At 34.8% G+C, this 269,204-nt stretch overlaps 10 protein-coding genes and 2 long non-coding RNA genes across 35 annotated transcripts; 7 read left to right on the forward strand and 5 right to left on the reverse strand.

Annotated features, from left to right (window-relative positions):
- Nucleotides 1–5,813: 5,813 nt before the first annotated feature.
- LOC127842361 (mitochondrial inner membrane protease subunit 1-like) lies at nt 5,814–23,449 on the reverse strand. Its single transcript, XM_052371825.1, has 6 exons — nt 23,360–23,449; nt 19,988–20,119; nt 16,811–16,899; nt 14,109–14,223; nt 10,889–10,999; nt 5,814–7,782 (listed from the first exon to the last, which is right to left on the reverse strand). Exons 1-6 carry the CDS (start codon nt 23,390–23,392, stop codon nt 7,756–7,758), a joined length of 507 nt encoding a protein of 168 aa, XP_052227785.1. The 5' UTR covers nt 23,393–23,449; the 3' UTR covers nt 5,814–7,755.
- Nucleotides 23,450–23,562: 113 nt separating this feature from the next.
- On the reverse strand, nt 23,563–29,091 carry LOC127840689 (uncharacterized). The gene is made up of 5 exons (XM_052369136.1): nt 29,074–29,091; nt 27,271–27,307; nt 24,811–25,226; nt 24,441–24,618; nt 23,563–23,660 (listed from the first exon to the last, which is right to left on the reverse strand). The coding sequence occupies exons 1-5, from the start codon at nt 29,089–29,091 to the stop codon at nt 23,563–23,565; spliced, it is 747 nt and encodes a 248-aa protein (XP_052225096.1).
- On the forward strand, nt 26,977–85,306 carry LOC127842369 (kinesin-II 95 kDa subunit-like). The gene is made up of 23 exons (XM_052371837.1): nt 26,977–27,124; nt 36,456–36,475; nt 42,955–43,055; nt 43,495–43,602; nt 44,721–44,845; nt 45,033–45,157; nt 52,514–52,597; nt 53,373–53,452; nt 61,465–61,534; nt 62,125–62,217; nt 63,331–63,463; nt 64,649–64,736; nt 66,284–66,379; nt 67,551–67,624; nt 71,294–71,452; nt 72,018–72,106; nt 73,618–73,716; nt 75,093–75,212; nt 76,537–76,655; nt 80,009–80,122; nt 80,509–80,614; nt 81,688–81,842; nt 82,781–85,306. Exons 2-23 carry the CDS (start codon nt 36,473–36,475, stop codon nt 82,908–82,910), a joined length of 2,271 nt encoding a protein of 756 aa, XP_052227797.1. The 5' UTR covers nt 26,977–27,124; nt 36,456–36,472; the 3' UTR covers nt 82,911–85,306.
- LOC127842372 (uncharacterized) lies at nt 54,830–61,423 on the forward strand. Its single transcript, XR_008031566.1, has 4 exons — nt 54,830–55,599; nt 56,136–56,276; nt 56,725–56,898; nt 57,896–61,423. It is a non-coding gene; the product is annotated as an uncharacterized LOC127842372 (long non-coding RNA).
- Nucleotides 85,307–86,299: 993 nt separating the features above from the next.
- On the reverse strand, nt 86,300–144,967 carry LOC127842340 (sorting nexin lst-4-like). Of its 3 annotated transcripts, XM_052371801.1 has the most exons (17): nt 144,908–144,967; nt 132,701–132,787; nt 121,063–121,137; nt 117,812–118,021; nt 117,398–117,522; nt 111,689–111,782; nt 110,752–110,877; nt 110,328–110,442; nt 107,481–107,522; nt 105,424–105,554; nt 103,868–103,971; nt 102,862–102,965; nt 101,393–101,470; nt 100,193–100,269; nt 99,011–99,100; nt 97,292–97,498; nt 86,300–95,250 (listed from the first exon to the last, which is right to left on the reverse strand). In XM_052371801.1, the coding sequence occupies exons 1-17, from the start codon at nt 144,920–144,922 to the stop codon at nt 95,203–95,205; spliced, it is 1,728 nt and encodes a 575-aa protein (XP_052227761.1). In that variant the 5' UTR covers nt 144,923–144,967; the 3' UTR covers nt 86,300–95,202. The 3 variants fall into 3 exon arrangements, with proteins under 3 accessions (XP_052227761.1, XP_052227769.1, XP_052227775.1); XM_052371809.1 differs by lacking the exon at nt 107,481–107,522 and having other exon boundaries at nt 121,063–121,139; nt 132,700–132,787; XM_052371815.1 differs by lacking the exons at nt 132,701–132,787; nt 144,908–144,967 and adding an exon at nt 122,415–122,488.
- A 5,605-nt stretch (nt 144,968–150,572) lies between these two features.
- Nucleotides 150,573–157,869, forward strand: LOC127842477 (uncharacterized). The gene is made up of 5 exons (XR_008031660.1): nt 150,573–150,737; nt 151,575–151,713; nt 155,086–155,984; nt 156,838–156,988; nt 157,661–157,869. It is a non-coding gene; the product is annotated as an uncharacterized LOC127842477 (long non-coding RNA).
- LOC127842374 (uncharacterized) lies at nt 151,720–153,140 on the forward strand. Of its 22 annotated transcripts, none has more exons than XM_052371991.1 (3): nt 151,936–152,145; nt 152,335–152,388; nt 152,659–153,140. In XM_052371991.1, exons 1-3 carry the CDS (start codon nt 151,939–151,941, stop codon nt 152,884–152,886), a joined length of 489 nt encoding a protein of 162 aa, XP_052227951.1. In that variant the 5' UTR covers nt 151,936–151,938; the 3' UTR covers nt 152,887–153,140. The 22 variants fall into 22 exon arrangements, with proteins under 22 accessions (XP_052227834.1, XP_052227858.1, XP_052227896.1 ...); XM_052371937.1 differs by having other exon boundaries at nt 152,362–152,415; nt 152,470–153,140; XM_052371984.1 differs by having other exon boundaries at nt 152,362–152,415.
- A 4,443-nt stretch (nt 157,870–162,312) lies between the features above and the next one.
- LOC127842484 (uncharacterized) lies at nt 162,313–171,480 on the reverse strand. The gene is made up of 5 exons (XM_052372014.1): nt 170,925–171,480; nt 166,761–169,622; nt 166,360–166,421; nt 165,973–166,096; nt 162,313–164,357 (listed from the first exon to the last, which is right to left on the reverse strand). Exons 1-5 carry the CDS (start codon nt 170,936–170,938, stop codon nt 162,371–162,373), a joined length of 5,049 nt encoding a protein of 1,682 aa, XP_052227974.1. The 5' UTR covers nt 170,939–171,480; the 3' UTR covers nt 162,313–162,370.
- Nucleotides 171,481–171,647: 167 nt separating this feature from the next.
- On the forward strand, nt 171,648–173,603 carry LOC127840790 (uncharacterized). The gene is made up of 3 exons (XM_052369231.1): nt 171,648–171,660; nt 172,679–172,864; nt 173,361–173,603. Exons 1-3 carry the CDS (start codon nt 171,648–171,650, stop codon nt 173,576–173,578), a joined length of 417 nt encoding a protein of 138 aa, XP_052225191.1. The 3' UTR covers nt 173,579–173,603.
- Nucleotides 173,604–182,260: 8,657 nt separating this feature from the next.
- On the reverse strand, nt 182,261–189,929 carry LOC127842491 (isochorismatase domain-containing protein 1-like). The gene is made up of 5 exons (XM_052372027.1): nt 189,762–189,929; nt 186,811–186,858; nt 186,308–186,469; nt 185,225–185,341; nt 182,261–183,322 (listed from the first exon to the last, which is right to left on the reverse strand). Exons 1-5 carry the CDS (start codon nt 189,888–189,890, stop codon nt 183,179–183,181), a joined length of 600 nt encoding a protein of 199 aa, XP_052227987.1. The 5' UTR covers nt 189,891–189,929; the 3' UTR covers nt 182,261–183,178.
- A 93-nt stretch (nt 189,930–190,022) lies between these two features.
- Nucleotides 190,023–197,205, forward strand: LOC127842501 (protein N-terminal glutamine amidohydrolase-like). The gene is made up of 6 exons (XM_052372035.1): nt 190,023–190,181; nt 191,809–191,908; nt 192,588–192,641; nt 192,934–193,079; nt 193,722–193,846; nt 195,353–197,205. The coding sequence occupies exons 1-6, from the start codon at nt 190,114–190,116 to the stop codon at nt 195,448–195,450; spliced, it is 591 nt and encodes a 196-aa protein (XP_052227995.1). The 5' UTR covers nt 190,023–190,113; the 3' UTR covers nt 195,451–197,205.
- A 40,757-nt stretch (nt 197,206–237,962) lies between these two features.
- On the forward strand, nt 237,963–249,689 carry LOC127866703 (alpha-1,6-mannosyl-glycoprotein 2-beta-N-acetylglucosaminyltransferase-like). The gene is made up of 7 exons (XM_052407448.1): nt 237,963–238,145; nt 245,445–245,544; nt 245,970–246,100; nt 246,828–246,912; nt 247,315–247,404; nt 247,821–247,942; nt 249,273–249,689. The coding sequence occupies exons 1-7, from the start codon at nt 238,051–238,053 to the stop codon at nt 249,430–249,432; spliced, it is 783 nt and encodes a 260-aa protein (XP_052263408.1). The 5' UTR covers nt 237,963–238,050; the 3' UTR covers nt 249,433–249,689.
- Nucleotides 249,690–269,204: the final 19,515 nt, after the last annotated feature.

Genomic DNA, 269,204 nt, shown 5'->3' on the forward strand with positions numbered 1-269,204 from the left:
GTCCGTTATTCTACTGTAGCGGAGATGATTATAGAGATCGGTCTGTCCGTTATTCTTGTTGCGGAGATGATTATAGTGATCGGTCTGTCCGTGATTCTACTATTGCGGATATGATTATAGTGATCAGTCTGTCCGTGATTCTACTGTTTCGGAGATGATTATTGTGATCGGTCTGTCCGTTATTCTACTGTAGCGGAGATGATTATAGAGATTGGTCTGTACGTTATTCTTGTTGCGGAGATGAGTATATATAGTGATCGGTCTGTCCGTGATTCTACTGTTGCGCAGATGATTATAGTGATCGGTCTGTCCATTATTCTTGTGTTCCGGAGATGATTATAGTGATCGGTCCGTCTATTAATCTACTGTTGCGGAGATTATTATAGAAATTATTATTTAATGATGCTATTGAATAAGGAAAATTATAAACATAGTGGCAAACCAGACGAAAATAAAAGCTAATCCTTGGCAAAAATCATGAAAACGACGCCATTTTGTAAGTCAAATCCATCTAACCTCACTTACACACAGTCAGCTCCTGTCTACTTCAGTAACAAGAGAAGGCCAATAATTACGCTTAATATTGAGAACTTTCTGTCAACGAATTCTTGCTAAACGCTGATACTATTTATGTTCGAACATAAAAACGCGTTCAAAGTTAAAACCGGGTCGCACTTACGTCAGATAAATACAAAGTCACTGTTAAGTAAAGCTGCCTTAAGGTCACTTAAAGCAAACAGGTAAAAATCAACAAAGTGATAAAACAATCTTTTTATTGTTATAAATGTATTGTCTTGTTTGTACTATCGCAGCTTTTCTTAATATCTAATTAATGTTATTCGATTGAAAAAAATATTACATTATTTTAAATCCCTTAAAATACACGAGCAAAACAAACGATAGATTTATCTTCACCAAGTTTGTATCACCGCCTAAGTAAGGTGAAGAAATATTATATTTACACAGTACATAAATAAAACATTTTGATTTAATTCATTGTTGCTATAATTGTTGTTTTATTGTAATGTTAATATATAGTATAATATTTCAAAGAATGAAAAGTAAGATAAAAAGTACAAGCTTTACAAACATTGTAGCATGTATGATGTAATTTTCTTTTAAGTCGGACCAAATGTCTAACTAAGAACATAATAGTTTCGTAAAGACAGGAACTGACAACACAAACCGGTTGAACTTGAGTGAATTGTTTAAATGGCAAGATGTAAGTCAATCGTCTCTAGCAAATCTTGAGATATAGCATATAAGTATATCGAATGGCATTTAACGAATCGAAAGACGTTTTCACGAAAGACATTTTTTTAATTTAAAAAGTTAAATAATGCGTGCATGCGAGACATCATATGCACAAAGGATATGAATGCTTGCTGCTGGCTCAAAGGTTACAGGTTTTGTTACATTTCAGAATAAGAACCGTTTTGTATCGGTGACCTAATGTGGATGATGATGACAGGAAGTCATTCCGTTATATAATGCATGATGAAATTATCGAGTATTGCAATAACCAACGTCAACTAAGGATTCGCCATTACCAAAATGTTGTACCACGGTAGTGACTGTGACTCCATTGACAAACAATCACAAATAAACAGAATTTCACAAAAAGTGGATTTTAATGTTTAATTTATTTTAAAGTTTTATTTTTTGGTAGATTCAGGCTTCATATGACGTTTTCCATCAAAACTTAAAATTAATTAACAAAGTTTTTTTCAAATTGGCAGCGAGAAAAGTTCTTCTAAATATATGGTAAGTAGGGCAAGTTTCTTAAATAACGAAAGAAAAAAAGAGGGCTAAAATTAGCCGATCCACAAGAACAAGTCTTTTTCACGAACATGTCTTATAAACCCACATCCCATCTTGTCATTGGTATAGTGCAAAGGTTGTCATCAAAATGGGCTCTCAGTGCCGTAGCCAGACCCAAATTTAAGCCGAGGCAGTATCTAAGGTCCTTCTAGGGGGGTCCGGGGCATGCCCCCCCCCCCCCCTCCTGGATTTTTTTTGCCTAGAACGTCTCTGGTGCGTTTTAAAGGCCATTAAAAAAGCTACATTTTATACCTATATTATCGGAATCGTGGACGCTACATATTACCGTTTGGTATCAATAAAGTTCACACAAAAATCTGCTACACGTTTATTGTCAATTTTTTTTATTCTGGTACCATAAGCCGTGTTTGAAGTGACAATGATGAAACAAACTTAACTATAGAAAAATAGTCATATACTTCATTTGAAGTCAGATAGAAAGGATTTGTTGACTGGGGGGGCCCAACCGGGGAGGGTTCCCCCCTCCCTATATATATACTTTTTTTAATTTGGCACTTTGCAAGGTGAATTTTAATGCTTATAAAAATGGTGTTTTGTGATATGAATTAATGGAATATAACAAGAAATCAGCACATTTTGTAAGTCTTAAGCTTTAAACATTGGTGTGAATTCACAACAATATTAAAAGCTTTAGATTTCCGAAACTAACAGGTTTAAACTGACGATTATCCACATCAACTCACGTATTGCTTCCACCATTCTTTTTTCACAAATCAATAACGTCATAGGTTTTTTTCACTGATTTTTTGGGAAAGACCTTGCCTTTTTAAGGAAAAAATTGCGCGAAACGCCTAATTTTGGGGGGAAATAATGAAAGTCAATGAGCCATTAATAGGTTGACATTACTCAATTCTCGGTACTCAATTATCAATGCGGGGAACACGTGGTCAGATTTGATAAAAAATGGCCGCCGATGCCTCGATTCGATGGAGAAATTGAGTCTTCAAACAGGTACATCTACCTTATTACTTACTTGTTTTTAATCGGATAACGCCTATCATAGGGCCAGCCGGAACCGTTTTCTGCTGGTTGGTCTGAGTGTGGAGATAACTCATGGAATATTTCGCGATTTCCTGACGGAAAACGTTTGAAGACTCAATTTCTCCATCGAATCGAGGCATCGGCGGTCATTTTTTATCAAATCTGACCACGTGATTCCCCGCATTGAATTATTTTAAATACTGAATTCTGCCAAATTCGTAATCTGTTGCTCGGCAAATTTATGAATCTGTTTTTCTTTTCAACAGATATGTTAACTATCTCATCGTAGTCTTTTTCCGTGATTTCCTTGCAAAAATGATAAATACTCAGTTTTAATACCTTTGTCGGTGTTTTTGTTCCGGTTCAAATTCAGGGCCCTATCTCAATGTAAAAAGTATATATTGGGACCTAAAAATTCCCAAATGAAAGGTTTCCAAAAAAAACAAGTTAACTTTTATATGGGAAAAATACGTCTAGGGAAAAGGGCCTTTTCAAAAAAGGAAAAAAACCTGCGTCAGCAATTATCAGACTATATTCTACAACCTCCTGTAGCAGTTGCCTCCATTTGCTGCACTAATCAAAATACATGATACATTGTACATCAACCATCGATAGATGAAGCATTCATGATCACAATGGGGGACTGATCGGGAATGTGTGTACAAGGCGATAAGAAAACATTGCCTATGGGTTTATCTCGATTGGCGAGCGCTAATCCCCTTGTTTATCAGGGACAATAAAACATAGCTGCTCTTTTGTTTTGAGGGAAAGTTTATTGAGAAAAAATTGCAGTGGGCCGATCATTTAAAAAAATCATAGTTCGACAGCCAGCTGGGGGGGGGGGCCGGGCCCCTGGGCCCATGGCCTGGGTACGGGCCTGCAAGCCATAGTATGTATATGGATAATATAATGTGCTTTACATATTATTGAAATACTAAAATAAAGTAGATCTACCTTATAATATGAAGAAACAGATCTATCTAGCGAATAATGTTTCATGAACATGTTTTATTATTCTTCAACTTTTAAATATCAATCTCATTGAACGCTAATTCAACTCTCCTGTCTCCAGTCGAATCCCACATTTGAAGAATTTGTTTTCGATCAACTGGAATGTGTGTATGCACAAACATTAAAGCGATGCCATTAAGCCGTTCCTCTTTCATAGTAGAACGTGTCCAGGTTTTAAGCCTTCGCAATGCGCTAAAACTCCGCTCACATGTACAAGAACCAATAAAAAAATATTATTTCTTAAGTTAACATCAAATCAGCTTCCGCAAACTTGCTGTTGTAGTTCAGACAAGTTCACCGTGAAAAAATTCGTGGACGATTTGTTTTTCCATTTAGAGCTTGAAAGCACAATAGGGCTCTTAAAAGAGATATTTAAATGCATTAAATCAAAAGCGTTTTCATTCATAAACACATATAAAAAGGATCATTGATGGAATTTACTTAAATACGGACCTACTGGGATTCGAACCAACGCAGTGACAATATAATAGTGAGCAATGGATCCAGAGTCAGACGCCGTACCGATTGCGTCACAGGAGCATATTGATTATCATGAGGAGTACAGATATTTAACTTAAATCAGTAAAGTTTGTCATTTTTTCAATTTTCTTGTGTAACAATTTGCTTAGCACTGCGCCATCATTTTCTGTCAGTTGACAGTTCTATCATCAACGTTCTATCATCAACTTCATTGACTATTAAAAAGAAAATACTTGAACTTCTTTATATCAAAAAAAGTTTAATACCGGGGATATCATAATTTGAAAATTCTAATGTAAAGAAAGATTCTTACTACCTGAAACGGTCCCGGATTAAACTCGACGCCGGCCATAAAGAGGAGAATTCCAATAAAGGCGAAAACGCCAACCACCCGAAGTGTGTCTAGGTCCAAAATAGACCCAGACCTGGCCGTAAAACACCCGATTCTCGCTCGGTACGTTCCGATGTCCACAATGATTGTAACATCGAAGTGTACAGTGCGACGCTTTGTTTAATAAACGGATTTTCATAATCTTTTTTCTGAGCCATTTGGCATCAATTGAAGTTATTAAAAAGAAATAATTATCTGCCTCAACATGAACCAATTGTACTTAATGATAATATTTGTTTGTGAATATCATAGTGCCTTAAATTCATTAAATTGCCTCAATTTCTTATATAGATTGTATTCTTTGCTATAAATTTTCCTTTTTTTCCTTGTAATCTCAACATTGCTCTGCAAATTTTAGCCGAGGCAACTGCCTCGGTGTGCCTCAGCGTGGCTACGGCGCTGTCACTTTATGGTAAACCGAGGAAGCGTGATAATTTAAAGTAACACAATTACTCATAATTATAGAATATTTCGCAAAATATTTCGTAAAATAAAGTTAAGCGATAAAAAATCATTGTTCTTAGTAGCAATAGATCAAATTTCAACGCAAGATGTGGTATGGTAACATAGATTTAAAGAGATACAAAATGCTTGTTTTTAATTTTTTTTATTTTTTTTTTTGGGGGGGGGGGGGTAATATATTCCATTTACATTTCCCGCAACGATATCTATGCATACGACACACGAACACAAACTTGGTACATGAACATGTGTTGAATATACATGTATTGCCTCGCAAAAAAGAGCATTTTGTATTTTGTATCTTGTTAAATATATGTAACCAGACCACACCGCACAGGCTAATCAGGGACACTTTTCGCCTTAACTGGATTTTTTCTAAGAAGAGTCTTTCTATAAACAGAAAATATCATAAAAGCGGAGAGTGACGTCCCCGTTTCACAGAAAACGGCTCACTTTATTAGGAATGCCTTTGAAGTTCTATCTGGCTGTGTTGTCCAACGAGATTTTGGCTGTACAACATCTATTCATTCCCTTTCAAAGTGCAATTTGTTTATAAATATGTGGTTGCTTTAAAGCAGACTGCACTTAAAGATGCGTTTTATACATGCCTGTATAATGGTTTAAAGTAATCGTTTGACACACTGACGATATTGATCAAAATGTTATATTCGTTTAATATCTTTTTTGTCATACCAGTACAAAAATAAATAAGGCATGCGAAAGTATTATCTTCCCATAATATGGTATATACAGCTTAGCCAGTAGTTCCAACATGGAATGAGTGAGCTGTTCATTTAGAAGAAATAAATTAATTAAAGAAGGCAGAGGAAACAATCAGACTCATTCATTCTTCATCCACTAACAATTCGTTCACATGGGATTTCGGCGATTCTCTAATATATATCTTTATTTGGCACTGGTCTGTCATTTACACCACAAAAACCATTTGTCTTCTAGAAAAAATACTTAATGCACTTCTAATAAAAAAACTGCTAAGTGTATAAAGGTCGGTAAATCTGACATGATAATTGTGCCACAGTTCAAATGTTTTATGCAAATTACAACGACCGCATACTGAATAGATAAATCAACAAGATATGTGGTTGACAAAAACACTATGTCCCCTTTTGCGTTGCTTTGAAGATATATATTTGACCTTTGACCTTGAAGGATGGATACACATGGATACACATGCATGCCAAATATCAAGTTGCTATCTTCAATATTGCAAAAGTTATTGCAAATTTTAAAGTTGGTGCAAACAAACAAACAAGCACACAAACAAGCCAACAGACAGGGCAAAAACAATATGTCCCCCACTATAGTGGTGGGGGACATAAATATTGCTTCTATTTAGTTTCAAATTTGGCATGAATTGTTTAATCCTTAATCAAGCACATTTATCTTACTTTAAGGGATCATACCAACATACATAAACACTCGTGATATAGATACATTGAGTAACCTAAAATAAACTTTACAATCAACATGTTAACTGAATATTTAATTTAATTACAAAATACTACATTTAGCTATTTAATTAAGTAATACTCTTACACATTAATATCTGCAACCAGATTTATCGCTTAATTATTACATGTAAACAACAAAATCAACTTGTGCTGAAAATTTCACATCATATAATAAATCGCTATACATCGGAATTTCATTCACAATATACAATCACACGTGTCTTAAGGAACATTTAGAACAGTCACTGAAGATAAATATTGGTAAAATTCATCCAAAACATGTGTGGTTCTCTACTTCATATCTATCGCACACTGAGAGGAAAAACTTAAACCTTGACTTATTGAAATTGACCCTAAGTTCAAGGGCACATAAGTCTGCAAACAAAATACACGGTAGCGTGAATTGGTGATTTGAACCTCTTCATTAAATAAACAATATATTTTTAAAGTCTCATTTTGATACGGGCACATACTTACAAAAAGAATATGGCAACATACGCAAAATAACATCTTACATAAGTACATGTATAAACATAATATCTATCAAGTTTGATGTGGATACACAGAACACTTAGAGACACGTTCAGGAGTACAAATGTACATGTACAGTTATGTAAGCTTATCATTTCTCGTTAGTTCCAGGGCACATTACTCTGCAGATTTTCACAAACTACACAACAATTCTTATTGCACTTCTAAGTAATATAAACAACATATCTATTAAGGTGCATGGTGATACAAAGAAAACTTAGAGACAAGTGTCAAACAACAAAAGCACATGAAAAATGTTGTAACATATCCAAAATATGCCTTAGTTCCAGGGCTGGGAGACTAGTTCTCCACACAAAGTATGTATACGCAGAGTGATACACCAACCCACCAAACTACCAACAAATCTAACCAACAGGTTTATTCCAGTATACCCCTACATATTTAATTTATGGGGTATACATCAGTATGTCCAATACATTATTCATAATAAGTGAACAACATATTATTAACATATTGCGCCACAACTATATGTTCTAAGAATGATTCCTAGGTGTCTTTTCAATCCTGAGAAATAGTGGAGCGATATGCTTTGATGAAATAAAAGATCTGCTTTAGCATGTTCCATCATCCATTGCCTCTTGCTGAAAGAATCTGAAAAAAAAGCAGGAAATAAGAGGACATTTGTAAAGTTTAGAGAAATTGCTTTCTATTATTTTGATTTCAGTATTTGGTTTTAATCTAAATAACCATTTTCAGACATAAAGTATTGCTCGATTGGTCATTGTCGGCTCGGGTACTACTTACACGTACCCTGGGTACTCTTACCTATACTTACATGTACCCCGGGTACAGTAAATATACTTACACGTACCTGGTCATTATTAGACTGTACCCAAGTTGTATTCCCGCCAAAATTCCAATGTTGTAAAACGCGCAACCTATTACCTTAAAACGATATTGTTTATCTTAAACAAACTTGTCTTTAAAAACAAGAGATGTGTTTGTCAGAAACACAATGCCCCCTATTGCGCAGCTTTGAAGCCATAAAATTGACCTTTGACCTTGAAGGATGACCTTGACCTTTCACCACTCAAAATGTGCAGCTCCATGCGATACACATAAATGCCAAATATAAAGTTGCTATCTTCAAAATTGCAAAAGTTATGACCAAGGTTAAAGTTTTGACGCCGCTTTGAAGCCATATATTTAACCTTTGACCTTGAAGGATGAACTTGACCTTGACCTTTCACCACTCAAACTGTGCAGCTCCATGAGAAACACAAACATGACAAATATCAAGTTGCTATCTTCAATATTTCAAAGTTATGACCAATGTTAAAGTTTTGACGCCGCTTTGAAGCCATATATTTGACCTTTGACCTTGAAGGATGACCTTGATCTTTCACCACTCAAAATTTTCAGGACCATGAGATACACATGCATGCCAAATATCAAGTTGCTATATTCTATATTGCTAAAGTTATTTCAATATTGAAAAACTTTAACCAAGGTTAAAGTTTTCCACAGACAGACAGACAGACAGACAGACAGACAGACAGACAGACAGACAGACAGACAGACAGACAGACAGACAGACAGACAGACAGACAGACAGACAGACAGACAGACAGACAGACAGACAGACAGACAGACAGACAGACAGACAGACAGACAGACAGACAGACAGACAGACAGACAGACAGACAGACAGACAGACAGACAGACAGACAGACAGGACAGACAGACAGACAGGACAGACAGACAGACAGACAGACAGACAGACAGACAGACAGACAGACAGACAGACAGACAGACAGACAGACAGACAGACAGACAGACAGACAGACAGACAGACAGACAGACAGACAGACAGACAGACGACAGACAGGACAGACAGACAGACAGACAGACAGACAGACAGACAGACAGACAGACAGACAGACAGACAGACAGACAGACAGACAGACCGACAGACAGACAGACAGACAGACAGACAGACAGACAGACAAAAATATATCTGACAACGACTGATTTAGCGTGAAAAATTCCCGGGTATATTTTCGTATATTTACCATACCCGGGGTACATTTAAGTATACTTAAGAGTACCCGGGGTACATGTAAGTAGTACCCAAGCCGACAATGACCAATCAAGCTAAAGTATTAAAATGAAGTGGTTCTTTTGTTACAAATAAGCCTCAGTTCATAAAAACAATTACATTTATCTAAAGGGAATTGTGGGGGTTTGTAAGTGTTTTTTTTATAATTGTCATTTTTAAGTACATGCTTGCTTATTTTGCAAATGCAAACTGCATCTGGGACAACACTTTAGGCATAAGCATAAAGGCCTCTTTTCCCAGTGAGGCGCTCCTTTTTTCAATATCATCAAATTTTAATACTCTCAAAGGCATCATTATTGTTTTTTTAATATCCATAAGCTTCAGTCATTATATTCAGTTAATATGAAAACAAAGCACAATAAAACAGCTCCAAATTAAAAACAAGAGCACCGCATAATGGGTGCCACGGTCGGCTACGGGTGCAATTTTGAATAAATGAAAGCTTGTCAGATTTTTTTTTTTAAGGGCACAGTGACCTTGACCTTTGACCTAGTGACCCAAAAATGTGTGTGGCATGTAGAACTCATCAAGGTGCATCTACATATGAAGTTTCAAAATTGTAGATGAAAGCAATTTGATTTTCTCCGAAAACGCCGAGCTAAAAATATATATATGAATAAATCCATTAATATGAGTTGTATGTTCTCCAAAATACATTGCTCATTGGAAACCATTTAATGTCTGGTTCCATTAGGCCAGTCCCACATCCAACACAGCCATAAAACTAGATTTGACCCTTACAAGTTCCTCCCCTGGGAGACAAGATCTGCAAACATCTAACCATCTCAACTGTTTTTTTCTCACTGTCATTCAACTGGATTGATAACATTTTCTTTTCTTTATCCAATATAAAGAATTATATATTTCCAACATATTGTATTCAATTTGCTAACAACTGTGCTCACAAAGTTCACAAAATATACCTTGAATTAATTATAATATCTTAAAAATTAATGGTTCTTTGTAAAAAAAAAAGGAGGAAAATTAACAGATAAGGCAAACATGTACTAGTATATAATTAAATGAAAATATTTGTGATAACAATTTACTGAGTTCTAGTAAATAAAAAGATAAAACAATGGAAAAGCATTAATATCTTAGTAAGAACTGACGTTCATATATATTACAAGAACAGTATTATTTTATTTTTTTTATTTTTAAACAAAATTAATGGTTAACAATGGTAAAACTAATTATAAACAAAAGCTTACTATATATCAATTCATATTTCTTAATTGGTCCATAACTTCCAATTTTTTTAATGTTTGCAATAAAATTGTGTGACATATTTTGTTTCATTTTTCTGGCAGAAAAATTACAGGATATTTAAAGTAAAGAACACACCCTCTAAATCTCTTATCGGTTCCTTAGTTGCTAGCAGAGTCTCAAAAGCAATGACGGAACAAGAACATGACATTACTACCTCAGTTGAGGAAGTTTAGTCTGGAATATAACGTCCCTAGAATTGCATTTCAATAGGAAAACATTGAACATTTGTCTAATATTCCATCTAAATAACAACATTTTATTGTAAAATTTTGTAATGTCAGTAATGAATGTTTTTCTCATGATACAATACATTATCATGTATGAAGGTCTGTGTCAAGCTTTGTTTGGAAAATTTTTATTAACAATTACCTTATACAAAAGCCTGCTCTGTATTAATGCATAGGGGAGAGCACCATGATCCCTTGAGTCAATAGAGTTGTCCTTGTTATCTCCCTCTAACCAAACATGTCCTCTGGGTACCTGTAAATTAGACTCCTTAAAATATAGCAAATATTCATTTGAATGTAGGGCACTGACAGTTCCAGACATATGCCCAAGAGATATTGGAGCATGCCAGTAGGTGGACAAAGTCTCTTGGAAAATTGTGATAGGGGACATTGGCAACCAACAGTTGTCAACAATTAACCCTTTGCATGCTGGGAAATTTGTCGTCTGCTAAAATGTCGTCTGCAGAATTTCTAAAATTAGCATTTTCTTCCATTTTTTTCAAAGAATACTATCAGAATAGCAAACAGTTTGGATCCTGATGAGACGCCACATTCTGTGGCGTCTCATCTGGATCCAAACTGTTTGCAAAGGCCTTTAAAATTCAGCTCGCGCTTTAAGGGTTAAAGTCATTGTTTAGAATATGATCAGAAGTGACTATTGGAATAAGGAGTGATCAGTTTGTGAAAAGAAAATTGTTTGTCACACTATAAATACTTATCAACTAGACTCAGTGAAGGCGTGAAATACCCGGTCAAACTGAATTTAATGGTGAGCGTCTCTTAATGGGGAATTATTTAAGTCCATGAAAAATAAAATGGGATCCACGGCCAATTTGCGTGGAATTGGACATCACTATGTAGCCAGTCTGCAGCAGACTATGTCATAAGATTAAATTAACCAATGTTGTGAGCGGCAGGTAATGTGAGGAATAGGTAATAGTGGTTCGAATTTAATGCGCAAGGGTCTTGAAAAAACATGGGCAGTGCGCGTCAATAAGGACATTTACGGTAGGCAGCAAACACAATAATGCATATGGTTTAAAATTGAGTCACTTGCTAGGTCTTATTAGTGTAGTGGGTAGGTTTTCTACCTAACAATCAAAAGTCTCAAGTTTGTACCCCTTTCTTGAAAAGTTTTCTTAAGACCTTTTCTTACGATGCCAAGTACAGGTTACAACCAGTTACAGAAGAGTGCTAGCCTTCTGTCAATACTTTCTAGCTTAAATAAATAAAAACTGATTCTACAAACTGTTCGATTAATGAGAGATAAGGCAGTATTTTCAGAAAAATATCTTACTATTACATTAATAAATTGTTGCATTCCCAATCTCAAAAAGTATATATTTTTCCAAATTACTGCCTAAAATTCTGTATTGGGAGTTTTTTATATAAATTGTTTGTTCAGCAATGTCAGTTTTCTTATCTTAATCTAGTTCTAGGAGTTGATCCTTAACAAATACAATACAAACAAGGGACAAAATTGTCACAAAACCAGGTTTTCAGTGGAAAAAAAGTCTGATAAAGGGAGACAATTCAAAATGTGTATTATTAACCCACTTGTGTAAAATTGACCTTTATTTCAATTAGAAAAAAGTCTGATAAAGTGAGACAACTCAAAATCAAAATGTGCATTGTTACTGATTGTTCATAGTTACATAGTTGTTTCAAAATCAATCTATTTTTAGCTGTGGCAACCTTGACCTTGGAGATATTGACGTAATTCTCTCCCGCGACAAACCGTCCAATAATGGTGAACAAATGTGCCAAATGATTCTAAAATGTCACAATGAATGACATAGAAATTGCCCAGACAAGCTCATTTATGGCCATTTTTGACCTTCAAACTCAAATTGTGACCTTGCCCTTGGAGATATCGACGTGATTCTTTCGCGCCACACACTGTCTAATGATGGTGAACAAATGTGCCAAATGATTTTAAAATCTGACAATGAACGACAAAGTTATGGCCCGGACAAGCTCATTTATGGCCATTTTTGAACTTCAAGCTCAAATTGTGACCTTGACCTTGGAGATATCGACTTAATTCTTTCGCGCGACAGACCGTCTAATGATGGTGAACAAATGTGCCAAATGATTTAACAAGGGACAAAATTGTCACAAAACCAGGTTTTCATTGTGAAAAAAAAATGTGATAAAGGGAGAAAACTCAAACTGAACTTTTGAAATGAACAAACAAAATTAACCCCCTTTGTAAGTTTGTTTAAAAAAAAAATCTATTTTTAGTCGTGGCGACCTTGACATTGGAGATATTGACGTGATTCTTTCGTGCGACACACCGTCCCATGATGGTGAACAAATGTGCCAAATGATTTTAAAATCTCACAATGAATGACATAGTTATGGCCAGGACAAGGTCATTTATGGCCATTTTTGACCTTAAAACTCAAAGTGTGACCTTGACCTTGGAGATATCGACGTAATTATTTCGCGCGACACACCGTCCAATGATGGTGAACAAATGTGCCAAATGATTTTCGGAAAACCTGGTTAAAAATCTGACAATGAACGACAAAGTTATGACCCAGACAAGCTCATTTATGGCCATTCTTGACCTTCAAACTCAAATTGTGACCTTGACCTTGGAGATATTGACGTAATTCTTTCGCGCGACACACCGTCTAAAGATGGTTAACAAATGTGCCAAATGATTTTTAAATCTGACAATGAACAACAAAGTTATGCCCTGGACAAGCTTGTTCCGCCCGCCAGCCCGCCAATCTAATTACCAGTTTTTTCCTTCGGAAAACCTGGTTAATAAAATGTATAAAACATTTGTATTCTCCATTTTATTGTATTTGAAAGATAAACAAGAGATGTGTTTGTCAGAAACACAATGCCCCCTATTGCGGCGCTTTGAAGCCATATATTTGACCTTTGACCTTGAAGGATGACCTTGACCTTTCACCACTCAAAATGTGAAGGTCCATGAGATACACATGCATGCCAAATATCAAGTTGCTTTCTTCAATATTGCAAAAGTTATGACCAAGGTTAAAGTTTTGGGACACACACAATGAATGACTGATTGACACAGTGACAGACAGACAGGCCAAACACAATATACCCCCGATCTTTCGATCCGGGGGCATAAAAAGAACAATGTCAATTTCCAAAAATGATGTGATTTTTACCACTCCAAAAGTCCCTGGCCCAATTACCTTAAAGGTGGGTAAAAAAACAAGAAACATTTTAACTTAGATAAATTGTGTAGGTTATCAACTCTTTCATACTTACATGAACCAAGAGTTCAGTCTTGTTATCTTACAGTTCAGTCTTCTTTTAGTAAAACTACATTTTTACATGTTTGCCATGTCTAACAAGACATTAAACTTACAAATTACCTGAATATGTTCTTTAGTGATGTTGTTGAAGACTGTATCCCCCTCCATGGCAATGATTCTTTTGCATATATACATATGTGGGTCCTTATGACTTCTTGCGCCCACCACGTCCCCACTAGGAAAAATTAACAAGAGCTGTCAGAAGACAGCCCGCTCGACTATTCGAGTGCTTGACAGTATAATGTAAGCCATCATGGGGAAATAGTTCATATTCAATAAGGTCAGGGTAATATAGTCATATTCTAAGTGAAAGAGGACCATAATTGAAACATATTGATTGCTTACGTTTTAAAGAAGTTGTACTTTATAGACGATTCTGAGTTCAGGTATATTTTTCACAATCTATTGAACATTTGTAAAGACAAAAAAAAAGTAATAAGATTATATTTCAAGTTTGATAGCAAAAGCTTGGGTGGGATAGTCCTTCAAAAATGAAATCAATAAATATTTGTGTTTTTTTTACAATGTTTCAAAAAAGATTTTTTGGGTGGGAGGGTGGGGTGGGGTGGAGAGGGGGTATAATGTGGAGGGGGTGGTCATTTATTACATTATCTTTCAAAAATAAGGGAAAAAAATATAAAAAAATGTTGTTGTTTTTTTTTTTTTGGGGGGGGGGATACTGGGGTGGGGATGGGGGATGGTTTGGGTGGAGTCCATCGTGGTATGTCAGGTAAGTGTTGTTTTGTCAAAGTATGGAGCAAATCTGATCATAAATAAAGAAGTTATGACAATTCAAGCAAAATTTATTAATTTGATTTTGAGAGTCAATGTCATTCCAAGGTCAAGGTCAAATTGAACTTGCCAGGTACAGTACCCTCATGATAATAAGACAGTATTTGAAGTTTGAAAGCAATAGCCTTGATACTGTAGGAGTAAAGTGGATCTAAACACAAAATTTCATAAAATATTCAAATTGACTAAGTCAAAAAAGGGTCATTATTCCGTTAAAATTCCAACAAAAGTTATGCAACTTTTCTTGTACAGTCCCCTTATGATAGTTAGCGCGTGTTCCAAGTCTGAAAACAATTATAGCTATGATACTTTAGGAGTAAAATGGACCAACAAACAAAACTTAACCAAATGTTCAATTATCTAAGTATAAAAGGGGCCATAATTCTGTCAAAATGCCAGTCAGAGAAACATAACTTTGCCTGCACAGTCCTCTTATTAGAGTTAGTAAGTGTTGCAATTATGAAAGCAATGGCTTTGATACTTTAGGAATAAAGTGGAGCTAAACACAAAACTTAACCAAATTTTCAATTTTCTTAGTGAAAAAAGGGCAATAATCCTTAAAAAATACTTAATACAGTTGTCTGCTCTTGTTTATAGATTGGGGTCATGTTGGTAAAGAAGTACGCAAAATATGAAAGCAATATGCCAAAATATTTGAGGTGGTACGCAAACTTTAACATAGATTTTTCAATAATATGCATATTGTAAGTGAAAAAGGGGCCATAATTCTTACAAAATGCTTGATACAGTTGCCTGCTCTTGTTTATATGTTGGGGTCATGTTGGTAAAGAAGTATGCAAAATATAAAAGCAATATGTCAAGGGACATTGAAAATATTTGAGGTGGTATGCAAACTTTAAAATTGTCCAACGCTCACGCCGACGCCAGGGTGAGTAGGATAGCTCCACTATATATATATATATATATATATATATATATATAGTCGATCTAAAAATGTCCGCAAAACAAAGAAAAAAGGTTGCAATTGTCAAATAAATAGAAATGTATAGCCAAGCCTTCAGGTCGCCTGCCCAAGGGTTTGGATGACGCAGTCATATACTTTTGTTGACCATGTCAATTACATATACATGATTGGTCCTCTTTATTGATTAACTTTTTTCCAACAATCAATTGTGTAATGGATCACGGTGTCATGTAATGGATAAACGTGTCTGCACTGCAACACCTCAGGCCCGGATTTAACGCCTACATGCAAATCATTACCAAGATCTTTTCAAAACAACTAAGTACTGATAATTCCTTTGTAAAGACTAACCAGAATTCTAGTTTATATGCTCCAGACAATTTGATAGATATTGTGTGGAAGCAACGTTCTTGTTCAGCCCATGTAACCTTCATCTTTGACCATCTAATCTAAAAAAAACAGGTATCTTTTTTCCTCCCAAGTAACAAGCATAGTGTTTGAGATATCACACAGAAACAACTTACTTAATAAATGTGAATGTGACATTGACCTGATGACCTCAACTTAAATGGGTTCTCCATGTAAGCCCATGTAACTGCTTCACCATTTTGCATGATTGTATGCAAATCATTTTCAAAATATTATAGTGCAAAAACAAATCACCCATGACAAGCCCATCTGATCTTGAAATCTTATTTCGAGATCTCAAAATAAACAGTACTATTTCTCTTACTCCCAAGTAATGACTTTACCAATCTGCATCATCATAATGCAAAGCAATCACATAATATTATGTTGAAATTAATTCACTGTGACAAGACCCCGTGACCTATGACTGGTTAACCTTTATATTGATAGGCATCTGCCAACCCCATCCCCTCCCAAATAGCAACTGTATCTATTTGCATGGTTCAAGATTAAAGCTTTCTTTCAATATAGCATGGAAACTAATACTAACTGACTAACTAGAAGATACTAATTAAAACATAGCCACGATTCTTCAAAGCAGCATAATTACTTAAGGATATATTCTTGCAGCACTTACACTTTCAATCTGTATGTGTAGACACTATATCTTTCTGCCAGAAAAATATCGCCATTCGTTATATAGGGCTCCATGGAATGTCCTTCACACTAAATAAAAAACAAACAAATGAAGAAACTAGAAATATCTCACACTCACTGATGCCTCCACAACACATGTTTGCACGCATACAAATCCATTGTGCAGTGGACAAAATGACAGAGGGCCATACTGGTAATCAAGCCAATTCTGGCAGCAATCAAAGTTGAGATCATTAAATTGTGAAAGTTTGAGCAAGATTACTCCAGCAGTTAAAGTGTAATTAAGTAAAAAATTGGGACTGTAATGCTATTGTGGCAAACAAAATAAAATAAAGGGCCATAATTCTGCCAAAACAAGTTGCAGCCGAAATTCCTTTCTTAAAAATCATCTACTCATAGAAGTTCATCAACTGTAAAAGTTTTAGCCAGATTCACCTGGTAATTAACCCTTTGCATGCTGGGAAATTTGTCGTCTGCTAAAATGTTGTCTGCTGAATTTCTAAAATTAGCATTTTCTTCGATTTTTTTCAAAGAATACTATCATAAAAGCAAACAGTTTGGATCCTGATGAGACACCACGTTTTGTGGCGTCTCATCTGGATCCAAACTGATTGCAAAGGCCTTGAAAATTCGGTTCCAGCACTGAAAGAGTTAAAAGATGTTTATATTACAAGTTTCAGAGGACTATTTATTCTTCAGTGTTTAAACAGAAAATGGCCATAATTCTGTCTTTAACTGGTTCCAGCCTTAATTCCTTCCTTAGCAATCGATTAACTACACATTTTGGTTATTTAAATGTGAAATATTCAGGATTTGTTTTGTAATTAATATGGTATTGCCCGGCCTAGCAACCAGAAAGTCACAGGAGGTTCAATCCCAACTGTCGGAGCATTCTTAAGATCTCCCCCAAAGAAACCAAGCACTGGTTCTAGGCCCAGGAAACAGACTTGAGATCATTTAAATAAGCCTGAGGCTTTCAATGCAATTAAGCTAAAATAAATAGATTTTAACTAACTAGTTATTGCTTCAATTCCTATATTAACGCACAGTAACTAAACCAGGGGTGGCGAATCAAATGTCCGAGCTGCCCGAGTCGTACATTTGCTTGTCTGGGCAACTGATTTTTTTCAATTAAGTTGTCCGTGGACAACACGTTTTTTAAAAGTCGGGTCCAGGTATACAAAAAAATACATTGTATTAAAGCCGTAATTAAGTTTTACAAAACCGATTGTTGACATGCGATTACATTGTCAGTGCTATTTGCGGAGAAATCAAGCTAAAATACGGGCACTCTCCTGCGCAGTGATCTTCCTTATTCTATAAGAGACCAGGAGCATGCAGCATTTTAAACATTCGGCCCGACTGTTAAACAGTGTACAGACTGGTTTCTTTATTTTTACAATCAGACGGAAATAAAAAGTATCAAAGTAAGACAATCAAAACACGGTCTACCTTGTTATTTAAGACAACTTTAATGGTAAAAATGGAACATTTAGTTTTTTTAAATCTTCAACAACAGAGCAGAAACCCGAAGCTTTGAGCAGTCCACCACCCAAAAAAACTAAGAAAGATTATGATAAAAAAAATGATCTAAGTAAACGCACCAGACCTTTTCAAGAAACTTGGCTCACAGATTTTCAATGGTTACCAGTTGATGATAATCAAATTGCTACAAGTAGCGGCGCAGAGCCTCAGTCTGATGAGGTTCACATATTTGACTAGTTTAATTAGTTAAGATTACGATGTACTTATGTTCAACACATGTTTTAATAACACTAGCTTTGCAAGATTAAAAGTTTTAGAAAGTCTTTATATTGTTTATAATATACTGCTATAATGAATGTACTATTGAAATACAACTATAAACAAAACTAGCAAATCATACTCATTTTGGTATATTCCACATTGTTTTACATTAATCAATAAATGCGTTTATAATTTATATAAAAATTAACGGACAAGTGTAGTTCAGCAACGGACAAGTTAAATTTCCTAAATGGTTGTCCGTGGTAGTGCTGCAACAATACGCCAAAAACCGTATTGCAATATATTGTCAGTTCAAAAACCCATATTGGAATATATCGCAATATATTGCTAACTTGTACCAAAATTATAACTTGCCAATTACCGGATAATCCCGTATATTCCAATTTTAAAGCAAATTCTGGTATATATTTACTATAAATGTGCTCAAGAATAACAAGAAACACAAAAATTCGCAAATTTTCTTAAGTATCAAATACATTTTGGCATTCGTTACTATTTAAAGATGTGATGAAATAACGTCCAACCGGGGCGTTTTTTTTCCACTGAACACGCGTAATTCACCTGACGTGATGTTCCTGTTTTTATACAACACAAAATACACCCATACTTTCCATGCCATGTTCTACATGTCTGTATAATTTTCACGCGCTTTTTATTGAGACAAACGATAAAGATATTTTTATTTGACGCTAAAAAATGTTATTGTCGCATTAGCATTAAAATTTGGAAGCGTAATTCCGAAATTCGGAATACAAATTTAATAATGCTCAATTCAGAATCGAACAAAACATTTACAGCTGTGCGCAATTAATTCAACGATAATCTGTTCAAAAGCATCGAACAAATGCTCCGATGTAACAACGCTACATTGTATAATACACTTTCAGAATGCTTTTTTTACGGATTTTTTTTTTACACTCCTTTGTTTTGTTTACCTTGTTATCATTATTTCGAATGGCTTTTCTGGACGAAATGTGAATGATTTTTTTTAAATGTTCGTACCAGTATGATGAAAATCGTATCGCAATACAATATGCGGATTGCGTATTGCGATATATACCGATAAACCGGTATATTGTTGCAGCACTAGTCCGTGGACAAGTATAGTTTTTTTAGATTTCGCCACCCCTGTAAACATTCTGGTAATTCAAATGTGAAATTTTTAGCAAGGTACACCCAGTAGATGAAAACAAAAGCTTTGGGAGAGGAATAAAGACAGATGTACAAATGGAGTGCTAATTGCCTCATATAGGAGCATAAAATGCTTATTTTAATCAATTTGTATTGTTTATATAGATGATTACCTTATATAGATAATTACTTGTTTCTATTATTAAACATGACATTCACTTTTACAGCAGTAAAATACAAAATTGATCACACGACTTACCAATGTCAGTTGAACACCGTACTGTGAAATGCAGCAGGCAATACATCCATACTTCGCAAGCCAAACTGTTACAGCTCCACACTTGTGTACAACAGTCTTCACTGTTCCTAATACTTTGATTCGACTCAGTGACTGCAAATGTGAGCAAAACATGAAGAAGCATGAAACCCCCATTCAAACTAGAGTTATACAGCTGAACTTGACCTTGACATGACCTTGACATAACAAACTCCAAATACAATCCCAAGCTAGGTAAAAAAACTGTCAAGTAATTACTCAGTATTTAAAGGTTATTAATTGTGATGGTATTGTTTGCAGATTAGTAAGGAGTTCTGTTCACATATTTCATATTCTCATGTCAACTTTGGTGCTCAATTTTTAACTTCAAAGATTTAAAGAATGGAATTTGATGTCAAATAAAAGTCCATGTTATAAAAAATGAAACATTGATGAATGTTATTTGAATTCACATCCCCTTCTTATCATTTAAAGGTCCGTTCTAGCCTGCACTTACATGGCGGAAAGTTTTACACAATCTCAGCTTGTATTAAAAAAAAATAACAGAAACAATCCAAATATTCAATCAATTAATGATACAAATGTGTGATCATTTTCAATTATTACCCATAAACAAAACTGTTTTAAACAGATGCAGTTCTATGTTAAATTTTCATTCATTACAGATTTTTTAATTATGTTTGATTATTTTATTTGATAACAAGTTTAACAAGTTAAACAAGTTTATTAAACAATACACCTAGAAGGCCAAAAGCTGAAGTGGACATAGTAAGCCTCCAGTGTCTACACAGTAAATAGTTTATGATTAAACAAAGTAATAATCTCATTGGAACTAAAGAACATACATATATTATCAAATACTAGGTTCTTATATTAACAGTTACTGATAGTATATATCTAACAAGATGTGTGTAATAACCTAAAATTCTAATTGAGCTTATTAATTGCAACCATATATTATTATGTACATATATTTCATAAATAGGGCATTTTTGCTAATATAGGGCATTTTTAGCTAAATTTACTTAAAGACAAGGAACAAAATTGTCACACACAAAAACAAACTCACAAAACCAGGTTTTCAATTTAAAAAAAGTGTGATAAAGGGAGACAATTCAAAATGTGCATTGTTACCCCCTTGTGTAAGATTCCATCTAATTTTACTCATGGCAACCTTGATTTGAATTTGAAAAAAAAAGTCTGATAAAGGGAGACCAACTCAAAATGTGCATTGTCACTGATTATTCAAAGTTACCCCCATTATTTGAAAGTCAATATATTTTTAGTCCTGGCGACCTTGACCTTGGAGATATTGACGTAATTCTTTTGATCGACACACCTTCCAATGATGGTGAACAAATGTGCCAAATGATTTTAAAATCTCACAATGAATGACATAGTTATGGCCCGGACAAGCTCATTTATGGCCATTATTGACCTTTGAACTCAAAAAGTGACCTTGACCTTGGAGATATTGACGAAATTTGTTCGCGCGACACACCGTCTAATGATGGTGAACAAATGTGCCAAATGATTTTAATATCTCACAATGAATGACAAAGTTATTGCCCGGACAAGCTTGTTCCGCCAGCCCGCCGACATTCGCCAATCTAATAACCAGTTTTTTTCCTTCTGAATGCCTGGTTAAAAATGTTTTATTGAATTATCAATATTAATCTCAGATAACTTAATATTAATCTGTAGCCTGCAAGCCTGTAGTAAAATAATCCTTTTCATTATGAAAGTAAAGGGGGATTAAAGAAATAATAAATAAATGGTTTAACTGACAAACTTTACATCAAGTAACATTGATACATACAAAGGCTACTGATGTATATTCTGCATTCATAATAGATAATTATGCATATAAGTTCAGGTGATAAGAAAAGTAAAAAAAAATGGGCCATTGCAGGGGTTTTGCTGCCAATCCCCAGTGTCTCAACTTGCAACAAATTTTTGAAAGTGGAGAATTTCATAATTCACACTATAATTGTAGTCTGTGCTTATCTTTAAAACAAGAAATCTGGTCTGGTTCGTTACTGGAGCACATTAGGTCATCAGATTGTGTAAAAATAAGCCCCAGGTTCATTGATTGTTATTAGATCGCTTTGTTCTAAGAGAGAGTGACATCCTGTGAAAGATTATCTTAAACAAAACATCATCAGTTTCACACTTGGTTGGACACAATCACACTCAGTTAAAATCAAAATCAGCATTCTTATTTATCTTCTGAATTATTTGGGAATTAATATGTTGCCACATTGTGATATTTCATTCAAAATAACTATGACAATTTAAAAATCAATCATCTTTTTTAATGCAGAAATGCAGTTTCCTTTTATTAAAAAGGTGGTAAATCTGCCGCATGAAAAAATTAAACAAAATATTTGATTTTTGAACTTTTAAACACTGTCTGTCCTCAATTATCATGATGTAATTCAACATGAATAAGGGCAGACAGTTGTTATTTGAACAAATACAAATCTTGTTTGGAAGGAGGATTTAGCACTCTGCAAGTTAGAGTGTTGATTTTCATAATGTGATATATTGTCAACGGAAGTGTCAAAAATGCTGACATTGGTTAATAAGTTTAAATAAATTGTAATAAAAAGATATAACCTATAACAAACAATCATAATGCAACGATTAACCGATGGTTTTTACGTTGCGAACAAGAGATGTGTTTGTCAGAAACACAATGCCCCCTACTGCCCCTCTTTGAAGCCATAAATTTGACCTTTGACCTTGAATGATGACCTTGACCTTTAGCCACTCAAAATGTGCAGCTCCATGAGATACACATGCATGCCAATTATCAAGTTGCTATCTTCAATATTCAAAAAGTTATGACCAAACTTTAACGAAGGTTAAAGTTTTAGGAACGAAAAATACAATGATATTTGACCTTTGACCTTGAAGGATGACATTGACCTTGACTTTTCACCACTCAAAATGTGCAGCTCTATGAGATATACATGCATGTCAAATATGAAGTTGCTATCTTCAGTATTGCAAAAGTTATAAAAGTTTAACCAAGGTTAAAGTTTTGTGACACACACATACAATGACTGACACATTGACAGACAGACAGGCAAAAAAAATTTACCACCGATCTTTCGATCCGGAGGCATAAAAAGTGGCGACAACTTTGTTTGGTCCTGTGAAACCTCGGCCATCGTTTTTTTTTTAAAGACTGAACGTGAGTTTTCATGGTCGTGTGTAGCCCTTATGTCCGAAAACCATGTAAGTTATGACATTGCCGTTATAGACCATATAACGGTATTGACACATTGGTACACATAAATATAAAATAAATTAGAATAATAGCTTTTTGATAATGAAACTTTAACTCACCTTCTTTAAAGCGGTAAAAACTGTGCCTGTCATGACTGCTTAGAAACTGAAATGTTGTTGATCTGTCTTCTGAATATGGCTACATCGTACTGGATAAGGCGTGATATCACTACAAACTAATTTTCACCGTCCATTAATCATCGTGTAATGTTTACATTTTGTTCTTTGCACATCACCAAACACTTTGACGTATGAAAGTGATTTCACACTCTGGAAGCATTCTGTACAAACACCGCCCTTCTTTTTCTTTTTCGGAACGCAGTCTTCGCAAACGAAGTGCCCAAATGGTTCAAATTTGAACCTGGAAATAGAAGAGAACGACTCACGTACGTGCGTTAACATAGATCTATATGGCACACATACTAGTTTAAACCTGCGGGTCGTACAAAATACAAAAATATGCTAACGATGGATGAAAATAATTAAACAAATAAAGTTACCAACTTAATAGGGTCCTCCTCGAAGTCTTAACACAGCGCTGGCGTCATTTTCGGCCCAGACGACATAGAGCTACGTCCGCCGCCGCCGCAATGGATTTATCAGCGGAAGTATGAGGGACTTTGTATTTCCTCGTTAATTTTCGTTACAAAGAACAATTTAAGATTACTATAGACGCTAAGAGGTGTACCATATGTGCGATGGTCGCTTTACAAAGATGACATATGGGCATGCCCAATCTACGACAGTCCCTCGATAGCGATGAAAGAGGAATGCTGTTTCTAGCATTTGCGCTCTATATGGATGGAAGTGGCACGCCCAGTATATGATATATGCTCGATAGTTACACTTTTACAATAGAAAGTAATGACTTATCCGGGACTTGTTTTCTCCATTTCCATGGAAGAGGTATTGCTTATCTCACGGACTCTAGACAATATGCAAGTACTAAACAGCAATGGAGAAAAATGGAGGTCAAAGGGTTAGATTTTTGTAATACTTCAATGTCCGATGTTTTGGTAACTAATAAACATCCATTCATTTTTCTTGGAATCCGGGTCCGTTCGCCCTAATTTCTGTTCGCCCTAAAACCTGTTCGCCCTGGGTCCGTTCGCCCTAAATTTTATTATCAAAGCAGGGAAGCAATAAATATAACGGTTCGGTAGGCGGTGGCTAGGCCTAATTCCTGTGCTTTCCGCTGGGTGCACGTGCGCATTGGAGCATAGACGAAAGTCACTGCCTTTCTGTAAGACTGTCGCGTGACATCGCATCTTTTTGCTTCGCACGCTACAACGCCAGAATATGGAACTCTTGTTCGCATTCTGGAATTATGTGTATTATCTTACATGGCAATCGAGTATAATATAGTTAAGCACATTTTATGAAATTCATAATCATTAATGAAGCGTTCTCGTAAATTAAGTACTTTCAGGCCGTATGAATATTATAAAATAATACACAATTTTGTTTATTGTTAATTAAAATTCATAGTCATCAATAGAGCGTTATCGTACCTTCACGCCGTAAGAATATCCGTTGCTAGACACCAGCAATCGGCCGCCTCGTTTACTGCCGTTCTCAAGCATGGTGAAAGTTATAGGAACATCTTCTGTCACTGTGTCCGGCAATTCAGGCTCTGCAAGTGCTGTCTCTGTCGGTTCCATTGTCACGTCGATATTGTCACGTCGCGTTATGTTTAATGTCCCATCCAACGGTTCTGGTTCTAGATCAGCGGCGGCAGATGATTCATTTATAGATGTCGAGTTGTCCAACGGCTCGAGATCAGCGGCGACGGTGTTGGCGAGAGCTGTTTCATCTTCATCCGCATCGGTGTCTGTGATTTCCGGCCAGTGTCTTTCCTCACACTGTCTGCATATGAAATGCAACCCATCATTCCGTTGGGCCTGGCGATAGGCCTCATTCGAAATTCCTTAAAAACATACAACAATATTGAATTAGTTATTTAAAAACGTAAATTATTTATATATCATTCACGTTCCATAAATACATCAGTTCTCTTTGTATATACATATGTTGCCTGCTTTCTGCTGACGATATATACAAATGTCATGAACTTACAATGACATCGGCAAATTTCACTGACAACACGACTTTAATTGCTTAAAATATAGTCCGTAATACAATTTTTGCGTTATAACTCGATACAGATAACTCTATTGATAGTTCTGTTATAATTAATTAATAATAATCTTATTCCTTAATGTATTTATTATAATTGAACATTTTCTTTGAGACCAATTTCTACACAATTTAAAATATACCGCTCTGTTTCATTTACATAATTTATGTTTATTTTCTTAATCATACGCTAATAATCATATTAAAGATAATTTCTAAAAATAATAATTATAACAGTTCTGTTTTATAAACATGATTTATGCATGCATCAATATTAAGTATACTCTTTAGGATAATCGTTTCAACTTAATAATCATATTCTACATAACTAATTTCTATATGATTTAGTAATTGTTCTCAATGTTAACTATTTTAGGTTAATACGACACTCAATCGATCAATTAACACAGACCGTTATCTCTATAATCTCTTAATTAATCGACACCGATCAATAAAGGCCGGTTGCTACTTCACACCGCGCAATACACGCGAGAATTATTGGAAGTTGATCAGTTTAGTAAATTGAATATTGATGATGTTTTTATTGAGATTTAATGATGTTTATATGAACTTTAAATTTATTTGCCCATGCAGGGATCGACAAGAATACAAGAAATTAGATGATCCGACAGACGGTGGTTATATATTGCTGAATGAAAGAACCATAAACAACGCAAGAAGTTACAGTCAAAATCCCATAATCTTCATGACTATATTACACATATTAATGTACAAATAATTTATAAATTTAATATATACATTTTTTATATAGAATAATAAATAATGCACTTTATATTGTGTACATATTTGTAATATTTAAATTTCCATTTTAAGTTATTTAATAATTTTAATTATTCATAATTAATAAAGTTTTACTTTATTTCAATTAACAAAATTTTATAATTACTATTGCATATTTTTTAAATAACTATTGCATATTGTTTAAAATGACTAGTGCATATTGTTTAAAATAACTATTGCATATTGTTTAGAATAACTATTGTATATTGTTAGAAATACTTAAGGAATTGCGCAGTCCGTATCACGCATTAAGCCCAGTTTTCACAAAACCACATCGGTATACTGTTTGTGCTAGGTGAGCTCCATTTTATATACTGTGATAATTCACAGTTAGGTTATTCCGAACATATAAAACAAAAAAGTGTTACCAAAATATAAAAGACGGCGCTCTTTAACTTGTAAGCGTATTTGTAACAAAGGCCAGTAATATTCCCTAATTGCTTATTATATAAGTGTGAACAATCAATGTTCATACCCCGATATGCACATGATAATATATGGCGAACGAACCCAGGGCGAACGGACCCAGGGCGAACGTGTAACAAGGGCGAACGGACCCGATACCAAGAAAAATCACCGCCACTCAAATCTGACATTCATTTTTATTGAGACACTCAAAATGGTGCTTATTTGAGCAATGTTCTCTTTATTTTGAAATTTTACCGGGGCCAATTCGCATTGGTGGCTAGAAAGTGTGGTGTGCAGACTATGCTATTCGGAAGTGTCTTTTAGTACGAATAGTGTCCCTTGATAGGTGGCGTTGATAAATATTTTCGCGAAAAACATTTTCTGTCTGCATAATTATGCTGACTTTGATTTAAAGCTCTATTGGTAAATGCCGTTTGCCTAAAATTTATGTTAACGATTGCTTTTAGGAGCTGCTAAAAGGTACATGGTTTAAATAAATGTTTTTTGGACTTTTCATTCAAGACTTCGAGCTGTCTCATCTGATTCTGATAGCGATAGACAAAGTGGGTGGGGTAGTAACTATGGGTTGTTTTTAATGCATATATAATTGCAGGGGCGTAGATAACCTCCAAACATTCGGGAGGCGGACGCAAGTTCCCGGCTCTGAAAAGAAAAACATTGTTAATGTAATAAATTTAGTGTTAAATATTAATGATAATAGTAAAAAAACATTATTAAGCAACAATATGAGTATTATATGTATGCTATAGTCTGGTTGAGTCGTGGGTAATTTTCATAAAGTTGTTGCATCACAAATATTTTATAAATATATGACCATGAATCATAATGAAAATAATTATTAACCTTTCTTCTTTAAGATGTGTTGCTTTTTTCCAAATTTTATCTTCTTTAAACATCAAAATAATCGACTGTGTTGATAGTGTCAAACTACCATCATGAAAATAAGCTTTAGGTTGATTCGTGGGTTCTGATTGGCTGCCAGAATTTCAAGATTTGCATACTATAAATAGCCTTCAGGGGTGGCGAAATCTCAAAAATCTATACTTGTCCTCGGACAACCACTTAGGAAATTTAACTTGTCCGTTGCTGAACTACACTTGTCCGTTAATGTTTATATAAATTTTAAACGCATTTATTGATTAATGTTAAATAATGTGGAATATATCAAAATGAGTATGATTTGCTTGTTTTGTTTATAATTGTATTTCAATGGTACATTCATTATAGCAGTACATTATAAACAATACAAAGACTTTCTCAAAATTTAAATCTTGCGAAGCTAGTTTTATACATTGTAATCTTAACAAATTAAACTAGTCCAATATGTGGACCTCATCAGACTGAGGCTCCGCTACTGGTAGCAATTTGATTATATAAACTGGTAACCATTGAAAATCTGTTAGCCAAGTTTCTTTAAAAGTTCTGGTGCGTTTACTTAGATCATATTTTTTATCATAATCTTTCTTAGTTTTTTGGGAGGTGGGCTGCTCAAATCTTCGGGTTTCTGGTCCGTTTTTGAAGAATAAAAAAAAGTATTATCTTTACCATTAAAGTCGTCTTGAATAACAAGGTAGACCGTGTTTTGATTATCTTAGATTGCTACTTTTTATTTCCGTCTGATTGTAAAAATAAAGAAACCAGTCTGTACAGTGTCTAACAGTCGGGTCGAATGTTGTAAATGCGGCATGCTCCCAGTCTCTTTTAGAATAAGGGAGATCACTGCTCAGGAAAGTGCATGTATTTTAGCTTGATTGCTCCGCAAATAGCACTGACAATGTAATCGCGTGTCAACATCCGGTTTTGTAAAACTTAATTACGGCTTTAATACAATGTATTTTTGTATACCTGGACGCGACTTTTAAAAAACTTGTTGTCCACGGACAACTTAATTGAAAAAAATCAGTTGCCCAGACAAGCAAATGTACGACTCGGGCAACTCAGACATTTGATTTCGCCACCCCTGGCCTTTAAATTGACCTTGCAGGACAGGTTAATTTCTTGTGAAAACATGTCAACACACGATGTAGCATGGTAAATACTCATAAATTAACAATTTTGTATTACTTTGAAACACTATATGAACAATACATAAATGAGGAAATACTTCATAAGGACCTATCAAGTTATGATGAATTACACTATTTACTTATTTTGACGCATTTTTGATCGGATAAAAATGGTGACCGTGTCAAAACATTTTTCCGTAACGAACTGCATCATGTGCGAACGTTCTATCGCAAGATTTCATGCGATTTCTATACCCACGAATCAAACAGAACCCACGACTCAACCAGTAACAACCATTTGTTGTGTTTTTTTTTTCTAAATTTCGTTTGTATTTAGATCGACCTTAGGTTCATAAAAGGTAAGAACGGTCGCAAATTAAAATGTAATAATTATATACATACCTCATGCAGTGGAGCCATGTGAACGAATCAAACCAACTAGATTGGAATGAACGCCTTATGAACGCCGTTCTGGCTTTTTTTTCCCCGAATGTACACTTACGAAAAGCATAATTTCGAGGCTGATTAGGAATACTCATTTTGAACATTAAACAATTACATATATGATATTGTTTCAATGGTTTCTAATCAAATAATAACTGTTATACTTAGAGAACAAAAATATTTTCATTCAAATTAATGTTTAAGCGTATATTTACTCAAAATGGTTTTAAGTGGCAGTTACCTTACAATTGAAGCGATTAATTAAATTTAAAAGAAAAGCCTGTCCTTAATCAAAACACAGACAGTGCAATCACGGAAAAGAACAATAAAACAACACAATGACATTTACCCGGGCTCATGGTTTATGACACCTAACAAGGGATATTGACACAGCACTATTGGTAACCTCGGAGCAGACGGAGAGGGGATACATGGCTTCTGCACTGACAGCGCGTGATTACAAAAATAATGGTTTTTGGGCGGCGATTTTTGGGGATTTTACGTTTTATTTATATAACGACTAGCCGAAATATTGGGGAGGCGGCCTCCTCCCCTGTCTCCCCATTACCTACGCCCATGAATTGGGCAGTTTAATGATTGCGTTTTAAAATGTGCCATCAGATCATTGTAATAACATATAGGCACTCTCGTATCTAGAACCTGGGCCTTAAGAAAATAATTAATTGTGACAAGTAAAACCTGTCACTTAGCCTTAGGCTTGATTGCTCATTTTTAGCTCATCTATTTTTTGAAAAAAAATTATGAGCTATTGTCATCACCTTGGCGTTGGCGTCGGCGTTGGCGTCCGGTTAAGTTTTGCGTTTAGGTCCACTTTTCTCAGAAAGTATCAATACTATTGCATTCAAACTTGGTACACTTACTAACTATCATGAGGGGACTGGGCAGGCAAAGTTAGATAACTCTGGCGTGCATTTTGACAGAATTATGTGCCCTTTTTATACTTAGAAAATTGAAAATTTTGGTTAAGTTTTGCGTTTAGGTCCACTTTTCTCAGTGAGTATCAATGCTATTGCATTCAAACTTGTTACACTTACTTACTATCATGAGGGGACTGGGCAGGCAAAGTTAGATAACTCTGGCGTGCATTTTGACATAATTATGTGCCCTTTTTATACTTAGAAAATTGAAAATTTTGGTTAAGTTTTGTGTTTAGGTCCATTTTATTCCTTAAGCATCAAAGCTATTGCTTTCATACTTGCAACACTTACTAACTTTCATAAGGGGACTGTGCAGGCAAAGTAATGTAACTCTGACTGGCATTTTGACAGAATTATGTGCCCTTTTTATACTTAGAAAATTGAAAATTTGATTAAGTTTTGTATTTAGGTCCACTTTATTCCTACAGTATCAAAGCTATTGCTTTCATACTTGCAACACTTATTAACTATCATAAGGGGACCGTGCAGGCAAAGTTATGTAACTCTGACTGGCATTTGGACGGAATTATGGGCCCTTTATACTTAGAAAATTGAAAATTTGGTTAAGATTTATGTTTTGGTCCACTTTACCCCTAAAGTATCATAGATATTGCTTTCATACTTGGAACACTCAAAAACTATCATAAGGGTACAGTAAAAGGACAAGTTGCATAACTCTGGTTGTCATTGTTACGGAATTATGGCCCTTTTTTGACTTAGTAACTTTTAATATATGGTTAAATTTTGTGTTTCGATCCACTTTACTTCTTAAGTATCATGGCTATTGCTTTCAAACTTCAAATACTTTCATGCTATCATGAGTTTACTGTACCTGGCAAGTTGAATTTTACCTTGACCTTTGAATGACCTTGACTCTCAAGGTCAAATTATTAAATTTTGCTAAAATTGCCATAACTTCTTTATTTATGATTAGATTTGATTGATACTTTGACGAAACTACTCTTACCTGACATACCACAATAGACTCCACCCAAACCGTCCCCCGTGCCCTCCTCCCCCCTCCCCCCCACCTCCTCCCTCCCCCCTATTTTTTTTTTTTTTTTAAGATCATCTCACAAATGACCACCACACCCTCACACTATACCCCCCCCCCCACCCCCCCCACCCCCCCCCAATTTTTTTTTTTTTTAAGATCATCTCACAAATTACCACCACACCCTCACACTATACCCCCCCCCCCCCAATTTTTTTTTTAAACGGTTATGTTTGAAATACCGTCCAACCATCGCACCCAAAAAATCCCCCCCCCCCCCCCATCGCCCTTCCACCCACCCCCCCCACCCCCCCCCGCCCCCCCCCCGCCCCCGATTTTTTTTTTCTTTTTTTTTTCGCTTTCTTGGAAGATAATGTAATAAATGTCCACAACCCCACACTATACACCCCTCTTCACTCCACCCCTCCCTCCTTTGTGATTGAAAATGAGAGTCCCTTCACCTTTAAAAAGAAAATAGATGAGCGGTCTGCACCCGCAAGGCGGTGCTCTTGTTGGCTTGGTTACTACCATTAAAACAATTTTAAACTGTTTATACATCTAAGTAAATGACGAAGTGTCACTGTTTTCTTTTCTATAGCTTACATGGGTTTTTCAAGCTATTTTGGGAAAAGGAGTCTGGTCAAATTGGGATTTTTTTATCCGATAAAAGTGGCAAATTTGGGAATTATTTATCGACAAAAAGGACTTAATTAAAGTTTAAACAGTGCTCCAGCTAGAATTTGGAAAGGGCAGGGTGGCTTTTTTGTCAAAAGGGCACTTTCGACGCGCAGTATTTGTGAAAAGGGCACTTTCGACGCGCAGTATTTTGTGAAAAGGGCACGTTCGAGCGCGCGGGTGTTTCTGGAATGCTTTTATTTGCATGTTAATTTATATGTTATAAATAATTGTATTATTCCCATTATTATTAAACCATTCAAATATAATGTCTACAATGAGGATTAAACTAATTACAATGTAATAAGAGATTTATGAATTATCATATGTAAAAAAAAAAAAAAAAAAACATTTTTTTTTTTTTTTTTTTTGAGGGGGGGGGGGGGCAGGGCGGAGGTTCGGGGGGGCAGGGCGGAGGTTCGGGAGGGCAGGGAGCGGCGCCCTTCGATTTAGGCCTAGCTGGAGCACTGAGTTATATATTTTGTGGGATGTTTGAAAAATAAAGTTGAGTCTAATAATCATTAGTCATAAGAGACTTCTGTCTGACAATTTATTTATTTTTTTGAAATTGTGATTTTTTGTTATAATTTCGGTTTGGGATCGGTTCTGTTTGCTTTGGGATGGGGTTTGTTTGACTACCTTTTTTCATAGCCGAAAAAACACTTGTTATACGTGTTACTTTTAGAGCATGATTATTGACAATAATAATATGTATTATATGAACACAATTTTGAAACTTTTGGTTATAAATCAGAAATGGATTGGCAAATTAACATTATTGTAAATGTTAGTACAGACAATTTTTCTTGATGCACTCACCGAGTACACACACATGCTTCAGTACATACACATGTGAGCAGGATAGTAAATTTTGTATCATAAAGGCATAGTATTGTTTACAGGAAATCTGTTAAAATAATTTTATGTAAAATGTAGAAAAATAGAAACTGAAAATAATCAGTAACATAAACTGCTTGCGTTTGCTGAAACTAGCGTTGTTAATTGCTTTATTTTGCTTATAAAAAATATACATGTATTTGATACAGATATTCTTACATGACCATATTATTTTTTATTTGTCTCTGAATATTTTATTATAATCTTTTTATCATCAATAAAATAAAAAAATATTTACAATATTTTGACCACATAATAATAAGAATAAGTTGTTTCAAATATCTCTCATTGTTTTTGCCTCTTTAAAACATTTGCTAAATAATCATTGTATCTTTTTTATCACAAATTGTTCACATTTCAGTAAATTTTTTCGTTAAAATTCAGTTCCAGTTGGGGGACCCAATCCCGATTGAAAAAAGTATAAATTTTTCCCAAATGGAACCTAAAAATTCCCAATTAAAGGTTTCAAAAAATGAATATGTTTTTAATAAGTCTTAACTTTTCAATTATCTCCAAATCCAGCTCAATAAGTTGAACTTAAGAAATATAATATTGAAATCACTTTATCAATTATAAAGTATATTTAAGCATACAATAAACAACATAATTTTCCTAATTTAAGGCAAAAAAGCGTGAAATTTCCCAATCCAAAGGGACCCGGACCCATTCCCAAAATGGTAAAAAAAACCACTGCATTTGTGACAAAGTACAACATAAATAGTAAAACACAGCGTTTTTTTATGCCACCGGTAGGAGGGCATATAGTGATCGGACTGTCTGTCTGTCTGTCCGTCTTTCCGTCACACTTTGCGTTTAGGTTTCGAAAAATGCTCATAATTTTTATGTCCCTTGAGATGTAACCTTTATATTTGGTATGCATTTGTATATGGACAAGGCCTTTCCATACGCACACAAATTTTGACTCCTGTGACCTTGACATTGAACTTAGGGTCCGTGTTTAGGTTTCGAAATCTGTGTTTAGGTTTCGAAAAATGCTCATAACTTATGCTCATAACTTCTATGTCCCTTGAGATATAACCTTCATATTTGGTATGCATGTGTATATGGACAAGGCCTACCATACGCACACAAATTTTGACCCCTGTGACCTTGACGTTGAACTTAGGGTCCGCGTTTAGGTTTTGAAATCTGCGTTTAGGTTTCGAAAAATGCTCATTACTTCTATGTCCCTTGAGATATAACCTTCATATTTGGTATGCATGTGTATATGGACAAGGCCTTTCCATACGCACACAAATTTTTACCCCTGTAACCTTAACCTTGAACTTACGGTCCGTGTTTAGATTTCGAAATCTGCGTTTAGGTTTCAAAAAAAGCTCATAACTTCTATCAAGCGTTTATAGGGGGCATAAGTCATCCTATGGTGACAGCTCTTGTTTTGTTTTAATTTGGGTCTGGAGGGGGACCTATTCCCAGGGCTTTTTTTGGCTGAGCTTTTTAGGAAGATAGCCCATGGCTTTGAAATTGGGAATTTTATCAGCATTTTCAAGAAATTGGGAAAATAAATTGGAATTTAAAACAACATGAATGAGTTCAGTGTCTTTAATCACAAACACCACCATGATCAACAGTTTTCCACATAATAAGCTCACACAAAGTCTTCAGTCACATCAGGCAACATTTTATTAGAAGGCGCTTCATCTTCTTCTGAAGAACTACTACTTTCAACATGTTGAATATCAATCAGCACTTTGCTTTTGGAAATCGATGATGACGATGCAAAAGAGTCACTTGTTATTAAATCACTACCATTAACAATGGTAGTAGTTTCAATGGGAAGACTTGAACTTCTTGACGATGTTTGTTTATTTAATGACGCTTGCTTTACAAAATCAACAGTTTTCGTTTTGCTGCCAGGGTTTTGCTTAGGAATCTGTTTCACAAAATATTTTGAATTGCGCGACATATTTGTTTTCCATGCAGCCGAATCACAAAACGCTTGAATAGCAAATATAATAAGCGCCTGAACAACACGGATAATATTGTGCACACGAATAATGCCAACGTTATCCAAATAGAAGTTTAGTCTAAAACCCGTACGAGACCTGATCGGACTACGCCTTGTTAAAAAGCGAAACAGCCGATGTCATTACTAGCGTTTTTCCCAATTGGGAATTTTTTAGCAAATTTTTGGAAAAAAGTATACTTTTTGCGATTGGGAATATAGCCAAATTTCGGCTATAAAATAGGGCAAAAAAAAAGCCCTGTTTTCCCAATGAAAAAATAGTAAATTTTTCCCAAATTGGACCTACAAATTCCCAATTGAACCCAATTTGAAGGTTTCCACTAAAGAACAGGGACTACCCTAGCTAAGGCCTTAAAAACAGGGAGAAGTGACTTCTCCTTTTTTTCGAAACAGGGAGAAGTTTGGGAAATCAGGGAGATGTTTGTTTGAACAATATCAAAAACAAAACATGTTCATTTCACAACTTTTATTATTTCTATCATTATACTATGCGTATTTGTAAAAAACAATAAATTCTCATTGAAATCTATCTATTTAAGTAATTTAAGATATGTACCGGTAGCCCCTTTTTCTTCACATTTATCGTCATTATATTACCATCATCCCTATGACTGCTTTTGTAATAAAACACAATCATAATGCATAGAACATCTAGTATATCTATTACTGTTTATCCGAATACTATACACGTCCGAAATATGTACACTTAAGAATGCCTTACCTGTTTAACTTTAATAATCCAATTTTTCCTTGTTGTTATCTGGTTTAACAAACCTTATCAAATGTTTGTTAAAACCAGTTAATGCTTCATCCATTATTTAATCACCATTTCTTGTAATTTGAATCGCCAGCTATGAATTGAACGCGGGTTGAATGTTACAATACGTCCGCAATTTGCAATGTCGAAGGTCATAACGTAGCAATTTAATTCATACTCGTAAAATTTATATCTAATCGAGGAATTTTTTCTCTCAATGTTTATGTGTAGTATTATGACTTGTTAATATAAAAAATGAATGTGATTCCAGTTTATATCAGAAGGGTGTTTAATACTCGTAATTATCGGTGGATTAACAAACTGACAAAACTCGCTGGACTTAATCGTGGATCTACGTTATTAATAGACCATTGATCAATTTTGTTTTTCTTTAATTATTTTTGCCGACTTTCTTTAACCATGTTGTCTGCAAAAAAACTGCAATTATCGGATGGTCAAACAATTATCACATTATTATTAGACAACTTGCGGCACCCAATATTAAGGGACTGCTTTGTCACGGTCAATTAACGATCCGTGCGGGGGGTAAATTGTGTAACCGTTAGATAAACAACAAACAATAAACTTGCTAATCGCCTGCGGGCGGTAGCACGCATTGGCAATAATAATCGGCGGCTTGATTTTCGCTTTTCCGGTCTTGTTTACTACTTCGCTTTTCTGGGCTCGTAGGGCGATATCACGGGTGTTAGAGCGAAATTATCGCTCTAGTTGCCCGTAGGGTAGTCTCTGAAGAATCTTTTTTTTAAGAAGTCTATTTATCTTCAAAACCAGCTCTATAAGTTGAACCTTAGAAAATTCAATATTGAAATCACTTTCATTATAAATTTTAATGTATTTGTAAGCATAAAACTAACAAATTTAATTTACCAATTTTAATCAAAAGGACGCGATATTTGCCAACTCAAATGGACCCTTCCTTATTCCCAAAATGATGCATAAAAACACTGATATAAAATATAAGCATGTAACAATATTCTATACATGTACATTTAAGATGTTTTAAGTTAAGATTAAGCGAGAAACTAAGTTTTCATTGTATATTCATTCTGACAATTTAATTGTCTTTTTCAGGATATTGACAGAACAGAATGGTATGTACTGTACATTGTTGCACCTAGCATGAGCAATTATGTTCTCTTTAAGCTGATGGCATGAAGGATTTTGTGTGTATTGTCTTCATGCCATTTACACTTGCACTCTGTTTATGTTTATTACTCCAGTAAATGCAGAGCTAATACTTTGCATGCAAATAGCTAGTATACCCAGTGTTCAACATAGAGACTTCAATGTTTATCAAATCATTATCTTAGTTAATGCATGACACAAATTGTGATTATCCCTTTTAAGGGAATTGTACAGCTTGTGCATACCAACGTCATCATTAACTTGTAAATAAAAAAACCCAGTTAAAAACTTGCCACTTATGACCACTATGTGGAAGGCATATATTGAATATGAGTTTGAAGCTTACCTGAGCACAATGTGCTAATGGTGAGGTTTTGTTAATCGCTTTTTGTCGGTCATGAGTCGTTTGTTGTGCATCGTGTGGCGTCAATATTTGCTTTTTATGCCCCCCTTCGAAGAAGAGGGGGTATATTGCTTTGCTCATGTCGGTCGGTCTGTCGGTCGGTCTGCCGGTCCGTTCACCAGGTGGTTGTCAGACGATAACTCAAGAAAGCTTGGGCCTAGGATCATGAAACTTCATAGGTACATTGATCATGACTCGCAGATGACCCCTATTGATTTTGAGGTCACAAGGTCAAAGGTCAAGGTCACGGTGACCCGAAATAGTAAAATGGTTTTTGAATGATAACTCAAGAACGCATACGCCTAGGATCATGAAACTTCATGGGTAGATTGAACATGACTCGCAGATGACCCCTATTGATTTTGAGGTCACTAGGTCAAAGGTCAAGGTCACGGTGACCCGAAATAGTAAAATGGTTTCCGGATGATAACTCAAGAATGCATACGCCTAAGATCATGAAACTTCATGGGTAGATTGATCATGACTCGCAGATGACCCCTATTGATTTTGAGGTCACTAGGTCAAAGGTCAAGGTCACGGTGACCCGAAATAGTAAAATGGTTTTCGTATGATAACTCAAGAATGCATATGCCTAGTTTAACACTATACAGGCCACATTTATTGTCCAATCTTCATGAAATTTGGTCATAAAATTCGTCTCAACAATATCTTGAATGAGTTCGAAAATGGTTACAGTTGCTTGAAAAACATGGCCACCAGGGGGCGGGGCATTTTTCCTGATATGGCTATATATGGCTATTGTTAAACCTTGTTAACACTCTCGAGGCCGCATTTATTGTCCAATCATCCTGAAACTTGGTCTGAAGATTTGTCCCAATGATATCTTGGACGAGTTCGAAAATGGTTCTAGTTGGTTGAAAAACATGGCGGCAAAGGGGCGGGGCATTTTTCCTAACATGGCTTTTGTAAAACATTGTTAACACTTTTGAAGCCACATTTATCGGCCGATGTTCATGAAACTTGGTCACAAGATTCGTCCCAATGATATTTTGGAGGAGTTGAAAAATGATTCCAGGCGTTTGAAAAACCTGGCCCCCAGGTGGTGGGGCATTTTTATGCACCCCAAAATTTTGTGGGGGGGAGCATATAGTCCCTGCTTCGTCTGTCCGCGCGTGTGTCCGTCCATGCACAATTTTTGTCCAAGCTGTTTCTCAGCAATTAATGACCGGAATTCAATTAAACTTTATGGGAAGCTTCACTACCAAGAGGAGATGTGCATATTATCAGCCGGTTCTGGTCGGATGATTTTTCACAGAGTTATGGCCCTTTGAAATTTTCCATTAACTGTACATATAGTGCAATTCTTGTCCCCCCAACTACTGACTGGAATTTGATGAAGCTTTATGGGAAGCTGAACTACCTTGAGGAGATGCGCATGTTATTTGTGGGTTCTGGTTAGATGATTTATTTAGAGAGTTATGGCCCTTTGAAATTTTTAAGTTGGTAAACCATCCATCGTATTATTTTGTCCAAAGTTATGCCCCTCAAGACGTTTCCTTTTATCTGAATATATAGTGCAATATTGTGACAAAAAAAAACTTTGGGAAGCATCACCCATCTTTGACGGTTTCTTGTTCTTATATGGCTATAGTTAAACCTTGTAAACACTCTAGAGGCCACATTTATTGTACGATCATCATGAGACTTGGTTAGATTTGTCCGAATAATTTCTTCAAGGAGTTTGAAAATGGTTCCAGTTGGTTGAAAAATATGGCCACCAGAAGGCGGGGCATTTTTCATTATATGGCTATAGTAAAACCTTGTAAACACTCTTGAAGCCACATTTATTGTCCAATCTTCATGAAACTTGGCCAGAACATACATGTATGTCACAATGACATCTTGATTGAGTTCCAAAATGATTCTGGTCTGTTGCAAAACATGGCCACCAGGGGGCGGGGCATTTTGCCTTATAATATATGGCTAAATATTGCTATAGTAAAACCTTGTTAACACTCTAAAGGCCACATTTATTTTCCCATCTTCATGAAACTTAATACTATTTTTGACAAGTACGAAAATGGTTTTGGTTGTTTGTAATACATGGCTGCCCAGAGGCAGGGGCATTTTTCCTCATATGGCTGTTGTAAAAACTTTTTAACACTCGATCTAGAGGTCACATTTATTGTCCAATCTTCATGAAATTTGGTCAGAACATTATTTTGTTCTAATGATATCTTGAATGAGTTTGAAAATGGTTCCGGTTTCTTGAAAAACATGGCCTCAGGGGCACGCATTTTTGAGCTCACCTGAGCACATGGTGAGCTTTTGTGATCGCTTTTTGTCCGTCGTGCGTTGTCAACATTTTGCCTTGTGTACACTCTAGAGGCCACATTTATTGTCTGATCTTCATGAAATTTGGTCAGAACATTTGTCCCATTGATACCTCAACTGAGTTCGAAACTGGGTCATGCTGGTTCAAAACTAGGTCACTAGGTCAAAAAAATGAAAAACCTTGTGAACACTGTAGAAGTAGTAACTTTGTCAAAATGTTTGTCTAAATGATATGTTGGTTTAGTTCAAAAATGGTTCTGGTCCGTTGAAAAACATTGCCGCCAGGGGGGCGGGGAAGTTTTCCTTATATGGCTGTAGAGAAACCTTGTGAACACTCTAGAAGTCACAATTTTTGCCCAATCATCATGAAACTTGGTCAAAACATTGGTTTCATTGATATCTCGGACGAGTTCGAAAATGGTCCAGATCGGTGAAAAAACATGGCCGCCATGGGGCGGGGCAGTTTTCCTTATATGGCTATAGTAAAACCTTGTTAACAATCTAGAGGCCACATTTATTGTCCAATCTTCATTTAATTTGCTGGGAATATTGGTCTTAATTATATCTTGGATGAGTTCAAAAATGGTTTTGTTTGCTTGAAAAACATGGCTGCCAAGGGGCGGGGCATTTTTCCTTATATGGCTATATATGGCTATAATAAAACCTTGTGAACACTCTAGAGGCCACATTTATTGTCCAATCTTCATGAAATTTGGTCAGAAGATTGGTCTCAATGATATCTTGAATGAGTTCGAAAATGGTTACGTTTGCTTGAAAAACATGGCTGCCAAGGGGCGGGTTATTTTTTCTTATATGGCTTTAGTAAAATCTTGTTAACACTCTAGAGGCCATATTTATTGTCCGATCTTCATGAAACTTGGTCAGAAGATTCACCCTAATAATATCTTGGATGAGTTCAAAAATGATGCTGGTTGGTTGAAAAACATGGCTGCCAGGTGGCGGGGCATTTTTCCTTATATGGTTACAGTAAAACCTTGTTAACACTCTAGAGGCCACATTTATTTTCCGATCTTCATGAAACTTGGTCAGAAGATTTGTCCTAATGATATCTTGGATGAGTTCGAAAATGGTTGGAAAATCGTGGAAACCCTTTTAATGGGATCAAATGTAAACCAGAATTGACTTCAAGTCATACAATTTTTCAGGCCCTGTTTTATTTCACAATACATTTACAGTAAAAACCCCATAGCTCGAAGTCGCTTGGACAAACAATAAAACTATGTATAATTTAAAGTGTTATCTAATTACTGGTTACTTAAACAGTACAATTGTGAGAATTGCAAATCAATACAAAGACCTGAAACACACTGGCCCTGTCAGGTTGTGTTGAACATAATGACATGTTAACATGTAAGTTAGCTTCATATACCTTTGGTTATTAATCTGTTTGCCTCTAATAAAAGAAATAAATTGATTATGATAAAAACAAAATTTAACAACTGATCTTAAAAACATTTCTTTATTTGCTGTTCAGTTGTTTTTAGTTTCGGATCATATTTTCATCAGAAACAATGCGACAATCACAGAAGTGAATTAAAGTTGCAACTCAATAAACATTGGTATTATCTTTGTGTGCAATGTTTTAACTTTAGAAGAGAATTATGGTGTACATGGATAATATATTAATAAACATGTTAATTGACATGACGCCTTATCAGTGATCGCTCCGCCCACTTAATCACATGGCTCAGCGGGAAGAAAACCTAGACAAGCTAACACCAAAATGGCTTCTTTGCCTATAAACTGCATATAGATTTACGCGATATTCTGGATGATTTTATGGACTTGTTAAACACCATATTACACTTGTAAAGGGGTTGATGCCATTTAGTTATTCTGCAAATGCAAAAAATATACGATTAAAGAGAACATCAGCTATTTATAACGGGTAAATCGGTACATTAAACACGCTCTCAAACGCTTGCGCGCTTACCGAAATCGAACCCATTATTACGTGTAATGGTGGTATTTACAATAAATTAACACTTCACCGGTATTTACCCATGTTATTAACAAAATTATTACCGAAACATTCCCCCCCTACCTGTGTATTTGACACGAAATAGCGCTTTATAACTAGGAATTCGGTGAAGTTTTACGCGCTTTCTGACGCAGGGTGGGTACCTCAATCCCTCATGTTATTGCGTATAAAAGTGATATTAATCATATTAAACATTGCTTATGGGACATTTATCAATCACTATAATTTAAAGCGCAAAAACAACACAGTAAGTTTGGACAGTGTCTGATATAAAATTAGCGTTGTACGAAATGGAATACGGTCAGGCTATTATAAATTAATAAGGCTACCAATATCAGACGCTCGCGCAGGTACCGACTTCCCCGAAGTTACCGCATTTATTGGTTAACTTATATCAGTAATAATAGCTCTTTTACAATAGCATTTATCGATACGTCTTTATTAAAATAATAACAAAATGGTTTTCACTTGTTTCTGACACACACAGAAACGCGATTTTTAACGGGGATTTCGTAAAGTAACACGAATTGGGTACCAAAATTCTCAATTATTTTACATGCACATGTGACATAATACATACTTAATAATGCTTAGTTATTGCTTATATGACATTTCAAGTTTGTGAAATAAATTAATGTTCTATAAAGGGGATCTCGGTAATTCTTGAAGCTTCCACTCGCTCTTGTCAAGACCGCATTGCCGTGTTGGAAATGGTCTTTTTTCGGCTTTGGAAACTAAATAAATTCAATGTCACCAACTAATCTGTCAGGATATCGATTGTCCGAGTTACATAATCCCCATCGACACCGTTTAACCATTTTTAATTGTTTTTTTAAAGAGGAAAACAAAAGAAACTCGTTGGAATAAAAGTGAACCTAAACATGTAGCTTGTCTAGAAAATGGCGGACAGGTCGTTGCTAACGAGTGCGCCCGATTAATCGATCGCTGATTGGTGGATCAATTCTAGTGGGCGGAGCGATCATAGATAAGGCGTCATGTCAATTGAATTTAATGTTCACTGATAATCATATAAAGTCGTGATGAACTGTTTGTAATACCTTCAGCATTTTTGTATATGTTGAATACATTTGTCCTAGACATTGTTATTTTTCACACCAGTATTTGTGTTTCAATTGTTTGACAAAGTCATAAGAAACTTTGATCAATTGCTGCCCTTCTAAATCGAATCCTCTCAAATGGGACTTCTACTATTGTTAAAGGAATGTTGGGTTTACCGTAGTTGGTTTCCACACAAAAATATATAACATAATATTCTATTGTATTTCATACTATTTATTTTCTATGAAAATCTTGCACATTGTATTTAGAAGAAATAATTATAGCAAGCTTTTAAATTTACAATAAAAGCATTGATTATTTGAGAATACAGTTGTTGTTTTCACTCTTTGGGGTGGATGGTAGCCCTAGCCATCAATTAAGGCAAAAAAGTGCATTGTAAACCAAATGTGCTGATTATAGGTTCAAGTGATGTTACTTATAGGGGTGGTATTTGGGTTAGGGAGGGGGGGGGGGGTGGGAAACTGCATAAATGATATACAATGTGTAGCCTTTGTTGGACTAGAGCTATAGAATGAAAAAACCTAGGGAAGATCTTTTAACATTCTGAAGTCAATGTTTTTTATTCATCTGATCACTTTAATTTGAAGAGAAATATGTGTACATGTATGTACTGGCTCAAAACCAAATGTACAACTATTCTGATGCATATTATTTTTCCCCTGTAGGGTGATGCAAAGATTGAAATTCCAGGCAAGTCAGAATGTGTGAAGGTGGTTGTCCGGTGTAGGCCTATGGCCAAAAATGAGTCAGAAAAAGGCTTTGAAAGGTACATTAATAAGATTCTATCCAAACGTTGTTGAAACTTTGTCTCAGGAGTAAATTTGCAATGTCTTTGTGTGATTAAATTCATAGTACATCCTTAGATTTATATTGAAAATAAATTGTAATCATATCACACCAAAGTGATTTCCCTTTGTTTATCCTACTTATCCATCTGTATAATGCATTCACAATCAATTACAAAATGTAACTGTAAACCTAAATAAACTAATAAAGCAAATACAAAATATCTTAGCTGTAAATCATAATTTTTGTTTTCATTAATAAAGTGACACATTCAAGTAGAAATTTGTATGCATAATGTAAAAGAGTGCGTGTGTATTTATCTTTCAAAGTTGTTTCAATGAACATGAAATTGTTAGTTCAAAATGTTTAACATGTAGATATAACCTCTCACAAATAGTGTAAAATAATTGATTTTTCAGAGTGGTAGAGATGAACACAAAGCGTGGTGTAATTGAATTACGGAATCCAAAGCTCTCGCAAGCCGAACCAAAAAAAAGCTTCACATTTGATACTGTCTACGACTGGAAGTAAGCCTATCATGGTATCATATCAGGCTTTTTCCGCCCTATGCCACGGGTCCGAAATTCGGCCCCATTCCCAATGCAAATCTGGTTGTTTTTTTCCCAATTGCAAAAAAAAATTCCCAATTCCCCCCCCAAAAAAAAAAAATTTTTTTTTTTTTTTTTTTTTTTTTTAACCTTAAAATATATAAGTTTACCTCATCCGGTGTAGAAAATAGAAATATTGCATAATTAAATTATCTGCTGCCTTGATTTTTTTTTTTAAACTGTAAAATATGTTAATTATTATTTAAGACTTAACTTATTTTCCTCAAAATACGGCGCTTCGCGCGATTTTTTTCACCTCAAAAAAGGCCAGGCCTTTTCCGCAAATTCAGATTAAAAAACCTGCACTTATCACACATGTTCATAATATTTTGTAAAATTTTAATAATAAGTTATAAAAATAGTCGTTTTTTACCAGTTAACGCCTTCTTTGAAATATAAGAAACACTATTTACATGCGATAATTTTTCCCAATTGAGCCAATTTTGCGATTATTTTTTTTCCCAAAATGGGGGTTTTCACGACGCGAAATTTCCAAAATTCCAGTGTGGCATTTTCCCAAAATGGAGCGGAAAAAGCCTGCATATGTTTACATCCCATCTATGAACAAAATTTATTTGGCGGGATTTCAGTTCAACAAATTTGCTTGTTTGCTCTGCTTTTCTATTGGTCCATTTTATTCTTCAGGTGTTAAATTCATGGTGTGTTGTTAATAACATAAAATTCAGAAAGGAATTTAATTCTTCTTATCTTATCTCATGACTCTGGGAATTGATTTTTACGTTTTACTGTCTCAAACATATTACAGACTAAAAAAAACCACCACAATTTAAGCAATTTCCTTAAGGCAAGTCTATGAGTAAGTTTACATCATTCAAAATCTATGGCAAGTCTTGCTTATAAATATGTTAAAATATGAAGGTTTTTTATAATTTAATTTTAATAGATTTTTTTTAGTTTCCACTGTTATGATTTGCATGATTGTTTTTCAAAATCATTTCAGACCAAACACTCTGTTTAATAATCATGTATGTACTCAAGCTTGACTGACAATTTGTTCAATAAGTCTTTGTTTTCAGTTCCAAGCAGAAGGATCTCTACAATGAAACGTTCCGTGATTTGGTGGACAATGTGCTACAGGGCTTCAACGGAACTATATTTGCCTATGGACAAACGGGCACAGGCAAAACATTCACCATGCAAGGTACTGCAAGACTTTCTTTAAATAACTTCCCTATGATTTAACTGATTGGGTAATGCAATTCCTAGAGGTTTATTTCATTTCTGGGGAAACGTAATGAAATAAAATGAATTTATTGAGGAATTATCCAATATTTGGCTGCAGGTATAGAAAAGCATAGATGTGTGTGTATTTGTTTGTTGTTTTTCAGGTGTAAAGAATGACCCAGATCTGAGAGGAGTTATTCCCAATTCCTTTGAACATATCTTCAACCATATTTCCAACTCAGAAAACCAGCAGTATCTAGTCAGAGCCTCTTACCTCGAAATATATCAGGTAAGTCAGTGAATTTTTTTGCCCAAAATTACCGCCAATATTCGGCTGCTTCCCAATCGCAAAAATCAACTCATTTTTTCCAGAAATCTGACCAAAATTTCCCCCCAAAATGGCAAATTTTCCCAATAAACCCAATAAGAATATAATGTTATTCGTCGATAATGTTGTATAACAAGTGGTTATCAAGCGTGAACAACAACTGACTTACCTATTTGTTCGCAAATGTAGCTGAATATATACAATTTTACGTTGCTGTCCACACATCTCTTCATTGCGGAGGAGACCCGCAATAGTCGATGTATTACAATTAAGCACGCCTGTTTTTACACCATTGTCCAAGATGGCGGCAAGCAGAAGAGAAATTACGATGAACGTCGAAAATGACAAATAACATTCAAATTAACAATGGATATCATATCATTATTAGGGAATAATTTAATGCGTGTGTCAATTAACACTAAAGACTTCATTTGAAATAAAGACAACAAATATTTATTAAAAATCTGCACAGTGAATGTGTGTCCCGGAAACCAGTGTTGAAAATTGGAGTTTAGTCTACACAGAAAGTTAAAGCATTAAAGATGAGTATTGCTCGAAAATGGAAAGAGACAACATGATTTATTTATATGTTAGTGGATCTGTGTATAATCATATTCATATGCATATTCTGCTTTATTATGTTTGTCACACTGTACAGTTTACTGAAATAGCATTGAACTGAGGATGTCAAATGCAAGATATTGAAAGGTAAACAAATTAAATATGTTGTTTTTTTTTAACTCCGTTTAATACATCATTAACACAACAAGAACACTGAAGTGTGTTTGTTTATACTTGTTAATGTTTCCCTCATATGATATTTAATTTAAAAAATAACTGTATTTAACTTAATACTCTTAGAGAGGTTATAATTAAATGATGTATTTAAGAATCTAAAGATTATTGCAGGTTTAATATGCATGTGAAAGGGTATTATTTAAACATTGTCTTCATTGTAGGAAGAAATTAAAGCAGCACTTTATAATATAAAAATGCTTCCAAACATGCACTTAAAAAAAAAAAAAATCTGTTACTTATAATAATATTTATAATGCTTAATTTTTCCCAATTTCATGGTTTATCGCGCTATTTTTCCCAATTTCATGGTTTATCGCACTAATTTTCCCAATGCAAATGGCACAGGCTGTAACAAATAAAAGCAAAAAAAAATCACCGTAGGTAAAAAAATATAAATTGTTCTTATTACTCCGGTTTTAACTCAAGATTTCATACAGGCAGATTATTAAACTTATACTCGTTTCATTTCATTTTAATGTCATAAATACTTTACCTGCTATCTCTTAGCTTTTACCTTTCAAGGTGGTGTATCATCCAGAAAATAATCAAGCTGGGAACCGTCCTTCTCTATAATAAAAACCAAATCAGGTTAAACATAGTTCAATGTAACCTAACAGGAAATCAAGAACCACAACTCATCTTCCTTTTCCGGACCGCCATGAGAACAAGCCATTTTTCGGCTCTAGACTTTTTCGGTCTTTTCTTTGTGGTTTGTCGGGTTTTTGAGGGATAAATATTATTTATCTTTTCTCTTTATTCATTCGGTTATTTTTCTTACTATTTTAATGCAGTAATTGTTTTTAGCTCTACTGGCTGAAGGCCTGAAGAGCTTATGTCATGGCGTGGTTTTCGTCATCTGTCCGTCCGTGAGTGTGTGTGTTAGACTTTTTCTTGTTTACGTGATAAAGTCCACAGTTTTCATCCGATTCTTTTCAAACTTGTTCAGTGTCTTAATATTAATGAGTACTCGAACCCTATTGAAAATGGGTTACATCAGGGTAAAAAGTCCAGAATGATCTCCCCTTGAATTTGATACAATTGTGAAATAAGGCTTGTTTACACAATAAAGTCCACAGTTTTCATCCAATCATTTCCCAACTTGCACAGTGTCTTTATCTGAATGATGAGTCAAACCCTATTGAAAATGATCAATATCGGAGTTATAAGTCCAGAATTATCTCCCCTTGAATTTGAGAAAAAAATGAAAATCTTTAACATTTTGCCATGACTTTTGCAATATTGAAGAAAGCAACTTCATATTTGGCATGCATGTGTATCTCATGGAGCATCACATTTTTAGTGGTGAAAGGTCAAGGTCATCCTTTAAGGTCAAATGTAAAAAACAACAATTCAAAGCGGTGCATTTCTTGTTGTTTACATATAAAGTTCTATCCTTTTGAAACTTCAACAGATGTTTTATATCATCAAGGGCCAGAACTACATTGAGAGTGGAGAAAATTTGTCCAACTTATTGTTGAAATGGAGCCATTTGAAGTTTAAATTTTTGGTTTCTTCTTGTTTATGCGATAAATTTCCCATTTTGGGGCTGTTTATTTAAAACTTACTCGGATTGTTCATACTATCAAGGGCTTGAGCCCTATTGATTCCAGCCAGTAGAGCGATTCAGGCCCTCATGGGCCTCTTGTTTTGTTTTGTAGCGTGCTCATGTACATGAGCACGTGGATTTCGTGCTTGTTATTCAATAGGTAATTGAGAACAATTGTACAGTGACTTTGTGTACATATTTTGGTTTAACTTTTTATTTTGTGTTATTACCATTATTTTGTCTGTTTGTAGGGTCTTTACTGTTCTTTTATTACAGAATTAAGAAATGAGCTTACAAACTCGAGGTTCTTGCGGACATGTCAAGGCAAAGTGGGATAACCACAAGACTTGTCTTGCATGTACAAATTGCACTATTGACAACAAATGTGCAGTGTGCGACTTATGGTCTAATGACACTTGGCAGAGAGCAAAACGTTGGAGGACCTTCATAAGTCGCAAAAGGACGGCAGAACCTTCGGCAGAGGATGATTACCCGATGACTTTTCGGGTCATGGATGACCACTTGGATCGTCAGTCACCGGGTATCGGGCATGATGTTGACGGAAACAGGCTGATTGCCGCCAATCGGTCGACATCAGACCATATGATGCAAACCTTACGTCGGTCTATGCCAGACATTATGGCAGCCGTCATACTTCGGTCCATCATGATATGACTGGTCCGGTCTCCGGGGACCGGTCTGGACACTGGTCACCGGTCCATGGCACCGGGGTCCCGTCCGGTCACCGGTCAGAAGAAGTCATTCTTCATCATCTGACTATTCTTCCTCCTCTTTTGCTTCATCGAATGCCTCTTCGACACCAACGAGTGACTACAATAGGAGTAGACATCGTACACGCTCACCTTTATCGAGCAGTTCTCTGCGTCAATCCGCTCGTAAAAGATCACGTCAACGCTCTCGGAGACGCTATTCTAGGAGATCTCGTTCTCAGCGTAGACGATCTAGATCTCGGCATCACAGAGATCAAGGACGTCTACGATCCTCACGCAGGCATCACCGTACCTACCATTCATATCGACGTTCTCCTTCTTATTTCTTTACGGAATCTCATATCTCCATGCCACGTGTGTCAGTTCCCATGCGGACATCCACACATGTTGCAGTCACTAGGCCTAATTTGTCTATGAACACTACTTTATTTAGCTCTCAGGCTTTGAACTCAGGAATTCATCTCGCCACTACGGCTACATTGTCAGCACCACGGGTATCTTCTTCGTTGTCTAGTCGTGTACCCACTGCTGCTACCTCGGCGAATCTGGGATTTATGGATTCAAATTTCGTCTGGACAATTTGTGCCTGTCAATACTGATAATATACCGCCGACTTCTGGTTTACATTATCAGTTTGCTGATTAAGTGGATGGTCATTCTTCTTTACCAGATAATTCCAATCTGGTGCTAGATAATGTTCCTGTTATTCCCACTTCTGTCTCTTCCGACTCCATGTACACCACTGGTTTGGCAGAGAGTTCAGCTGATTCAGACGCAGAGTTGAACAGTGATGCCGATCACTATTTGGCCTCTATTAATCGGGTCTATCAACTTATGTTCCAGACTTTAGGTGAAAACTATTGTCCGCGGCCTGCTGTGTCATCTACAAAATCGACAATCTCTGTCACAGAACAATTAGCTTGAATATATGATCCTGACAGGATTACTAAGGTGAGGTCTCGTCTTGATCCACGCCTTTCTATTGGCTACACTTCTTTGTCAGGTTTTTCAGTCATTGGAATCCGCTAATAAACTTATTCCAAAACGAGGAGAACGGTGAAAAGTTCCTAAGGACCTGTCTGATCCTAAACATTATGAAGGTAGTAAAAGCTACAAGCCTCTCGTACCAGATCCAAGTTCTGGTTTTGATTTGTCCAAACTTCTGGTTTCGGATCCGGACATTAACAAGCTTTTATTTAATATGCTAAGTGCTTCCAACTCTGTTTCTATTCCTCACTCCATGTTGGAAAATTGGGAATTGAGAGAGAGCAGATCATCAGGTCTAACAAACCAGATAGACTTTATGTTGGCGACCATTTTGCAGATTCTGCCCCACGAGTTTTTACCAAACTTATGGCTGCAGTCCAAGCACACCTCCGAGTTCACAGGATTCTTCTTCTTCAGTATTTCGACGACTGGCTCTTACACCAGCTTGATTGTCAATTGCTTCTGCGCAATCTAGAATTCTCTTGGAAGGAACTCCTCTCTTTAGGGCTCCTTCTCAATGCAGACAAATCAGACCTCATTCCTTCTCAGGATTTCACTTTCGTGGGAATGAATTTCTTGACGCGCATCAATCGGGTCAGAGTGTCACGTCAACGTATATCAGACCTTCCGGTGAAGGTCAAATGGGTTTTGTCCTAATCTCGTATAACAGCTCAAGAATTCCTCTGTCTCAACGGTATCCTGAGCTCAGTAGCAGACTTTGTACAGTTGGGACGTCTCTTCCTATGTCCTCTTCAGCACTATCTCTCAGCTTGTTGGAAATGGTCTCCGGGCAATCTACTAACACAGATTCCTATCCTTCCTTCCTTAGTATCTCATGTTCAGTGGTGGCTAGACGAGGAGACTCTCTTGGCAGGAGTACCACTTCTTCCTCCGCAGCCGTCATAATATCTAATAACGGATGCGAGCAAGGAAGGGTGGGGTGTTCACCTGGAACCTCTCCGTCTGATAATTTCAGGGTTATGGTCTCATCAGGAATCTCATCTACATTTCAACAATCTAGAAGTGCGAGCAGTCTTTCTAGCTGTATCTCATTTCCAATCACATCTTCGAGGCTCTTGTGTGATGGTGTCAACAGACAACACATTAGTTGTGACTTACATCCAGGCACAGGGGGGAACACATTCTCAATCCCTGTATCTGGAAACCAGGAAATTACTTGTTCTTTGCAAGACACTCAACATTTATCTTCTGGGCAAATATATACCAGTTCGCCTCAACGACCTGGCGGATGGTTTGTCTCGCAAACACCAGTTACTTTCATCGGAGTGGACACTTCTTTAAGAAGTGACCAACCAGATCTTTCTCAAGTTCGGTTATCCCCTGGTCGACCTATTTGTGACCAGACACAACCACTGACTTCCTCTGTATGTGAGTCCAGTTTACGATCCAGCAGCGTGGACAGTAGACGTGCTTTCATTCGCTTGGGACCAACTGGACGCTTACGCCTAACCCCCACCCATTTTAATTCCCCAAATATTGGCGAAAATCAGGGTGAGCTCGTGCAAGATACTCCTGATCGCCCCTTGGTGGCCAAGGAGATCTTGGTTCAACGATCTTCTCAGTCTCCTGTATGATTATCCCAGGAAACTTCCTCACAGGTCAGATATTCTGTCTCAAAGAGGCAGACTACATTCGGATCCAGAAATGTTCCACTTACACGTCTGGCCGTTATCAGGCAATCTCTGCAGAAGAAACGTTTCTATGTCAGGGCTTCAACCCTCGTTGCTTCTGCAAGGAGAAAATCCACCAGGGCAGTCTATGATGCTCGCTGGAAACTCTTCCCTTATTGGTGTATTCGAGGGAAAATTGATCCCCTCAATCCCTCTGCTAGACGCATAGCGGATTTTCTCATCTTATCTTTTTGATGATAAGAAACTTTCTTTTAGCTGCATCAAAGGATACAGATCTATGATTTGGCATACATTGGCTTTTAGTAAGTCATCACAAGTCTGTGCTGATCCAGCGATTTCGGAACTGATTTGCGCTATGGAACTTAAACGTCCTGTATCTCGGACACTTGCTCCTAAATGGGATTTAGCTTGTGTGTTTGGTTCGGTTACTAAGGCTCCCTATGAACCTCTTGATCAGGCTTGGTTACAGTTCCTAATCTGGAAGACCTTTTTCCTTCTTACTATGGCTTCAGCCAAACGGAGAAGTGACATTCATGCTCTTTCTATCTAGGATGGCCATCTTTGTTTTGATTCCTCCGATAGATCTGTTACGTTGTTATGTCAGCCAGGATTCCTTGCTAAAAATAAACTCCCCTCTATGGCTTCCAAACCCTTCAAAGTTCCAAGTCTTGCTAGAACTTGTGGACATGAAGATGATGATAGACTCCTTTGCCCGGTCAGGGCTTTGAAAAGTTCTACCTTAAAAGAATAAAGTCTATTCGAGGTTCTCACAAGAGACTTTTCATTCCGTTAAAAGGGGGGGGGGACAATGTGTCTGCGGCTTCTATTTCTCGTTTGGTAGCCTTAACTATAAGGAAGGCATATTCTTCTTTTTCATCTACGGATTTATCCCTGTTTAAGATAAGACGGCATGAATTAAGAGCTCTTTCGGCTTCATGGGCTTATATTAATCAGACCCCACTTTCTGAAGTGCTTCAAGCTGCTTTCTGGAGGAATCTGACTACCTTCTCCTCTTTTTATCTTCGTTCTCTTGAGTGCCAACAAGACAATTTGTATATGTTGGGTCCTCTTGTGGTTGCTTAAACTGTAGTTTCTTCTATGGCGTAAGTACTCTAGAGAATTAAAGTACAATACTGTACTAACTAAGATTATCTGAGGACATGATTCTACTAACTCAGGCTGAAAACCCTGGATATGGCTTCAGCTGTGATGGGAAAATATATGCGAACCTTCCCGCCGGAGCTGCAAAATCAGCTAAGAGATAGCAGGTAACGTATTTATGACATTAAAACAAATTTTTTAAAGTAAAATTCATTTTAAATATTAAATACTTACCTGCTATCGCTAAGTCCCACCTCCCACCCCGCTCATCCACTAATTATGTTTTTGTAAAAGGAAGATGAGTTGTGGTTCTTGATTTCCTGTTAGGTTACATTGTACTATGTTTAACCTGATTTGGTTTCATTATAGAGATGGACAGTTCCCAGCTTGATTATTTTCCGGATAATTTAACCCACCTTGGAAAGGTAATAGCTAAGAGATGGCAGGTAAGTATTTAATAATTAAAATGAATTTTACTTAAAAAAATTTGTTTGACTTTCAGGAGGACATCAGAGATTTACTTTCAAAAGACCAGAAAAAAAGACTGGAGTTAAAAGAACGGCCTGACACAGGGATATATGTGAAGGTAGGTTTATGTTTTACTCCTAAAAACCCACATTTTCACTAATTATGTAGTTTGTATGTACAGCTATTCTCCCTCTAAATGGACTGGATAACTCAGTTGGTTCAGCGTTGATGGTTCGGTGCTTGACTTAATCCTTAACCACTTAGATACACATTTAGTCCTTTAAAAAGTTAAATTTAATTGAATACCTTTCTTACTAAATTCAAGTTTTAAAGGCTTTATTTTTAACCCTTAGTTACTGATGAGCAGCAAACAGCATAAAACCTGAACAGATTGCAAGTTACTCGTAGGCTTGCGAGTTACTCACAGGCTGTTCTTGTTTTATGCTGGTTGCAAAAGCCATTCTCACTTTGCTTCATATAGGGGAAAGGGTTAAAAATACAAGGGTCCCAAGTTAGTTTACCAGCCCAGTCACATTACATGTTTGGCAGTTGGTCTATGGCCATAATCCCTCTACCTCTTGTTCAAGTAAAGAATTTGTCACTTAAAGGCAAAAGAATGAGAACTTAAAACTGGTAAACCAGCCAACCCAGGTTAATTGCGAGTTCACTAATTGATTGCCCTGATATATACGAAATACTGTTGAAAACGGCAAAAAATAAACATTACAAGTAAAATGTTTGTGTATATTACTTGTTTACATTCTTGACATACAAAGATAATACTTTCATGTATTTATTGACATTTTGTGAATCCAAGTCTTTAACTATTACAAGAATAAAATCAACATTATTATGTAGACATAGTGTGTTCAAACCTAAATTAATTGTTGCAGGATCTCTCATCATTTGTTACAAAGGGTGTGCGAGAAATTGAGCATGTGATGAATGTGGGAAATCAAAACAGATCTGTTGGGTACGTAAATACATTTTGTAATTCAAACTAAACCAATAAATTGTGTTTTTCTTTTGAGCCCAGGGCCCTCAATCTATCAAATCTGCCGCCGGATTTCGGCGGCAGTCCCCCACCTGAAAAGTATACTTTTTTCCCCTTTTGGGGGGAAAAATTCCCCCTAAAAAAAAAAAAAAAATTTTTTTTTTTTTTTTTTTTTAATAGAAAGATGTGTCTCATGATAATTATATCTCAATTCTATTTCAATTTAATCTTTTCAAACATACTAAATTATGAAAAAAGGAATGAATATAGTGCAAACATGTACAAATGAAATAATGCGAGAAAGTAAAAAATTCCCCCAAAGAGGGAAACGCCGCGAAAATTCCCCCTCCTAAGGGCTGCGGACCCCTTCCCCCAAAGTAGTGTGAGGGCCCTGGAGCCTGAGATACTTCAGAACTCATGCTTAATTGTCATTTGATTTCTAAATGTAGTATTTGTTATAAGCCCGTGCAATAAAGTAGGGTGGGTAATAATTGATTCCCCATTTGTTCCACAAAAATACTCCTACATGTTCAATGTAGAACTTTTAAGTTTGAATGCATTGTTATTCCCCTTCTGGTCTAACCTAAGAGAACTATATTTGTACACCTGGTTGGTATGTCTGTTCTGTCTGTTTGCCTGTAAATCAAAGAAATCTTAATCTTGAAATGATTCAGAAAGTGTGTGCAGATAGAGGGTCATTATGAGGATATATATGCATATTGTTTCAGATTTTTGTCAGACACAAACTGTACTTGCTGTGGTTACATAAATAATTAAAAACTAATAACAGGATGTTGCGGTAACGCACAAAGCACATAAGCTAAGTTGATACAACTTGGTATCTGGATAGATGGTCAATCAAGTTCGGAATATGCACGTTATTTCAGTTTTTTGTTGCACACAAATTGTAGTTGCTAAAATTACATCATTAGTTGAAAGATAAAATATGTATCCTGTGCTTCTTCGAAAAGGACTTATGCAAGGTTTCATCTGAAACTTGATTTGTGCGCAGAGGGAAACTTTTGCAAGGTTTATGTAACATGATCTGTGGGCAAAGATCAGTATGATGAATATGCATTTTATTCCAAGTTTGTTTGTTATACCTACATTTTGGTTGTTCTGGTTACAAAAATAGTTAAGAACTAACATCTGGATCATAAAATAAATGGAAAGTACTTCAGCTATATTTATTAACTTATGGAGATCCTGTTAGTACTCTGACGGCATTAACTCTGTATGGGACTGGTGTTTTGTCATTTACAAAGCTCTTGTTCCTAATGATATGAAGCTGTGCATCAGTAATTTTTTATTTTTCTACTCTTATATTAAGGATGTTCGATCGTTTCCACTTTACGGTAATTGATTCACTATATCGTGAAAATTAAAAACCTTTATATATTTTCACGGTTTCAAAATATTAGGTTGGAATAAACGAGTGTAAATTCTAGTTTTACTGTTTTGATTATGCGCCTTTAAATTTTCGGCATTTACATATTTTCGAGATTTACTGCATTGAAACCAAGCGTTTGATTGCTTGACGTCACTTCGTGATCGACATCGATGAAACGTTTGCTTACGCTGTGGATGTTATTTTCTGTGCAAATACAAGCGTCTATTGATAACGAAACGATAATTTGTCAACAATGAGAATCAGATACTTGGCTTAATAATTTTCATTTAAAATGTCTAATTTGGATATAATTCGGAATACAAAACGAAACTTAAAAGGTATTGAAAACAACAACGTTCAAAAGAACAATGTGGATTTCAATAGAAAGACTATTTCCACAGACAATCAGGATTTCCGGTATGACCACTGTTATTTTGACGATTTTTCTATCGGTTCGTCGGTAAGCGTGACCACATGTGACAACAGCGATGCTAGTTGGATATAAAATTGGAAGACGTGTCGTTGAACTCGACACATTGAACGAATCGCTTTTAGCATGCAGTGCTTGTCAAGTGCCCATGAATTTACTTAACACTGTAGAATTATTAGAAAGCAGGGATTTCGGACAGGCATGTGTTTTGGACATACAGTTTAGCAATTGTGGTGCAGTAAATAATGTGGCTTCTGGACGGAAACATGGCAGAGTTTATGACATGATCACAAAGCTTGCATTTGGGTAAGACTTCTTTGTCTTTTTGGTACATTGGTGCATTATATCATGATTTATTGTCTAAATTACTGATACTTTTGAATACATTCAGATAGTTATCTCTAAGTAATTCGCATGTAGTCTACATGCATACATTTTTTATTTTGTACTTGCTATATTTTTCCTTCATATTTTGTCTGATTTACTGCCAGTAAACACAATTACAGTAGAATGTGAATGGTTGTCCTTAGTTAAACATGTATATTTTAAAGTGACATAAGTTTATTTTCTTCCTGCAGTCCTAGTTATTAATACCGGTAATAAATATGAAATTTTACAAGTTTACAAAACATAAATATTCTAAATTTGTCAAATACGTATTGGTTTTGAAAATAAAGGGCTTGAATTAATTCTTATTTGTGTGTATGTAGATCACTAGGTCTTATAAAATGTTGTAACTTTTGTAAATTAGTGACATTATTTCATATTATTTTATTCCGCATAAGCATATTCTAGCATTGTGCATTGTCAACTGTTCTGTCATTTACTGCAATCTGTTTCAGGTAAATCAAAAACTGGGTGTTTCACCTGGGACTTTCACATCGAAACTAGCCCTTCTCCATGACCTTCAGCACAAAAAAAGAAAGGCTATAGCTGTTACTCGTGCAGCAAAACAGTGACGCATAAGACTAAAAACTCGAACGGTATTTTTAATTATGGGCATTTTATATTTAAAACACAGTATTCTTCATTTGTATGCCCCCAATTGGCGACATAGTTTTCGCACTGTCCGTGGGTCGGTCAGTCCCTCACACTTGTCGTGCCTTCTCTCTAATTCAAGTAGTTTTCATCCGATCTTCACCAAACTGGGTTTCTTACAATTGTATGGATTATTTTTTTATATAGTTACAAAGTTGGAGTTTGGGGCATCCGTGTCGTGTGGACACATTTCTTGTTGTAGATTGTATCAATAGATCCATCAATTATATATGCAAAGTAGTAGTAACATTTAAAAGCATATGCTAATGTTTGTAAATTGATTATTGTAAAAGCATTAATGTGCTGTGTAATCATTTCTTTAAATAAAAATCGGAGATAACCCATGAATGTGCAAGCAAATGTTCCAATTTGAAATTCTGTTTTTCTGTTCAGGCATTCAAAGGAAAGTGCAAGAAGTACGAGTGGGACTAACATACAGTTCAAACATAGAGGACCAAGACGTTGAAGTTACAACTATACCCCCACCTATACCCAAGCCTGGTCAAGTAGGGCTAGACACTACTGGGAAGGAATTTGTTTTCTTTGATTTGGAAACAAGAGGGTTAGGTAAAGTTTATTTTTAACATATTCCTTATTCACAGTGTTGCACATACAGAAGTTTATCTTGGTCCAATTCAAGTATTTAGGTAAGTATCTAAATCTCCAAAGTTGAACTTCTATTAAAAAATATACATATTTACTTACATGTATAACATAATTCAACCTGCTACTGCTGAGTAACTCAATGTGTCAGAGATATCGTGTGAATTGTTGGTCAACCTAGCATATGATTGAATTGCAACAAGAGTTTTGTTCAGACTAATTTCTCATTTTGCTTTCATATAATACATCATTCTTAATCTTTATTGATAAAATGATAGTAAATACCACTTAGATGATGCAATGTTACATTACCCACAACTGGCTTTAGTATATTATTGTGCATCATTTAAGAATTTAAACACTCTTCTCTTCGCTTCTTCAGATTTATGAATACATAAGATCATTAGATGCCAACAACTTACTTTGATATATCCATGAATGGAAGAAAAGAGCGTTTCAATTTTCATTATAACAGTTATTATGCCCCCCTTGGAAGAGAGAGTTAATATTGTTTTGCTGGATGTTTGTCTGTGAGTAGATCATTAAGTTTCCAATCAAAAATTTGTCAACTTTTTCACTGATTGGCTTTTTACTCTCCATGTGCATAGGGATTGGACAGTATATAACCCCCATTTAAATTATGGTCACTTAGTCAAAGGTCACAATAAGTGTGAAAATTGTTTCCGATCAATAACCCTTCAACTGAAAATTCTCTTAAACCACAATGCATAGAGAATGAATGTGAAGGAACCTCTTCTACGATTGTTCACATTAAGCTTCAAAAAAAGTCCTGTCCTGGTGGGGGGCAATGTTTTTCCCTTTTATATTTATTGTAAACACTTCAAATGTAATTTAAGAAGTTTACATTGTACTTGGGGGAGCGACCCAGGGCTCTGTGATTAACGGGGCTAAAATGGATTTTGTGCAATTTCTATTTAAAATTTTTGTTTTGTTTTTTCAGAGCACACTTCTCACATAATTCAGATAGCTGCAGTGCATTCAACTGGTCAATTTTCAACATATGTGATGCATGAGAAGAAGATTTCCTTGCAAGCGTCAGAAATAACTGGAGTGACAGTTGTTAGCGACTCTATGCTTGTCAAGAGACAAACAGTAACAGCTGTCCCCATCAAATCTGCATTGACAAGTTTTATAACATTCTTACAGAAATGTTCACCAATTATTTTAGTTGGGCATAATATAGAGTCTTTTGATTGTAAAGTGTTGCTCCGTGCTATCCATACTTGTTGAAAAATGTTTGAGTTTCAGCAAAATATTTGTGGCTTTTTAGATACTTAAAAATGTTAAAGGAAATATTACCAAATATGAAATCATATAAGCGGGAACATTTAGTTAAAGACGTCATTGGTGAATTATACATGGCACATGGCGCTATACAGGATATTTTAGCTTTACAAAAGTTAGTGAACTCTGTTCCTCTTGACCAAAAATTGTTAACAAATATTCATTCAGCTTTTACCGAGCAGTGTTAACATACAATGTGTTACTAAATGTTGCTTCCAACATCAAATCTTTACAAACCATAATTGATACAAAATTTATAAGTCAAGGTGTTGCAAGGAAAGTTGCAGGAAGTGGATTTCAACTTAAACATTTGAGTCTTGTATCAAAAAGAAAAGGACTGAGTGGTTTGAGGAGCCCCTCTGTCAGAGGTTACAAACGGACAAATCAGAGTAACAAAATCAAAGAAAATAATATGTACAAAAGCGAGTTATTTGTTGCCTGACATCTAACCAATTGTAATTTGCATCTTGTATATAGATAAGCTATGAAATCTAATAGCTGTTACATAATTGTTTTTCCTTCTCGATGACGAACATAGTTGTGATTCTTATGTCAGTTGTATTTCTCATGTTTCACCTTAGTTGTAAGATATTTTAATAAACGCTTATAAAGCGCCTATTTTGTGAAATCTTAAAAAATCTTGTCGAAAACCATTCTGACTAAGGCTACCAAATTTGGTATGCAGGAACATCTTATAGTCATCTACCAAGTTTGTTACTTTGGGTCAAATTTGACCCTGACCCGCGGGTCACAAAATTGAACATTATATACGCTTGTATCTTGCTTATTTTGTGAAAACTTTTAAAATATTCTTGTCCTTAACTCTACATCTAAGACTTAGGGTCACCACATTTTGTATGGAGTGAGATATAGTAGTCCTCTACAAAGTTTGCTCAAATTATGCCCCTGGGGTTAAATTTGACCCAGCCCAGGTGGTCACAAAATTGTACATGTGCTTAAATAGGGCCTATATTTAAGTATCTGCACATGCGGAGAATATTTGTTTCAGTCTTTTTTTCAGCAGTGGAGCGATACAGGGCCATCATTGCCTCTTGTCTTTAAATACACATCGCACAGTTCTAAAAATAATTTTAAAATACCTAATACATATGTTCAATTTACAACCAACAACATGGGTAACAGGTGGGTGGGGTAATTTAAGATGTTTATATGAACATCAACATTGTTTTTTCAGTTGTTACATCTGAAATATTTTCATAACAATATACATTATAAATATTTCCACGTGTATCAGATTTCAGTTGATAATTTGATTGTTATGGAGCAGTTATTATATAGAAATGTTTTAATTACTATTACAATGTTAGTCATTGTATTTTTGAAATTAAGTCCATATTAAAATGTCTATAGCAAAAAAAAATCCACGGTGACCTATCAATTTCTTTACTTCATTTTAATGCTTAGCTAGTTTCCTTTAATTATTCAGAACTTCAAATGAATATGAATATTACATCAACAGAAATATGTATCTGTATTGCATGTTATCTATTTTGAACTGTGCAATAAAAAATTCAAAACAAACACAAAACTATTCATACTTATTTCTCATTATTTTTTACGATTTCCATAATTTTTGGTTTTAAAACTGTTCACTATGATAATACACATGTTACAGTTGCTAATCTAATGCAATCTCAATACTATTATGCCATTTTAAATGTATTACACAAAAACATTTTACCGTACCCCCAAATTTATGCCCCGCAAAAATGACCTTTTTTCAAACGCACATGGCATTTAAAAACCTTCGTTATCTCAAAATTATTCACGGTGACCTCTCTTTTTTATTTTATATTAATTTCAGATACAGGTTCATTAATCACCATACAAAAAATTATAGCATTCCGGATATTTTGAAAATTATCACAAAACGATCGAACATCCTTAAGTCAAGCCCCTTTTTCAATATGCAACATACCTTTTGAAGGTGTTTAACAGACCCTTTCTTACTATTTCAATATTTTATGTTTTTCAAATGCGTGAACTTAACTTTTTCAAGATGCATATTTTTTAAGAATCATTTATGAACACATGGCATCTTGACTTGTGCACATAGCCAATGTTCCATGTTTTTAGCTCACCTGTCACGAAGTGACACGGTGAGCTTATGTGATCGTATGATGTCCGTCGTGAGTGCGTCCGTGCGTGCGTGCGTCCGTCAACAATGTGTTTGTGTAGACAGTATAGGTCACAATTTTCATCCAATCTTTATGAAATTTGGTCAGAATGTTTATCTTGATGAAATCTGGGTTGGGATCGTATTTGGGTCATCTGGGGTCAAAAACTAGGTCACTAGGTCAAATAATAGAAAAACCTTGTAAAGACGATAGAGGTCACAGTTTTCATCCAATCTTTATGAAATTTGTTCAGAATGTTTATCTTGATGAAATCTGGATTGGGATTGTATTTGGGTCATCTGGGGTCAGAAACTAGGTCACTAGGTCAAATCATAGAAAAACCATGTGTAGACAATAGAGGTCACAGTTTTCATCAGATCTTAATGAAATATGGTCAGAATGTTTGTCTTGTTAAAATCTGGGTTGGGATCCAATTTGGGTCATCAAGGGTTAAAAACAAGGTCACTAGGTCAAAGTTTAAAAAAACCTTGTGTATACAGTAAAGGTCACAGTTTTCATCCAATCTTTATGAAATTTGGTCAGAATGTTTATCTTGATGAAATCTGGGTTGGGATTGTATTTGGGTCATCTGGGGTCAAAAACTAGGTCACTTGGTCAAATCATAGAAAAACCGTGTGTAGACAAAAGAGGTCACAGTTTCCATCAGATCTTTATGAATTTTTGTCAGAATGTTTATCTTGATAAAATCTAGATTGAGATTGTATTTGGGTCATCTGGGGTCAGAAACTAGGTCACTAGGTCAAATCATAGAAAAACCTTGTGTAGACAATAGAGGTCATAGTTTTCATCTGATCTTTATGAAATATGGTCAAAATGTTTATTTTGATAATATCTGATTTTGGATCATCTGGGGTCAAAAATTAGGTCACTGGGCCAATTCTAGTCAGGTGAGCGATTCAGGGCCATCATGGCCCTATTGTTAAATGTGAAACTATAGTATTTGATACAGCAATGTTTCAGCACAATTAGAGTTTAATGCTTACTACATGTTCAGCAAATGCTCTTGCACATATTCATATATGATAATTGTGAAAAGTATTCCAATTCCTTCATCAATATATTTCAGTGCCACAGACATGAATGAGCACAGTTCTAGAAGCCATGCCATCTTCATTATCACTATTGAGTGCAGTGAGGTAACAACATGGGTTGTTGAAACATTTGCGAAATCAGGATTATTAGTACAAAAAAATAACACTTTCACATGTTAGTCCATGGACATATGTTATGTTAGTGTCTTTTTGTACTGTTGACGCTATAAGTGCTTTTATGTTAAATTTCTTTTAGGTTGGCGAAGTCTGAAGGCATTCAGCAAATTTTGTTTTAAGAAATATGTATTGTATCTTAATTGCCAAATAGAACACAAAAACATTGAATGACAAAAAGACAAACAAACAATTATGTCACTACACTTAAAGTTTTCAATGATTTGAACTTTTAGCTTAAAATATATATCAGAGACATGAAGATTACATGAAATTTGTGCCTCCTGATGGGAAAACTTGGTTAAATGCATGTGTGTAAAGGGTTTTCCCAAATTAGCCTAGGAAGGCTCCATAGGCTTATCAGGGACAACACTTTTCAATTGAACTGGAATCTTGCTGAGAAGATACTTCATTGAAACAAAAAATACCATGAAAGCAGAAATTGCCATCCCTGATAAGCCTGTGCAGCCCTGTTTACCCAGAGCATGGGTTGTATGTTTCATGTAACCTATAATTGTCAGGTACAAGAGGATGGTGAGAGTCATATACGTGTGGGACGTCTCAACCTTGTTGATCTAGCGGGAAGTGAGCGCCAGTCAAAAACCAAGTCAGAGGTGAGTCACACGATTTTGATCGAATTGTTAGATTAACATAATTTTTTTAAAAACCTGTTTATTGTAGATTGTTGTAGCTACCCCCTACTTTGCCTCGCCACCAAAGAAGAGGGGTTTATATATAATCATTGATGTCTGCTGAAAAAAAAAGCCAGACTAAGAACACATGCACTAAAAAAAAAAGTTGCATGAATTGCTTGTGATGATATGAAAATATTGTGCATCTCTTTCAACTTGAATTTGTATGATATGCTATGAAAAAAGAAACGTACAGAATACTATGAAATTCAGATTGGTATTCTTGATGCCTGTGACAAGCTCCAGTTTGTTTCAAAAGTCAGCCTATGTCCTTTATCAGTATCAGTACCAATATCTGTTTTCTGTTTCCTTTGTTAATGCTGTAGATTAATTCAGTCATGTGCTGTTTTCCTATGGAATAAAAATCAGAAATTGGAAAATTTAGTATCAGCCTGCATTTCTACTGGATAATTTATTCATAGCTGTAATGACGTTGTTTTTTATTGAAAGCCAATCCTCATTTTCAACAAAAATTTATCTTCAACACTATTGTAGCACTTGTTTTTATACTCGATTGTTACCAAATGACAATATCATACTCTTTTTTTTATTCAAATAATATTATCATTTTATTAGAAAATTAATTGTAACCAGAATATTGATAACTACTGGTCTTACAAAAATTCTATCCCAAATCGTAACTTAACATTTATATGCTGGTTTTTTTTTTGTGAGTGTAATTTTACAAGGTTTTAATTACTCTTCTTAAATAATATATATGATAAATTTCTCATATTGTCATTGACAAGTTTTTGTTCCTTTACATATTTCCAGTCTAGGACATTAGAAGTTCAACCAGCCCGAATTCTTTTATTATTGCTTGAGATGCAGGATATTATAGAAGACTACCTATATCAAATAGAGGATCTGAGCAAATGGGCTTCAAAATTCACAAGTGCAGAGCTTGCATGTTTTGTGATTTTTACTTTGTTTCACTATCTAGTCTGTATGAAAGTGAGAGTCTGTACAAGCAAATTCATAAAAACTTTGTGCAGGACCTGCAAGTTTGTGCTTATTTCTATCACATTGTTTCAGGGGGAGAGACTGAAGGAGGCAACCAAGATCAACCTGTCCCTGTCTGCTCTGGGTAACGTGATCTCAGCCTTAGTGGATGGCAAAAGCACCCATATACCGTACAGGGACTCCAAGCTAACCAGGCTACTGCAAGGTACAGGCACTCGATAGTGGATGTAATTAAACTTATTCCCAGATATGCTGATCATAAGATTTAAATGGCAACACTATTTTTTCAAAGATTTGCAAAATTATCCATATTTGAACTGGTTCCATATTACATGTCTTAGGTTACACTCACTGTTATAAAAAATAGCAAAATATATTCTGCCTAATTGCTTAAGAGTACTCATCACCCGCCATAGGCAGGAGGGATATTGTTTTGGCGTTGTCCGTCGGTCTGTCTGTCCGTCCGTCTTTCCGTCCGTCTTTCTGTCCGTCCGTCCGAAGCCATATCTTGGAAGTGCTTTGGCGTATTTCATTGACTCTTGGTATGATTTTATATATGGATAAGAGGATGATGCACGATAAATGGCATTGTACACCATCTGTTAATAACAGAGTTATGGCCCTTTGTATCTTGAAAAAACGCTTTTTTGAGTGTCAAATATAACACTTTTGTTTCCAGAAGCATATTGGTGGGGGATATCAATTCAACGAATTTGCTTGTTATACCAATGTTTCATACATAAATACCTTATATCCTAATCAGAATAGGTATTACATGTGGCTTGAGTTGCGTTTAGGTCACGGAAACTCTTAAGTAATATGGGAGACTTAATTTTGTTAAACAAATTGAGAATACATAGAGAAATTGTAACAAAACTGTAAAAAAAAACAACAATGAAGATAACATTTTATGATGCTTCACACCACAGATGTTGGGCGCAGGGCCAAGTCAATAAAAAAATATATCAATATGTCATAAAACAACATTTTTCATCTCTTTGACAAAAGAACCATATCTGATATAATATATCATATATATTATTTCAGAAATGTTGTTTTTCTGTCAAAGTGATTAAAAATCGTTTTTTTATGACATTGATAGTGTTTTAGTGACTTTGCCATGCGCCCAAAAACCTGTTCTGCACACAGGATCAAGGTGTCTTTTTCTGCTTTTATTGGACTGTTTAGCTACAAATATTCCGTGTTTTTTTGTAAAGCAGAAAGTACTTAATGATAATTATGAGTGAAATCATTTTTCATGTTTGTATTAAAAAAGAACTAGTTATGACTGACTTAAAAACTTGTATCTGGACATAGACATTTCATATTTTTCATAACTGACGTAGTTTTTGTTTGAACCCTCAGGGAGGCATGTTGATAATCTCTTCAGATTCACTTGGTGGTAATGCTAAAACTGTGATGGTAGCCAACATAGGTCCGGCAGACTACAACTTTGACGAGACGATGAGCACATTGAGGTAGGCACAATTTGTTTAGTATACTCATTGGTCATTGATATGCTGTTTGGTTGTTCAGGAAAGTGATAACAAAAATCAGAAGTTTGATAACCAACCTATGCCTATTGTTGATGAAGAAAATAGAAACACTTACAAGGAATTATCATTTGTAAAAAGTCAAGTATTTCATAAACTGGGCATGTATGCAAATAACAGTTGACTTATAACAGAATGTGCAAGATTTTGGAAAACTCTACTAATGTGAACAATTGGAAAAGCGTGGGGATATTGTGGTTATCTCCGCCGTCCGTCTGTCCGTCTGTCTGTCCGTCCTGGCCACTATCTCCTCCTACACTATAAGAACTAGAACCTTGAAACTTACACACATGGTAGCTATGAGCATATATGCGACCCTGCACTATTTGGAATTTTGATCTGACTCCTGGGTCAAAAGTTATGGGGGTTAGGGCGGGGGCGGGTCAGAGATTTTCACTCATTTTTATGCCCCCAGATCGATAGAACGGGGGTATATTGTTTTTGGCCTGTCTGTCAATCATTATGTCCCAAAACATTAATATTACAGTTAAGTTTTGCAATAACTTTTGAAATATTTAACATAGCAACTTCATATTTAACATGCATGTGTATCTCATGGAGCTGCACATTTTGAGTGGTGAAAGGTCAAGGTCATCCTTCAAGGTCAAAGGTTAAAAAAACAAAACCAAAACTTTAATATTACAGTAAAGTTTTGCAATAAATTTTGAAATATTGAACATAGCGACTTCATATTTGGCATGCATGTGTATCTCATGGAGTTGCACTTTTTGAGTGGTGAAAGGTCAAGGTCATCCTTCAAGTTCAAAGGTAAAAAAAAAAGTGGCGCATTAGGTGGCATTGTGTTTCTGAAACACATCTCTTGTTTTATGTTATTTTACAGTAACTTCTTCATTTCTGCACCAATTTGCTTCAAATTGATACTGAACCTCTCTTATGACAATACGGTCAATCTCAACTATGCAGGGCCCTATTACCAACCATGGGGCGCCCCGCCCACATAGACCACACCCACCCAAAATTGTCTTACTATAATTTCTTCATTTCTACACCGATTCACTTCAAATTGATACTGAAATTCTCTTATGACAATATGGTCAATCTGAACTATGCCTGACGATACGGTCAATCTCAACTATGCATGGCACCATTACCAACCCTGGGGTGCCCCACCCACATAGGCCACACCCACCCAAAATTGCCTTTTACTATAACTTCTTCATTTCTACACCGATTTACTTCAAATTGATACTGAACCTCTCTTATGAAAATACGGTCAATCTCAACTATGCATGGCCCCATTACCTATCAGTCACATGCCAGTGATAAAAAATAAGCGCAAGCCATGCACTGATCAACTTTAAACCAACTCTGCTCAGAGTTTTATTTAGGCCAGCTTCATCTTACATTTTATTAGCCTTGAGTAATAATGTTAGAGACCTGGCTTTCTTGGGTGCACTGATTATTTTACTGACTGTCATGCAATCCTTCTCATTGCACATTGCACTGTTTAGGTATGCCAACCGAGCCAAGAACATCAAGAACAAGCCCAAGATCAATGAGGATCCGAAAGATGCCTTGCTCAGGGAGTTCCAGGATGAAATCAAGAGGTATTCACACACATGCGGTCATTAGTTAAGCCTTGTTCTGGGAAAACTGTGCAAGGTGTTGTCCCAGATTAGCATGTGCATAATCATGGTCGACAATTTCCTGATTGATTGTATTTTTGGTTAAAAGGAAGTCTCTTAGCATCAATACTTATAAGGTGGGAAGTGTCATTTCTGATTAGCTTGTTCGTTCTTTCATGCTAATCTAGGACAACACTACACAAAAGGCCAAGATTTTCCAGAAGGAGGATTAATATACTTTTCATGGATATATTAACATGGCCATCTAGCTCTGTTGACAGAATGCTAGGCTACAAATCTGAGGGTTGCAGATATGATCCCCAGTAAATAGCATTTATGGGGTTTTGTCATGTAATTTTTATGCCCCCGGATCGAATGATCGGGGTTATATTGTTTTTGGCCTGTCTGTCTGTCTGTCATTCTGTCTGTCATTCAGTCCCAAAACTTTAACCTAAAACTTATACCTTGGTTAAAGTTTTGCGATAACTTTTGCAATATTGAAGATAGCAACTTGATACTTGGCATGCATGTGTATCTCATGGGGCCAGCACATTTTGAGTGGTGAAAGGTCAAGGTCATCCTTCAAGGTCAAAGGTTAAATATATGGCTTCAAAGGGGCACAATAGGGGGCATTGTGTTTCTGACCTACACATCTCTTGTTTGTATCGCCATTCAACATCTGATTTTAGTATGGCATTTGTGTCTTACTTACATGAATATGTGCGCTTAGTGCTGGTTAACCAGCTATCTCAGGACAAGTGTGAGTATGTTATCTGATGGCTCTCATATGACTGAAGAACTGTAAAAAGCAGCAAAAAAACAACAACAACATATATCATAAAGAGATATATGTTATTATCAGCCTTTAATTATGCAATAGTTGTAATTTGATCTGTGATTCAGATAAGAATGTCCTATATCCATGGGGTTATGTAATGGCATACAAACTTGAGTTGGCTGAAACGTTTGTCAGGATTAGAATTTTGCTTTGACAATCAAGTGCATGTAACAGTAAAATGTAGAATCTTCCAGCATAGCAAACATGCTTACTGATAGATTGAATACATATATTGAATACATGTTGAATGTTTATATGAAATGTTATTCATACAATTAATTATTATACTCACACAAATAATGTTGTTGCCCGTAGGTTAAAAGAAACGCTGGCTGGTAGAGGTGGCCCTAAGAAGAAGAAAAAGAAGAAGGCAAGAAGAAATGAAAATGGTAAGGAACACATGTAACTTTTTTTGCTCTCATTCAAACTATGGAAACCTTATATCCTTTCAAAGAGACAAATTAATGTTAAGAACAAACAAATTATCTATTGTAATTTTTTGCTTATTGAACACGAAGTGCTAAAGGTGAGCTATCCTTTCAAAGGGACAATGAATGTATAGTACAATTTTTTTATTAGCTCATCTATTTTTTGAAAAAAATTACGAGCTATTGTCATCACCTTGCCGTCGGCGTCCGCTTAAGTTTTGTGTTTAGGTCCACTTTTCTCAAAGTATCAAAGCTATTGCATTCAAACTTGGTTCACTTACGTACTATCATGAGGGGACTGGGCAGGCAAAGTTAGATAACTCTGGCGTGCATTTTGACAGAATTATGTGCCCTTTTTATACTAAGAAAATTGAAAATTTGGTTAAGTTTTGTGTTTAGGTCCACTTTTCTCATAAAGCATCAAAGCTATTGCATTCAAACTTGGTACACTTACTTACTATCATGAGGGGACTGGGCAGGCAAAGTTAGATAACTCTGGCATGCGTTTTGACAGAATAATGTGCCCTTTTTATACTTAGAAAATTGAAAAAATTTGGTTAAGTTTTGTGTTTAGGTCCACTTTATTCCTAAAGTATCAAAGCTATTGCTTTCATACTTGCAGCACTTACTAACTATCATAAGGGGACTGTGCAGGCAAAGTTATGTAACTCTGACTGGCATTTTGACAGAATTAATGGCCCCTTTATACTTAGAAAATTGAAAATTTCGTAAAGTTTTGTGCCGCTTTACTCCTAAAGTATCATAGCTATTGCTTTCAGACTTGGAACACTCACAAACTACCATAAGGGGACTGTACGGAACAAGTTGCATAAATCTGGTTGTCATTTTGACGGAATTATGGCCCTTTTTTGACCTAGTAACTTTGAATATATGGTTTAATTTTGTGTTTACATCCACTTACTTCTAAAGTATCAAATCTGTTGCTTTCATACTTCAGATACACTTCAACACTCTTATTTCGAACACCGATAATCCGAAGACACCGTTTTTTCGAAGTATTTTTTGGGTCCTGATTTTGGTGCTTCTTTGTTTCATATAAAATTTCATTGTTAATCCGAACTTCGTTAAACCGAAGAAATCGTTAATTCGAAGTGATTCTGTCGGTCCCAACAATAAAATTCGCACCTAATTATCAATCTTTAATCCGAAGTCAAAACCTGCAAAACACTGAGCGTAAGTTCACACCTTTGTCTAAAGCCGATAATCACACCTTTGTCGTCTGCGCGTGGCAAATAGCAGATGAATTTGGTGTTCCGGCAAACACACTGTCAACATGGCTCTAACAAGGTTCTGATACTTTGTGCTATTGATTATATTTTATATGTTCTGTTATTAGAGGAAAATAAAAAAGAAGAAAATTAATCGTTTTATTCCTCCATTAGTAGAACTCTATTGCTATCTGACTAGTTTACGTTTTTAAGTAAAACAATTATTAATAGTAGCGTGAAACCGAACCATGCGAAGTCCATAGCGTTTTATTTTTAGAGAATCAAAGAAGTCTTCTGTCAAATGTTTATTTCGAATTATCATTAATCCGAAGTTTTTTTAACGGTCCCGACGACTTCGAAATATCGGTGTTGAAGTGTACTTTCATATTACATGAGGGTACTGTACCTGGCAAGTTGAAGTTTACCTTGACCTTTGAATGACCTTGACTTGCAAAAATTGCCACGACATCGTTATTTATGATCAGATTTGATTGATACTTTGACAAAACAACTCTTACATGACATACTACAATAGTAGTCCTGTAATTTGATAATTATTACGCTTGCACTTACCTTATTGAATTTAGTGCACCAAACCGCTCTGATAGGGAATACATGTAATAAACACGGACTCTCTAGTTTTCACAACTTTATTGACATTACACAACAGATTAACACCAATTAGCTGTCGAGTGTCGATTAACCTCTAATCGATTCAAATCAGTTAAACGAAAATACAAGTAGTTGCATAACATGGATTTGAATCAGAAATGAAAGGTTGGAGAAAAAACGGGATCCAAGCACTCCGCACGTTATATTGGACACAGCGTTATAACGGACCGCACTATATTGGAAGTTACAGTGTAATGTGATCCCCCTATGTCCAGTGTCCGATGCCGTGTGGTGTTAACCTTGAGCTTGTTACCACTCTAGAGTCCAAATGTTTCATTTAATCTTGTAAAAGTTGGTAGAATTTTTTAATTATCTAGTTGTCTGAATCTGGATCACAAGGGTCCATAAACTAGGTCATCAGCTAAAATCTTTGAACACCTTGTTACCTGTTTCAAGGCAACATAAATGACTAAATCATGATGATACTTATGCCATTGTTTATCTGAAATTTGAAAACTTGCTTGGCTGAGTGGGAATCTGGGTCATGTGCATACAAAACCCATAAAACTACTCTAGAGGCCTCAATGATGACACTTTTTCAAAATGTTCATATTGACAATATCTTGAAAGAGTTACAATCTGGGTCACATGTGTTAAAAAACTACGTTCCAGCTCAAATCCTTGAAAAACCTTGTTACCACTGTAGTCATAAATTAAGCTTTTATAACATGTTTCATACTAAATTGAAGCATTCCTCTCCTGTGAATGAAATGCTGTCCGTGATAGTTAAAAAAACATTGTTGTAGCTTTTATGTGTTAAAAACATTGTTTGTATCTTTTATGTGTTAAAAACATTGTTTGTATCTTTTATGTGTTTTCTTATTTGATGTTTGATTTCTTATTTTGTTTCGGCTCTCGAAGTTGCAATGATTGCTTTCGCCATAACTTTGCCATTTATTTTAAAATAAATTTGCAAAATTGCAATTCATTTTAAGGAGCCATGCTTTGTGTTGCACTTGTCTTCTTACCTCAAGGGGAAGATCAAACTTCAAAGACATTGTTTTGCTTGAAACAACCATAACTGTTTTTTCCAAGCCAAGGTCACAATGGACACATTAAGTCCTGTAAATTCATGTCATGTAAGTTGTATTTCTTTGTAGTTCATTGAAAAAAAAAAAATTGCCCAAACTATGGTGTTTGCTTAAAAGTCAATATCACATATTTGAAATAGGCTTCATGCGTAGCAACAGTAACAACAAACATGCACATACTTATTCAGCTATTCACTATCTGGGGTAAATGACTGTGGTGATGATCACAAGGATGAGACTGTGGGGAATATGATGTTTATAATAATAATGATAATGAGAATGGAACATATTATGATGATGTTGGTGATGATGATGCTGATTGCGATTATGGTGGTGGAGAAAACGCTCATGATTATAATAATCGTGATCATGTTGGTAATCAATAATGATTGTAATCATGCTGCTGCTGCTGATGATGATGTTGTTGTTGGTGATGATGATGAGGAGGGGGAGCAGGATGATGATGATGATGATCATGATGATGATGATCATGATGATGATGATCATGATGATGATGATCATGATGATGATGATGATCATGATGATGACAACAATAACAACGACAATGATGATGATGATGATAATAGTAATCTTTAATGAAGGTAATGAATGCTGCTGCTGCTGATGATGATGATATGATATGATGATGATTATGATGATGATAATTTTTATTATTATGAAGATGATGCTATTTGCAGGGGAGATCATCAGTGGATCAGAGGAGGATGACGATGATGAGGATGAGGGTGTGGTAGGCAGTGAGGAGGATGCGGAGGCTTACATGCAGGAGCAGCAGTTGAAGCTGGAGCAGGAGAAGGAGGCTATACTCAACAACAAGAGCATGATGCAGGCTGTAAGTATGAGAATTGCCCGGCCCAGAATGCACACTACATTTACCTTTGAAAACCACTTTTAAATTCAAACTTGTAGTACGTGTATATGATAGTGGTAAAGAGAGCCTGCATTGTTATACGAGGACTTATGATTCAAAAAGACTAAGCCAGTGGTAAAATAAGTCAGATTGGGCATGCAATTTTGGTTGTAAGTAGAAAACAGTAGATATGAACAAAGGTCTGTGACAACTGAGCTTAATGCATACCTGTAAAGAATTGTACCAGATAAGCCTTTGCAGCCCACACAGACTAATCAGGGATGAAACTTTTTGCTTTCATCGAATATGGGGTTCAAAGAAAAAATGGTTCTTGGAGGAGAGTGTCATCCCTAATATGTACAGAATATGGCTTATATGCATTATGATAAAAATAGGAGATATCAATTGAGCCTTGCTCTGTATGAGGGGGGGGTCACTGCATTTTGGTTGTCCCAGATAAGAATGTGAAGTCTGCGCATGCATTAAACCACCTTTTCACAGAGCCTGATTCAAACATAAAAAAGTGGTAATATTATCTTGTGTTTCAGGAGAAGGACAAATACTAAGTACCATTCAGGAGAAGGAGTCCAAGCTGAACAAGGAAAAGGAAGCCAGAGACCAGCTGGAGTCCAAAATCAAGGTAGGCCTAGTCCAGTCATCATTGCAGTATAATCTGTTGGGATTGGCCTGAACAACTCCAAATAAAGTGCTTTTCCACCTGAAATAACACTTCTTGGTCATCTGCAGACCTTTTCATAGCTTTGGTTGGTTTTCTCCATTCATCTTTGCATGAAAATCTGTTTTGTTTGGTGTGAACACCTTAACGGGGTGAACACCTTAATGAGAGTGATTTAAATGGTGAAGTATAAATGCACTGTGGACCTTTTTATAGCTCTGTAACCTTTTTAACAACTGATATTACAGTGTGTTTTTTTCTTTTTTGGACGGGTCCGGTAAACGGACCTGTTCCCAATGACCTACGGACCCGTTCCCAAAATGAACCAGACCCATCCCAATTGCCGAAAAAATACCAAAAATCCCAATCAAAATCGAGTTAACAATCCCTGAAAACGCCAACTTGACGTATTTCGAGACCGTTATAAGTTTCGGCGGAATTTGACTTCTTAATCAATGACTGGTGTAAACATATAACGTTACATTCGTACATTAAAAGCGTGTATGTTATCATTTGTATACTCACAAGTCCTAAAACTACACAATAGACATTGAGAAAACACATTTCCTCGATTAGATATAAATTATCCGAGTAGTATTAAAGTGCTACATCATGACGTATTGTAACATTTAACCCGCGTTCAATTCAAAGCTGGCGATTCAAATTACAAGTAATGGTGATTCAATAATGGAAAAAGAATTAACTGGATATAACAAACGTTTGATAAGGTTTGTTAAACCAGATAACAACAAGGACAATTTGCATTATTAAAGTTAAACAGGTAAGGCAACTTAAGTGTACATATTTCTGACATGTGTAGTATTCGGATAAACAGTAATAGATGTACTAGATGCCCCATGCATTAAGGTTGTGTTTTGTTACAAAAGCAGTCATAGGGATGATGATACTATAATGACGATAAATATGTGATGAAAAGGTGCTACCGGGATATATTTTAAATTACTTTAATGTTTTAAATATCGTAAAAAGTTTGGCATCTGTTTTGTGCACCCATTTCCCTCGTACACTGCAACAAAAATAAGCACTTAGTGCTCAGATAAGGCTATGCAGCCTGGGGGTGTCTGGACTCTCATCAGCCCAGAAAGACACCATTCTTTATATATTTAAAGAAGATAAAAACAGAGAACACTGTAACAATCTGTGTTCTGATAGCATGTTGTTGTTTGTGCAAGACTGTGAATGAAAGTTAATGTTGCTTTCCTGTGTCATTTAAAGCTGACAAAAGTTAAACAAAGTCATATTAATACCATTCTCCAATTGGTACAATTCACAACTTGATTTTCCCCAATTTGAAGATTTAGCGACTCGTTTTTTTACCCCAATTTGGTGAAAAATTCCCAATTGCATGGGTACCGGACCCGTTCCCAATTGGGTGAAAAAAATCACTGGATATTGGCACTCTTGGGAATCTTTCTTAAATTGTTCCCTATAATGAAATTGTGTTTCCCTTGCAGGCGATGGAGAGCAAGTTGTTGATGGGGAACATCGTTGACCATACAAACAAGCAGCAGAAGGCTCTGGAGCAGCGTAGGAAGGAGATAGCAGAGCAAAAAGTGAGTGTGGCCTAGATTCATAGTGGAGCAAAAAGTGAGTGTGACCTAGCTTGATAGTGGAGCAAAAAGTGAGTGTGGCCTAGCTTCATAGTGGAGTAAAAAGTGAGTGTGGCCTAGCTTCATAGTGGAGCAAAAAGTGAGTGTGGCCTAGATTGATAGTGGAGCAAAAAGTGAGTGTGGCCTAGCTTTATAGTGGAGCAATAAGTGAGTGTGACCAAGCTTCATAGTGGAGCAAAAAGTGAGTGTGACCTAGCTTGATAGTGGAGCAAAAAGAGAGTGTGACCTAGCTTCATAGTGGAGCAAAAAGTGAGTGTGGCTAAGCTTCATAGTGGAGCAAAAAGTGAGTGTGGCCTAGCTTGATAGTGGAGTAAAAAGTGAGTGTGGCCTAGGTTCATAGTGGAGCAAAAAGTGAGTGTGGCCTAGATTCATAGTGGAGCAAAAAGTGAGTGTGGCCTAGCTTCATAGTGGAGCAAAAAGTGAGTGTGACCAAGCTTCATAGTGGAGCAAAAAGTGAGTGTGACCTAGCTTGATAGTGGAGCAAAAAGTGAGTGTGACCAAGCTTCATAGTGGAGCAAAAAGTGAGTGTGACCTAGCTTGATAGTGGAGCAAAAAGTGAGTGTGACCTAGCTTCATAGCAGAGCAAAAGTGAGTGTGGCCTTGCTTGATAGCAGAGCAAAAAGTGAGTGTGCCCTTGCTTGATAGCAGAGTAAAAGATGAGTATGGCCTTGCTTGATAGTAGAGCAAAAAGTGAGTGTGGTCTTGCTTGATAGCAGAGCAAAAAGTGTGTGTGGCCGAGCTTGATAGAGCAAAAAGTGAGTGTGGCCTTGCATGATAGCAGAGCAAAAAGTGAGTGTTGCCTTGCTTGATAGCAAAGCAAAAAGTGAGTGTGGCCTTGCTTGATAGCAAAGCAAAAAGTGAGTGTGGCCTTGCATGATAGCAGAGCAAAAAGTGAGTGTGGCCTTGCATGATAGCAGAGCAAAAAGTGAGTGTGGCCTAACTTGACAGCAGAGCAAAAAGTGAGTGTGGCCTAGCTTGACAGCAGAGCAAAAAGTGAGTGTGGCCTAGCTTGACAGCAGAGCAAAAAGTGAGTGTGGCCTAGTTTGATAGCAGAGCAAGAAGTGAGTGTACCCTAGCTTGATTTGCTGGATACAAAACAAATGTCCAGCATCGAATGATGTCATAAAACTGTCCAAATGACCTCATTAAAGTGCACATAAGAATATTCACATCAATACTTAAACAAAGCTGAGTAAAATTGATATATTATGACTTTTCAACATTGCACATCTAATAGTAGTATAGTTAATAGAGGATTTTTTATTTGGTGTATGATTTAATTATATTCATGGGCAGTTTTTGAAAAACAATTGTTGTAGAGGGTGGAGCAGGAGATCAAGCAGAAGTTGGAGGAGAAGGAGGAGGCAGCAGTAGATCTACAGGAGACCTACGTGTCACTGCAGCAGGAGGTGGAGGTGAAGACCAAGAAACTCAAGAAGGTGAGGCTGTGTGCTGACGGGACTATAGGGCAGGGCTTTTTTCATTCCTTGGGGATGTGACCCCCTTAGCTCTTAATTGAGGAAAAAGTTGTGTTTGGTATTTTGGGGATGTTATTTTCAAGTAGGCAAATGAAAATTGGTGGTGGTAACATAAACTAAAGAGAAACACTGTGGAAAAAAGCCCTTGAGGAAAAGGAATCGAGTACCATTAGTTTTGAATTGAATTGTCCACAGTTTGCCTTGAAAGAAATGGAAAGAAAGTATTTTGTGCAAATATGAGATTTTTGGGGAAATGCTTCTGATTCTGTTTTCTAGTGTTTAACTATTAATTTATTTCATACATTGTCAAATGTTTAAAAAAAAAAGAGTTTATTTTCGATTTCTTGAAATTTGTAACAGATAATGTAATATTAATTATATTTAAAAAAATGAATTACTTTTATAGCTTATGTTTTTGTGATCTGGACAACGGACAGGCTAGCCTACTTGGTAGAATGCTGCACTTCAAATTCATGGATTGCAGACTCCCAGCCTAGGCCATCTATCTTTGTAAAGATTAATCATTATGTTATTTTACTGCCATATTCCCTACATCAGAGTCAAGAAGGGCAGTTGCCTTCACTGGCATAAGTATGTAAACGTATAACTGGTTAATAGCCTACCCATGAATTTTGTGAGTACCTTTAAAGGGGCCTTTTCACAGATTTTGGCATGTTTTAAAGTTTGTCATTTTATGCTTTATATTGATAAATGTTAACATTGGATATAAAAAGCTCTAGTAAAAAATCACTAATAAAATTTAAAAAAAAAGAAAAAAAGGTAACCGTCAGCAGGAATCGAACCACTGACCCCTGGAGTCCTGGAGTAAAAAGTCTACAACTTAGACCACTCCACCATCCTTCCGGATACAATCCCACACACATATTTTATACTTTATATAAGCAATCCTCGTAGTTTCCCAAAATATAACGACAACAACAAAACTCTCCAAATTATTTATTCGTAATGCGTTGCAACGCTTTAAAATTTTCAGGTTTTTAAATCGTCAAAAGATGCATATAATGGCTATTTTTGCGCACTGGTTAATGTTCAGTATTACTGTTGCCTCACAAATATCATAACTAAAACGAAAACTTGCGAATCTGAAACAACTTTTTCCAATTTTGTCAATTTACCCAAACGTGAAAAGGACCCTTTAATGAGCGCAATGGTATTACTGAAAAGGCTAATGTGGGATGACACTAAAGGCATATGCATTATTCCCTGTAATCGATAGTGCTGCTCAAATATTTCTGGTACTATTCTGGTATGTTTGTGATTGCAGCTGTTTGCAAAGTTGCAAGAGACGAAGCGTGAGATCGGGGACCTGCAGGAGGAGCATGTGAAGGAGCGCCAGGAGTTGGAGCAGACACAGAACGAGCTCACTAGGGAACTCAAACTCAGGTCTACACCTAGCGCTTAGCTCTGTAGTGCAGTCTTGATTTTGGGGACATGTTGCTCTGTGGGTCTAGTTAGTTTACATGCTGACTTAGCTTTGCATTGCATGGTTATTGACCCTTACCGGTGAAACCGGAGGGGACTTTAGTTTGTGCTCCGGCTGTCAGTCTGTCTGTCACAATTTTCTGGATCCTGCGATAACTTTAAAAGTTCTTCATATTTTTTCATGAAACGTGAAACATGGATAGATGGCAATATGGAGATTATACACGTAATTTCAATTTGTTCCTACGTCAACAATTCTGGTTGCTATGGCAATAAAATAATAATTCTGACAATGGTGGAGTTTCACCGGTAGGGGACAATATTGCATGGCCATTTCTTGTTTAAATAAAAGTAAATTAATTTATCAAATGTAAAAAAACTTGATTAAGTCAAATGGCGATGTTTTTTGTTTGGTTTCTCAATAAAAGATCATGCTACCTCAAAAGGTACCTGCAAATTCCTACACCTTTCACAATTTGAAAGTATGTTGTGTATGTAAAATTCTTGCATCTCAGCAAAAGGAATCCAAGAATATTACTGTTTTGTCACTTTCACCTCCTTTTTGGCTCACCATTCATGAAGTGACATGATGAGCTTTTGTGACAGTGATTTCCGGCGTGCGTGTGTGCGTGCGTGTGTCTGTCAACAATTTATTTGTGTAGACAGTAGAGGTCACAGTTTTCATCTTATCTTAATGAAATTTGGTCAGAATGTTTATCTTGATGAAATCTGGGTTGGGATTGTATTTGGGTCATCTGGGGTCAAAAACTAAGTCACTAGGTCAAATAATAGAAAAACTTTGTGTAGACAATAGAGGTTACAGTTTTTGTCCAATCTTTATGAAATATGGTCAGAATGTTTATCTTGATGAAATCTGGGTTGGGATTGTATTTGGGTCATCTGGGGTCAAAAACTAGGTCACTAGGTCAAATAATAGAAAAACCTTGTGTTAGACAATAGAGGTCACAGTTTTCATCCAATCTTTACGAAATTTGGTCAGAATGTTTATCTTGATGATATCTGGGTTGGGATTGTATTTGGGTCATCTGGGATCAAAAACTAGGTTACTAGGTAAAATAATAGAAAAACCTTGTGTAGACAATAGAGGTCACAGTTTTCATCAGATCTTAATGAAATATGGTCAGAATGTTTGTCATGTTAAAATCTGGGTAAGGATTGAATTTGGGTCATCTGGGGTCAAAAACTAGGTCACTAGGTCAAAGTAAAAAAAACAACTTTTGTAGACAGTAGAGGTCACCGTTTTCATCCAAACTTGATGAAATTTGGCCAGAATGTTAATCTTGATGAAATCTGGGTTGGGATTGTATTTGCAGGCCTGTTTACTTCTACAGATTCGCCGTAGTTACTACGGATTATTTGGCTAAACTACGCACTACGGATTTGTACTAAAAAAATACGGATCCATCGATCAAAATGGTAAAATTTCAGATTTTAATCGTACTTTCGCTTATTTTCGGTCTTAATGGGTAATTTATCAATCATAATCATTTTGGGGCTTGTGTAGTAAAAAACGTTGAAATTCAAGCCTCCCGGAGACGAGTGCTGATCGAGCTTGTCGAGTCGTCACCGAACGACAACTGACTTGCGTATTGGTTCGCAAATTTAGCTGAATATATACGATTTTACGTTGCTATCCAGTATACACATCTCTCTCTATTGCGGAGAATACCGACTATAGTCGATGTATCGGGATTGAGCACGCCTGTTTTTACACACATCTAAGATGGCGGCAAGCAGACGAGAAATTGTGATTAAAGGCGAAAATAATAAATACCATTCAAATTAACAACGGATATCATATGGTCATTATGGAATAATGTAATGCGTGTGTCAATTAACGCAACATATTACGTTTGAGATTAAAAACAAAACAAAAACAAATATTTATCGGAAATCTGCACAGTGAATGTGCGTCACGGAAACAAGTGTTGGAAAATTGGAGTTAAGTCTACTCACAAAGTTAAAGCATTTATTATAATAAGATGAGTATCGTTCGAAAATGGAAAGAGACAAACATGATTTGATTTATATGTTAGTGGATCTGTGTATAATCAGATTCATATGCATATTCTGCTTTATTATGTTTGTTACGCTGTACAGTTTAATGAAATAGCATTGAACTGAGGTTGTCAAGTGCAAGATATTGAAAGGTAAACAAATAAAATATATTATTTTAACTCCATTTAATACATCATTAACACAACAAGAACACTAAGGGATGTTTGTCAATATTTGTTTATGTTTTCCCCTTATGATATTTAATTTAAAAAAATACTGAATTAAATTAATAGCTACTCTTAAAGAGCTTATGATCAAATGGTGTATTTAAGAATCTATAGATTATTGCAAGTTTAATATGCATGTGGATGGATATTAACTAAATATTGTCTTCATTGAAAGAAGACATTGAAGCAGCACTTTACAATATAAAATGCTGTCAAACATGCACTTAAAAACAATTTTAATTCTGTTACTTATAATCATATGTATAATGCTTAATGTCTCCCAATTTCATGGTTTATCGCGCTATTTTTTCCAATCCAAATGGCACAGGCTGTAACAAATAAAAGCAAAAAAAATCACTTAACAGATTTTATTATTAGCAAGTAAATTCATCTAATGCTTTATGTACCGTTAAACTGATATGTGACCCATAATGCTCAAAATGATTGAAAAGTTTAAAACTACTGACAACAGCCCCAAACTACTGAGAGATGCCCTCCATACTACTGAGAAGCAATCGGTAGGGTAAACAGGTCTGTATTTGGGTCATCTGGGGTCAAAAACTAGGTCACTAGGTCAAATCATAGAAAAACTTGTGTAGACAATAGAGGTCATAGTTTTCATCTGATCTTAATGAAATATGGTTAGAATGTTTGTCTTGATAATATCTGATTTTGGATTTTATATGGGTCATCTGGGGTCAAAAATTAGGTCACCAGGCCAATTCTAGTAAAGCCTTGTGTAGATGGAAGAGGTCACAGTTTTCTTCCCGTCTTAATGGAATTTTGTCAGAATTTATTATTCAATGAAATCTGGCTTGGGATTGTATGGGTCTGATAGAATTTAAGTTGATGGAGCAAGGTTAGTCAGGTGAGCGATTCAGAGCCATCATGGTCCTCTTGTTTAGATTTTTTTTTTTGAAAATTATTATATTCCAAGTCATTTGGACAGTTTTTGCTTTACGTGTTACTAAGTCCAGGTAAGTTAAAAACAACGCTACTTTACTGATACCCTTCATGAAGATGTAAGGGAAAACTTTGTTCATGTATGTTTTATTTGCTCTTTTTCAGAATGCTGATCATTGAAAATTTCATACCTCAAGAAGACAAGGCTAAGCTCATGAATCGGGCATCCTTTACTGAAGACGAGGATAACTGGGTGCTTCAGCCTCTTGCAAATAAGAAGTTAGTTTTGAAATATTGATGTCTTTCTCTGGAAAAACAGGGCTTATGGTTTTGTCTTGTGATATCAAGAACAAATTGAGCCCATTTAGATACAAGCAAATAAACGTTGTATAAACACTTTATTTTTGTTTACATATAAGGCAAATTGTGTCAACGTCAACTGTCAATGTTACTGTTAGTTAATACAAAGCTGCTTTAAATCAAGGCTTTAGACGTTTCTTTTAGAAACATTTTTTATAAGAAAAATGCTTAATTTCTTGATAGCTTAAATAACTCGCCTGTTGTAACAACAGTAGTGTTAAGAAATAATGCCAGAAACTCCGACTAGAGGTGGAAATGAAGAGAGCGCATCATTTCATTTTCATTGTCTTTACTTTCATGGCTAGTGCTGAGACAATGGCCAAAAGACCAAAGTCTGCTCTGGGCAACCGGAGACCAGTTTCGGAATATGCACGAGTGCAGGCAGACATGGGTGGAAACCCAAGATTTAAGGTAAACACAAATTAATATGCATATTGCTGGGAACATTTTTGTCCATTTTTGAAGATAAATTACTCCAGTCAAAAGTAAATATTTTCCCCCATTAAAAAGAAAAAAAAGAAATGGGGTTTAAAAATGTACATTTATATCATTAAAGCAAATATTTAAATGCTATAACAATATTTCCTGTGTTTATTTTCAATATGAATTAAAATGTTAAAGGAACATGATATTTAATTAAATTGAAAAGATTATAAAATTTCTCCAGGTATTAAGGGCATACGGCAGAAATGGTCCTTTAGTAGGGCCATGAGGTTTGATAATATGCTAGGTGAACTACGTTCATAAGCATATTTCACTTGGCCTTTCTGTTTATCAAAGGTTTGGACGTAACCCAATGTTGTTATGCAACCATGCACCATTCATTTTGACTGAAATATACAAGTAAATGATCAATTTTGTGCTAGATGAACACACATGAACTGGGTTATTGTGTAGGTTGGTTTTAATGGAGTCAAATAAGTATTGATAGAAAGACGATGTTAGCAATAAAAAAGCCTTTTGTCTTCAAGTATGATATCACGCTTGAAGCTTATAAATTGTTTGCTGTAATTATTGATCGTTAGTGTATGAACAGACCATCCATGAGTTCCATCATAGACTTGTCAGATGTTGTTCTTAAATGTAATATTTGAAAGTAAAAATCACGCTGACATTGCATGACTTGAGGTACTGAAACTGACTCCTGATAATAGAGTTACTGAAACTGACTCCTGATAATTAACATACAGAATCTGACTCCAGATAATTGAGTGACTGAAACTGACTCTGGATAATAGAGATACTGAATCTGACTCCAGATAATTGACATTGACTTCTTATAATTGAGTTACTGAAACTGAATCATGATAATCAAGTTCCTGAAACTTATTCCTGATAATTGAGTTACTGAAACTAATCAATCATAAAGCCTGATGCTATTAAAGCATCTTTCTTAAAAAGAATATGGATGAGTGCTTAAATATGTCTTACAATGTTTAATTCTTACACCTGATACTAACACCTATATTGTTTGCTGCCTGCAGGGAGAGAACATCATAATGGTGGAGCTGGACATGCCCAACCGGACCACACGGGACTACGATGGTCCCCAGGTGGCGCCACGTATACAGGCAGCACTAGACGCAGCCCTACAGGACGAGGCTGATATCGAGCTGGACGGCAGGTATGTGTCAGGGTAGTGCTAGGTGTTGACTCTAAGGGTGGTATCATATCGAGATCATGGCGATGGAACTCAGCTCAATCAATCAACAGATGGTCTTATTTTGAGCGTTAGGGAAATGATGTTTTTCAGGTTGGACATTGTAAGATTTTCAATCAATTCAATTCCAAACATCTCCTTCATACCATAAGGTGTAAAATGGAAAGAAAATAGTACTTACAACTATCCATTCAAGTTCTTAATTTGATCATCTGGTTAATAAATACGGAATAAACAACAAATGATGTGTGTTATGGGCAACCCAGTCTTAATGCCCATGTAATGAAATCCTGGCTACGACCATTTTCCGCCTGATTCTGATTAAAGAAGGGCAGATGTCAGTAACTGGCATAACTAAGTGCATGAAGTACTGGGCAACCAGATTATCCCAGGAACAATCTTGGAGCAGAATGAAAAAGATGATATTTATAAATTTCAGTAGATAATTAATTGTATTCACAAGTGATCAGAAACATAAATATTGTCATGAGTGGTGCAGCCACCTGTAAAAAAAATAATTCTTTTATCACAAGTGTGTTAGAATTTATAATCAATGGGAGCCAGCAAATTTTTCGTCTATTTCATTATACCACGGACTGCTTAATATTTCAAAGGATTAAACAGCATTTTGCTTGAATAGCATAGTGAAATAATCAATTATTCTCAAAAAGATTTTTTTTACTGTTTGAAAGAGTCTATTGCCAGTTTTGCATCATGGGTATTTCCCTATATACCACAGGAAATCATTAAATATATATGTTCAGATGGATATGGAACAGCTGCCTATGGATGTGCATGTCAATCTTAAACAGTCATGCATACAATACGGAAAATGCATTGTAATTAACTGTTTTTTAAAGCCTTTGCAAATCAGTGCTTAGATAACCTATGTTAATTTTGAACTGTGTGGTTTGCAGCCCATCCATATTCAAGTCTGACAAGAAAAGGAAAGACACCAAGTCTCGGCCCAAGTCTGCCATGAAAACCACTCCCACAGACAAGTCACAGTCCTTCCCCAAGGCCCGTGGTCTTGTGAATAAAAACTAGGCACAACTTTTTGAGTTCTTTGACATTGAGCATGCCTACAGGTGCATGCAAAAAAGCTGACCAGAGCAAATGGACATGTTTAGTTTCTTTTGAAAGAAGGCCATCAAGACTTCAGAGCTAAAATGTTTTGCATAACATTTTAACATTTTTGTAAAAGATTATTTTTTTCCAACCCCCGAACCATAATATGTTTGGAGATCAGGGCTTTTTCAAATATGTGCACACATTCTTGCTCTTCACCTTAGTGGCTATATTTTACAAAGATCAAGGATAATATGTAAGGAATTTTGGTTTGTAGAAATGGAGACTTAATGCAAGATTGTGAAAAATCGTCAGTGTGTCTTTTTGCAGCAGCATCAACAGCAAATTAAGTTTATGGACATGGATGATCTCCCACATTGCTTTATTGTGACTTTTTAAATATTTTTCCCAACTTGTTCTGATAGTTATTCATTTTACAATTTCACAAATAATTGTTGTTTAGCTCTGTTTGTTGTAAGTGCGTGTTTATATTGCATCTTTGAATTTAAGTTACATCGGGATACTTGGAGTGTTTTTTGTAATGTTGATAACACATTATTAATAGAATGTGTTGTTCTTTCTCAAACTGCTCATGATTTTGATGTATATTGATTCTATGAAAATAATAACTGTTCTTATTTTTCTTACAAAATCATCAATAAATTGTAAGCAATCACTATGTATGAATATATTATATGTTGACTTACTGTTTCATGTTAATTGCATAATTATTTCTTTCTATGAATTCCACATTATGTAATCTTCATATATTTTTCCATTCATATTGGAAAGCATCACATTTTGTGCTGATAACTATTTACCACTGGATCTGTGATATTGTTGTCTGAATTGTACATAGTTTATATTTACTATTTATTGTGTATTATTGGAGGTCTATTATACTTTTGTTACTTCTAGCATGTGTCAAAATGTTGTGCAGTATGTTCTTGATTATGCTGGGTTTATTGCCATCAATGTGTTGCCCTTTACGTTCAGTAACCTGTTGTGATTATGTTTACTATGTCAGGCATTGTGATTGGTCATGTTTTTGACTCACACGAGTTTAGAAGATTGGTCTGAGAATATGTTAAAATGATTTGTGTCATGCTATGCTAGAGATAGTGGATAATTTTATTTAACAAGTAATATTTGTATGAAAAAAATATTTATGTTCTAAACTACATAATGTCTGAAGGATCTTGAAAAAACAAACATGAATACATGTATATATTTAAAATTTGTGGTTTGTAATACCAAAAGTTGAAGAGAATGTTCATGTTTTTTTGTAGTAATGTTTGATGTTACTGTGAACATTCAGTAAGAAGTTTTCATACTTTGCATTTAATGCATGACCATACTTGGAAACAGCTAGATTCATAATATATTATCCAAAGTATGGACGCCAACATGAAAGAAACCATCATGCTAGTATAATCACAAGAGTTGTGCGCATATGAGGCTAATGTTGTTAGAATCTCTGATGTGTTTTCTGATATTTGGAGATGTTTAGAGGTCCTTATCATAACCAGTATTTTCTCATTCAGTTGCATCGCTTGTGTAGAATACATATCAATACATATAGTTTGTCTGATGAAATTCCTCCATGGATTATTATTGAGATAAAAAAAATCAAAAATAATACCCCATATAAGAAACTCCTGGTTGTAGTAAACAAATTGCACTGGCTGTTAAATTCATTTCACAGATGATTTTTGTGAGCCTTTTCACTTTATTTTATTGCATATTTTATTCTTTAATTAATTATACCAATTTCTGTTTATTTATATACTGAAGAAAAATAAGTATGAGTGCTTGCTGATCGACTGGTATTCAAATATATATTGCTGCTCAACATATAACAAAATTCCATCAAACCTACAAAAAGTATACTTATTTAAGCACAACAACTCATTTCTAAAAATTGGAATTGAGAGGTTAAAGTTGTATCTACAGAAAGTTGTACCAGATATAAAAGCCAAAAATATCAATTTATGGTAATTTTAACATCATATTTACATCTTCTGAATCATGTATAACATTTGTTAACATGGAACTAGATATAGATCTACTAAATGTAAAACATTCATCTGTAATTTTAATGAAATAGAGAATACAACCAAGTATCCAGTTGTAATGATCTTTTTGGTATGTTTAGAAATGTGTGGGGCCATAAATTGACCATTATTCACATACAGTTTTCCGTCCTATGTTAATTTCATCTTTCTTACAAAAATATTTTTTCTTTGATTTTTGAATGTACACAACTATGTGTCCACTGAAATTTATATTGATTATTCATTTATTATGTAGTCTCAAGTGTTTTTCGTAATTTAATTTAGAAATGACATGTCAAAATAAATCAGTCATAAACTGCATGATTGTGTTATTTCTCTTATGCTCCAACAGGTTCATGTGCCAAATGGAGGCGTATAAGATATTGTGGAAGTCTGTCCTTCAGTCTGTCAGTCCATCAGCTTATTGTTCACAGCATCATTTAGCAAATATTAAAGGGACACAAAAGTAACTTCATATAATTATAGAATGCTGTAAGTGGAAGTCTAGAGTACAAAAACCACAACTCCGAGTTAGTTCCTTTTAGTTAATTTTCTTGTTTGACATAATTTCCTTGCTGTTAACAGTATAAAAAAACTGGAAACATAAAAAGAATATTTACAGGAAGTGCATAGTACAAGAACTACAACTCTCATATCAGCTCACTTTTCACTGGTTTACGGAATTCAATTGTTAAATATATAAACAAGAAGACAAACTATTCAACCATATGTTTGCGTGTACCGGCACATCATACACTGATTTAGGTTAACATGCAACATCTGCATATCACAGTTTCTACTATAGGTATTGCCTTAAAGCACATACAAATATATCAAGGTCATTGTGTGGGATCACGTTTCATAACTGACCTTCAATTTAGCAGCATTATGCACCTTTTGGGATGCTTGCATGCAAGAACCAAACTTTACTTTTTGGACGACATTTAAAATAAGAAAATACTGAACTGCCATTGAGTGTGTCTAAAATAGAAATACAACAAACATGTTTGAAACATTTCTCAGTGAGTTGGGATAGTTGAAAACTGCGAATGCATTTATAAAATGTTAAATGCAGAGAAAAGGAATTAAGCGCATCAACACTTTGCTGCACTTGACATATTTGTACCCATAATTTAAGACAGTATTGACATACTATAATTTCATAGGATAATAACAGACCATTGATTTCTGATTTTTCATTTACATTGATTTAAAAACATTTAATGCATAATTCTCCATTTCATGCATTAAACAAATTATCGGTCATATTATGATGGCGTATGGGCCCCTTTCAAAGATACAATATGAACACCATTTATATTTTGTTTTTTATTTGATAAGCATGCAGTACGTTTAATGATGTAAGATAAAGAAAAATATATATCTGATGAAAAACATGAAGTAATAAATCAACAATATCCATAACATAGATGTTTAAAATATACACATATAATGACATACTGTCATAATGGCTCAACATTTCATGTATGCAACTTAAGCATATATTCCTATACTAATTAGTTGGAAATAATTTCCAATGTAAAGTTTATGACAACTATAATACCTTAACATATTGTGTTTAAGTCAATATTATTCAAAAATAAATACATGGTCAGATAACATGATTAAGAATGATAGACATAAAAAAAAGCCAATTCCAGATTGTGACCTTAACCCTTTCCCACTCAGAAGCAAAGTAAAAATGGCTATGAGCAAACAGCATAAAACCAGAACAGCCTGCAAGTAACTCGCAGTCTGTTCAGGTGTTATACTGTTTGCTGCTCATCAGTATCTAACCATAGGAAATGAAGCCTTTAAAACTTGAATAAAATAAGAAGTGTTAATTAAATTTAATTTTCTTAGGGACTACAGATGCGTCAAAATACATATCTAAGTGGTAAAGTGTTAAATATTTTTTTTGACAAACATGATGGATACAACAAAAATAGTTTTTTTAATACCGAAACTACTATGACCAATACTAAAAATGATTATTAAAAAATTGTATGCTTAATAAACTCTGTATATTTATATATATATATATATATAAAAAATTAAGTCTAAGTTCAAACCTCTTTAACCCTTTGCATGCTGGGAAATTTGTCGTCTGCTGATTTTCTAAAATAAGCATTTTCTTCGATTTTTTACAAAGAATACTATCAGAATAGAAAACAGTTTGGATATTGATGAGACACCACATTCTGTGGCGTCTCATCTGGATCCAAAATGTTTGCAAAGGCCTTCGAAATTTGGTTCCAGCACTGAAAGAGTTAATAATTCAGGTACACCGGTTAGACAGCCTTATAGACTTATTCAGACACTATTTAGTATTTTTTTAGTAGAGCTAGTACCTATGGAGGAAATATTGAGATGTTTTTAAGAATGATGATCAAACAAGCAACCACCCGGTCACAAGGTGGACACCCATATCCACCTTGCCCCAGCTAAGACTTCAGGTATGATTCTATTTTCCTGCTGTCTGTTGAATTTCCGGCTAGTCAATTGTCTGGCCCATATGTTATGCTGGCAACTACAGGCATTATTTGCATGTGTTCATAAACTCTGTATTTTAAATAGCGTGTATAACTATGAACATATACAACATAGTTCCGAGTCTTGACTATGGATCACTTAAACATGAACCATACAACAAGAGGGCCATGATGGCCCTGAATCGCTCACCTGACTCATTAAGATCAGATGAAAACTATGACCTCTATTGTCTACACAATGTTTTTCTATGATTTGACCTAGTGACCTAGTTCCTGACTCTAGATGACCCAAATACAATCCCAATCCAGATTTCATCAAGATAAACATTCTGACCACAGTTCATAAATATTGGATGAAAACTGTGACCTCTATTGTCAACACAAGGTTTTTCTATTTATTTGACCTAGATTTTTACCCCAGATGACCCAAATACAATCCCACCCAGATTTCATTCTGACCAAATTTCATAAAGAATGGATGAAAACTGTGATCTCTAATGTCTACACAAGGTTTTTCTATTATTTTACCTAGTGACCTAGTTTTTGACCCCAGATGACCCAAATAAAATCCCAAACCGGATTTCATCAAAATAAACATTTTGACCAAATTTCATCAAGATTGGATGCAAACTGTGACCTCTACTGTCTACACAAACAAATTGTTGACGGACGGACGCACGGACACACGCAGGCACGCACAACGGACATCACACGATCACATAAGCTCACCGTGTCACTTCATGACAGGTGACCTAAAAATATGTGTCGGAGATAAACATGAACAGTTGTGGTTAAAATCCCATAGAAACAAGGGCTGTTTGTAAAACATGCATGCCCCCCTATATGGGCTATAAGTTGTAGTAGCAGCCATTGTGTGAATACGTTTTTTGTCACTGTGAATGGTGGTGGTGGTGGTGGTGTAGTAGTAGTAGTAGTAGTAGTAGTAGTAATAGTAGTTGTAGTAGTAGTAGTAGTAGTAGTAGTAGTAGTAGTAGAAGTTGTAGTAGTAGTAGTAGTAGAAGTAGTAGTAGTAGTAGTAGTAGTAGTAGTAGTAGTAGTACTAGTAGTAGTAGTACTAGTAGTAGTAGTACTAGTAGTAGTAGTAGAAGTAGTAGTAGTAGTAGTAGTAGTAGTAGTAGTAGTAGTAGTAGTAGTAGTAGTAGTAGAAGTAGTAGTAGTAGTAGTAGTAGAAGTAGTAGTAGTAGTAGTAGTAGTAGTAGTAGTAGTAGTAGTAGTAGTAGCAGTAGCAGTAGCAGTAGCAGAAGCAGTAGCAGCATTACAAGACCAATACTTAAGAATGATCAAATGGGAAAAGGTAACCTAGCACTGGCAGTAAATATGGGGCTCATTTACAGGTCAGATTTGGAATCTCTGCTGTAAAATGAGATTTTGAATGAATTAAAGGGAGGCAAATCTGTAATAAAAAGAACATGCATAAACCGTAGTTGTTTCCCTTGTTTGAACCATGCTAAATCCTTAAAAGTTTGGAAAGAATTGGATGAAAAATTTGGACTTTATTGCATAAACACCATTTTCTCAATTCAAGGGGAGGTAATTCTGTACTTCATGGACCAATAATGCTCATTTTTTGTAGGGTTCGTGTCCTCATTGATATAAAGACACTGTGCAAATTTGGAAAGGATCGGACAAAAAATGTGGAAGATTTTTTAAAGTTTTCACAAAATAGGCAAAAACGAATAAACATGCAAAGTTCAACGAGCTCCTGCGGCCATGTTTTTTGACGAATCAAATTTCTTTGAACAACTTTTTCAGGGGAGCCTTCAAAGGTCATCCCTGTGAAATTTTTTGAAAATCTGATGAGCGGTTTCTGACAAGAAGATTTTTTAAGGTTTTTACCATATATGGTCATGGCGGCCATCTTGGTTATGTGATCAAATTTTTTTTAACAATTCTTTTGTCCCATGACCTAGGGATGCTCCATATGAAATTTAGTTGAAATTGGCTCAATGGTTTAGTAGAAGAAGATGTTTACAAATTGTTTACAGACAGACGGATGCCGGACGCTGAGTGATCACAATGGCTCACCCCAAGCTATCGCTCAGGTGAGCTAAAAACAGATAATTGAAAGCATGTGTCCGAGACTTTTAAAACAAGAAAAACATCAGCATTGTTAAAATGGATAAGACAATTTTTAGATAGAACAGGTGTGATGAAAGCAGATACATTTCCATAAATATTTCAAATAATTGTATGTGTAATAGTAATGTTTCTCTTTGAGCTAGCATCCCCAAAAGGAAACATTCCTAAAAATCTACAAATTATAGAAAATTACAAACATGTTCACTGTAGAAACAATATAACTCCCAGATATATATTACACAGGAAGAACTGTTAATAAATGTAAACATGTGCTCAAGCAAATTAAAACCAACTAATTTATACCATATCTTCCCTCCCAGATATAGCCTGAGCCGAAACTTAAAAAAAACTTTGGAAGGGAGTAAGTAATTCAGGTTTTCCAAACATTATGAAAGCCCTGATCCTGGTGTATTTTGATCCCATAAAACAGAAATGAAGAAATGGCACAAAACAGACTAGAGAATAAGGAGACAAGCATTGAGAGTACATACACACACAATTAAAGACCAGCATGTGTTCTGCAATACATGAAACATATAGAAGGAACTTAACTAATCAATTAAAATGAATGAACTGTTGTGAAACATTGGATACAGGATACCAAGAAAGGATAACAATGCCATTTAGTCAAAGAGTGACATTGCCCCAAAAGATCAGAAGGAAGTGAAAAACATGTTGAAAACACAAGTCTGCTTAAATATTTGATGAAGACTGGCATATAATACTAACTTTTTGAAACGGCGAGTTACTAGAAAGTTTGAATGTACTAAAAAATTGCACGTTTCTTTAGTACAGTTAAAAAAACATAGTTTATATTGGACGTAAAATATCCATAGAAACTCTTAGGGCCCAGATTGTTTTTTCGCTTTTTTTGGGCCAGTTTAAAAACAAAATATTGTCTACGCCTGAGTATAATATATGAGCTGTGCTCTTTGAAAAAGGGGTTTAACCCTTTGCATGCTAGGAAATTTGTCGTCTGCCAAAATGTCGTCTGTTGAATTTCTAAATTTAGCATTTTCTTCGATTTTTTTTCAAAGAATACTATCAGAATAGCAAACAGTTTGGATCCAGATGAGACGCCACGTTCTGTGGCGTCTCATCTGGATCCAAACTGTTTGCAAAGGCCTTTAAAATTCGGTTCCCGCACTGAAAGGGTTTAATGCATGTGCTAGTGTTGTCCCATATTAGCCTGTGAGCACTGCACAGGCTAATCTGGGACAACACTTTACACACATGCATTAAACCCACTTTTCACAGATCATGGCCCATCTGTTGGTGCTGTGTGCTCTCAAGATTATTATCTGGATTTTATCTAGACCACTCACCAAGAAATCAAGGGTTTAACTATTAAATCTGCTGACCAATTCTTTATCAGTTACCTTAAAGTCACGCTCAACTCTCAAATGTGGTTGATTTTTAACAGTTCAAACATGTTGTTTTACGGATAATTATTTTTATAGACAATATAACATTTTCCTATGCTAATTAGTTAAGGCCTTTCCCTAAATTTACTTCCCTTGCATAATCATGTGTTTACTTTCGGGGACTTAATAACACAGTTCCTTTTTTTACACATTTTTTTAAAACAAATAATTGTTATTATTGCACCCACATACTAATGGTAGTTATGTTTATAGATATAAGAGTGCAACAAGACATATAATTTGATAATACTAATTGGATAATGACAACAAGAACAAAGTCTATAACAAACTTTCTTAGAGTTGAGACTTAACAGTTTAGGCATACAGATCAGAATAGTTAACATGTACATAATAACAACATAAGCTAAGTATATTTGAATGCTAAACCAAAACAGTGCTTTTAAATCCTGTCATATCACATGTACAAATACTGGCTAACCTATGGATACATACATATCACAAATAAGAAACAATTAAATATCTGTCATGATGAACATAATACAATTCTACAATACAGTAATTTAACACACAAGGGACAAAATTGTCACAAAACCAGGTTTTCATTGTGAAAAAAAAATCTGATAAAGGGAGAAAACTCAAACTGAACTTTTGAAATGAACAAACAAAATTAACCCCCTTTGTAAGTTTGTTTTTTAAAAAAATCTATTTTTAGTCGTGGCGACCTTGACATTGGAGATATTGACGTGATTCTTTCCTGCGACACACCGTCCCATGATGGTGAACAAATGTGCCAAATGATTTTAAAATCTCACAATGAATGACATAGTTATGGCCAGGACAAGCTCATTTATGGCCATTTTTGACCTTTGAACTCAAAGTGTGACCTTGACCTTGGAGATATCGACGTAATTATTTCGTGCGACACACAGTCCAATGATGGTGAACAAATGTGCCAAATGATTTGAAAATCTGACAATGAACGACATAGTTATGGCCCGGACAAGCTTGTTCCGCCCGCCCGCCAGCCAGCCAGCCCGCCCGCATTCGCCAATCTAATAACCAGTTTTTTCCTTCGGAAAACCTGGTTAACTATCTCATATATGATGAAAACTTTCAAGACTTTTTTCACTGCCAATTTGTGTACGAGTCGTGAAAAATTTGCAACATCAGAAAATGAAAGTCGAACAGGCATATCAGCCTGCTGATAGACTCTTGGTTGTCAAGGGACTAAAGACAATAAATGAGTTTGTGTTTTAGACATTATGACTGATTTTTGCTAGTCATCAACATCACCCATGTGTGTTCACAAAAGCTTGGTTCAGTGAAAACAATTTTCTGATAATAAATGAACATAATGTCTGATTCAGACATATAAATTGAGTTAAAGAATGTATTGTCATGTGTTTTTACCAAATAGTTTTTTACACAGTCATGCTATTTTGCAGGTTGTTTTTGTATTTAAGTGTCATTTGCACTTAACTTTAATATAATTTCATAAAATATGTTACAAATAAAACATCTTAATTTTTCTTTATTTAATATAAAGTAGTAGATTTAATAACAGTGTTTAATGCTTTTGGTAAATAACTTTTAACATGGTTTGTAATGTAAAAGGGCATTTGTATTTTTTCTTTTTTCAACATACACAAGCATATTGTCAAAATAGAAAATGCCAAGAAATGAAACAAACACACATTGTGACCAAATACCCTTTTTTGACACTACAATGATTAACAATTATGAAGAAAACATGTATGAATTATTTACACCATGTAACTGACAAAAGAAACAAATTATGGTGGATTCAGTATCGATGGTATAGAATTGATTATCTTATATAATATAATGATAATAAATGTGTGCTTATCTACAAATAAATATGTAACATAGACAGTCATAGAGGTTATATTTGAACTGACCTTCATATCACTATCTTGTGCAGTATGACAAAATACCAGTTCATCAGGAAAACTATTGGTAAATTTAATAGTTTTGTGTGAAAGCATTTCAACAGCCAGAAACTACATCTTATATTATGATATATAATATGTGCTTAATGTTGTTAAATGAAATTTAAAAAAAAATTAAATCAATCATTGAAATAATTATTGGACGAACAGTTTTTGCGCGCCAATGAAAGAAACCAGTTGGCTTAAAGAAATTTTGGTCCAGCGCAAGGCCTTTACACCACTATCAAGACCCTAGATATTGGTGCTACAATTACCAATACTATTTGGGTAGAAAACATGCACTTTATTAAGTCAAACTGATGTCGATGGCATGGAACCATCAGTGGTGTATGCCAGTAGTCAATTTAACAAGGGCTTTGTCACAGAAAACAGCAGTCCCTTACTGGGTTAATATTGTCAGAAAAAGAACAGCAAATCCTGTTTTGTCTAACTAGCTTAAGTACTATTTAACAATTGCATTATGCAGATTAATCTATTATTATTGCTGTAACCATAGCAATAACAATTTTAGTCTGACAAAACAATTGCATATTCACCATACAGCCGTGAGCCCTCTCTGCATATCCAATGCCATCAACCAAGGAATAGTGTGCATATTTACTGAATGTTCTGCCATCCACATTCAAAGTTTGAGTGACCTAGCTTAATTACGTTTTGAGTTATAACAGCATTTTGATGAAAACAGGATGGACAGGCAAAACAACTGAAATAACTAGGAAAATAAATGGGGTTGTTGCAGTATCCATGTTATACTTTCAATTATTTCTATAACCCAAGCAAAACACAGTTGCACTGAAAATCTGAAAAATTTAGCATATTCCCAAGGAGGCCAACCATCCTCATACCTAGTTTTATCCTCCTAGCTTATGTATTTTGTTTAGATAATGACTATATTAGACTGTACTGATTTTTAAGAAAGTAAGAAAATATATAAAAAAAATCTATCTACAAGTTTCATCAAAATATATGTTGTTGTTTTTTTAGCTCACGTGCTCATGGTGAGCTTTTGTGATCGCCTTTTGTCCGTCGTGCGTTGTGTGGCGTCAACATTTGACTTGTTAACTCTCTAGAGGCCACATTTATTGTCCAGTCTTCATGATATATGGTCAGAAGATTGGTCTCAATGATATCTTGGATGAGTTCGAAAATAATTATGTTTGCTTGAAAAAAATGGCTTCCAAGGGGCGGGGCATTTTTCCTTATATGGCTATAGTAAAATCTTGTTAACACTCTAGTTTTAATTACTGATTGCAGGGTCAAGATTCGGACTTACAGACAATTAGAAGGTCACGGAGTAAACTTTTCTAAACAGTCATAGCGCACCGAATGACGTAATTGGCCTCTCAAAATGCAAAAAAAAGTATGGAAGTCTGCATAGGCTAACCAGGGAAAACACTATTCCCAAAACTGGATTTGTGTTTAAAAGAGACTTCCTTTGAATAAAATACACCACAATAGTGGAGTGTTGTCCAGGATTTGGTTTTGCGGACTGTGCAGGCTAATCATAGAGAGCACTTTACACACATGCATTAAACCCCGTTTTCCCAGAATGAGGCACACATTTTTTTTAAGTACTTTAGTTTAAACCTATTTATTTTAGCTTGATTGCATCGAAAGCCTAAGGCTTATATAAACGCTCTCGAGTCCGTTTCCTGGGCCTAGAACCAGTACTTGGTGTCTTTGGGGGAGATCTAAAGAACGCTCCCACGGTGGGGATCGAACCCGTGACCTCCCGGTCGCTAGGCGGACACCATATCCATTACACCACGGCGACCTATAAGTATTTTCATACAACAGGTCCATATAATCCCTGAATCCACTGCATATTTTACATAGGACTTGGATATCATTACAATTATGCATCATGTTTGCATGCTGCATACCAAGCCCTTTGAGATACAGGACTCCCTTGACAGACTTACGATGCATGCATCATGATACACACACACAAACAGCGAACAACATTTAAATGTCATTGCAAGCTTATTGTGAAGATTTCAAGTGAAATGGATTTCACTGAATCATTTAAGAAATATAATAAGTTCAAACTCAATACAGTTGTCAGTCACAAATTATAATTGTCCACATCAGGATTCTTAAGATGCATAATGTACTAAACTATTTTATTATTTAAAAAAAGTGAACACAAATGCATTCATTGTTTATATTTTCTTCCATTTGCTGCATGATGTATTGTTTGCGGTAGTTACATGCCCATTATATAACATGTAAAATGTTCTAAAAACTGTGTAGAAAAGAAATGTTTTTGTTCAGGACGTTTCTACCTTGTCTAAGGCCCCTTGCAACTTCTGTGAAATCTGAAACAATAAAATGGAAACACAATCGCAATCAGCAATATGTTAAACAGATGCCAAATTTAATTTTTAAAAAAGATATGTGTTTGTCAGAAACACTATGTCCCCTTTTTCACCGCTTTGAAGCTATACATATGACCTTTGACCTTGAAGGATGACCTTGTCCTTTCACCACTCAAAATGTGCAGCTCCATGAGATACACATGCATGCCAAATATCAAGTTGCTATCTTCAACATTGCAAAAGTTATTGCAAAATGTTAAAGTTTGACCAAACAAACCAACAAACCAACCAACCAACAAACCAACAGACAGGGCAAAAACAATATGTCCCCCACTATAGTGGTGGGGGACATAAAAAGACATTATTCTAACGACCGTAATTACTCTATGTTTTTGGACACTCTAAGTTTTCGGACACCCCCTTTTTTAGCAACAATAATTATTTTTCTCGACTCTTAATTTTCGGACACACAAGTTTTCGTCCATAATTAATGTCTCTAAGTTTTTGGACAGTATATTTTGCAGCACTATTTTACCACATTTCGGTCCTGTTTTGATATCTAATGACACTTCGATTATGGGTTTTACAACCAGATTAACTTCATAAAACATAGCAGGTGCATGCCTGAGGGCAATGGACCATTACATTTGCATTATTGGGTAAATAACCTTGTAAACCAGTATAAAAAATGGTTTCGCCCGATGGAATAAGCGTTATGACAATTACCAGGGGTAATGCCAATTAACAGTTCAATTATCTACCGCAATGGTACTACCCCTTCTCAGTAAAATAACTGTGACAAATGCTAAACGCTTCAAAGTGTAATGCACTCTATTGCAAGTTTTACGAACAATGGAAGGTGTAAGAAAACAACTATCGGAAATGAACAAACAAAGAATTAATAGTTTGGTTTTTTAATGCTGTTAATTACAGGTTCATACTAGCGAGTATCGGTACATCACTTGCTCATCTTTGAACTCGTTGTTCAAAGTACAACCTTGTAGTAACTTTTAATCAAATAAATTAAGCATATAAAATTATTTAAAATGCAGTGCAAACAAATATATATGTAATTTATACTATATGGCGTGATATTTTACAAGCGCGTGTTATTACCGGTAGTCGTTGATACAATTGACGCTATTTTCGGACACTTCAATTTTCGACTCTTAAGTTTTCGGACACCTGTATTTTGTGAATATTTTTCGTATCTAAATTTTGGACACGAAAAAGAAATAAATTTTTAAGTGTCAAAAAAAATAGAGTAATTACGGTATATGATACAGAAAACGAGCACAGTCAGACATTATGAAATTGATTTACATGTAATGAGTTAATTATGAAACTTTGTTGTGCAAAGAAAATATTTTGACAATTAAAATACAAAACAAGATTTAAATAAATATCCCTTTTATTTTTCAATTTATAAAAGAATACTTTCATTATAAAGATTCAAGCTTAAGATTTTCTTAGCCTCACAGAAAAATATAACTCAGTTCAACGTTTGTTTGTCTAATTTAAACAACTACAATAACACCAGTTTTATTTGGCCGCAAAGTGAGTTGAAAATTCATGGGAATTTCAATCCAAGATACTGAGTGTGAATCATAACCCATGCACAGTACTTTTGTGACAATGAAAGCATTCCTTAAGGCCCTTCTTTAACTCTTATTCTAAATTAAGAAAGGTAATGGTAATTGACCAAAAATGCAAACTGACATGTTCACCCATGTGTCCCACACTTGTTCTTTAAGGAGTGTATCGGGGGGTATGTATGAAGGACACAAGGGTTTTCTCTAAAAAAACTGTGAGTCCAGCAAAACTTGTAGGCCCCAGAGATTGTGTGCTTTTGCTAATTCATATACCGGAGTTACCAGTACTGGCATAGGTAGGTGCAATCTATATCCATTAACTGCTTAGATGTGCAAAGCTTTCCCAGGAAAAATTGAAAGTATGATTACTGACTGTCTTAATTTAACTGAAAAATGGGGGAAAAAATGGAAGAATCCATGCATACAAACAAAAGAATCTTAATTTTTACCTCAGCGTAAAACTTTATCTGTGCTGACAGAAAGGTCTTCATAACATCCTTGAAGTCAACGCAGCGTTGTTTGTGAAAGTGATTTATCTCCGCGAGAGTCCCGCAGGATATAACATCTGCACGTTGCACAACGCTTGTTACTGCGTTTTCCTGCATCCTGTTCTCCCCCTGCAGTTTGACACATTCCTTTGCCTTGCCTATGGCACCCTGGGAATAAAAACATTTTACAGGTTAAACACTTTTTATTCTTTTATAGTACCTTAAAAACTGATGAATCTAATTTACAGAAGTGAAAGTAGTGAAACATAAAAAAAATATATATGTGACTTAAATATTTTTGCCACAACAGGGCATGAATACTTCCTTTCTTTATATGAAGACAATCAAAAACATAAAATAAGAAGAAAATGTGTTTGTCTTGTTAAGTTAACTGTTTTCTGAATGTAGTTAAATCCAAATAATTAACAATATTTCATACATAAGTAAAAAATGTTTTCCTTTTCACAGACTATTTAAAACATAGCAGAATAGTGTCACCAAAAACAGATCGTACATGTTTATGTAGTTACATCTACGAAAGCTAATGAGCCTTGTTCTCAGAAAATTGGGTTAAATGCATTGTTTTTATCAACCCTTTCAGTGCTGGAACCGAATTTTGAAGGCCTTTGCAAACAGTTTGGATCCAGATGAGACGCCACAGAACGTGGCGTCTCATCAGGATCCAAACTGTTTGCTATTCTGATATTCTTTGAAAAAAATCGAAGAAAATGCTAATTTTAGGAAATTCAGCAGACGACAATTTAGCAGACGACAAATTTCCCAGCATGCTAAGGGTTAATTAAGTTTCTTCTAAACATAAATCCAGTGTAGGTGGAAAAAGTGGTTGCTGATTTGCCTGTCTTGACTGCACACACTAGTATGGGACGACACTAAAAGCTCATTCATAAAGCCCTGTTTCACAAGAGCATGGCGTAAATAATATCAACTGGTGCAACTTATACCCTCACATGTGTCACCACCATAAAGTGTGAATGGTCAGGGGCAGATAACTCAGAAGTGTTCGGATTTAAGACGATCAATATGGTCTCTTGCACAATTACACTGTATGGTGCTGACATATGTGAGCATAAAATATTCATTTTCTGAATGAGTTAACCTTACAGTTTGGTCAAGAGCTAATAGACAAAGGGAATTTCTCTCTAACAAGCCACTAGGTGGTCATAACAACTGAGGGAATCTTGTTTTGAAAAAGTAACATGTAACCGCATACTGACCACTAAAAAGATATTCAAATCATTTATAACACTAACAAGTACTCTCTTATCCTTGTAGAGTACATGGTTGAATATTGGAATAAATTTACATCAAAATATTGGAAAAACTGACGAAGGCAATATGAGCTTCCTTCTTTGAAAAGTGGGCTTAATGCATTTGCGTAAAGTGCCATCCCAGCGTAGACAGTGCAGTTTGCACAGGCTTATAGAGGATGACGTGTTCTGCTTTTGTAGTATTTTTTGTTTGAAGGAAGTCTCTTCTTAGTCTAAAAGTCTAGATTTACCCGAAACCTACTCATATATAAAAGAGAGCCAATGTAAGTTTTTACATCATGTAGCTTCAAAAGCCTAACAATCAAATGACATAAACATCAACATAAACCAAAAGGTTGACACTTATTAAGAAGTCCCCCTTCATCATTCATTGGATAAAGCTGTCCCCTACCTCGTGAACTTTAAGGACATCAGGAAACTGTCCCAGCATTCCCTTGTACTCATTTAGAGTGTCCATCAGAGGTTCTAGGTCATTCCTTGGCTGAAATTACAAAAGTATCTTGTAACCGACGCTCACTTGTGATGGTTGATAAATGGAGCATGATTTTGGAATCCCTTTCGGAGGACCTCACATTCTCTTTTAAACAAAACTGACTTGTTTTGAAAAGACACGGTCAATTTGCATTTTTTTGTAAACCAACCAAGGCATTGTAAAGGAAAAAATGTAAACCAATCTAGGCATTGAAAAGGAAAGAAATTGTAAGTCAATGTATGCTCTGACAATGAAGAAATTGTAAGTAATCAATGAATTGAAAACGAAAAAAAATGTAAACCAATCTAGGGATTGAACAGGAAAAAATTGGCTGAAAGGAGAAAACATCACACGCAAGGAGATCTTGGATTTTTTTTACTGTATGTTTTTTTCTATCAAAATAAGTTACTTTTTAATACACTTCAACAAAAATTAGTTTTGTTTTTTTATTGCTTTTGTATATCCATTTTCATTTTAACGCATCTAAGAGAAAACCCATTAGATCTATTTTATACTGTAAATCTTCTTAACTAAAGGTCAATGTTCAAGTTATAAAGTTAATGACTTTTCCATATAAAATTTTCCAACCATAATCATACGTTGGAACAAATAACTAACATGTCAGAGACTATCAGAGAAATTTTGAGTCATGGCCATAAATACATGTTCAATGATAATAAACCTTGTTTATACAACAGTTATGCAATACCTATATTATATGTTTCAATCATTATGTTAACCAATATTTAAGAAAATAAATGAAATAAAACACAGACTATTTATATTATTTAAAATCTTATAATTGACAAGTGCTAAGAATGCATTCCTTAAATCCATCCCCAGCTATCCCACAGTGTGAATGGTTTACCCATGTCAGATAGTTTTTATACGGAGGTGTAAATAAGCTCCTTGAGGTGGGGAGGGTACATTTTAATATTGCTTAGATTGGGGAAACATAAGAAAGTTACTTCATACCCTGACACAACAGCCGGAATGGAGAAGAGTAGATATGTTTTTGTAAAACAGCAAACATAATGGTAAACATAAAGGAGTTTAACATACAAATGGAAGACCAAATTATTGTTTATCAATCAGGCTTACCTGTTTTTCAAACAGATTTCCAATTTCATTGTAAGTGTCCCCAGTAAAATCGATTGCACCAGTCAATTGCTGTGAATCTGAAAGTGAGATAAAACTCTTCTGAAACCGTTTCAGTTTAAAGCAGTACAAAAGACAAACAATCTTATCACTTAAAGAATATAGTTTATGGTCACAAATGTAGCCCATTTGATGCAAATTATGTATAAACATGTGTGCTTTCTGTCAACAGAGTCAAGTTTAAACAATTAAAATGTATTGCAGAGGTGACCAAAAATGGCCCCAAACAAATTTGTTACTGGCATGGCTAAGTTCAATGGCACATTACTCGGGAGCATGTGATCACTTGGAACATTGTATGCTTCTTCAATTACAATGGCTAAGTTTAAGACCACATAACTTGGAAGTATGCAGCATGAAACGGGGTCTTGCAAATCTACACTTCATGGTGATGAAATATTGAGATTTTCAATTCGATACCCTTAGAAATGTAGAAGTTTTTCTCTCTCCAAACTTATAAAATGTTATGCATATGCTATGTTTAAAGGCACATGAATTGGGAATGTGGTCATGAAAAAGGTGTCTGCACATCTATACTTCATGTTCATGAGGTATTACAAGTTTCAATTAAATACCTAGAAATAGAGAAGTATCGTGCTGCAAAAGCATATATATTGTATGCTACACAATTGTTATGTTTTAGGGCACATAGCTGAGAAACACAAAGATCACTGGGCATGAAAAAGGTATCTACCAATACCAATCAATACATAATGCTGGTGACATATTACAAGTTTCAATTATCCCTGCCAAAATGCAGATGTAGTTTTCTCCACAAACTTTATATGCAGCCAGACCACACAACTGACAAACCAATAAAAAACAAGCCATTTAAATAACCTTCAAGTGACTTCTATATACCTGCTGTCAAACAAAATTTGCATAAATAACCAAACAATGTCTACACAATTCACAATTTTAACCCATACACAAATCTTCAAAAGGATAAATTTAGTTTATTCGCAAAATGTGCAAACACAAAAACTTGCAAATAACATTATCTCCCTTAAAACTGTAAACCTCACAAAAAATTATTTCTTCAAACAATTTAAGTGAAATGTAGTAACTTATGAATAACTAGTTTTAATTGACAAACTTGAGAAATAGTGGAAAATACTAGTTAAACTGAACAAAAGGGTGTACATGTTCCGGAGTCCAGGCTGAAGGTAAGTGCTAACGTCTTGAACGACGCCCCAAGCTTCTGGTACTCTCGTTTGAACGCTGAAACAATCTCAAGATTGTCACTGTCAGATAAATTAAAACTCATCTAGCAAAATGATTACAGCAGTCGATTTCGGCCTATAACGATGAAAATGACCATCTCAATTTTGCACTTTCTCCCATAAGAAGCTAAGTGAAAATGGCTTTTGCAAACAGCATAAAACCAGAACAGCCTGCGAGTAACTCGCAGTCTGTTGAGGTCTTATGCTGTTTGCTACTCATTAGTATCTAAGGGTTGAAAATTAAGCCTTTAAACTTGAATCTAGTAAGAAAGGTCTTTTATTGACTGTAACTTTCTTAGTGACTTTCTTAGTGACTTCAAATACGTCAAAATACCTGATTAAGTAGGTAAAGGGTTAAAACTCATCTAGCAAAATGATAACAGCAGCCTATTTTGGCCAATTATGATAAAAATTACCATCTCAATTTAACTTTGGAAGCCTGTGATACAATTAATTGCATAATTCAGGGATGAAAATACACAGGACCCCACCAGGTATTGGCTCTTAACATATGTGCTGTCCTGAGTTTGTAAGAATACGTGTATGTCTTCACTATAAGAAGCATTAAAAGAGCAAAAGAGGGCTTCTCATCAAAATGTTTGTTAATAGAGTGCACAGTATCCCCGTTACAGAATACGGTTAGAGCCATCGTGGTTCCACATTAAAACCCAGAGGGAAACAATGCGATAGTATGATGGCGACAATTCGATAGTACGATGGCAACAATGCGACAACGCCATAGTACGATGACGAAGATGCGACAATACGATGTCGTCATCGTATCATCGCATGTTCGCCATCGTACTATCGCGTCAACGTACTGTTGTCATCGTATTATCGCCATCGTACTATTGCACTGTTGCCATCATATTGTCGCACTGTGGTCATCTTATTAAGGCATTGTTGCCACTGTACTATCGCATTATCGCCATCGTACAATTGCACTGTCGCCCTCTGCATTTTAATGTGTAACCACCATGGCCCTAACAGTATTCTGTACTGTAATAGTCCTTATCAGTTGCTCTAACACTTGATCCGCGCTCTGTGAAAAGGGGGTTTAATGCATGTGCGTAAAGTGTCATCCAAGATCAGAATCCGCGCTCTGACATTTTCCCCCTAAACTAGATTTTTGCCAAGAAAAAACTTTCTTGCAACAAAAACTATCATAAAAGCTGAAAGTGTCGTCTTTGATAAGTCCGCACAGGCTAATCTGGTACCACACTTTATGCACAAGCATTAAACCCCCTTTTCACAGACCATGACCCATCTGCTTAAGATCTGTATCTTCATAACTACAATATGTGTTTGTTAGGTTCTAAGCAGATCATCTAGAGAAAAAGAAACTGATCCACATTTTGAAGAGAAGGAGGAACAAGAATCCCAACTCACGGCCTAAATGTTTTTTCCTATTGTCATAGGCGACAGCTGATAAAGTTTTCATGTTGTCCTCCATGTTCTTTTGAAATTTGCAAAACGTCTCCATTTTTGCGTCTCTGAAACAGAATGGAAGGAACATGACATTAAAGGGGCCTTTTCACAGTTTTTGGCATGTTTTGAAATAAGTCATTAAATGCTTTATATTGATAACTGTAAACATTGGATCTTAAAAGCTCCAGTAAAAAATCAAGAATAAAATTTTAAAAAAGGAAAAAAAGAAGCCGCAGCTGGACTCGAACCAGTGACCCCGGGAGTCCTGGAGTAACCTGGAGTAAAAATGCATTAGCCAGCTCGGCTTTTTTGCCAAGCATAATTGGTTGGAGTATTTTATGCATTATATGAGCAATCTTCTTCGTTTCACAAAATTTAACAACAACAACAGAACTCTCCAAATTATTCAATCGTTTCACGTTGCAACGCTTAATAATTTTTAGGTTTTTAAATCGTCAAAAGATGCATATATTGGCTATATTAGACCATGGTTAATGTTCAGTAATACTGTTTCCTCACAAATATCATAACTAAAACGAAAATTTGGGAATCTGAAACAACTTTTTTTAATTTTGTCAATTTACCAAACAGTGAAAAGATCCCTTTAAAACAAATGCAGCACATTTTCCCCCTGACTAACTTATCAAAAGGTACTCTCTTTAAAAATGATCATAAAGCCTTCTTTTAAGTCCATGTATGAAATGAAGAAGTTACACTTGAAGTCCAAAAGCTTATTTTACAAGTATATTTTTAACTGAAACGTTTTTATTTATCTTGGTCTTCATAAAGTTTTTTGTTATGAACAAAAAAAAATCTTGAATGTTGACTCCAGTATTAATTTATGTGCTATATGTATGAAACATAGTCCTTATTATAGACTACTGTATTTTTTACACTTTAGTTATGTGACGCACAATCTTACCCATCCACACACAACCATTAAATAATAAATAATAATTTGACGTACACATCTGCCAACTGTTTTGTTGTTGGTGGCGCATCTAACGTTAAAAAGAATTTCCCTCCTGTGTATTCATCCTTCTCTGCCTTCCGCTTTCCCACCTTCCATTTCTGAAACAAACAAATTGCATGCACTTGCTGCTTTGCTTTCTTTGCTAATTTCTGAGAACAAAGAGCATGTACTTTAAGCATTGACAGGTTATTCAATTTTTGATATTCAAAAACAACAAAACAAAACGCCGTCTCCGCGGTTGGAGACATATGCCCTCCCCCCCCAACAGGGCTTTGACCTAGTGACCCCAATTTCAATAGTCTGAGGCAAATGCACATGTGAAGCATCAAGCCAATTGGTCATTTTGTTGATGAGTGATTGATCGGAAACAATTTTCACACTTATTGTGACAGTGTCATTGACCTTGGCCTAGTGACCCCAATTTAAAAGGGGTCATCTACTGTCCAATGCCAATGGGCATGGGAAGTATCAAGCCAATTGGTCAATTGGTTGACAAGTTCTTGATCAAAAACGATTTTGACACTTATTCAGACAGTGACCTAGACCTTTGCCCTAGTGACCCCAATTTCAATCTGTCCAAGGTTATTATGCACATGTGAAGTACCAAGCCAATCAGTCAATACGTTGACCCCAATTTCAATAGTCCGAGGCAAATGCACATGTGATATATCAAGCCAATTGGTCAATTTGTTGACGAGTGATTGATCGGAAACAATTTTCACACTTATTGTGACAGTAACCTTGACCTTTGATTTAGTGACCCCAATTTCAATAGGGGTCATCTACTTTCCAAGAACAATGCACATGTGATATATCAAGCCAATCGGTCAATTCATTGACGAGTTATTGATCGGAAGTGATTTTCACACTTATTATAACAGTGACCTTGACCTTTGACCTAGTGACCCCAATGTCGATAGGGGTCATCTACTGCCCTAGGCCAATGCACATGTGAACTTTCAATCCAATCGGTCAATCCATTGACTAGTTATTGATCGGAAACGAACTGGTCTACCGACAGACACGCAGACTGACATCCAGCAAAACCATATACCCCCTCTTCTTCGAAAGGGGGCATAATAATTCTGTAAAGTGTCGTTCTGTAAGCCTGCGAGTAACTCGCAGTCTGTCCAGGTTTTATGCTGTTTGCTGCTCATCAATATTTAAGGGTTGGAAAAGAAGCCTTGAACTTTTGAATCTAGAAAGAAAGGTCTCAAATAAAATTTTACTTTCTGAGGGACTACAAATGCGTCAAAATACGTATCTAAGTGGTAACGCATTAACCCATTTATGCCTAGCGTCTAGAAAAAGGCCTTGGCAAACAGCGTAGACCCAGATGAGACGCCACATGATGCGGCATCTCATCAGGGTCTGCACTGTTTGCTTAAAGGAATTTCTGTAAGAAATATTCTAAATATAGAAATAAATATAATAGACATCCCTAATTTTGAAAATAAATGGATTCCATATAGAAGGATGGGAGAGTCCACTAGGCATAAATGGGTTAAGTCCGTTGTTTACAGATTGCGTCTCCAGTATGTGTATCCTACCTTCTCGTCTGTACAGGTCAGGAAATGCTGGAAGACTTCTGAGAGTGAGAGCACTGGATGTCGACATATACGGTCCACCCACAGCTGAAGCAGCTTCATACGCTGATCTATAAACTCATCTTCGTAACGACCTAGAAACCAGTCACAATCATGGTTGCCATGGAATCTCTCAAGCATACACAATTTGTTGCACCCAAACTCGATCATTTGTTATTTCATGAGTGATAGACAGATGTTCATTAAAGGCACTATGCAAACAGAAGAGTTAATAACTAGTGTACAAGTCGAATAGGTTAAACTAAGATGATGTTCATGCAATGAAAGAATTCTTATCTAATTATACGCAATTCCAAATAAATAAAATGATCATGATTTTTGTTATGGTATTTCAAATAACAAAGCAAATGAAACAAAACAAACAATTCACAGATATCACCTACAAGCAATGAGAATGTCTTCTACATTTAACACACAACATAAGATAGAAATTCCTGATAGAATGCAACATTAAAGTGACTAGTACCGTAAGTTAAGAGACCCAACATGGCAGACATACATTTTTAAAACAGTATTAAGAGTTCATCTAAAGTGTTGAATTGTGTAACTTTCAAAACATTTATAATTATTTATTATGTGATATTAGTAGTTATTCATGAATAATAGCAAGAAAAAGATGAACAGTGCATTGATTTAAAAAAAAGTACCATCAATATAGAACAGATTGTGCTGAAGTCAAATTATAAAGAACATTCAATATTCAACAAATGTTTCGGATCAAAACAGAGTATTTCACTACTTAAAAGTTACATATATAAAATCATGTACATATTAAAAACATTACAAGTTTGGGACTGAATGAACAAAATAAAGAATGTTTTAAACTTCAAAACATGAATAAAAGCTCTCCAACATTTGCTTACCAAGTTGATTTCTTGAATTGATAAAATTGAAACACTACTTTTGAATATGACAAATAAATCATTCTCCGGCTATGAAATTCTTCTTCGACATTTCAAAGAGAACAAACTTATAATCTAATACCAAATATGATATCTTAGGCATACCCTTTTGTAGTAAAAAACAAAAACTTGTGTAGTGAACACTTTTGCTATTTATTTGTTGAAATCAATTTTAGCCAGAATACCTCATAATGATGCTGATCAATAATCATTGATTGCTTTCAGATAATAATTATGAATTACACATTCACATTTTTGTAAAATTTTTAGAATTATCTTTAAGGAAACATTCAATTAAAGAACAATGCTGGGTGGTGTGACATGTTCCAACAAGACCATTGTCAAGCAATATGGTCCCCTATCGGTGAAACTCCACTATTGTCAGTAAAAAAATATTTTTTGCCATAGCAATAAGAATTTTTGACGTAGGAACAAGATAAAATGACTTGCATAATCTCCATATTGACATCTATCCATGTTTTAAGTTTCATGAAAAAATATGAAGAACTTTTAAAGTTATCGCAGAATCCAGAAAAGTGTGACGGACTGACAGACTGACAGACAGACGGAGTGCAAACCATATGTTTCACCGGAAGGGGACAATAGGTTTATAGTCACTGTGCATTTGGGAATGTGGGAATGATTACATTGATATTAAGTCTATATCAGGTTTATGAGAAAATAGTTTTGAAAACCTTTAAGTATGGCTCTTTGCAAATGGCAATATGTGAAGTTTATAGACTTTGCAAAAAGTCTTTGAGAAACTTGCTGAAATACCTGGTTCACGTCACCAGAATTTGCAAAACTTTGAGAATCTCAGATTCCATAACTGCTTAGACTTTGCTAAACTTTGCTGAAATAATTGGTTAAAGTCACTGGAGTTTGAGAAACTTTTGGAAACTTTGCTGAAATAATTGGTTCAAGTCACTGGAGTTTGAGAAACTTTTGAAACTTTGCTGAAATAATTGGTTCAAGTTCCTGGAGTTTGAAAAAAACTTTCCTGAAATCACTGGTTTATTCGACAGGAGGTTACAAAATAAGTGACAATTTGCTGAAATGCCAGGGACAGGTCCTGATGGTTTTACTTATTCAACTAACCTGCTCTGGCTGAAGAAGATGGGTTAAGAGCACCAATAGCCGCTGAAAGAGCGAGTGCCGAGCAGAACAGTTAGTAAGGCATGCAAAAACATGCACACACAACAGATGAGCTGTTCAAGAACTGTGAGACAGGTGTGGCAGTGTATGAAAAGATAGTCAGAACATACAAACACAGAAACATACAAATCACACAAAGTTACAGCCACAGCTGACTTATTTGTTTCAAATGCTATTTCTTTCACTCTTGTGTTTTGATTGATTGATCTTTTCTTTAATGGTCTTTTTTTAACTGGTCCAAAATAACACAGATGTTAATTGTTACACCACATACCAACAATTGTGAATTATTTACAGAACAAAATGAAAAAGCTGTTTTAGATCATCCAGTTCCGATAAAACATGTTACAATACACAATAATGTTATCAACTAATTGGATAATGGAAAAAGAAAGAACGTATCAAAAGACTATGTTGACATGATCATACAATATAAATGAAGTATGACTATGAAACTTCTAAAAGAAAGCCACTACAGTAAGTAAGGCTTAAAAATATATCTGTGTTAGACATTAAGAATTCAATTCACAATCAAATATAAACTACACCCATTCTTAACTTATAAAATGTAATCAAACCACACAATATTATGTCTTCCACGCACAAGAAAACAATTCTTAAACATATTAAACAGTCCTTTAAAAAAGTCTACCACCATACTAAGAGTGAAGCTTTATTACTTCGTGTCTTTATGCTACCTCGACGAGCCATTGATGCATCTGCGGACAAAATTTAAAGTACAATAATCAAGCTCCAAAATAGACAAACATCTACTTAGGTACAGAGAATGATAAGTTCCTGTCGTTAAAATTGTATGCATCATTCATGTTCCGGTTATTTTTTTCTTGAAGTTTTCTCAATATTGGGAAACACTGTAACATTTTGGACCAATGACTTAAGTCTTATAATTCAGGGGCCATTACTTTTGAAATTCATGGGCTGTATTTGCTATTGTTTATGGCTGAGATTGTGATCTCAAGCCTTTCCATAAAATATTAACCCATTTATGCCCAGTGGACTCTCCTATCCTTCTAAATTGGATCAATTTATTTCCAAAATTAGGGGTGTCAAGTATATTTATGTCTATATATAAAATATTTCATAAAGAAATTCATTTAAGCAAACAGCGCAGACCCAGATGAGACGCCGCATTACGTCTCATCTGGGTCTACGCTGTTTGCAATGTCCTTTTTTCAGGACGCTAGGCTTAAATGGGTTAAATTTGTGAGGATAGAATGAAAACTGGTTGATGACTACCAGCCCCAAAACTGGTGTCTGTCAAACCAACATCTGATAATTATTACACCATGTCAGTATTTAATCATGAGCAAGTGCTGTCCTCCACACTAATAGGTATGCAATATTATTTTTTTGATACAAACTATCAGAGGAACATTTTCCCTTCTTGAAAATAAGAAACAAAACCTTTAGACTAAGACTAAGGCTAAAAGATCTATAAATAAATATAAATACATGCACCATCTATTAAAGTTTTCTTAAAACTACTACAACGTTCACAAATATTGTTGGGGTAGGGTAAAGAATAACCAATACATATGAACAGTATAAACAATTCATATTTCAGTAAACAAAACATGTCCGCGCAGGATTATCAGGGACGACCCTCTCGGCCTTAACTCAATTTTCACTAATAAGAGACTTCCTATAAACAAAAAGTAAAATAAATGCGGATGCCGGATAGTGTCATCCCTGATCAGACTGTGTTGTATCTTGTTTATGGAATAGCAAATGGCATTTATTTGATGCTAAGATGTATATTTATTGTGCGAGGAGCTGTCACACACTAATGTCGTGATAAAATTTTTGGGAGTCAGCCCAATCTGTTTGTGACACAACAGTTTTGTGGGCACTGAATCCTATGGATCTTTGAGTTTTAAGGAGATGCAAATACTGATTTAGCAAATATGAGCCATATATGTTGTGCTTAGTCAGCAACCTGCAACATGGGTATTATTCAGTGAAAGGTTATATGTAAAATTGTATTCGAAGATTTAATACCCGAAAATGTATTACATATGAGGTGTGCTCTGTAAAAAAGGGGTCTAAAGCATGTTCATAAAGAGTCATCCCAGATCAGCCTGTGCACTCTGCACAGGTTAATAGGGACGACATTTTCATCTTTAATGGTATTTTTCATTTAAAGATAGTCTTTTCTTAGCAAAAATCCAGTTAAAGCGGAAAGTGCATAAAGTGTCGTCCGCACAGACTTATCAGGGACGACACTTTATGCACATGCATTAAACCCCTTTTTTAACAGAGCACGGCCCATATTCAGAAACTTGGTACGTATTAACTGTTAACAAATAAACATGTAAAATGATGCTGTAAATAATGAAAACTGTATACAATGTAATCCATTCCCACAAAATCCACTTAAGTTTTCAAATATGAACATCTTTGACCTCTAAGCATCCTTCACTTTTGAGGTTATGAGACGTGTGCTACACATGATATCTTGTATTACCATGGTTGAAATTTGTGTGAAGTCATTTTAAAATCCATCAGTATATGTTCAAGTTAGGACAAGACATGAATTTTAGTAATGACATCATAACTATTTCCAGACCCACAGACAAACAGTGCAACTGCTTTATGCTGCCTTCTCCAAAGGATGACAGACACATTTCACAATTATAAACTCAAAGAAGTTAAAACCCGGTAAAAATCACTCTAACACATACAAAGTTATTACAAAATACTTTTAAATATGTTTGTACAAATTGAATTTAATCAACACAAGGGAAGAGGAATGAAGGAGATATTTCTTACCTGAAATAGTTTTGTCTGGTAAAGGTGGTATAGGAATACAAGTGAATTTGTTTTCCAGTTGAACGTGTAACCAGTCAAAATGTTTGTACCGCCGACTCACAACGATGTTACTGAACTAAAAATTTTAGAAACACATACAAAATTGTTATTTTTACAATAACATCAATACAACATTACCTTTTATTTTATCAAATTGATATCTTCTAAATTTTACAGAGCTGAGTTGATCAAAACTTAAGGCACTGGCAGTCTACTTACTTAGTACTGTGTAGAATAAATCAGATTTTCAAATGGAAATGCTCTCTTATCAGGGCCTTAGTTAGACTATTTTTTGGGTTATAATTAACGTGCCAACACTGTTAATTTATGTTTAACAAGAAACAAGACAACTTTTAACAAGAAACTTTAACACCTGTACACATACCGAAGGTGTAATCTGATAGGCTATAAAACTCTTCAGGCCTTTTAATTTGCTTTCCTTCTTGGGTGAGCGCACCGCACATGTGTAAGGCTGATTGTTCGGTTGCCACTCTAGTCCATCTGCCGTCTCCTGTAACCGGAAAGAACATTCACAGCTTCAGAAAAGGAGCACGTTCTAGTAAAAGCTTTATGCACTTGCGTAAAAAGTTGTCCTAGGTGTGCCTGTGCAATCTGCACAGTCAGGCTTATTTGGGATGACATTTTCTGCTTAAACTTGATTTTCCCTGAGACTTCCTTTTAACGAAAAATACCATAAAAGTGGAAAGTATTTTTTATCATTAGCCTAAACAAACTGCACGGGCTAATCTGGGACTACACTTCATGCAAGGGTAAAAAATACGGATTTCCCAGAACGCAAATAATAAAAAAAAAAATTGGTTAACCGTTTGCATGCTGGGAAATTTGTTGTCTGCTAAAATGTTGTCTGCTGAATTTCTAAAATAAGCATTTTCTTCGATTTAAAAAAAAAATACTATCAAAATAGCAAACAGTTTGGATCCTGATGAGACGCCACGTTCTGTGGCGTCTCATCTGGATCCAAACTGTTTGCAAAGGCCTTCAAAATTCGGTTCCAGCACTGAAAGAGTTAATTCTCTTCAATAACTGTGCTTAATGTTTACGAAGTAATATATTTAACCACTGGTCATAAACTGAGGTGAATTCATGTACACATTTATAATATTATAATATTGATGTTCCATTTTCATGCTCGACATCATTATCTATAACCTAAGCTATTACTTTCCTTCTCTGTTTACAGTTAGGTTAAATGTAACCTCTTCAATAGACATATATAACCACTGCTATGTGAACTTAGTTGACTGCTGTTGTTCTCCCAAAATGTTCCTATCAGCTGAGCTGGTATTGTATTCTAGACTTACAATCACATTTATTTTATCCGCGGAGGAGACATTGGTGGAGGTGAAGTGTCCCATCATGTAGGCCTCACCACCAGCCTTAGCAAACTGGGAAAATCTGAAGAAAACAAACATATTCATAAAGCTAATTAAAAACAAGATATGTGTTTGTCAGAAACACTATGTCCCCTTTTGTGCTGCTTTGAAGCTATATATTTGACCTTTGACCTTGAAGGATGACCTTGACCTTTCACCACTCAAAATGTGCAGTTCCATGAGTTACACATGCGTGCCAAATATCAAGTTGCTAAACTATAGTGGTGGGGGACATAAAAACGAAATTCCTTGAATTCATAAAATATCTTAAGTCTCTGGTTATCTTCTGTTAAGTTTTTTTTTTAACTAAAACTAGAGCTTTGTCACAGACGTGACAATTACCACCACATGCCGCATTGACACATAAATTTTGCATGTCGTCTTCACAAAAAACAGCGGACATCATGCTCAATTTTTTAAACGCACTAAGTGACCCCTTGACCTAGTTTTTGACCCAGAAAAGCCCATGTTCTAACTTGGCCTTAAGATCATCTCCATAAAACTTCTGACCAAGTTTGGTGAAGATCGGATGTAAACTACTTGAATTAGAGAACAGACACCATGCTGAATGTTAAAAAACGCACTAAGTGACCCCGTGACCTAGTTTTAGGCCCGGAATGGCCCATGTTCAAATTTATCCTAGACATCATCTAGATACAACTTCTGACCAAGTTTGGTGAAGATCGGATGTAAACTACTTGAATTAGAGAACGGACACCATCTTGAATGTTAAAAAACGCACTAAGTGACCCCGTGACCTAGTTTTAGACCCGGAATGGCCCATGTTCAAACTTGTCCTAGAGATCATTTAGATAAAACTTGTGACCAAGTTTGGTGAGGATTGGATGAAAACTACTTGAATTAGAGAGCAGACAACATTGTGATATTTAAAACACACTAAGTAACCCCGTGACCTTGTAATGACCCGGCATGACCCATATTCAAACTTGCCCTAGACATTATCAAGATACTTCTTACCAATTTTGGTGAAGATTGGATAAAAACTACTTGAATTAGAGAGCGGACAACATGGTGAGGTTTAAAACACACTAAGTGACCCCGTGACCTAGTTTTTGACCCGGCATGGCCCATGTTCGAACTTGACCTACACATCATCTAGTTACAACTTCTGACCAAGTGTGGTGAAGATCGGATTTAAACTACTTGAAATAGAGAGCGGACACCATGCTCAATGTGTAAAACGTACTAAGTGACCCTGTGACCTAGTTTTTGATCTGGCATGGCCCATGTTCGAACTTGGCCTTCAGATCATCTAGATAAAACTTCTGACCAAGTTTGGTGAAGATCGGATGAAAACTACTTGAATAAGAGAGAGGACAATGCTGAATGTTAAGAAACGCACTAAGTGACCCCGTGACCTAGTTTTTGACCCGGCAAGGCCCATGTTCGAACTTGGCTCATCTAGATACAACTTCTGACCAAGTTTGGTGAAGATCGGATGAAAACTACTTGAATTAGAGAGCGGAAAACATGCTGAATGTTTAAAACGCACCAAGTGACCCCGTGACCTAGTTTTTGACCCGGCAAGGCCCATGTTTGAACTTGGCCTAGACATCATGTAGATACAACTTCTGACCAAGCTTGGTGAAGATCGGATGAAAACTACTTTAATTAGAAAGCGGACAACATGCTGAATGTTTAAAACGCACTAAGTGACCCTGAGACCTAGTTTTTGACCCAGCAAGGCCCATGTTCGAACTTGGCCTAGACATCATCTAGATACAACTTCTGACCAAGTTTGGTGAAGATCAGATGAAAACTACTTGAATTAAAGAGCGGACACTTAATACAGACCGACAGAAAGACTGACAGACCGACCAACAGACAGACAGACAAGTTCACTCTTATATACCCCCACAAACTTTTGTTTGTGATGGTATAATGATAAAGAAGTAAATATTGTTAAGAGCATTAGTTTTATCACATCGTAAGAAAATCATTGTGTGTATCGTTTATTTGATCTGACATGTATGTATTAAAGTAATTTTCCAGTGTTACTTTGATCCATTATTTTATATACATGTATCAAAGTTTCATTTGATATTTAATTTTGATCTTAACTTTCACATAAGTACAAGTTAAGTAGATTTAATCTGATCTATTTCCTCAAATACAACTAAAGTAGATTAATCTGAACTATTCAGATAAATACAACTAGATTTGATCAGAATTGTTTCTCTAAATACAACTTATGCAAATTTGAACAGATCATTTCCTGTAAAAACTACTTAAATTAAGTTTTCTTTATGAGTTTTGTGAATACCTGCCAAGTTTGGAAGAAATTCATGCCTGGGAAATTACTTACTGCAGACATGGATGTACTTTCAGGTTAAGATGACCAAGTAAAAAGAAACATTTTAAAAAAAGACCTGATTTGAAAGGTATTTTATACATATCCTTAAGATATTTAAATTTTAAAACACACATGCCCCCATGCTCCAGTGAAAGAATAAGAGGATATTTGTTGAATTTGCTGGAATATTGAGTTTAATTAACAAGTGATCATAGACAATAATATTTACAAGAGTGGTGCAGCCACAGGTGAAAATATTTTTTGCTATGATCACATGTGTATTAAAATCCATACTCCATCGAATCCAACAAATTTTCTTTTTTTTTTGCTACAAATGATTTTTTTGCCATTCAAGTCAATCTAATTCCCTGTTGTGCGCCAAACAATGTTATTAAATGAATGTTCAAGGGAAGCTAATCTGTATGTTGTTATAAACATTTAGCGCACAGTAATAACCCTTGGTAAAATTGGGGGTCACAATGGGGTGACCAAACATATCCAAAAATAGTTTTGTTAAAACAATGAAAATTATTGATAATTTTCACTGTCAATTTTAACTGTTTGAAACAGTTAATTATCTGTTTTAATTCACTGATATTTCTCTACTAACCCCCAGAAAGCATAAAATGATTCCAAATATTCGTAAATAAACTTCTTTTATCATGGCCAGAAAGTAATAAAAGTGCTTACATTTCTGAACTGCCTAAATCAGAGTCAATGCATTTCTAAACTTCCTATATCAGAGTCCAGAAATTTCTAAACTTCCTATATCAGAGTCTTGAAACTTCAAATATCTGTTTGACAAGTAAATTAAACTTATGTGACGAATATCAGTAGGTTTTTTGAAACAATAGTGAGAAAACTGTAATATAACCCTCACAGAAACCATTACAAACCACAACAAGTAAAATTCATAGTAGTCCCTATGTACCGTACATTCGCGGCCATAAGTCTACCTCGGCCATAAGTCGAGGGGTATAATGTGGCTAGAAAAACTTGGTTTTTTGCCTTGACTCTGCCATAAGTCGGGGGGTAAATTTCTTCAATATCTCGGACATGTTTAAGTGACGTTTTAGTCATGGTTCTGAGGGCTTTTGTACCGGCAGTTGACATTTTTTGGGATATTCATAATAAAAATATATTTAAAATGAAACATTCAACGTTTCAATTATTTATTATCACGAAAAATATATTTTATTGTTCAAAATCATAATAACATATCATTCATTATTTCGAACTTAATATATACTTCACAAATCAAAATTATTATCCCATTTAACGTAATAACTTTCAGCGTTTATATTATGAGCATATATTTTTGTATTCAAATATTAGTGCTATTGATGTGAAAATTCGGTAAAATCTTGAAATCAGAAATTCATTATATGGTCAAAATAATTGTAACTTGCTCTCAAATAATCAACAACGCTTTCGCCATTATGCGTGAAACACGTGAATTTACCAACACTCGCATCGCTCGCTATTCGACTGTTACATATTCGTAAATCACGAGATACCCGAGGAATATTTTCTGCATACTGGAAAAACGTCTTTTCTAATAATACTTAGCAGATAATCGAAAGTAATTGTGTATTTTATATGTCCAATTACACTTTTTAATAATCCAGGGTGAGTGCGTAATATTATTATAATCAAACAATGAATGAAATCTTCACTCAGATAAGATCTATATATTTACGAAACGATTATGCATTAATTGTGGGACAGTTGTGAATAAATCAACGAAACCACACCTTCATCCAATCAAAAAATATACAATGTGAAGTTGAACAATAGCGATTGGTTAAAGGCGTATCCAACAATCGAGTAATTATTTTTGATTGGTCAGAAGTAGTTTGCAGCAGAACCGTTGTGCATATCATTAACGGATAACTATTTTAGGCGTGACGCAATTATAGACAAATGATCGACAGGTCGAACCTCAAAGACCTCGTGAAGAGGCCGGTAGGACCTGTAAATAAACTCTGATTCAAAAAAAAAAAATAGACAAATGATCGAAAGGATGCCAACACTACACTTTACACTTTGATCTTAGTCAAAAGGCCGAGAAGCGATAATTGGTGGCATAAAGACATCAGCACCTGTTGACAGTTTGTATTTACACGGATTAACTTTAAATGGGTACAAGTGTCAGCAGTCGATTTTCTATTGTTCTTAGAAGACAACGGACGATGTATCGATAGACAAATTGCTATTTTTATTTTTCGCCACTTTACCGTATTTCACAAATGTTTAATATTTTCGAAGTTATTTTTACATGTTTTTATTTGGACTTATTACGAAGATTATTGCATTAAAAACCAATGTAAACATGAGCATTTTATTATCGGCGGACATTTAAGTAAAAGACGAGTCGGCCTTACCGTAAACAGTCATTATTCTTCCGCTTTGGAGATTTATTACTTTAAAAAAGGCACAGAAATATGTTTATTTTTTATTTTTATTTAGTACCTCATCCATAAGTCGAGTTGACTTTTAAAGTCAATTTTGGGAGCGTTTTTAGGTCGACTTATGGCCGCAAATTTACGGTATGTGGCAGTTGTATGATCAGAGGGACAGGCCTAGGTTATTTCACTAACAAATATTGCATGCTAGTAAATATTGCTTACAGGCTGAGATTTCACACAGCAAAAGCAATGCTGAATTTCATATTCTAACCCTTTACCACTTAGATATGTTTTTTGACGCATTTGTAGTCCCTTAGAAAGTTATATTAAATTGAAGACCTGCATGACTAGATTCAAGTTTTAAAGGTTCCATTTTCAACCCTTAGATGCTGATGAGCAGACAACAGCATAAAACCTGAACAGACTCGCAGGCTGCTCTGGTTTTATGCTGTTTGCACATGGCTATTTCCCATTGCCTATGACTGGGAAAGGGTTAATCTATATGGTTTCTACATATGACATGATTTATCCACAGCTTTGGGAGCAACTTAAATTTTATCAACACTTGTTTGGCTCTTGCTTACATCTGAATGAATGTAGAACAAAAACAGCTTACAGATTTATATCCTGAACAACATTCTGAGAAAACTGGGCTTATTGCATCTGAATAAAGTATCATATCACATTAGCCTGTGGCTGTGCAGTCTGCACAGGCAAATAAGGGACAACACGTTCTGCCTAGACTGGATTTTTGTTTATAAGAGACTTCTTTTATATTGCACTACTATGGAAAGTGCAATCCCTGATTAGCTGGTTGGTGCAGACATCATAGGGGTATCTCGGACGACACTTTTTGCACAAACATTAAACCCAGTTTTTGCAGAACTTTGCTCCAAAATGTATCAAGCAGCCTACCTGTTGAAACTTTTCTTGACAGTCCCGTACTTGGACATGTCAGTGCCAGGGGGGGAGGTGCTGGCAGCAGATGATCGTTTGGGGTTTGCCTGCGACAAACCAAAGTTGCCACCACCTTGCAAAGCCTGGAGAATAACCCTTAATGATAGCTACAGGAGTACAACTTAGACCAATATAATGAAGAAAAACTGGGACTACCATGCAACAATAGAAAAAAATCTCAAGTTTTTAAAAAATGTGTAATTAAATTTATACACAATAACTAAGCAGTTATACAAATACAGCTTGACAATATTAACATTAAATATTTTCAGCTATTCGTTCAATGAGTACAGATGGAAATGGTTGACTTTCTTGTAACAAACCAGCTAAAGATTATTTAAGGACCACAATGCCATGTTTCAGTAACAGTACCTGTGGATTGCTGGCATTGGACTGATTGACGGAGCCCACCCCGTCCCCGGTGCTGGTGCTAGAGGCCTCGTCATCATCACTCCAGTCATCGTCCCAGGCCTCCTGGCTCTGCTGGTGACCCGAGTTGCTCCAACCGTTGTGGTCATGGGCCGGCGCTGAGGCAATCGGGGCAGGCGGTGGGGGAAATGCAGGCATGGGGGGCTCAATCAACTAAAATCCATGGTGTGAATACTAAATACTGATAAATGGTGCATGTGCATGGTTAAATGAGTCTGATAACTTAAAAAAAAGGCCCAATTCTCTTTTGTAGTCAGCTGTCATCCCTTCAGAATAATTCTTTCCAATCAAGCAGTTGACATTTCCCCAACAACTGGCTGTTATCCTGATTTTTTTCTTTCCACTACCTGGCTTTTCCCCAATATCACTTTAAGTTAAGATAATCCTGCCCAAACCCCCACTCCAAAAGTATGAGGGCTAACATAGCATCCCTTAGCTCTGAATAAAGACAAGGAAAGACATACTTAATTCATGAAGTCCCATGTTATACTTAGCAAGTTGAAACAATAAAATATTGGACACTGGAGCATGGAAAGTTTTAACCCCAGGGGCATGTGCACACAAAGTTTGTGAAGAACCACACAACAATATTAGACTACAAATATAAGACCTTTGGGCCATGTTGTTTAAGAAGAAACAAGATGCGTTTGTGAAACACAATGTCCCCCTATATGACGTTTGACTTTGAAGGATGACCTTGACCTTGTGAAGGATGACCTTGACCTTTCACCACTTAAAATGTGCAGCTCCATGAGATACACATGCATGCCAAATATCAAGTTGCTATAATCAATATTGCAAAAGTATTCATAAAATAAGCGATTTGGGCCATATTTATTTGACCTCTGACCTTGCAGGATGACCTTGACCTTGACCTTTCACCACTCAAAATGTGCAGCTCCATGAGATGCACATGCATGCCAAATATGAAGTTGCTATCTTCAATATAGCAAAAGTTATTGCAAAATGTTAAAGTTGGCGCAAACAGACAGACCAACAGACAGACCAACAGACAGGGCAAAACAATATGTCCCCCACTACTATAGTGGGGGACATAAAAAAATCTAAGTTATACTACTGATGAAGTCTATATAATCTATTTGACTGTCTTGTTGTGGCCAGTTTATACCAAAGGGTCATGATTTGATGAAACTCAGTAGAGGGCCAATTTACAAGGTTACAATACAAAGATGAATTATCTTGACATTGCAATTTCAGATATATATATATATATATATATATATATATATTCTAATTAAGTCCATAGAAACAATAATAAAGATATTCCTAAAAACTATTAACAATAAGGCATGACAGTTTTTTTAAGTCTTAGTGGGACAATTAAAAACTGCACATGTATGACTTGATACCATAAGGAACAAGTAAACATAAAGCTCTTCACATGACTCCTTAAAGAAACATTCACTGATACAATTTAATAAAGCTTTAAAATAAAAACTAGAAAAGCAGTTCTTAAATAATTAAAGGTCTGCATTAAAATATCCGAAATGAATACAATTTTGTTTTAAGTATGGAGATAACTCTGCTATAAAAAGGTGTGCAGCGTAAGTTATGTGACCTTGAGCTTTGCTATAGGACATAGGTCTTGAATGTGCCTCACTGCCTGATAACTATGAAAAGTTATATCAGGGCATTTGAAAATCCCTTGATGAATGGAAGATTTCTAACACAATAAGGCATATTTTATCAAAATGTGTTACATTAGACCTCAGTGTATGACCATGACATTGACCCTTGAGAACTGAGTATTAACTGTTATAGAAAGTTATTATGGAATCCATTGATGAATAGTGAAGAAATTGCTAAATTATAAATAATTCATCCAATGTGTGATCTTTGAACTTCACGTGTGGCCTTGACCTTGCTTCTAGGATGTGGGACCTGCATATGACTCAGCCCTTGATGATTGAGAACCACTGTGGTAAGTTTTATGGCTGTGACTCGTTTACTATGGGAGATACAGCTCAAGTTAAAAAGGGACCTTACTCAGTTTCTGAGGAATGGGGTGCATTGCTATTTAATGTGCATCATCCTCTCATCCAAATATACACTCATAACAAGTTTCAAAGAAATCCGCCCAAGCAGTTTCGCAGATGTAGCTCTGGATACAAAGGTGTGCTTATTTTCAAGTCAAAAAGGTCCTTTACCCTGTTATTTACAAATGGATTGCAACTGCATTTGACATGGATCCTCCTTTTATCCATATTTTTTATTATATATACTCACAAGTTTCAATAAATCGATCCAAGCAGTTCCAAGACATTGCTCCAGACACAAAAGTGCTCCGTACAGATGGAATGTCCAAAGGACGGACAGGCAAGCCAAGGCCAAATCTATATGCTTATGCCTACACACTACAGGCTTACTGAAAAGTCCCAAAAAGTGCCTGTCAACCGGACAGGCTGATGGAAAATTTAGCCTGTCCGGTCAAAACTTCACCTGACCGAACAACATGAGTTTATAACTGAAGAATTAAGTAAAGCAGCCTGTGTATAAGTAAACTTCATAAAGAAAAAAACAAAACACTTGCGTGTTATAGTGATTACAGTGTATGATGGACAACAGCTTTTAATTCTAGTCAGACTCAAAACAAAATACCATAACACGATTGGTGCTGCCTCCTTCATCCTCAAAGTCAAGACCATAATCGGATTCACAATCAGAGTCTTCGTCACACAGTTTTGCAATGTCATTGTCCATGGTAAAATGAGGCTGTTGCATGGTTGCATTCTCAGGCACAGACTTGACAATACTTGGTTCCGATTCACTATCTGATTCGATGACCACATAAGCTTACGATGAGGATGGGAGAACTTTAGCGACAACATGTTTTTCATGTGAATTTTTTGTTACAACCTTTGTAATTGGATAGATATATCGGACAAATGAAATTGACGTTTTCGAAAAAACAACAATGGGAGAGCACTCTTAAGAACTAGTAAATCTTTTGTGTTCTCAATGACAAAAAGGCTTGAAATTCATGAAAGAGTGATATTAATAGGATGTTTTCTTTCTTTTCGCAAGTATAAGACTTTTCGGTATTTAATCATATTCTTTTTGGCCTGTCACAAGGACCGGCGATATTAGAAACTTCGCCCGACCGTAAAGAATTTTGCCGGACAAGACCCGGTCCGGCCTTTTCAGGAAGCCTGCACTAGCTCTTGTCTCCTTACCTCCACATAAGCTTGAGGTATGAGTCCCAGCTGCCCCTTGTAGTTCCGGGCCTCCCACCAGCCCTCTCCCACATCCTGTGAACACCAAACCAGTAAAGGGTAAGTTTTAGTAGGACAATTGTTAAACTACTGGGCTCACAAGCAGTTTATTATACAAGTTTGTAAAACTCTCCAGCCGTACATAATGCCATAGCAATTAAGTGATCATACTTTCAGTGATATCAGGCCCATCCAGGATTGAGCATAAATATAATTTATGTTGTTACTTCTGGTCTTTGCCTGTCATTACATGTATATCTGATACTATGAACCCTTGAATAGTACAGCTCCAGGGTCATACATTGTCACATTTGTGATCACACTGTTTTGAACTTGCTTACATAGTACATGTTGACTATTTTATGTGGAATGCGTTTGGCTGAAAGAGTATGCTTATGACAAGCAAAAGAACTGAAAGGTCGGGATAACGTAGTGAACATGGTGTCCACCAAGCAATCAGGAGCTATTTTCAAGCTAAAGACATAAAGTACTTGTACAACCCCGGAAACTGAGTGTTCTAATAGGCCTTATGTTTTAACAATAAATGCCTTGATGAGGGAAAACAGGGCTTAATGCATGTGCAGTACGAACAGGCTAACAATGGACAATACTTTTTTCCTTTCCTTCATTTTGGCTTAGAACAGACTTTCATTAAACCAAAAATACCATCAAAAAAGAAAGTGTTGTCCCTGAAGGGCCTTAACTGATGGTGTACAATTCCACTTGGTGTGCATCATACTCTTATCAATATATATACTCATACCAAGTTTCTGAATTAAAATTCAATGAAATCCGCCAAAGCACTTCCAAGATATGGCTCCGGAAGGACGGACGGAAAGACGGAAGGAAAGAAAGACAGACGGAGGGATGAACAACGCCAAAACAATCTCCCACCCCCTATGGCGGGGGATAAATACTGATCTAAGTCCTAGTGTCTCTGAACACCAAAAATGGACTTAAGTTCTACCGCATTATACGGAAGTATTAAGTGCAAGTTTCTTCCAAAGAGCTAGTATTTCCATGCAGACTCTGAAAACCAGTTTCATTAAAGGTTACTTGGAAAAAAAATCATGACTTAGTTAAAAAAGATGAGGTTTATATCAAGATCCTCATAAAATTTAATTTAAAACAAAATGTTAATTAAGCCTTGTGTATAATAAAACATGTGCTTAAGAGAGGCAAGATTGAAAAATCAAATTTTGCCTAAAATGTCGACCATTTATATATAGCACAAGAAAGATCAGAACTTCCTATAGATGGGTTTCTTCTCAATAAATCCTTTCCATATATCTTTTCACAATTATAATCCCTACATTTGTCTCTACATTACTCTCTTGGTATAACTTATCTTGTCAAGATTGCATTCAACTTGGCTCTGTCTTTGATATCTCTACAACAATGGAACAGGTGAAATCTTGTTTATTGAAACAAGATAACAGCTGAAGTGTCTTTATAGCCTTTATGTACCTTCATAAAGCCATAGAAAATAAAATCCTAGATTCTCATCCCCACCCGCCCATCGAAAATCGTCCCGCCCGAACATTTTTTATTTTGGAAAAAAATATTTTCCCAGACATCACTGCTGGTTAACTTTCTGAATTACACAGTAGCTGACATAGTTTCAAACAGTTTACAATTTCTATACAAACATTTATAAACAATTAATAAATTATCTGCCAAAATTGATGAATATTTAAGGTTTTGCATAATTTACATTAATACAATAAGGCCATAAAACAATTATGTCCAATGAATATTTTGTATATATAATCAGGTATGTATATTAATATATACCTGAGATAATGTATGAATTAACAAAATTAAATCATTTAAGGAATATTTATTCTGGATGGGTCCAGGCAGAATATTTTGGTTCCTGAAACACAAGCCATAGTAATGATTTTAAAACAGATTAAGTGAACATCCACACACATTTATCAGGTAACGCATACAAATATCTATGTCAGCAATACAATGCATACCATCATTTTGTGCATTCACAAAATGTTAACAAAACTGAAGATAGAATAAGGAAGTGGTAAGATAGAACGCTTTTGAAGACGTGATTGCATACTTTGCAGAAAGATACTATATCATACATCTGTATGTAATTACTACAGCTATCTAGGGTGTCTGGCAATGATTGGGATATACACTGACTTGCAATTACAGCATTTGAAAACAAGAGCTGTCAGTGGACAGTACGCTCGACTATTCGAGTGCTTGACATTATAACGTAAGCCATCATAGGGAAATTGTTCATATTCAATAATTTATTAGACGATCTTTCAAAAATAAAAAAAGGAAAAAATTTTATGGGGGTTGAGAGGTGGTATAATGTGGGGTGTGGTCATTTATTAGACGCTCTTTCAAAAATAAAAAAGGAGAAAAAAAAAATTGGGCGAGGGGGGGGGTAGGGGGGGTGAGAGGGGGGTATAATGTGGGGTGTGGTAATTTATTAAATGTTAAAAAAAAATGGGGGGGTAGGGGGGGTGGGGGTGAGAGGGGGGTATAATGTTGGGTGGGGTTATTTATAAGATGATGTTTTAAAAAAAAATTGGAGGGGGGGAGGTTGGGGGGAGGGATTCTGGGTAGGGGCGTGGGGTATTGTTTGGGTGGAATCCATTGTGGTATTCAGGTAAGTGTTGTTTTGTCAAAGTACATGTAATAATAAAAAGTGATCATAAATAAAGAAGTTATGGCAATTTAAGCAAAATGTTCAATTATCTAAGTGTAATAGGGGCCATAATTATGTAAAAATGCTTGATACAGTGGTCTGCTCTTGTTTATAGGTTGGGGTCGTGTTGGTATACAAGTATGCAAAATATAAAAGCAATATGTCAAAGGATATAGGGGAATATTTGGGGTAGGACGCAAACTTTAACATAGATTTATCAATAATATGCATATTCTAAGTATAAAAGGGACAATAATTATGACAAAATGCTTGATAGAGTTGTCTGCTTTTGTTTATAGGTTGGGGTGATGTTGGTAAACAAGTATGCAAAATATGAAAGCAATATGTCAAGGGACAATGAAAATAAATGGGGTAGTACAAAAACTTTAACATTTGCTGCATATTCTAAGTGGAAAAGGGGCCATAATTATGACAAAATGCTTGATAGAGTTGTCTGCTCTTGTTTAAAGGTTTGGGTCATGTTGGTAAACAAGTATGCAAAATATGAAAGCAATATGTCAAGGGACAATGAAAATAATTGGGGTAGTACGATAACTTTAACATTCGCACGCTAACGGCACAGCACGGCACAGAACGGAACGGAAACGCCAACGCCAGGGTGAGTAGGATAATTCCACTATATATATTTCATATATAATAGTCGAGCTAATAAACTTTCATTGGTAGTGATTAGCATCTTTGTTTGTAAAGATCCGGCCACTTAAAGTTTTAAAGTGACTTTTAAAACTGAATGGTACCAATTTTACAACACCAGAGGCATTTGATCGAAATTTTAATGTGTCTACAACAAAATAAAGAGATAACAAATTAAAAACTTGATATCCTTAGTAAATGTCCAATTCTAGGAAGGCACACTAGCAACCCTGATTTGTTTATTTATGTTCTATCAATATGTTAAGGAAAACTCTTATAAATTTGAGCAATAATTTTGATATTAAACATTGTATAGATTTTATATATTCTCTTAGAATTATTTACACTTACATATTATTGAATAGTTTATATTAAAAATATATATTTGCATTTACACAACAAATGTAGAAATTGCATAAATTTTTCCAAATTTTTTACCAAACAAAATAATAAAGTCACAAAAAACATCATTTTGGGGGGGGGAGGGAGTAAATGTAAAGAAATCAATGAAACCTTAGGAAAGACTCATACGTCAAACCCTTAATTCTGATTAAACAAGGGCTGTTTGTAAAACATGCATGCCTCCCATATGGGCTGTCAGTTGTAGTGGCAGCCATTGTGTGAATAAGTTTTTTGTCACTGTGACCTTGACCTTTGACCTAGTGACCTGAAAATCAATAGGGGTCATCTGCGAGTCATGATCAATGTACCTATGAAGTTTCATGATCCTAGGCGTAACCTTTCCTGAGTTATCATCCGGAAACCATTTTTCTGTGTAGTCACCGTGACCTTGACCTTTGACCTAGTGACCTGAAAATCAATAGGGGTCATCTGCCAGTCATGATCAATGTACCTATGAAGTTTCATGACCCTAGGCGCAAGCGTTCTTGAGTTTTCATCCAGAAACCATTTAACAGGTTCTAGTCACCGTGACCTTGACCTTTGACCTAGTTACCTGAAAATCAATAGGGGTCATCTGCAAGTCATGATCAATGTACCTATGAAGTTTCATAATCCTAGGCGTAAGCGTTCTTGAGTTATCATCCGGAAACTAATCGGTGGACGAACTGACGGACGGATCGATATGTGCAAAACAATATACCCCCGTCTTCTTCGAAGGGGGGAATAATTATACCAACAGCTCTGGTGGTTATAAACAAGGAAGACTTAATATAATGCAATACTACATGGGCTTAATGTCAATTGCACTGAAAAGCCAGGTGTTTCCACATAGTCATAGACAGAAAATGTCACAAAGTATATCATTGTGAAAACCTCAAGAAATATGTGCAAACTATACATTTGAAATAAAATACTATGGCAGCACAAAATTAAATCCTATCTATGACTGAATTAAGTTAAAAAAAGTCCAAATTTCTTTTGCAATGATAATGTATATTTTTTATACACATAGATTATTATAGATAACTGAATAATTTTAAAAAGACACTCCAATACACTCTAGAAAATGCAAGAAAACACACATTAACTAGATTGTATGGGGGATAAATTAAGTTCAATTAGGCTGGTTATATGCTCAAAAATATAAAGCATTCAAATACAGTAATTCATGGCCTCTACTGTACTGCCACTGTTTTATTCATATAAGGAATACTTTATTTCATAAGGCAGCGATTTTCATTACCTACAGGCTCCACAAGAAAATAAAACAAAAGCTCTTGAAAAGCTCAGCTCTTGAAAAGCTCAACTTCTAGAAGCACAGTAAGCCACTCAAGGGAAGCTATAATTTTGGGACCAACCAATATCAGGCATAAATCACGGCTGTATAAAATGAAGTAAATAGCATATTATGTTTTCCCTAAATATGCCACCCGCTTTAATGAAATGTAAAACATGGTGCCATGATGACGGCCATGTTTTTTTAAGATTCACAATCATTTTGCAAACTTGGCTGAGCTATCATTATGTTCTGACCAAGTTTCATGAAGTTTGCACTTAAAATGACAATTCACAAAAAACGAAGAACACAAGACGATAACAAAAGCCTACCATTAGCACATTGTGCTCAGATGAGCAAAAAACAAATTCTTAACAAATCAACTTCAAATCAGTTTTGTTACGCTCGATGCTTATATACATGCCTCTTTCAGACTACCAGTATAACCCAGCCTTTTTTTTCTGGTACTGTAAATTGATTTACATGTACATGTATAAGAAACAATAATTTAAACTTTATGAGGATATTGACCTTTCACTGAGTTTCAAAGTTTCAAAGTCTGTCTGATGGGAAATGTAGCATTTAGCCTCAAAGTAGTAGTTCACAAACATGAAAACGGTTACATAACCCTTTCCCCATAAGAAGCAAAGTGAAAATGGCTTTTACAACCAACATAAAACCAGTACAGCCTGCGAGTAACTCGCAGTCTGTTCCTGTTTTATGCTGCTTGCAGATCATCTGTAACTAAGGGTTGGAAATGAAGCCTTTAAAACTTGAATTACCGGTAAGTAAGAAAGGTATTTAATCAAATGTAACTTTGTTAGGGACTACAAATGCGTCAGAATACGTATCTAAGTGGTAATACGTATCTAAGTGGTAATACGTATCTAAGTGGTAAAGGGATAAGCCTCACACTGGCAAAAATGGACTTAAAGCATGTGCATTAACCCTTTGCATGCTGGGAAATTTGTCGTCTGCTAAAATGTCGTCTGCTAAATTTCTTAAATTAGCATTTTCTTTGATTTTTTTCAAAGAATACTATCAGAATAGCAAACAGTTTGGATCATGATGAGACGCCCTGTTCTGTGGCGTCTCATCTGGATCCAAACTGTTTGCAAAGGTCTTCAAAATCCGGTTCCAGCACTGGAAAAGTTAAGTGTTGTCCCAGATTAGCTGGTGCAGTCCACACAGGCTTATCAGGGACAACACTTCACACCTAGACAGGACTTTTGTTTAGAAGAAACTTCATTTTAACAGATAATTCCATTAAAGCAGAAAGTTTTGTCCCTGATTCGACTTTGGGAACTGCACAAAATAATCTGGGACAAGACTTGACGCATCTGCATTTTGCCCAGTTTTCCCCCCAAAACAAGACTCATAATGCTGAAAAAATTTCCAGGGAAGCAAGCACAAAACTCCTAACACAGATACACCATCATTTTTTTTTTATTTACATCATTATTATGTGAAACTATCGGCATATGAAACTATCTGCTCTACGTACACGGAACAAGTTTTCAATAAAGATCAAGAATGAACTTACAGGATGCTGCTCCATGCCCATTTTTATTGTTATGGTCTTGTCAGTATTTCAGGAGGGAAATACAATAAAACAAGAATGTCATTGTTTGCAGATTTATCAAAAGCAAATTTTTATGCTCACACATGTTGACAAATGTATTGCAAGTTAATTGCTGCATTCTTTTAAATTCCTTATTTAAATAATTAACAAGGGCTGTTTGTAAAACATGCATGCCCCCCATATGGGCTGTCAGTTGTAGTGGCAGCCATTGTGTGAATAGTTTTTTTGTCACTGTGACCTTGACCTTTGACCTAGTGACCTGAGAATCAATAGGGGTCATCTGCCAGTCATGATCAATGTACCTATGAGGTTTCATGATCCTAGGCCTAATTATTCTATAGTTATCATCAGGAAACCATTTTACTGTTTCGAGTCACTGTGACCTTGATCTTTGACCTAGTGACCTGAAAATTAATAGGGGTTATCTGCCAGTCATGATCAATGGTCCTATGAAGTTTCATGATCCTAGGCGTAACCATTCTTGAGTTATCATCCGGAAACTATTTTACTATTTCCAGTCACTGTGACCTTGACCTTTGACCTAGTGACCTGAAAATTAATAGGGGTCATCTGCAAGTCATGATCAATGTACTTATGAAGTTTCATGATTCTAGGCGTAAACATTCTTGAGTTATCATCAGGAAACCATTTTACTGTTTCGAGTCACTGTGACCTTGACCTTTGACCTAGTGACCTGAAAATCTTTAGGGGTCATCTGCCAGTCATGATCAATGTTCCTATGAAGTTTAATGATCCTAGGCGTAACCATTCTTGAGTTATCATCCGGAAACCATTTAACTGTTTCGAGTCACTGTGACCTTGACCTTTGACCTAGTGACCTGAAAATCAATAGGGGTCATCTGCCAGTCATGATCAATGTACCTATGAAGTTTCATGATTCTAGGCGTAAGCATTCTTGAGTTATCATCAGGAAACCATTTTACTATTTCGAGTCACTGTGACCTTGACCTTTGACCTAGTGACCGGAAAATCAATAGGGGTCATCTGCCAGTCATGATCAATGTACCTATGAAGTTTCATGATCCTAGGCCTAAGCGTTATTGAGTTATCATCCGGAAACCATCTGGTGGATGGACCGACCGACAGACCGAATGACATGTGCAAAACAATATACCCCCTCTTCTGCTAAAGGGGGCATAAAAAGAACATCCATGGAATTTCGCTTTATACAAGAGTACCGCATAACGGATGTCACGCTCGGCTGCGGATGCATTTTTGAATAAATGAAAGCTTGTAAGATTTTATTTTTTTAGAGGTCACAGTGACCTTGACCTTTGACCTAGTGACCAAAAAATGGTTGTGGCATGTAGAACTCATCAAGGTGCAGCTACATATGAAGTTTCAAAGTTGTAGGCTGAAGCACTTTGATTTTACAGCCAATGTTCAAAACCTTGACAAAATGTTAAGGTTTTAGCACGACGCGGACGACGACAGACACGATGAGCTGGCTATGACAATTCCTCGGATTTTCTCCGAAAACAGCCGAGCTAATAAACGGTATTGCCAAAGATTAAATTAAGCTTCATGTAACCCCCTCCAATATATATCACCGGTATGAGCAGCAACCTGTACCATTTGTTCAAAGACCTACACATACAACTTACATATATATATGTTTAAGCAAAATTATTATTAAATACTATAGTTACCTCCTGCGGAGCAAGTTGAAATGAGAAACAACAGTATCTTTCAGAAACATGCATAGCTACCGTTAGAAAAACATTCACATAATCATTTAAAAAGTAACATAAGTACCAAGTACATGTGAGCATTTAAAGAAAGTATGACTAATTATGGATACGATACATGGGGTCATGTGCCTCAGACAATTTACAGGTACCCACCGATACATGGGGTCATGTGCCTCAGACAATTTACAGGTACCCACCGATACATGGGGTCATGTGCCTCAGACAATTTACAGGTACCCACCGATACATGGGGTCATGTGCCTCAGACAATTTACAGGTAACCACCGATACATGGGGTCATGTGCCTCAGACAATTTACAGGTACCCACCGATACATGGGGTCATGTGCCTCAGACAATTTACAGGTACCCACTGATACATGGGGTCATGTGCCTCAGACAATTTACAGGTACCCACACTGCAGAACAACAAACAATCTTAAGCTTAGCTTTAGTCTTAATGTTTAATATTAATGCAGTTTAAAACAAGCAATGTGTTTGTGAAACACTATGTCCCCATATATATGACCTTTGACCTTGAAGGATGACCTTGACCTTTCACCACTCAAAATGTGCAGCTCCATGAGATACACATGCATGCCAAATATCAAGTTGCTAGCTTCAATATTGCAAAAGTGAACATTTAATGAGCGATTTTGACCCATATATTTGACCTTTGACCTTGAAGGATGACGTTGACCTTTCACCACTCAAAATGTGCAGCTCCATGAGATACACATGCATGCCAAATATGAAGTTGCTATCTTCAATATTGCAAAAGTTATGGCAAATGTTAAAGTTGGGGCAAACAAACAAACCAACAAACAAACCAACAGACAGGGCAAAAACAATATGTCCCCCACTATAGTGGTGGGGGACATAAAAATCTTCACTCCACCAGGGCTTTCCTTTGACCCGAGCTCCCGGGTTTTGACGCTTGAAAATTACAGAAGACCCTTGTTTGACTCTTGAGAAAATTACGTCATGCGTCACATTTGATCCGGGGGAATATACCGGCTTGCGTCTACGAGATCAAACGTTGTTAAGACTAAGCGATAATTGGCTTGGGGCGGAGTATATCTTTTGGAAGACGCTAACCGTTATCGCCGTTTCCAATCATTGAAGCACAAGTCCGCCCAGTAGGCGGAGTTTGGCCAATTGAGAAATCTTGTAATGACCAATTAAAACACTGCTGGTTCGATGATGCGTATATCAACGTTCCATTACTTATCACAGCGTTTGTAATCAGCTGTTTGCGGAAAAGGTCTAAATGTATTAAACCCACCAAAACAGAATGGCCTCACCCGCGTCAGTTTTAATAATATCCAATAAAATGACATCTATATCCACAATACACTGTAAAGCATATTTTGAGAAATACTTCCACAATATGTCAGAATGTATTTCCAAAGCTGAATAAACCCAACCCTCTTTTATTTCATGTTTGCTCCATTCAAATACGCGCAAAAGTTATGCTGGCATATGTACTGTCTACAACGCCACATTAACGCTTTGCATCAGAGTTGCTAAAAATAACCATAGAACCGGTATAAATGACCTTGTGGCAAAGTGACAAATTTGGATGCTGCATGTGCTAATTAATTACAACATAGGCTTAATAATTGACCATTTGAGACGGCATAGAAAAATGGCGTGTTTGTTGCACGTCTTCGGTGAAGATGGCACATGAACTAATTATTCCCGGATTTGAGCCGTCCAGGGTCGATTTTGAGATTAATGAAAATCAGATAAGTTAGTAAGCCGCTGGCCCTGAGCAGTTATATGAGCAGTAACTGACGAAACATATTCGCTACTTTCCGAAACCCGTACCATTCTATGTCCACCATCTATAAATTATCTTTTAGCAAAGTTAAGTACTGCAATATCATATTTCAAAACAATATGTCAACCGAATTATATATTAATTGCGTATTTGCTAGGTTACTTATTTCTGTTTTTCATTTTCTGCAGTCAAACAAAATGCATATTTTATTTAACGTGCAAAAGACGTATCACACACAACATGTTTTCGGACAGTCGTTTTCAGATACGGTGTGATTTGTCAATTTTAATTTATTTTTAACGTTGTTTATACCATTTTTATAGAATGACGAATGACGAATACACATGCGGTGTTATGGATGGTCTGATTAAAACAATTTTGCATTGTACTCGCAAGAAATTGCACATATACATTTGTAAAGACAAAAAAAAATAACAATAAGCTAGCTAGGGCTTGATGGGCTATGCCCTCTATTTTCTTTATCTTACGGTCTCAGACTCTCTGCTTAATTTTCCGGGTTTCGAATTTGGGACAATTGACACCCCTGATATATATTATGTCAGTACCAGTGCGAGTGGTTTTTTTTGGTATTGATTTCACTGTGCCAGCCTCACAATGTTGAATGGTCACAATTGATGTTTACATTCGTTGTGTCTTTTATGGACTGGAATATAAAAAATTTATGTTTAGATACTTGTTAATTTGTTGCTTTATATATATTTCATTGTATATCTTAGTAATTTGCTTAAAGTACAAAAGATCATTGACTCTCTTGCATTATTATTATGACTCATACAAATTTGATTTTGACTCTTGAAAATATGGTCCCAATAGTCATTGACTCTTGATTATTGAGGTCTAAGGAAAGCCCTGCTCCACTATATCCTAGAGTATAACCTAAACAGCTCTTACCTCTTACCAATTGTTTTACTAATGAATAAAAAAATAAAAGCAATAGAATTTTACATAAAAAATGTAAAAATATTGATTATTTTTTTGCAATTTATGCAAATGCAAGTTAAGACCCTCAATGATGTTCATACTTGGCAAAATGAACACTCCACATGGCATCTATTTGAATGAGTATGGTACATACCTGAAGTATATTTGAGGGACAAAATACTTATGAGGCTTTGTTACTATTGGTGCAGTTCATTTTATGTTAAATCTGTTTTCATTTAAAACACAGACCAATAGTAGTTTTAGTTAAACTGATTTAGCCAGCTTTAAAACAGAACCAGGATCATTTAAAATTATCTGCAACTAAGGTTTTATCACCATGCTTGAAATTGGACTGTTAAGAAATGTAATTGAATCTTTAAAAGATTATCTTTTGATTGCACTCCACTGAATAAATTCTTATTTGTAATTACTTGTTACCTGTGATAATAAATTTCTCCAAATACATGCAAAACATATATGTGACTGTTGGTGTAATAGCCAACAGCTGTTACAATGTTCCTAATGTAATACATTTATCATAAATATAATTTCTTAACTCATAATAATCTAACCTGCTGTACTATAGTGAGGGTTTCGCCAGGTTTAAAGCTCAGTTCTCCGTTGGAAACGTCACCTTCAAATTCATACAGGGCAGTTGCCTAAAATCACAAGAAGACTTCAATTATCAGCTTGTAAAACATTAAAATGCAAAAAGTTTGTTTTTTATTTCAATCATAGCAAATTTTAAATTAGTGGAAAGATCTTTAATCAAATGATAATTGTTCAAAATGGTACATAAATTGCTTTATAGGAAAGGGTGTTGTTTATATAATTAATTTATAATAGGACTCCAGTGTGCAATATGTAAAAACTGTAAAAAATATATTAACCCTTACCTTTCTACAGCAAACTATTAACCTCTTTAAACGCTTATCGTTTGATCTTAAATCTTTCCCCTAATTTAAAATGTGTTAATGTAATTGCAATTTGTAATAATGTTGAATATCTTGAATTCATCATCATGCCAACCAGTGATGCATAAAAAGGCTAATACAGCAAATAAACAACTCACAACAAATCAGTAAATACACACATATGAGTTTCTTGTCGCTTCCTATTTAAACTGTCAAAAGGTCAATCTATAACACTGTTCTTGTAAAAATACGGAAAGCCATTAAGAGTCACTCCATAACACTCTCTTATATACCATGACTAACATCCGTTTATGGAACACTTGAGATCAATCCAGCATACTTGACTGGAACACATGAATAATCCACTTTATTTTTTGAAAGTGTATTTTCATTCATTTCTTGTTATAAGCAACTCTAGAAAACAAAGAACAGCTCTTGTAATAAGTACAACAAACAAGAGCAGGGAATAATCTACACGTGCGTCCCGCGTCTATGACGCACAGATATCGAAATAGACGCATTGTTTTGAAATATGTGCGTCCACTCGGATGCATTGCTGAACTGTATCCGTTAACGCATACGCGAATCACGATAGGTACGAACCATCTTGTGTACGAGTCAAAAGTGTAGCAATGAACGCTAAGTTTAACCGAATGAGGTTTGAAGACTCCAGCAAGTCTTTTGATTGGCTCTAGTTGAGCTGCTGATGTATAATACGAAACAATCAGAATCAACATTTAAAATAGAATGTGTTATGATATTTTCTCGAGTCCCCGGATGAAAACCTGCTTTAACTTTGTGTAACTTAGTCATAAATAATACAGAAAATATGCCTCCGAAATAAGGTGTTGAAGCTTAATAATCCAAAACAAACAAATCTAAACTTTAATAATTGTAGGTAAACGGCTCGCAATTCGGACGTAAACAATAACATTATCAAGCTCGCAATTCAGATGTTAACAATAATATTATCATCAATTTGAATCAAGTTGAAATGTATCTAGGTTACATTCATGTAACAGATAATGTTATAGCCTATGTGAAGGCAAACAAGATAGTGATAACTCTGAATTTGTTTTGTTTTTTTGTTTCAACAAGTTTTTGAGATTATTAAAAGTTTAATGCAAGTATAGATAAGAGAATAGCATGACGCGCATATAGATTATTCTAGCCAAATTACACAGTCATTTAAATGCTGACAAGTATGTATCGGGTAACTTTCCAGTCATAAAACTGTTATGTTCATCGTCCAATCCGGTTACGCGAATGCTTATGAGGGTGGGGTTAACTATCGACCATTATTTTTTATTGACGTCGGGCACGATGTAAAAGTTTATCGCAGCTTGATAAGCAAGAATTTGTACCATTTACGTAATAAAAAAGTACATTTAAGACAGTTTCGGGCATCATCATCACACCTTTTTACTGTAAACAAGTGTTACCTATGACTCTTGTAATTAATACAAGAAATTAACTGAAAGAGGTATAGAAATAATTACTTATAGCGATTAAGTTGTGCAAATAACTCCCGGTTACAATTATGCGATAACAATTTTATTCCAGTACATGTATTTTTCATCATGTTCATTTATAACGTTTTGCTGGCATTTATTCGACATGTAATGCGTTAACAAATTTTCGTTGAATTAATTACGCACACTGGTAAATTTTTCGTCCGATGATCGATACTTACAAGACTGATGATGGCAACCTGCCGTAATCCTTGTGAATTTCATGCATAATTCCGTCAAAACATTTATTGGACTTAAGTGTTTAAACAAATTATTGTTAAATTCATAAAGCAACTGTTAATATTTATTAAAATCTCAAATGGAAATAATTAAATTTGTCATCCGATACCCTTTCCCATATGTCGACGTTAACGCGTTTTTAATCCGAAACACACTTTCGAATGTAAATGTTACCGCAACGTTAAAATATTCTTTAAATTAGTAGTGCAAATTTATTTGGTGTCCAATCTTTTTCTCAATTAAAAAGAGCGCGAAAATTATGCAGCATGTACAACGTCGCTTGTATTGTTTTAACAAGCACACAACACGTCAGAGGATTGACGCATGTTCAGAGGCAATATTTCATCAAATCTATAAATAGTCACTTAAAATTTATTTGATACTATTGAAAAATGGCAAGGTTTGTTCAAAAGAAATAATTGAGAGCTTTTATCGTAAATATTTACCAGAAAGTGATTTTTAAAAACGGAATAAACGGGATTATTGGATAACAAATAAAAACTTGAATAGTAGTATGTATGCAGTAATAGAGTCGGGTTGAAACAGATGTATTGGAGAATCGTTCGAGTCAGGATTTTACTGTCAGTACGGGAAAGTTTTAAAACAATTAAAAAATATAAAAAAGTATACGCCTGACACAAATCCTGTGGAAAGCACTGGCATTAAAAGCAAATGGTTTAAATACATGTTTATGTAGTACATAAATTAGATTATGCATGATCATTTTTAGTTTTCCATGACAAACAAAATTAGTCCCATTATTTTTTTTTAATACACCATGGAATGGTAATTTGTTATTAAATGGTGCTTATATCAATATTTTGGTAGGGTATGCTCTGTATTCTTGTGCAGTTGTATAGGGGCGGCTATAGGAGCCATGTATAGGGCATTCCATCTTTGGCAGCAACAAGGTAAATACAGAAACAGAAGGTATAAACTCTAGCCTGCTAATGTTTTTTTGAGAATACAGACAGCACTTTATTGTATTGTAGATTTTAACCAAAATTAATTGCACTATTGAAAAATTACAATCTCACTTTATTAAACAGATCAGGGATCATATTTTTGTCGGTTTTGTTGGTCCTAGACCGATTGAGGTCATGAAAGATCGATTGAAATTCCCAAACAGTCGGTCTGATTCTGTTTGCTTAAATTCCCATGTCACGAAATCTATTACACAGTGCACACCCTAATTACATTCTTATCTCAATTAGGTGCGATAATTCATTCGCTGCAGTCTCTAAACCAGTCAGGACCAGATTATTGCACGTCAGCCGACTAGTATCAGAGTATGGCCCCCAAGCATCAAAGATTCGCGCGGCTGTGTATTAGTCACGCGTGAATAACCCTGTGTCAATATCAATCGATAACCTAGCACAATCGGTCCGTAAGGTGTACTCGTCCAGGATAAAATCGTTGACAGTTACTTCGAAGATACAAACCTCGATGTTCTCGTCGTGGAAATTGTGCATTTCATGCATGATACAGTAAACTGTCATATAAACAAAGAAGAAAATCGGATATTCTGCAATAATTGTGGGCGGACCTTATACACTGAAAGCACGCGCTGTAATTAAACAAAATATGCCGATACATTTTCCACCAGCGTAATAATTTGGCAATAAATAAATAAAACATGCGGATCTGATCGACAGAACAGCCGAAAGTTATTTTTATGGGCGGAAATTCACATAAAATAGTACACAAGAAAAATAATATACATTGTATAAATCTTCAGTAAAAATCGTGTTAGAATCAAAATAATTCGTGTTCTTTATTGTTTGTTGTTGAATAACCCACGACCGAAAGTTTAGATGCGTGGTTTCAAATCATTCAATCCCTACGCATCTTAACTATAGGCCGTGGGTTATTCGACTACAAACTATAATGGACATGAATTATTTCTTTACTATTTGGTTTTGTTATTGTCAGTAACAAACCTACGCACAGACATTTGTTTGGTTCAATGCATGTTTGTAAGCAATTATCGAGTTGACAACGATTTAAAACATTGGTATAGATTTACACAGACTAATAATATTGACAACGATGAAAAACAGTCAGATAAAACAGCACACGAAACAACCAATGTCAATGCAATAGCAAATGACAAGAGCACCGCCTTGCGGGTGCAGACCGCTCATCTATTTTCTTTTTAAAGGTGAAGGGACTCTCATTTTCAATCACAAATGAGGGAGGGGTGGAGTGAAGAGGGGTGCATTGTGTGGGGGCTGGGACATTTATTACATTATCTTCGAAAAAAAAGGAAAAAAAAAATCGGGGGGGGGAGGGGGGGGTGGGGGTGGGGGTGGGGGGGGGTATTCTTGGGTGCGATGGTTGGACGGTATTTCAAACATAAAATAATCAAAATAAATAGGTTTTTTTTAACCGTTTGAAAAAAAATTGGGGCGGGGGTGGGGTGGGGGGGAGGGGTATAGTGAGAGGGTGTGGTGGTCATTTGTGAGATGATCTTAAAAAAAAAAAAAAAATAAAAAAAAAAATAAATAGGGGGGGGGGGGGAATTCGGGGGGGGGGGGATTCCGGGTGGGGTGGCACGGGCGATGGTTTGGGTGGCGTCTATTGTGGTATGTCAGGTAAGAGTAGTTTTGTCAAAGTATCAATCAAATCTAATCATAAATAAAAAATCTAATCATAAATAAAGAAGTTATGGCAATTTTAGCAAAATTTAATAATTTGACCTTGATAGTCAAGGTCATTCAAAGGTCAAGGTAAAATTCAACTTGCCAGGTACAGTAACCTCATGTTAGCATGAAAGTATTTGAAGTTTGAAAGCAATAGCCTTGATACTTAAGAAGTAAAGTGGATCGAAACACAAAATTTAACCATGTATTCAAAGTTACTAAGTAAAAAAAGGGCCATAATTCCGTAAAAATGACATCCAGAGTTATGCAACTTGTCCTTTTACTGTACCCTTATGATAGTTTGCGAGTGTTCCAAGTATGAAAGCAATATCTATGATACTTTAGGGGACCAAAACACAAAACTTAACCAAACTTTCAATTTTCTTAGTATAAAGGGCCCATAATTCCGTCCAAATGCCAGTGAGAGTTACATAACTTTGCCTGCATCGTCCCCTTACGATAGTTAATAAGTGTTGCAAGTATGAAAGCAATAGTCTTGATACTGCAGGAATAAAGTGGACCTAAACACAAAACATAACCAAATTTTAAATTTTCTAAGTATAAAAAGGACACATAATTCTGTCAAAATGCCAGTCAGAGTTACATTACTTTGCCTGCACAGTCCCCTTATGATGGTTATTAAGTGTTGCAAGTATGAAAGCAATAGCTTTGATACTTAAGGAATAAAATGGACCTAAACACAAAACTTAACCAAAATTTTCAATTTTCTAAGTATAAAAAGGGCACATAATTCTGTCAAAATGCACGCCAGAGTTATCTAACTTTGCCTGCCCAGTCCCCTCATGATAGTAAGTAAGTGTACCAAGTTTGAATGCAATAGCATTGATACTTTCTGAAAAAAGTGGACCTAAACGCAAAACTTAACCAAAATTTTCAATTTTCTAAGTATAAAAAGGGCACATAATTCAGTCAAAATGCATGACAGAGTTATCTAACTTTGCCTGCCCAGTCCCCTCATGATAGTAAGTAAGTGTACCAAGTTTGAATGCAATAGCATTGATACTTTCTGAGAAAAGTGGACCTAAACGCAAAACTTAACCGGACGCCGACGCAGACGCCGACGCCAAGGTGATGACAATAGCTCATAATTTTTTTTCAAAAATTAGATGAGCTAATAAAACAAAATGAGAAAACTCGTTTGTTCCGTTTAAAAATAATGCTATGGGAATTTAACTTGTACATTTATTATACCATCTTCATGAATAGCAAAATCAATGGTATATATTTTAACGTAATTTGTCATGATTTTGGATATAAATTTTCGGACACCTTTTCCCCATTTAAATCCGGACTGATTGATGTTGCGGGAAAATATGATTTCTGAAACAGATACTAGTCAAAATTAATGAAACAACACTTGCCCCCTCAAGAATTACACTACGTCTTATCTATCTTGTTGGTATACAAGGTTCAAGATAATTGCTTTATCTGTTGAAAACATTTTGTTGTCAAAGAAATATACATGTTCACGGTTTGTCAAAAATTGTGTAAGTAAACATGACGCATGCAGTTGAATAATTTACTAGACTTCAACATTAAGTAAAACTAAAATTCTGAGCATCAAACCAAAATAATTCCCCCAAAAATCTTTTATGAAAGCCCTATCAAAACATTCCGGACTGAAATGAAATTTGCCAAACAAAAAATCATTTGTCAATATGCTATTTGGAAATCTGTCAACAAGCAATAACATTAATAAATAAATATATGGTTATTCAAATTCAATTGTTTACATCTAATTGCTAAGTAAATAGCATACCAATTTTATTTTCTTTGATTTCAAAAAATGAGTTATTACATAAGCTGACAGTTTAACACAGAAATGTGTAACAGACACTGATGCCCCCACAACACATGTTTGGATAAAGACAAATCCATTATATGTATATTTTTCAGTAGATTAACAGATTTAAGGGCCATTAATTCAGCCAGAACTGGTTGCAGTTGCTATTCCTTTCTTTGAGATCATCTAAACATTAACCTTTAACCCTTTCAGTGCGGGAACGGAATTTTGAAGGCCTTTGCAAACAGTTTGGATCCAGATGAGACGCCACAGAACGTGGCGTCTCATCAGGATCCAAACTGTTTGCTATTCTGATAGTATTTTTTGAAAAAAAATGGAAGAAAATGCTAATTTTAGAAATTCAGCAGACAACATTTTAGCAGACGACAAATATCCCAGCATGCAAAGGGTTAAGGGCGTTCAACTATGAAACTCTGAGTGAGATCAATCCAGTAAATAAAAGAGAGTTGAATGTACAAACTTTTGGGAGGTTTATACAATTCTTTAGTGAAAAAAACAGATTATATGCCATAATTTTTCTTACAATCTTCACATCCCAATTTCTTTATGAAAATATGCACAATGAGGTTATTCAAGTGTGAAAGTTAGAAGGCGATCCATCCAGTATTTAAACAGAAGATCACAACACAAGCTTCATGAAGTATGCATGTACAAGTGCAATGCTGAATGCCTCCCTATTTGTGGAAAATAAAGACATTCAATAGCATCAGAATTTGCTGATAAATAACCATTAAACTGATAATTTAAAGTCTACTACTACTGAGTAGTACCCATGGAATTCACAAAAGTTCATACCTTCTCATAAAACTTTTAACCTTTCAAAGAATGTGTTCTAGTGTTTTTCCCAGGAGGGCAAAGGGGCATGGCGCATTACTTTCAAAAAGGGCATTTTAGCGCGCAGTTTAGGCAAAAAAGGGCAAAAACGTTCCCTGAATACCTGAATTACGGGGCAACATGTAATCGCATCTGAAGCAGTTGTGGAAAAAATAACATATAAACAAGCACATTTAATGGTAATTGATGTATTTAACTTACTATGATTTATATTAATATATTTACCTTGCAATGAACATTTAAGTTCCATGCTGTTTCAATAAACTGTACAGCACGACAAACATAATAAAGCAATATATGCATATGAATCTGATTATACACAGATCCACTAACATATAAATGAAACCATGTTTGTCTTATCCCATTTTCTAACAATAATCTTGCCAGATGTTTAAAATAACGTTGCGAGTAAATTGATCGCTAACAATATGCAAACACTTGTTTCCGTGACATACATCCACCAAGTAGATTACAAATAAATAAATAATGTTGTTGCTATCTAAAACATTTTTATGCATCGTTGATTATCACAGACATTTCATTAATACCTTCTTAATGTATAATCTCCATCTTTAATTCGATCGTTTACGGTGTTATTTGCCATTTTTGCAGAGTCGCAATTTAATTCTGTATAGTCCGCCATGTTGTTCAAATGTCAAATGATGTAAGCGACAGGTGCGCATAGCAACGTTAAATTGTATGCGCGATTCGCATTTTGTTAAATTAGTATACGTCTCAGTAATTATTTCAATAATTAGATCTAATTGTCTTAAAGACGAAAGCGATAAAGAATAAATTTGTTTGTGTTTTTAAATGTAATTATGCGTAAAAATATGTTTTGATATAACTGAATAATGCATGCAATGCATAATTGCCACGAAAATAACATCGAGTTTTTCATAAAAAATCTCCGAAGTAATGATTTTATCGTGGAGGAGTACACATTGCTGACCGAAAAGTGCGCTTGGTATAACATAGCCTCTGGCATTATCGATTGATACTGACATGGGGTTATTCACGCATGACTGATTCACAGCTCCAAAAATTTGGAGCAGTCTACCTATAAATCGAGCACTGTAATAGATTAAATCTGCTCAAATAATATAGTCAATTAGACGTTGACGTCTCTCGAGTAAATCAAGCACAGTTGGAGCGTAACAGACAATCAGGAACGCTGATTTTTCGGACCAAGTTAGATCGTAAGGCAATAAAGATGTTATCGATAAGGGCGCGTGGCGAAATTTGCCTTTGAAAAAAGGGCGCGTGGCGAAATTAGCCTTTGAAAAGGGCAGCAGGGGTTCCGCTGTCGAACGCCATTGGCGCCAAATGGCGCTTAATTTTTTAATGTGGCTCCAATTTTTAAAAGTGGCGAATTTCAAAAAATCGGTTAAATCCTTTCCGAAAATGTACTGCGAGTCGAAAGCACGCGACCGAGCATTAGCGGCCAGCGTCTGTCAGTTGCAAATATTGATTTACAACGATGTAAGCGACCTACAGTGCAGAGTGCATTAGAAATCACCAAAGCGTGTAAGTGTTACAAACGGTGTTTTTACTGCTATTGTCAAGTTTTATGGGGGTTATTATCGGATTAACGACTCCTTTATGATATTGAGCAATAAGTTAAGTAACACGGGGATAAACTGTCAGGACGATCAATAATTAAAATGATTGTTAGGACCGCTATTTTTTGTTAAAATCAAAACCATGGGGCTGGCAAAAGCATTTAATTTCTCCACATCAACAAATAAAAACTTGTTTCAACAGGTATTTTTGAGCATTTCTGTTTAATAGATTCATTATTGTAATGTTTTGGGAAGGATATAAATTGATTAAGATAACAACAATTTCTGAATTAAATATAAAACATTCACTCGATGTACTATATTTCAGATATGTTAAATTCGGACATTTAAAGATAGGGACATTTATGTGTTGGTTTGATGTTGATAGTTTGTAAAAATATGTTTTATGTTATTTCAGGCATCTAGAATGGATGGTGGCAATTTTCTGGGCCTTTCTGTCAGAAAAAGGCTTGAACAACAGTCATTTAATTGAACCTGGAAATCATCCACCACATAATTAATTTCAAAACATTTATGCAGCATACTGTTTAATACATTGATGTTAACATTATTATATTATTTTGGTTATCTGTGTTGTTTATCAAGTTGAAAAAATGTTATTTATATACAAATAAAGCTTATTAAGACTTATGAAGGTATGACTTATGAAGGTACTTATTGTTTTTTTTTATGAAATATCATACTTTTTAAAGTGATTATATAGTCAATGACATTAATGTAGTAAGGTTTCTTAAAATGATTGTTCTTATTAATAAGGTGGAATAACCGACAGTATTCACGTCGCGAAAAAGTGGCGACAACTTTTTTTGGGCCAGTGGAACCCCTGGGCAGCACGTTGATCTGGGAGGGCGCTAAAATGGCCCGGGAAAAACACTATGTTCTATTTTAATGCAAGTATGCAAATGTTTATCTTTTTAACATAACATTGTGTTTCAACATGCACATTATTTGTTGAAAAAAGCACCTTTATTATATCAGTATGAACAAATATGTGCAAAAATTAAAATAATAATACAATTTATACATATGATTTGAAGAAACACTGCAGCTAGTACCGTACCTCAATGACAACTTAAAACATGTAATAAATTTCTCATCATGATCCTTACGAGTTTTAAATTTTATTTAGAAACAACTGTTTCCATTTAAGAGTCTAAAGCAAAGGCATAAAACAGAACAATAATGATACATGGCTTTTTTCTAATCTTTGTGAAGCTGCCTTTGCCCCTTAATAAAAAAAATGAGTCATGAATTTTGCAAAATTGTGACAAAATGAAACAATCCATCATTGTTCAACATTGTGTAAAAAATGAGTCGCAAACTTATTAAAATTGGAAAACTTGTGCTGCAAAATTCTTTATAAAATGTGAAAATTTAATTATAAAATTTGTGTTAAATGGCCATTCTCTGAGACAGAATAGCCCTAAAGTAGATTGCTTTAATTTATCTACGAATTGCAAATACAAATTAAAATGTATTGTTTATTTTAGTTTTATTACAGGGGTTTCAATAGACGCAGAATCCTGCGTTTTGACGCGAGCAAATTAAAAACAACTCGCTTTGACGCAACCCTTTTTTCTGCAGTGTGTCATTTTGACGCATAGAAAATTTGACCTGTGCGTCAGTCAGTTAACATCTCGAGTTCCATGGTAATAAAACCCTTTGTGCTTTTAATTGACATCAATGTTTCAGTATTTGAAACTCGGTCTATAATCGAAGGAATACCCCGGGCCTTGTTTATCTTATCTAATCTCTTCCAATACACATGTCACCGTCTAAATAGTGCGTGCGCACTAACTGGGTGATTAGCAGCAGTGATTACGCGATAATTGATTGACAATCCGATAATTGCAGTTTTTTTTCAGACTTTGCAGACGACACGGGTAAAGAAAGTCGGAAAAAACAATTAAAGAAAAAACAAAATTGATCAAAGGTCCATTAATTACGTAGATCCACTATTAAGTCCAGTGAGTTTTGTCAGTTTGTTAACCCACCGATAATTACGAGTAACACCCATCTTATATAAACTGGAATCACAGTTCATTTCATTTATTATACTCACAAGTCATAATACTACACATAAACATTGAGAAAACACATTTCCTTGATTAGATATAAATTATCCGAGTAGAATTAAATTGCTACGTCATGACCTTCGACATTGTAAATGCCGGACATATTGTAAATTAACATTCAACCCGCGTTCAATTCAAAGCTGACGATTCAACAGCAACAGATTCAAATTACAAGTAATGGTTATTAAATAATGGAGAAAGCATTAACTGGATTTAACAAACATTTGATTAGGTTTCTTAAACCAGATAACAACAAGGAAAATTTGGATTATTTAAGTTAAACTACTTCTGGTATAAGGCATTCTTAAGTGTTCATATTTCGGACATGTATAGTATTCGGATAAACAGTAATAAATATACTAGATGTTCCATGCAGTTAGATTGTGTTTTGTTACAAAAGCTATCATAGGGATGATGATAATATACATGTAATGATGATAAATATGTGATGAAAAGGTGCTTCCGGTACATATCTTAAATGTGTAAAAAGACTTTATTGTGTTATGATGAAGTAGATTTTAATGAGCATTTATTGTTTTTACAAATAAACATAGTATAGTGATATAAATAATAAAAGTTGTGAAAGGAACATTTTTTGTTTTTGAAAAACTTAGTCGATATGGTTCGCACAAATTATTTATATTTTGTCATTATCTTTGTTTACCAAATCATTGAAATATGTTGTGTTATGTATCATAGTATTGTTATTAAATATTTAAAGCAGTATAACTTTTTAAGATATTGTGTTACTCTTAGAGCATCTTTTTATCTAAAAAAAAATGAATAATACAGACAAAAACACAATTAACGCGTTTCAACATTGACCCCAGCATTTTTCAATTTGACTCCTCAAAATTTAAATTTAATTTAAATTAAAAGTCAATGACTCCTGGTTTCTAAAATCTATTGAAATCCCTGTTATTACGAAATTTCTGATGCATGATTCATTAATTACATATTTACATTCCCCACCCGTTCAAGCAACATTTGGGGGCGTTTTTATTAACCTAAAGGATGAATGCACGTAGTTAAAATGGAGTTCATGTATATTTACAACAACAATAATAAAATAAATCATTTAAATCAAAAAGTTCGAATTTCACACACTATAGGTATTTAAATTAATTAAATATAATCTACTATTCGGTATACTACCTGTACTTCCGCCATTGTTAGTCAGCTGACGTTGACCACGCCACCTATAGTGAGAAAATGTAAACAAATGAACGTGTCGCCTGTCAAGTTTGTCTGTTCATACAGTTTAAATAAAGATATGCTGGTTTGCATTATATCAAATACAGACAGCAACTACTATAACATCTAAATAACTATGAAAATAAACGCTTAGTCGTGAGCTTGATGAGTTACTTTGAAAGACTATAAGAAGGTGCAGGGACCCGGAAAACACGTCCTACATTTTTACCTCAATAAACCGCTATTACAACAACACCCCCACCCCCAAACTTGACACCTACATCGCCAAACTACTAAAGAAAGACAATGGGTCACTATCATTGATTCACGAAATCCGCTTTGTAGCATGGGACACACATCTTCCAAATAAAAAAATGAAATGATCTAGAGACGAGCAGCAAGCCTTATAACAGGGGATTGAAGGCTCTGTTAAGTCCATACTAAATAACCTGGAGCTCCAAAAAGCCTACAGGACAAGCGTGTGTGTGTTTCAGAGTTTATTTACAGGTCCTACTGGCCTCTTCACGAGGTTACGGTAGCCCGACCTGCCCCTGTGACCTCTCAGGGGAAAAAGATTAATTTTAGAGTCAAAGTAGGTCAAATTTACCCCGGTTTCCCGGGTATTCGCCAAATACTTTAATTTTTAAAAGAGTTCATTGCACGTTGGCCAATGAGACCTTAATGTGCTATCTACCTAAAGGCGGTGATGAGGAGCGGATCCCGCCGAGTGTCCCGCACATTACTAATGTACAAGACACTCAACGCGACCCACATCCCAACACCACCCGGTATGTAGGACCCGGAACACACACACGTATCGCAAGACAGGACAAGCGCAAGATGAATCGACTTATATCTTCATGTACACAGTTGTCGGCGGGTGGGGTTGGGGGCTTTCCTCCTTGTAATGACAATTAAATGAACATCAGTAACAATTAAACGCAGCGTCAAAACCTTAACCATTAAGTGACTATCAATCTTCAAACCCCAAGAAACACATATTGGAAACTTCGCGCCTTATCGGGCTATCTCGCGGCGGGGTCACGTGGTCGAGAAACCGATAAGTACACTTAGGATCATTGTGTCACACCGGTCTTACAATAACGTAGTGACGTCACCATTTATGTATAGAATGCACTTAGGATCAGCAGACGATTTAATCCATGAATCAATCGGAGTAGTCCGGAGATAGCCGGTGTATCACGATTGCGATAAGATAGCGACGCGTCAGTAGCAACGGCTACGATTATCGAGCAAAGTTATGGTTACACATGCCCAATTAATTTCCTTCTTTGCTATATATAGAATTCGCAATCTTTGATCTCAAATTTCACCATGACCGAGCGATAAGCCAATATATAACTATACATGACTGGAAAGGTGGTTTCATAAACTTACAAAAAAACTGCATTTGAAAAAATTCTATACGGTGTAACTCAAAATAATTACCTTAGAGCATATGAACCGGTTTTGACAGCTACCGGCACTGCCATTTGAAGGCAAAAACCATGCCCTACTATTGAGGCTGGCAACCACTAACATACAAAGAAATGCACAAATCAGGCCTTTTGCCCTGTGACTTACACATGTACCTTTAAACTGACACCTAAACTCTTCATTTCAGATACATTTTTAAAATCTTATGCACCAGGACCTGCATCATATGTACTAAGTAGCAAACCGACTGCATGTAACCCCCCAAATTCCACTTCCGTTTAGGATAATGTAACCTTATGCGAAAATGTTATGGCGCTATAGAAAGGCGGCTGTAACTTGGTCAATAATGATCCGATTTTTATAAAATAAAGTTTCATAGACACATGAGTAATTATGTTTTTATAAAATCTCGATTTTATTTACCTACAATAAGAATTTATAATGCCGCGATCGTTGAAGAAATAGCGCTAAGAACTTCCAAATCGCGGCGAGAATGCTGTTGAATAGTTTATTTGAAAGGCTTTTGCTGATAAAATATTCATGTATAATTTGGTATTTCAAACAATTAAAACCTCATAAAATATTATTATTTCAAAACGGATAGATATATGTGGACACATAGATCTAGGTCTCTAATTAAAACAACATTACAGTATGATAAATGCTATGATCGTTCGATCAAAAAACGGTTTCAGTTAGACTTATTTCAATATTGATTGTGTAGAGTTTTTCAATTGTTTAATTCTCTTTTTATTTAGATCTTATTCATGAGTTATAGGTTATTAAAGTTTTGTTTGTAATCCAGTTTTTTTTTCTTTTGGTAATTAAATTAAGCTTTCAGTATCGTGGGCTAGGATTTCGCGAAAAGAAAAAATCACGCGCGTGTTAATCGTCGGATCAATTAGCGAACTAAAGAAGATGCTTTGTGTGTTTTTTCTTTATTCTTGAGAAGGGATCCTAACTTCAATTATCAGTTTGCGTTGTTGATTGATTTTAATTTTGTTATCAGTGGCCGCGGCCGGCGAATTATAGTCATCTCACAGCTTTTGTTTGTTTTTTAATATTAATCTCACAGCTATCTGTTAAAATATGTTTGTATATTAACTTGAAAGTGTAACATTGACAGGAAAACTGGTAATACTAATAAAAGAAGATATTAAATGAGAATGTAAACCCATATATACATTGTACTTTCATCTAGTTTTTTTATTCATACCAAGATAAACATATTACCCAGAATAAAAATCTTATTTCTTCAATTTGAGGTGAATAATGACGAAGTTTTTTACAATGAAGCAAAGCACGTTTGACGACAGGTGTGTACAATAGGGTAAAAGAGCTTAAAATTGTACCATCTTTGTACTAAGCCAAAATCCTTAAAAATGAACATTTTCCTCCAGTTTAGTTAATTCATACCTCGATTAACATATCACCAGGCATGAAAATCTGACTTAATCTATTTGGGATGAAAAATGAAAAAGTTTATCAAAAAGAACAAAAACACGTTTGACAGCAATCTTGTACAACAAAAGAAAAGAGCTTAACATTGTACCAACATTGTATACGGGAAAATACTTTAAATTGATTATTTTCTTTTAGATTGTTTAAATCTATACTTAGATTAACATCTTGCCTAGCATAAAAATCTTACTTCAACGATATGGGATGAGAAATAGAAACGTTTTTAAAAAAGAAACAAACCACTTTGGCGACAGGTGTGAAAAATGATTGAATGGAATAACAGTATAAAATAGTTCAAATTGTACAAAGGCAAAATCCTTTGAAATACCTCATTTTCGTCTACTTTTTATAAATCATACATAGATTAACATCTCACCTAGCATAAAAATCTTACGTTATCAATATGTGATGCTTAATGAAGATGTTTTAAAAAAAATGCTTCGGGCCTTTCAATTTTTCAAAAATTATCGAAAATGAACGAATCCAGTGTTCTTTTTCAAATTCCGATAAATTAATTAGAATAATAACTACCGAAACCTAAAGAACTATCAACACAGAAAATAAATACTTATTTTTATTCACACAAAAAATATTCAATATGTCTTTTCGGCGACCGACTTTGCTCACAATTTGAAGTTCGTAACGTTGCGCTTTCAGACATTCATTGCTCTGCAAACTGACAACCGAGCGCTTAAAACACTAATTAACACATTAAGATTGTTAATAACAATATCAAAATAATATAAACTACCAGATCATGCTCAGAATACCCTACGACAACAAATATTAACGACTAATAACGAATAATAATTGATTGCTTTATAACAAAATGGCCGACAGTAGCTGGAACAGGGAAGAATCTACAGGTACACCGGCATCTCCAAATTCAATGTCACGTGACCCACGTCCGCCGTTAGATATTATCGCATATCGCTATCGCGAAGACGAGAGTTTCCAATCTGTGTTTTCTACAGGTCTTTGAAGTGACTAACAATATTGAGTGTTTAAAAACTTTCACGTGCAGACCAGGCTCAACTAAGCAATTGTAACACTTATTTTTCCCAGAACAGTATTGAACTTGAACTAACTCACTGACGGTGTTGCATCCACGGCCACCGTCAACGGATTAAGGACAGCGCTGAACAATTCACTTCTTAATTCAAGGGATCTTTTCACGGTTTGATCAATTGACAAAATTGAAAAAAAAAATTTCAGATTCGCAAATTTTCGGTTTAGTTATGATATTTGTGAGGAAAAAGTATTACTGAACATTTGCCATGGTCTAATATAGCCATTATATGCATCTTTTGACGATTTAAAAACCTAAAAATTATAAAGCGTTGCAACGCGAAACGATTGAATAATTTAGTGAGTTTTTTTGTTGTGGTTTAAATTTGTGAAAATACGAAGATTGCTTATATAAGGTATAAAATACGCATCTTATGTTAGCTTGGCAGGATAGTTCAGTTGGCTAATGCTTTTACTTCAGGATTCCGGGGGTCACTGGTTCGAGCCCTGCTGCGGGCTACTTTTTTCCTTTTTTTAAATTTTATTTTTGATTTTTAACTGGAGCTTTTAAAATTTAATGTTTACTTTTATCAATATAAAGCATTTAATGACAAGGGGCCTTTTCACAGATGTTGACATGTTTTGATATTTGTCATTAAATGCTTTCTATTGATGAATGTAAACATTTGTTCTAAAAAGCCCCAGTAAAAATCAAGAATAGAATTTAAAAAACGAAAAAAGTTGCCCTCAACAGGGCTCGAAACACTGACCCCTGGAGACCTGGAGTACAAAGTCTACCACTTAGACCCCTCGACCATCCTTCCGCATACAATGCACGAAGTATTTTATACTATATATAAGCAATCCTCGTAGTTTCACAAGATATAACGACAACAACAGAACTCTCCAAATCATTCAATCGTTTCGCGTTGCAACGCTTTATAATTTTCAGGTTTTTAAATCGTCAAAAGATACATATACTGGCTATATTAGAGCATGGTAAATGTTCAATATTACTGTTTCCTCACAAATATAACTAGATCGAAAATGTGCGATTCCGAAATAACTTTTTTTAGATTTGGTCAATTTACCAAAAAGTAAAAAGGCCCCTTTAAACTCTTTCTCCCGTTGCTATGTATATATATATATATATATATATATATATATATATATATATATATATATATATATATATATATATATATATATATATATATATATATATATATATATATATACCCATTCACATTCAGTGTCAGATTTTTTCCAGATAAAATGTGGGTAAACTGTATCGATTACCCGGTATCTACTGGTATGTTTCCTTTATATAATTAACGCTGATTTTGTAGCCATTATTAGGTCAGATTCCCAGAAAAAATAAATTGTTCGCACATCCAGTCCTAAAATTCCCAACAGATGGTACGTTTGACTTTCTTACTCTCATGCGTTTGAAAAAATTAAGTGTCAAAATACAACGTGTGTAACAATCATGTTACAGATTTGGGTTTGTTCAAAGCATTCTAAATTTTGCAATTTTATTAATAATTCTTCCGATTTTATCAAGAAATCCATTATATAAAGTGTCTGATTTGTTTTGTTTTTAAATCAACATGTATACGTCATATTCCCCACGTACCCACTAAAAAAAGCCGTAAAAGACCTCAAAAGTTAAAACCAGCACCTGAACGTTCACACCTTTACATTTGGGTTATGATAGTATCTTCATACAGATAAGAACAATATGATGAACCGTAATCAGTAACGGCCTTGTTTTCAGGACAACATTCAGCTACACGTATGCCCCACATACGACTGTCATTTGAGATTTGAACAGCTTACAAAACAGTAATGAACATCGCAATTTTGATGTTAGCGACAATTGTCGGTAAGCTTATTGCAAAATAGTCGTTGTTAATTAAACTAAACCTAATTGTGCGCATTCTGAACATATAATATAATCGGGCACTTTTTATTTTATTTGTTTTTGTGTCCGAAAATTTAAATATGGAAACTATTTAAAAAATACAGGTGTCCGAAAATTAAGAGACAAACATTAAGTGTTAGAAAATGATAATTATGTTAATATTAAAGCAATAAATCAATGCACACAAGTTGTATTGCGATTTACTCTTCTTTTTCTTCTTTGAACTAAAAACATTTTCACAGCTTTGCTTAATCATGCCTGAACTGATACAGGAAAAAACAGTACTGCTTCCTTAATAGGACGATATCATTCCAAATCCTGTTTTGTGAATCGATAGTTTTCTTCCGGTTTGAATGGTTATTTACCCAATTACGCAGATGTTATTGTCTATTGCCCTCAGGCATGCATCTGCCATGTTTTATGGCCTTAATCCGGTTGTAAAAATCCATGATCAACGTGTTAAAAGATAAGCGAAATCAGGGTCGAAATCTGGTAAAAATGCGCCGTCAAATATACTGTCCGAAAATTTAGAGTCGTTAATGATTGATGAAGACTCGCATGTCAAAAAATTAAGAGCCACGAAAAAAATTGTTAAAAAAGAGGGTGCCCGGAAATTTAGAGTGTCCGAAAACTTAAAGTAATTACGGCAACATATTATTACGCAGTGATTAGCTAAGGTCTTAATGTGAAAAACTAACTTCATTTGTTTCTATGTATTTTTATGGAATGAAATAGAAGCCTTTCCAAACCATTTTCAGTATGCTATCGTTATTTTCACTTGCGCACATTTGTTTCCAGGTGTCCATTGTGGGGTTTTCTCGGAGAAGCGACAGACCCACTGCAGCACATTCTGTCCGATGTACATCATCGAGTTTTGTGGCTCTGATGGCAAAACCTACAATAGCAACCCCTGCTTCATACAGTCCCGGATGTGCAGGTGAGTAGAGTTTACAACGATGTGCTCGTAATCAGACAATGCAACAATGTGCAGGTGATTAGAATATATCTCAGTGTGCAGGTGAGTAGAATGTATTTCTGTGTGCAGGTGAGTAGAATGTATCTCTGTGTGCAGGTAATTAGAATGTATCTCAGTGTGCAGATGCGTAGAGTATACAACGGTGCGCACGTGAGCAGACAATTCAACAATTTGCAGGTGAGTAGAATGTACCTCAGAGTGCAGGTGAGTAGAATGTACCTCAGTGTGCAGGTGAGTAGAATGTACCTCAGTGTGCAGGTGAGTAGAGTATACAACGGTGCGCACGTGAGCAGACAATTCAACAATGTGCAGGTGAGTAGAATGTACCTCAGTGTGCAGGTGAGTAGAGTATACAACGGTGCGCACGTGAGCAGACAATGCAACAATGTGCAGGTAAGTAGAATATACCTCAGTGTGCAGGTGGGTAGAGTATACAACGGTGTGCAGGTGAGCAGACAATGCAACAATGTGCATGTAAGTAGAATATACCTCAGTGTGCAGGTGAGTAGAGTATACAACGGTGCGCAAATGAGTAGAATGCACCTCAGTGTGCAGGTGAGTAGAATGTACCTCAGTGTGCAGGTGAGTAGAATGTACCTCAGTGTGCAGGTGAGTAGAATGTACCTCAGTGTGCAGGTGAGTAGAATGTACCTCAGTGTGCAGGTGAGTAGAGTATACAACGGTGCGCATATGATCAGGCGATTCAACAATGTGCAGGTGAGTAGAATGTACCTCAGTGTGCAGGTGAGTAGCATGTACCTCAGTGTGCAGGTGAATAGAATCTACAACTGTGAGTACGTGAGTAGACAATTCAAGAATGTGCAGGTAAGTAGAATGTATCCCAGTGTGCAGGTGAGTAGAGTATACAACGGTGTGCAGGTGAGTAGAATGCATCTCAGTGTGCAGGTGAGTAGAATGTATCTCAGTGTGCAGGTGAGTAGAATGTACCTCAGTGTGCAGGTAAGTAGAATGTACCTCAGTGTGCAGGTGAGTAGCATGTACCTCAGTGTGCAGGTGAGTAGAGTATACAACGGTGCGCACGTGAACAGACAATTCAACAATGTGCAGGTAAGAAGAATGTATCTCAGTGTCCAGGGGAGTAGAGTATACAACGGTGTGAAAAGGCCCATTTAAACATAAAATAGAGTAGAATATATTACAATAAAGAGGTGCGCGTACTATTCTACGATGACCGGGTGCCTATATATTCCACAATGTAATTTGTAATAGAATAGGTACATCGACCGTTAAGCATTTTAGCCACTAAGTGACGTTAGCTTTATGGATACTAGTTTTTACGTTTCCTGCCACGGTAGTTATTTAAATGTACTCATCGCGGGGCAGTCGCCTTCTTTTTATTGAAGAAAATTAATCCGTGAATAGTATACAGTACAGTATACTATTAATACATTCATATTAATATATTTATCAGCATCTTCAATGGTAACTGATGCATGTAAACATTGCTATCAATAACATTGCACAAATTTGTCATGATTACATGTATACACCAACGGGTTTTGGACATCCTATTCTACCATGACCTCGTGGTATATTAAATGTCAGATTTTTTTGTACCATAAATGTTGACATATATGGTTCTTGTTACGATGATTCAGAACGTCTAAAAAGTAAAGACATGTAACTAACTATTTGCTGTTGTACAAATGCATAAATTTACGGGTCAAGAACTGAAGGTCTTTGCCAGTTATGAATGAAATGTGTCATCTCCATAATGATAAGACTTCGTGTTTGCGGTTCTTCCATCTAAATAGATAAGAGTCGCGCCCTGGGAAAACGGGGCTTAATGCATGTGCGTAAAGTGTCGCCGCAGATAAGCACATGCTAATCAGGGACGACATTTTCCGCATGGAATATCACATGCTAATCAGGGACGGCATTTTCCGCATTGATTAGCACATGCTAATCAGGGACGGCATTTACCGCATGGACTGGACTTTCGTTTAGAAGGGATTCCCTTTAAACATGAAATTCTATTAAAACAAAAAGTGTCGTCCCCTTATTATCTTCTGCTGAGGGCACGGGCTATTATGGTGCGCCATTTTCAGCATATGCATTAAACCCCGTTTTCCCAGGGCGAGGCTTATAAGAAATTTAGGGCTATCAGCATACTAGTTGTGCAGAGGCAATTGAAGTGATAGAAGTGGCCTCCGCCCCACTAAAATTGTCCTGTAGTCGAGTTATTTAATCACAAAAATATGTAAAAACTAATGGATTTACTTGTTACGAAAATATTCTTCAAGCAATTATTTAAAGCGGGTATATACGATTTTGTCAAATATTTATGAATTTATATAAAATGTGTAAAAAACTTATATATATATATTTCAATATAAATTAAAATAAAAGTTAAGAAGAACATGTGTCGAAAAATGCGAAATAAGCAAGATATTTAATTCTGAAATTGAAAACGGCTGTACAGCCGAATTCGCCAGCATGTATACCATACATGTACGATGTGAATCTAAACTTAGTTTAACGGTTTATTTGAATTCCTGCAACGATATCTATTCATACGACACACGAACACTAACTCCGATCCTAATACAAAGACGAATGCTTCGGTTATTGTAGGAAAATATGTACGTCACAATCGGCTCGGGGCGCTAATTTGTCTTTGCTGCATTTTATGAAATTCGGCTTTAATGTATAATTTTTCTTGCCTATTTTGTGTTATTATAATATATTTTATCAATATATTACAATTAAACACATATCAAAAATCGTATACATCCGCTTTAATAAAATGTCCAAACCAATTGTTTTTATGGATGACGTCAATGAGGGATGACTCTCTTTGGACGATAGCTTGCATGATATGATTTACTTCCCCTCTTACTTAAATCTTGGTCATTGTAAGTTGTAGTAAAATATAAAAAAATCTATATATTTTAAGATGTATAGTTAGTAAATTTTTACCAAGATCAACCCTTTCTCAGCAAGAGCTCGGTATTTATTACCATTTAAGCACATTATATAAGTGTCTGGTTCTTTCTACAAAAGCAACTCAATAATATCTAAATAAGTGCAAAATCTCGGAAACAATACAGCATAACACACAATGGCAAATTATATAAGAATCGAGGGCCGCGACTACAAATGCTGTTGGTATAAAATTAGTTTAAAAGTTACCGGTAGTATAAACTTAAAATGTTGACCGATACGACTGCATTTGTATATATACACATAGCGTTTGAGCATTAATTCCCATTGGTTTTATGAATGACATGAAGAGTAAGAGTGAAATCATGAACACTCTTTACATAAAGCTTTTTTTCTAAAATAAATAAAATACACGTTGATTACTTATAGCCAAGGCGTCAACGGCTATGAGAATTTCAAAGTGGTTCATTACGGAGCGTGCAAGGATGGGGAGTTAGCGACGGAGCTTCCGGATGTCATTACCACAACGGAAGACCTCACCATCGGGTAGAGAGATGTCGATGAAAATACATGGCATGAAATGTGTGACCTTTACGTTTGATAAAGCTGCCATTTAAAAGATTTGATGTGTGCTCATATTTTGTTTCGACGAACCCAAAGAATAACCAATAGATTCATTCTTATTGTGTTCTTATTTACATGGATATCAGGCTGAAGTTTTGTTATAACATTAAAAAGTTAAGCAATTATTGTTTAATATCTATAGCGTTTGTTTGATTCCAACGGTCTTGATATGTATGTGTATTACGATACTTACAACTCGTTGAACATATTTTAAAAGTTTCTGAGTTGAACCGTTACACACGGTTACTTAAACATTAGTTTACAAACAAGGTCGATACTGGTGTGAACTATCTGGATATAAATTTAACTTTAACTTAAAGTGCTTCCATGTTTTGTAAAAACATTAAGAATTGTGTATTCAGAAAAAGGTCTCCGTAGGACCCGGTTTAAAAAATGTTTTTTGCAACTTTTGTTCTTGCTATTGTAAATAGTTAAGCCGATGAAACTGTTTAAATATGTTAAAAAAACTTAATTAATGAGATTTTTCAAAGATACAAAAATCTTCGAACAAGTCACTTTAAACTGTTACATGAGCAGAACCCTGATCACGCTCACCTTACCTTATCATTGCGTTGAAACTAGTACATGTTATTGACGAATGCCATTTAAACATAATCGGAACACGGTTCAATTTCTTATGTGGTTCACAATAAGATTGGCAAACAACATGAAGTTGGTTATTTTATTGTTGGTCGTTTTAACATGTTAGTATATAAATATGTTTATACCATAAATAATTGTCAATGTATCGCCCGCCTCTCTTCCCGTTTGTGCTTCCGCTGGTTGCACATAGTATAACTCTGAATGTTGTGTTATGAAATATGGATTGCACAGAAAAAGCAGAGAACAAAGACCATAATTTTCAGCACTGGATTTACAGTCATTTAAGATGTTAACGGTTTGATATTTTATGACATTTCAGTCAGCAGAAACTATTTTGAAACTATAATGCAGATGGAGAAAACAACAACAACAATTGCCTTGATTTTTTCTGATGGATTCCTTTATGTAAGGTGACAACCATTGTTGTTATAAAACACTTTGTTTTGGAATACATTGGCGATTTAGAAGTTTTCCACTGTACGTTGGTACTGGGCATTTTGAAGAAGGGCGCAGTTTTATATCAACAATTATCTTGTCAATATGTATATAGTTATTGCCTCTTTCCTTTTTGTCAGTCAGTACCGCTGCTTCTTGTGATGTTTATAACTCGCGAGAAAATTGGGATTCCGATAAACCTGCATGTCAGGATAAAAGACTTCTAGGGGAAGTGCAGTGTCCAGTGTACAACAACAATACATCTATCTCATCTCGCTCATCTCTCAATACCGAAGACAATGAAACGACGTACAGTGTGAAAGTTCCATAACTCATTACATAGTATTTGTTTTTGGAGAAATTGACCTTTCTTTATGTTTCGTGCCGAACATAACTATTTGCTATTACTATATATCTTCTTACGCTAAGCATAACTAGAGCATTATTGACTGGTTCCAAATGAAGCTTCATGTATTGATAAAGTGCCTTAAGAGGAATTGCATAGTTCACTGATTTTAGACGTCTACTGTGGCGTTGTACCCGAGAAGCGGCAGTTTGTAGATCCACATCACTGCGGAAACATTTGCCCGATGTACGTCGTCACTTTCTGCGGCTCGGACGGCAAAACCTACACCAGCAACACTTGTTTCGTTAGGTCAACCATGTGCCGGTAAATTAATGCAACATTATTTTGTATAAATACATACACTTGTTTAGATTAAGTATGGGCCAAGCGCACGGTATGTCATTTAAGGGACCTTTTCATATATTGTGTCATGTTTGGAAATTTGTCATTGAATGCTTGGAATTAATAAGTGTGAACTTTTGGAACTAGAAAGCTCCAGTATAATTATGTTCACTCTTACTATTTCCTCGCAAATATCATACCTACAATGACAATTTGCGAATCTGAAACATTTTATTAAACACAAAGAATTATTATCATAAAAACGCAACAACAACGTTTCTTTGCTCAAATCGTTCGTCGTAATACGTATGCTGCATATAATATTGGAAAATATGATATTTTTATTTTAATAGACTTTTAATTTTAATAAAATATATTCATGAAATGTCTTGAGACTACTGCATCGGATAACGAAATTATCAGACTCTATACTAATTCGATATGTTAATCCTTTGCATGCTGGGAAAATTTGTCGTCTGCTAAAATGTCGTTTGCTGAATTTCTAAAAATAAGCATTTTCTTCGATTTTTTTCCCCAAAGAATACTATACGAATAGCAAACAGTTTGCAAAGGCCTTCAATTCGGTTCGAGCACTGAAAGAGTTAACGGCACATTCGACATACATGTACTATAACAATAAACTCTTGTAAACAGACAAGGCATCAGCGATTACGAGAGTTTCTCCACACGCCACATGGGGCCTTGCACAGAGGGCGACAAGCCGACAACCGAGATACGCCTTCGACCACGACTGAGGAACTCACTATCGGATAGCACATGTTGTCTTCTGAGCGATTTAGAATCGACTTATATAGTCAACGTGTTCTGTAATCTTGATTTGAAATAATCCTGTTACAATGTCATTTATAAGTATAATGTTAAACTACTTACCTATCTGTAATCTAATAAAGTTAAGCAAGGAAAACATTTTCTTGAACAAAACTTTGTGATTATCCGTCGGCAAATCGTTGTCCTTTGTCTGTAAAATGAATTCTTTTTTTAGCCCAACCTGGAGAAATGCGAACCTCTAATTGTTTTAAAATCGTATTACAAAATAAACATATACACCGATTATTACTAAACTTCAAACTACTAACCGGTACATGCTTAAAATAGTTGTGAACATTGTAATAAAATAAATATGAAACATATTTCAATATTTTGTCATAGAGATTTATTATCTTATGCACTTGAAAGGTCTTTGCTAACCAAAGCACATTTTTCAAGAGCACAACTTAAACTTAGTGATATCCAGATGGTAAACTTGTTTTCTTTTTGCTCAAATATCAAATTCTTGTCTTGATTAACAAGTAACAACCGGTTTCTACCTCCGTTGCGGACAGCTTATTATGTGCGAAAGTAGTAACCTTTTCACGTGCAGCTTCAAGCATGCAATTGATGTGAGCACTAGCGCATTTATCACGTTTGACTTGATGGTCTATACAAGTGCTCATTGGTGCTTCACGATATGCCTGGCCAAATGGTTGTGCAAAAATCTAGAAAATAAATGTGTTCCGTGTCTAATTTTTAGTCATATACTAGTATCCGATAAGATTAAATGCATAAGTGATCAAAAACAAGCCGGACGAGGAAAGTCAATAGCAGAACAGAACAGTACAGAACAGATAGTTTATTTACGACTTAAGCATATACAGCTCTTCGTCAAAATTACAATACCGCAATAATATACACATAAATACTCAATAGCAATTGTCTAACATATGTTTGGTTCCTTGGCGCAATACAGACTAAATCTATGACGTAACGTAAAATATCACATTCCGTGTCTGCTGTTCAAGAGTGGTTAAATCTATGCACGCAATTGCACGCACTCTTGCAACGACGCACAATAATTATTGGATCGCTGAATAGAGTTAGGAAACGCCTGGCTGTGCTGGCACTGAGAAACAAAGCCTAATACATGGGCGCCGGTATGGGGCTATCTAGGACCAGAGGACTCTCGAAACAAATAAAATCAATTATATAAACGTATGCACGCTTCGATTTCGCATATGGTGTTTTGGTATAATTTCTGCTTTAACACAATATGAATGTACGCTGTTCAAGTTTCGCCGTATACTATATATATATATATCTTTCTTTCTTCACATAATGTGTTCGTTTTACTCAAAATACTGATAATTCATGATTGTTTCACGAATACGTCATTTGTTTGAAAGTTCTTAACATTGTCGTTAACAAAACCTAATGCAAACTCATCCTTGAATTAAAAATTCTTATCCCGAAAATTTTATAACGAAATATCATTTCGTCGCTGATCTTCGAAAACCGCATGAGTCAAATTTGGCGCAAATTGTTATTTGTTTCTATAAGAACGGCGGGTTTACGGGTCATTTTCTGCGAAAATACTGGATTTCATATCCAATTGAAAGGCATAGTTATGAGCACGTGAGAAAATTCTGAACACTCATTAGTGCACTAATTATTTCTGCAAAAACTGCGTAAGTCAATTTTTCCAACTTTTCAAAAAACATTTTTTAAATATTTTTAAATGAAAACGCGACCATTATCATTATTATAAACCGAAAATTTAATTAATGACAATGAACTAAAGACATATAGAAACAATTAATACAAAATTTTATACAAAATAATAAGTTATACATGTTCATGTTAGCGTGTCACTTTTTATTTTAGTATTAGAATTTAGGTCTTAAACTTAATTAACCAAGACGAATCGCGAATGCAAATTCGCTGTACTTTATTCTTCTTTTCACTTTTAAAAATATTAATCAATCAACCATTATCAGATAGCTTTACATGGTACGTTTAACGATTCAATGAGTAAAGATCACTCTTTTGTTTTGTGTAATTTAAGATCTTCTAGTTTACGTAACTCGGTTTGTTATTGTGGTAGTGAAAACTTATTCAATCATGTACGGACTACAAACTGACTTTAATGTTTTTATGTATATTCCTCATTGTTGATTGTTTAAGTAAACGTTACATACATATGTTTGCCCTAATTATATGCAAGGACAAACGAATATATAATTATATTAGTATTTGTCTAACAACTTCAAGAGACACCGATTTACACTTGTATATGCGATTTTTCATAGGTACATTGTATTCGAGACAACTGAGTAATATATTAATTGATTCGGCATATCACAATAAATGATAGTAATATACATATAAGAAGTGTTAAATCACGACGATTGAACTATATCCCAATCGACAAATATAGTTTATTTTAAATATAGAAATCAAAGTGATTCTTACATCTTAGACCACATTTATATGGAATTTGTGTTTTTCGGAAAGCTATAACGCAATTCTGCAATGGATCGCTGGGGCGCTCCTATACCAGTAAAGCGTCCGACGGAGGGGCTGCGATGGTACGAGTATCTCTTCTGCTGCTGCAAATGTCGGGGCACTTGTCGATCATGTGGTAAGTTTCAGGTAACATGCTGACAACTGCAGTAATACAAATCTTTTTTTTATGTAATTAACGGCTCACACATTATATTTCTATATGTGGATATTTGCCATTGCGGACATCTGCCACCGCGCTAAAATTGCACACATGATACTGATCCTTTAAGCAATTACTTAAACACGAACGTTAATCATTGGCGCCACAACATATTGGCTTCTTGCAGATCTAATAAATAGTATTGCACTTTTCTAAAAGAGATGGAGCCAATGCCAAGGAGATGGCGCAAATTACAGGACGCGGTGCCAATGCACGATATGTTAATAATCACACGATTTTTTCAACGTAAATACTATAATCAACATATATACATTCCACAAAATCAGATGTAAATATATAAATATATATGTAACCAACTAAATTATGTAGTCAATAACCTGAAAAAAAAACTTATTCTTCGATATAAACCCAAAATATGTAATATTCAATAAATCCAAAAACTAAATTCTCAAAGTATTTTTCGAACAACAAATGTGTTAATACAGTAACATAATTCACGAAATAATTAAAAAGTTGTTACTGCTTGAAACGATGAGTTTTGTCCCTATTACAATTGCTCAGTTCACTAAAAGGCAAAGGTCAATGAACCTTAAATAGGCTAAATATGTTGTTTGTTCCTACTAACATCTGCACAAAAATAGGATAGCTCCTGCTTTAACCCATTTATGCCTAGTGGACTCTCCCATCCTTCTAAATTGGGTCTATTTATTACCAAAACTAGAGATGACTAGTATATTATTTCTATATTGAAGAATATTTCTTACAGAAAGTCCTTAAAGCAAACAGCGTAGACCCTGATGAGACGCCACATCATGCGGCGTCTCATCTGGTCTACGCTGTTTACCAAGGCCTTTTTGTCTAGACACTAGGCATAAATGGGTTAATCGTTAACGTTTTATTATACTCAAGTTTATTACCAGTTTATACTATATTTAACGACAGAAATCTTCACAATCTCTTTGAAACAAATGTTTCTCCAAAATAATGTAGAATTTACTGTTTTGATTATATTTCCCTATGATCGAATTTAAGAAAAACAGATCGAAAACTCAATCTGTAATACGACACAAAATGTGTATGGTCGGCACCAAATATTAAAATAGTTGAACATGTTTTTATCGTCACCAATTGGCAATTGCTCCATCTCTTTTTGGAAAATACGAAATTATCGATTAGAAAGATAAAAGAAACCATGTTTTTGTGCATGGAACAAATAATACATGTTCAAAGAAATGGTTTGGTGTTTTTAGCGATTTCATTGGGCGGAAAATTGCTCATCACACAGGCAAAATACATCGATTTTCTGTATTTTTTTTATCCATGCCACAACTTATAAAGGTTATCACGTTTTCAAATGGGTTGATATTATATGTTTGTGTACATGTTTGGATGAATAAATCTTCGCTGAGTCGCACTACCTTGTCCGATTTTAAAAATAATTCGAAATATGTTGAAAACAAACCCCATATAAAGCTTACTCACTCTGTAGAATTATCCGTGACATTTAAAAATATCCGGTCTTTAGCGCAACCTCGGAAGTAGCATTGCCTCATTTATAAAAAAGCATCGCACAAAAGAGGTGACACCCGTGAGTTACGGTCGTGTAAATGTTTGCATTGTGTTTTAAGCTTGGTATACAAATTAATTATCAAAACAATGCGGTTGCATTACACTTGCTTGAACTGTAATTAACTGATTTATTGAAATGTTTAGACATTTTAATGGTAAGGGGTTTTCAAGAAATGCAATAGAAAGAAAAAAAAAGATTTGACTGACTTGTACTCTGGGTAGGGAAAGTGAATGTAAATTGATACACAATAGCATAAATAAAACAATACCAGAAATGCAACGTTGAAATATTTAATGTCTACCACGTAGTGCAATTATAACAAATATACACAATTTTAAATTGTTTTTTTAATTTGAACATTTTTATGAAAAGCGTAGCTTCCGTCCCCAAATGACGTATCGTGCAGAAGCTCGTTGTCTGCAGATGACATCCAAGGCGAGAATGGCGCCGAACTTGCCTCTCGGTAATCATGTGGACTTATAGTAGGCACCTGAAGTCCTTTTATTTGCGGGAGGATCGCAAATGCTGATATCGAAAAATTCTTTTCGTCTGCCTGGCTCGTCATCTCGCCTTCAATGCTGTGCTTGGAGGCGCTTGGTATCGACGGAAGAAAAGTTAAACAAGTGTTGCGGCCACTTTCTTGATCCCTATCCACTCTGGGGAGGGTTTTACTTCCGGTTATCTCCAAGGTGTGCGGCTTTTTCGGAGTAAAACCCACACATGCGCTTCCAGGAGACAGTCGCGGGACGGATTTCGAAGCAGCCGCGGTTAGAGGAGGCAGAACATTAATTTTGTTTATGTTCGTTTGGCTAGCAGAGCGCTTATTTTGAAACGGTGGATTAAGTTGACAAGAGTATCCGCTCTTTGGTCGTGCGCTATTTGTTTGAACCTCGTTTGATTCTGGTACTGTCCTAGATGATCTCATAGACGAGAACTTTTTACTTTGAATGGACTTCCTAATGTTTTTGTTATTTTTGTCTTGTTTACCATTTGCTGGTGCATTTTCTGATGTAGGAGTGCGGCAATCATAAACAGGTTCGGCCGTATTACCTGAGTTTTCGATATCGAGTTTGCAAATGCCCATCTTGACAAACTGTCTTGTGTTCGTCTTCTTACGATGAATTACTGGAGCCTTATTGTTGTATGGATTGTCCTTGTTGTCGTAAAGAGTCTTCTTTGGTATCCCAGAATTAATTTTGGATTTCACTTTCTTCTTGTACAATCCTTTTCGTTTCTTTGAGTGAACCTTTTCAATATCCGGTTCATTTGCTGTCGACACGCTTGATTTTACAGCTAATCGTACAGTTATTTTTCCAGAGTTGGTTTTTTCATCGTGTGAAGCGCTTTCGTTAGTTCTTGAACATTCACTCGCATCATCTGTTTTGCCCAGGTAAAGATTAGACTTCACATGTTGGTACTTTGGATTACGTGGAAACTTGGTAACAATGCCAGTTTTAGTTTCCACACGGTCAGGACATGATTTGACTGGCGCCTCAATAGGCTGTTTATTCTTTGGCACACCAGTGTTTACTTTTGGTTTAACATGTTGGTAACGGCCACGCTTTTTGCGACCTGTTATATTGTTTTTTACTTGTGAAGTTTTAGGCTCACTGTCTTCTAATTTTTGTGCCATTTTATTTCCATGGCTGTCATTTCCAAATTCTGCATCGTTTTCTATTTTGTTCGTGTCTTTTATGTCGCAGGTGATGTCTCTTCGCCCACTTATTTTCCCATCGATACATGCGCATGTGTTGTTTTCTCTATTGCCGTGGCGTTCGCATTTCGTCCTCTGTTTTTGTCTTGAAGATCTACTGTTTGCTGTTCTGCAACTTGAATGTCGCGAGGACGGAGGGCTAATATTATCTTTAGTGCTTCTAGCCGTTTGCACGTCATTGGCATCATCATGTAATGAAAAGCTTACATCAGGGTTAAGCTTATCTGGAGTGCCTCTAGCAGCTTTATTACGTTCCGAAACACTATCATTAAACTCTGGGGGAGGCATACTAAAGGCTTTATTATCGACCTTCAGCGAATTCGTTATCATTTTGGCCGATGCGATTCCGACATGGTCTGTTAGTTCATCTTCGGTCTCTTCTTGGATTGCAGACAGTTGCACTTTTGTCTCGCCCACTGTTCTTGTGTAACTGAACGACTCATGCAGATTTCCAATGTCTTCAGTCGACAACGCTTTTGGGGATTGACGCGTATCGTTCATGCCTTCATCATTGGCAGCATCAGTCAAAGACTCGGCCAACAGCGCACTGTATTCGGAGTCCAGTTCTTCTAACGCCACCTGGATTATCTGTGCAGCTAACATCCGCCTATAAAATGAACGCACGTAACTCAGTACGATATAAATGTGATTAGTTTTGAAATAAACACGTAAACTGTACATTAAACGGACATAAAGGAAATTAAAAACAAGAGCACCGCCTTGCGGGTGCAGACCGCTCATTTATTTTCTTTTTAAAGGTGAAGGGACTCTCAATTTCAATCACAAAGGAGGGAGGGGTGGAGTGAAGAGGGGTGTATAGTGTGGGGGTGTGGACATTTATTACATTAACTTCCAAAAATGCGAAAAAAAAATGCAAAAAAAATAATTTGAGGGGGGGGGGGGTGTCGGGGGGGGGGGATTCTTGGGTGCGATGGTTGGACGGTATTTCAAAAATAAAATAATAAAAATAAATATTTGTGTTTTTAACCGTTTCAAAAAAAAAATTGGGGGGGGGGGGGTGGTGGGTGAGGGGGGGGGGGGGGGTATCGTGTGAGGGTGTGGTGGTCATTTGTGAGATGATCTTTAAAAAAATAGGGGAGGGGATTGCGGGGGGGGGGGGGGGGTGCACGGGGGATGGTTTGGTTGAAGTCTATTATGGTATGTCAGGTAGGAGTAGTTTTGTCAAAGTATCAATCAAATCTAATCATAAATAAAGAAGTTATGGCAATTTTAGCAAAGTTTAATAATTTGACCTTGAGAGTCAAGGTCATTCAAAGGTCAAGGTAAAATTCAACTTGCCAGGTACAGTAACCTCATGATAGCATGAAAGAATTTGAAGTTTGAAAGCAATAGCCTTGATACTTTAGAAGTAAAGTGGATCGAAACACAAAATTTAACCATATATTCAAAGTTACTAAGTCAAAAAAGGGCCATAATTCCGTAACAATGACAACCAGAGATATGCAACTTGTCCTTTTACTATACCCTTATGATAGTTTGTGAGTGTTCCAAGTATGAAAGCAATATCTATGATACTTTAGGGGTAAAGTGGACCAAAACACAAAACTTAACCAAATTTTCAATTTTCTAAGTATAAAGGGCCCATAATTCCGTCCAAATGCCAGTCAGAGTTACATAACTTTGCCTGCACAGTCCCCTTATGATAGTTAATAAGTGTTGCAAGTATGAAAGCAATAGCATTGATATTGTAGGAATAAAGTGGACCTAAACACAAAACTTTACCAAATTTTCAATTTTCTAAGTATAAAAAGGGCACATAATTCTGTCAAAATGCCAGTCAGAGTTACATAACTTTGCCTGCACAGTCCCCTTATGATAGTTAGTAAGTGTTGCAAGTATGAAAGCAATAGCTTTGATACTTAAGGAATAAAATGGACCTAAACACAAAACTTAACCAAAATTTTCAATTTTCTAAGTATAAAAAGGGCACATAATTCTGTCAAAATGCGCGCCAGAGTTATCTAAATTTGCCTGCCCAGTCCCCTCATGATAGTAAGTAAGTGTACCAAGTTTGAATGCAATAGCATTGATACTTTCTGAGAAAAGTGGACCTAAACGCAACACTTAACCGGACGCCGACGCCGACGCCAAGGTGATGACAATAGCTCATAATTTAAAAAAAAAAAAGATGAGCTAAAAATGTGATCAGAAAACTTAACAAACTAAACGCAAAAAAAAAGAATTTTGCATCCAAAGCTTACCCAGCAATATTGAAGGCAGTCATTGTGAAATAGCGACGCTCACTTGCTGTAGTATGAGAGAGTTTCTTGGAGTGATCGACCATTCGAAAGAGGTTCTTCGACGTGTTGAGGGACGACACTGGGCCTTTAAAGATTAGATACATGTTCAACTTGATACGTCGAAATTTCATTTAATAAAATTTTCAGATGCAGAACTTATAACTAAGCAACACATAAAAAATATCACAGAAATCAATAAATTCTTGCCATAAAAGGGGTATACACATGTTAGTATCATGTTTAAAATGTATTTTCATTAAGGATCATAATAATAAAAAAGGCGATGGTAATAACGCCACTTCTTGTTTGAAGAAATGATATCAGAAAAACACAACAAATAAATCTTACCGACAGATTTCTCATGGCCTTTTGCAACGTCTCCGTTTGCATTTAAAATCTCGTTGTACTGACTAAAATAAAAAACCCAATAACTTTTCATTTCTTACTAATAATAACAAAGCTTTAAAAGTTGAGACAAAAACATTTCCTGTGATACCAGACGTTTACAATAAGACTAACTAAATACATATGTACTATGTTACTGTAATTACAAGTAGATACATCGAAAATGGTATCATATACACAGTTTAAATATGATAAGACTTATGAGATATGTAATTTAAATTAAAATATAATAATTGTGAATTAATTATATTTTATTTTACTTATTAAAATATTTCAAAAACGGTCACCAAAAACGCAAAGTGGTCCTACTATACAGGTTCTTATATATTATGATTAACTCCTACCTCCAGAATGTCTTAATTCCCTGTTTATCCTGCTGAACGCTGCTATCCCGATGCATTCCCAAAGTGATGTCATCAGTTTCTGTTTTTCCTTTTTCCGGAGAAATCATCCTGGCATCTTTAAGCCTTCTTATCGATGCAAGGTTATTTCTCACTTGCACGGGATTCACCGTTGCACTGCATTGCTTCACAGGAGGACTTTTTGCCATGTTCTCATCTGTGCTTGTTTGTTGTTTTTCTTTAGAAAAGGCTCTTCCCTTTTCTATGTTTGATCGGTTTGCGTTAACGTATTTATCTTTAAACCTCCTGTTCATCTGTGTGTTTTGGGCAGAAGCTCTCCTTTTATCCGTCCCTCTTTCGCTCCATGTCTCTATCTCTTCAGGATTTTCTGGTTTGTCATGAATATTTTTTAAGAAATCCAATCTCAATGAAGGAACAAAGTGCGGTTTAATTTTTGCTTGTTTTGTAATCCTTTCTCTGTAACTATCCATTTCGATATCCATCCATTTTGCCTTACTCATGCTTGCACAATTGTACTTCGTATCAGATTTCAAACTTGTTGCAGACGACACGTCGATAGGCGGTATGGTGGTATCTTCTTCATTGATGTTTACAAAACCATCATCCGGATGTCTAGGCGAAGCAGAATATTCCTGAAATTTACCCGTTTCAGCTGCGACCTGTTTCTTGAGAAATGCATCACATGCATAGTCGCGATTTTCGTTAGGCGGTTCATTGTCTACATTACAATTCGTTCTTGTTTTATAAACCAGGTTTCTGCACACTCTTGAATCATCGTTCTGTACAAATTTACACTCAGAGCCACACGGTGCCATTTGTTTCGGTTTAACTTTTGCACCACAATTGACTCTAAGTTCGGTAATATGGAAAACACATTCACGTCTTCTTTCGCTGACAGGATCCATTTTACAGGTCACTGATGAGTGCTTGACTGGCGTTAGGTCGTTGTTGCACTGGGCCTCGCCATGTAATACGCTGTTTTGCGCACAGTACTGATCAGTGTCGGATGTGGTTGGGGTGAGGCTCTTTACATTTTCGACATTGCAGAATTGATCGCGAGAAACGGAGGTCATGCTTACGTCATTATTATATCTGCGGTCTGTTTCCTCTCCTGGCTCTATTTTGGCAAACACGTGTTGTAAAATCAGAGCAGCAATATCCTTGCGGATTATGTAACTTATCGAGCTATCACATCCAAAATCCACCTTTCTCATTTCCAGCGATGCAATAGGCTGGATCACTTTGGTTAAGCCAATGCTGGTACAACAATCACCATTTTGAAAGCAATAGCTATTAATTACCTTTTCGAAGCTCGTCGCATGTGCACTTGTTACATGGCCAACAGTGTCGCTGAATTGATTGGACTTGTTATTGCATCTGCTATCACTGATGGTGTTTTCGTCAAGAGGTGCTGTGGCGTAATCCGTTTTTACATAGATCGCCTCTGATATATTTATGCATTTGGTCATGACAGTTTCATCAGACACAATATTTGATGTCGCAGTGGGTTCGCATTCTTTACTGCAAACTTCGACTGTGTCATCACATCCGATGTGTGTTAAATGTCCGTGCACTTGAACATAGTTCGTTCTTCCTTCAGTAACAAAACTGTCCTCAAGACTGTTATTATCGACGTACCATTTTTCACCAGAGTGTAAACTTATTTTTGAAGCAACCGTATCGCTGTTGACAGCGAGCGGAATTTGATCGGATGTCTTGACAATTTCCTCCAATTGGTTACTAATGCAAGGGATAGATGCAAGAACTTCTAACATTATCTCTTTGCAAACAGTGAATACATCTATGGACACGATAGAACCGTACATGTGACATGATTTTTTGTCAGCGTCATCAGTAAAGACTTTCTGAGTCTTGTCCACAACTTCTTCCTCGAGTTCCTCAGTTTCGTTTGTACCATAACGCATACACGTTTTGTCAACGTTAATATCGTCACCAGTGTGCACACTTTTATCTGAAGCAACATGTTCACTGATTACATCGATGTGTATGTCATCGTCTGACTCGACAATGTCCTCTCTGTTCAAAATGAAATCAGTGATAGATGCAAGGACTTCAAATAGAATTGTTTTGCAAACATCGAATACCTCAACTGACGGCGTGGAGAGGAGAATGTGGCTTGATTCATTGACAGCGTCCTCATTGAAGACTAACCGTGTTTCATCCAAAGAAACTAAATCGAGTCCCTTAGTTTCATGTTGTTGGCTAGAATAGTCGCTGGGGTTGATAGCATCTTTTGTGACTTCCGGCAGAATATCCGGAGTCTTGCACGCAAATTTGATTCTTTCTTCGTGGAATCTTGACGGTCTTGAGGCATCCTTGCGGATAATGGTACTGATTTGGCCGTTAGAATCAATATCCGACTGAGTCTGCATCATAGACAGACTTGATTCGAATGCACTGCACAGATCATCGATGTCGTCCGGGACTACGCTCGTTCTGTATTCGGACACGTCCTCGATGTTATCATTTGACGACAAGTTGACACTTGATTTAACGAATTTCGTAACACGTGTCTGCAATTCCTCGATGCCCATTTCGTCTGTCGAAAAGGCGGATTTGTATCTAAACTTACCGCTGACCATTGGTCGCAGTGTCCGGTGACTGCTTCTCCAAGTGAGCTCTGGTCTCGAGGTGCTGGGTGGTGCCGGTGTGAACGCACCACTTAGTGCAGACGAATTTCTCGATGATCGGATGATTATAGTATCACTCAAACAATAGCCATCTTTAGGTGACGGCGTCGCACTGACACGAACGTCCGGCTCGACCGGATTGGGAGTCGTCCGTTCCGGTCTGTCAGTGCCTCCGTCCTGCTGTGACATCACGCTGAAAGGATCATAGGTCGTGCAGAATAGGTTACCAGAACCTTTCAAGGGACGAATGTACCTTGAAAACCCCTAACGAACTCGTGCACATCTGACGCAACTAGTTAATTAAAGCAATTACTATAGTATACATATTTGAATAGTATTTAATCAGTACTAAACATAAGAAAATAGATGACAGAAATAGCATTACAATCAGTAAGTATACTAGTCAACGCATCAGTGGATTCTGTAACGACCTTTATCTTACATATTTATTTATTAATCTGTTTCATGCAGAATAATAATATTTTGGTGAGATGAAAGTCGATTCATTCTGAGCAAGACGCCAATGTTAAATATAACTTATATTCCCTGTTCTAGCTAGATACATTTTTAGACCTAATTGAAAAACTCTATTTTTGCATTAAGTCCAGGGGTCGTATTACAAAAGCATCTTAAGTTAAATTTTATTCTTATCATTAAATTGGGAAATTTTCTTAAATGTTTCATTTCATATTGCAATATATTGGCATCAAGATATACATTTAAATAACATCATTATGCCAATGTTATTTTAGAAATACCAAAAAAACACGTGTTTCCTTATTTAGTAAAGAAATACAAAACATTGTAATTTTGAACTAAAGTGAAATTATTTAAGAAATGACTTAAGATGTTTCTGGAATACCACCCGAGACTAGCAACAATCTGACGTTTCACATATAATTGTGACATGTGTGTGTCCAATATTTATGTAAAATTTTCTCTACCTTAAGGCATGTAAAAGAAAACAAACATAATTTAATCAATAGCCATGTTGCAGATTTTTAATTGAACTTGGTTTTGTAAATACTTTTATACCACGGAATGGAAAATATGAATGCATGCCATACATACCGAATAAATAAATAAATAATGTCGTTTTCATTAATTGTATTATCAAAAAGACAATCGGCGTTCAAATTAATGTTCTGTTAGTCTTTCCTACTGTTCTATAGGAGGACCGCAATGATGAGTTTTGTGGTGACTGGCAGGACAAATACCAACATCATTTGCGCAGATGAACTATTTATTGATTAACTTTTAAATACTAGATACAAATAGGTGTTGTCCATTTTTTTTCTAAATCGAGAAACATATACTTGACATTTGTACAACATGTATGATGTTTATGCATAATAAATGAAATAACATTAAATTTATTACATTTTCAAAAATCAATAGAACTTTGCTGTCCTGGACTTATACGTTTGTATTATTTTGCACCATTGTAAGTTACTACATACACCGATATACATATTTAAATGAAAGATCCACTTACCTATATTGTTGCATGTATCAGCATTTCTTTAGTTTGAGAAAAGCTGTGGTTTCTCATATATTTATTTCGCCTTTTTAGAGCTGATAAAAATGCTGTTGACAGTTATATCACAATCTTTGTAGTCATTGGCAACGACGTGGCATTTATGACGTCACATGGCGTCGATTTTTGACGTCACACGTGACTTGTTATCTTAATTGATTTACGTTTAAAAAATCAAAACGCAATTCAAGTGTTAAATAATTTAACAAACGCTCGAAATAGTTCATTCACTTGTCTACATGTTATGTTAGAGAAATAAAAATTATAGCTGCTGCCCTTCTGTGCTATCCCATTGATCAGCATAATTACCGTATTAGATAAATTGCAAAGTGGCATTGTCATATTTGGACAACCGTTGTATTAAAATAAGTAATTGTACTTATTTGGTTAAAGAACGTTGGTGTTTGAATTAAACTTGTGCATCAGATTTATTGAAGTTGCAAATTCATATTAAAATACAATAGTGAGACGAAAAATGGAAGACAAAAACTCTATTATGGCAAGAATTTATTGATTTCTGTGAAATTTTCTACTTTCAGTCCTAATTACGGTTATATACTACGTGCCAATAATTCTGCTTATTGCCTTGGCCGTATGTAACGTCTTCTTCGGTAAGTGTCAGGACTTCTTTGAAATTTCGTAGTTTTTACATTTCAACAGCGCTCTGGAAAACCGGATTTAATGCATGAGCAAGGTGTGTCACCGAAGAATACCCTTTGCAGTCCGAAAAATCTATGAAGGGATGGCATTTTACGTTTTAATGATATTTTTCGTTTATACAAAAATTCTCCTCTAAAAGAAAATTGTGTTAAAGCTTTAATACCCCATGCACATCTGGGACGACACTTAACGCACATGCATTAAAACCTGTTTTCCCTTAGCGATGCTATTGTATTATCTTTGCAAGCATATTTCTTGGCTCTTATAAAATCATATGCATATATTCAACAGTAACTGTTTGATTGTCCCCAATATTTGCATTCGGTATGTTGGTTTACCTTTTTTTAGTGAAATGTTAATATATAAGTGGAATTTGTGAGGTGCGCGACAATCGAACTCGCATTCCGAACGGCGACTTATTTATTCTTTATAAAGCACTTTAACCCATTTATGCCTAGAGCCTTGGCAAACAGCGTAGATCCAGATCAGACGCCGCATGATGCCGCGTCTGATCAGGGTCTGCGCTGTTTGCATAAAGGAATTTCTGTATGAAATATTCTAAAAATAGAAATAAATATACTAGTCGTCCCTAATTTTGGAAATAAATTGATCCAATTTAGGATGGGAGAGTCCACTAGGCATAAATGGGTTAATATACAATTGCATAAAGGCGAGTGACAGGTTAATATTGGAAATATATATATATATATCGTATCAATAGCGCACATATATTTGTTTCCTTAAATATTCTACCAGCTTTATCAATACCTGCAAAACGTTTCCTCACTCGCAGAGGTCTATACGATAACATCAACAATCGGGTTCTGGGGAAGCGGCGATCACATCCGCACATTTGTTAAGAAATGGTGTAACTCAATGTATTATATATCCGCTCACCGTAAGTTACCAAGTATGTATGTGCATGTTCAGTAGTCTATAGACAATTTAAAAACACTAACTTGCATAAGCTTAACAGCATAACTATAGCAAAACTTACAATTTACGACCTTGATTTTCAACAATATGGCTGCTCATATGAATTTGACCCGCAGGTGTCTACTGGCGCAACGAATGCGGCTTCCAGCCGCTACTGCCCTACTGGATGATAATTAGCGCCCTCAGCCCATTTCTGCTGCTGCCCTTCATAAAGGCGGTCAAGGACCCCTACTTTGGGGTCACGTGCTGGCGGGCCCTGTCCGTAGCTTTGTATCTCGTCTTCTTCGCATGGCTCATAACGGGTAGGTATACACATTGACTTATAAGCCGCGCTCTGAGCTTAACGCATATGCGTAAAGTATAGTCCCAGATTAGCCTGTGCAGTCCGGACAGGCTAATCAGGGACGTCACTTTTCGCCCAGACTGGCTCTTCGCAAAAAAGAGACCTCATATAAGCAAAAGATTGCATCAAAGTTAAGAACTATGTGGACAAGTAAAAAAATTAGATAAGGCGTAAAAAGAGTGTTGTTTCCACTAACCGATTGACATTCATTTTTGTTTAAATTATATTTACTTTTTTGGGAGGGGGAGGGATTTTTTTTTAATTTGATACAGAAAGTACTTATACAAAATATGTTTAAATAAAAAAATTGGACAAGTCTTATATTGAATATCCTTATGAAAGTTAACAGATCAAAAGTTTAGCCGACCTACCTAACTGATTTTATATTTGGAGAGGTTAGAGCTGGTTAAAATAAGCATTGTTTGCCTAATGATGTACTTTTCTTCTTCACAAAGGCAGCATTTGGAACTTCGAGACGTTCAAGAGTGCCACAGACGCTCAGTGCAAAAAGGTACTGAAGATTTACGCGCTCGCGCTCACGTGCGTACACTGGTTGCTGTTCGCGCTAGCCACAATCCCACAGGTTTACATACTCACCAAGGTGTGCTGCTGCTGTACAGAGAACGCCATCAGGCCGCTAAAACCCCACATGAACGTGGAGGAGAATATTTAAAGATACAAGAAATATAAACGATATATATATATATATATATATATATATATATATATATATATATATATATATATATATATACTTTCTTAAGGACAACTACCGATTAAAATACAACTATGAAAAATCGGTTTAATGAGGACGCTCGATTGGTCTTTGTCGGCCCAGGTACTTCTTTAAAGTACCGCGCCTCTCTTAAGTAAACTATACAGTGTTCGGGGTACGTAATATATACTTAAAAGTACCCCGTAGTATGGCCGGGTGCCTTTCAGCGTATTTCCCTTATCCGGTTTAGGATTTTCACCTGATAATATTTTTCACATGATACTACTGTAGACTATTAATTCTTTAATTGTATCCCTTGCATAACAAGTACTAGTATCACGAGAAAAAGTGAAAGCGTTTTACTGTATAGCTTTATTTTTAAAATGGGTCCTATCGCGTTCCGGCCAGCGTAGCTCAAGCCCAGCCTGCTCAGAGGTGATGCTGTCCGCTATAAAATTTTTAAAGGTTTTCTGGTCTCATTATGTATCTCCTGACCAGACAGCAAGATGCGCAGGCTGGGTGGGCTATAGCTATGATAGGCGCATATGGCATAAGACCCATTTTAGCATGACGCGGGTCTTTAAAAATCTCATTGGGTATTGCTTTTAGCACAATTCTTTTCGATATAAAATTGATTAAAAATAGAAAAAATATAGCAAACTGGCAAATAAGGGTAGCCTTTTCAGGCGTTTAGGAACGATTTCCAGACTTGTTGACCGAGAACGGCAAACATTTGTGTTAAGATAATGAAACGATTTATACTATTCCGGTAGTGTTTGTTTTCAGATCTAAAGCAAAACTGTGTTTATCGATAGTAAATTATGTCTTCCCCTAACGATTTAGTGATCGATTACAGACCCTGAATTTCTGCGAGATGGATTTCAACGCGTTATTATAACTAGGCCACAATGTGTGTCTATGTGTCGTTTGAACATGCAGAGAGTAGTCCGGAATTCCTAACACTGTTACATCCTTTAGTGCACAGTGCAAAGACACAGTGATGTAGCCAAAGTTTAGAGGATTTCTCACGAATCAGCCAATGAAATATTCGAATGTATTCATTCGTGTCTGCTGGCGTTATGTTAACCCTTCCTGTGCGGCGACCGGATTTATCCGGTCAGGCAATTCTTAACCCGGCTCATGCGGCAACCGGATAAATCCGTCAAATCATACAATTTTACATACTACATTTAATAATACTCCTTCTAGATAATCCAATGTTGTCATAAACTTTCTTAAACATAATCCATTTCCTAAGTCTTTTCTCCAATCTCTTTTAATATCCTTGTAATTTTTATATGCATATTTCTTGCAACAAAATAAATAGTTTGGTGTGGTTTAAATGTAACGATTTTTCCGCCATTTGGAACAATAACAACAACTGGAAGTGGATTGCTTAATCTTTAAATTAATGAACGAATTAGAATGTCATGCTATTTATATTATATAATTTAAAATAAAAATAGTTTTTCTATTTAATTTTGGTGATATTTGATCTTCTTGTTCATGAAAATAAATAGCTTTTGTTAAAATAAAACGAGATTACTTCCTGTCAAAATGGCGGCCACATTGGATGGAGTTACAGTTGTCAGCACATTTGTGCTTGGACAATACTGTTGTAGCAATGACATCTAAAATTAACGATGTAAAAGCATAGAATTTCATGTGCTTTTTATGGATTTAAATTATTTACTTCGCAACCAAATGGATTAAGACGAAATTTTCTTCTGCAAATGGTAAGTGAAAAAGTAGGTCATTATGTAAATTTGTGCATTCTACTTTCGTTTTGAATTGAACTTTGAAAATTTGTTTTAATGTTATATTTAACTATTAATGATTGTAGAAACGTTAATTTGGTATGAATAGTTATGCACTTAAGATTTTAATGAATAGAATTGTTGCTCAATTTGATAATTCCGGAAGAGATCTAACTAAGTGAAAATATTTGTCGATTGTTGACGTTGTTGTTGTCAGTTCAAACCGTACTGTATACTGCCATGTTCATTGAAATTTTCTTATAGTAGATATTAAAATATCATTAAAAAAATAAAGACATAAAAACCCAAAGCATTTATGAACTTGAAATTTTTAACAATGGCTGATTATTTAGACTTTTTCAAGAGCATTTTGCGGACGAAGACTGAGTTTTCAGACTCAGATTTTGAAGGGTTTGAGGAAGACGATATTGTGAAAAGGGTGAGTTGCCATGTGTTAAACAGTACTCATATGGGTCAAAAACAATTATTTGTACATAAGGACTTTATTTTTTAGTTGAGTAATCTATATATTTTTGTTTTTGTCATACAAACATGAAAATATTAAATGCATGCTAGTATTTTTTTCTTATTTCACATTACAACTTTTAACATGTGTTTCTAAAATCTGTGGAAAAACAAAATGTTATTTATGGTATGTTTTTTATGCATATGTAGTTATGTTTTTTATGCATATTTAGGTATGTTTCACCGGTAGGGGACCATATTGCTTGACAATTGTCAATAGTCTTGTTTAAGCAAGATAGCTGGGCCTAGAACCAGTACATGGTGTCTTTTGGTGGAGATCTAAAGAACGCTTCCTCAGTGGGTATCGAACCTCTCGGTCGCTTTTTAAGTATTTGGTTGCGTATAATTATTAGAATGTCAATATGTAACAAAACTGATAAAGTGCCTTACAATACAAAAATTAATTCGAAGCAACAACGTAAAAAACGTAAGCATATTATTGTACTTTTGCAGCAAGTTGATTGGCGATGTCGAATGCCAGGAGATTGCTGTTGAGACAAACCGCTAGGCTGATCAGCTAATCGCAGCGAAACAGCCATTGCCATCTTATTCAAGGTAAGCTAACCAAATGTTGATGTCTGATCACATTATTAAGATTGTAGATTGAAAATATTATTTTTTATCAAAAAGGACTATTGAAATATTTGATCATTATCCCTTTCTCATTAATTTTATTTAAAAACACTATTTTTTAATAACATTTGTATTGAATGCTTACCAATCTTGACCAAAACATGATTTACAATTTAGCATTATCCTGTCGCAGTGAGTGATTTTATTTCTATGGAAGTTTGAATAATGCATGACAAACACACAATTCGAAATACTTTTTGATTGTTTTGATGCTTTAAAAAATGACAACAAGTCGAATGTGCTATTTTATTTAATACTAAAATAACACATTTGACTTGTCGTGATTAAAATCCAGAGTTTAAATGAAATTACGTTACATGAGATATGTATTTTATACTATACGAGAGTGAAAGAGTCATAAAGTACAATAAATAATGCACATGTTGAATTATGTTCTAAATAAAAATAAAAATATTTATTTAGGTTTAAAAAATGGAAACCTACCACAGGTCGCGAGATCATGCGAGTCATAGCCACAATCATAGCCATGGGCATCGTCAACCAGACCAACATAACAGATTATTGGTCAAGGAATCCAGTGTGTGAAACACCCTTCTTCCCATCTGTCATGAATAGGGACAGATTTTTTAATTTAATCAGCTGCATAGATTTGGCCAATTATGAATTGTATGTGTCTCAGGGGCAGCCTGGATATAATTCAGGGGACAAAAATATTTATAAATGGCACTCGTCCTGCAGGACAAGTGCATTAAAATTTTCACTCGTCCTGCAAACACATGCACTTGTCCTTCAAATATGTGTGAAAGAAAGATTGCAAAGGACTGATATGACTAACAATGTTTCCTAAATCACTGCTAAAATGCTGCTTACTTAGTTATTCATGCCAGCTGATCACAGAAGAAATGTTAACTTACTTTATTTATGAGGAACACAAAATAAATAAATGAAGACAAATTTGTTTTTTCCTTTTTCTAATGCTTGCGTGCTTTCCATTTTGGATGGTTAAACATCGCTCCTGCCCCCTTTAAAGAACGCTCGTATGTCAGACATTTTTCAGATGAAATTCAGACTGGTTTAAAACCGTACTTCGCAGTAAAATAATTCTTTAAAAAAAATCAATACTTACAGTGAATGAAGTCAGATGGTTCCCTGTCAACATGGACGCGCAAAGTTTACACCAAAAAGCCAATATTTACTCGAGACACAGTCTCGCATAACAACGCGCACCTGCTGTATGAAATTTACAATTACGATTACCGGTTCATTCGCGTTCTACTTTCGGAATAGATATGCTTTAAGAAATGATTTTATTTAATGAAAAAGAGTCTTACTGGTCAGAAAATACATATTTTAACATCAGTTTTTTTTCACTCGTCCTGTAGGACGAGAGCTTTAGGGAAATTCACTCGTCCTTTCAAGATTTCACTCGTCAATACGAGCGGACGAGTGGAATTTTTGTCCCCTGTAATTCAATGTTTAAATTGGGTACTGCATATTCAACTGTCCTTGCCAGGTATCCTTTGCTATTTGGTTCAAACCAAGAATTGTCTATTGATGAAGGAAAGGTACCTTGGCGAGGCAACTTGCATTTCAAGGTTTACCACAAAAACAAACCCATCAAATATGGTCTGCAGGCTTATATGCTTTGTGATGCATCAACTACTTATTATCTGAAGTTTCATGTGTATACAGGTAAAACATTTCGCCCAAACATTCTTGAGACAGGTCACGGCCGTACTTATGACTTGTATAAAAGGTCAATTATTATGTATTGTGATAATTATTATTCATCGCCACGTCTACTTGTTGACCTATGGGAGCTTGGAGTTGGTGCATTGGGTACTGTTAGATCAAACCGAAAAGGAATACCTGCTTCTATTAGAGAAAAACACTTGCCTAGCAGAGGTGACACGTTTTCACAACACACTGCATGGTCAACTGTCAATTACAAAATACCTTTATTAAAAACTAGTCTTTTTGCTTTCCAACACATTGACATCAGACAAAATTTATACAGCAAAGAAAAATCCAGTTACACCAGAATTGATTAGCAAGCCCAAGATGGTCATAGCTTACGACAAATTTATGGGTGGTGTTGACAGAGCTGATCAGATGGTTGCAAATTCCAGGTTAAACATTAGAACAATGAAATGGTGGAAAAAGGTTTTCTTTCACGTTTTGAGTCTCACTGTTCTTAATTCTTACAAAGCATACAAGCATAACTCTATCCACCCAATGTCACATTCGTCTTTCAGTAAAAAATTTGTAACACAACTTATCAAGTCTCATCCCTTTGACGCTTTGGTCACCCCTGTATCAGGACGTCTTAAGACACAGTTTCTGGAAAGACTAAGAGCCAGAAAAACGAAGACCAGGTCACAAAACTGCTTATAAATATAGACAGTGTGATGTGTCACTGTGTATAGTCCCTTGTTTTGAGCTTTACCACACCATGCAGGATTACATACTGGCCTATAAAAGGTTACAAGCTGAAGAGTAGCTCACTGATGCATCAAAGCAGCTCCCTATCTGTGAATAAACCTTGAAAAGTATATTTTATAAATAGATGCACCAAAAGTTTATGTATTGAATTGTCATGATATGTATGTGTATTGCAAGTTATGCTATTAACAATAGATGAGTCTTATGCAAATAATATCATTTAAGTAGTACTATCGCCATACTTTTAAATTGTAGTTTTGAATAGATTTGATTTGACACATGGATACATTTTCACTGCACAAACAAGTGCTATTTAACTTTAAAGCAGCGTAATGCTAGTAATATTAAAGATTATTACAAAGCTCCCAAAGTGTGTGTTGGAAGTAAAATGTTGTTATTACAATTGTATGTTTTATTTTTCATGGTTAATTATTTGGTGTCCTTTCATAATGCAAAAGCAAATGAAATTATGTTGATATAATAGCAGGTAAGTATAACCAGGCTGCCCCTTCAGACTTCATTTTATAATGTATTCAGCCTTGTTGCTGAAATAAGATTTTATATAAATATATGCATACTCATATATATATAATATATATGAGTTGTGTTCCGAGAAAACTGGGCTTAATGCAAGTGCGTAAAGTGTCATCCTAGATATAGCCTGTGCAGTCAGCACAGGCTAATCAGGGACAACAATTTCCACTTCTATGGTATTTTTAGTTTCAAGGAAGTCCCTCCTTACAGAAAATCAAGTCTTGGCGGAAAGTGTCGTCCCTGATAAGCCTGTGCTTAGGCTTATCTGGGATGACACTTTAAGCGCATGCATTAAGTCCAGTTTTCTCACAATGCAACTCATATAATATATATTTATGTGCATATATTTATATAACATGTAATTATATAGATATTTATTTATGAAATGTTAGTTTGCCTTAACATTTTTGAAAAAAAATGTCTTAAATGCTACTAAAATGTATTATAAAATCCTCATTTTTAATGTATATGTATAAATAGAACATGTTCCGTTGCTATGGAAATAACTTATTGAGTTTTTCATAACGTTATTGATATGCTCATATCTGAATAAAGACTTTAAAACTACATTTGAAGTACAGACCATTGTTTATTTCAGAAAAGAAAGTTAAGTTATAAAGTTACTGTTTTTATCTTGTTCTTTGTACATTTTTTGGTGTAGAATCTGTTCACTAGGTCTTCTATATTATGAAATTTCTTTAATATGTATTCTCAATATCCTAACTTAACAAAAGTACAAATGATATGGGAATGTATATATATATATATATATATATATATATGTCCTGTTAGAAATAAGATTGAACGACAATGTAAAGTGTTATGAAGATGATTTAAACACAAAAAGCCTGTTTTTTATCGTTGTTTGTATGGTTACCTTGGCAACAGATCTATCAAATGTGTATACGGTATGCTTATTGTAAAAAAAAATGTGTGACCAGTTCACATGGCATATTGTGTATTAATTGGACAGTTAAAACTAGTGTAACATGTAATGCAAGTGAAATAGGTACATTTAGCATAATCAGGCCTTTTTTGGTGTAGAATCTGTTCACTATGTCTTCTATATTATGAAATTTCTTTAATATGTATTATCAATATCCGAACTTAACAAAAGTACAAATGATATGTGGATATATATATATGGTCTGTTAGAAATAAGATTGAACGACAATGTAAAGTGTTATAAAGATGATTTAAACACAAAAATCCTGGTTTTTGTTGTTGTTTCTATGGTAACCATGGCAACCAATCAATCAAATGTGTAAACGGTATGATTATCGTTAAAAAAAATGTGTGACCAGTTCACATGGCAAATTGTGTATTAATTGGACAGTTAAAACTAGTGTAACATGTAATGCAAGTGAAGTAGGTACATTTAGCATAATCAGGCCTAAACAAGTCAGCAATGGGATATATAACCTCATCAAACAATGCAGCACAGGAAGGGTTAAGGTCATTAAGGTATTATTGTACATTTTGAATTTGTATATGGTGTCAAAAGAAGATATGTAAGGGAGTTTCCATCATGAAATTACCAGCATATTCTTAGTGTGATAGGTATTCGATATTCCAACACTGTTAATTTAATATGATGGTGAATGCAAATTGTATTTAATATTTACTGGTTCTCATTATACCATTTGTATCATATTGTCTTTGCTTTCAGAACGTCTAAAAAGGAAATGCTGTTGTTATTTCGTCTTAGTTATCTCTACAACATAAATATAATGATAACTGTGTACACACATTTCGACCGGGGCGCTAAGACACATTCTTTATAAATTTGAATGGGCTGTGTTCAAACATGCGATAAAAAAGCTTTAACCTTATTAAAAAAAAAGATTTGCGTCTCAGATTATGCAATAGCCAACGACTTCAGTGCCTTCAGCGCTTTGATTGTGTTATGCCCATAAATGTACATTCAAAGTTAGAATCGAGAATGGTAACAGAGCTAAAATCCAGCATGGTGAGACGTTAAAGGCAACGGTTCCCATATTTGTGTGTTAATGTCAAGTTTTTATTTTTTTATTTTTAGTTAACATGATTCTTTAGGGATGAAATGTTTCTTGTATTAAATAACAATTTTTTTTTCAAAATATGGCAGAATTTCTTGAAATTAAGCAGTATGTATTTTCTTTAGTATCAAGACAACAGTTTTGTGTGTATGTGTATGTTATAAATAGAAGAGTTGAGATCGTATTTGGTACATACATTAATTTAGTGGAAACATATGTTAATTTATGGGATATTTATATGTAGTTATACATGCTAATATATATTATGGCATACACTCATGAACCTGTTTTATTTAAAGTTTATGAATATGTTGTACTGTAGCCCATTGTGTTAATAAGTTTATGGTTTTTTAAAATATAATTTTGTTTCCATTTAAATTTTAGCCATTTGAAAAAAATCAAAGAATTTTCAAAGTTGACTCATTTTTAAAATCACCTTACACTATAATATTGTTTTGAAATTCAATAAAAGAAGCAAAACATGTGCATTATGACTTTAATTTAAATATGTATCACATACGGTACAATCTATTTTAAATAGAAATAAGACAAAAATTGGGATAAGATCTAGGAAATGCATACTTACATAACACAGTCTCTCAAATTCGTAATGCATTCACATAAATGCTGCGCTCTGGGAAAAAAGGGGACTTAATGCATGTGTGTTAAGTGTCGTCCGAGGTTAGCCTGTGCAGTCTGCACAGGATAATCACAGAAAACAATTTTTGCCTATTTTTTCAGTAAGAAGTGACTTTAAAAAAACAACAACCATGAAAAAACAAAGTGTTGTCCCTTTTAGGCGTCTAAGCATCACACAGGCTTATCTTGGACTAAACTTTACTCATATGCATTAAGCCCAGTTTTTCCAGAATGAGGTTTATACATTTTTATTGATGATCACTATCTGATCTGTTAAGACCCACAGTTGTTTACCAGATTATAAGCCAACACATTATGGAAATAAGAGAGAAAATAAAATATATTAAACAGGAAGAATATAATTTTACATGTCCACAAAGTGTTGTCTCACAAAAACATCAGATACTCAGTATTATAATTACTGCTTTATGATAATTGTTTCAAATGGGACGGACAAGCTGGTGAATTTATTTCATTTATTGTAAAATTAGTAAAATTAACTCACTTCAAAACATGACAATGCCAGTGAAACTCCTAGTGTATAGGATAATGTAATGAACAATAGATATTTGTGAAAAATTGTATTTTATAAAAGACAAGAGATGTGTTTGTCAGAAACACAAAGCCCCCTATTGCGCCGCTTTGATACATCCTTTTTTTTACCTTTGACCTTGAAGAATGACTTTGACCTTCACCTTTCACCACTCAAAATGTGCAGCTCCATGAGATACACATGCATGCTAAATATCAAGTTGCTATGTAAAGGGACATAGAAGTTATGAGCATTTTTCGAAACCTATACGCGAAACCTAAACGCAAAGTGTGACGGAAGGACGGACAGACAGACGGGCTGCCGATCACTATATGCCATCCTTTGGGAGCATAAAAAAAACATATTCCTTTTTTAAGTACAAATTTTAAAAATGCTTAAAGTATTTAGGTCCTGGCATCAAACTTCAACTTAAATGATTAAGAAAATGCAGGTTTACTGATAGGAAACAAATCCAGAATGCAAGACTAACAGTCTGTAAGCCCATGAATGTCACTTTTCAAAGTTTCACCAAACCGGAAGTTGGTGCGCTAACCTTTATGAAGCCCTGGATGGCCTTGAAACTGGCATGGTCTTTGTCGCCGACAAGTTGTAGAAGCAGGGCCTCACTGGTGGTCACAGTGGCCCCAATACTGCGGAAACGCTGGAAAAGTTGAAATTGACTTATCATCTTGCGCAGTTAAAAAGAAATTTAGTAAACTGCATTTATTGTGTCCAGGTCTAGAGAATGACATGCAATTACAAGGAATTGCACTTGATGCAACAAAAAAGTTGTTAATATTTGATAATTCCTTGTAAGACCTTTTACTTATTTAACCCTTTGAGTGTGGGAACCGAATTTTGAAGGCCTTTGCAAACAGTTTGGATCCTGATGAGACGCCACAGAACGTGGCGTCTCATCAGGATCCAAACTGTTTGGTATTCTGATAGTATTCTTTGAAAAAAATCGAAGAAAATGCTAATTTTAGAAATTCAGCAGACGACATTTTAGCAGAAGACAACTTACCCAGCATGCAAAGGGTTAAAGCTTCAAGTGCATTCACCTTTTTTATTCAGCTATTCATAAAAATGCATTCCTTTAAGAACAAGATGCCTATTGGCAAAATGTGCAGTCCTTTGTCAATAATGTTTGTACTAATTTAACAACAGAACCATAAATATGTTCAAACTTAGGCCTTAAGTGTGACCGTGACCTTTGACCAAGGTGTGACACACCTTCTCCACATGGTTAATATTGTTGGTAAATTATCTTACAATTAATGATAAATGAAAAAGTCACTTTTTTGATGAGCTGTTCATAGCCAAATTTAACCTTTGACCTTTATGTGTGTCCTTGACTTTTCAGGTACGATGACACTTGTAACACATGTCAAACAGTCTCAACAAGGTGGAAATTAATGGTCAAGCACTTACAAATCAGATGATGACGTTACCTTCTTCACAAGCTGTTGTATGGCCAATTTAACCTTTAATATTTAAGTTTGACCTTAATAAGTTTGACTGAGGTAGGGAGAAATATTTCACAGTCAACACTCGCATACTCATGGTGGACATAATTATTAAATTATCTTATAACTGGATAATGAATGACAAATTCACAGTCTGGACAAGCTAGTTTACAGCCAAAATGAACAATTTACTTCTTAATGTGACCTTGACCTGAAAAGAAAAACAAAGGTTATTGCAGGAGTCACACATCTTTTTATGATTGTCATTTGTGGTAAAAGTGCATGATGAATGATGAAGTATAGGTCTGAACAATTGTTTAAACCGCCAAAATTGACTTTTGACCTGTATATGGATTCTTGACCTTAAGAGTTGGGGGCCTGTGTTACACACTTCATGTCATCTTTTCATTGTGATCATTTATGGTAAGTCAGCTTAAAATTGCAGTTTAAACAAACTATTGCCAAGCAATATAATGTCCCCTACCAGCTCCACCATTGTAAGAAATATTTTTATTAATTATTTATTTTTATTTGTTGCCATAGCAAACTAGAATTTTTGACTTCGGAACAAAATGAAAGGACGTGAATAATGTCCATATTGCCATCTATCCATGTTTCAAGTTTCATGAAAAAAATATTAAGAAAGTTATTGCAGGATCCAGAAAACAGGTGACAGACTCATATGCTGACGGACTGACTGACTGACACACAGAGCGCAAACCATAAGTCCTCTCCGGTGAAACCGGTAGGGGACAATAACAAAGGTACAGTCCTAAAAAGTTTTTTAGGCCAATTTTTACATTTGACCTCCTAGTATGACCTTGAACTTTGAGGTAAGGAGTCTTTTCTACAAGTAATCAATTTATGATGGAAGTTATATGTGGCAAATTAATTTAAAATTTCATGATGAATGACAAATTTACAGTCCCCACTCCCCACAAGTTCTAACGCACACACAAAAAGACATTTTATCAGAGTGACTGCCATATTGAGCTTTTCCAAAAATAATTTTGACAATATTTTATAAATACCTTGAGCAACAATCTTTTTCCTACATTAAATAGACACATTCAAACCTGAGTGGATCCACCACTTACCTCGTATGCAAACTGCCTGTCCATCATACTTCTGGATGAGCATGCGTCCGCGACCACATGGACATCAATACCACGCTCCATTAGGTCAATTACGGTTTGCTGCACACACACATGTGTCTAAATATAGAACATGAAAATACAAAGTTCACAGTTGATAGCTCTTTGATTGCTTAACACATACCTATTTAGGGAAATTATAACATGTAATAAAATAATTTTTTTTTTTTATACAATTATATTTTCCAATCTAACATGTTTATAAGTAGTTCACCGCATACCAAACATGACAGTGTGTAAACCACTTCCACAAAACAAATAAAACTGTGTGTATCTTTATAAAAACAAAAAACCTATATAACTTATAAACATAATAATTTGAATTAATTGGAAAAAATCATTAAAGATTGACTCATCTCCAGTCTTTTAAAACAGCTTAAATAACTGAACTATTAAGTCTGTTTTGTTTTCTATGCTACACTTTTAATGATTGTTTATACTGATAATATACAAATCAATATTTATGTATATAAGACCATGTGTAAATTAGTCATGAAGGCTTGAAAACTTGAAGCTTTGAAGTTAGCAGTATTGATGTTAGACAAAACACATTATTGTAGGTTAACCAAGGTTAACCAAATAAAATCAAAGCTTTATTGATCTCTTAAAAATATTTCATTTAGAGTTCACCTTGTACAGATGGAAGAACAAACTGACCAGCCAATCACTCTATGCCTATAACCCTTTCAGTGTGGGAACCGAATTTTGAAGGCCTTTGCATACAGTTTGGATCCTGATGAGACGCCACAAAACGTGGCGTCTCATCAGGATCCAAACTGTTTTCTATTCTGGTAGTATTCTTTGAAAAAAATTGAAGAAAATGCTAATTTTAGAAATTCAGCAGACGACATTTTAGCAGAAGACAAATTACCCAGCATGCAAAGGGTTAAGTAGAAGTAGATCATGCCAAGGCCATTCAAAAATCCTACTTTTATTGAGCATGACTATGAACTGAACAAGAACATATAGGATGCATGAAATAAAGACTCCAAAGATTTTACTTAATATTTTACATATTTCACCCACTTCAATTCCAAAGAGGACTGCATGCTGCACACTGCCTTCACACAGAGTCTTCAGTTTTTCTTCCACGCTCGGTATAACCATACTGAACTTGGTCTTATCAAACACTCCAACTGCATGAGATATGTCCAGTTCAGGTACAGTATTTCCAAGTCCTTTAGGGTACTAAGTAAAAACATGTTACAATTAAGGTTGAACACAGTCACTCACTACATGAAATAGAATAACTTATGAACATTAGAAACAAATGTATCAAAATTATTACCACTTCAAATGTATACAGTGATACTTTTTCTGTTTCCATAAGTTAAACAAATAAATTACGTACTGGTATTTGGAATTATGTTTGATTCCTTAAATGTGAGCGGTTTTCTTAATTTAGGCATAAGATTTACTGCATAAGATTTACTATATTTAAATATAATAAAATTTACAACACACTGTAAGTGCAGTATGAGCAACAGTTTCACAAAAATTTTCTGTACAAGAATATAAGTCATCCTTACTTGCTCGGTAACAATCACAGGAATATCCAGAATTTTGGCCCCTTGGAGCTGCAAACAAAAATGGGCATGCCTTTGATTCTACATGAAGATAATATAATCAAGATCACAGGTATTGGGCGCGTGGCCAAGTCACTTTAACACTATCAATATCTATAAAACAACTGTTTTCATAAAAAAAAAAAAATTGAAAAAAAAAAATCTGATATATTATAAAAAAATTGAAAAAAAAATTGAAAAAAAATCTGATATAATATATATCATATCAGAATTTTTTCTTTTTTTTTTTGATGAAAAAAGTTGCTTTATTACATATTGATAGTGTAAAAGTGACTTGGCCACGCGCCTAATACCTGTGATCAAGATAAGTGTCACCTTCTACATACATGCCAGAAATTTTCAGGTCCAAATCGGGACATTCCATTAAAAATGTTGGGACGTTTGACCAATAAGCGGGACACCTAAACGATCAATTATGCCACCTTTACTGTAGTCATGCAATAATCCGTATATTACTTACAAAACCTCATAATTTCTGGCAAATATTGGTGATAAATGTGTTTATGAATTTCATGAACACAGATGTTCTCCATTTTCCGTAAGTAAACACACATGTGCACTATGCGGATGAATCCATAACGTGAAATGTAAGGCAAGACTTCAATTTGGGACAGAGGCATGCCTAATTGTTCAATTCGATGTGCACACATCGAGCACTGTTTTTTTTCAACCAATCATCAATTAACTCTTAATTTAGATTGAAGCAATATGTACATATTATTTTCTGAAAATCAGTCAAAAACGAAAGTAAATTTATATCAAACTTCAATATGTATCGGTCAGCGCTCAATTTGTTTGATATGCAATACTGGCGTTTTGACAGGTTTTCTAGCCTCAGCTGGTATAATACACAGAATACCACGTAATAGAATCTTTGGACTTGATTTGGGCCAAGAAATACAAATGCAGTCGGCTTTTAATTCACTATGATGCATCTATCGCTAGCAATTAGCGAGCCCTATCATATAAACACCATGGCATATATGCCAGATAAAATCAATAATTTGCAGATAGAGCACTGATAAGGTGTAAAAAACCAACACTGGATCACTTGACTAGTAGATAAGGTTTGTAGGGCTGCAACGAATCCAAAACATTTGTTCGGATCCGAATCCGAATCCAAATATGGTTTCTTCCCGTTTTTTGGATCCGGATCCCTAAGATAAGAGAAAATTAGAATTTGCTGTCTAAATTAAAGAAATCACTGTTTTAGAAGTATAATTTGATTAAAAAACATTAAACATTCATTAACAAAAAACATAACAAATTTCTCGTTTAACATTGTAGCAATGTCAAAATAAAACGAAACCTTAACACTTATTTACTCAATAGTTTGCTCTTTAACATACACTTTTCACTGTTTATACAGTTTCATGTTTGTTTTCACAAAAATTAACATATTAAATATAGTCCGGGTCCAGGCAAGCCCTATGAGCACTGACGAGGTCTCCTGCTGTGGAGAAGATTCTTTCACTGGGCACTGAGGTTCCTTGCATCACAAGATAGCATTTAAACTTAGTATATGACGAACTATGCTTTCAAGACAATACATTATGCAGCATTATTGCAGGAACACAATTTGACAGGTCGCGAAATTATGCAAAATGTACCCAGGGGTTTTTATCTGATTTTGGGGAAAGGGCCTGGCCTTTTTTGAGGGGAAAAAAATCGCGCGAAACGTCGAATTTTGGGGAAAAAAATTGTGCGAAAAGCTGGATTTTGGGGAAAATAAGCAAAGTCTAAAATAATCAATTTAACATATTTTACTGTTTTTAAAACAAATTCAAGGCAACAGATAATTTAATTATGCAAGATTTTTCTAGTTTATACAGGGGATCAGGTTAACTTATATATTTAAAGTTAAAAAAAAAAAAAAAAAAAAAAAATTTTTTTTTTTTTTTTTTTTAAGGGGAAAATGAAATCTAGGGGAAAATTTACCAGCTGAGGGGAAAAAAAAACCGAGGGGAAAGGGCCGATTTTCGGCGGGTCCCAAAGAAGGAAAAAAAACCCTGGTACCTGAATAACATTCCAGCCACACTGGATCCACTACAGTTGTTTTTAATACAACTCAGAAAGACAATAAGGATAAGTAATGTGTAAATCCTCCATGATTTCGAATTAGTTGTGCTTAAGGTGCTCATTACGTAATGTCAAACGAAACTATTATATAATAAAAGCTGAAGGATCTCGATTGATCTGGTATTTGACTGTCATACGTTAATAAATATCGACTATTATACGTATCTTGTATCTTTTAAACAGAAACAGTCTGTATAAAAAACAATACTCTTGAATAAAGCGCTAGGTAACATACAACTATGAAAATAAATATTCTGAACCGAAATATTCAGGGGTGGATCCGTACCCGCGAATCTGAAGTTGGATCCGATATCATTGGATATTTCGGGTACCAGTTGCAGCCCTTATGGTTTGTTAATTAGGGGGCAATAAAGGGATAAGCGATAGTAACTTAAGTCAGACAACCCTTGAATAGCGAATGCTATTGTGACCTTATAAGACATTATGTTGTTTTGTACTTATGTCGGGACAAATTGTGTCAAATCGGTACACTGGGACAAACACCCTAAAAACAGGACTGTATGACCTTCTTCCACAGGTGGTTAGCATGTGGCTTTGAAATTAATTAGTGAAAACATCATTTTTAATGATAAATAATCAAATTATAACGAAAAATAAACTTTTCTGAAAAAAAAATCACTATGGTGTCTGCCTAGGACTTGATCACCACTCTGGCAGCATTCTCAAGTCCGGCTTCTTTGTAGGAAACCGACGAGAATTATCTCAATAAGCATTAATTAATCGACCCCAAAAAGGCTAATAAATCGGTTTTAACTTTCAGCAGTTTTTTGGTGTTTTGCATGATAACACTTTACCAGTCTATTTGCGACCACTAATATGTCTTGGAAATGAAGGATGGCATCTCGAAATCTCTCTTGCAAATCACAGCAAAAGAAAACCGTTTTATTAGAAACCAAATTGCCAAGCCGTCTGGGTGCAGCCATTTTGAATAGTCACATGATCCTTACCTCTTTACAACAACAACAACAATATCAACACTTAACGACTATAAAAATTAATTTCATTTGTATTTTTACACTTAATAAGAAATATGAATGCTTTTAATAATAAGTAATTTCCATAATTACAAAATTTTTATATAATTATGAAATGATTTCATTTTAAGGTATCGGGTAAAACGAAACCGAAAATAGAAAAAAGGAAATCATGACGGACGATGACAGTCGTAACCTTTTTTCAGATGTCGAGGATATTATTTACACCAACTGTTACTGGTACGTGTTTTGTTTTTAATGAAGATTATACATGTTTACTTATAAAAACCGAACGCTTAATAAATGTATGTGCGCAAACATTTCATTCAATATGTATCGATTCATCGATACATCTACTGTACTCCTCTGTAGTGCAGTGTAGGCGATTATTAGTATTAATTTATGTGCGTGTAATGTAATGTTTACCAAGCTTATTTTTGGTTTAACTTAGGTTGATGTTTGTTTAGTTCATAATAACACAATATGTACACCGAAGCAGTTAAAATGTGTGTAAATAAAATGTTTACGATATTTATCATAATAAAATTTAAGTAAAACAAAGACCTTAGCAACGATTATTATCTCCTACTTAGCACCAATGCCGCTGACACATAGCAGTTGTGCTGGGTCCGTAGATCTTGAGGGAAAACATATATGATCTCCATGCAGAATTTGAACTAAATGACAAATGGTAGCTACTTAGATCAAGATGTTCTTTCGTATCCCAATTTAGGAGTTAAGTGACCCCACGGACTCTACATTACCAATATATCAATATACACTCCGTGGTGACCCTTAATAAAAAACATATAGTATATCGTTTAGTACGTGTTTAATAAATCTATAAATGTGTCCTACAATGAGCAACATCCCCATAGAATAGTTCTTTAAATTCATCCAGTTCGCCACCCTTTCCAAAAGAAAGTCGCCTCGTGATAGTTTTCCTCATGTTTGTTTTTTTCATGCGATATTTTTCACAGATTTGAAGGCTTAAGCCAGTTCACAAGAACAATAAAAATCCACGAACTTATCTTATATTTCCTTCTTTTTTTTAGAATTTACACTCTTGAAAACGTGTGTCACTTTAATGTTTTCATTATACTGACAGATGTTGACTTGTTTATCGGACGGTATAGACGCTCAATAGCGTTGGATATCGAAAGGTAAAAACAACACATTTTACTCAGATATTCATTATGAAAGTATCATTGAACATGACCTCTGTTTTAAATTTACACGTTTATAATGATTTAAATTTTAAGCTTTTTTTCTCTCTACTTAACACACCGAACGTTATTCTTTTAACCGATGCAAACATGTATGTTCGGTCTTCCATTTTAAGTCATCAATCATGTTTGCTACACGCTATCGTATTCAGTTAATTCTAAATTAATGTTGAATTAAATAACAAAGAATCATTCAATGTTGCATGGAGTTTTGAAATATTTCAGTCAGGCAGCATCTTTATTGAAGCGGGTATAATATGTCAAATCGTTTTACATTAATAACCAAATTAATTACGGTATTAATATAAGTTGTTGAATAGAGAAAACGAGGGACAAAACCATTTCAGACATAATGAATGATTTCACTGTTTCCATTTTATAATTTCCCTTATCCATGTTGACAGATGTAGGTCACTATCTGTAGTTTGAATCCTCTGTGCCAATCACAGAGAATCATGAATGACGGTCAACGTTTAGCGCGCATCATTTACCATGTATCACACTTAGTTTTCGCCAATAATGTCTGATATCTTTTAAGTAAACACAATAAAAACATTTAGAAGTCCCATTTTCAATTGTGTTAGAGACTTTACTGTAAACAAAAAAATCATTGTTGGCCTTCCAACCCATGTGTATTGCAGTGAGGAGAACGTGTGGCATCTGTGCAACGCCGTGAAGGTCAAAAGGCATGGGGAACTCTGCAGATGCTACTGTGTGTTCATCTCCAACAAGGACAGGCAGGTATGCGGTGGTACAAAGTTTTTTTTGCCACGTCTGGTTTTCTTGTACTTGGTCGACTACTGTTCATTGAATTTGAGATGAAAGAAAACAATATGCAATGATAACGGAGTGGAGAAGAGATGAAAGAAAACATATGCGATTATAACGGAGTAGAGGACAATATTGTTTAGGCACTTTTTTATTTCCAAATGCTTTGTTACCAACTTTTGACTTTTTCGTTCCTCTAGTAAACCCCAGTCATACGGCGGCGGTGATATCGTGGCGCTCTCACGACGTCATTTTTTTTCATACCATCGTTGAGCGCGCTTTACATTCGCCAGCAATGCGTGGCAACGACTAAAACGCCCCGTCTTGGTTATCATACTAATTTTGTTGTGATTTCATGTTTCGTGACACCACACTCCGCTCTAACAGTTTTCTACAATGCCATGCAACCTTTGTGGCAAAGCCATTCGGCTTGACAGGCCCCTTTCGAAGATAATATAAAACACTTGAACACATGTGGGATTAGCCGGTTTTCTTAAACTAAGACAGCTTATAATGTCGCCCTGCTATATTCCTATAGACACTTATAATTATTTTAACGTTACTATTAAGCGTTACAATTTTTACAGGTAACTGAAATTTGATCTCACCACATCCATGCTGTTTGCTCAATCGGCGTTTTGTTTGTTAACAGATTCCATTGTGGCTGCAAAAAGCTAGCTCCAGCGAAGATGGTGTCGTTGTGTGGGTATGGTGTTTCTATGTGAACATAATAATACTTGGTTGTATTTTTTATCTTAAATACTTGATAAATGCTTATTTTATTAAACTTTAAAACTGCATACTTGCAACTTACATTTAAATAGCATCTAAAATGTAATTCAAAAGGATTGCTGTAATAGGACATACAACTTATCATTTTTCGCTTTGAAAAGATTATTTTGTTATGCATCTTTAGTTTTTAGTGTAAAATAAATTATAATTATATGAATATTTGCATGATGTAACACATCATGTTGATGGTTTATGTTTTGCGCCAGGATTATCACGTGATATTCATTCACATATCACACCAAGGCTCCTTCGTGTATGACCTAGATTCGCGACTAGCGTTCCCTACTTCATTTTGCGACTACTTCAGATGTTCCATCCGACCCTGCGCAGCGTTCAAACCGGAATTTCATAGGTACGCACGCCTATTTTCGCTCACCTGAGCACAAAGTTCTCATGATGAGCTATTGTTTTATTGTGATGGCCGTCGTTTCGTCTGGACATACGTCCGTGTACTTGTCCGTCAAACGACATATCCTTAGCCGCTTGACAGAAAGTTACGAAACTGCAAAGTTTGTTCATTATATGCCCCTGGGGTCAAAACTGGCCCCTCCCCGGTGTCACAAATTTTAGATAGTGGGGATTACTCAATTGCGCACACCTTTTACTTTATACTAAGCAACACAGATTTACATAAAGTTTTTTAAATGAAAATTCTGCATTTTTTGAAGACAAGACCGAAATTTTTCTATTTTGCTTAGTCTTTTTAACAAATGCGAACATTCCAATAAATGCAAAAACAAACAAACTGGGTTAGACATCTATGCCGAAATTACCTCTAAAAAGGCAAGGTTCAGACGTGCCAATATTATTAGGTAACATTTATTAGTTGTCCTCTACTCATTTGGTTTAATTTATAGCTTGTAGTGAAAAGTACCGATGTTATCTCAAATCTCGAGTTACATAAGTCTAAGGTACAGTTTCTCAAGGTCAATGCTCTTTATTATTTTTAAGATGTATTTGTGCATTGTCTATATTGTGCTGTTTTCTCTGGTAGGCGATTCCGACTGATTGAAGCAGAATTGTTCCTGCAGACATTTGCCTCGGACAGGTCCCATATGCTTACAGAGAATGGCGAATGGAAAAAACCTCCTCCCTGCTACCCATGTATACGAACAAATGGTATACATGTACATGTGGGGTTTTCCTTTGCAATATCGATATATAGTGCCTCGTTCTTGGAAAATTGGTCTCAATGCATAATCTTAAAGTGTCGGCCGCTATAAAAGAATGTTTTGTTTACAGGAAGTCTCCTGTACAGAAAATCGAGTCTAGGCGGAAATAGTTGTCCCTGATTAGCCTTCGTGGATTGCACAGGCTTATCTCGGATGCCACTTTACGCACATGCATTTAAGGGGCATTTTCACAGATTTTGGCATGTATTTAAGTTTGTCAGTAAATACTTTATATTGATAAATGCAAAAATTGGATCTAAAAATCTCCAGTAAAAAACAATAATAAAATCAAAGAAAGAAAAAAAGTAACCCTCCACTGGACTCGAACCACTGACCCCTGTAGTAAAAGTCTGTCGATTAGACCTCTCGGCCATCCGTACTCATACAATCAATGATTTTTTTTATACCTTATACAAGCAATTCTCGTCATATCACAGAATATAACGCCAACAAAATTACTTTTCAAATTATTCAATCGTTTCGCGCTGCAAGGCTTAATAATTTTCAGGTTTTTGAATATAAATGAATATAATGGATATTTTAGTTCATGGTAAATGTTAAGTATTATTGTTTCCTCACAAATATCATATCTACAACGAACATTTGCGAATCTGATTTTTTTTAATTTTTCAATTTACCAAAACGTGAAATGGCCCCTTTAAGCCCAGTTTTTCAAGAAAGAGGCCCTATAAATGGAATATACAGTTAATGGGTGTGAGTATTTCACTGGAGGAATTACTTACTATTTATGTGTTGTTAAAATTATGCTGGGATGGATGTAGCAAAATGGCGTTTTATGATGGCAAAATCAAGTGCGGTTTAATATATAAATGTCATAAGCAGTTGAGGGGCATGGTAAATACAGCGCCCAGAGCAGGATAATGTTTTCAAGGCCGAAAGGCAGGCGGACTTTACTCTTCTAGGGGTTAATAATTATTTTTATACCTCACATACTTTTCCCTGTTTAATTTCTATATACCATTCCTTCAGAATTTTAATATGCCATTACCTTTGAAAGAAATATATTCAGATCGTGTGCGGATAAAAGAAGTACCACCGGTCTCCGAAAGTTCAGTTTGAGCTAATTGTCAGTAGGCGCTTATTAACTGTATACAACAAATCAGTTTTGATAAGCGCTTCTTTCATATAAAATCTGCACGTTCGAGGTTTTTGTAATTTTAATATAGCATGATAGTTTGGTATCGTAAAAAATATCGCATTCATCTTTAATATTACCACCTCAAAGAGTGATATGAACTTCGGCTTTCGGCATACACAATTAACTTTACCCTGCCAGTGCCTATAATATTTGTATACTAAATCCTTAAATATGGAAATTTAATGTGCGAAATGTGAACAGGTTATGTTATAGATTTTTTAAGCCTGACAATATTCACTGATACTAGTATATGTATTATAACAATTTTTATCCGTTTTTCTGTCCTTATTTCAGAGAGTGAGAACAACATCCAGGACTTTATTAGCATGGAAAACGGTGTCGGTGTCGGCAAAGTGTTGAACTCTGATGAACTATGTGAAATGTTCGGATGAATTGAGTGAAATGTTCGGATGAACTGAGTGAAATGTTCGGATGAAACTGTGTAAATGTTCGGATGAGTCGTGTGAAATGTGCGGATGAACTTTGTGAAATGGTCGGATGAACTGTGTGAAATGTTCGGATGAACCATGTGAAATGTTCAGATAAACTGTGTGAAATGTTCGGATGAACTATGTGAAATGTTCGGATGAACTGTGTGAAATGTTGTGATGAGCCACGTAAAATGTTCTGATGAGCTGTGTGAAATGTTGTGATGAGCCACGTAAAATGTTCGGATGAACGGTGTGAAATGTTTTGATGAGCCACGTAAAATGTTCTGATGAACTGTGTGAAATGTTCGGATGAATTGTGTGAAATTTTCGGCTGAATCGTAAAAACATTTTCATATGAAGTGTGTGAAATGTTCGGACTCTAATAAACGTTCACTTTGAACGTTATTCTCGCTTATCAAGTCGAGTGTGTGACATTTTTATAATAACACGCAACAGAAGCGCACTTTGCATATATCTTCATTTTCAGCTCGACGTTTTGAAGAAAAGACAAGCTTTTGTACTCGCGCCGATTACCGTTTTGTTACGTAAGCAAGTTTCTTATGAATGTCTAAACTGTTTTAATTCCAACTTATAACTCGTATTTTCCATATTCAATGAATCCATACGCCGAGTTTGGCAACTCTTGTTCGCAATTCGTCGAATATGGGACCGTTTTAAACTTATTTATTTGCATATGCATTATGAAGGCAAGTAAAAAAAAGATGTTAAGAGATAGTTTCTCAGGAATGACGATGGATTATATTCCACCATAAATCGGTATACCCCATATTGAAAGGACCGCATATGCCAAGTTTGTAACGTGAGTTTGAAATTTGTCAAGATTAAGGGCCAGTTAAATTTAGGCATTTGCATATACACTTTATTAGCACATTACGTTCTTCGGTATGCTTGTTTCTAAGGATTTGCTTGAGGGACTTTATTCAAACTTATAACTTGCATTTCCCATATTTGAATGACTCATCAATAATTTTTTATATATCTTTGTTAGAAACGATTGAACACAAAGGTCATTTGTATACCAGTGTTTTTTTTTCATTCAAAATCCGGTTATGTATTCGGATTGTTTTTTAGATCTCAACTACCATCGATATAAGTTCAACCGAAGTAAAGAAAAATAACGCTTAAACGCTTGTATTCTCAATTTCGAAGTCGTACTTAAAAAATTGTATACATACTTTGTAGCAAATTACTGATTTCCGGAGAGAAAGAATATCAGCAATAGCTTGAGGGATATCTTACCAACTTAACCATTTATATTCAATAACTAAATGGCCCCATAAGCCACGTTTGATAAGTATAATTTTAAACTTGTACAAATAAAGGTCCTTTTACACCTTCAACATTTAACTATAAGCAATATAGACAGGTAAAAGCTGTCGACAAACATAGATATAAGACGCGCTCTGTGAAAACGGGTCATAATGCATAAGTAAAGTTTTGTAACAAATAAGCCTGTGCGGTCCGCACAGCCTAATCAAGGACGATACCTACCGCTTAAACTGTATTTTCGAGACCTCGTTCACACAAACATTCAATCAAAGCGAAATTTGTCGCCACTTATTACTTTGTGCGAACTGAAAGAATTTGCAACTTACAAGTTAATGGGTTATTCCCAACAGTGTACATGTCTTGTGTACATGAACCAGTTTTTGGCTATACATCAGAAAATTATTTGCAATTAAATACAATATCGTTTATGTTCTTTTGGTACTTCTTCATGAATTATGTTGTAATTGTTTTTAATAAGCGTTGTAAATGCTTTGAACAATAGAAATTAGATCATATATACTTAAGTTCATAATTATCTCATGAACGAAAATGCTGTTAAGTGTTGCGATGCAAGCGAATATTCATTGTGCCGAAACTTCACTCTTTGTTTGCAAATGTGCCGCACTAGTCTTGCAGAAAATGACATATACCCGACATTGTGGTGTATACTTAATGTAAAAGTGTTTTATGTAAGGGAACATGTTACTGATGAAGAATCCAAATGATGCCGGGCTGGTATGTTTGAGGGTTTTGAGAAATCTAAGGTGGCGTCCAAGCTGGCCACCATTTTCAGCATTTTAACGTGTATGGTGATTTAATCATGACTTAATTCATTACTTTGGATCTGTTTAGACTAAAATAGAATAATGTTATGATGATTTATGTTTTTAAAGTGAATCAATCGAAATCAAATTCCAGATTATAGGAAGATGGTTGCAAATATGGTCGCTTTTGCAAATAATTGCAGTTAAAAGTCGATTGCCACTACATTGAATCGAAATTTCATGTTATACAACGTAAAATAATTGTATTTCTGAATGATATTTTGTAAAGACCATTCAATATTATCCACTAAAAGCCCTTTACTGTGTTATTTAACCTAAACAAGAAGAGATTACTTTCAAGGAAACTAAGACAAGTAATTAACATACGAAAGTACTGCATAAAACACGAGGTGCGAACATCATGTACACATATTTGTTAACGACAAATGGTTTACAGCCGTTTGATTTACATAGGATAAGAATGGACTACGCAAATGGATTAATTATAATTCTTAATTTTGTTTCAAATACATTAAATAACAGTTTACCAACGTTACTTCAATTTGATGAGTGAAACGTGTTTTAACATTGCTTGTGGGGTCAGTAGGAACGCTTATGGCAAATAATTGGTTGGAAGAGCTGCACGAGTTAACAACTGCTGGAATTTCCAAACTCCTAAATGGGAAAAATGTCGACAGAATGTATGGGCATTTCGAATAGTGACAAAGGAATTGTTGCGCAAGGTATTCACTGAGAATAATTTTCAGACATTTGATGATCTAGAAATGTATCTTAACAGCATACTATGTACCGTCTTAATTGTGGGTTGATTGTTTGATGAAGGCATTATTTCTTATGATGATGCATGTTCGAGCAAAAAGAGAAGGCGATTTGCCGCTGCACTTGGCATCAGCTAAGTTCATGTTACCATTTATCTTGCTGCTTCACGATAAAACTACTCGTGATACGGCATCTAAGGTCTATGGAAAACATGCATTCACGCGCACAAGACAAATTATTAAAGGATGAGCATGTCATGAGATAAGTTCCGGGGGTATTGAATGCTATATGGGGAGACATGTTTATAGAAACAACTTTTATGAGATATAGCCATGACAAGAAGGGAATTGCAGGTTCATCGCTTCAACCTTATAATCTCAAAGTTTTGGGTTTGAGCCTGCATATTTTTGCAACAGGATGGAAGAAGATCTGAGAAAAATGAGCAGTGCCAATTTAGTGGACACTGATGAACAACACAAAAGAGAAAAGCGGGCGATGATTAATGCAGATGCTAATGATAAAGCAAGTATTCTGAGAAAGTTGACAGAATGTATTGATCCGTTGGATCAAAGCAAGCATCCACCCAGTCTTGTGAACATTGTGACAGGAACAATAGCACCAAATAAAAGTAGTACTGTGTGAGTGGCACATTGCAAGCCAAATCACATGTTCATTAATAGACGAATCTGCTGTCATGTGTGTCATTCACTGGCCATTAGAGGGAAAGATAATGACTATATTGACAACTTTAAGGCGTATATAAGACAAAATCTTAATAAATACGATGTCAACGTAATGTTTGTCCGATACATGGAGTTCAGAACCAAGTGTGTTGAGGTCAGGTAGACAATACAATGTCTCCTGGGTGTCGATCTAACGGCTGACATATCTGTACCACCACAAACTATTATACTAGGTGTCACTGAGAACATCTGATTTGATGCAATACGATTGCTTGGTAGTTTGGTATCGGTAAGGTGAACATTTATTCAGAAAACTCCAGCAGACTGTTAGGCGCTATGACAGCCTGTATTAATGAAAATGTGAAGGGAGATTTGTCTCAGAATGTTATGGAAATACTGATACAGGGGAAACGTATATTAAAAGACAGACCCTTTTGGCAACCAGGGTAGGGAAGTTGGGTAAGGTTATGCCATTGCTAGCAAGCTTGCCGCCAAACCACGGACGCATTCTATGCAAAATGTGAAACGTGTTCTCATATAGGCGTGTTTATGGAAACACGCATTAAATGTAGACCCCCAGATCGGAATCCATGTGATGAACACCCTTTTACCCTTTACAGTAGCATCAAATGTTGCTTTAGCTAAACTCAATGTTCTTAAAATAATAAAATGTGGATGTAAAAGCGATAGCCAATGTTGAACAATTGGGTGCTCATGTAATAAGCGCGACTACCACGTACTATATTTAGCGCTTGTTAAAAGATTCAGATTGACATAATACAATTTAACAATGATCAGACAAAGCATGCCCATGAGATAACTTTCTTTGTCCAGGAGGATAAAAAGAATGAGAATAATGGTTTATTGCGTTATGTAATTGTTGGTACGAAAGACAGACACGGGAACTGAACTAATATTTACATTAAAACATCACTCTATGCAAGACAACAACTCCAAACATGAATTATAATACATTCTATGTTATACCATGACATTTGAAAAATGTTACTTTATCATGACCTTGGTGAACAAATGTGGAATTATACGTTTTATGATGTTTCATTTGATATATAATATGCTTTATGACATTTATGACCTCGGTGTATTTTCATAACACAAATCATACCTTTGACCAAGTTGCTGTAACTGTATACATAGATAATATAACTTTTCTCCAATGGTGAGGATTAGGTCAATATGTTCTTTTTGTACTTTACTCTGCATATGTATTATTGAAATTCTTTGAATCGAACACTTATTTAACACGTTATTGCTACTAAATTGTCTTATTTGGTCATATTCATTATTCGTATGAGAAAATTTGGGTATGATTTTGGTTTTAAAAGCAATTTGTGAGCAGCCATATTGATTCTGACAGCCATTTTTGACGCCATCTTTATTTTTTTGTCTATATAAAACACGATTTTATTTCTTTATTTATGTTAAACATTTTTAACTTTATCAAAAATATTAAACATGTTTAATAATATCATAATGCCACTATAATACATTAAATAATGCACATCTATTTGTTTAAACAAATCAGACCAAAAAATGGCCGCCATCTTGGACGCCATCTTGAATTTCTCGTAAACCCCAAAGATACCAGCCCGGCATCATTTGGATGCTTCATCAGTAGCATGTCCCCTAACAAAAAACAATTTAACATTTACTATACATCTCTATGTCGGGTTTAGTGACAAATTGTCACTTTTCTGCCGGACTACAAGGTGATTGTTGATATTCCGATGTCTTAAATTTTACACGTCACGTCATATTATATGCTTGAGATTTACCAACAGCACCGAGTTCAATGAATTCAAGTAGTATGATAAAAACATATAGGACATTTAGTTGCTAATACTATGATTTTAAATATAACGACACGGTTATTCTGTTAAATTTGTATAAGATGTTGTTGGTCAACGGAAACATCTGACGAATGATATGAAGATTTCTATTCTATTAAAAGTACATGCATTTTCTTGTTTTGTTTTTCCGGTATGCATCATTTTATAGTTGTTCCTTCTAAACTGTAAAGTAATATTTGAAAGTGGCATCAGTATACGAGGGGTGATCCAGAATTAACCAGAGGTTGTACTTTTGTAACAAGTCACACATGTGAAAAAATGATTTAAATATATAAACTTATATCTATTTAAGCTAGAAAGTTTGTTGAAAGAGTGGTTAAAATTAAATAAACAATCATAACCGGCAGTCTTCTACACTACAGCTTTCAGCAAAAAGACGCGGCGTTGAATTAATGTAATTGTCCCAATGTTCTTAGTAATCCACATCACATGCTGTGTTATATACCAATTCATAACGCGGTTGCCTGGTAAAATATGTTTATGTACCAACCTTCAACTTAATCGGATACAACACGCTGGACCGCGCGTGACTGGTGGTCAAATGTGTCAAATATTGCTCTCTTCAATTAAAACCAAATCGTTTACCTGTTAAACCTCTTCAAGAGTTTGCTTAATTTAAACGCCAAGAGAACTGTAAGAGAATATTACAGCAATTAACAAAACAGAAACACTGATCCTTCATGTCTCCTGATGTAGTATTTAGCAAGTTATTTGACAAGTTGCACGATTAATTGTTAAGTGCACAGTCAAGAAAACCGTTGATTGAAAAAAGCTTACGCTAGATTTACTCAACCATTGCGACATCTATATCAAGCTTTCCATAAGCAGAATCTACAATAAAAATGAATCCATCGGTTAAGTCTTGCAACCAATAATGGCCAACTTTTCGCGCCAATTAATAGCAAGGTGATCTGGTGCAATATTTTGGTGACCTCAAACTGTAGTATTTAGTTTCGTGTTTGAATAGTCTCATTCTGTTTTTACACATTTCATTATTTTTAATATTTGTAGATGTATTTGAAAAAAGCAAACATAACGGTGCAAACCTAACAGAGGTACACGTGCGTTCACACCAGAAGTATGTCAATAAACAGAAGAAAGTATTATCGGAACAAAAATCAACAATAATGTTTATCTGTTAGTACAAGTGCATTTCTTTATGAAATTTTATGCACACATAAAAGCTTTTATGAATAGAGCTTGGTTCTAAGTTATGTAAAGACGCAAGGCGGATTGGAATTGTGCCAATAGGTTGCCTAATGTTGCATAGCGCTCAGCCAATCGGGCGCCGGAGTCCGAGTCACGTGACCACGCGCTTAGCGTCCTTTCGCAGACAAAGCAAAGCGCCCTTCTCTCAGTCTTAGAGAACGCTGGAAGCAGAAAGTTGCTAGAACAATTATCGTACATCCATTCCGCCTCCGCTTAATACATTTATATATATATAAAAACAAAGATTTTTTTTGCTCATTCATAGTACCTTCTATGTGTGTTTGTTACTAATGCCTTTTTACATTGTCATGCATATTGATGCAGTTGTAAATATGCCTTTTATTATGTACCTTCAGGTATGCTCTGCCTTTATATGTAATAAGGCGGGTTTCTTGCTTGCCCAGCAGGGTAGAAGGGAACTAGTCATAAATCTAATAGATTAATTTAGATGTTTTGTTTAATTCATGACATTTTACAATAAATGTCCTTTTCCCTCAGACTGGTTTTCTGTACTTTCTTCGTTACTCCGTCCTTATCCCTTGGTGGTGATAAGTCGCTATTTAAGTGGCTAGGCGATTCATAAAAATTTTAATTGACAATCTTTAAGCTCACAAGAAAGAGTGCATGCACCCTCAATATGAGACTTTTAAATGATATCTTCATTAATCTCTAAAAAGATTCATACCTTAAATGTTTTATGTTTAGCTACCCGAAATACTGTTAAAACTAACATGTTGTGTACGTTCCAATTCGTTATCACGAGTGTTTTCATCCGTGTTGTTTGTGCTTTTACTTTATTTCATATCTGTTGGCAATATGCCACTTTCCATAAGGCAACGTGGCATTGACCATAACTTGAACACTTCCTAGTGGTACGAGTTTTCTCGTATAGTGTGTAGTTGTATCACATTTACGTATGAAATTTATCACTTTCAATGTCTTTTATGGTTTGGAGGAATCTCACACCTGTGTCTTATTTTGAAAAAACACATCCTTATGAACGATATTAGATACTTTCTTTTCATAGTTTCAAATAAATTGGAATCAATAAGTACATATTGGATGAGTTATTGCAAAAGAGTTTATTGCAAATAGGGTGGTTAAGAAATATACCTTGCAATAACATACTTCAACACGTTTTGCAATAAAATTATTGCATCTCTGGGTCTTCTCCGCTTAAGTTTGAAATTTGTTGAGATCACTTTATTTTTACATTATGTGTTTGTTTGATCCCATTTACTCATACATTTGGTGACTTTCATTGTCTTTAAGTTTTTGGTCGAATCTTAAACTTCTTTCTTATTTTATACAAAATCCTTCAATACGACATTTAAAACTTTATTGTCAGAGTTTTAAATCGATTTGAATCAATAGGTACATGTTAATAAGTTAATTGCAAAACTAGTTTATTGAAAAATGGGTTAGTATAAAATAATGCATATTGCAATAAAACAACATTTTATGCGGTGCGTGGAATAAGTTTGTCAACTTTCGGTTCCAATTCTGGCAAGTTTTTTGTTCTTTCAGCCACTGTAAAGCCGCAATATGGAATTAGTGTACGATCTGTCAAAACCAATTAAAAATGTACAGAATCCGTCTCACGGATGCGCTTTCGACGACCTTCGACAAATTAATGAGCAAATGGTGTACACTTTTCTTGTTGCCTTGTCGACTTGAACCCCACAGTGTCACCGTGTGCGAGGCACTGAAACGAGACTTGCCGATAAAGATACCAAACTGCAACTTAATCTACTTAGCTATTTTCATTTTTTCATGTCCGAACACTCATGACGCTGATGCTTATCCCTGTTTAATGACATAGTCGATATATATTAACAAAATCGATATTAAATAAAGCTGCGAGACAATTTACTGGGAAATAAACAGAATAATTGCTCCGTTGATCATATTTTGGCTAAATGAACAGCACGTGAAACGTATCGATCACCTTTTATACTACCCGCGGGCAGTGATAACCTAGCTTTTATCTACAGTTTCAAAAAACAATTTATACAGTATGTATAATCCCTTAAGGGTGAATGTATGTATTGAACAAATGTATGTTTATTACGAAGACATTACCACGTGGGTAAGCAACGTCACCAAGACTGTTAAAGCCCCTCTCCACAATTAATGTAAACACGCTACTGCAAAACTAGATTTTAATGAAAAATCCTAACGACCAACAATATTCCTAAAGGATTTGCTCCTATGTTTAGGAATAACAAATAATAATCGCACATTTTCTATAGCCGCAGTAACGAAGGATGCATCTTGAGTAGGTAAGCTGAAAACCATAGTATTAAAATTATATTCCATGCGCTCCAAAGCATAACATTAATTTCTCATAAAATAAATAGTTTTAGCAAAATGAACATCCTATCCTGGTGTTGTGTTAGCATGCATTGAATATATACGGTGGACTGCTGCTTTAAAGCCCAAAACAAACGTGTACATGTATATGCAATATTGTACAAGAATGAAACACACATTGTTGAATTGAACAAGAAGTCCATTTCAGTAGTTAAAGTGGATGATTTCAGCAGTTATAGTGAGTCAATTTCAGCAGTTATATTGTGCCAATTTCAGTATTTATCTTGAGTCATTTTCAGCAGTTATAGTGAGTCAATGTCAGCATTTGTTATTGTCATAACATAAAGCTTACGTATCTGTAGATACTGTACCGTGGAAGAAATAGATAATTGTAAAGGCTGACTATGAACGGTGATGTAGTTATAAGTTTGATTGCATAAGAGACGAAGAACAATACAAATGCGTCGAATGAGGAGGGAGTATTGCTGGCTATGTATGGCGGTTTTGTTGACGTATGTGATTTTAAACTTATACATTCTGTTACAATTAGAACCTCAATGCTCGGACACTCCATATCACGAGATAGGAAATTACGTGGCGGTGGAACATAAACACATTAAATGTCGAGATAATGCAAAAGCCTACCTAGAGGCCAAGAAAGCAGAAAAAAATACCTTAAAGTTTATGATAAAACCGTTTACAATCCGCAATCAAACTAATAACATCCTGATGCGCAGTGCTTCGAAGAATTCAACTAACATTTATGAAGAGATATTTCGAATCAATTCAGAACAAAAGATTCGCAACTTGTATCGTTATGGACTTAAACTTGACCAACTGAGCGTGGTGATGGTGGTTCAAGTACATGATCGACTCGAGCATCTTCGAATACTCCTCGATTCGTTGAGAAAAGTGCGTAGCATTGAGAAGACGCTCTTGATCATCAGTCATGACTTGTACTCTGATGAATTAAATCAACTTGTAGAAGAAATCGACTTTTGTCCGGTAAGAGAGCCATTCAATATTTGTAAAATGCAATATAATGTTAGTTTTAAACAGTGTTTATGAATGTATTATTTCTTTAATCAGTTATTTTTTGGAACAGTTCATCTATTAATATTAATAGTTATGCTACTATTTAGGTTAAAGGTAAATTTCATATCGCATTTACACATGGCATAACTAGCAATACTACTAATTAGCATTTGTGCATACACCAATATGCCCTTAATTTACCAGACATGTCTTGCAATATAAAATTTACAAAATATATAAATTCAAGTGTTAATCACTATTCTGAAAAACTTTTTATGTTTATATTTGTATCACACCTGTCCATAACGTTCGCAGGGTGATCGTATGTGGTCATACGTTTTATTCCAGCGTCATCACCTAACCTGCTGGGTAGATTACCACAATTCCTACAGACATGATCATTTTTTAAAATCAATTTTCACAATTGTTCAAATAATTTAGACCCAAACATGTGAGTGGACATATATTTAAAATTAAATAAATTTATGAACATGAAAGGGTCCGGGGAAGTATTTATGATGTTACATCATACAATGGTCCTGTACTTAATTATTTTAGATCATGCATATGGGTTCAAAACTGGATTTTGTTAGGGTTTACATGATGGTATAAAGACTAGTAAAGAAGATAAGTTAAAATAATGTCCGTACCAGTTCGTCGCAATTCCCACTGCTTCGTAGCGGACCGTTCTAGTTCGTACTTACCCGTACTAGACCGAAGCGGATCCGTAGTTAGATCGTACTGATTCGCGTAGCATCGTACTTAATCGTGCCAGACCGTAGCGGATTCGTAGTTTGATCGTACCGATTCGTGGCGCTCCGTACTAAATCGCGTCGATCAGTAGCAGTCCGTACCTTTCCTTGTTCGTTTTCCAACATTTTGATGGTAGATTCGTTGTGCTCCGTACTGAAATCGTAGCGGCCTACGAATTTTGACAATTTCGAAGTCATTCGTAGCCGATTGAATCGTAGCTCATCCGTAGCTCTGATTCGTGACAGTGTGACCGAGGCATTAGCTTTAAAAACTCTGGAAATATCGTTAATGTTATGAACAAAATTCAAATTTGATTGCTAGTCATCTACCAATTTGGTTCTTGGCAAAAAGGAAATATGTCGTGCATTTTGTGCAATTTCACTGGCTTTGTCTGAGATACGGCAGACGTTCGCGGCGACTGAATACTTTTAAACTCTTCATCTCTGGAACCATATGTCCAAGAGGTTTTCTATTTTGTATTTAATATTAAAAAAGGTCCTGTGCAAATTATTCTCAAATCATTTCCCTAACACGTAAACAATCAACGTATATATTATATATTGATTCATACAAACATACCAAAATTAAAATATGCAATTGCTTACAGAAAGACAAATCAAAAAGTTATTTTTCAATGTTGAAATACATGAATTATTATATTTTTAGCATTTTTTTTCAGAAATAGAGATTCCTAGCATTGAAATTGAACACCTATAGAACTGTGCCGTTTATTGAAGTATTTTTGAGTTAAAAGTGTCCAGCACATGGTTTGTCATTTCCTACTGAATTGGCAGGAGTTTTCACACGTGATAAATATTGCAGAAACAGGAAAATGCACTAACCCGAGTATTTGAAAAATTGCAATCGCCCCCCTTAAAATTAATTGACATATTCAATATTGAATCAAGTCACATAACTATTTGCTTTAAAATAGTGTTTTGTTATTTAGTGTTTTACATTCATATTTTTCAAACACAATCATTACAACGTAACACCGATTAACAGTTTGAATATACATGTACATAGTACTGATGTTCAAGTGAATGTCAAGCCAAGCAGACAGCTGATACAAAATTTGTTGAAATCGTTGCCCTGTGATAAATACAGGATTTTCTTTGGATATATAGTCAGTATAAACTTAAAAGTGAAATAGGGTTTAACATCTTAAAAACGAGGCCAAGGGGTTTAATATTTGGCACCTAACTTCACGTGGTATTTCTCTTTTAAGTATTTTCAAATTATTTCCCTTAACAAAACGGAAATATCTGTTGTTGTCTGAAACGGTCTGTGCCGTTTTGGTTCTCCCTCCTTCCCTTCTTAGCACACATATGTGAAACTGTGCTGACATTTGTCATATATTTTCGCAATTATTCAATGCGGAATATATACACATATCTTTTAAACCTTATCTGCAATTGCCATACTTTTAAAGAAAGCCCATCAATATATGAAATTATTGGATCATGTCACTAGCATTTGTCTGAACCTCAGATCGTGACTGGCAACACCCAATTTCACAGGTTTGCGATCTATGGCCATCTTAGCACTCATGTAAACTGCTCATTATGTACATGCGACACGGTGTTATGGTTTTTAGCGCCACATTAATATAAGCTGGACACTGCTCATCTGAGTCAAGATGTTGATGAGTAATTCAATTTCCTACATGTATTACGGAAGTTATGTTGAATATATTTGTACAGTGTGACTTGTTTTGTTAACCACGTATAATTATGTGCATTACCGGTAAAAAAAAACCCACACATTATTGATTTAAGGGGCATATCATTGGTATATTGATGATATGTTCACCATGGTTTATAACACCATGTCTTTATTCTTGACATGCATGCTTAAGTTAATAAAATACAGATGAGAATAAGACAGGTATAAGCACTTTAACTAAAGTCAATCATTCACAACAACTTGTTGCGCTACATAATTTCATATTTACGAGGCATGTTCGTTTAGCAATACTGTTAAGCTTTCTGAATTTATCAATTTATTGTCTATTAAATTAATTTTAATAATGAAGACCATATTTTTTATAAATAATATATCCTTACACAAGATTGGAAACCTGGTAGGAATACAGGGCTAGCTTAGGCAGTTCAGCGCTGAAATCAGAGTTTTACATCAGGGCTGAACTTTAAGGATCCCCAGGACGCATATATTGCTGATATTTCGTATCTGGCGAAACAGTTGGGGGCCAGAATTATCTTTAAACAATCTCGCGTACATTATTCAAGCTAAAAACAACCATAAGAATGTATAAATTACTTATAGTTACTGCATATATTAATTTGAGTTTTTGTTCTGCTGTTGGTTCAAATGATGAGAGTACATTATTGTCCTATTTTATTCGCCGCACTTGCCTTATAAGTAGTTGAAGTTGCACTTGAAAAGTGTTTGAATTGTCAATAGCCTTGATAAAAATAAATAAAAACATAACTTGATTTCAAAACAATTATTGTGAATGGAAACTTACATTATCAAATCGTTATCGTGGGTCAAAAGAGAAAAGAAATTGGGTAACATCATTTTATTTAGAAGATCCACCTTACAGTGGTGCACTTGTGCCGTGGTTCAGTTATATTTTTAATACGAACTATATGGTTGTGTACTAGGTCATAAGTGCTGATGAGGGATTTCGAATGACGGATATACCTTGGAAACTGCTAGTTTTAATATAAATGGCAGGTAAACACGAATGGCTAAAATCAAAACGGATCATACCAGGGCTCAGATTTGATCGTGCATTAACACCCTTGCAGTTACAGAAGAGCGTTTCAATAGTTATATATGTTTGCCTTAAAAGTGAAATCCTTACAAAAATACTCTAGCAGATTTTAATTAGCAACAATTTAGCCCAAATATATATACTCAAACCCGGTTAAGTCGCGGGTCGGGTTGAGTCTTGGTATTTCATTAGCGCCCTCTTGATTTTGTTTATTAACAATCCTGCGTGACCTACTTGTCAAATCTGACAGAAAACATGTCTCCCTACAGATTGGAATCGATTTTTGATAATTAAATGTCGTAATACTCAGACTTTAACAATATTTGAATTTGTATAGTTCAGTTATTTGTCGTAACGAAAAAAATACGACATTGCCTAAAAATAACTGTGCTATTTATTTTATTTGATGTCTTAAATTCCATATCTTTAAATTGTTATATACTTTATTGATTGTTACTTTGAAGAGTATGTCAGAGCTTTGATAATTCATGTTTAATTTAAAATTGGTGCTGTTTAATCTATTTACCGCGAATCTAACGGGAGAAAAAATAAACAACAATGGCGGACAGTGGTGTTGGATTTGTTTCTACGGCAGTTAATATTGAAGGATTTTCGCCATAAAAAGGCCTTTGTCCAATAAAGTTAAGTAAAAATATGATTGTCCTTTAAATCATTTATCTGATATATGAAGATTGTTTCTAGACGCAAGTGAATATTCCTCAAGTACCGCGAGTCAACCGTGTTGCAGTATAATTACAATGTTTTACTGACACATATTTAACATATTTAATTCACAGCAAATAAACTTTTTCAATTTTATAATAAAAAGCTTACAGTTGATATTTTGTTGCTCAAATAATTAGCGAAATTGGGCTGTTTCACAACCGAAAAAGTAACATTTTCCCTAAGACAATCTTCGCCAAAGATCGATACAATTATCAATTGAAATCAATAACAAATATTTCAGAGGGATAATTTAGTCAACATTCCGATTAAAATACATATATTGCAAGGTAAATTGTAACATATTCTCAAGTTTTTCTTGTTAGATACATTTATTGAAACTCCAAGAAGTAAAACGTTGTTTTAAGTGTCAAACATTAATTGGGCCTAATATGGATTTTTTTTAAAGCTTTTTGCAAATTACAATAATTATTATGTTAATACGTTAAGTAGAAAGTAAAATTTGACAATAGTAGTGACATCAGTTATGACGTTGGTAAATTCTATGTAAAGTGACGTCAACATTTTTTTAGTTTGCGCGCTTTCGTCATCACTGAAACATGTGAATCTGTGTAGCTGTTTTGGACAGTTTTGTATTTGTGATACATCTTTAACATGAAATAACGTGATATGGATAATGAAATAGAGGTAAGAATATTTTATTATTATTAGCTTTTTTTCATAATTATTTTGATCTAGCGAACTAGACGTGTTTACAAATTAAACACCATGTTAAACGTTGTTAAAATATTCAGTGAATGAATATTTACGGTAGAACTTATCAGACTAAAAATGTGTTACTTTTATTTGTAGACCGACATGAATTGTTGTTAGAGTTAAAGCCAGCCTTTATTTGCAACCATTGGGTTGTAACACATTACAAGGCGTAAACACTTGTTTTTTTTTCAATAACCCGACCGATTCTATTTCTAATTTCATTATTTGTTGTGCCGATCCTAAAGTCTAAACAGTTTTTCTAATTTAAAGCAAAATATTATTTGTTATTTGTTAGTAGCGTTATTTGTTATCGATTTTATTATAAACTAGACCATATCCTCTACATTTATATTTATCCAACTTCTATATAGATTTAGATATAGATTAACATGCAGGAATGGATATTCAAATTGCATTGAATTGTTGAAAATTTGTGTCACTTATTATCCTTGTTTCGGTAGGAAATAGCTTGCATATCGCACATATAGATCTACATTGTCTCCTTTTATTCAATGACTGAGTGCAAAAACTCTGTAATTTCCCGTATAGAAACACGTTTCGATTATCTTATATAAATGTTTGAATAATTGACATAATACGTTTCAATGAAGTTGGAACTGGACAATTCATTGTCCGACAAATTTGAACGAACTACATCGGTAAGGTATTTACTAACGTAGGACTATGATAATTGATTGAAAATGTCCAAATATTTTTTCAGTAAAACGGTTTTATAATGCTGTTAAACGAAAAGTGTTAAGTTCCCAAAGTGCAATACAAAGCGAAAGAAAAACAATACTCGTACATAACCATGCACATTATCTTCCATTATAGTTACCAATGCAAATGAATATTATTCGCAAATGCATCATAATTGTTTGCCCTATCAAAACGTATTAAAATGTTTGCCAAAATAGTATTTATTTTTATTTTCAGACACTATCAGTGCTTCCGCATGACGACGGAAGAGCTAGGTGTGGTCACAATGCGCACGGGAGTCGGATGTCCAGAGGTCAAGGTTACTGTGGCTATGGATGGCGTCCATATTCCATACCAATGACCGCAGAATGTAGATGCTATAAGACTCAGTACAAAGTACTTGTACAAAGTTATCAGGTTATATCTCATAGATGCTAACAATGATGCTACTTGCCCTTGCCCAGAATCATAACTATAGTTATGTTTTCACATCTATGGCATCTACGGCGAAAGATTGCACACATTATAATGTCAACATTTACAGGCGAATGACAAAAAAACTTCAAACTTATTCACCAGAACTTTTTGAATATCCTTAAATGTCTGTTTGAATACATTGGTTTATTTATAACACATATAAATAACACTTTTTCATATCGAATGAAATATGTGTATGCCCCTCTGCTTGTTTCTATGGAAATGATGTCAAACGAAGAATTCTACATACAATATAAGTTGTATAATAAATAAATTTTGAACATGCTAGGAATAATAATAATAAAATAGATAAGTGTAAAAAGTAGATATTATTATAGATTGCTCGACTCTTAATTTTTAGGGAAAGCTTTTTTGGGAAATTAAAATCTAGCTTTTCAACACAATGACATTATTTTTATTGGACATTGTTGGTGTTTGTATTGATGGTGTAGTTGTTAGTGTTTGTTTTGAACATGATGTGTGTATTTCTATGAAAGACTAAATGATATGTTTTGAAAATATGTGAAATTGGTTTAGAAAAAAATCATTAAAACTGTATGGTTTGCTGTTCGATGTATATATAACTAGACTATGTTGCTAAGCAACGCATCCTAGATTACAGTTTAACGTTTATCACAAATATTTTTAAAACGAATATATATCTGATAATATATGTTTAACAAAGTAAATGTGTTCTTAAATTTAATTTCACGTCTTGTTCATAAGTGTGGATTTTGATGTAACATACATCTTAATACGGTTTACTTGAAACGTTGTTAACGTCAAAACACCTCTGCAGTTCTGTTACTATAATAAAAGGTTCTCAGTAAGTAATGGGGCTATATCTTTAAATTTGGTACCATATAAACAAGCGCAGAACAGTGTTTATTAATCTATAGAAAACGAAAAATGTGAAGTTTTGTCACAAATACAGGTTTTTTTGACGACATGGCTCATTTATAAGATTTTTAATTAACAGAAATATGCAACTGGCTTGTATTGCCAATAGGATTTTTGTGTCAAACGATATCATTAAAATACCAAAGAATATAGAGCATAATATAACAACCTTGATTAGGCAACATTATTGAAATCCATGTTATATATAAGACACTTGCCATATAGGTTTAATACTATCTGTATAATTTGTTGCCCAAATGAAATAAAACAAGTCATTTATACGACGAGTTTCATGCTACTCAAAAAGGCTATATTTATGTAAAGATACGTTCAATTGCGCGTAAAAGAATATAATTCCAACTTGACTTGATTGAAAGAGAAAAAATCAAAGTATCCATTTCAATTTGAATGTAAGGATATGAGCTTAAACGTTTACTTATACATAATTGAAGTAGTTTTATACAAAATGGTATGCATAATGTTTTAATTTACCAATTTCCTTTTCATCATGCAATGTTTGGCAGTCCATTTTCCGCAGACTTAAAAATATAAAGCAGAATGAGCTATGCCTTAAATTGGATAACAAATGTGAAGTTCTAATTATGTTGATTGGATTTGCATTTATAGTCAATTTATGTAAAAAAAACAACTGCTTGTTGTCTTGTTAAAAAATATGTTAATGTCTTAATATTTAAATAAATATTAGGAATTAACATCGCAAAGACAGGTTAGTTTAAACCTATTTATTTTAGCTCGATTGCATCGAAAGCCTCAGGCTTATAGACACGCACACGAGTCCGTTTCCTGGGCCTAGTACCAGTACTTGGTGTCTTTGGAGGAGATCTAGAGAACGCTTCCCGAGCGAGGATCGAACCTTTAACCTCCCGATCGCTAGGCGGACACCATATCCATTACGCCAATGCGAACTTAAAACGGGTTGTTATGTTATATAACTCGGCCATTAGTGCTTAGCGTTGTCTTGTTAATCTGAGATTGTGGCATACAAGATCTTGAAATTTGATGTTTGACTCTAGCATGTATCAACTCAACTGATTAAAACACGCTTATATTGAGTTTGTGACATTAAGGTGACATTGAATATAACATTATATAAAACTGATTTATGCACGATATGAAATAAAGTACAAATATTTTATACAATATGTAATGTTTTATATAGAGATGTTACAACTAATAGATGGTGACAACTCTGTTAAAGGTTGTTCGTTCAATACTCCACAATAACTGAATTGTAGCACTGAACCTTTTATTTACTGATCAATTGTTGCATTATGTAGAGTTATTGGTAGACAATTTGTGAAGAAAAATCATAAACTAAAATGTGTAGGTTTATATTAAACATGCTGTGGATTTAATTGAAAATAACTTCGCGAGATCAAATGACTCAGGTCTAAAGGTTCGACATCAACGTCTGCGTTCATAGCAATATGTCTTACATATGGACCTTTTTAAGACATTGTTTGACTGAATGTCACGCGCAAGCCTAATGCCCCTTTGTTGATGTCTTAACACATATCAAAGATCCACACGTAATATTGAGTCTACAAATAAATTGTGAATACCTTTGACGAAGTAACACGCTTACTGGTCGAGAGGACTGCGAAGTTTGAGGTTACAATTAAATGTTAAACAATAAGATAAATCTGTTTTGTCTTCGTCACATCTTTATCTCAGAAAAATCTAAAATGACAGGCGTATGTTCGAGACAATGTCATTTTATTTCATTAGTGACTTCTGTAGCAATTTATAGCGATATAAGAAATACAGTTTGTTTTATCTACCCTTTTGACGTTAAGAATTACAATATATTGAAATATACAGGTTTTACATCTCGACATATAAACATTAAAAGAAGAATATATACATTTTATTGCAATATTACTTATGTGGTATTGTAGCAGCCCTTTATTTGCTTAATACTTACTGAACATACATTACTAATAAATAGGGCTGCAACGGGTACCCGAAATATCCGATGATATCGGATCCAACTTCAGATTCGCGGGTACGGATCCACCCCTGAAAATTTCGGTTCCGGATATTTCTTTTCATAGTTGTATGTAACCTAGCGCTGTTTTCAAAAATATTGTTTTTATACAGACTGGTTCTGTTTAAAAGATAAATCATACATGTAATAGTCGATATTTATTGACGAGTGACAGTCAAATAGCAGATCATTCGAGATCCTTAGGCTTTTGTTGTCATTTGACATTCCGTAATGAGCAACGAAATCAAAACTAATTCGCAATCATGGATGATCTACAAATTACAAATGCAATTCCTAATGGCAATAAGTAGGTTTTCAATCCTTATTGTCTTTCTGAGTTGTATTTAAAACACCGGTAGTGGATCCAGTGCGGCTAGGAGGTGATTCAGGTAAATTTTGCATAATTTCGCGACCTGTCGAATTGTGTTCCTGCATAATGTATTTTCTTGACAGCATATTTCGTGATATACTAAGTTGTCACGTAATCTTTCATATTCATGAACGACACATAGTTTCTAGCAATGTTCATTACTCTTAAATTACTGGTGTGTAGCCTATCATTCGATATCTCGTCATACGCGTATTGCCATGACGAGATTTGAATTAACTACCATTTTCTCGTGTCGCGCATGGGACAAGTCCGTCCCTCTCTATTAATTTTGGTTTCTCTGCATAATGTAGGATAAAATATTCAACAACACATATATCAGTTTCTAATCCAGTTTAATGTCTGACATAACTAATATTTTCAGTTGTACAAATACGTTGTGATTGCTACATGATTGTATCTTTTTCCATCTGTTCACCTCTAAATCTAAATGCTAACTCCTATTTCCCTCTAACATTTGCCCCGTGAAACTCAATTATGAATCCCATTGGTCAGTGTTCTATGCGTGCTTGTTGCTGGTTGGCTAGATTACTAAAGATATTAAATCAATGAAGCCCTGGGAACGGGATAAACAAACCATCCAAATATTTACAAGCTTTATCTGTATAAACACTTTTGCTTGACCAATACAAACATACCAGGCCTTGTGTCAACTATACTATTCTTTAATCTCTCCCTCATCGATAAGCTTATTTGTACATATCTGCACTTTGTTTCCTACCATACTGTGACGAAGTGTAAATGCTATATTGTGTTGCAAGGAACCTCAGTTCCCAGTGAGAGAATCTTCTCCACAGCAGGAGACCCTGTCAGTGCTCATAGGGCTTGCCTGGACCCGGGCAATGTTGATATGTTAATTTTTGTGAAAACAAACATAAAACTTATGATCAGTGAAAAGTGTATTTAAACGAACAAACTATTAAGTGAATCAGTGTTAAGGATTCGTTTTATTTGGACATCGCTACAATGTTAAACGAGAAATGTGTTATGTTTTTTGTAGGGATGGGAACGAATACTGGAAACGATATTCGAATATTCGTTTGTCATTATTCAAATATATTCGAATATCGATTTTTAAACCGTAAATTAAAACGTCCGAATTTATGACCGTCCGGAGCAAACTATTCCTGATTGCCACAAATGCCACTATAAGTCGTATCTTATGTGCAGCTTTGAAAAGCAGGATCGAGTAATAGTTTTTTTTAAAGATCATTGAATATTATGCTCTTTTTAAAATAAATACTGTTTAGTTTCATTAGACGTAAGATATTTCAGAAAAGCACATAACCGTAATTCTAATTTATTTCAATACTTATAATTTATCTGGATTTCTTTCCATCGATAATATTTATGCTTTTGGTTTCGCTATTTTTTCTGGAATGAAGAACCATTTAAGAAAGATTTAATTGCTTTAGATTTGAGAAACTAAATTCTGAGTAGATAATCATTTATTTGCATATATGATTAACGGAATTAAAACAAACATGCCAGATCTCGACGGGACAGTCCCGCCAGTTTGGTGATTGTTCCAGCGTCCCGATATGAGATAATTTGTCCAGATATTCGTTTAAAAGTTCTATAAATTCACAATAAAATTCGCTATTCAAGCTCTGTCTGGCTAAAAGTTACCATCGCTATATATATAATCCCTTATTGCCCCATATTGACAACCAACTTCTACTTCTCGAGTGCAACATTACCGGTATGTAAGGCGTAGACAGCTCTGTTAGACTGCATTAATTAAAAGTTAACCAATCGCGAGAAAAAATCAGCATTTTCAAAGCTTAAACAATGTTCTGTTTTCTGTACTCTTCAACATGCATAAGGTACAGTAGGCTAAGTGAACAAAGCAATAAGTAGACTTATCAACTATGCAAGAATTAAATAAATAAAGCTTAATTGAAACACAATTTTAGCGATGTTACGTATATTAATTCGGTAACTTGAAACGAATGAAGTTTTCATTTTAAGTCCACAATATTTTATGCTTAATGTCATGAACATTACATACATATTAGCTATTTATATACAAACTTCAGTTAATTTGATACTCAATGCAAGTGATTTCGTTCCAAAGAATAATTTTATGTCTATTTTACTAATGTCATATTTCAAATATAGATTCTATCTCTCAAAACGCAGTGTTGCGAAACGGACACGTTTATTGCTTCAAACTTTATACAGCCGGGATTCGATCATAAATTTTGTGAAATTATGTACAAAAGCATGAAACTGTATTCACCCGGAATTCGAGAATAAATCTTGTGACAAAATATTTTTAAAATTATTTGTTCGTTTCGTTGTTTTGCTTCGTTACACCCTGCTTCGGTGCATGTGAATTACTGTGTCGCTAATGTAAACTAACAACAATAGTTACTATCACCCCGATAAATTAATGAGTTTTGCGATTCAATGCGTACACATCAAAGCCCCATTAACACTCACAATCCAACGAATATTTCGTTAATTATGTGGTGAAATAAAGTTAACCCATACAAAAATCAGTGTTCCGTATATAACAGCCATAATGTCAAAGCTATATATGGTCTGGTAACTTGTAAATGTATTTTATTAAATCTATGTTACCAGACCACAAATAGCGTTCACATTTCGGCTGTTGTTGTAAGGAACAGTGATTTTGTATGGGTCAACTTTATTGTACGAAATATTTTACGAAATATTCGTTGATTTTGAGTGTTAATGGGGCTTTAAATAATGTATTGTACCAAGTTTCTGACTACAACGAGCATGGTGTCAATTTTTAAATGTTTATTAATATACGTAAATGCTTTACATAATTAACTTTCATTTTCGACTGATTTTCAGAAAATAGTTTGTACATATTGCATAACTATTAATTGATAGAAATTCGACGATTGGTCCCTCGGCATATACCATCCTGTCGGCCAATTATCATCTCGTTCATTGATGAAAGCTGTTATCAAAGCAATGACTTATAATGGAAACCAAAACTGTGACTTTGTACATGTACTTATAACTTTTTGGAAGTATATTTGCATAAAAATAGAATATTCGAATATGAATTTTGGATTCGAATATTTGGCCGATTTTCGAATATTCCAATATTTGAATATACGGTCACATCCCTAGTTTTTTTTTTTAATTAATGTTTAATGTTTTTTGGTCAAATTATACTTCTAAAACATTGATTAGGCCACGACTTTTTTTTTTATTGGTTTACAAAAATTATTTTGAAAATGGTCCATCGGGCGGTCGAAAAAAAAAAAAAAAAAAAAAAAACAGAAAAAAAAGTTAATGCTTATAACATCAGAACAAAGACAACATATCTTTTATAACCTTAACACAGAGACAAAAAATCAAATTATGCAATGAAACACATCTATATCTTCAAATGAAATGAGTCCTAACAGCACCTTATGTAACATCAGGCAATTTTAAACACTCCATTACATGACATGCGTTCTTCTCCCATTAAAACGAAAAACTGCGCTTCATTTCCATAATTGGATGCGCACCATTACGCAATGCGATGCCCGTTGCATAAATCTTATATAAGATAAACTACTCATACACAAATTACCCGGTATGTGTTTGCTCTTACTCGACTTATGAGATCGTACATGAAAAAAAAATCGAGGTAGATCGATCCATGCGTCGTCGCGGTAATGTTTGTCAAAGTTGTTGTTGTCATGAAAACTCGTTGATTTACAACGCAAAACGTCTTATTTGAACTGACGCGAATTAATTTAATCATATTTGTCAACTTCGCTTTTGCTTTATTTTGATAATTTAATCCAAAGTTTAATGTTAGCAAGTGTTTTTTTTACTGGAATTGTAAACAAGGAGTCAGTTAAAGTCTTCCGAAAATGTGCAGTCTGTGTGAATTGACAGTTTGACGTCATCAAAGGAAAGCCGCTTTCTGTCGGAAGCAATAAAGCGACAAATTTCGCGCCGAAAAAATTGGCTTCCTTTGTCTAGCAATCAACATGCCGAACCAATCGTGTGTTTGTTTCTCAATTGCAATCCTCCAATTTAATAAAAGCACGTGCATAGCTCCGCCTTCGAATCTTTTGCAGAGAACGGAGGCGGAGTTTAACGGTTAATTGAGCTAGTGTTTTACACAAGTTGAGTTCCGATTTGCCGAAATTACTCGGCCCTAAGCATTGAAACCAATCTGAACGCATCGGACAGTGGGCTACACCACACCGTCTCTCTGATGTACGTAGGCGGCCGTCATATTGGATTTGGAACTACTTTAGAAAACAAGATGGCGGCCCCCTCGTAAAGAGGAAAAAATAAAATGTGTGTTTTAGCTCGTCTTTTTCAAGATAACATTCTTTAAGTAATAATTTAATGAAGATCTGTGAATTCCCACAACGTACTTAAAAAACTTGTTAAAATTTAAAGATGTCATTACTGACATACTGACAGGAGTACTTATAATATTGACATCGAGTAAATTTAAAAATTAAATCGACTGTTTTCGTTATATTTTGTGAGATACGAGGATTGCTTACATAAACTTGATAAAGTATGAAACACATCACTCATTGTATGAGCATGGATGGCCGAGTGGTCTAAACGGTAGACTTTTGTTCCATGGGGTCAATGGCTTGAGCCCATTTGAGGGTTACTTTTATATTTGTATTCAATTTTATTCTTGTTTTTTTTTATTGAAGCTTTTTAGATCCAATGTTTGCATTTATCTATACAGCATAGAGTCTATAATGAAAAAAATAATTTGGGGAGTTCTTATGTTATAGTTAGATTTTGTGACATTACAAGGATTGCTTATATAAAGTATAAAATAAACCACTGACTATATGGGAGCACTGATGACCCATTGGTTTAAGCTTTTACTCCAAGGGTCAGTGGATCGAGCCCAGTTAAGAAAGACTTCCTTTCTTTTTTATTAATTTGTATTGGTTTTTTTTATTGAGGTATTTTTCTCAAATGTTTACTTATCAATTTAAAGTATTTAATAACAAACTTCAATACATGTCTAATCGGTGAAAACGCCCCTTTGAAATTGCTAGTTTTCCTCTTACATGCCCTTGTATTTTAAGATAGAATACTTTCCTCTCAAGAGGAAAGAGGTATGGGTTTGAATCCCATCGGGGGCTTCAGAGGATGATTCATTTTTAGACAAATGTTAATATTTGCTTTAGTGTATCCAAAAATTAACCTAATATTAAATATATACCGTAACTGTGAAAGATAATTCAAAATAATGTTTGTTTCTATATACATTGTGATCCATGGACATAAACATTCAATTATGCAAGAAACATGTATGATTTGAGGGAAGAATACGACAGTAAACTTAGAATAGACATTCATTTTAGATTGTTAAGTAACTAAAACTATAAATGTTGTAAAGCTTGTGTATGCCGTCCTTGCTTCTGGACAGCAGAACAGTTTAGGCATAAATGATTACTCTTTTTCTTTAGAATCATTATTGATGCATTATTACTTACGCAAAGTTGAACTTTTTAAAAACTCGATGAATCGGGAACTGAATTTTTCATGTTCGTTGCTTGCAATTTACCATTACTGAACATAATGTTACTGGTGAACAAATGCCTTCTCTCTTTACACTTTACACGGAGATGTTGTTTTTCATAAATATCCAGGTTAATTTGTATAAATAATGGGTAAGACCTCGTAACATATTTATATACATGTAAGCAATACATTTATGATGATGGCATTATGTGTTTCGCTGTAAATTTACAGAGAAAATATACTACAGCCGCATGTCAACAGAGTTGTTAAAAGGGCATTTAGACAGTATTGTCCCTGACTTTTGCCCATTTTGACATATTCTTATAAACAAGAGGGCCACGATGGCCCTGTACCGCTCCACTGCTAAAAAAAAGCTGAAATAAATATTATTGGCATGTGCAAATACTTAAATATAGGCCCTATTTAAGCACATGAACACTTTTGTGACCCCCTGGGCTGGGTAGAATTTAACCCCAGGGGCATAATTAGAGCAAACTTTGTAGAGGACTACTATACCTCACTACATACAAAATGTGGTAGCCCTAGGTCCTAGAGTTAAGAATAAGAATATGTTAACAGTTTTCGCAAAATAAGCAAGATATAAGCGTATATAATTTTCAATTTTGTGACCCGCGGGTCAGGGTCAAATTTGACCCAAAGGTCATAATTTGAACAAAATTGGTAGAGGACTATAAGATGTTACTGCATACCAAATTTAGTAGTCGTAGTCCGAATGGTTTTCGACAAGAAGATTTTTAAAGATTTCACAAAATAGCCGCTTTATAAGCGTTTATTCAATTTTGTAACCCCCGGGGCAGGGTCAAAGTTCACCCAGAGGCATTATTTGAACAAATTTGGTAGAGGTTTATTAGATGCCACTACATACCAAATTTGGTAGCCCTAGGCCCAATGGTTATGAACAAAAAGATTTTTAAAGTTTTCACAAAATAGGCCCCATATAAGCGTATGTTCAGTTTTGTGACCCCCCGGGCAGGGTCAAATTTGACCCAAGGGGCATAATTTGAATAAACTTGGTAGAAAACTATTAGATGTCACTACATACCAAATTTGGTAGCCCTGTGTCTTATGGTTAAGGACAAGAAGATATTTAAAGTGTTCACAAAATAGGCACTTTATAAGCATATAATCGATTTTGTGGCCGGCAGGGCAGGGTCAAATTTGACCCCTGGGGCATAATTTGAACATACTAAGTAGAGGACTATACAATGTCACTACATAACAAATTGTGTAGCCCTAGGCTTAATGGTTATGGACAAGATTTTTTTTAAAGTTTTCACAAAATAGGCATTATATAAGCATATGTTCAATTTTGTGACCCCCGGGGCAGGGTCCAATTTGACCCCAGGGATAAAATTTGAACAATTTTGGTAGAGGACTATTAGATGTCACTACATACCAAATTTGATAGCCCTAGGCCAGATGGTTATGGACAAGAATATATTTGAAGTTTTCACAAAATAGGCCTAATATAAGCATATGTTCAATTTTGTGACCCCCCGGTGCAGAGTCAAATTTGACCCTAGGGATAACATTTGAACAAATTTGGTAGCGAACTATAAGATGTCACTACATACCAAATTTGGTAGCTCTAGGCCCAATGTTTATGGACAAGAAGTTTTTAAAGTGTTCACCAAAAAAGGTTCCATATAAGCGTATGTTCAATTGTGTGACCCCCAGGGCAGGGTCAAATTTGACACAAGAGGCATAATTTGAACAAACTTAGTAGAGGACTATAAGATGTCACTACATACCAAATTTGATAGCCCTTGGCCCAATGGTTATGGACGAGAAGATTTTGAAAATTTTCACAAAATAGACCTTAAATAAGCAATTTTCAATTTTGTGACCCACGGGGCAGGGTCAAATATGACCCAGGGGCATAATTTGAACAAATTTGGCCAGTGGAGCTAAAAACTGATTCTTTGTTTAGCGTGCAAAGGGGATGGAGGAACATTTGTTGGTGCCTTTTTAAAAAGTTGCTTCATTGTGTGGAAAATTGAGTTTAAAAATGTATGCACAATGCCTAATATGTGGCAAATTCCAACAATGTCTGTGGTTTTTCATGTTAAAACAAGAGATGTTTTTGTCAGAAACATAATGCCCCCTATTGCGCCGCTTTGAAGCCGTATATTTGACCTTTAAGGATGACCTTGACCTTTCAGTACTCAAAATGTGCAGCTCCATGAGATACACATGTATGCCAAATATCAAGTTGCTATCTTCAATATTGCAAAAGTTATCGGAAATGTTTAAGTTTTCGGACAGACAGTTAGCACATATAAGTTGGTTTTACAAATTCACTGAGTGTAAACATTGGGCACTTATATAGCTCAAAGTGACCGGGAAACAAATTCTTGTGCTCTGATTTACATACATATATTTAAACTTGCAAAATTCAAAATTAAGAATGGTAATTGTTCTCTTATTGCCAACAACTGCATAAATCTTAACATTGTAAACTGGATGTTTTGTCTCTATTACTACTTTTGTACATTCTTTTTTACATTTTGTATTGCCCTCTTTATATTAACTTTCAACATATATATTATATCCAGTAATTGTAGATATCATATGTTTTGTGATGTAAATGTGTAGGGTTCTTGTTACTTGTCACACCATTTCCATTTCATAATGCCTTAACACTGATATAGGATATTAGTGATTTTTGATTATTGTATTTATGTAAACTTATTCTATAAGCTGATGAAAGTGCCATCCTTTATTTTCACAAAGATCCTAGTATCATCAGTAGTGTTTTTTGTAAAGAACTTGAAAATTGCATTAAATGGTTAGTGGATAACAAACTGTCTTTACACCTTGGAAAAACTGAATGTATAGTGTTTCATAATTTTAATGTAAAATGTAATGATCACACTATTGTTTCTCAATCATCTGTTGAACACCTTGGTTCAATATTCGACACTGATCTTTCTGCTACATCTATTGTTAATAATATAATTAAAATGGTGAACTCAAGAATAAGATTATTCAGGGGCGTAGCTAGCATTTTTTGAGCTGTAGGCCCGAATATGTTACATAAAAACGGGGTGGGCGTGCGGGGGGGGGGGGTGCTCCCCCAGAAATTGTTTAAATCCTATAACGCCTGTGGTGAGATTTAAAGCATATCTAGACAAATAATAACGTAAGAAAATATAAGACTTTGGCCTGTATTTCTTTGATATTTTACTTTTTTATCTCAATGTCAAAACACTAAATTTTACTGTATTATCTTTATACCAGAGAACTAAATTTTGAAACAATATGGAACAGAGAAACATTTAAAATTGTAACACTCACTTATTCACAAGTCAAACTATGGGAATTCTTTCCAATAATACTGTCTGCATGTCTATATAGAAAGAAAAAGAGTTGATAATTGGAAGATATGTCCTTTGAACAAGACCAGAATCCATTGCCTGAGGATCATGTCAATATGAAATGCAGATTTCTTACACCTCACCACCTTCAGGGTCAACATTTTAATGCATTTTTGAATTTGAAGCAATTTTTATTTTTTCATCTTTCAAAAAAGCAGCTACACCCTGGTTCTTGTATAGACAAAACCACTGTTCAAATATGGAATTAAGAAAATTGTTATGTAACTCATTGCTTCAATGCCATTTTGACTATGCTAGCTCTTCATAGTACAATGGTATTAGTAAACAGTTTAAAAATAAATTACAAGTTGTACAGTATAAGTTGTTAAATTTATTCATGGATATGACTCTAGAACATCTTTGAAAGTTAAAGATTTTAGTAATATTGGTTGGTTAAATGTTCAAAACAGAGTTAAGCAAATAACACTCATTTTGGTTAAATGTTCAAAACAGAGTTAAGCAAATAACACTCATTCATGTTTATAAAATTGTTAACAAGAAATGTCCTTCTTACATGACCTTTTTTGTATAATAATTTTAGTTTAGTGTCTGATATACATAGTGATAACAGTAGACATAGTAAAGATAACTTTTATTTACCTCAATGTTCTCAAGTGAATGGTTTTACCAGCACTACTTTTAATTATAAACGATCAAAGACTGGAACTGTTTACCTGCTGATGTAAAAATTGTTATAAAAGAATAAATATGAATTTTAAAACAGAGTGAAAACTTCTCTCACAGACTATATGATTGAAATTGAAAGAAGATGCTGATTTTATTTGTTACTAGTAGTCTTATTGTTTAAATCTCTCTCTCTCTCTCTCTCTCTCTATATATATATATATATATATATATATATATATATATATTGGTTTGTTATAATATATATATTACTGTTGTTCAAATAAGTCATCAAAAAAGTATTTGCATGTTCATTTAAATGTGATGACAAGATAGTAGTATACATTGTGTAACTAATGCTCTCTAATAATATATGCTAATTACTATTAGTCTCAAGTTTAAATTAATGATATTTTTATGCTTATTAATGCCACCATTTTTGTACATTTTGCACCCATCTATAGGGCCCCATTGGAAATAAGTTGCAAACCTTTCATGTGACATCCTGTGGTATATATATCATGTCTTGATTTCAACATCTTGTAACTACTTGTTATTTCAGATCTCTGCCAAATACACTGACTATTTACTTGTAACTGAATTTAAATAATTATCTTTGACTGTGATATTCAAAATGTGATATATCAATGCATTGTGATCCAAATCCTGTGATAATTGTTTTCCAATTGTTAAATGTTGTAAATTGACTGTACTTGTATGACATATATATACATAAGCATAAATAAATCAATATTTAGAAAAGTGTGACTGACACTGTTTCCAGAAATATTACAGTTAAATTACTTCATGTCAGTAATGGCAGTCATGGATGGAAAATATCTTTTTACAATTGTTGCCTGCACTGTCGACCATATTTAGTGTTTTTGTTTCCCATCTAAAGAGTACTGACCCAAAACCATGGGAATGCCTGTGATATGTATCTTAAAGTTTCTTAAAAGATAAATAATATAAATTTTAACAACACCACTGCTCAGTTTTAACATTTCCAATACAGTATGTCTTATTTTGAGAGGCCATTCTGAATTGAGTTCATTTCCAAGGGCAAAGTTATGCCTTAATATATTAATATTACAAAACTGAACATTTTTACACTGTCTCTAATTTTAATGGCACTGGATTGTTTAAGGCTTTGAAAAGCTAGTTGTCTGGCCGGGATTATAACAACATATGGAATTAAAATGCCTAGGATAAAGTATAAACAATATCTGCCATAAGTACTGTATGGTTGCCATCATCAAATGTGCAGAAAGAATCGTTTTTCAAATTCAATCAAGCCCCACTCATTCCATTTCATGAAACCTTTCAGGTGTCTCAATACTGATAATAGCCCCACTGAGGGCCGTATGGCTATGGTCCATATACAGTTTGTCACTGCCTGGCTGGTCACTATAATGCCATTGGGACCAACGTGGAGTTTACTATTTCTTATATTACATCGAAGAGTTTTCTCTGTACCACTGTACAGTGTTGTACGATTGTTTATGGTATAGAACATAGACATAGTGATTAAATTTCAAAGTTTGTCACCTGCAAACATCGGCAATGTTGCAATGAATATAATTTAAGAAATACTGATTCTTTTAAGTTTTAATAATGTAAATGTTTTCACTTCAATAAACAACTAATTGGCTTTCTTAGCATTTCATTTAAACTTGAATATTTTGCATGCAATAATATCTAATTTTAAACAATAACATTAATAAATATCCTATTATATTACTCCCTAAAGATATTGGTCCTTATATATCTATATTATCGGTTGATTTAGTGCAAATTTATTGGTGTGTAACCCGAACTATATTTTCGGTGTAATATCTTCCGCCTAGAGGCGTTAGACATATCCTTCCACCAAATACACCCGAGAGACGATCGCCGATATGGCGGAATTGTCCGAGGTGTCCCGATTGCATTGAAACGACAAATACATTTATCAATGATTTTCCGAGATATACCGATTTGTTCCGATTTCCAAACTTTCTGTACAGTTCCTATAAACTATGGCGGACGTGTTTACAAAATTCCTAAACACATATATCGTAAATAATGGCAGTGTTTTATTGGATTATTTATACTTATTATCAAATACTATCGGGTTTGTTTAATATAATTAACATGTTAAACAATATAGTTGCGTCACAGACACGGAAATAAATTTTGATGGGGTCGACATTTGACTGACGCTGATTTTCTTATTGTCTGTAATTTTTACCCGAAATAAATTTTGAGAAGTGCCCATAAAAGGACTGGTACATAATGTGTCACATTGAAAAATATCCCGATCTCTGCAATATATGTGAACCAATCGTTGATTGTACTTACTTGATTTTATTCGCAACCGTACTCAAACCGGATCGTTTTTTTCTCATTTCGCTCATTTTGAAGTGCGGTCGGGAATAAAATATTTAAAAAAAAGACGATTTTCCGATTTTATTTTTTTTCCCATTTTCCAAAAATTAGGGTCGGCGGTTTTGTAAACCAAGAAATATAAAAGTCGTGGCCTTACTTAAATTTAGACAGAAAATTCTAATTTTCTCTTATCTGAACGATCCGGATCCGTAAAAACTGCAAGAAACCATATTTGGATTCGGATTCGGATCCGAACAAATTTTTTGGATTCGTTGCAGCCCTACACGCTACTGCAAAACTAGATTTTAATGAAAAATCCTAACGACCAACAATATTCCTAAAGGATTTGCTCCTATGTTTAGGAATAACAAATAATAATCGCACATTTTCTATAGCCGCAGTAACGAAGGATGCATCTTGAGTAGGTAAGCTGAAAACCATAGTATTAAAATTATATTCCATGCGCTCCAAAGCATACGAATATAATAACATTAATTTCTCATAAAATAAATAGTTTTAGCAAAATGAACATCCTATCCTGGTGTTATGTTAGCATGCATTGAATATATACGGTGGACTGCTGCTTTAAAGCCCAAAACAAACGTGTACATGTATATACAATATTGTACAAGAATGATACACACATGGTTGAATTGAACAAGAAGTTCATTTCAGTAGTTAAAGTGGATGATTTCAGTAGTTATAGTGAGTCGTATTTATCTTGAGTCATTTTCAGCAGTTATAACGAGTCAATGTCAGCATTTGTTATTGTCATAACATAAAGCTTACGTATCTGTAGATACTGTACCGTGGAAGAAATAGATAATTGTAAAGGCTGACTATGAACGGCGATACGACGTAGTTATAAGTTTGATTGCATAAGAGACGAAGAACAATACAAATGCGTCAAATGAGGAGGGAGTATTGCTGGCTATGTATGGCGGTTTTGTTGACGTATGTGATTTTGAACTTATACATTCTGTTACAATTAGAACCTCAATGCTCGGACACTCCATATCACGAGATCGGAAATTACGTGGCGGTGGAACATAAACACATTAAATGTCGAGATAATGCAAAAGCCTACCTAGAGGCCAAGAAAGCAGACAAAAATACCTTACAGTTTATGATAAAACCGTATACAATCCGCAATCAAACTAATAACATCCTGATGCGCAGTGCTTCGAAGAATTCAACTAACATTTATGAAGAGATATTTCGAATCAATTCAGAACAAAAGATTCGCAACTTGTATCGTTATGGACTTAAACTTGACCAACTGAGCGTGGTGATGGTGGTTCAAGTACATGATCGACTCGAGCATCTTCGAATACTCCTCGATTCATTGAGAAAAGTGCGTAGCATTGAGAAGACGCTCTTGATCATCAGTCATGACTTGTACTCTGATGAATTAAATCAACTTGTAGAAGAAGTCGACTTTTGTCCGGTAAGAGAGCCATTCAAGATTTGTAAAATGCAATATAATGTTAGTTTTAAACACTGTTTATGAATGTATTATTTCTTTAATCAGTTATTTTTTGGAACAGTTCATCTATTAATATTAATAGTTATGCTACTAAATTTCATATCGCTTTTACACATGGCATAACTAGCAATACTACTAATTAGCATTTGTGCATACACCAATATGCCCTTAATTTCCCAGACATGTCTTGCAATATAAAATTTACAAAACATATAAATTCAAGTGTTAATCACTATTCTGAAAAACTTCTTATGTTTATATTTGTATCACACCTGTCCATAACGTTCGCAGGGTGATCGTATGTGGTCATACGTTTTATTCCAGCGTCATCACCTAACCTGCTGGGTAGATTACCACAATTCCTACAGACATGATCATTTTTTGAAATCAATTTTCACAATTGTTCAAATAATTTAGACCCAAAGCATGTGAGTGGACATATATTTAAAATTAAATAAATTTATGAACATGAAAGGGTCCGGGGAAGTATTTATGATGTTACATCGTATAATGGTCCTGTACTTAATTATTTTAGATCATGCATATGGGTTAAAAGCTGGATTTTGGTAGGGTTAACATGATGGTATAAAGACTAGTAAAGAAGATAAGTTAAAATAATGTCCGTACCAGTCCGTCGCAATTCCCACTGCTTCGTAGCGGACCGTTCTAGTTTGTACTTACCCGTACAAGACCGAAGCGGATCCGTAGTTAGATCGTACTGATTCGCGTAGCATCGTACTTAATCGTGCCAGACCGTAGCGGATTCGTAGTTTGATCGTACCGATTCGTGGCGCTCCGTACTAAATCGCGTCGATCAGAAGCAGTCCGTACCTTTCCTTGTTCGTTTTCCAACATTTTGATGGTAGATTCGTTGTGCTCCGTACTGAAATCGTAGCGGCCTACGAATTTTGACAATTTCGAAGTCATTCGTAGCCGATTGAACCGTAGCTCATTCGTAGCTCTGATTCTTGACAGTGTGACCGAGGCATTAGCTTTAAAAACTCTGGAAATATCGTAAATGTTATGAACAAAATTCAAATTTGATTGCTAGTCATCTACCAATTTGGTTCTTGGCAAAAAGGAAATATGTCGTGAATATTGAGCAATTTCACTAGCTTTGTCTGAGATACGACAGACGTTCGCGGCAACTGAATACTTTTAAAATCTTCATCTCTGGAACCATATGTCCAAGAGCTTTTCTATTTTGTATTTAATATTAAAAAAGATCCTGTGCAAATTATGCTCAAATCATTTCCCTAACACGTAAACAATCAACGTATATATTATATATAGATTCATACAAACATACCAAAATTAAAATATGCAATTGCTTACAGAGACAAATCAAAAGTTATTTTTCAATGTTGAAATACTTGAATAATTATATTTTTAGCATCTTTTTTCAGAAATAGAGATTCCTAGCATTGAAATTGAACACCTATAGAACTGTGCCGTTTATTGAAGTATTTTTGAGTTAATAGTGTCCAGCACATGGTTTGTCATTTCCTACTGAATTGGCAGGTGTTTTCACACGTGATAAATATTGCAGAAACAGGAAAATGCACTAACCCGAGTATTTGAAAAATTGCAATCGCCCCCCTTAAAATTAATTGACATATTCAATATTGAATCAAGTCACATAACTATTTGCTTTAAAATAGTGTTTTGTTATTTAGTGTTTTACATTCATATTTTTCAAACACAATCATTACAACGTAACACCGATTAACAGTTTGAATATACATGTACATAGTACTGATGTTCAAGTGAAAGTCAAGCCAAGCAGACAGCTGATACAAAATTTGTTGAAATCGTGGCCCTGTGATAAATACAGGATTTTCTTTGGATATATAGTTAGTATAAACTCAAAAGTGAAATAGGGTTAAACATCTTAAAAACGAGGCCAAGGGGTTTCATATTTGGCACGTAACTTCACGTGGTATTTCTCTTTTAAGTATTTTCAAATTATTTCCCTTAACAAAAGGGAAATATCTGTTGTTGTCTGATACGGTCTGTGCCGTTTTGGTTCTCCCTCCTTCCCTTCTTAGCACACATATGTGAAACTGTGCTGACATTTGTCATAAATTTTCGCAATTATTCAATGCGGAATGTATACACATATCTTTTAAACCTTATCTGCAATTGCCATACTTTTAAAGAAAGCCCATCAATATATGAAATTATTGGATCATGTCACTAGCATTTGTCTGAACCTCAGATCGTGACTGGCAACACCCAATTTCACAGGTTTGCGATCTATGGCCATCTTAGCACTCATGTAAACTGTTCATTATGTACATGCGACACGGTGTTATGGTTTTTAGTGCCACGTTAATGAAAGCTGGACACTGCTCATCTGAGTCAAGATGTTGATGAGTAATTCAATTTCCTACATGTATTACGGAAGTTATGTTGAATATTTGTACAGTGTGACTTGTTTTGTTAACCACGTATAATTATGTGCATTACCGGTAAAAAAACACAAATTATCGATTTAAGGGGCATATCCTTGGTATATTGATGATATGTTCACCATGGTTTATAACACCATGTCTTTATTCTTGACATGGATGTTAAAGTTATTAAAATACAGATGAGAATAAGACAGGTATAAGCACTTTAACTAAAGTCAATCATTCACAACAACTTGTTGCGCTACATAATTTCATATTTACGAGGCATGTTCGTTTAGCAATACTGTTAAACTTTCTGAATTTATCAATTTATTGTCTAATAAATTAATTTTAATAATGAAGACCATATTTTTTATAAATAATATATCCTTACACAAGATTGGAAACCTGGTAGGAATACAGGGCTAGCTTAGGCAGTGCAGCGCTGAAATCAGAGTTTTACATCAGGGCTGAACTTTAAGGATCCCCAGGACGCATATATTGCTGATATTTCGTATCTGGCGAAACAGTTGGGGGCCAGAATTATCTTTAAACAATCTCGCTTACATTATTCAAGCTAAAAACAACCATAAGACTGTATAAATTACTTATAGTTCCTGCATAAATTAATTTGAGTTTTTGTTCTGCTGTTGGTTCAAATGATGAGAGTACGTTATTGTCCTGTTTTATTCGCCGCACTTGCCTTATAAGTAGTTGAAGTTGCACTTGAAAAGTGTTTGAATTGTCATTAGCCTTGATAAAAATAAATAAAAACATAACTTGATTTCAAAACAAGTATTGTGAATGGAAACTTACATTATCAAATCGTTATTGTGGGTCAAAAGAGAAAAGAAATTGGGTAACTTCATTTTATTTAGAAGATCCACCTTACAGTGGTGCACTTGTGCCGTGGTTCAGTTATATTTTTAATACGAACTATATGGTTGTGAACTAGGTCATAAGTGCTGATGAGGGATTTCGAATGACGGATATACCTTGGAAAATGCTAGTTTTAATATAAATGGCAGGTAAACACGAATGGCTAAAATCAAAACCGGATCATACCAGGGCTCAGATTTGATCGTGCATTAACACCCTTGCAGTTACAGAAGAGCGTTTCAATAGTAATATAATGTTTGCCTTAAAAGTGAAATCCTTACAAAAAATACTCTAGCAGATTTTAATTAGCAACAATTTAGCCCAAATAATTACAATGTTTTACTGACACATATTTAACATATTTAATTCACAGCAAATAAACTTTTTCAATTTTATAATAAAAAGCTTACAGTTGATATTTTGTTGCTTAAATAATTAGCGAAATTGGGCTGTTTCACAACCGAAAACAGTAACATTTTTCCTAAGACAATCTTAACAATTTACGCCAAAGATCGATACAATTATCAATTGAAATCAATAACAAATATTTCAGAGGGATAATTAAGTTAACATTCTGATTAAAATACATATATTGCAAGGTAAATTGTAACATATTCTCAAGTTTTTCTTGTTAGATACATTTATTGAAACTCCACGAAGTAAAACGTTGTTTTAAGTGTCAAACATTAATTGGGCCTAATATTGATTTTTTGAAGCTTTTTGCAAATCACAATAATTATGATGTCAATACGTTAAGTAGAAAGTAAAATTTGACAATAGTAAAAATATAGTTGAGTCGTGTCGCGACAAAACCTGTATTAGTGACATCAGTTATGACGTTGGTAAATTCTATGTAAAGTGGCGTCAACATTTTTTTAGTTTGCGCGCTTTCGTCATCACTGAAACATGTGAATCGGTGTAGCTGTTTTGGACAGTTTTGTATTTGTGATACATCTTTAACATGAAATAACATGATATGGACAATGAAATAGAGCTAAGAATATCTTATTATTATTAGCTTTTTTTTCATAATTGTTTTGATCTAGCGAACTAGACGTGTTTACAAATTAAACACCATGTTAAACGTTGTTAAGATATTCAGTGAATGAATATTTACGGTAGAACTTATCAGACTAAAAGTGTGTTACTTTTATTTGTAGACCGACATGAATTGTTGTTAGAGTTTAAGCCAACCTTTATTTGCAACCATTGGGTTGTAACACATTACAAGGCGTAAACACTTGTTTTTTGTTTTTTCAATAACCCGACCGATTCTATTTCTAATTTCATTATTTGTTGTGCCGATCCTAAAGTCTGAACAGTTTTTCTAATTTAAAGCAAAATATTATTTGTTATTTGTTAGTAGCGTTATTTGTTATCGATTTTATTATAAACTAGACCATATCCTCTACATTGATATTCATCCAACATCTATATAGATTTAGATATAGATTTATATGCAGGAATGGATATTCAAATTGCATAGAATTGTTGAAAATTTGTGTCACTTATCCTTGTTTCGGTAGGAAATAGCTTGCATATCGCACATATAGATCTACATTGTCTCCTTTTATTCAATGACTGAGTGCAAAAACTCTGTAATTTCCCGTATAGAAACACGTTTCGATTATCTTATATAAATGTTTGAATAATTGACATAATACGTTTCAATGAAGTTGGAACTGGACAATTCATTGTCCGACCAATTTGAACGAACTACATCGGTAAGCTTAAAGGTATTTACTAACGTAGGACTATGATAATTGATTGAAAATGTTCAAATATTTTTTTCAGTATAACGGTTTTATAATGCTGTTTAACAAAAAGTGTTAACTTCCTAAAGTGCAATACAAAGCGAAAGAAAAACAATATTCGTACATAACCATGCACATTATCTTCCATTATAGTTACCAATGCAAATGAATATTATTCGCAAATGCATCATAATTGTTTGCCCTATCAAAGCGTATTAAAATGTTTGCCAAAATAGTATTTATTTTTATTTTCAGACACTATCAGTGCTTCCGCATGACGACGGAAGAGCTAGGTGTGGTCACAATGCGCACGGGAGTCGGATGTCCAGAGGTCAAGGTTACTGTGGCTATGGATGGCGTCCATATTCCATACCGATGGCCGCATATTGTAGATGCTATAAGACTCAGCCGAAACAGACAGGATTACTTGTACAAAGTTATCAGGTTATATCTCATAGATGCTAACAATGATGCTACTTGCCCTTGCCCAGAATCATAACTATAGTTATGTTTTCACATCTATGGCATCTACGGCGAAAGATTGCACACATTATAATGTCAACATTTACAGGCGAATGACAAAAAACTTCAAACTTATTCACCAGAACTTTTTGAATATCCTTAAATGTCTGTTTGAATACATTGGTTTATTTATAACACATATAAATAACACTTTTTCATATCGAATGAAATATTTGTATGCCCCTCTGCTTGTTTCTATGGAAATCATGTCAAACGAAGAATTCTACATACAATATAAGTTGTATAATAAATAAATTTTGAACATGCTAAGAATAATAATAATAAAATAGATAAGTGTAAAAAGTAGATATTATTATAGATTGCTCGACTCTTTATTTTTAGGAAAAGCTTTTTTGGGAAATTAAAATCTAGCTTTTCAACACAATGACATTATTTTTATTGGACATTGTTGGTGTTTGTATTGATGGTGTAGTTGTTAGTGTTTGTTTTGAACATGATGTGTGTATTCCTATGAAAAACTAAATGATATGTTTTGAAAATATGTGAAATTGGTTTAGAAAAAAATTATTAAAACTGTATGGTTTGCTGTTCGATGTATATATAACTAGACTATGTTGCTAAGCAACGCATGCTAGATTACAGTTTAACGTTTATCACAAATATTTTTAGAACGAATATATATCTGATAATATATGTTTAACAAAGTAAATGTGTTCTTAAATTTCATTTCACGTCTTGTTCATAAGTGTGGATTTTGATGTAACATACATCTTAATACGGTTTACTTAAAACGTTGTTAACGTCAAAACACCTCTGCAGTTCTGTTACTATAATAAAAGGTTCTCAGTAAGTAATGGGGCTATATCTTTAAATTTGGTACCATATAAACAAGCGCAGAACAGTGTTTATTAATCTATAGAAAACGAAAAATGTGAAGTTTTGTCACAAATACAGGTTTTTTTGACGACATGGCTCATTTATAAGATTTTTAATTAACAGAAATATGTAACTGGCTTGTATTGCCAATAGGATTTTTGTGTCAAACGATATCATTAAAATACCAAAGAATATAGAGCATAATATAACAACCTTGATTAGCAACATTATTGAAATCCATGTTATATATAAGACACTTGCCATATAGGTTTAACTATCTGTATAATTTGTTGCCCAAATGAAATAAAACAAGTCATTTATACGACGAGTTTCATGCCACTCAAAAAGGCTATATTTATGTAAAGATACGTTCAATTGCGCGTAAAAGAATATAATTCCAACTTGACTTGATTGAAAGAGAAAAAATCAAAGTATCCATTTCAATTTGAATGTAAGGAAATGAGTATAAACGTTTACTTATACATAATTGAAGTAGTTTGATACAAAATGGTATGCATAATGTTTTAATTTACCAATTTCCTTTTCATCATGCAATGTTTGGCAGTCCATTTTCCGCAGACTTAAAAATATAAAGCAGAACGAACTATGCCTTAAATTGGATAACAAATGTGAAGTTCTAATTATGTTGATTGGATTTGCATTTATAGTCAATTTATGTAAAAAAAAACTGCTTGTTGTCTTGTTAAAAAATATGTAAATGTCTTAATATTTAAATATTTAAATAAATATAAGGAATTAACATCGCAAAGACGGGTTAGTTTAAACCTATTTATTTTAGCTCGATTGCATCGAAAGCCTCAGGCTTATAGACACGCACACGAGTCCGTTTCCTGGGCCTAGAACCAGTACTTGGTGTCTTTGGAGGAGATCTAGAGAACGCTTCCCGAGCGAGGATCGAACCTTTGACCTCCCGATCGCTAGGTGGACACCATATCCATTACGCCAATGCGACCTTAAAACGGGTTGTTATGTTATATAACTCGCCCTTTAATGCTAAGCGTTGTCTTGTTAATCTGAAATTGTGGCATACAAGATCTTGAAATTTAATGTTTGACTCTAGCATGTATCAACTCAACTGATTAAAACACGCTTATATTGAGTTTTTGACATTAAGGTGACATTGAATATAACATTATATAAAACTGAGTTCTGCACGATATGAAATAAAGTACAAATATTTTATACAATATGTAATGTTTTATATAGAGATGTTACTACTAATAGATGGTGACAACTCTGTTAAAAGTTGTTCGTTCAATACTCCACAATAACTGAATTGTAGCACTGAACCTTTAATTTACTGATCAATTGTTGCATTATGTAGAGTTATTGGTAGACAATATGTGAAGAAAAATCATAAACTAAAATGTGTAGGTTTATGTTAAACATGCTGTGGATTTAATTGAAAATAACTTCGCGAGTTCAAATGACTCAGGTCTAAAGGTTCGACATCAACGTCTGCGTTCATGGCAATATGTCTTATATATGGGCCTTTTTAAGACATTGTTTGACTGAATGTCACGCGCAAGCCTAATGCCCCTTTGTTGATGTCTTAACACATATCAAAGATCCACACGTAATATTGAGTCTACAAATAAATTGTGAATACCTTTGACGAAGTAACAAGCTTACTGGTCGAGAGGACTGTAGTACATATACAGTTCTTTTATCGAAGTTTGATGTTACAATTAAATGTTAAACAATAAGATAAATCTGTTTTGTCTTCGTCACATCTTTATTTCAGAAAAATCTGAAATGACAGGCGTTTGTTCGAGAAAATGTCATTTTATTTCATTTGTGACTTCTGTAGCAATTTAGAGCGATATAAGAAATACAGTTTGTTTTATCGACCCTTTTGACGTTAAGAATTACAATATATTGAAATATACATGTTTTACATCTAGACATATACACATTAAAAGAAGAATATATACATTTTATTGCAATATTACTTATGTGGTATTGTAGCAGCCCTTTATTTGCTTAATACTTACTGAACATACATTACTAATAAAGCATATTGGTGTCTTTTCTCTCGAAAGGATTTAAGTACAATTAAACATATCATTCAGTGTCAAGAGTTATAGCTACTTTTATAACTGCAAACTGTTCATTGTATACTTTGTTATCTTTAAATAACAATGTTTCATAATATATTATGTTTTATTGTTTAGTTTTTCTACACAATGCAGGTTAACTGCAGGTTTAATGTGTTTTAACGGTATAATTACACTGAAAGTGTGTTTGTAAGTTTCTTAAAGACAGACCGAGCATGAAGATTCGTTTTGGTCCAATCAAATAAAGCTTAAGGCTAGTGTTACTGATATTTACAAATGAACGGTTTCTGCATAAAATATCACGTTTTGTTAAACTCTAATGCTGAAACTTTGTTGAAATTATGTTATAGAGAAACTATATGTAAACCTTGATTAGGATACCATACGAAACCAGTTGTATCAATATCAAGGTCGCTGTTTCTAAAAAAATAATTAACAGTCTTCCATCCGTAGCTTAGGTTTGTAGACAAATATTGTTCAGAAATTGTTAATTTGGTACTTTACAAGCACACACGTTTACTGGTGTGAACTGCAATATTGCGGACTGCATTGTGGTTGACTGCACTGTTGAGGACTGCACTGTTGTGGACTACTCTGATGCAGACCGCTCTGTTCTAGACACTTTAGAGGGCTGCACTGTAAAGGACTGCTTTGTTGAAGACTTCACTGTTGAAGACTGTACTTTTTCTAGACTATACCTATATGTATTGCACTCTTATGTACTACCGTGTTGCAGACTGCAATATAGTGTACTCACCTGTTCTGGACTCCACTGTTGTATTGTTAAATACTTCTGTGGACCGATGTGGATTGTGGAATGCACACATGCTGTGCAATTGCCTCTTGCTGACTACAATGTTGTTGAATGTACTTCTGTACATTGTGCTATTCCAGATTGCACTATTTCAGATTTATGTTACGGACTAATCTGTTTCCGACCGTCCCTCTCCAGATTTCACTTTTTCAGACTTGAATGTTGAGGACGAAACTGTTGTGGACTGCACGGCTATCGACATGATTGCCGTGTAATGTACTTTTGTGGACTGCGCGGTTATCGACATGATTGCTGAGTACTGGATTGTTGTGAATTGCACTGCAATTGTGTTGACTGCACCTTTGAGACCTGTACTGTTGATGAGTGCACTGTTTTGGCTTTCACTGGTGAAGACTGCACTGTACACTGGACTTATAATGAATTTGTGTTATTTACTGCTAAGAATCCTTAGTTTGCATTATTGCGGAATATACTTGACTGAACTGTTGCGGACTGCACAGTTGAGGAAGAACTATTGAGGACTTCAGGTTTTAGAACTGCACTGTAGTAGACGAAACTGATGTAGACTTCACTGCTGTAGAAGGCAACGTTGTTTTTTTTTCCTTCAGGTGATGCAGATATTCTTCCCACTTTCCATACAATTGCACCCAAAGTCCTTCCCGGGAGATGACCCAAATGACTGTCCGAGGGACATGAGAAAAGAAGAGTAATGGTTTTTTACTGTGTTTTTCATTTTCTCTGCTGGTTTTACACACTTTCGCAAGTGGCTCTAATCTTCGTATTGACTGATAAAATTTTCAAATATTAAATTACATGGTTAACATATGCAATTTAATTTGCAGGCACATGTTTGTGATGTTCGAATGTGATCAATACAAACTCGGGCAAGTTTGTTTAAATTATTATGTTTAATGAGATTTTAGCATTTGCTATCGACTTCTTTCAGCCGTGCGTCATGCGTTCTGCTTATTTAAAAATGATTTGTTGACACTCTCATGTAATATTTAACATAGCAACTTGGTCAGAACTCAGAACATTTGTTCTCCACTCCTCTGAATTCAAAACGGGGTAACGTTCGGTAAAAAAACAAGGTCATTTTATCAAATTAAGAACAAACCGTTTTTTTTGTTATAAAAGGAAAACACTAGTCAAATCTTGTTGGAATTTGCTCAGAACATTTGCTCCAATAATTTCTAGGCCGAGTTTGAAATTGGGTTATTTGGATAAAAACTAGGCCACAAAATTAAATTAAAAAGGCATGCGAGTTTGAAAATTGTTGCGGTGAGTTGAATAACATGTCAAACACGGGTAGGCACAGTCTTCCTTAAATGGCTTTCGTGGTGAAACTTTGTTAAAACTCTAGGATTGGCATTTCTCTTCCAATCTTAATTAAACTTGATCACAACATTTTTTATTATAATACTTTGAACATTTCCGACACGTTTTAGAACATGGTTGCCATGGGGTGGGGCGGTTATAATTAAACTCATCACAAAAGGGCCATTCTCTCCCCTTTGAAGGAGAGACAATCAGCTACTGGATAACTAGGTGATTCCAGTAAAGTATTCACCAGTAAATTTGAATGTTTCAGAAAGGAAATATACCTGGTTCTCTGTTTAAAATATTTTTAATTATGGAATGTCTTACAAAATAATGCACATATACATTAATTATTTATGTAAATACATAATGCTTGATAAATATTTCAGAAATAAGTTATAATCAAAGTTTAAATATACAAATGTATATGGATGTAACTATTTTCTGGAAGTATATTTATTCTGTGTAAATGATAAATAGACTGCGTTTTATGCTCGCTCATGCGGCGTCAAAACTAGGTTACTATGAAATTTGAAATACCTTTAGAAAACTTCGGAAGTCTTCTTGAACAAAACATCATGAAATTTGCAAATAATATTTGTTACTTTAATGATAGTTGTAATGATTTGGAAAACTTTTGCATTTCTTTCAAAATTGGGCATCAAGAGAATATGACTTTTATTGTGTGGCTTTATTGAAAGATTGTAAACAAGTGAGAAATCGAGCTTTCACTTTACATCATGTAATTTCTTTACGACAATGTTTCTCATTACAATAAAGTGTTCTGTATTGTTTGAAAATATTGAGATCGAATACTTGGATTACATGACAAATCTAGTTTTTAGGGGTAAGCTGCCAAACACGTTCGAGTTCTGATATACACGTTTGTGGTCAAAGCTTACCATCACGCTTACCATCTCCTAATTGCATGACAGATGATAAAACTACAGGGACTGGAGAACGTATCAAGTTGTCTTATATGTGTTTGCAACTAAAAATGTGCAAAATTTAGGAAATAAAACAATATATTATACTCGTGTAATGTAAGGCCTGTCACTGCATATTGAAGTTAACTGTTGTCGTTTCACCATTATCAGAATAGAACATTTACGGTTCTATTTTCACTTCATATACAACCAAACACACGAAATAATTGCAGTTTTTTTCCCATTATTATTACAGGGTGTAAATATATACCTTAATGAAACAATAATAAATTATCTGTGTGGCGAATCATTGACAGTTATACATTATCAGTCTGGCGAATCAATGACAGTAATACATTTTCAGTCTGGGGAATCAATGACAGTAATGCATTATCTATCTGGCAAATCAATGACAGTAATACATATTCAGTCTGGCAAATCAATGTTAGTAAAAGATTATCAGTCTGGCGAATCAATGACAGTAATACATTATCGGTCTTGCGAATCAATTGCAGTAATACATTATCAGTCTGGCAAATCAATGACAGTAATACGTTATCAGTCTGGCAAATCAATAACACTAATACACATTCAGTCTGGCGAATCAATGAGATTAATAAATTATTAGTCGAACGAACCAATGACAGTTATACATTATCTGTGTAGCGAATCAATGACAGTAAACATTATCAGTACTGCAAATATTGACAGTAATGCATTATCAGTCTGGCAAATCAATGACAGTAATACATTATCAGTCTTGCGAATCAATTACAGTAATGCATTATCAGTCTGGCGAATCGAATCAAAGGCAGTAATAAATTATCATTCTTGCGAATCAATGACAGTAATACATTATCCGTCTGGCGAATCAAGGACAGTAATACATTATCCGTCTGGCGAATCATTGACAGTAATACATTATCAGTCTGGCGAATCAATGACAGTAATAAATTATCTGTCAGGCGAATCAATAATAGGAATACATTATCTGTCTGGCGAATCAATGACAGTAAACCATTATTAGTCTAGCAAATTATTTAAAGGGGCATTTTTACAGAGTTTGGCATGTATTGAAGTTTGTCATTAAATGCTTTATATTGATACATTTTAACATTGGACCTAAAATCTTATTTAAAAAAAAAACAAGAATACAATTTAAAAAAAGTTACCCTCAACTGGGCTCAAACAACTGACCTATGGAGTCCTGTTGTAAAATGTCTTCCACTTAGACCACTCGGCCATCCGTGCTTATGCTATGAGGGGATGCATTTTAAACTTCATATACGCAATCCTCGTAGTTTCACTAAATATAACGACAACAACAGAACTTTCCAAATTATTCAATCGTTTCGCGTTGCAACGCTTTATAATTTGCAGGTTTTCAACTCGTGAAAAGATGCATACAATGGATATTTTAGAGATGTTCAGAATTACTATTTTCTCGCACATATCATAACTAAAACGAAAATTTGCGAATCTGAAACAACTTTTTTAAATTTTCTCAATTTACCAAAACAACGCGAAAAGGCCCCTTTAAAATTGTAACTTGCAATATTGAATAGGCTGTTGCGTTGTCACGAACATGTTTAGCAATATTAAAGTGTCATTGTATTATTGATTTTTATAATTATATTACTTATAATGTCCCATTTTTAAGTGAATTAGAATATTGAGAATATTATATATATAATTGAATGCTGTATCAACAGTTGAAGCATTTTACTTATATAATGTTTGGAATCCCTTCGTTTGTGCAAGTTCAATATTAATCAATTAGACAGAAGTCTACAGGCTGTGTATAGTGAATATGTTGGCAAGCCAGGCTTTAAAGCGTGTCTTTATAACATTCAAGATTTTTATTTTCAATATTTCCAGAAGGCTAATTGAGTATAAGTTGCATTCAGGAATAAAATGGTTTTCGTCTTCTAGACGGTTACAGGCAATATAATTATGTCCATAGCTCAACAGGTTTAGGATTGAGTTTAGACCATCTGCCACTTTCTATTCTTAATCTATGAGAAGGTAATCGTAACATAAACAAGCTAAATCTGTACTTTTAATATTAAATAATACTAATTATGGTTGAATTAGAAAGTTGGCTATAGTTCTATAAATAAGAGCTCTACTCGAGTTTACAAATCGACCGTTCCAACTTTTAATAAAATTTAGTTAACATTCGTGCTCCTAGAAATATAGTATCTTGATCGACAAACTGCAAAAAACAGGCATCGTAAACACCAAGTATGCTCGGCAAATCACGGAATGGGGAGCACACACTTTTTAAGGATATCTTTCGCAATCATTCAACAATGTTAGTTTTTTTACTGAATCAATAACTATCAGTGTGCAAATATTTTGACCCAATATTTTATAATATTTATATCTGTTTGTTTTACAGTTAAGACGCCCAGTTTTGCCTTTTATAAAATCATTTTGAGCGCTTTTTAACATCCAACATCTATTGTACTTTGTGCACCAGAGAAAGAGCCAATATGCGTTAATACAACACAAAGGTAATTCAACTTCGTTACTATCTCAATTTCAATATCATGGTAGTTGAATGAATATTGTTTGACAAACGACCCCCTTTTCTGAATATCATGACTTGAGTTTTATCGGTGTTAACAACTTATTTCCAGGGTACACTATTAATAAAATTCACTTAGATTATGTTGCAGTTCCTGAATATTATTTGCAAAAATAACGTTATCATCTGCATACAACACAAGAACTATTTTCAAATCATTTATATCTATACAATTTAATAGATTTTTCAGAAAAGACTGATTCTAAATCATTTTAAAACATATAAAACATGAAGGGAGATTAACATTTACTTGCCTGACAAATATTCGAAATCCAAACTTAATTTATTCCAAATTTTAATCTAGATTTAACAGATGAGTATATTCATTTTACTATATCTCAAAGTTTGCCTTTTAGACATAGTTTAATGAGTTTACACTGGATGGTTGTCTAGAACCATCCAATCCAAGGCTTTACTAAAGTCAACAACTACACAAAAGCATTGACTAAATAAGTGTGTAAGAAGATCATGCAGTGCAAACATATTATCGAGAGTGCTCATATTTTGTCTAAATGTAATCCAATTAAAATCACAATCTTATGAAATATTTGTAATATTTAAATTTTCACTTTAACTTATTTAATAATTTTAATTAATCATAATTAATAAAGTTTTAATTAATTTCAATTAACAAAACTTTAAAATAACTATTGCATATTGTTTTAAATAACTAGTGCATATTGTTTAAAATAACTATTGCATATTGTTTAGAATAACTATTGTACATTGTTAGAAATACTTAAGGAATTGCGCAGTTCATATCACGCATTAAGCCCAGTTTTCACAAAACTACACCGGAATACTTTTTTGTGCCAGGTGAGCTACAAACTCTATCATATAGATGTACTATAAGAAAACAGCTTACTAAGCTAACAAAGAATAGCACATTCCAATCTAAATTGTTTACCAAATCAAGAACGCAAACGTAAGCAGTAGAAACTTATAGAAAGTTCCATGACCAAGGGTTAACAACTTTGACCCGAACAAATATAAAAAAGTAGGTGAATCAGCGTACCACGTGAGACCACATAGGATCACGTGAGAAACGTATTAGGAAAAGTCTGATCAGGTTTCAGAAAGTTGCATCTGAAAGGATATTTAAGAAAACACTGTGGGGGACTCACCACAGTGTTTTTCCGGATATTACAGGTGAGCTGTTGCTACTTATTTATTTTCAAACCTAAATTATTGTTTGCTGCAAATAAATATATTCATACTTAAATTATTGTTTACTACTTTAATTTGTTTCAGCTACATTCAATGTAGAGTATTTAGGAAAGTTGTTTGACTGCACAATATCCAAATAAATATATATTGTGTATTAATGATAATTGCTATTTTATAAGTATCATATTAGTAAAACAAATAGTACTGTCTTCTCATAAATAAATAATTTCTTTATTTTATGATTTAACAAAATAATGTTAATGCCTGAAAACTGTTAGTGAAATTGAACAATATTCTGTGTGATTTATTAATATATAAAAAGAATCAATATCGTTGCATATGTACGTATATATTATAAATGATATTTATGCATGCGAATATTTATCTTGTTTTAATAAATTAACACAGTGTTTTTCCGGATATTACAGAGAATAAAATGGGCTGTTTACACTGTCGACTTCTTTGATTATTCACATCTATTATGGATCACAGAATATTAGCGCTTAACGCTAATTTGCATAAATTGAAGAATGGTAACATTTAACGCTAATTGAAAATGAAACACTACAAATACAACATTCACTAAGACCATAATGGACAGAATGATTAATTATCAAGAACTAAATAATGTATCGTACGTAAATAAAGATCCCGTTACCAATTACATTAAATGGAAATAATGAAAACTTCAAGGAACATTGAAATAACAAGTAAAAGCACGTACGAAATAAACCCCGCCCGTGTTTCCACGTATAAATAGTAATGTTCCATCCGATGTGAGAGTCTTGTATTTAAAATGCGAGTGAACAGATTTCCTAACTTACTAATTAAAAACATGCTTCTATAATTATTTTTCATCATTCTTGAGTAAAAGTTCAACGAAGCCCAATAAGACCAATAAGTTGGAAAATAACCACTTTTAATTTAAAAAAAGTATATGTAAACATGGAAAAAGCACGTCTCTACCATGAATAAAAAATTCAATAATATTCATATCAGGGCCTCCACTTCTATTGGACTTAAGTTCTTGTCTAGCTTTACGAATTAATTCTATGGAAATCTGATCATTTAATTCATCAAACATAACACTAAATTCGTTTCTCTCATACCTTTCCAAGAAGAAGATAACATCCGTATTAAGCGCAAAACAAAACAGCCTGTTTCTTTTTGACACTTTTAAAACTACTCCGGGATATATTGGACTGGTGAATTCGCGCAGGTTGTTTGAGCATATTCCAGTACATTGTAGCATTTTTTGATTGATGTATACAATGTCGGTAAAGAAACATAACACACGTACCTGCAATTTAATTTGTTCACATACGTCTACTGTGTGAGTCCGTATTTTTCTTACAAATACATTATTACTAGATAACAAAGTATTTAATTAATGTAAATAAAGCACAGTTTAAGGCACATCGCAGACGTTAAATTATTTATAATAGTCCATATTAAATGGTTAAAGAGTTAACTCCATACCAACCAGTTTAAAATATTTGCTCAGTCGACAGGTAGTCGTGGTGTTATATAATATATATTTTAATGAGAATTTTTAGTCAATTAAAAACTATTTGACTGAATGGATGTAATAATTGACCAGGCCTGTCTGGGCAAACAAAGATGTCCCTACCAACTAGTGGTGCTTGTTCTAGAATGTTGGGGGATGACATGTTGATACACGCATCCGCAATGGAAAAAGCCTGTGTGTGCTTTGCAATGAAGTTCAATTGATCAAGAGGTGTGCTATTACCACTAGCCCCAGGGTATGGTTTCCTAGAACAAAAACTCCTCCATGTGCACATAGTGGACTTCACTGACCATTTGCTACGGGTGAGTTAACCTTGACGAAAGTGTCATCAGGACGGAGGTGCAAGCTTCACAGCGGACTTACCAACCATTGTCAAAAGCAACACAGCCAAACGTATTCAACCAATGTATTGTAGTGTACATTGTATCAATGGTCAATTAGACAATAAATAAAAAGTGCGATTTTCACTTACAGAGCAATGAAGAAGAAGTGCAATAATGCTGCATTTCCGGACAAATATGGTCATTATCGCGAGGCGAAATACTGTCAGATAAAGCACCATTGGTTATGGAAGGTAATTCATGAATTATTATTTATAATTGTCTCCCATGAATGGTTTTATTTCAGATGTAATATGAGTAAAGTTGTGATTAAAACCATAGTAATTTATATGAAGGCGTTAAGGACATATTACAGTTTAATGTGTATCCATCGATAATGGAATAAGTAAGAAAGAAGTTGTTTTCTTATGCATGGCGAACTATAATATTATGACTTAAATGGGTTCAATATCAACCTAAATGATCTACAACATGTATTTGACTATGTATATTTCCAGCTACACCGTGTGTTTGACTATGTATATTTCTTCGTGCACATATGTCTTACTTGAATAAACCCATCTGCATCCTGTATTTGATTATGTATTTATCCAGCTGCACCATGTGTTTTTAGCTGCTATATGTGTTACATGGATATGTTTGAATTGCATATTTCCAGCTGCAGCATGTGTATAACAAAGTCCATGTGATGCGTGGCTACAAGGGAAAGATACTATTACTGGAGGAAGACTACTACGTCGCACCCGATATCATTCATATCATACAGATGGTGCAGAGTTTGAGGCAGAAGTATCCATTTTGATTGATTTTAAAGCATGTATATGCCGTTTATTGTATTATAAACCTAATTGGTTATAACCTCTTTGAAGTAACTGTTCTGTCCAGGAAACTTTCCTGTAAACAATGAAATTAAATGTTAAGCTTAAAACTTTGTTTGGCTTAATGACATTAATATTTGTTTAGGAACAATATTGAATACGTTTCGTAGAAATAACCATTCCTGGATTTCTTTTGACACATCTAAATATGTAACCATGAATAGGGGTTTATCTTAGAATCACCCATTCGCAAGTTTTATCTATTTGCATTGAGTCATCCATATAACCAACAATATTTTAGCTCAAAGTGACACGTAATCTCTTTCATTATTTTATATGTAATTGTGCGTGCCAAGTATAATAATAACTCAGTGTGTGCCTTATTAGTAATTGCCCTACCTGTTTTTGCGAGGGCTAGTTGTTCTGTATCTATTTTGATTCTGAAGCATTTGGCAACAAATTGATACAAATCAAGAGAGTTCCTATGGTTGATTGATGTCCGAATTTCAACCAGTTCCATCCTCACACACGGGTTACCTTTGTTCCAGCAATCATTATTTATTCATCCAATCGTATGATGCTACCAAATTAAGTTTCTTAATTATCATAATCCAATCCTGCTTTAAAAAATGTGTTCATGTTGTTAAAAGTAGTATTTATGTGGGTGTTTTATAGGTAACATTAATGTATTTTTTCAGGGACTGGAAGGATTGTAAGGAATGTAAAATAATAGCGCTAGGAAGGTATGATGAGCATCACAATTTTCGGGTCAATGCTGACAAGGTATGGAAGTTAAATATTGAAAGCACTACATCGTTGTACTCTTAATCAATATGTTTCATAATCTCTTTGGGAATAATCGATTTAGTGTCTGGTAAAACCGGGATTTATGCATGTGCGTAAAGTATTTTACTTCCAGATTTGCTATTGAAGTTTGGTAAAGGAAGAGGCTTATCTCGGACTGTACTTACCACTTTTACTAAATGCACTTTTAGAAGTGATTAAGTCGAAAAGAATAATCCCGATTAAGCAGATAGTATTGACAAGTCGTTCTGGTTAACTACTGTTTTAAATAACATAAACATCCGAAATAGTCTGCAAAATGTTCTTGTTGACCAACAATGTAAAATGGCAATTTAAAAGTTCCCCAAAGGTCGGTAACACAGTAAAACATCATATTCCCAGGTTGAAGTAGCCAACTGGGAATCATCGCGACTCAACAGGGGCATTGCCTTCAACCGCGACCTCTGGGAAGAAATCAAAATGTGTGCAAAGGTAAACGGGTTATTGTCGAAATGAAGAAATTATAATTGTTGGTGTTTCTCAAAAGCAAATTATTATATATTATGTCGTTGTTGTCAAATTTATGCATTTCACATGGTCTATGTGTATTAATTTAGTTACTTAAATTGTTATTGTTGACATACTTTAAGATTTGTATTTTATATCTATATGTTTCAATGTCCCTTATATTTTGTTTTACAATTATTAGCGCATTTTCACACCGAAAACATTTAAATGTACAAGCCATAATTTTTAGTACAGTTTTAGTTTATTGTTTTTCCAGCCATCAGTTTTATATTTTGGATAACGTTTTTACATAATTTCTGTACAATATTTCTTAAAATTATGATGGTATTGTATAAGGTCTCAGTCAGCAGATTTCTATCTACATTTTGACGCTATTTTAGGAGTTCTGTATTTTTGACGACTACAACTGGGACTGGACACTGCAGCATCTGAGCAGTAAGTGCATCCCACAGATGAAGGTGCTGCAGATGGAGGCCACAAGGGTGTTCCACATGGGAGATTGGTATGGTCTCGTCAGAATGTTATATTACAGTTCCAGTTATATTGCAGTCCCCTGTAATGAGATATTGGAAACGGAATTGTCATCAGAGTTCGTGTACTTGCCATTTATTATTTTTCAGAATGGTGTAAGTTCATATGATATCTTTGGAATAGGTAAAGCAATACGATTGTGCGTATGCATTTTTGCTTTATGTAGTAAATCTACATTAAAACATGTTCGAATTGATATAAATATGGCAAAATTAATAATAAAATCCTGCGATATTGGAAAAAGAAAAACCCATTCCGAATAATTTGACCGATATACATTTGCTTTACTTTAAGAGAACCGCACAATTCCATGTACTTAGTATATGGATGAAATACTTCATGATATTGATGTTCCAGTGGGCTATATCACACACGTTAATCGTGTGATATTTTAGTCATCTTAGCCCACATGGCTTTTCAATCATACACTAGGAATCCATGTACTCGTACATAATCAATACATTTGTAATACAATCATACAAAATCAGTCTATGTGAAATATAATCTTGCGAAATCAACCCTTGTGTTTCATAAAATTATCCACAATAAATCAATGTGATATACAATCATACAAAATCAAACAACATAACATGAAATCAAATACAATACATCCACGTGACATATACAATCATCAGCCGTCAATCCCTGTGATATATAATAGTACAAAAATCAATCAATTCGACATATAATATACATATTCGACAATGCACCACAACATGAACTATTAAATTCGTTGTATGTCTTTTACGATAACCAACCGCTTTTTAAATACCGAATAATTAATTATATAAATGACAACAAATGTATAACATCATGAAGTTATGATACTATACTGTAAAACCAATTATAGTGTACATTATCGATTTATTTTAGTTTTATGAATTGCTTTAAAAGCAACGGCACAATCTGCTTCAATTGTCGTTCGTCGGATGCACCCAATCTTAAATCGATTTATAATCACTCTAAAACTATTTTAGAAGACAACATGACTTAACAACGTTAAATCCCTATGAAAGGTCCATAACTTCTTAGCTCAAAGTTAATTGACATAACGTTCCAGGTGAAATAGCAGTCGCAAAGCAAAATGTATTGTTATATATAGTAACGTATTAAGATTACACTAGCATTTTTCCATGCTCTAATTAAACAGCATTTAACATTCTCATGCCATTTCTGAGTTCATGGGAAAAAAGCCATAATAACATGCATACTTTTTAACTACAAACAAGCACACTATTTCTCTGAAATAAAACGTGATACCATTGAAATGAAACTATAATGGTGCATGATTTTACTTGCAGTGGTATTCATCAGAAAGGGAAGAAATGTCAACCAGAGAAGAAAAAAAAGATAATAGAACAGCTTGTAGGCAATAACACGGATCATCTATTCCCAAACACATTGTCCATAAGCAGTTACGCGAGTCTGCCACTTCAAGACCCGAAACCCAATGGCGGGTAGGGCGACCCCAGAGACCAACACTTGTGTCTTAGCTTCGCGAAAAACACCACAGATAAAGAAGACACATAGTTGTGTGGACATTTATACATTAAAATGATATACATTAATGCAGACTGCTACATTTTATTATTATTTATTAATTAATTGTTTTTGATTGAGGACACGATTTGATTTTGTCTAGATTATATCCTTTAAAAATAAATCCTTGACTAGAATGAAATGGGGATTTTTCTTTGACTAAGTTTAATAAATCTATTCTGAAGAATAAAAAAGTATACACACATCAAGCATACAAACTATAGATCATTCATTGAAAAATGTATTAGGTTCTTATATTGGTATTTAATACTTTTTCAATGATTTTTTTTCAATTATGGATTTTCTTTAATCATCGTTGATTAAACGATTAAAGCAATCTTTTTACAGATTTTGGCTTGTATTGTAGTTTGTCATTGAATACTTAATATTGATAAATGTACACATTGGATCTAAAAAGCTCCAGTTAAAAAAACAGAAGAACACAATTAAAGAAAGAAAAAAGTAACCCTAAACTTTGCTCGAACCACTTACCCCTGGAGTAAAAGTCTATCGCATAGACCACTCGGTCATCCGTGCTCCTACAATGAATGATGTATTTGATTCTTTATATAAGCAATCCTTGACGTGTCACAAAATCTAACGACAACAACAAAACTCTTCAAATTATTCATTCGTTTAGCGTTGCATCGCTTTATAATTTTCAGGTTTTTAAATCGACCCAAAATGCATACATTGAATATTTTAGAGCATGGCAAATGTTCAGTATTACTGTTTCCTTACAAATATCATAACTACAACGAACATTTGCAAATCTGAAACAATTTTTCCAATTTTGTCAATTTGCAAAAAAGTGAAAATGCCTCTTTAAGCAATTGTATAATAGTTAAAATATTATAAAATAGTTATTTTTGAATCAATTCAAAACATATTTTTCTGAAAACAGTGCGGTTGATAATTGTTCAGAATGCCCGAGTATTACGTCGTCATTTTTTTCATGAATATAATAAGGACTTGAGGACCGGAGACTGGATATCACTTGATGCGTATAGTATACAAAAGGCTGCGCCTTATTTTGAATTCCTCTTATATTAGTAATTGCAATTAATCTAAATGGTTGACGCGGCCGGTCAGCTTAGTTTGTATTACTCTGGACTTATCATCCGAAGACCGCGGTTTGGGTCTCTACCAGGCCACACAACTTGTTTTGGGGGAATTGTCATTTAATCTTTTCCACGGCCTTTCATCATATCTAAATCGAGTGGTCAGTTTCGAGGCACTGGCATACGATTGCTCATCTAGTAGTGTAACACCATCTTATGCAGCAAAGAGAGAGATGGTAGACTGACCGAAGTTATCTGATTAAACTAATAGTAACAACACCTAATGACCAACAATAATTAACTAGGAAATCAAATAATTTGCCTTGTAACGTGAAACGGAATAAAAAAAATCAGTGTATGTATTCAATTATATATCGTTCATAATATTACATGACAAAATATTACATGGATTAGCTATTTATCTAAATATTCAACAACCATTATATGTTTTATTAAACTTTTTATTTAATATATTAAATAGCTTACACAAGAAATCTTACGACTAATGTGTATTTTTGGTGACATTATCGCTGTTAAGTTTTCACAACAAATTTTCTCTGGTTTATAGGCTATATCTTTTTCTCTATAATAATGAAATAAATTTATACAAAAAACAAAATAGTGGTAGTGAACGTTATATATTTGATTTATTTTTATTTATTTTTGTTATTAGTAATATTAATAGTATTTTTAGTCATAATATAGCATTTATTTAAAAAAAATGCCTTAAGGGAACAATATTCATTAATTGGGTGGATGCTAGCGTGTCAAGACTATTGAATTTTGCAGACTTAAACTTTTAAAGAAAAAACATTCCTGTGCTCTATGTGTTATATAGTTTTCAAAAATTTTAAAACTAATTTCACGCGGGGATTCGGTTATCTGCTTCATAAAAAGTAACTGTGTTTCTAGACGACCATGGCAGAAGTAGTAGCAGATGTAATAGTATAAGTAGTTGCAGTAGTAATAGCAGCAGAAGCAGTAGCAGTAGCAGCAGCAGTAGCAGAAGAAGTAGTAGTAATAGTACCAGTAGAAGTGTTAGTATAAGTAGTATAAGTAGTAGTAGTAGTAGTAGTAGTAGTAGTAGTAGTAGTAGTAGTAGTAGTAGTAGTAGTAGTAGAAGTTGTAGTAGAAGTAGTAGTAGTAGTAGTAGAAGTAGTAGTATTAATAGTAGTAGTAGTAGTAGTAGAAGTAGTAGTAGTAGTAGTAGTAGTAGTAGTAGTAGTAGTAGTAGTAGTAGTAGTAGTAGAAGTAGTAGAAGTAATTGCTTCCCCATTTCCATAAATTGTGAAGGAAATAAGTAATTTTTTTATGAAAGTTACATGCCTACTGAGTAATATTCAGATTTATAGCACATAAGTTGTTGGATAGTATGCAAGTTATATAACTATAGATAGGGTTTCCTAAGAACACATTATTTATTCCGTGGTGTCAACACTTAGGTGCGTTGAGAAAATTTTAGTTTTATCCAGTTTTGACAAAACTCGCTTATTTTGTCTACACACATGCAATCATAGATATCATGTGTTATACAAGTAATCCTTATTAAAGGGACTTTTTGCACAGATTTTGGCACTGACCCTTGGTGTAAAAGTCAAACGCTTAGACCACTCGGCAATCCGTGCTCATACTATTTGGTACTTTATATAAGCAATCCTCGTAGTGTAACACAATAACGACAACAGAACCCTCCAACTTATTCAATCGTTTCGAATTGCAACGCTTTATGATTTTCAGGAAATCGGCTAAAGATGCGTATAATTGATATTTTAGAGTATGGTAAATGATTAGTATTACCTTTTCTTCACAAATATCATAACTACAACGAAAATTTGCGAATCTGATTTTTTTTTACTTTGTCAATTTACCAAAACGTGAAAAAGCCCCTTTGAACAATGTATAATGGAGTTATTGATCCGTTTTCGTGCAATCTTACAAGTCAAAATTCTAAGATGACTAGCTACTTGGATCACTGCTTTCACAACCCATGCAAACAGGGTGGAACATGTTTTGTTATTTTTGTTTATAAACATACCATGTAAACTGAGTATTTGATAGATTGACTTTGCATTTAGTATTTGTTGGTGTGTTGGTTATATAAATGTGCGCAATATACCCTTAACAGGTATATCCAAACCATAGTCAGCACGTTTGGGTTTCCTTGGGACCTCATAGAACAATCGCGGTCTTAATTAAGCCATATGGTTATTGCCCCTCCCTCCCTCTATGGCACACTGTAAGTTGTAACTGCTAAAATTGACTTACTATAACTACTGAAATCGACTGCATTCCGAATTCAACACACTTTGTATCCAACCTTGTATCGGATTTTAATACCACGCTTGTTGTGCATTGAATATTTAAAGCACAAGTCAAACGAAAGTTATTCAATATACAGTCAAAACTGAGCACAGCGGTCAGTCAAGGGAAATGGCCAAAAGGACCGTTGTCGACGAAGATCTATTGACTTTGTCACGCGCTCACGCTTTGTCCTTATGAGTGCAGCCGATAATTGCTACATATACACATCCTTATTGTTACATGCAACTGTTTCGTTTTTGTTCTTAATTTTCGTGACTCGAAACGACTGACGCATGACCGTTGTTTTTAAATTCAAACATGACTTTTGGAGTGAAATATACTGGTCGTTGGTCGTTATTGACAATTGACCGTTTATCTAAAGTGTAATATAGAGTGATTTTCGTCGGGGGAATCCAGACTGACCGTTGTCTGCAATTTACCGTTATTCTCAAGTGACCTTTAGGTCAGTTTTGACTGTATACTAAAATGACATCAGACAATGAGGTTTATTTCAGAAAAAACGTTATCGTGTATGAGGTATAGATTTTATTTTCGTCGTATTCTAGGAGGCGTATGGTATAAACTTTACTCTTCGAATTGTTTCAGCTAATACTTACTCACTTACTTATTGCGGCCATAGAAACTTTTATATTTATCATTTAAAATCCTTGAGCGGGGCTTTAACAACAGCGTTTTCATAATTAATATATATATATATTTAAAAGGTCGCCGTGACGTAGTGGATATGGTGTCCGCCTAGCTAACGGGAGGTTATGAGTTCGATCTTCACGGTGGGAGCGTTGTTTACATCTCCCCCATAGTACGCAAGTACTGGTTCTGGTCCCAGGAAACGGACTCGAGAACGTTTCAAATCAGCCTTAGGCTTCGAATTGCAAACGAGCTGAAATAAATAGGATTAAACTAAATAATTACTACAGAAGTACATGAACTCCACATAAACCCTGCAAGTATCATCCATCACTGACACCTCTTATAGAATTTTAACTAATTAGAAAAGGTCAACGTTTGAACAATAATTACATTAAACCCAGATAAAACATGCATCTACTGTTGAAAGATAGTCAAGTAGTAATACTTGTTTATTGGTCTCTTGCCAATGTTTCTCAGATATTGTTCTTCCTAGGCTAAATACGTCCACTTGGTATGTAAGCAATTTCTTAAGTTCAGATAGAGACTTACTTGATTACATACTTGAAAGAACACTTCCTAATGAAACACAAATAACGTTCTGAAAGGAATGGTATTTATTTGAGATACCTATTACGTACATATGTAAAAGATAGCCTAGTACTTTTCCATGTTTTATAGGTTACTTAGACATAATGCTAAACATATTTATAGCGATAATCCTAATTTAAACACTTGACAAGACGTAAGAATAAAGTTTTGCACTAGAATGTGCGTTTATATAAATAATAAAACTCGTATCATTATTAAGACCCGATACACTTCAATTATAATGTATTTCCGAATTAATTAAAACGAAAGTGAACATTTCATATTAATTTATAGCGTTCATTCTTGTCAGTTGTCAAAAATTTAATTATAAAACCAATCGGCTACAGTCTGTAATCGCCAACTTCTCCGATGGAGAAATTCCCATATGGCCATTCTTCCCACAAATCTTGTCCGTAGAGTAAAGGAAAAAGTTCGTGAAACATAAGTTGCCCCTTTCCATAGACGACTCTGTGACTGTAAATGTTTGGAGCCGGGAACTAGAACACTTCATACGTTTCCTAGTAACGGAATGAGATCTAAAGAACGACCACGCAGTTAGGATCAAACTCGTGATCTCCTGGTCGCCAGACGTTTACCATATTCATTACTTTGTATAAGTCTGAATAATTTCTCTTTTCTCTCTCTCTCTCTCTCTCTTTCTCTCTCTCTCTCTCTCTCCCTCTCCCTCTCCCTCTCCCTCTCCCTCTCTCTCTCTCTCTCTCTCTCTCTCTCTCTCTCTCTCTCTCTCTCTCTCTCTCTCTCTCTCGCTCTCTCTGTCATAACGCAACTGCGATCTTTAAACAATTCTTTATTTGACGTGTTTTTAATATGGAAATGATGGAACTAATAGCACACATTTAATATATTGTTAATTATGCTTACATTATGGTTTGTTAAGATAAGCAAAATAATATTACCTTAATGATTGAGTTTGCGAGTAACACATCTTATTTTTTCACGTTTAATGAAGTAAAATCAAGATGTTTACAATTTAATTTGAATACAAAATAAAAAACACAGAACGCTCTAAACACCTTTATCACCGAAAGTATTTAAACGCATGTTTATAAAAAGCAACTTTGATTAATGTGAGAACGATTTCTTTTGAAATAAATACATGTAATTTATTTTCATATACGTCAAGTGATGGAAATGTTTCTAGGTTGAAATCATCATTTAAACAATAATCGTTTGCTTTAGCCTTACAAACGTTAGAAATAAGGTTTAAACACCTGTGGTAATTCTTCGTATTTTTTATTTTTAGGATATTTTTATGACATAAGTTTTGGTTTTTCTAAAATCGCCGAATGTTTCTTGGTTTGTGTTTTCTCGAATGGTCAGTAGCATGCATGTTTGCCTATAGCAGCAGGCTTCTTTCTAGCGCATTAGGTCGTGATAATACTACGGTTGGATTATACATCTTAATTTTACAATAACGTTCTCTGGTTATCACCGTTAGAGTTAAAACATAATGAAAGAGTCGGTTTAACGAATGCATTCTTCGTACAGTTTTTCACATTAAAGCTAGTTTTTTTTATGATATTTTATGAACTAATGGGTCAGCAAAACTGCGAATGGTGTAAAGAAATATTTGACCTGTCATAAATTGACGTTAAATTCAGAAGGCAGTCTACAGTTTTTTAGCCCTATTTGCGCATTTGCCCCGGTCAATTTCCTGAACTTAAGGTGTATAGCCAAAACAATTGTTTTTGACTCCAGGAGCTGAAATGTAAGTATAAATGCTCAATATTCTAGTAATTTCACTTGTTTTCAGTAATTCGAAACTAAATAACCTGAATTTTAGTCAACAACAACAACAACATGCTGAGTGAGAAGTAAACACATGTACTTCCTGCTTGAAACTGCCGGCATTTGACAGATTTCAACGGTGGGTTTAAATAAGTTAGCAGTGCAAAAAAGTTCAATGGTAATGACCTATTTTGTTTGGGTTAGTTTGAAAGCATCTGAGGACACTAGCATGGTTAATTATCTATTGAGCGGGAATGGGTAGGAAAAGCTTTAAAGTCTGTCTGAAATGAATTTTGTCTCGACGGAAAAGGAAGTAGCATTTCAGAAAATGTCACGTGTGCAGATTCGGAGAACCTCTGCGTAAGCAACCTGTTAGCGACCCTTGATACGAGGTAGCGACCAACCTTACCCGTTTTGTATTTAAAAATAAATGGAAAGTATTCCATATAGAAATGAATAATTTGTTTTGCTGTAGCTAGTGCAGGCATACGCGTGCTGTCGCTCATGCAAAGCGTGCGCTCTCATTGGCCAATATCGATTGTATACAACCAATTCATACTGACTTGCAAAACTCGCTACATTATTTGTACGCTATTTGTACGCTATCGCTAATAAAGATACATTTTTACTCCGTAATCTACAGAAGTAAAATCTGAAATTTTAAGGCAAGTGATCTAGACATTTTTTGATATTCGAACGTTATTTTAAATTCGTTGAACAACACTCAAACAAGACTTTCAAGCGAGTATAACCAATCCTGTTTAAAACAATCTATGACTCTGCATGTTAATTCAGCCAATATTCAAACCAATATTTGATTATTCTAATGTATCTATGGATATAAAGTGGATATCTGTCCAGCTCACCATAGACTGCAACAGAACACGTACTGCTTTTTACTCTTAATAGTTGTTTACAAAATTGAAGGTGATTTCTTTCTAGTTCGTTTGATTTGGTATAACCCCAAACTTCACACGAATATTTAAGAATTGGTATTACAAATGCAATCGTTGATAAAATGTTTTGGGCGAAAGGTCAAAGTCGTTGCATTTTAAAATAAAACATTTAAAGATTTCAATGCCTTTCCTTTGAGATGTTCAATCTTTTTACAAAAGTTCCCATTGTAATTAAATACAGTACCTAGGTAGTTAAAATCATCAACAACTTCAATAGGTTGGCTATAATAGGTCCGTTTGCTAATAGCGCCACACGTTTTCGAAAAAACAGTATTATCGTTTTCGATAGTTATATTTACAGTTAGACCCCACGTACAACACAATAGATACAAAAAAATCGAAATGTGTATGTGTTTCACCAGCAGCTTTACCTACAATAGCCATATCATCAGCAAACAACAACAAAATCACAATTAAATATATTGTACTGCAAAAAATATATCTAAATCTTCAACAAATGATGAACACAATAGAGTTGACATTACCTCTCCTTGTAGTAAACCAACTTTGTAGCATACTTTAACACAAGATTAAACTTTTTGGTACATGTCTTTAACAATTCTTAGTACTTTTCCATCAATACCAGTTTTAACCAAAGTGCATTTCTATAAATTGAATCAAAGCATAACATCATGTCATCGTACATTAAGTAAAGCCTCATACTTTCATTTTAGGTATTTTTGGACAAGAGAATGCAAAATAAAAATGGGGTGTGCTGTTGAACGCCCTTTACGAAATCCGAATGGCGCATGCGAAATACTATTATTGTCCATGCATACATTTTCTATACATTTATTCAAGACTGTGGTAAATAGCTTGGACAAGCAACTAACGAGCGTAATACCAAGGTAATAAGTAACCACATCTTTGTGGCCTTTTTATGTTTATATATATGAATAATAAAGCCGTCCATACAGATTTCTGGGTAGTAACATGACTTTAAAACACCGTTAAAAAGATCAGATAAATGAATTGCAAGGTCATTGCCAGGAGCTTTGTTACGCTTGAGCGATTAAACTACTCTGTGAATTTCACTGACGGTAATAGGCTGGTCAAATTCAGTATGAAATGTAAATAAATTATTAAAATCATGATGTGTACAAAACTATTATGCTTCTTCGTTGTAGCAGTGAAATAAATTGTTGCTTAAATTAACTATGTCGGAATAAGCAATAATATTCACAAAATCGGTTGATTGTTCTTACTCCTAAGAAAGTCCATGTTTGTTCCATGAATCGACAGCTCACCCTTAACGTCCCCTTATTATCTCAGCGGTTTGCCGTCCAAGTATAGGGTATCATTAACCAACCAGGCATATTTCCCCTAGTCTCTAGCGAACTTCATTAACTTAACAAGTTTCCGGCGCTTGTCTGCTACCGCCTTCAGGAATTGTTCGAATATGGAGTATCTCGTACCCTTCAGCTGCTTCCACGTCTTTCTTAGTAATTCACGTTCCTAGAATAATGTGAATTTCGCCACAATATTATTGTTTTGCCGGAAATCGGGTTGCAACTTGCCAAGTTTAATACTTGATTTTCTAAAATGTACAAAGGTTTGTGGCGAAATTATTTAAATGTAAAAAGTTCATTACCTTTATACACAGTATCATCCTCATCCTCATCCTCATCATCATCATCCTCATCCTCATCATCATCATCCTCATCATCATCATCATCATCATCATCATCATCATCATCATCATCATCATCATCATCATCATCATCATCATCATCATCATCATCATCATCATCAACATCATCATCATCATCATCATCATCATCATCATCATCATCATCATCATCATCATCATCAACAACAACAACATCATCATCATCATCATCATCATCATCATCATCATCATCATCATCACCACCGCCACCATCAGTATCATCATAATCATCATAATTATCATAATTCCCCATTGAGAATTGCTTACACTACTGTTACAGTTCGAGTAAGAAATTCTTATTTTAAGATCATGAATTTTTATATGCGTTACATGAACTGCCATTCAAGAACTTGAAAGTTGTGCACTCGTTATTAACAACTGGATGAACGAGAATAAACTGAAAATGAACGCATCAAAAACGGAATTCATCATGTTCGGTAGTAGACCCCAATTTTATAAATGTCAATCTAAAGAAATAGATATTGCTGGTGACACTGTTAAAGCAGAAAAATGCATACGGTATGTGGGTGCATATTTAGACGAAACACTAAATTTTAAAGAACACATCAAAATTAAGTGCCATACAGCCATGTACAACTACCTTAAAATCAAAAACATAAGGAAATACTTAACAAAAGAAGCAACAAAAATACTCGTTTTGTCTTTGGTAATATCCCATCTGGATTATTGTAATCTCATCTTGTATGGAACAGCTCAATGCGAAATAAACAAAATGCAACTTATACAAAACATGTGTGCCAAATTGGTACTCGGTCGACAGAAATATGACAGTTCAAAAGATGCCTTGTATGAACTACACTGGCTACCAGTAAAGGCTAGGATAACATTCAAATTACTGACCTTCATGTATAATTGTTCTGTTGGTCACGCGCCAAAATACCTCACAGAACTTTTAAAAGAAAAAGTACCAGCACGTAACCTACGATCTACCGTCTCGTATGACGGATGTTATGATGTGAAACGCACAAAGAGAAAAACTTTCATGGACAGGAGTTTCGGAGTTGTTGGTCCGAAACTGTGGAATGACATACCATTAAGCATTCGAACTTCTGTCTCAATAGACATTTTCAAAAGGAATTTGAAAACATTTCTTTTCAGAAACTTTTACAACCTATTTTAATTTGAATACCTGTGATTTCAAAACAAATCGAGGCTCAGTTGTATGGGCTTATTTGTCCAACAACCATAACTCGGAGGACTAAGAAATTAAAGAATTGTGCGGGCTTCTTTGCTCGAAAAGGATATTTATTGTACAAGTGACCGGTAACCAAAATCATTAGGGCGTCTTTGCTCAATGATTGTATGACATCATCCAGCGGTCTTTTAGTCACGCTTAGCCACTCAAGTTGTGTCTTATAGTCACACTGAAATTAAAACCTTTAAGTTGTGTCTTGTAGTCACACTTGGTCAGTCTATTTATGACATGTAGTCACAATAGTTCAAATAAGGTTAAAACCCAAAAGAAGTGTCCGTAAGGATGACAGGCGACCGGTAGCTGTGGGATCCGACAGCAAGAGTGCAGAAATATCCTTTCACGTATCCTTTCAGTTAATGAAAAACAGTATCTTTATGTTGCCAAAACATTGCTCATAATATCGTCATAATTATTGTCTTAACCCTAGTTATATCAATTTATTACATAATATTTTATTTTTCCTGTGTTTAATATCGTAGCCTGTGATGTTTTATTGCTTAAGTTTCTTAAATCATTTTTATTTATATCACACATTTTTAGATTATTAATCCTTTAATTAATGCTGCATAATAGTATCGATCACTCTTATTTTTATCAATTGTATGTATATTTATATGTTTTGTACAACGCCATTGAATATAATTATATAAATAAGCGTTTCATCAAATCGGCAAGTTTCAAGTTTACATGTTTCAAAATGAGCACACCACAGGAAAAGGCAACAATAATACACATGGTTACTATTATCATGGTAAAACCATGTTGCATATTGTTACTACGGCGGAAATAAACCACTCGGTCTTTTGATCATGTTTTGTAATAATTATTTAAAGGACCATGAATAATCATGGCAATAATAATCATGGAACCATGGTAAGTAATGACATGAAGGTGGCATTCAATCGAGTGGTCTATAAAAAAGGTTCGGCAGTAGTAATTATCCATGATCATATACACAAATTCCTTCTTTAGTATCTATACTGGACATAACGTCGTGTATCGGTGGTGGGCATTAGGATCATACAAATTAATAGTTCTTGTTTTGGATGTGTTACAAGTTGTAAGCACTCTTGACTATGAACAGACAATCGTTAATAAAGAACTTATTCGTTTGCTGCTCTATAATGTTTGCGTCATACCGACTCCAATATATGCAGAAATTAAAATTTAAAAGCAATAGTTTTTTTTTACCGTGACGCATATATGAATTAAACACATTTTTTCTATGAAGTATATCAAAATGTGTGGAGTTACGAAGATACAAAACCCAATTGAGCAAATTACTTTAAAGACACGTTTCTTTTCAGAGTTGTATTTGTTTTTCAGTACGCATGTATACACTACCATTAGTAATGGACTGTGCTCTGTAAAAAGGGTGTTTAAACCATGTGCGTAAAGTGTCGTCCCAGATTACAGTTAGCACAGGCTAATCAGGGACGACTCTGTCTGTTTTTTGAATTTATTCGTTTAAAGACAGTCTCTTCTTTGCAAAAATCTTGTTTAGGCGGAAAGTGTCGTTTCTGATAAGCATGTGCGGACTGCACAGGCTAATCTAGCACGACAATTTACGCACATGCATTAAACCCCTTTTTCACAGAGCACAGCTCGTATGCAGTTCAATTTAACAGCGTGGACATGTAATCCATAAATCCTGTACAAATATATAACTGTATTTCCAACTATGTTTAAGGCCCAAACGATATTGAAATAGCGGCCTGCATTTTGGCTTTGTAACACTTTTTAAAAGTATATTTAAATTTTCCCTTAAACGTAGTTTGTATATTTTTATTTTTTTATTCAATATAATACACACAATGTATACATGTATATGATCATACAACATAGTGATTGTACAAAGCAATAAAATTCAGACATGTTATACAAGATATGCTTATATATATATATATTTTTAAAGAAAAAAGAAAAGAACAACAGAAGAATAGTTATGAAAAAGGATGAGTTGAATAAAGTCGGAAGAAAGCATACTGAACTTGTGTGTTTTGTTGTATATTCACAATGATCTTATAAGATTAAAAAAAATATATACACACAAATATTTTAGAAAGATAAACTAACATTAGAGTGAAATGTATATAAGTGGACAAACATTATGAGAATTTTATCCGATTCCATTTTTGTTCAAAGATTTGTAATGTGTCATTACTGAGGGCTATTTCTTTCTCAATCTGGATTTTTCGTTTAAGAGCATGGACAAAGCAATTAAAATGTGGTACTTGTTTTTTGTACTTCATGTTAAAGATAAAATATTTCATCAATATAAAATAAAATTCACAATATTATTACAGTCTATTGATTTCAATGAGTAAATTCCGAAACTTACATTTAAGAAAGATAGTTTAACGTTCAGTTGCTGTTGTTCAAGAAAAGATACTAATTGATTCCAAATAGGCTGGATGTGTTTGGACTCCCCAAAAAGATGTTCTATAGTTTCGATGTTTTCACCGCAGAAGTCACACAGATTTGAGTTAGATAATTTGCATTTAGAGAGATAATTATTTGTAGCTATAATTCTATGGATGTATTTATATTGAAAATTTCACAGTGTGCTTTCAATAGTTGCTTTATATGGCATGGTAAATATGTGTTTCCAATTAAGTTCATGTCCTCCGAAAAGAACTTGCCATTTATTTTGGGTTTTGGAGTTTTCTGTAGGGGTTTTAATTTGTAGCGTGTAAAATATTTTATTCGTTTTGTTTTTTCTTCCGAGTATGTTTTCTACGAATATTGTTTGAGTACATGGTGTATTATTTGTATTGATTTCAGATTTAATATGTATGGGTATGCTTTTGATAAGTGTGTAGTACTTCAGAAAATTATTTGAAGGTATTCCGTATATGTAGCATATAACATCAAAAGAGTAGAAATCCTTAATTCTGTAGTCATATAATTGGTCGACATATTTAATGCTTCGTTCAAACCAATCTTTGTAGAAAAACGTCGTATTGTTTGAAGTTATGTCTTTATTGTTCCATAAAATAGTTTTACTGCTGGTTTGGGTTTCTAGGTTATGAGTGCGGCACTCCATGCTGATAGAACATCAGACAGAAATATGTTTTCGTTTGCAATTTCATGTAAGATAGTATTGCTGATGTTACATTCATAGAGTAAGGAGTCACCATATTTTTTAGGATTTTCTGGTAGAATAATTTCCATTTACTTATATTGGTATTATCTATGTATCTTTTAACCCAGCTGCATTTGATTGCATTCAAGAATGAGTCAATGTTCGTTAATTGGATACCTCCATTTGTTACAGATTGAATTAACTGAGTTCGTTTTATTTTATCAGGCTTACCGTCCCATATGAAATTAAATATTGCTGATTTTATTTCGTTAATAACATCATTTGGGGGATTTGGGAGAACTGTTAATACATAAATTAATTTAGGAAGTGCAAACGTTTGCAATACTGTGTTTTTTCCGATTAGTGTAAGTTAACGGTGATGCCATGATTTTAAGCAGTTTTTAAAATTCTGTAATTTAGGTAGTATGTTTTTAAGAACTGTATCCTTTTCATTATTTGTGAAAGTAATTCCTAACGTTGTGGCTTCATCGGATGTCCAATTAAATTTCATTTCTTTTTATATTGGACATTACTTTGTTTTAATTTACCTACTCGTAGCACAGTACATTTACTTTTGTTTAGTTTAAGACCCGATGTCATTCCGTAAAGGGTTAGTGACTCTATTAGGTTATGGAAAGAATCGTTATTGTCGTTTAAAAATAAGTTGCATCGTCAGCAAATAGGGACTGTTTGATTTCTTCGTCAGGTTCTAGTGATATGCCTTTTATGTGTTTATTTGATTGGATGTGATGTGATAGATACTCGATGCAAATAATAAATAGCGATGATGAGAGTGGACATCCTTGTCGAACCCCTCGTTCGATGTTAAAACTGTTTGAAAAGAAGCCATTGTTAATGATTATACTGTTAATATCGGTATAGGATAGTTTGACCCACATGAGACTTTCACCAAAGTTCATATTTTCTAAGCAAGAGAACATAAATGAATGATCAAGCGAATCGAATGCCTTTTCAAAGTATGCAAAGAATATTAGACAAGGATTATTTGAATTGTTGAAATAGTTTATGCATTCTTGGATGAGACGAACGTTTTCACCAATGTAACGTCCTTTTATGAAACCAGATTGAGATTTTGAAATGATTGATGGTAATTTTTTTTCTGTTTGCTATACTTTTAGTTGCAATTTTATAATCAATGTTTAGTAAACTAATCGGGCGCCAGTTTGATAAGGATTCTAAGTTTTTTTCCAGGTTTTGGAATAAGTGATATAATACCTTGTTTTTGTAGCGTAGTTAAGTTTTCGTTGTTAAATGAATAGTTCAGTGAATTAATTAGATGTGTTTTTATATCATTCCAGAATATTTTATAAAATTCGATTGTGATGCCAGCAGATCATGGGCTTTTGTTATTTTGCATTTCTTTTAGGGTAAATCCACATTCATATTCATTAAGCAATCCGTACAGTTGTTTTTCCTCTTGGTTTAAAGTGTGATGCGTATTTTTAAAAAGGGTGTTATTTTCAACATTTTTTTCGTTTATAGAGTGTTTCGAAAAATAAACGTTGTTCTTCTAGTATTTGAGTTCTGTTTGTGATATCTTTGCTATTGACTACTAATTTGCGTACAGTTTTTGTTCACTTCTACGTTTTTCAATGTTTGCGAAGTGTTTTTTATTTTTTTCATTGCGTTCAACATGCTGTGCACGCGCTCTTAGTATTATTCCATTGAGATGTGTATGATAGATTCCATCTAATATTTGTTTTCTTTAATGTTATTTCATTTTCAATGTCGGTGGTATCATTTGTGCTTGTTTGATGCAATTGTTTTTCAAGTGTTTCAATGGTTTTGATGGTTTCAGTTTCAAGTTTGTGTGTTTCTTTTTGTATAAATGATGTGTATCTAATTGTTGTGTTACGTATATTTCCTTTAATTACTTCCCATAAGGTGTTTGGGTTTGCATCTTTATTATTTTGAACTGTATTTAATATTTCCTGTTTTATTTGTGTTTGATATTGTGTATCTAATTAGATGCTGTTGTTAATTTTAAAGTATCCTGGGCTTCTTTCAGGTTTTATATTGTGCAGTTTAAGTTCAACTAGAGAGTGGTCAGTCATAAATCCTGGTTTTATGTTACATGTGTCAATAATGTTGCAAAGAGATTCAGATATTAAAGAATAGTCTAATCTACAAAATATTGTTGGTTTTGTGTTTGAGTGCTAGGTGAATTTGCTTTCGTTTGGGCATACTGTACGCCAGATATCTATCATATTGGAGTTTTCAATTATGTTATTTAAAATGTTTCTATTTTTTAGGATGAGTATAATGGTTTCCATTCTTTTATCTAATAATGGGTTTTGGACAGTATTGAAATCACCACCGATTATAATATTTTTATCTTGGTTTTTAATTATAAAGGATTGTAATGTTTCGTAAAATGTGGAATAATCGATGTTAGGACCGTAAAAGTTGATTAATGTTAGTTGTGTTTCATGTATTTTGATATCTATACTTGCTAGTCTGCCAATTATTATTTCGTTAAGGTTATCAACTGTGATCCCTATGTTACTTTTTATCAGAAAGGCAATGCCTTGTTTATTAGTATGTTGTCCACTGAGGTAGATGTCCCCGTCCCATTCATCTTTTAAGGTTTGTGCTACAGTGTGTGTCAAGTGACTTTCTTGTAATAAGCATACATTTTTTTTTCGTCTAACCATTTGAAGATTTTTATGCGTTTGTCTTTATTGTTGAGCCCTTTTACATTTAAAGTACATATTTAACCATTTAAAGAGATGGAGGGTGATGTAGATGATAATTTGTGTGTGCTTGTCCAGTTGGTTTCTATTTAAAAAAATGTCCAGTTGTTTTCTATTATAAGACATAATATGTCCATTAATACAAACAAAAAAAGAAAGCAAAAAGGAAAAACAGAAAACATGATACTTCCACAGAAGAAAATGTCTACACATAAGAAAAAGAAAAAAAAAGAATACCGAGGATACAAAAAATGGAAAACCCATAGAAATGAAGAAATACATAGATATAATGAAAAAATAGGGAAAAAAGCAACAAACAAAACAAGACTTGTCCCAACAGAGACATACACAAGTGCGCACTTTCGTACGCTGGAAAAAAACAGCAACAAAATATTTGGATTAAATAACAAACACGTAGGAAAAAAAACACGCGTGAAGTGGTCCAGTTTAAAATAATGTTTGTATATACATGAGTATGCATGAATTAAAAACATTCTCCCTTTATTACGTCTTTTTACTCAGGAAAAAACACAATATTTATATATATTTAATATGAATAACCGTATATGAAATAAGTTTCTACGTTTTATATTATTTGACTGTAAAAAAAGACGGATGAGGAGAGGAGCATTACGTTCGAATATTTAGTTTGTATATACTGTTAAAAATATATACCTTTCATGCGATTGAACATTTGGGCTAAAATGCCGGATCTTACTGCGAAAATACATACGTTCACAGTCACAGAAGGTCAACAAGGAAGTCTCTGACTTGAACGTAGAAGTTGTACCGTTGGATGATTATTAAAGGACTGTTGGCACATGCTTTAAACATAATTAAAACATAATTAAATATTCACGACTGTTAAATGTTGGTAATAAGTTACATATTAGTTAAACGGACGGAGGCAGTTCGGGGTCAGACTGGTTGTGTGAGAGAGGCTACACAGAAAACTCCCGGGACCGCATTTGCAAGAATCCACTTTTTGCTATGAAAATATAATTGCGTATTAAGATGTTTATCCGAGTAAGAACTCACAAGTGTTTATTGACAGTATATGGGATTTGACATTTTAAATTATTCGGTAACAGTTCTAGTTACGCATGAACTAATGTTTGATAAATATGTCATTCAATATATCAATTTACATATTTAAGAAAAATACTTAAATTAATGCCGACAAGTTAATTAACTTGTAAACAGTGTGATAAACAAACTGTTGATCCTCGATAGCCCATATGCCATGATAAAGGTCACAGTCACACGGATGGGAAGCTATTTATCATCATATACGTGTATATAATGAGCCTCGCACTGAAAACATCGTGCTTATTGCATGTGCGTGAAGTGTCGTCCCTAATAAGCACATGCAATCCGCTCACGTTAATATGGAACGCTACCTTACGCTAAGGCTGGATTTTTGTTTTAACCCTTTAATGCCTAGCGTATGGAAAAAAGGCCTTGACAAACAGCGTAGACCCAGATGAGACGCCGCATAATGCGGCGTCTCATTAGGGTCTACGTTGTTTGCTTAAAGAAATTTCTGAAAGAAATATTTTAAATAAAGAAAAAATATACTAGACATCCCTAATTTTGGAAATAAATGGATCCAATTTAGAAGGATGGGAGAGACCACTAGGCATAAATGGGTTAAACCCCCTGTAAGCGAAAAATGACATTTAAGAGGGGAGTGGCGTCCCTGAGTAGCCTGTGCAGACTGCCCTGGCTAACCTGTGACAACAGTTTTCGCACATGCATACAGCCCTGTTGTTTTCCAGATCGAGGCTCTTATGTAAACTTTTCATGGTATTGCAGCAAGCGGGTTTGGACGAAAGTCTTGGGAAAAACTGTACCATTGATTTTCATTTATGACATTAAGAATGAAATTATAGATAGATGGTCGATCGTATATTTAAACTACGCCTAGCGCGATGTCTGCCTCCCGCCACGCATCACCGTGTAACAGCCAAGCGTGGAAACTACTTTCGTCACCGCGATCCACCATGGAACAGCGTGGAACGCAGTGGTGTCATACTATGGCGTACCATTTGGGTCGAAAGTCAACATGACCTACTAGGTAAAAAGAGAAATGTACTTCGACGTACAATATGTACGTCGAAGTACAAAAATTCAAAACACTCATCTCTTGAGCCACTTTTCCTTCAGATTTATTCATAATAAATGTTTAAAATCTTTTTTTTATTGATGACAAAATGAATTTTTTTTTATCAAGATTGAAAAAAACAAACAAAGAAGTTTCAAGTATTTAATGCATTGAACTAGACTATATACCAATTTGAAGAAGATTCAAGGTTACCTTTTTTTAAATTAAAATTATCAAGCATATTGTATTTAGTATTTATCGACCATGCGGGGCGCAGTATCACGGTCCAGCGCATTATTGTGTAGGAAATTCCAAACGGTAACCAAACAGTTGGCAAACGATTACGGGATTAAAAATCTATGATAACCTCCCTGGTTTGGTCGTATTCTGTAATAACCATTATTTGCATAAGTCAGAGGTTAATTCCGCCACGCCAGGTCAATAAATACGCAGAATATCTATGAGTTAGCGGTCGAAAGTCACAATATTTGGTATAGATAATAATAATAATAATAATAATAATAATAATAATAAAAAAAAATAATAATAAAAATAATAATATTAATAATGTTCAATAAATACACACAATATCTATGAGTTAGCGGTCGATTGTCCCATAGTTTTGGTATAAATAATAATAGTAATAATAATGTTCAATGTCAAATATCTCTAAAAGCAACAGATGTAAGGCGTCTTCTGATTGGCTTACACTCAATGGTCTGTAAAAACTGTACGTCGAAGTACAATTTTGCACGTCGAAGTACAGAAAAATGTACTTCGACGTACATATTGTACGTCGAACTTACATTTCTCTTTTAACCTAGTAGGTCTTGTTGACCTTCGACCCAAATGGTACGCCATAGGTGTCGCCGTGGAAATTTGCGGTGAGAGGCTCGATCAAATATGTTAATAAGAACTCGAACATTGGCGTTAAATCTCGCGGTGGACCATCGCGATAACGGTGGACCACCGCGGCCTCGATATTTTTTGGAGAATTACAGTTTAATGTGAATAAACTTGTATATTTATATGCGTGTCACGGTTTATAAGGAGATGACCAAAATGCCGATTTAGACAAAAATTGGGTAACAGTTTTGTTTCTCATCTAACCATTCTGCTTCTGTATCATTACAAAATTACGAAATTATAAGGGATTCAAAAGAAGAATTATTTATATAAAATATAGAATGTAAAATACATTTTATGTAATGTACAAGACAGGAAAAAATGCGACTTGGAAAATAAATGGACTAGTTATCACTTTTTCTTGATTATTTAAAGGTCGTTCAATATATTAATAACGTCACTATCATATTTGAAAAAGTTTAAATGTTTACGATAGCAACACACCTGGGGCCTTTCGATGTTCAAGCTTTAACTCTACATCACGGAGGTATTCTGTTTTGTTTTAATATTTGTCATATATTGTATTTTCAAGCACATACTCGGAGACCGGTGACGAAAATGCACAAAATAAGGCGACAAAAACAAAGTGTATACATGTTTAAATCAGTCAGACGAATGATAATTTCGAAAAAGAAAAATATGGTGATCTAATCTATGATGCTATTTGAACGATTTGTTGCGATTTTGATATCGA

Source organism: Dreissena polymorpha, chromosome 1 (assembly GCF_020536995.1).
Source record: "Dreissena polymorpha isolate Duluth1 chromosome 1, UMN_Dpol_1.0, whole genome shotgun sequence".
Taxonomy (NCBI): Eukaryota; Metazoa; Mollusca; class Bivalvia; order Myida; family Dreissenidae; genus Dreissena; species Dreissena polymorpha.

Excerpts from the sequence above, each read along its gene's own strand:
- LOC127842484 (XM_052372014.1), bottom strand. Across the intron at positions 166,097-166,359 it reads AGGCCATGAGAAATCTGTCG|GCCCAGTGTCGTCCCTCAAC; the intron begins GTAAGATTTATT and ends TAATCTTTAAAG. Across the intron at positions 164,358-165,972 it reads ACTGCCTTCAATATTGCTGG|GCGGATGTTAGCTGCACAGA; the intron begins GTAAGCTTTGGA and ends TTCATTTTATAG.
- LOC127842491 (XM_052372027.1), bottom strand. The coding sequence starts at position 189,890 with ATGGCTGCACCCAGACGGCTTGGCAATTTGGTTTCTAATAAAACGGTT. Across the intron at positions 186,859-189,761 it reads TAGTGGTCGCAAATAGACTG|CTCCAAGGGGCCAAAATTCT; the intron begins GTAAAGTGTTAT and ends TTTTGTTTGCAG. Across the intron at positions 185,342-186,307 it reads CAGTCCTCTTTGGAATTGAA|ACACATGTGTGTGTGCAGCA; the intron begins GTGGGTGAAATA and ends TTCTATATTTAG.
- LOC127840790 (XM_052369231.1), top strand. Across the intron at positions 172,865-173,360 it reads CTTCGCATGGCTCATAACGG|GCAGCATTTGGAACTTCGAG; the intron begins GTAGGTATACAC and ends TTCTTCACAAAG.
- LOC127842374 (XM_052371853.1), top strand. The coding sequence starts at position 151,939 with ATGTACCTCAGAGTGCAGGTGAGTAGAATGTACCTCAGTGTGCAGGTG. Across the intron at positions 152,416-152,469 it reads GAATGTACCTCAGTGTGCAG|GTGAGTAGAATGTACCTCAG; the intron begins GTGAGTAGAGTA and ends AACAATGTGCAG.
- LOC127842340 (XM_052371801.1), bottom strand. Across the intron at positions 102,966-103,867 it reads ACAAAACAGTTGGCAGATGT|AGACGCAAAAATGGAGACGT; the intron begins GTACGTCAAATT and ends ATTCTGTTTCAG. Across the intron at positions 95,251-97,291 it reads AGATAAAGTTTTACGCTGAG|ATTTCACAGAAGTTGCAAGG; the intron begins GTAAAAATTAAG and ends TTATTGTTTCAG.
- LOC127842369 (XM_052371837.1), top strand. Across the intron at positions 43,056-43,494 it reads TCAGAAAAAGGCTTTGAAAG|AGTGGTAGAGATGAACACAA; the intron begins GTACATTAATAA and ends TTGATTTTTCAG. Across the intron at positions 80,615-81,687 it reads GTGGAAACCCAAGATTTAAG|GGAGAGAACATCATAATGGT; the intron begins GTAAACACAAAT and ends TGCTGCCTGCAG.
- LOC127840689 (XM_052369136.1), bottom strand. Across the intron at positions 24,619-24,810 it reads GATATTCTTACGGCGTGAAG|AATGCGAACAAGAGTTCCAT; the intron begins GTACGATAACGC and ends ACATAATTCCAG. Across the intron at positions 23,661-24,440 it reads ACCGAACCGTTATATTTATT|GTTCAAATTTGAACCATTTG; the intron begins GCTTCCCTGCTT and ends TTCTATTTCCAG.
- LOC127842501 (XM_052372035.1), top strand. The coding sequence starts at position 190,114 with ATGACGGACGATGACAGTCGTAACCTTTTTTCAGATGTCGAGGATATT. Across the intron at positions 190,182-191,808 it reads ATTTACACCAACTGTTACTG|TGAGGAGAACGTGTGGCATC; the intron begins GTACGTGTTTTG and ends TGTGTATTGCAG. Across the intron at positions 193,847-195,352 it reads CCCATGTATACGAACAAATG|AGAGTGAGAACAACATCCAG; the intron begins GTATACATGTAC and ends TCCTTATTTCAG.
- LOC127866703 (XM_052407448.1), top strand. The coding sequence starts at position 238,051 with ATGCAGATATTCTTCCCACTTTCCATACAATTGCACCCAAAGTCCTTC. Across the intron at positions 238,146-245,444 it reads AGGGACATGAGAAAAGAAGA|AGCAATGAAGAAGAAGTGCA; the intron begins GTAATGGTTTTT and ends TTTCACTTACAG. Across the intron at positions 247,943-249,272 it reads GTGTTCCACATGGGAGATTG|TGGTATTCATCAGAAAGGGA; the intron begins GTATGGTCTCGT and ends TTTTACTTGCAG.
- LOC127842361 (XM_052371825.1), bottom strand. The coding sequence starts at position 23,392 with ATGACAGGCACAGTTTTTACCGCTTTAAAGAAG. Across the intron at positions 16,900-19,987 it reads ACGGTGTTCAACTGACATTG|TGTGAAGGACATTCCATGGA; the intron begins GTAAGTCGTGTG and ends TTTTTTATTTAG. Across the intron at positions 14,224-16,810 it reads TACACATACAGATTGAAAGT|TGGGGACGTGGTGGGCGCAA; the intron begins GTAAGTGCTGCA and ends AATTTTTCCTAG.